The sequence below is a fragment of the Pteropus medius genome, unplaced genomic scaffold (genome assembly GCF_902729225.1).
Source record: "Pteropus medius unplaced genomic scaffold, Ma_sr-lr_union100, whole genome shotgun sequence".
In the NCBI taxonomy this organism is placed as follows: domain Eukaryota; kingdom Metazoa; phylum Chordata; class Mammalia; order Chiroptera; family Pteropodidae; genus Pteropus; species Pteropus medius.
The window spans coordinates 708,304-977,130 of NW_024346824.1; the positions used below are offsets into that span (position 1 = coordinate 708,304).

General features: G+C 46.6%; 4 protein-coding genes, 1 long non-coding RNA gene, 1 other non-coding gene and 3 pseudogenes across 19 annotated transcripts; 3 read left to right on the forward strand and 6 right to left on the reverse strand.

Moving 5' to 3' along the window:
* Positions 1-4,064: 4,064 nt before the first annotated feature.
* On the reverse strand, positions 4,065-4,745 carry LOC120614039 (general transcription factor IIF subunit 2-like; annotated as a pseudogene).
* Positions 4,746-19,917: 15,172 nt separating this feature from the next.
* RIMS3 (regulating synaptic membrane exocytosis 3) lies at positions 19,918-53,446 on the reverse strand. Its single transcript, XM_039876671.1, has 8 exons — positions 53,128-53,446; positions 37,315-37,489; positions 32,647-32,894; positions 27,053-27,194; positions 24,589-24,701; positions 22,321-22,422; positions 21,839-21,978; positions 19,918-20,312 (listed from the first exon to the last, which is right to left on the reverse strand). Exons 3-8 carry the CDS (start codon positions 32,861-32,863, stop codon positions 20,100-20,102), a joined length of 927 nt encoding a protein of 308 aa, XP_039732605.1. The 5' UTR covers positions 32,864-32,894; positions 37,315-37,489; positions 53,128-53,446; the 3' UTR covers positions 19,918-20,099.
* A 15,103-nt stretch (positions 53,447-68,549) lies between these two features.
* LOC120614024 (uncharacterized) lies at positions 68,550-72,417 on the reverse strand. The gene is made up of 2 exons (XR_005655838.1): positions 70,763-72,417; positions 68,550-69,015 (listed from the first exon to the last, which is right to left on the reverse strand). It is a non-coding gene; the product is annotated as an uncharacterized LOC120614024 (long non-coding RNA).
* A 254-nt stretch (positions 72,418-72,671) lies between these two features.
* NFYC (nuclear transcription factor Y subunit gamma) lies at positions 72,672-132,181 on the forward strand. Of its 13 annotated transcripts, none has more exons than XM_039876680.1 (11): positions 72,771-72,928; positions 83,915-83,971; positions 103,429-103,541; positions 110,522-110,593; positions 111,927-112,040; positions 115,525-115,620; positions 120,701-120,874; positions 124,212-124,370; positions 127,480-127,587; positions 129,966-130,025; positions 130,981-132,181. In XM_039876680.1, the coding sequence occupies exons 3-11, from the start codon at positions 103,437-103,439 to the stop codon at positions 131,410-131,412; spliced, it is 1,320 nt and encodes a 439-aa protein (XP_039732614.1). In that variant the 5' UTR covers positions 72,771-72,928; positions 83,915-83,971; positions 103,429-103,436; the 3' UTR covers positions 131,413-132,181. The 13 variants fall into 13 exon arrangements, with proteins under 13 accessions (XP_039732619.1, XP_039732607.1, XP_039732620.1 ...); XM_039876676.1 differs by lacking the exon at positions 83,915-83,971 and adding an exon at positions 95,194-95,269; XM_039876677.1 differs by lacking the exons at positions 72,771-72,928; positions 83,915-83,971 and adding exons at positions 87,612-87,800; positions 95,194-95,269.
* Positions 113,090-113,195, forward strand: LOC120614055 (U6 spliceosomal RNA). The gene has a single exon (XR_005655844.1). It is a non-coding gene; the product is annotated as a U6 spliceosomal RNA (small nuclear RNA).
* On the reverse strand, positions 113,457-113,575 carry LOC120614051 (uncharacterized; annotated as a pseudogene).
* Positions 132,182-142,161: 9,980 nt separating the features above from the next.
* On the forward strand, positions 142,162-195,517 carry KCNQ4 (potassium voltage-gated channel subfamily Q member 4). 2 transcript variants are annotated; one of them, XM_039876687.1, is made up of 14 exons: positions 142,162-142,794; positions 171,982-172,072; positions 172,724-172,850; positions 173,043-173,218; positions 173,952-174,077; positions 174,501-174,611; positions 174,787-174,882; positions 177,180-177,268; positions 178,967-179,128; positions 185,878-186,098; positions 187,850-187,949; positions 190,180-190,311; positions 192,538-192,667; positions 193,333-195,517. In XM_039876687.1, exons 1-14 carry the CDS (start codon positions 142,481-142,483, stop codon positions 193,543-193,545), a joined length of 2,088 nt encoding a protein of 695 aa, XP_039732621.1. In that variant the 5' UTR covers positions 142,162-142,480; the 3' UTR covers positions 193,546-195,517. The 2 variants fall into 2 exon arrangements, with proteins under 2 accessions (XP_039732621.1, XP_039732622.1); XM_039876688.1 differs by lacking the exon at positions 178,967-179,128.
* A 16,390-nt stretch (positions 195,518-211,907) lies between these two features.
* Positions 211,908-213,296, reverse strand: CITED4 (Cbp/p300 interacting transactivator with Glu/Asp rich carboxy-terminal domain 4). Its single transcript, XM_039876689.1, has 2 exons — positions 213,201-213,296; positions 211,908-213,042 (listed from the first exon to the last, which is right to left on the reverse strand). Exon 2 carries the CDS (start codon positions 213,023-213,025, stop codon positions 212,462-212,464), a length of 564 nt encoding a protein of 187 aa, XP_039732623.1. The 5' UTR covers positions 213,026-213,042; positions 213,201-213,296; the 3' UTR covers positions 211,908-212,461.
* Positions 213,297-251,115: 37,819 nt separating this feature from the next.
* LOC120614054 (uncharacterized) lies at positions 251,116-251,234 on the reverse strand (annotated as a pseudogene).
* Between the last annotated feature and the right edge of the window lie 17,593 nt (positions 251,235-268,827).

Sequence of the window (268,827 nt, forward strand, 5' to 3'; positions counted from 1 at the left end):
TAATTTTTAACACCTTTCTATATCTGGGACACGGAGCCAAGCTTTGCTTAATTTAGTCATATTGTTCTAGTTAAATGAATTGCAACTCTCAGAATGAATTTATATAATCCTGATATTCATTTCCTTCCAAATATTGTTAACCTTCTAGCCATAAAGTCCTTGGAGCCATTTTACTCACTTGCTTTTAAATTTTCCAGCGCTTCACTTACCCATTAAATTGACTTAAATTCAACCATAAATTGTCCTTGACAGTCTAATTGGATGGATATATTTAGTAAATGTTCCTGCATTCAGCCATTTATTCATTTAACATTCATTTAAAAAACATTCATTGAGTGCCGGTCCTGTGCCAAGCAATCTGATGTGTAAAGGCAGGTGTGCTCATTCCCCATCACGTGCCCCTCTAATGTGTACTGGAAATGCATATCGTCTCTGTGAGTTAGCCAAGATTGGCCAGCACTATATATGTCACTTGGAACATTCTGGAATTTCAATAAATGTTGTTATTTTGAGGAAATCGATGAGATCACTTAGAGCACAATTCCTTTTATTCATCTTTTATAAATAATTGGAACTCGGATTTCATGGACGGTGCTTATTAATAGCAGGATAAAGTATGGATGGCCTAGAAAATTATGTAGAGGTCTAGGACTTAAAGCAGTGACTAAAGACTCAAGGTCGCATACCAGGTATGGAATAAAGAAAATTGGGTATTTCAAGTAGGAAATTTGACAGAGACATTAAGATTATTTAGAAAGTGTGTGACAGCAGTCGATGCTATTAAGAAATTTAGTATTTCAGTCATGGAGTGAGAGAGACCTAACTCAGCAGTGTACAAAGGGAAGGGAGAGTGTGGGAGGGTCTAAGAGCTATTTCTCTAGAAAATGATAGAAAACAAAGGAAATATTGGTGGTAGAAAATATAATATTAGTTCCAGCTGACTCCATAGTTTCTAAGAGAGAATGTTATGAAGCTGGAAAGGTCAGATTTGTTCCAAAGTTTCTGAATAGCACAGAAGCAGTGAGCATGAGTTTTGAACCACCAGTCTAATATCAGGCTACTGACTTCCTCTCTTGGTGGCTGTATGACTTTACAGAAGCTACTTAACGTCAATGACCACCACCCCCTGCCTTTCCAGTTCAGATTCTCTGGTATCCAAGTCCAGTAATTCTTCAACCTCATTCGGACCTCACAGGACCTGACACCCCCACTACTTTCCACTTGAACCCTGCTCACCTGTCTCCACTGTCCACCTGTCCCAGCATAGACTCCACAGTTCATCATTATAGATCTGTATAAACAACTTCAACACTCTCCCCGCTCTCCATCCATCACACTAATCTAGAACCACCCCTCCCCGCCAAACCCTTGATAAACCCAGCTCTGACTTTTCTGGGCTGTACTCAAGCAGCTGATCGCTGCTGGAGAAGGGCCACACGACTTTAACCCCTTGACTATTGGTAGATGTGTTCAATAAGCATCACTCAAGACATAACCAAACTTTATTTTTTGTCTCTTATCAGCCCTTTAATATTTATTTAGTGGAGTAAACCTCTTCTTTGGAAGAGACTCTGGCTACCCATAACTTTTCTTCTCTTAGGAAATAAACAGTTCTACAGCCACTTTAGGACCAGATATGACTCTGTTGAGTCTTCCCACCTTTCACAGGTGGAAACTGCTTCAGGCAGGAAGCTTGCCATGGGGAAAGGGCTTCCTCACTCTGCTCTCTTTTCTTCCTTGTTTCGTCCCCTATCACATAGTTTGGGACCTGCCAAAGTGTAAGGAGAGAGGAGAAAATTAAGTCGTATGCGAACTGATATTCTTGAAATCTGGTTTCAAGCTCTCTGGTGCAAGCTGGCACTCTTGTTGGGTCAAGTAGATGAATAAAGTCAGTGCTCTCAAGGATGTTTTGATGGTTATTCAGAGGTTTTCCATCTCTGACGTATCTCTCTTTCAGTAAGCTTACCTCAGATGAATGCATCTCTATTCTAGATGGCTGCTTATTATTCCTTCCTCAGCCCTGGCTTCAAGTACCACTTTTCAGTCTCTGCCACAGTCTCCTCACCCTTCTAGACAGCCTACTTGGACAGGACCCAAGATAACACCATGCCAGTTCCCTCTCGAGCTTCTCGCCCACAGGAAACATTTGTATCCTCTTGCCATGGCACATTCCAGGAATGAGACCTGTCCCAGTATAGCAAAATGCCCTGACCAATGCAGTCCGACAGCCCTCCTCTGGCCCTGCAGACTTCCACGTCCGCAGCCTGCCGTAGCTTTCCCAGGCTTGTCCAAGCCTCTTTGCTCCCAGCTCAGGGAACACAATTCAAAGCTATCCTGGCGGGAGCTTTGTAGAAGGAGGAATCTCAGCCTGGCATCAGCGACATGTCTCCAAAGAAGTCCCTTCACTAGTCTCTTCCTCTCACTCTTGAGCTCCTTGGTTTGGTGGAGGGTTCGAGGAGTTCTGGAAGAGGTTCTTAAACCATTTATTTTGTAGCTCCTCAAAGGGTCATTTGGCCTCTCACTGTGGCATTCCACATCTGTTGCTTTCACATCTATTGTATCTCATTGCTAAGTCAAAACTTCATTTCGAACAACTTGTTGCACTTTAAGGAGTACTCAGGAATACTGATACCACTACAGTTCACTAATTTGCATGCTGCCTGCTTTCCAAGACAACAGGAAAGTCAGGGCAATGGTGTCTGAAATTGTAGAGCCTGGGATCAAATCCTCTCTCTGCCCACTTTGCAGTTGGGTAACTTAGGCAAGTTAGCTAACTTCTCCATGCCTCATTTCCTCATCTGAAGAATGGGCTCAAAATGCTTATTACCTCACAGGGTTGTTATGAGGATTAAATGAGTTGACACCAACAAAGTGCTTAGACAGTACCTGGAATCTAGTAAGCACTCAATTAAGTGTGGCTGTTATTACTTTCCATAAACCAGCTGCAGCTCACCCAACTCCCATTTGATGATTTTGCCTCATGTTTTATTGAAAGAATAAGGCAACCAGAAAAGGAACCCTCTTCTTGCTACCAAATCTACCAGTGCGCCTGCATTTGTACTAATATTTTTCTTTCCTCTGCCTGTTAAAAATATCTTTACCAACTCCACCAAACCTGGGCTCAAGAGCCCACTCAGTTTACCTTCAAGAACTTCTTTGACTTCCCCTCTTCCCAGTATCGTTCTCTGCCTGACAGCAAGCAGATATTTTTTTAAAACAAGAGTCAAAAATAAAAAATAAAAAAAAGGCAAACCCTTCCTCAACCCCACATCTCATTGAAGGATGGAATGCAGAAGAGAGTCCACATCTCCCATGTGAGTTGCTGAGAGTGAAAAAAAAAATTCTAATAAATGATGTCAAGTCCTAACCACAGCACCTAGCTTACAGCATCCGTAAATGTTAGCCATTTTTATTGTTGTTGCTATTATTATTGTAAATTTTTCATTTCCATGCTTGCTGCCAGAGTGGAATCTCGTAAAGATATTTTAAGCAACAATTAGGGATCCAAATTTAAGATACAATTCACATAACTTACTTGAAGGGAAAAAAGAATCCTTAATATAGCCTGTTCCCAATTGATCAATCAGACACCATCCTCCCCTGCCTGCCAGCTGGCAAGTTTTAATGATCACACTCTCTTTCTCTTAATATTTTTTTCATCACTGTGTCTGTATATAAAAAGATTATGTTTTAAGCATTTCAGAAACAGCTTTGTTCTTCAGTAATTTTAGAATGTAGAACTTTGTTCCCCTCCACACACATAACCACTACACCCCTACTCACAGCCCACCCAGTCCAGAGTTCTTGGTGACGCTTTTCTTTGTTCTTGGCTGTGCCACTTTGGACTTAGATTAGCTGAGCTCTTTGAGAGTGCAGAGAAGACAGGCAGGCCTCAGAAAACATTTTCTCATTTTATTTCTTTTTTATTTTCTTGTTTTACAATCTAAAAGTGAATATTTAAAAACAAAAAAGATATTTAGTTCCCCTACCCCTCACCACTAAAAGCCCAGTCTCAGATCAGTTTTTGTGTTGCAAGATTGTCACGCCCAATATTGTCTCCTCCATCATGGCAAAAGGCTGTCTCCCTCACTCTTGGCTGTGGCCTGATAATGCTGGTACTCTGCCTTCAGCTCCATGTGTTTTTATGGGACCCTTTTACATTTTGAACACCTATTTCCTGTAAGATTCCCTTCAGGTACACAACAGGTTGCATAGTGATGCCAACCAAGTCTTTCATGTCATAATACTGGTATTTCTCAAAGGCAGGAAATAACAAGGCTAACACCTGATCTTTGTCAGCCTGCACGCTCCTTCCATCCTCCTCTTTCCCCTCATATTCAGTGGTGCACTGATGATTAGCGACAGGTTCGTAACTGGTTGTGACCACCTTACCCGGTGTCTGTACGGTTCTGGCAGGTTTGGAGGACGCTCTATTTGCATCCCTTCAGTCTATGTGGTTTTTCACTTGCAGCAGGTCTGCCTTCCAGCGGCTGTACCACTGTTCCTTCCGGGGAGAGCTATCTGGTGCACCCTCAGACAATGCAGTGAGGATCTGCCCTTTGACCCTCTGCAAGAGAAACCAACGCTCCCTGGGAGCGCGAACTGAGGTAGGTTGTCCAGCAGTATCCTGAATGCTCTGGAGTTGGATGGCCTGAGTTCAAACCCAGGCTCTGCCACTTACTGATTGTGTGGCCTTTGGGGTGGGGGTGGGGACACTTAACCTCTCCACGGCTACTCTTCTTCATTGGTAAAATGAAAATAATAATAGTACCTACCTTTATGAGGTTGATATGAGAATTAACTGAGTTAGTAAAGTGCCTGACATATAGTAAGGACTAAGTAAAATCCACTAGAATGCCAGTTCCATAATGGTAAGGGATTTTGTCTATTGTGTTTATGCTATATTACCTACGCATAGAACAGTGCCTGGCACCAAATAGTGATTTAAAACTATTTCTTGAATATGTAGAAAAAAATTCCTATAAAACATATTATGAGTATGCTGAAATAAAAATACTCATAATAAAAAAAATTTGGAAACATTCTAAATGTCTAACAATATAGAAATGAATAATCAATAGCAGAATGAACAAAAAGGGAATATTGTGAAATTCCAGAAACCAAGGATTAAGAAAAAAATACTAAAAGCATTCACAAAGAAAACAGATTCCCTATCAATGGAATATACATTATGACGACTTCAGACTTTCCATCTGCAACAATGATTGCAAAAATACAGTGAAGCAATAGCTTCCAATTTCTGAGAAAAAATAATGTTGATCCTAAAGCTCTAAACTCAACCAAACTCTCATTCTAGTATGAAGGCAAAAATATACATTTGTACCCACAGACCCTCCCTTAACAAATTTCTAAGGGATAAAAAAGAAAATTAATTTGGAGAAAGAAGCCAAATACCAAAAACAATAATAAACAAAAAATGAGTAAAATTTATTGGTAAGTTCAAATTCCTGCTGATTAAAAGATATTTCAGAATATTTAGAATAATAATATAGAACTGACACCCTAGATGCTCTTCAGTTCTCACTTTCTCTTTCTCAGTGACCTTGGAAGCTGTGCGCCCCTCAGGAGATAAGTATAAGATGTCCCTACATCACTGCTTGGAGGACAAAAGCCCAAGACAGTGGCCTGACTCATTGAAATAGGACATGAATGATAAGTCAGACTTTGTTATATTGAGCTGCCGAGATTTTAGGGCTTGCTATACAAGCATAACCTGCCCATTCTGACAATTATGCCTCTCTACCTACAGGCTCTACTGTTGGAGGGCCTCAGGGCAGGTGCTGGAGGCGGGTGACAAAGAGACATGGGACCAGGATAGGTATGTTGGGAATGAGATTCAGAGAATACTCTAGGTCGAAGGGGTGGCTGTGGCTTCTGTCATTACATCCATGTCTCCTTATATTCCCATCCCATTTCCCAATGTAGTCATTTAATTGAAGCAGCACAACACCAGGTGCCAGGAATCCTGGTCCTGGTATGATTATTCCCAGGCTGTGTGGCCCTGGGCAAGTGTCTACCCCTATCTGGGCATAGTTTCCCTTTCCTTAAAATGGAGGTAACATCCCTGCCCTGTGAACTTCTAATGAGACAGTGAGAAAGTTGTGGGAGCTTCTAATGCAATGATTTGGGGGAGGCTCTAAGCTCTCTTTGACCCCTTCTTCTGCTTTGAGACCTTCTCCCCCATGCCTCATACCCCAGGCCTGAATCTGAGCGTGATTATTGCTTGGTGACCAGGTCAGTATTGGCGTTTCCTTCATGTTCGGTATCTTTCCTGGGCATATGCAGTGGGCTTTTTCATGGTGGGGAGATTAGGGACTTATTGCAGCTTTTGATAATGGCTAGAGATGGGTAGAAGGTACCTTTCAAGGCTCCTTACAGGATGATAGAGAACAGTCGCTTCCATTGCCTATATCTAGGGCGAGCCCTAATGATCGGAGGGATCTCACAGGTATCTTCCAAGTCAAAATGCTGTAGAATTTTGGACTGTCTTTTAATGGAATCTGAGTCATAATGGAATCAAGCAAAGAAAGAATGCAGAACACTGAACCCATCATACAGACCCTCATTTCTCAGCTGAAAGCCATGCAGAAGAAGCTGCCCTGTCTCATTCCTGCTCAACCTCCTCTTCATCATACTTCTCCTGGTGGCCCGGCTCAGCTTCCGGCTCCCTCCCTTTCCCCTGTCCTGCCTCTTGTCCCTATTACTTCCATGTCTCTTCACCCTGTGCCAGCCTTAGTCACCGGTTACTCCGACCAACCTGGTCCTCCTCCTACCTCATGCCCAGATCGTCTCCCTCCTCTTACCAGTTTTGCCCCTTCCCACCTTCCTACCTGGGTCACCTCAACCCTTGCCTATGCCCCTGCTCCTCCTACCACCTGCCTTCCTCCTCTCCCTCTCCCTTCCATTCGCCGCCCCTTTCGACTTGCTCCCCTCTTCTCCCACACCTCTCCCTTTACCCCTGATTCTCCTTCTCACCCTGCTTCTTCCCCCACCTGCCAGGGCCTTGGGCACAGATAAGCCTGCCGTGCTCCTGCTAGGACATCTGCCCCAACCAGCCCTCACTAGGCATGATGACTACTACACTCCATTGTTGTAACCTTGTGTCCCTACCAGTGGGACACCTGGCCTATCCCAGAACTCCTGAGACTGTAGTACCCAAGATCCTGGTGACCCGGTGGACATGGGGGACACTGGATGATGACCAGCAGTCATACGACCTGGAGGGGCACCTCCCTCAGGTAAGGGCTTCTTTTCCAAGATAGTGTTCTCAGCCACCCCCACCCCATGTCTTGGTTATCTTGCACCTGAATTTAGCATATGCCCCTATTCCCAATCCTTATGGCAAATATAAATGGAGGTCTTACTTTTACATAAGAGACTCCACAAGGAGTAAAGCATAGGAAAAATTGAATTCCGATTATCCCTATTTGTCTCAACACTTAAGTCATGGACACTGGTGCACACACACAGACACACACCACCCTGCACCAACATTCCTGGTCACCATAACCCTGTGCAGATATCAGCACAGAAGTACGAGGCAGCTTTGGCCTGATCATGTGATTGAAATGCTCCTGAGACGTTCTGTTTTCCCGGCCCTTTTATACAATACAAAACACTTGGGATCTCTCAGTTTGTTTCTATATCATATACAGCTGAGGTCCATTTGGCCATAGGATACATTTATCTTGGAATGGGGAAACTTTTTTTTTTTTAACCTCAGGAGCAGAGGACTAAGTTAATACGTCTCCTTTGTTCATAACATGCTTTATCATGGACCTGTACAAGACCCCTCTCTTATTTTATTTACTTTTATTTACTTTTATGCCCATTATTTCTACTCCCCTCATAAAAATCCTCTCAAAATATTTTGATATGTATGTGTATGCATTCTTGCAAAATACGTGGTGGTATTTTGTTTGCTTTTTTTTAAAAAAATTCAGACATATTATGTGCTAGATTTCATTCTGTTTACTACCTTTTCATTCAGCACTCTATTTTTAAGATTTATCTATGTGTATGTGTGTCATCTGTGCTTCTAACTACTCGCTGTACCCTGCTCAGTGTCTCCTCCATATGATACACATCCATTTTTCCAGTGACACATGGACACCTAGATTTACTCTCTCTACCATGGCAGACAATTCTGAACTGACCATCCCTATACACTCCCTCTTTTGATGCCATGTGGTAGTTCTCTGGGATAGTGCCCAGCACCGGGAGCGCTGAATTAAAAGGTGCTTCAGTTGAATCTTCCATCATTCGTGTACAAGTGTTCTTGTTGGGATGAGTTGTTCATTATATATATTCATAAGTCAAGTTCGGTAAGCTCCCTCTAGGCCATTGATGTGCCTAAGACCTAGGAAATGTAATAATTTTATCAAACCTATAAGATATCTTTTAGTTTTGTCGAGGTCAAGACTTTTATAACAAGCTTAAATTTTAAAAATATTCCTGGATCTCAGTAGATGTTCTTTATAAATCTCTGGAGCTTTGAGACAAGTACAACACATATGAATCAAGACTTTAGACTCTCTTCTCAACTGCCAGCACCAGCAAACATTAGCTAATGGATCAATGCTCATTGTCAAACTTTATTTATAAAGGAGCTGCCTGCCAGTCTACTTCTACAACTTCTTTACATCTTGTTCTTCTAATTATTAGAATTACTAATCACAAATCTTACTGTTATATGTCAATCCATAATGCCTCACAATTTCAAAAACGGTCAGGTTCTTCAGCAAGTTTTTTTTTTTCTTTAAGCAGATTGATCCTCCTGCATCCCTTAGTCCTGCCTGGTTGGTTGGTCTTTCTTGAAGGGGATCTGCCTTTGTAATTGTCCCGTTGCACGACTTGGGCCTATGGCAAAACCATGGAAGATGCAAGATTAGCGATGGCTGAGCTAGAGAAAAATGCAGGGGTCTACCCTCTGAGACATCGTGACTTGAGTTGCCTGAGTAACTTTCTTCCAGGTGCACCATCTCATCTGTATCCCAGGAATAATCCAAAATAATTCTCTATGACCACCGAGGCTTTCTCACTCAGAGAATCCACATCCTTCAGGAAGACAGTTTTCCAATGTTCCTATCAAAACTGACCCTCTCAAATGGCCCTTGCCCTGGAATTTACAAGGGACCAGGGTTTGGAAGGGTATTCTAGATCATAGGCATCTGATTTACAGATGCTATTTTAAAAATAGATATTACTGAGGTATAATTTACATAAAATAAAATGCCTCCATTTTAGGGGTACAGTTTAATGCATTTTGATAAATGTATATACACATATAACCGCTACAACAATCCAGGTATGTAATATTTCCATCATTCCTTTGTGCTCCTTTGCAGTCAATACCACCTACCCCAAATCCCTGGGCAAAACTCATTGACATTTTGTCCCTATAGATTAGTTTTATATGTTCTAGAATTTTCTATAACAGTACTTACCCTTTTGTGCCTGGTTTCTTTCATTCAGCATGCTGTTTTTGCGATCTGTGTTGTTGCCTATATCCATAGTTCATTCTATTTACTTCTGAGTGGTACCCCATTATACATATATACCACAAATCATTTTTTCCATCGTGCCTGTTGCTAGATGTGACAATTATCAACTTGTTGCCTTTCAAACTCCAAATTTATTACCTTTCGTTACCTACTCTGTGTCAAAGTGCGATAGCCCCTTTTAAGTATTTCTACTTTGCAGAGAGAACAGTATTGAGCTTCGTCAGTAGATGGTGCTGGAGGGACACTGCAGGTGAAGAAACTTCTTTTCCGGGTCCAGTGTACTTCGCTTCTCTTCTGCAGATAGCACTGCCTTCAAAGACACAGGCATGTGGACATCCACTAGCATTCTGCCCCCACTGTGCATCCGGAGCACACAATGCCTGTAAGATCACAGCCCCAGGCCTAGCCCAGTGCCCACCTCACTCTCATTGTGGACTCTGCCCACGTCAGGCTTGCACCGACTCTGCTGGTGAGCAGGCTCCTGGCTCTCTGTCTTTAGCTGGACGTATGTTTTTATTTCTCCTGATAAACACTTAGGAGTGAAATTGCTATGTCATGTGGTCAGTGTGTAAGAAATTTATAAGAAATTGCCAAACTGTTTAACAAAGTGGTTGTACCATTTTATATTTTCATCAAAAATTCTGCTCCATATCACCACCAACTCTTGATATTGCCAGTCCTTAATTCTAGTGGGTATGCGGTTCCCTGATGAACATGGGTGATGAGTATCTCTTATTGGCAATTTGTGTATTATCTTTAGTGACACGTCTGTTCAAATCTTGTGCCCATTTTCACTTGAGTTGTCTTATTTATTAAGTTATCATCTTATTATGAGTCTTAATGCTGTCTTTCAAAGAGAAGAAATTTTAATTTTGATAAAATCTAATTTATCTCTTTATTTTATTTTAGGGTTAATGCTTTTTATTGAGGTATAATTGACATATAACATTATATTAGTTTCAGGTGTACAATATTTGATTCAGTATTTGTATCCACTGTGAAATGATCACCACAATAAGTCTGGTTACCATCCATCACCATATATAGTTAGAAAAAATATCTTTTTTCTTGCAATGAAGATTTTTAAGATTTACTCTTAGCAACTTGCAGATATGCAATATAGCATTATTAACAATAGTCACCATGCTGCACATTATTTCCCTATGACTATTTTATAACTGGAAGTTTTGGCCCCTTTTGCCCATTTCGCCCACTCTTCTGGCAACCACCAATCTGTTCTCTGTATCTATGAGCTTGGCTTTTGTGTTTTGTTTGTTTTGTTTTTTAGATTCTACATATAAGTGAGATCATATGGTATTTGTCTTTCTGACTTATTTCACTTAGCATAATGTCCTCAAGTGTCATCTGTGTTGTCACAAATGGCAAGTTTTCATTTTTTTTATATTAAACTGTCTCATCCAAAAACAGGGAATGTCTCTTCATTTATTCAGATCACCAATGCTGTTATTAATGTGAAGATTCTTTCTACAGAGATCTTATTGTACATATCATATATCACCTCTTTATCCCTTCATCGGTCAATGAACACTTAGCTCACTTCCACATCTTGGCTATTATAAATAATATTGCAATGAACATTTTTGAATTTTTGAATTAGTGTTTTTATTTTCCTTGGATAAATACCCAGAATTGGAATTGCTGGGTCATATGGTAGTTCTATTTTTAATTTTTGAAGATCCTCCATACTGTTTTCCATAGTAGCTGCACCAATTTACATTCCCACAAACAGTGCACAGGGTCTGCATATAATTGGACCAGGTAATGTCAAGTTGATCTCTGTACTGGCTTCACCAACTATATCTCCATGTCCCTGTCATCATTTAGCATTATCCAGTTTTCTAATTTTGGCGGTCTATTATAGGTATAAAGTGATATCTCATTATTATTTTAATTTGCATTTCTGATTATAGTAATTCTGAAGTTACTTTCATATGCTTATTAGCTTTTGCAGTTTGCTTGTTCATTTCCTTTGACCAGTTTTCCATTGAAGTTGCTGTCTTTTTATTGCTGATTTGCAAGACTTCCTTGTATGTTCTAGCTATTAATGCCATTTTTTGACATTGCAAATTACTATTCTGTAATGTTTATTAACTTTTGTCCATGATGTCATTCATTAAATAGAAATTCTTACTTTTAATGTAATCACAACATAGTTTTTTTAATGTATGATTTGTGCTTTTGAAATTTTAAAAGTTCTTCCATGACTTTAGTTCACAAAAATATTTCTTACATTTTCTTTTATTAATTTTACATTTTACCTTTCAATTTTGGATCTATTAAACCATCCAGGACTTACTTTAGTATCTTGGTTTAGGTAGGGATTTTTTTGTCCAGCTAGTGATGCAGTTTTCCTAATACATATTTTAAACAGTTCTTTTCCCTTATTGTTTTAAGGTGCCCTCTTTGTCATATATTAATTTCTCAGCTATATATGTGTCGATCTTTGAGTCTGCTCTTTTTTTCTTTAAACAGAAGTTGATTTAACCATTCATGGACTTATATTATTGCATATAAGTTGTAGAGTAAGTTTAGTAGAATAAGTAGTTCTTAACATACCAACTGAAAATTTTATTTATGTTACATCGAGTTTATAGATTAGTTTGGGGAAAGTTAATATCTTTACATTAAGCTGTCTCATTCAAGAACAGGGAATGTCTCTTCATTTATTCAGTTACCAACTCTGTTATTAATGTGAACATTCTCTCCATGGAGACCTATGTGTTCTTAAATAATCCCTACTTAATAATGTAAATCGCTATTGTGGATATCACCTGCTTATTTATTGATTATTGCTGTTATAGAAAAATGCAATTGATTTTTGTAAGGTGATCTTTTATCCAGCAACCTTGCTGAATGCTCTTATTAGTTCTAATAATTTATTCTTTTTTTTAATTAGATAGTAATCAAATTATCTATAAATGATAATTTTATCTCTTCTCTTTCAATGCTCACACTTCTTCTTTTTCCCTTTATGGCACTGTACAGGATTCCTACAACTATGTTAAATGGTAGCAATGATAGTGGACCTCTTTGTGTTGATCTTAATCTTAAAGAGAGTGTGTCTAAAGTGTTCCATTAACATAATATTTGCTGTAGGTTTTTTGATATATGACTTTATCAAATTAATAGTTACCTTGACTTTACTAAGAGTTTTTATTATGAATAAGACTAAACCTTATAAAATGCCTTTTCTACATTAGGATAATTATGATTTTTCTCCTTTAGCCTATTACTGTGGTGAATTACAGTGATGAATTTTTCTGATAATAATGAACCATCCTTGCATTCCTGAGATAAATATCATTTGATTATCATTTATTATTTTTTAATACACTGATGGATTTCATAGTTTGTATTTAGGATTTTTGCATCTGCTAAATTCTATCTTCTTAGCATTTACTGTAGATTTTAGAATAGATACTTAGTTCATACTGACATTTTTTAATTTCACAAATTAAACATTGTAGTTTTATAATATAAGTATGTTACTATTCACTAATTTTAAGAACCTATTTCTTTGATCACTTTTTTTTCTTGTATCTCAGCCCTTCCATCTGGGATCATTTTCCTTAATAACAGCAAAAGCATTTACTGTGTGCCAGGCACTGTTCTGAGCACTTTAAACATAGTCTCATTTTAATCCCCCAATAATCCTATGGGGTACAGACTATATTCCTTCTGTCTAAAGGACGTCCTTTAGGATTTCTTTCTCTGGATCCGTTTTTGTTGTTTGTCCATTTTTGGAAATAATTTTGCTGGCTAGACACACAGAAATCCTTAAACTCGTGAGAGTGTATGGGATGTCTCGGGGGGAGAGCATAAGCAGAAAAGAAGTAAAAGACAGAAACTTGGACAGCATCAGAGCTCGTATATTGGTCTCATGAGCCTTCTTTCAAGAGATGGTGCCTACTAAGGGCCAGAGCCAAAGCAGTGGAGGTCACTTGAAAGGTTCTTGAGTTAGAAAATGCCAGCCTTTCCCTAGCAAGCAAGTGCCGTGACCTCTACTTTTCCTTTATCTATTTTTTATACCCCTAGACTCAGTCCTAGGAGGACAATGGCACTGCCCAGAAGTGAGTAAATGTTAACATATCTTTCTGTCCCTTCCTGAAGCAGGAGTGCTCCAGGAGTCAATGATTAATGTAGTTCACAGCACTGGAGGTCTACTTGCTATGTTTATTGCTTGTATCACATGTGGCTTAAATAAACAAGAGTGCCCCAGCCATATGCCGGAGCAGAGCTGCTGGACCCAAGAGCTCAGAAAGAAGTGAACAGTAGATTGTAAACCTTTGCTCCCTCTATGTGGCTCTGGGGATCCCTTGTGGAGTCTGTGGGAATAGAAGCTTTTAGGGCCTGTAAGCAGGGACCGTGGGAGGCAGAGCCTGGAAGTTGCCTGGACCAGTCATTCCATGGCCCTAGACATCACGGTGGCAACAGAGTTCCCAAACAAGAGTCAGAGGCCCAGGTCACATTTTTCCCAGGCCTTTTTCTGAGATATATTGCTCTCTCTTGCCTCTCAGCCAAGGCATCCTCTTCCTCTTTGTTTCAGTCACATGACACCTTGTTTTCTCTCTCCTAGAATTAAGAACCATCTTCAGAAAGCAACACATGAGACCATTTTCGAACTGACTTTAATCATTTTTTGCTGCCCAAATACTGTACATGCAGAAGCCATGTGAAGAATTTTCTCCTCAAGGGAATTGGCAAGAATGTTGTACAGAACAGCCGGCAAGTCCTTCCCAGCCATCCACCTGCCACCCAGGAGCCACAACCAGTTTGGAAAGATGCTGCACATAGAAAACGTATAGAGCACAGATATAAAAGGCTAATTGCTTCTTATCTAAACAGTGTGCTTGTCAGTCCCTATCAGCTATCTCTTTCTTTGCAGGATGCATTTGGAAATTCTAAAAAAGGGGTCCCTGCCTCCCGTGAATTTACATTCTAAAGGAGTGGATAGAAAAATCAGGCCAGCTTTTCCTAAGGAAGCAGCCACTCTGCTTGCTGAGATGTCATCTCGGTAAAAGACATTCTGGAGAGAGGAGTGAAGAAGCGAAATACATGGAAGGGAAATAAATTCTCTCTCTCTTTCCATCAGCGAGCATTTCCTTTAAAATCCTCAGATGTTCAACTCTCTCATGGATGTCATTCTAGAAGCTGAAATGAGGACTGACCTAGCCTCATCTGCTGGTGGAGATACTGACCTTCACAGGATGCAGCTGAGGTTGTGACATCACATCAGCACCTTGAAAACTGTCCATTGTAGATACCCCTTAATTATTTTCATCATTACATAAGAATAAAAGAGAGAGAGCGAGCGAGCAAACCACAAAGAGGTGGAATCAGTCTGTTAGGATTCCCCGAGTTCTTGTCAGAAGTAGCATCTGAGTATGGATGGATGAGGACCTGAACCCAGCTTGGGCACCTGGGGCTGGAAGAAACCAGCCTGTGAAACCAGGTGCCACATGCACCAGGCTTGCAACCCTCATCAGCTCCAGGTCAGACTTTTAAAACCTGAAGGGAACCATGGAGCAACTAGCAAATGCTCTGATTTTGCAGATGAGAAAGCTGAGGCCCAGAAAAGTGAGGAGTCTTGCACATGGTCACAGTTTCTGGCAAACTTTATGGAACAGCCTTTGATGCTCTGTAGCCAGCTGTTCAGGCCACTGGCCAATGGGGCGGATGCTCTGTGGCCCCAGGAATTCCCAGGGCTCATTTCTGTCAGACAAGCTCTCTGGAATCCAGTCCCAGGGACCCTTCCTGGCATTGGCATGAACTTGGGAAGCCCAAGGCCCTTGTCCTTACTGGCCAACTTTCCAACCAAAGCGCTGGAAGTTGCCAAAGCATTCATGCTTTCCAACGAGGACTCACCCCCAGCCAGTCTAGGCCCCTGAGAGGATGCGAGTTTCTCTCTCCTGTGTGGTTTCCCTCACAGGCACAGCCATGCTGGGCCCACAAAAGCCCGAGCTCAGGGTTGGGGGAAGGGGGAGTTGCTTTGCTACATGGAAAGATTAAGCCCTTTGTCAGAGAACAAGGTCCCATCATCAGGCAGGCCAACAAAGTTAGTGCCTAAGGAGGCCAAGTTGCTCTCTTTGGCATCACTGACATTGCTCTGAGATGCTCAGGCACTCTTTCAAAATAACCCTTTCCCAGCCAGACCGGGATAATCCAGCCCCCATTCGGCCTCACCTGATCAGGTGGGGCTCCCCTGCCCTTCATTCACAATCTTTTTGTTTTGCCCCAATCTCTTCTGACCTGAGTGAAAGCAGACTTGAGGGAGAAGGCAGGGGACAACGTGTCCACATTCTCATCTCCTCCCTGATCCTCCAGTGAAAGATAATCCAGTATAGGAAGCAGCATTTTTAAGACCCTCTTTTACTTGCTGGGATGTTGGAGAAGAAAACGTTGAGGAGAGGAAGAGAAAGGTAGGGGTCTGCAGGACAGCGGGCCTCTTCTTTTCCATCTCCTTGCAGCCACTGGAGAAACACTGCTGGACAACCCCCTGGCCCTAAACGTCACACCATCTCTCCGAACTCAGGTGGAGGACACCTCATTACAATATCAAGCAAAGGCAGCAATTTCTTGCAGAATTTGCACAGTGCAGGAAGCAATCAGAGAAACAGAAGAGCAGCCTTACTGAAGCCCTGCTGCTTTCTGGGCCAAGGAAGATGGGGAATCGGAGGTATGAGGAGCTCTGGAGCCCCAGGGAAGGAGTGCAGGTCTCCTGGGCAGCAGGGCACGGAGCAAGAGCCTTGGTTGGGTGTCAGGGCTCCTGGTAACGCAGTCTAAGGTTGTGCTACATTTCATTTCCAAAGAAGTACCCTTGGAGGGTTCTATTGTCTTTAAAAGGGGTGGGGGAGGCTTATGCTCTCCTCAAGGCTGGCAGTAAAGAGCTCAGGTATGCTTGCCCTGGCGGGTGTCATGCCCTGGGGAGAACTGGCTTGACCTCGGTGTCTAACCGGCAGTGGTCCCAGGAGTGATGAGCTGCATGGGCGCCCACTCTCTGGAGCTTCTAGGTTCTGCCTCAGCCAATCCTGGCAACGCATAGCAAGAGCCTCCTAAGTGCTCCTTTCCTAAGAGAGCTGGGTGGTGGAAGAGACTGGATGGGGAGTAGTTTTGGAGATGGTTCTCCCCTGAAGGATCAATCCCCCATGTCAAACCAAGATTTGGCCCATTTAGTTGAGCCTGATTCATACCCAAGGCCCATCGTAGGCTTCCCTGTAGGGAAAGAGTCTATGAAAGAAGTGGAACAGATTGAACAGAGCCGAAATGTGAAGACAGATGCTCTGAATCATTCGCTATGGTTCCTGCCCACAGCCCAGCATCGCTGCAGGGCCATTTCTGTCTCTGTCACATCTTCCACGAATCCTGCCTGAGCAGAGGAAGATGAAATGACAGAGATCCCCCGCCTGTAGTCACCTGGGTTTCACCTGGGGCAAGAACCCATATTGGAGTCAAGATACTGTACCGGGCACTGAGTGGTCTCAGGTGAGGGAGCATTCTTAGAGGATCATGTTCCTTCCTTCCCCACCATCCTCTCTTCAAAGGACAGATGCTACTCCCACCCCAGCCCCTGCCCAGGGAAGGCTAGGAGTCTCACTTGAACTCCCTCCTCTCCGGGGACAGGCTAGCTCCAGAGGAGCTTCTCAGACAAGCTCCTACATCCTGGAAGCTGAGAAACAAACCCTAAATCCAGCCAGTCACCATCACACGCAGCAGCCTCATGCAACTTCACCCGCATGGGGGAAAATCCAGGTAAGGGTTAGTCACTTATTTGGTGTAAAGGGTTAAAAAGAATAATTCCCAAGGTCAACTTGGGGGCGGGAGATTACTTCCCATGAAGTGGAAGTGGGAGTGGCCCAACTCCTGGGCAGTTTTGGCAGCTGAGGACTGCAGGCAGCTCAGCCCCTTACCAACACGTCAGGCCCTGCCTCTGGCTGGAACTTGCCCTATGCTAACCTACCTTCTGGCAGAGGCAAGGGGAACCGGCCTCCAGCTACCCAGCAGCAGCCGCTCTGCTGGCAGCTCCTACTTTCTCTTGTGACCTTTCTGGGTCCCTGGAGGAATGAGAGTGATCTCCTTCAGTGACACCCCCCATTCCCTGGGGGTGACTGCATGGTCTGAGGATCACCACTCAATGCTACATCAACAGATATCTACACTACCACAAATAATCCTACCACCCCAAGGTGCATTTCCACACCATCCTGAGGGTGACTTCTGTCAAGGTGAATACATCACAGACAGGACATAAAAATACCCTTCTTCAAGTGAGTTTCCTCCCTCTCCCCACCCACCCTAGGATCAAAGAGTACAGAGCCCTTTGCTTCATTTTAGAAGCATGAGAAAAGCATGCATTACTCAGTCCCGGCAATGGGAGAGTTTCTGCAGAAAGAGAAGACAAGACCCAGCTGCCTCCTCCCTCTCTTCTACGCACACGACAGTTCTGGTCTGTGATACACGTTTGGAGGCTCCAGCAGGAGATGGGAGCCCAGGAGCTCACTGTGTTTGTCTCTTTACTGCCCATATTACCCACTCGTTGTCTGTGGTCGGAACTGATGGGGTCTTGGCTTCTTCTCCATATTTCTTGGGCGAGAGGGTACTGGGCTCTGGCTTCAGCTGAATGTGGATCCCGCCAGAAAAGGAGGCCTTTTGGCAACAATAGCTGTATCTCCAGAGACCTCCACCTACACCCCTCCCTTGGAATCCACTTCCATGCCCATCCAGCTTCGGTTACAGATGGTGCCCAAGCGCTCAGGCCTGGAGACCTCTCCACCGCTCCCCTGGGTCGCTCCCCCACCTGGTGTATGTGGTTGGTTAGTCACTGCAGCATTGGGGGTGATGTCTGGGAAGAGGCAGAGAGAGCCTGCCCCATACCTTGACCCCTCCAGCCATCTCTTTCTTCCCCACCAGACATGGACCCAAGGTCTGCTATACCTGTCTCCTGGGCAACCTCTCACCTTTCACCCTAGACTCGAGGAGGGAGAAGGACTAGTCTGGGCATTCCTGAGCCAGACTTCAGGATTCCCAGCAGACATCTCACAAGATCCAGTCCGGATATTGGTCCCCACCCACGAGGCCCAGCTATCAAATCAAGTCAGAGTTAGAGTAGACTGGGGAAGCTCCAATCAGACAGGGGTGGAAAGCAGAGGCAGGTAGGTGCCTGAAGCAGGCCGCTCTCCAGGGGGCAGCGGTGGAGAGCAAAGGGTCAGGGAGGCTGAGACAGGTGAGTATTGCTTGTACAGAGCTGGTGACTGTGGCAGTCTAGAGTCCAGAGCCAGGCTGTCCGTGGAGCCAAGAGGCTAGAGCCTACATGAGTCTGAACTCCCAGACAGGGACCCCGGTCTGGGAATGAGCCAAAAATAAGCCCCAAACGATCACCTTCATGCAGCTAATCCCCAAAGGTCAGGATTCTCAACAGCGACTCAGAGCAAGTCAGCCCCCTCCCTCCTTATTTCAACAAATGGCCCTACCTTAAGGACCTCCTCACAGGCCAGGCCCCACCAGGATGAGCCCAGCAGGGGACAGGGCCACCCTCGGGGCCTGGGGAGAACATAGGTGCCTCCAGGGACTGTCTGCTATGGCAGATTACATCCCCTCTGAGGCCAGCCTCCTGGATGTCAACACCCTACCGTCCGCACGTCCCGGGGTCCACTGGGAGAGCTCCTTTGGCATGTCAGAGGTGAGGAGGCTTGGAGGGACACAGGAGGTGAAGAACAGTGCTATGGAAGGTACTGGCAATTCCCTCTAAGGTATCTGGCCAGCAACCCTGGGAACTAAGACCTCCCCGTGTTTGGCCTGTATAGGAAGGAGGTGGCTCCAGCCCAAAGGAGGAAGCAATCTCCAAGCCCTCAGCTTCCCAGGCATCTTTGCTCCCAGGGCCCTGGCCAAAGCACTAGACGAGCATGCTACATGCCGCAGATGCATTTAGTGGGAAAAGCTGCCAGAGTGCTTGGTAGGAGGAGGGTCGTCAGGGTTCCCAGAGGGACCTCAGTGTGGCCAGCTGCAGTGGATGCTACATTCCTCAAAAAAAGCAGCAGTGCTGGAGAGGCAAAGGTGGAACAAAGAACAAGACAGAAAATTATGCAGGGACCACTAAGAGGCATAGGCAGGGACGCACGGGCCCCACCCTGCACACTGGACCAGGCAGGATGGACCAATGGCCATGTCCCCCTCTTCCATCCCTGGATTGAGGGGGAGTCATAACCACACAAGACGCCTTTGGGTTTCTTTTCAACAAGACACAGAGACATAGATTCCAGCCCACGTAGTCACCAAGACTGACTATACCCGGACAGATGAACGGATATAACATGGTCACACACAGACACACAGACACACAGACACACACAAACACGTGTCAAGTACACTTACACACACACCACACACACACACACACACACATACTACAGTCTCCACTGCCAGCTGGGACGGGCCCAGTAGCCAACAGGCATGCAGCAGGGTAAAGGGGCCAGAAAGACGTGACTATGTACAGGGGAGGAGGTGGTGGGCCAGCAGGCACCCCTTCCCACACTGCATCCCGGCCTCTTCCTGAGGTCCTTAGGAGCACGAGGGGCTGGTGGCACTCTCCAGGGAGGACTGGGACAGGCGTCTGGTGAGGGATCCGAGCGTAGAGTCTGCCACGGAGGACGTGGGGAAGAGTTTGTACCAGCCGGTGACGGCGGCACTCAGGTCCAGCTCATCCAGCATGATCTGGGCCATGCCCATGAAGCACTTGTGGTCCATGCGGCCGTAGTCTCCCCAGACGATTACCTGCCAGTGGGGAAGAGGACAGAAGCTGAGCCACCTCCCCGACTCCAGGCTGGGCAGTGGGCCCAGGAACCTACAAATTTTGCCAGGGCACAGATGGGACAGAGAAAGCCAAACCTGGATTGATTCCAGGTAATAACTTACTGATGAGCTCTTAAGAAGTGCCAGGCTCCATCCTATGGGCCTTAAATACATCATCTCAATTGTTGCAACCATCTAGGCAGAGGTGCTGTGCATTATTATTCCCACAAAGAAGAAACTGCTGCTCAGAGAGGCTAATTAAGTAACCCCAAAATACACAGGACTTGGTGGCAGAGCCAGATTGGAACCTGGGTCTGACTTCCAGAGCCTCTCAGTATCCAGATGATAGTCATCCCCAGGATGGAGCACAGTGAGAGTTCAGGATGTAGGTCACAGTTCCTGCTCTGCCACAAGCACCTTGCCCTCACTGGACCTCAGTGTTCACACCCATAAAAGTGGGTGAGGGGAATAGATAACTCAGTGATTTTCAAACTCTTGTTTTGTCGATGAACCCTTTTCTCAAAACGGAATCCCAATATATATAAAAACAGACACCCAAGACCACCCTTTCCCCCACAGATCCCCAAGGTCCCTCAGTTCTTACTGTTTGCAACTCCAGGGGCCCCTGCTATGAAACCACCTCAGCCCAGAGAACAGCCCTAGACAAGAAGTCACACAGCCCAGACAATCCCCAGCTCAAGCCTCTCCTCTGCCACCTCCATGGCCTAAGGCAAAGTCAACGGCCTCCACCACCACCACTGTTAAGGTTTAGTGAGTAGCTGTCTGTGTGCCAGGCGCTGTGTGAGGCCCTCTGCATGCGTCTCTCATTTAATCTTTACAACATACTACAGTTGGTAAGTGATCAAGCTGGAACCTGAACCCAGGACTGAACCCAGAGGCCGACCACCACTGTGCTCTGTCCCCATATAACCCCTTATGCACTTCAGGCACTTCATCCATGAAACAAGCATGACGAGCCCTCCCTCCCAGGACTGTGGTGAAGTGTGTTGTCACTCTCACGTAGTTGGGGTGAGAGTCACCCGAACCTGGGCTGAACTTGGCTTTCCAAGTTGCTAGCCAAAACCTCCAGCTAATCACTCCATCTTTACGAGACTGCGTCCTCATTTGTAAAATGGAGAGAATCATACCTGCTTCATGGGATCATCTCAAGGACAAAGTTAGGTCACATTTGGAAAGCACCTACCACAGAGCTTGGGGTGAAGCTGAAGCACAATAAACACCAGCACCAGCTGGAAGGGGGAGGTGCTGGTCAAACAGATCCTGCTTCTACCTTCCAGTGGTGCAACCTGGGGGCAATCGAGTTATCCCCCAAACCTTAGTTTCCTTATGAATCAACTGGGGGCAGTAATGCCTCACTAGGTTGTGAAAATAAATAGGTGATGTGTACTAATGCATCTGGCATTAGCACCTGGCCCAGAAGAAATCATAAATGAAACAAATTTTAAATTATGACTTGCAGTCTTTGCGAGTCACCCCGTCATACTCACCTGCAGCACCCTGCCCTGGGGCCCCTCATCAAAAAGCAGAGCCTGCTGGTATAGGGGGTCACAGGTCTTCTTGGCCACCTTTGTTTTCTTCTTGGCCAAGCAGGCCCCGTTCTCAAGCAGGTAAACCTTGATATAGGTAGCTGAGGGATAGGAGAAAGCACAATGGGAAGGGAATCAGGAGGAACTGCTGTGGCCTGCCCCATTCCCAAACTCCAGGTCATCTTGGAGGTGGGCAGGGTGAGCAGGATGAGCTGCCCAGTGGACAGCAGGTGGAAGAGACTGACTCCAATACTGACTCCTCCACCTTCCCCTACCCCCATCCCTGTTCACTGGCCTTCTGGGCAAGCCAGGACTCCGGTGTTGAGAATACTGACTTAGGTGAATGGGGAGCTGAGGACTCGCTAGACCAAGAGCTCAGCTACATACCCCTCCCTGGAAAGACCCCCATGTCCAAAATCTCTCTTGCAGCTGCTCGTCCTCACCTGGGAGGGATTTGGAGCCAGGTTTGGGGGTCAGGCCCCGAGCCTCGATCACTTCCACCTCAAGCTGGCCGCTCCGGTCCATGATGGCAATGTGCACGTCTCCTGTGAGGGAGAAGAGGGACAGTCCAGCCAGAGCCAGACCAGGGGCAGGCCAGCAAGCTGCTGTGCAGAATGCCAGTCTGCAGAGGACACCACAGCATTGGAAAGGGCACAATATAGAGAAAATGGCATGTATAAGAACTGTCCCCATGAGACCACTTTAAGGTAGCTGGGAAATGCTTTGCTAGGTCAAAGCATCATGCCCCCAGCGGGGGTGGGGGCATGACCCTCAAGGGACACGCTTGGGGAACAACAAATGGCTGCCAAACTCCTATCTAAGTCTGGTTAACTGAAGGGCTTCTGCTGTGCTGAGCAAAATAGGCACATTTGGGGACACAGCTTCACGTCAGGAAGATGGAGGGAGGGCTGTGGGCTCAGTGGCTCTCATTTACCTTCTACACAGCTGCCCTCGGCCACTCCTCTAAACAAATGTCAAACAAATATTTAAAAAAATATCAGTTTAAAGAGATGCTGAGATATAAGCCCGCCCAGGACACGAGGCCCTCCCTGGGAATGAGGGTCTGCTTGTACCCGTGCAAAAAGATGGAGAGAAGGCTGGCAGATTTCCAGGGAGCAGAGAACTGAGAACCCCTCACTGTGCTCTCACAAAACGGATAATCTGCTGGAACAAGTTCTATGTGTGGAGTCTTGTTAGTTATCTGATTTCTGCAACTGTTAGCTTTGTTCAACCTGAGTTAGCAGAATTTGAAATTACATATTAGTCATTTGAAACAGCCTTCAAAGAAGTGCAGAATCATAAGCTTGGTGCAAAAAGATTAAAATAGGCTAGACTTTGGGTTCAGCTACCCATTTTAGATTCTCTGAGACATTATGCAATTGTTTGTATTTGCATACTTGGGAAGATGGGGATTTATTATTTTTAGGAGACATTCTGGAATTCATCCCCCTCCTCCAGCTAATCCTGACCTCCCCATGGGGAAGAGAAGGTGGGTGACTCAGGAATTAATTTCCTCCTTGTCTCTCTGAAACATCTCTAAGATGGTCAAATGCAAACCTGTCCTTCCCAGTTTTGGACACCAGAGGGCACCACATGCATAGTTCTAGGCTGTGATGGCGCATTTGCCTTGTAGAAGGGGCTGATACCTCTCACCGCCTCTCAGCCTTTGGCTGGGCCCAGGGCTGGGAAAAGCAGACCTCTGAGGCCCTTAAGAGTCTGAAAGCAGGGGCTGGGAATTAGCCAAATCTAACCCAAGAGTCGGATAAGAGCTGATGCTCACCCTCCGAGGGTCCCCATGGACCCCTCTTCCAGCAGACAGAGGCTCTTGTGTTAGCACATTCAGGAAGACAGGGCAGTGCAGTGGGAGGAGCCCTGGCCTGGAATAAAATCCCAGCTCCACTGTATCACTCACAGCAGGACACTGTCTGCACTCAGCTTGCTCATTTGCTGTGAGGTCAGTGCTGATGTGTGGGTCAGACACTGTTCAAGTCAGACACATGGAGAGGAGGATGGAGATGAGGAGGCATCTCTGGGGTAGCTAGGTCTGGGAGGAGCTGCTTGAAGCCAACACAGTCAATATCTAAAGGAGAGGAGGGAGCCAGAACTGCAGCTAAGAGGACCAAGTATTGACTTCAGGAAGTACTTCCTAGCTGTAGGGAATATAGATGAGAAAATTACTAAAAGGCTTCTAAGTGCCAGACACCGTTAGCAGTAAATAAGGCATAGTTCCTAAGGAGTAAATGAAATACTTCATGCAAGCATGGGGGCGGGGGGAACTCAATAAACTGTTGGATTGCAGAATTAAGGCAGGTATAAATCCCATTTTACAGGTGAGGAAACAGCCTCAAGGAAGGGACTCGTGCAAAGCCACACAGAGAATTGATGCTAGAACAGACTCCATAAAAGTTAATGCCGTGAAAATTTTTGTTCACCATTTTGAGTCCAGCACTTAGCACTGCTGGGTACACAGTAGGTGTGTGAGTGTGTGGTGAAGCAAGGGAGGGAATGTGCTAGAAAATCTGTTGCAGGATAGCCTTCCTCTTTGAGGAGGGGCGTATTGACGAGTGCTATGCTCACTACTTCTCGTTGGCACCAAAGCCTGAGCCAGGGCTCATTTCTGCTGCTTGGGTCACACAGGGCCCTCATGGGGCTTACCCTTTCTGCTGCATGGCTGCCATTACCCAACTCGCCCTGCCCTCAAGAGGACTCACCCATTGGTGGCGTTGCCAGTGTCTGTCGCCCCACAATCTGGGCTGGTCCCAGCCCATCCAGGAAATCGCTGAACTGGCTTTCAGCCCCTAGCCGGGTGGTGGGGAAGATGAACCTGGGAAAGGAGGCAGAGGGGCATGTGAGCGCATCTGGCTGGTGGGATATAGTGGCTCTGCCTCTTGGGCCCTGGGCACACTCCTCTGTGCCTCAGTTTCCCCTCTACATAGTGTGCATGTACTACTGTGGCTGAGGACAAACAGACTGCATGTTTCTGCACATTAAAGAAAAATATTTGGATGTCACTTGAAAAAAGAGACTAATCAACGTAATGTAATGATGGTATTTAATCCTCAAGCTCCAGGATTCCTTAGGTGACCCTTAAAAGGCAGGGCTTGCTGGACACCTGTGCCCTCACCAGGGCATATGAATGCCAAGAACCAGAGACATAGGCCAGGAATGTCAATGCCTGGAGCAAGTTCCAAGAACTGAGGTTTAGTTTATCCTAAGTTTGAAATCAAGTCAATAGCATGAGGTGGTGCCCAAAACAGCTACTGAGACCAAAATAACACAATTATAGGGTTGAGATTAATGACGAGTGATGGTAGGTGGTCCACAGTTGTAGGGGGGCCTGGAAATAGTAACAAGAAAAACTGATGATTATTGAAAGTTGGCCAGATGCCAATAGCACACTGAAGGCTCTATGTGCACCATATAATTTAATCCTTACAACCACTCTGTGTGGCAGGAACGATTATCCAATTTTACAGATGAGAAAACAGAGGTTTCAAGAGGTAAAGACTTGCCTGCAAAACAGAGATGATGCCCAATTCATGTAGGGTTATGGTGAGGGTTAGGGCGGATGGTGTATGAAAAGTTCCAGACAGAAAACAATAAATGGTGGTTATCGTTGGCATTATTATCATCAAAGGAGAAATGCTACTTGCTCATGTTCTCAAGCCTAGGTGTTCTGGGTGTGGCCAGTCGAAAAAAGACAGATGAGGGAGGGCTGACCCAGGTCTGTTCATGGGATACAGTGGACCGAACAAAGTCCTAAGATCTCTTGGAACAGCTCAGACTCCTGGTTGACAAAAGGCTGTCCCAGAATGAGTCCCCTGCTGGACAGCTTGGCCTTGCGTCCCCCTTGGACAGTGACAGGAAGGAAGGGAGATAGGCTGCAAATGCTATTGGAGAGGGCCTGGGTGTTTCTCTGCACTGCCCAGGAAGGGGCTCTGAGGCTCACCCCCTGTTATTGGCCACAGTCAGCAATAGCCTAATATCATATTCTTAGGATAATGGTATCGGAGAAGGTTAAATAAAGAAATGTAGACTCTGGAAGTCCCAGAATTTCAGGAGCTTGGTACAGAGAGCGTAGAGATTATGAACAAGGGTTATAAAGTCAAATGGCCTTAATTCAAATCCTGACTCCACCATCATTTAACAGTTGTGACCTTAGTTCAGGTACCTCTCCTTTCTCCCATGCCTCAGTTTCTCAGGTAGTACCGACATCTCTCAGGGGTGTTGTGTTAAATAAGACAGTTTTTGTTCTGCTAGTGACTGGTAGATCCCAGAGTAAGAAGCACTGATCTGAACTGCCCAGTGATGCTCTGCACATAGTTAAGACACAAGAAACGCTAGTGGCTGCTCGCATTCATGAACGTAGGCATGGTCACGAGATACGTGATCATAGAATCTTAAACAATAGAGCTACATAATCCTGAAATCATTGTATCTTAACGAAGCCAAATCATAAAATCTTAATCATATGACCATAGCTTCATAATTCAGAAGAGATCTGAGGGAATACCTAAGCTAACGACTTTCAAATTTTTGGCTGTGACCCACACATGAATGTAAGAAATACACTTAATGTCATAGACCTATGTGCATCCATAGAGTCAAAATACTGAAACGAAAGTTCACGAGGTAATTCATCCTTACTCTATAGGATACATTTGAATTTCTATTTCTTTTTTTAATGCAGGTTTTGCTCCACTAAACTGCTTTTACTTCTTTCTTATGAGTCATCGCCCACAGTTTGAAAGACATGAGCTAGTCCGATCTCCTAAGCTCCAAGCAAGGCGACTTGTGAGGATTCCATTTATCTGAGCCATAAAAATGGTTTTAGATGAAAAGGATTTTAGAATCACATTTTCCTTTTGAACCCTCTCCTCTGGAGCGGGGTAGCATGTAGGTGCTGGGAGGCGGGAGGCGTAGAACAAACAGAAGGGATGAACTGTTCCTGGGCCACTGGGATATTCAGATGAGAAACAGCAACCTGGAGCAATAGCCAGACTGGGGCCCAGGCACAGGATGTCCGGGGGGAAGAGGATGGAGGGAGGCAGGGACACAGAGGAGCCCAGACATCTGGGCTGGAAATCCAGCTGGAGGTTTTCTTGCCCTGCGGCTGGCTCGGTGTAGCGGACCAAGGAGGAGGGCAGGGACCACGGTGGGGTGGGCTGAACGCACGTGCCGTCGGAGCTGTTGCTGTTGGTGCTCCCATCGGTGGACTCTCGGCTGCCCTGGCGCGTGACCCGGCTCCGCATCTCCACAGCGATTCCTGTCTCCGTGCTCCGCCGGATGTTGCTGCGCAGCTTCTTGGTCGCCCCTTCTGTGAGGCCCCAAAGCACAGAGAGAGAACAAGGTCAGATCACTGATGAGCTGCCCAAAATCACCCTCTTGGGAAGGGGCATGATGGGTAGGACTGTGACTGGAGGCGGGGCCATTGCTGAGATGACCTCTAAAGCCGGTCTGCAGCCTGCCCCCCTGGCCCTGCTCAGGGCAGTGGCACACACAAAGCAGGCTAGGAAGCTGGATGGGGGCAGAGTTGGGATGGTGGGGCTGGGGTGTGCTGAGAACCAGGTAGAGTCCTTGCCCGGCAGTGCTTGGCCCTCCGCCTCCCCCTTGCCAGGCTTCCCTGACAGCCACCTTCCCACTTAATTTCAGCCCTTAACCCAAAGGACTTGTTCTTGCCTCTCTCTTCTAGAAAGTTTGCCTTCAGTGGGATTCCAAGATTTGCTTCCCCTTGTGCATCTTATCACACTCAGAGCTCATAACCCACCTCTCTGATACCTTCATGGGCCCTATAAAAACCCCATGTGAAGCCTGGCCACTCTCAAACATGCATTCTCAAGGTGGGATTCCCCATTAGGGAAGCAGGACTGAGAGAGGGTCGGCTAGGTTGACCTGAACTGACTTTGGCTTTGAGAGAGAAGTCTGCAGAAGAACCCTAGAAGGTATGCAGGGAGCGCTCACTCCCTGTGTCACTGTGCCTCCTGTTCAGAGCAACCCTCTAGCCCTACCCCAGCACCCCTCCTCAGCCTTGAAGGGAACATGGGTACTTTGCCTCTCCTAGTAGCACACCATCCTGCTTGGGTTTCCATGGCAACCTCCTCAGCATTGCAGTGTGGTCCCTCTAGACACCCTCTCCTCCTGGGGCAGGGGTTGGGGGAGCAGAAGATGTGTTGAGGGTTTACAGGACTCCCCCTGCAGAAGCTTGGCTGCCCGAAGAGCTTGATGGGAAGGGAAGTGATGCTCAGAGAGAGACTGTATCAAAGGAGCCATCTGCTGTCACTGATTAGAGACCCAGGCAAATTAAGAGTGACGTTGCCTACAGGGATGAGGAGAGCCTGGGGGTGGGGCAGGATGTGCAGCACCCCCTTCCCAAAGCAGTGGGGAGGGGGGAGCTTGTTACCCTGGCAGCCCCTTCTTCCACCTACATCTAATAGTGGGTTGGGAAGGGGATTTTGAAGATCCTGGCCTGAGAAAAGGGTGACTTTATTTCTCCTGCTTTGTCCTACTTATCTTTTAGAAGTCCCACTGAGGGAGGGAAGGCTGAGAAGGCTAGCATCACTGGTGGATGAGATGGGGGGCTGGAAGTGGGGGTGGTAGTGGGGAGGAATGTCTTCTCTGAAACCATCCCAGCTTCCAGGATATTGGAATAGCTAACTATCCAGTAATTAATGGGACCATCGATATGTCTGTCTGCCTGCCTGTCTGTCTTACACACACAGTCACATTAGCTCATGCATACTTCTTTCATACCAATAGGCATAAGAAGACACACACCAGTGCTCATAATCACATTTATGAAGACAATGATCTCATATACAAGGTCATGTGTATGTTCATACAACAGTCACAAATGGTCCTACCAGGTCTTAGTCATACATGCACATGACATACTCTGCCACATAAATGTGACCTTCACACGCTAACACTTGGAGTTGAACCCATCTCACACACACACACACACACACACACACACACACACACACACACACACACACACAGATGTAAACCCACAAACAGTGTGTAACCTACCACACACAGGGCTGACAATAATGGTGGGTGTCGGGGGACTTGTCCTGTCCCTGGCTCCTAACTGTCAATCTCCTCTAAGCCAGTTAGAAGACAGGTAGGTCTGTGGGAGCTGCACTTTACCCTCCCTTCCCTGGAGTGCCCCCCACAACACACACCGAGTTGAAGACGGAGCCTCACCACCATGTGGCCCCAGTCCCCGCTATTCTAGAGCTTGAAAAAGCTTTGACCCATTTGGGAGAAAATTTACCTTCTTTGATCAGACCTGCCCAACCCACTGTGAGCCCTTCGGTAGAGGAGTCATAGAATCCTGAAATGTTAGACACTTCAGCTAGCCCCCTGCCCCTGCCACTTCACAGATGCGGAACCTGAGGCCCAGGGTCCCATAGGGCTGGGGCTAGACCCCAGGCCCACTGACTCGCAGTCTACTGACATGCTACTTCTCACTCCCCTCCACCACCTCCACGTTGGTTTGAGATGTGATTCAGCAGAGATTAAACTCCATGTCTTCTGGATGGGGAGAAAACCTTAGAGAAAATTTCTTCACTGTTTCATATCTGTCCAGTCTCTAAATTCTGTTGATCTGGGGGAGCAACTTTATGTAGCGTCTCTCTCTAGAGAACCAGGCCAAGTTGTTTGCAATAATTCTGTGGTCTCTGGAGACTGAAAGATTCCAGGAACCATCCCATTTGTCCCACCACATACAAGGGAGAGGCAGTTACAGCTCCCAACAGCACTCCCCACGGCATCTTCTGGAATGACCCAGAGTCCAGAGCCCAGGAGGGTGGAGCTGCTGTCCTTGGTACTGAAAAGAGGAATTCCATTTGAGCAGGGGCTGGGACGGCCCAGGATGGCCCTGTACAGACTTGGCCTAGGGCTAGGCCAGAACTCACCTGAGTCCTGGGACCCCAATGCTCTGACCCCACCCTCCTCACTGCTCCCACAACTTAGAGAACGTTAGATCTAGAAGGAAGCTGGGAGAGAGTCTTTTGAGCTCTATTTTACAGAGGAAACAGACCCAATGGGAAAGTGACTTTTCCCAAGGTACCGTGAGGAGTTAGAACCAGGACTAGTCCTCTAAAGTTTCGGGGTAAATTTTTGAAAGCCACTCTAGGGCAGTGTGAGAAATAAACTAGAAGGGGCATCCAGGAGATCAGAGAACTAGAGCAAAGGCTGGTCCAGGCAGCTTTAAAACACAAAAGAGAGGATGGGCAGAGCTCGAGCCAATGCAGGGTATGGATAAACCAGGAGAAAGGAGGCCCCCGGGAAGGCAGACCCAGAGCCCAGAAGACTGGGTCCAGGAGAGGAGTTCCTCCCCACTTCGCATAGCCCAGCCCTGCAGGCAACTGAGCCATCCCACCTGGGGGCAGCAGGGGACACTTTGCTAAGATCTTTTCCCAGAACGAAGTTGCCATGGCTGAGACCCACGGTGAGTCATCCCCATACATTCCTCTGGGGCCAGACTATGCTACTCAGGATGGGGCTCCAAGCCGGGACTGGCAACCTCAAGGCCTGGGGGGGAAAAACATGGGGACAAGGAATTATAGATGGGAGAGGAATATGCTCCAAGCAAGAGGCAGAGCTGTGAAGGTCAGAAAACTCACCTTTTTTGGCCCTACTATGTGACTGTGGGTAATAATAATAACCCCGACAGTGTCCCAAACATCTACTATGTACAAGGCTGACTGCCTTCGCATCTCCTATCTCGTTTAATCCCCTGGGCAACTCTGCAAGGCATGTGTTATTGTTCTCACTGTCAAACAAGGAGGCAAGCTCTGAGAGGTGAAGTAACTTGCCTGAGTCACCCAGCTAGTAAATGGCAAGGTGTGGCTCTGAAGGCCACCTTGAAGTCATTTTCCAGGGAAGTGCCTTCTGCTCTTCAGGCTCAGATGCCTCATCGATAAAATGAGTCCATCAGACTAGATGATCTCAAGGGGCCCTTCCTGCACTGACATTTAGTGATTGGATGATTCATAGAGACCTTCGATTAGAAGGGGATCGAGGTAATTCCCCTGGCTCTGGCCCCAGGCCTTCAGCCGTACCCTCGCATACCACTGAAACAAGTGATTCAGAGCCCCACCGCTCAGCTCCCCTCAAGACTGGAGGTCTCCCTGGTGCCCGCTCCAGTCCCTGCCTGCCGACTAGAGTCTAGGAAGGTGGACGGACCGAGGCAGATCACTGAAATATCTCCCAGTGACTCAGGCTCCTGATCTGGCTTTGAAAGACTGTCCATACAGATCACTTTGAATACGGAGAACCCTTTGGGTCTGAAGCTGACTCAGTGGAGATCAGCCGGGCTTGGTCTTCTGAAGTCCAACACCTCCTTGATTTAATCTTAATCCTCCAACCTTAATCCCACCTCTTGGTCCCGTCCCAGCCCAACTCCTGGATCCCCAGGTCCCCATCTTCCTGACTCCCTACTGTCAGGTCTACACTGCATATTCACAGAGGCTATGCCCACCCTGGGGCACTGAGAACTGCAAGCCCCTTCCTCATTTAGCATTTCCGTGAGCCAGAAACCACATTGCAGCTTGAGTGCTAGAAAAGACCATCCCACATGCTACTGTGGAGGGCTTTGTAAAAATCTATTTTAAGGCCTGGAAAAGTCCCCCACCCCCAGCCCCAACTGGGAGTCTTGATGAGCGTTCTCCCCGGATCCTCCGGCACCCCCGCCCTCACCACCCCATCCAGCTGCCTATTTGAAGGTTTCTTGGGGAAGTTGTTACTCTGAGAAAAATAAGCAGGAAAAGATTTTAATACACAACCAGCTGGTGTCTGGGCTGATGCCACAAAGTAAGGAGGTCTTGGTGGGGAGGGCTGGCTCCTCTGTGATGTGGGGTCCGGGTGTGACTCTATATGACCAGGTGGTCACCCACCAGTCTGAGGATATCAGGGATTCCATAACTAGGTGTCTGTGAAAGCATATTTATCAGGATATAGCTGGTAAGGTGTGTGAATGCGGTTTTTCATGAGGTATGTACATACGCGTGTGCGACGTTTCTGTGATCATGGGCCATGTGTAATGGAGCTTCTATGATCTGGGTCTGTCTGTATCAGAGGACTATGTTGGTGTGATCTGCATGACTAGCGTTGTTTGTGACCATGTATAGTCTGACTGGCTGTATTATCCTTTCCTGGCAGTAGGGCAGTGTCTTATCTGAGTAACAGAGCACACTATCTATGTGACTATGCGAGGCATGTGTCTTAATGTGTGTATGTCTCTCTTGTGACTTTGTAATGTATGTGTGTGACTATGCATCTACATTTGTGTGGCTCTTTGTACTTAGGAAACAGAGATTACAGGTGAGACTGAGTCTTGTGGACGTGTGTGTCTGTGAAGTTGTGTCACTTAGCACAGTGCCAAGTAATAAATACTTGCTGATTAATACATCAGTTTGTGCATGGAGGCAGCAGAGTATAATGGTTAGGAGTTCGGTAATGGTAATGAACTCAGAAGCCCAACTGCTGGGGTTTGAATCCAGGCTCTACCACCTACTTGCTATGTAGTTTGGGGCATCTTACATCTTACTTCCCTTCTGTGTGCTTTAGTACATGCCTCATAGAATGACATGATGGTTCAATGGGTCAGGACGCATACTGGACTTAGAACAGTCCCTGGTATATGGTAAGTGCTACATAAGTGTTTGTGGGTGTGGCCATGTACACCCATAAGGACAGTTCCTGGATGCCCTGTCATTGCAAGGTGCCCCACCCCGGCCCTTTGGTGTCCTATGCCCCCTTACCAGGCTGGGGGAGCTGGAGTGTGCTCTTGCTCCACTGGGTCAGGCCCACGATGGCCACCATCTTGGCCCCAAGGCTGCTGCGCCGCTTCTTGGCAGTGGTGACCCCTGTCCCACCCCCCGCCTGCTGGGATCCGCATATTTCGCCGCTGATGCTGGAGCTCCGAACCACATTCCTGGAGCCCGCGGCTGAGGCTGGACCCGGCTCCCCGTTAAACATGGTCTGAGGAGCAGCGGGGCCTCAGGCAACTCTGTGGGGGAGACAAAGAGACAAAGAGACACATCAGACCCCAGGCCACTCTACTGCAGTCACTACTTCCTAGCTGTGGGACCTTGCGCAACCTCTCTGAGGCTGTAAGAATTTAATGACCAAATAAATGTAAAGAGTGTGCACAGAGTCTGGCTCAATAAATTGGACGATTCTTATGGACACATGGCTGCCCTGGCAAGTGACCTAGTTTGGTGGTAAAGACCGAGGCTGTGGAATCGCACGGCCCACTCTTGAATTTCCAAAGGCCTCTGTATACTAGCTGTATGACCTTGTGACCAAGCATCTTGGGGTTTCAGTGAACACCTCAGCAAAACAAGAAATAAAAGCACTTACCTCATCGAATTGTTGTAGGGATTAAGTCAGTGTATGTGTGCCTAGAACTGTGTCAGGCATAGAGCAAATATTCAATAAGTGTTAGCAATTGTTATTTCATAGCCAACAAGAGCAGGGAGAACAAAACTGGCTGCAACCTGAGCAAGGGGGAGGGGTCCTCCGGTGTGAAGGGGATGGTACAGAAAAGGATGAAGCAGCAGCCAAAAGTCACCCTTAACTGCACTACTGAGAGGCAGCCACAAGAGGCATTTAACCTATTTCCTCTCAGTCTCTTTTCTATGCATTTTTTAAAATAATTGAACTCATACTGCAAATACAATTTTATATCCCGGGATTTTCCATTTAGCACTATATCACAAGCATTTCCCAATGTCATTAACAGTTTGTATAAATGTTTTAATGCCACCATAATATTCCACTGTATGGACGTAGCATAATTGACTTAAACACTTCAATATAGTTACCTTTTAGATTAGGTTCGACTTTCTTCTTTCTGTCTTTGCTTCACTCCCTTCTCTCCCTCCTGTCTTTTAAACAACACTGCAATAAACCTCTTTCCACACTGATTTTATCCGCTTTTTTCCTTAGGATTGATTCATAGAAATTGGGTGACTGGTTTAAAGGGCTGTGGACACTGCTCGTAGCTTCCATTCTCTCCTGCTTCCTGAAAGAGTTGCTGATTTTATCTAACACCACCCCGTCCTGATTATCCTGATTAGTTTAAGCTGGTCAGCAAGTGACAATCACCTTGGGAACTCTTACTGGTCCAAAGGTGAGCATGTGACAATGTTGGCCCAATCCGATTTAGGGAAAAGATTCGGATTCCATGCTTACAAGAGAGGGGTCTCTCTCCCTCTGTCTCTCTTTTTCACTTCCTCCCTCAAGACTCCTCCCCCTAGAGAGGGCCCAGTCCTAGGATGAAGCCAGTGTTGCTGAGGACAGCAAAGCACAGATACAGAAAGGACCGCGGGCCACCCTGAAGCCTGCCTTTCTCTGGCCTTCCCATTACGTGAGGCAATGTGCTTCCCTTGGCTAAGCCAGTTTGAATCAAGGTTCTCTCTTATATCCAAAAGCATCCTACCTGATATTGAGGGCATAAACTTTTTTTTTTTTTGATTCTTGGACTATACTACCAAATTCCTTTCCAAAGTATACAAATTGACTCTCTGCATTAACTGCATTCAACAAATATTTAAGCCCTTAAAATCCCAAGGCTTATGTTGAGTGCCAAAGATACAGTAGTGAGCCAGGCAGAGTTGGTCCTGCCCTCCTAAAGCCTTCACTGATTCCAAGAGGACAGACAGACAGTAAACAACTAATTATGTAATTAAATATTTAATGACGGTTCTGATGGGTACTAAGGAAGAGCACAGAAGGTACTGGGAGTCAGTCAAGGGGAGTCAGGCAACAGGCATCTATGGCTTTGTTTTGTAGAGAGGTGGGATCTCTGGCTATTGGTCCTACAATTTGGCTGAAAGTGTGATGCTCAGGCAGAGTTCTGGAGATACGGCTGCTCCAGCATGTTTTGTATCCAGCCCTTCCTGGCTCTGTCCCGGCCCACAACACTTTTCCCAGGGCAGCTCCCCATCCCAGGGCTCAGGGCACTTTCTTCGACTCTCTACCTTCAGGCCTGTCGCCCTGAGGAAATCCAACTTTTCAAAAAAGACATAGAAAGGGGTGGGAAAATAGGGATGGGAAAGGAAAGGAACCCCTCTGGCTAACTAGGAAGATAGTTCCCAGACGGCTGAGAATGGCCACCTGGTGTCCCAATCAGCGTGGCTCCTGCAGGGCTGGTGAATTAGAGCTGATAGTGGTGATGAGTCGATGCCATATTTTGCCTTCTTTGTGGTTGCCTGGACTGTTCTTGCTCACCCTGTGATGTGTGCAGAGCCCCGGATTATATTTCTCCATCCATCCCCCATCAACCTTGCAACTAATGGAAAGTCCCCTGGACTTGGGCCTATGATGATCTCTTCTCTTTACTTTCCAATTCTAGTGCCAGTTTGGTCAAAAGACCATCTGCATGGTCTTTTGGTGGATCGTGGGAGGGTGCTTATCTGATACTTTGAATCTGCCACAATGTAAGTCTAACTTACTCGCGAAAGTATTTCTGTTAGGTGTATTGTTATCTTCATGTCACAAATGAGAAAACTGAGTCTCAGAGATGTCAAGACCTTGCCCATCCTACTTGGCTAAAAAGTGGCAAGGCCTGGACTCGAACCCAGGTCTCCTGTTTCCACAGAGAGACAGACACACTCTGCAGTTCCTGCCCCTTCAATCCAGAGCACTCAAAGATGTGGGCCCATCTCTCCTGCTCAGGTTTTGCCCTGGGTCTCTGGCCCAGGTTCCCACAGCTGGCATGAGCAGCTAAAGGGCAGCAGAGATCCCGCCCAGACCATGGCTGGAGAAGTAAGTGCTCCCCGCAAGCAGCCAGCCTATAGCAAGTTCAAGAACGCCACTCCCAGGGGACAAGAAAGAAAGGGTGAGGGACAAAATTCCTGACCCTGCCAACCCAGGGACTCATGTTTCCTCATGAATAATAAATAGAACTGACAAGCAGATGGTTTGACATCCAGGACTCTGCACCATCCAGAGCTACTTTCTCATCTTTAACCACCCAGAGGGCCTGGAGAGCTGATGAATGCCTGGAAGGACCCAGCCCGGCTGGCCATCCCCAAGGGGATAAGAAGAGCCAGACCCAAAGCACTGGACCCAAGGTCTTAGGGCCTGACTCCTGGTATTGGAGTCCTAGGTAGGTAGTCTGGGAGAGTTAAGTATCAGGACACAGTGGGATTAAGATGCATACAGATTCCTTGTGGCACCTGTCTGGGCCTTGGTTTCTTTATCTGTATGTAAAAATGAATGGGTTGGATTAGGTGATCTCTGAAAGTCCTTTTGACTAGGAGAGCAGAATCTGTGAATACATACTGCACTGGCAGGCTCAGAACTGGGGTTCTAGTTGCTTCCCTGGTAGCCAGTCTAGCTCATGAAGGGAAAGACGGAGAGACAGACAGAGCCAGCTACCTGGCCCATGAGGAGGGAGGCCCTACTGCACAGCAATCCCTGAGCTGTCAGACCACAGGGATGGGAAAGGGGCAGCAGGCAGAGTGGTGAGGGGCCAGCAGAATACAGAACACAGCACCTAAAAGATTATTAAATGAACTACATACTTTCCACAAAAAGCCACTTCAACAATTTCTTGCCTCTGAGGACCGTCCCTTTCCCAGCCCAGTTCAAGGCACCCCAAGGAAGGGAACTCTGCCCAGACCTTGCTGGGTCATGGGGACCTCACTATCAAGTTCTCCCTGCTGACCCCACTTTACGGCTCAGCAGCATCTATGACTACAGCTCAGATTCACCCCCCAAGGAGGAGGCCACTGCCCCCATTTCTATCGAAGCTCTATGCCAGCAGATACCTTCCAAGTTCCCCAAGGAACGAGCTTAGTGTTTTCTTTCCAGTCCTCAATGTTTGGCCTCTATCGTGGGGTCTCAGTACCCTAAGGGTTCCCCAAACCTTCTACAGAATCCTGACAACAGCAGGTCTTGGGGCTCTGTCAGGCCACCCTGGGCTCCTTTGACCAAGTGTCCAACCAAATAATGAGCTTTATGGGAGTCAATGAGACCATCCAAAAGCCAAAGATGAACCCAGCCACCTACCTTCTCAATAGGGAAGGCGAAGGAATCTATCACAGGATGATGGACTGTTAGGCTGGAAGGGGTGGCAAATAACTGAGGCTCTAACCACTTCTCCCCATCCTCCAACCACAGCAGATATCACTAATCTCTCTCTTGCCCATTGGGGCAGATTTAACCTCAGAATCCCTCCCAGCACTGTGTTCTAGCACCAACTGCTGAGAACCAGCTCAGGAGTTAAAACCAATTTGCCACCCCTATTCCATCCTGAGCCTTTCATTTTGCAGAGTAGTAAATCAAGGTCCAGAATGGGAAGGAGACACACCCAGGGTGACCAAAAATGTTGGTGAAAAAACCAGAGCACCAACCCAGGTCTCCTAACTCCCAGGTTCCACATCTCCTCACATCTCGCCTTGAAGAAAACCCAAACTCACCGAGCTGATGAATATGAGAGCGGTGTTCCACATCACAGGGGCTGGGCCCCTCCTGACGACACTCCCTTAGGGCATTGACACGAGGCTTCAGTTAACTTCTGCTGAGACACTAGTTTTCAAGAAAGGAGGTGAGGCAATCAAGGTAGCTCCCAGGAGGAGGTGATGTAATAAGAGTCTGGAAGGAAAGAGGGGAGGTTATAAGAAGGGCTAAAGAAGACATTTGTCCTCAAAGGCTTCCGGTAGCTTATGGAATAAAAAGACAGACTTTCTAGATACCCGTGTAACCTTGAGCAAATCATTTCAGCTCTCTAATTTGCTGCTTCCTCCTTCACAAAATCCTCTAAACTCTGGGTCCCCTAATCTGAACTTCAACGTCAAGCTGCTGGTGCTGAAGCCCCACCCACAACTTTAGGACTTTTAACACAGGAGGGACTCATCCAGGTCCAAATGCTAAGGAGCTCTAGACCATATTCTTCCTTCCTCTGTCCTCCTCCTGACTAATGGGGTCCGTGTCCCTCCCCAGAAACTTGGTTACATGCACAGCAGTCAGGAGTGTGGAGGAGTGGCACTCCTGGCTCCAAGCTCAGCCAGTCATTCAGTTTCTCTGAACCTCCATCGCTTTTCTATAAAATAAGTCTACTGGCCACCTGGACCCAGCCCGACTCTCCAGGCTAAGATAACAAGGAGCAGGAAAGTAAAGTGACTAAGCACAAGCTTTGGAGGCAGAAGACTTAGTTCAAAACCTAGATCTGCCACTTACAAGCCGTATGAGACAGCGCAATTTCTTTAACAAACCAAGCCTACCGGTCCTCATCTCTAAAGTGGGAATAATAACAGCCTTAAGATTCTTAGATGAATATTATAAAATAAGGATTGGTACATGCTAAATGCTCAGTTGGGCAATTACATTACTACTACTCATAATGGTACTTTTGTAAACGGTAAAGGACTGTACAGGTGTTAGTGCTTACTGGCCTGGATTGCACACCAGGTGCAACCACTTGATAGGAAGGCTCAGAGATCAACAGGGTCAGCTCTCACTCCAGTCCGGTGTGCTTCTACCCGGAGCCTAGGATTAAGTGTGGGATCTGGGTCCCTGCACCTCTCAGTTGGAGTGGGAGCTGCCACGTAAGGCTATGCCCTTCCTTGCCAGCATCTCAGTTCCTGGCCCCTCACTGGATGCTGGGCCTGGAATTTAAGACCCTGCCCCGACCCCGATCCAGTACCAGGGCTGCCCACCACATCACGCATGCCACTCTGTGCCTGTGTCAGAGGCCAGTGCCTACATCCACAGAAGGAGAGAGGGGTTCCCTTGCCTACATCCACAGAAGGGGAGAGGGGTTCCTTTTCCTCCTCAGGGACACACAGGTGGGTGACAGGGCTGGTATGTGGTGGGGGAGGTAGGCTGGGCTGAAGGAGTATAACCAGCCTGAGTGGGGAATACTGGGCCAGCTCCTTTCCTGGACGTGTAACCTTTACCTCCCACAAACCATGCTCACACACACACACACACTACACTCACAGGAAGAGACATAGGGCACAGAATTTCAAATGCGTGATCACATACCATACAGACTCACACTGATAATACACATAAAGACACAATCACATGCATACACAGATATGTCCACACACCTTCAAGATACTCATCCACACAAAGGCACATAAAAGCAGTCATGTGGACAGCCACAGGCCTTCACACACCCACGCATGCTCACACCCACGCCATTGCCTCAGCCTCTGCCTAGCCCAGAGAGGACGGAAGAGCCTCATCCCTTCAGCGGGCAGGGAACTGGGAAGTAGCTTACCCAAATCTGTGAGTTCCCTTGGCCGAGGCACATACACGAGCTCTGAGCAGGCACTTGTGTGAGCTTGAACACACACATACTCATACACACTCCAGCCCCCAATCTCATGCTCCTGGCCCCCATCTCAGCAGGCCGGACAAAAGAGCTCATCGGTGAGGTTTGTGGTGAGGAGATGAGAAGGCTGGCAGGGAGCAGCTGCTGTCACCATGGCTACCGAGCTGACCCACTTCTCCTCCACCCAGCCTGGCCCACCCAGCCCAGGCAAGGGAGGACAGGCAGCATTGGGCAGGGGGGCCCTCTCCCATCACACACAGTAAAGGGGTGGCCCTCTGAGGGTGTGGTAAGGGATGAGTTAAGCATTAAACCGGCTGGGTCCTGCATAGGAAGGCAATATCCAGACCTCCCTTGAGGGGAGCAAGGTGCCAAGGAGATGGCACCTGCAAGACCCAGCTCCTTGTCTCCCCCAGCATTGGGGCCTCTGGCCTCAGGGACCCACAATGGTCATGCACTTGCCCTGGACACATTCTTATACAGTCCTCACAGCAAAATGGAGAGAGGGGTGGCCAAGCCCAAAGCTGAGCCCCCCAGACTCCAAAGACTCAGGATACCCAAGGGTAAGGCAGACCCAGAGCTGGGTGAGCCCTGTGTCCTGTTCAGAACAAGATTCTTGAGGTCAGGGCTTGTCCTTCCCGCTTGGACTGGGGGCTGCTAGGGGCATGGCCATGCCTTCTATCTTTGGACAGGGCTGCTATGTGTCTTCTCTCAGCCAAGGGGCTCTTGAGGACATGGCCATGTGTCTTCCCTCAGAACTAGGGACACAGAGGAACAACAGAGCCCTCAGATAACTCAAGTTTTATGAGGAGATAGGTCACAAAGCAGAATGAATCACTCCTGTGTGACAGCCTCCCGTAGCTCCCCATTGCTTCCAGTAGAAAGTAAAAGCTCCTCATCAAGACCCACAAGCCAAGTGACCCAGCTCGTCCCATGCTTTTGCCCCTCCTCTGGATTCCAGTCACACTGACCTTTTTGTCACTCCTCAAAAGTACCACTTTGTCAACTGTCTGCCTGAAATGCTCTTCTTTAGCTGCCCTCATGTTCTGTGGCCCCCAGATTTGTGTCATGCCATCTTTGCCTGCCTGATCCATACGCATCACTCAGTCCCAGTTTGAATGTAATTTCCTAGGACAGTCTTCACAGACAAGGTTAGTCCCCTACTGTGCTCCCCCAGACTCTGTACTGTTCCCACATGTGATGGGTTGAATTGTTACCCCACAAAAAAAGATACATTGAGGTTCTAGCCTAATATCTCAGAATATGACCTCAGAATAGGGTCATCACAAATGTGACTACTTGAGGTCACACTGGAGTAGAGTAGGTCCTTAATCCAATATGACTGCTGTCCTTGTAAGAAGATGGCCTTGTGAAGACAGAGACACATAGGGAGGACACCTGTGTGAGGATGGAGGTAGAGATTGGAGTGATACAGCAACAAGCCAAGGGATGCCAAGGATTGCCAGCTGTCACCAGAAGCCAGGACAGAGCAATGGAACAGTGTCTCCCTCAGAGCTCTCAGAAGGAATCAATCTTGCCAACACTTTGATTTTGAACTTCTAGCCTCCAGAACTGCAAGAAAATAAATTTCTGTTGTTTGAGCCATCCAATTTGTGGCACAGGTTACAGCTGCCCTGGGAAGTGAATACACCGATGTTCCTAACTTATTCAGTGCCTGTCGTCCACATCCCACTCCCTGGCCATGAGCCTGGAAACAGGAACCACATCATCTTCACCCTGAACTCCCAGTGCCTGGCACAGGTCTGGCACATTATAGGGCTCTGTAAATATTTGTGGAATGAATGAATGGTGATCTAAAATAAACATGGAATCAATAGTATTTATAGCTGAATAGCAGAATTGTGAGTCATTTTTATTTTCTTCATGTGACATATTGTGTTTTCTAAAGTTATCACTTCAGAAACTGTATTAATTATGTATGTTATCATAAAGAACAAACTAAAACACATTTTTTTCATAAAACATACATTAAAATAACAGACATTTCTACTACTGCGTGTTTTGTGAAGAGGGAAAAGTTTTGCTATATGCTTGATAACTGCTTTTTTATTGATTAATTGATTTCTCCTCATGTTGCTAGAGTGCTTTCATGAGTCAGATTTAGAGTTTGAGCTCTGGGGTCTCGTGGTACATAGATTCCGGGCAGGAAGGGTCCATGCAGAATATGCATGCTTCTCAGCCATCTCTACCATCCACTGCTTGTGGGATCTGGGCAGATGTGGCACCTGTCACCTAACAGGGGCTGCTAGACTTCACCTAACAGGGGCTGCTAGACTTTGGCACTTGAGAACACCATCGGCCCAGGCAGAAGGTCACTCCCAAACAAAGCAAGCTCCTGCCCTCAATGAACACACTGTCCAGTGCTTCTCAAACTTAAATGTGCTCAAAAAATCACCTGGGGATCTTGCTGAAATGCAAATTCTGATTCCTTGGGTCCCAGATGGAGCCTGAGATTCTGCATTTCTAACAGACTCCCATGTTGCTGGTCCACGGACCACCTGAGGCACTGAAAGGTAGAGATAAAATATTCTAGTTGTTCTGCAGAAGGAGTGATGACCAGAGAAGGCATCAAGGGAAAGTGCATTGCACAGCATCTCAAAAGACAGGTGGGATTTGGAGAGATAGAGTTGGCAGGAAAGTGGTGGGAATTCCCTGGGAAGATCCAGAGAGAAAACTTTATGTTCAGAGACAATGCCGTTGGAGTAGACGGTAAACACGACTGCGAAGAGTGGGCTGGAAAAGGTAGGCTGGGAATAGCCAATGAAGGGCTCTGAATGCAGAACTAAGAGGTTTGGCTTTAATCTTGAAGGGAGCGAAATCCGACATAACTGAGATGTAATACATTATAGAGATCAATCTGACACTGAGCACAGAATCAGAAGAAAGCCTGACAGCAGGAAGAACAGTCAGGAAGCAGGTAAGGGCTGCATTGCTTCAGATAGTGCAGGTGTAGAGGAAAGAATGGCCAGGAGTCATGGGAGGGTTTGGGCGGGTGGGGGAGCTGGCTAGAGTTAATAATGTGACAAGTTTGGAGAGAAGGAAAAAAAAAACAGAATTCAAGGTGATTTATAGGAAGGGTGGGGGATGAGAGGTGACATCGGCTGAGCTAAAGGTCTAGAGAAAAAAATTGGCTTAAAGGGAATGATTCCCTGTTTTAGATATGATAAGTGTGTGATGATATTGCAACTCCCACATGGAGGTGTTGGGCAGGTAAGCAGATGCACTGGAGCTCAGAAGAGTATTGTGAGTGGGCAAGATTTGGGTATGTTCCCCAGAGGAAAAAGTGGGGTATGGAAAGGAAGGAGAATGCCCAGAGAAGAGTACAGAGGGAGGAAAAAGCGAGGGGTAATATCCACAGTTAGGGATAAGAGGAAAGTGGAACCCACCGAAGTGGGGCGAATCAGCAGTTAAAAGTAGGGGAAGATGGCATAAGGTGGCCAACCTGAAGGCCCCACCACACCCTGACCCTGAGACCAAGAAGAGGCCTGCCCAGTCCAGGATGCAGGAGGGAGGCCAGGGAGCACCCTGACTCTCTCTTAGGGGTCAGGGGAAGCCCAGGTCTGAAAAAGAGCACAGCGTATATGGAAAGCAGAATTTGGACTGGTAGAGAAAGGGGCTAGATCCCCCAGAGAAGGCCAGAGCTGCAGCAAAATCCCCAAAGCCCTGTGGCTCCCAAGCACTCATTCTAGCTCAGCCCAAGCACAGGAATGACAATCCTCCCACTCAAACACACACGGCACTTGCACACCCACATGACTACAGAAGCCCCAGGGCAAAGCAGAGAAGGTAGGGGGAAAGGTCTTTGGAGCAAAGCCTTATTGCTGGGGAGTATATACTTTATCAACCCACTGGGACTATTTTAAGAGTGAGCAGGGACTACTAACAATCACACAGAGACCACAGGTGTAAATCAGGACTATCCCTGGTAAACCCAGCAGTATGGTCATCCTAGCCCTGGGAAATACTGGAGCTCAACAAAACACCCATTTGGTCCCTGTTCCCCCTTCCTAGATGGGCTGGCAGAACTGACAGACAGGCTAGAAGGACAGGCTAGCTCATCCTCGGAGGCAGGGCCCCTGCTGAGGGTGCTGGTGGATGGGGAAGTCTCTCTCCTCCCTGCCCCACTGCAGCCTGAGCGCCAACGCCCCCTTCAGGGGAGACGCAGCAGCACCAAGGACAGCGGCCGGTCGCGCTGCTCCTTGCCTGCCTGGGTTTTTTACCAGGGCTGCTGCTAGGCCGGATCAATATTTCATGGGTGTAGGGGCTCGGGTTACCAGCTCCGCGCCAAGCCGGAAGGCGCCACCCACTCCCGCCACCAGCCTTGGGGACCCTCCTCGGGAACTCAGAACACCCGAAGCCCCAGCCCAAATAGACACCGCCCTCAACGTATTCCGAATTCCCAGCGCAGCCCACTGTCCACCCCCAATCCCTTTCCAGGGCACAGAGGCCTGCGTGCACACCACATGCTTTCAAGTGGCCACTCAGACACACCACATAGTCAGATATGAGCTGTACAAAGCCGACGACATACACAAAACAACAGGCACACACCACACCCAGCAAACAAGCCGCCTAGACACACAGCACGCGCGCACATGCGCGAGCGCGCGCGCACACACACACACACACACACACACACACACACACACCACTATATGCCTCAGACACATTACATGGAGATGCATTCACCATAGACCCACATGCACATCACACACAGACATTTGAGATACCCTGTCACTCATGCTGCACAAAAACTCCCTCACAGAGAACCTCAGACATGACACGAAGATGTCTTTATCATAGACACACACGTCACACACCCACACATGCATGCATGCACACACACACATACACACACAACATGATCTCCGAGAGACCCCCAGACATATCACTCAGAGTGACATTCGTCATAGACACACACACATTCCATGCACATATACATATAAACTTAAACTCTCACATGCACAACATACCTTCACAGAGACCCTCGGACATTCACTTTAGATAGTCCCACACTATCCAGGCCCCCCACCCTCCTGGAGCCCAGGCCTCCCCTCCCACTGTGGACATGGGACTGGGGAGAGGGCAGGCAGGTCTTGGGCCCAATGGATAAATCTTGTGTCCTCTGAGGCTTCCTGGGGTTGATGCTCAATCCCCAGGAGCAGGCAGTCAGCAACACAAAAAGGTGGGGAAGCAGGAAACAGGTGAAAGGGGACCTTTGAGACCTCAAAGCCTCCTGGCTTCACTGTCCCTGGGCCCCATGTTCTGGGGCATGAGGCTCTGGGGACAGCCTGGCCATCACCCACAGCCTCGGCAGTCCCTGGAACTCCAGGCCTTTGGGAGGCCCTGACACCTGTGTTGTGCAAAAGAGACGGGGAGAACTGTGGAGCCTGCAGCTCCCGCTCCTCTTGGGAGTGTCCAAACCCTGCCTCAGAGATGAGGGGGCACCCTTCCCCATCCAGATACCCCAACTTCAAGAGCCACCCCCCTCAAACAGGCTGAAGGGACAGTGGCACAAATTCTCCTGTCTGCAGGACAATCATGGCAGGATTCTCTGAAAGAAAGCCAAGCCAGGGCACAAGGTGAGGAGAGAGAAGCGGGCTGGCACAGCACAAAGAGATGCCCAAAGTTACCAGGTAGGTGGGAGAGACCTTCAAGATTATCTAGGCCAATGGTTCACATCTCTATCATCCCCGTACCACTTCCCAATTTTGCATCATCTACATAACACTGACCTCCCTCAACGACATCTGCCAAATCTATATACTCCTGAGGTGCTCATTATTTGTTTTCTCAAAATTTACACTTTTATATGCATTTACTTTAAGTAGAAACTCTGTGTTACTACTATAAACAGGAAGCCAATATCACTTTTAATAAATGGAAAATGACAGTAAAATAAAGTTGGTATTAACAAAGCTATATTATTAAATTTTAGCTACATGGAACTGCCAGTCAGGATCTCTTTGATGAAAAGGAGAGGGTGGCAAGTATTGGAAAGCTGTTAAAGATGCACTAGCACTACACTGACACTCTCCCTGGGACAATCTTGGATTTGATAGAGCTGAAAGGAAACCAACTTTCTCACTATGTGATTCAATGTCGTGCAAAGGCAGGCCCAGGAGCCACTGAGTCATCTCAAGTATCAATGAAGGTACCACTCTCCATGTTGGGAAGCTCTAGGCTTGCCCGCCTTCTATAGAAGGTTGGGCACAGTGGCCAGCTGGCACCCTGCTGCCATGGTCCATTCCGGTAATAATAATCCTTAGAAATTCCTCAGTTCTTTCCTATTTACAAATCGCCCTTCCACCCACTATCTAATACTAGACCCACAGCAGGAATTATCATCCCCATTTTTTCATGAGGGAACTAAGGCTATGGAAGGTTAAGAGACTTGTCTACAGCAGCAGTCCCCAACCTTTTTGGCACCAGGGACAGGTGCTTCTGTGAGAATCTAATGCCCGATGATCTGAGGTGGAGCTGAGGCAGTGATGCTAGCGCTGGGGAGCGGCTGCAGATACAGATGAAGCTTCGCTTATTCACCCACCACTCACCTCCTGCTGTGCAGCCTGGCTCCTAACAGGCCTTGGACTGGTCCGTGGCCCAAGGTTTGGGGATCTCTGGTTTAGAGGCACACAGCTACACAGGATTGATCCACAAGCAGGAGACCCTCTCTCTACCCGAATGACTTTTCTACTCCACCTTCATCCATCTGTCCCACCGTTGGGAGCCCTTGCTCTGGACTGACCCTCGTCGGGCAGTGGGGAATAGAGGGAGGATGGTAGGTGGTTATCTTCCCATGAGGCCCTCACAGTTCCAGAAAACAAATGGGCAAGTGTATAAGTAGCTGAAGTTAAGAGAGGTTAAGAGCTTTTACTCTGGAGTCACACTGTCGTGTGTCCCTAGCTTGTAAATGCCACCTCTCTGATCCTCAGTTTCCTTGTCTGTAAAATGAAGATAATAATAGTACCTATCTCAAAGAGTGTGAGGATTAAGTGAAATAATGCACATGCATAGTGTCTGGCACAGAGTAAATGCTCAAAAATGTTTAGTACTAGAGAAGTATAAAAAATAGAATTAATGTAGGTAAAAAATGACTGATAAGAGTAGGCATGGTACAGTTCTTCGCTGAGGAAAGGAAATGAGCTAAGTCTTTGAGGATAGGTAGGATTTTAGAAGGGAGAACTGTCCTAATGGCTCATGCCCTTCTCCTCCCTCACTCTAAGGAGAAGTGAGAAAATTCAGGGTCTCATCTTACCATCTCTCTGCTCAGGCCTCTGAATGACACTTGAAAGGTTCTTCAGAGCCTGCCTGGGCAGTACTGCCTCAGGATAAGACTCCCCTTTAAGTTACAATGCCCAGTCCGTTTCCTCTAGGTGCTATCCAGATGGAAGGTTGGAATTCTAGAAGATGTCTTTTGAAGTACTTTCCTTGATAACAAAAAACCCTACTTTCTCTAAGGGGGTCAAGAACCATGTTTGCATGTCTGACTTTATGATCCTTCCCAGCAGGCTGCAGTTGAGTGGACCAGGGTGGGCACCTGACCCACTCAGCCAATCAGACTTTTCGTCTGTTAGTTTGGACTTGGACCTGTCAAACCCTTGGTTCTATCTCTAAATATGCCTGGAAATGAGGGGCACAATACAGAAACTAATAGTGGCCCAGAATATGGAAAAGCAGAGAAAACAGTTTGTGGAGACAAAGGTAAAGGTGGCCAGCAAGGTGCAGAGAATGGCTGCTTCAATTTCTCCTGGTCTACAGATCCTGCTTCCCAGAGGCTACCAATTTTTGGTCCCTCAGTTCCCAGGAATCCCTTGTGTCCTTGTAATAAACCCCGCTGTATTACTAAAGCTGGCTTGAGTGGGTTTCTGTATACAAGCAAAGACCTAATTAAGACAGGGGAGAAGCTGGGAGCTGGAGACACAAAGATGAACAATCCTGAAGAAAAATAATCACTGTGCCTGCACTGGAGGAGCTCAGTTTAACGAGAGACAAAGAGGAAGACATGGAGACTCCATACAGATGCAGCTGAGGGAGGTGGGCTAACTCTGCCTAGGGAGGGCCGGGAGGGTTCCTTAGAGACTTCACAGCAAAGGTGGCAGCTGAACTGGTTTTGACAAATAAAGGACTTTCTCCAGAGAGACAAAGCAGGGGTGGGGAGGCATCACAGGCAGAGGGAACAGCAAGTGCAGAGGCGCAGAGGCACAAAACAGCTGATACGCTAGAGGAACTGCCAGGAGTTCAAAGTGTGGTAGGGGAGCAGGGGAGACGAGGCTGGAGAGGCAGATCACAAAGGGCTTTGAATACCATGCTGAGGCCTTTCCTGTCAGCAATGGGGAGCTACTGAAGTATTTTAAGTACCAGGGGTGACAGGGTCAGTTCTGTGTTTTAGAAAGATGGCTCTGGTATCGTAATGAGAAAGGATTAGAGAAGGCAGGAAGACCAGAGGATGCTGTAGCAATGATTCATCTATTCCTTCATTCACTGAACAGCTTACTGTGTACCTACTATGTGCCAGGGCTAGGCAAAATGGTATTCCTGACCCCATGGAGTTCACAGTCTAGCGAGAAAGAAAGACAAAGGAAAAGCAATTCCAGTGTGATGAGTACCATGAAGAAGTACAAGGTCCTATGGAGGGGGATGGTGTTTAGTTTCCGGTTTTTAGGCTTTGCTGCAGAAATGGCGTTCAAGCTGGTATATACAGGATAAGTAGGAGTTAACAGGGCATCAGGAGGAGGACTGCATTCCAGGATGAGGGACATGTGTGAAAGTTCTGCAGCTCAGGGAGAAGGAGATGCAAGATGATACAAAAAGGTAGGCAAGGACCAGTTCATACAGGGCCTCGCAGATTACATCAGAGTCTAGCTTTTATTCCAAAAAGTCTTGGAAGGGTCTTAAGCAGGAAAATGGTATAAACATTTATGTTTAGAAGATCACTCCAGCTCCAGTGGGAAAATGAAATCAAGTGAGGTAAGAATAGAAATGTAAGGAGACCAGTTTAGGAGGCTGTCGCAGTGGTCCAGGTGAGAGCTCATGGTGGCCTAGGACGGGGTGGCGGGCAGGGAGAGAGATGACAGATTCCAGAGAGATATTCAGGAGAACTAACAGGACTTGCTGAGGATTGGCTGTGGGATGTGGGGGTGAGGGAGAGGGAGGTGTCCAGGAGAACTTCCAGCTTTCCAGCTTGAGCAAGTGGGTGGATGGTGGTGGCAGAGATGAGCTGGGGACATTGGAGGCAGAGCAGGTGCTGGCAGGCGGAGCTGGGGACCTGGGTTTGGACCTGAGGCTGATTGCGAGACATCTAAATGTGGCCCAGGAGGCAGTTATACCTTCAGGTCTTGAGCCCAGAAAAGGTAATTAAAGTCAAGAGAGTAGATGAGAGTATCTGTTAGTGGGGGAGAAGTGTGCGACGGGGCAAGAAAATGGGCCGGGCAGCTCCGAGGAGTCATGGTAGCAGCAGGGACTGGGGCAAGAGTGACTAGGAGCTCTGAGCTTGAAAAATCAGAACCATGAAATCCAAAGGTTACTTCCTTCAGCCTTTGGGAGACATTTGGACTTGGTTCCACCTTTCCCGGCCAAGCACGACGCCTCGGCTCAGGCGCTTCCCCGCTGAGACAGCCCTCCCTTCCCCACAACACCCTCCTCCTTGGCAAACTCCAAGTTGTCCCTCAGACCCAGCTCAGGGGCCCCTTCTCATAGCTGAAGACTTCCCTGGTCCAGGCATGTGCTCTGCAGTCCAACAACCTGGTTTGAATCCCAGCTGTGCTACTTGATGGCTATGTGACTTTGGCCAAGAAATTTAACCTCATTTTCCTCATCTATACAATGGAAATAATAATAGTACCTACCTCATAGGGCTATTTGAAGATGAATATGTAAAGTGCTTAGCAGAAAACTTAGCACACAGTAAGCACTAAATAAATGTTACTATTATTAACATCCCACCCACCCCGGGACAGTTAGTCATGTCCTCCACCTTATACCTCCTCCACTTGGGAACTATTTGCAGGTCTGTGTCCCTCCCTGTCTCCTCCTACCCCCACCCAATTTGCAGGGCTATATAATATGTAGGGCCCAGTGCTTAATGAAAATGCAGGACCCCTTATTCAAAATTATTCAGAATTTCAAGATGGTGACAGCAAAACATTAAACCAAGTGTGGGGTCCTTCTAAGCGCAGGGCCCTGTACAACCACAGACTCATGAAACCAGCCCTGCCCTCACCCACAGCCAGCCCTGGGCCTGGCCCAAGTAGGTGTTAGCCCCCATGCAACAGAGTAAAAATGCTAACTAACATTGAGATAGAGTTTTGTGATCTCCATCTGGAATTTAATTTAATTTTATCATCCCCATAGAAAGATAATATCAATCCCATTCAATAGTTGAGGTTCAGAGATGGGGTGTGCCTTGCCAGAGGTCACCAACATCTTGAACTGGAGATCTGGGATGGGAACATAGGCCAGCCTGGTGCCTCAGCTCTGCCGCATGCCCTCTGGCTCTGCAGGTGGATTGGGAGAACCTGATCCCAAAGGATGAACTCTGTCAACAAGGCCCAGAGTGAGAGAGCTGGAGGAACTGGGACTGGTCCTCTCCCTCCTGAGATGAACCACATAAACAACCAGGTCCCTGGGCACCAGGGCTGCTGCAAGGGAAGGGGGTAGGAAAGGGCAAAAGGTCACTTCTGAGAAGGTTCTGCCTGAGGGCCAGAGACCCCAGCCCACACTCTGGAAGTGGGATTCTGCCTCCTCTACTTAAAATCTCTTAGGGGCTGCCCTTGGCTTCAGGAAAATTCCCAAATCTTTAGTATCCTGCTAGACCAGGGAGTTTCGGCCTGGCTGTGCTGACGCCTGCCCACTCTCTACCCTCTTTCTACCCCTGCTGCCCTTCTCCCATCACACAAGGCCTGTTCCTACCATCACTGAAGCCTTAGCACACACTGTTCCCTTTCCTTCACCCCTTCTTCTTTGCCTCCTCAACTCCTTGTCACCCTAGTCTCCCTGACTCCCTTCTTTCAACACATGTCACCTGCTCTGGGCCATCTCCTGGCTAGAATGGACCTTCCCAGAGGCAGGGTCCGCCTGGCTCACAGAGCTTGGTACATCAGGTGTCTGAACGCATCGCACTCAGCAGGGAGCGGGGTCTACACTCTTTCTCCCCTTCTCTCCACTCCTCCCACTCCTACCTTCCTTTTTTTTTCTTGTCCAGGGCTCCTCACACCTTTTCTTGAGCACAAGGTGTGAGGAACCCAAACCTGCAAAGGGAAGAGAATCATCATACTCTATGCACACCCTCCACCTGCCAGCCGTGGGCTGGGTGCCGGACATCCAGTTAGTACATTTAATCCCCCAAACACCTTCATGGGGATAGGGAAGTATGGGTGTAAATTATTCCTATTTTCCGGAGGAGTGTGAGACTACCTGCTTGAAATGGTAACAGAGCCTGTAAGTAGAGGATGCGGCATTTGAACACACGTCTGCCTGCTGCCCAAGTACCTGGTGTCTGTGACTCACCATTCACAGCCAGCTCACCTCCAACCAGGGAGCGACTGTTTCTCACCCGTGCCCTCAGTTCACACACACCCCAGGCAACACAGTCCCTCTGTTAGATCAGCAAAATACCAGTGTAGAGGCCAATGTAGAAACCATTCCTTCCTTGGATCAACAAAATGCCAGTGTGGGAGAAATACCTCCAGGTCAGCCAGACACTAATCAGGGAGACACCCCCACTGTCAGCAAAGTGCCCGTACAGGTGGCACACCTGGCATCCCCAGTCAGCAAAAGGCCATTGTGAGAGATATTCCCCTATACCACCCTCTGCCCAGGCCCATGACGTGGGCTAGGGGTGTACAGATAGAGTCCTTCAAGGTGGTGCTCCCAGGGTGGGGGAGGCAACATAGCTGGGGCTGCTGCTGCTGCCTGGGGAAGAAGGCTGTGGCTGGGGAATGGGGCAGACTCGGTGAGAGTTCTCACATGGCACTAATGAAATCAACCACCAGCCTGTGCCCCCCCCTCCCGAGGGACCCTCCAGGCTCCAGCTGATGCAATGCCCAGGCCGGATAATTGTTTTCTTCCTTCCTTAAAGGGCCAGCTGCTGTTACAGCTGCATACATAATCCAGACCCCGGACAGACCCCGTAGAACTTAGTACCTGGTTAGGGATGGGGGAAGCACAGAAAGGAGCACCTCAACCCTGGGTTCTACAGAAGAAAATCCAATTAATGTCCAGAGACTAGAGGTGTCTGTGAGCAAGAAGGGAGAGAAAGATAATAACACAGAGACAGTGGCCCACGAGACCACATGCCCAGAGGGAGGGACCTTGGTCCCTGCTGGTCCTCAGCACCTGACTCCTGCCTGCCTCTCCTGTCAAGTCCTTGGCACAGGAATTGGTGGTGAGTTCAGCAGCTATCTTACCGAGCTCCCTGAGTGCTAGGCACTGTGCTAAGCAGCCTAAACCCACCATTTTATTTACTCCTCCCAGCAGATCTAGAAGGTTGGTCTGTTTTACTAAAGGAAGCTCAGGGAGGGGAAGTGATTTCTTGAATAGCAACAGCCAGAAAGTGGCACCGACTGGGTCTGAAGCCAAGTTTGCCTAACTCAGGGCTTCATATCCTGCAGAGGGTCAAGTGGGTGTTGAACCACAGGGCTGGAGGTCCCTAAGCCAGGCAGCCTGGCACAGAGGGCAGGGAAGGGGTCTGTGGGCCCTAAACAGACTCTGAAGGGCATGGTGCTTGGTTTAAGCACAGGTTTCACAGACCCCTTCCCTAACCACCAACCCCCCAAGAGAATGTCCCATTAGGCTGCCCACATGCCCTTAGGGACAGTTGGCAGCTGCCTGATTACAGACTAATTGGTGGCTGGCAGCAACTGTGGGGCTGGCTAGTTAACCCCTTGGTGACCAGGCCTATCCCATAAAGGCCCTCTCCCACCACTTCAGGCTTCAAACCCAAGGACTCTAAACTTAAGTCATCGCAGACAGAAGACAGGACCAAAGAGGCAGCAGCCTTCCTCTCCACACCCAGGCAACATCCCTGGAGCTGGGGTTGGATACTGACATTCATCCAGGCTCCCTAGCCCCGTAGGGCCACATCTAAACGGCTCCCAGGTGGCAGTGCCAGCCAGCACCCCTGTTCTCTGGCCTTGGTTATGGCATTGCCAATCACATCCAGGACCACAGGCGCTATGGGCCCTCCCTGCGTTTTCAGGCTCAGGATACTGGGAACCCACTCCTCAAGACTGGGCTGTCCAGAGAAGGTGATGTGGGCGTGGGTTCAGGCGGCCTGGAGGCCAGCCAGTGAAGATACACTCTCTTGAATGAGAAGGTGCCCAGGCTGCTCACCAAGGGTCTTGCCAAGCCTCCATGAACCTTGGACTCCCCACCGTGGATTGACCAATTTGCCTTTCCCAGCTTCCCAGAAGCCCCCTCTTCCCATTCTAGGGCTGGAGTGAACACCACCCCTTTTCTTTCATGGAGTGGGGGGTCCTCTAGGCACCACAATGGTGTCTCACAAGGAAGAAAGAGTGGCTGCTTCTCAACCAGGGCACGGGCAGGACAGAGAAAGGCAGGCTGCCTTCCAGCTCCCTTTCCAGGAGGGATTTTAAGCACTTTCCAAAAATGCCATGCGAGGCAATGCTGTTGAAGACCAGGGCCCCAGATGCTCTGAGCGTCAGCAAAAAACTCAAGACTGTGGGGTCCCTTACCCCATTTTCCAGGCTTCCTCAAACACCCCATGTTCCCCTGTTATACCTTAGCCCCCACCCCAGAGCCATCACGCACACTATGCTCATTCCCCGGGCTCCCGCCCCCCAGACCCTGCGCGCTCAGATCCCTACGTGGCGCCTCCCGGCCGGAGCCCCTCTTCTCTCCCCCGGTGGTCCCCCAGACCTCCGCAGCCCCATCCCCACGTCCACTCCCAGGCGAGCAAGGCCTACTGACTTACCCGGAGGCGGGGCTGGGGTCCAGACAGGGAGGGGTCTCCGCTGGCGGAGGCGGCTTTGCGAGGCGGGGCAGGTGCTGCCCCGGGACCCCGCCCCGCGGACCCGGCGGTAGGCGCGGCCCGGTCCCAGGCGGGCGGCGGACTCCGAAGGGGTAGGGACGCGGGGCGGGGAGGGACCGCGAGGGAGGTTCACGGGGGCATCGCCCGCCACCGGGCTGGGCAGCTCCGCTCCGCCCGTCTGCGCTGCCGGCTCTGCAGCCGCCACGGTTCTCAGCAGCCGCCGGGTGCAAAGCCCAAGCCCGGGCTGGCGGGAGGCGAAGAGGGAGGCGGGGCCTGATGGGGGCGTGGCCTAGGTCAGGAGGGTGGGGCTACTGAAGGGGCGGGGGTCTTTGGTGGTGGGCGGGGCCTATGGGTAAGGCCCGAGTCTGGGTTTGCCTGGTTGGAGGCGACCTACGCTAATAAGGCCTCGAAGCGGTTGGGGTCTAGAAGATGGCTCAAGCTTCTCCATATCCCTAGGACACTACTGCCTCAACACCTCGTCCTCCTCTCCACCACATCCTCTACATGTTCTTTCTCATCCTTTCCTTTGAGGCGCCTCACTGGCACCGCAGTACCCCTGTTTCACCCTGGATCAAATCTAGGAACATTAGATAGTGAAAGAAGGGGAAAATGACTTACGAACACCAAATCCAACTTACAAATGGAAAAACTGAAGCCCAAAGAGGAGAAAAGACTTGCCCCAGTGCCTGCTATGAAGAAAAAAGACTTTATAATGTCTCTTTCAGACAAAGAGTAAGGTTGTAGTGTCCTTTCCTTAGACTCCAGTTAACCTCCCTCCCCTGCCCTCTAGAGCAGTGGTTTTCAACTTTAGGTGATTTTGCCCCCAACCCCCACCCCTGTGAACATTTGGTAATGTCTGGAGACATCTTTGGTTTTCACAACTGGAGGTTGATACTGGCATCTGGTGAGAAGAGATGAGGGATGCTGCTAAACATCCTCCAATTCATAGGATAATCCCATGCCAAAGAATTATCAGGCCCAAAATGTCAGTAGTGCCAAGGCTGAGAAACCCTGCTCTAGGACTTGGCATCAGCCTAATTGAACTTCCAAGTGAGCTCCTTGAGTCCTGGGTTTCTTGGCAGCCTTGAGGAGGCTGCAGTATAAAGTGTCTCCTAGGGTCATGCCTGCCACCATCTTGCTGTGTTTTACCTTGCTTAGGTGGTCAATTCCACTTTGGGGCTCCGGTGTTCTTAATTTCACTCATTTACAGAAGGGACAATGTTATTAGTATTTGCCTTCCCAAATTTTGCTGGAGGCAGGCAAAACAAACAGTGTTCCCTGCTGAGAGCATGGATTAAACTGTGAATGGAGAGTGGAAAGGTGTGGGACTAAGTGACTCTCTTGGGATAGCTGGCTGTATCCTCTACATGTCCCTCACCCTATTTCATCTCTTCTCACCTGATCTGTGAGAAGGGTAAACTGAGACCCAACAGTGTGGATAGCCCAAAGCTGAATCCCACGGCTGGTCAGTGATAGAGCTGGGACAAACAATTTTATTCATTTATTAGCTAAATTTTTGTTATTATCTAATCTACATCAGGCCTAGAACTAAGGCCTGTGATGTAGAATGATTGCTCTGGAGCGACGAATGAGAATAGTTTGGGAGGACAAGATAGGGGCCAGGGAATTAGCCGGGACAATGGTGGAAGTGTAAGATGCAGAGAGCCGAGCCTGTGAAGATATGGGAGAGAAGGGAGGAATCGAGAATCAAGGCATTCCATCACAGAATCATGTAAACCAGGGGCTCCCTCTGGAATCTTAGTTCCTTTGCACATCTGATGAAAACTTGAACTTTCCCTCTAGAGAAATGTGCAGATGTACACTTTCTATATCATTTCAGAGACTGCAAAACTCCATATTGGTTTCCGGGAGAGTTGGATAGGGAGGTGGGGGCATGGATTGATCCTTAAATGCATATAGAAGAATAAACATGCAGGAATAAAACATCTAGAAAAAAAGGGATTCGCCTTACCTGATATTAAACTCCATATTATAAAGTCAAAATATTTAAAGCAGTATGGTATTGAAGTAGCCCTAGAGGAACCAGTGGAACAAAGTGGAGCACAGAAATAAGCAACCACACAAGGGATGTATGATAAAGATAGCACTTGAGGTCAGCATAGGAGGGATGGAGCCCACCCAAAGGTGCATGGGAGGAAGGCTCAACACAGGGATAATGGCAGCCCTCACTCTGAAGCCTCACAACTCAGTCTATCTCTGTATGTCTCTGGCACCTCCACTAGAGCCACTGTCCCTCCACCAGAGGCCAGGCCCAGACTCAGGCTGATTTAATTTCTACTTCACACCAACTAAGGAGGAGGCATACAGATGACTAACATGAAGCATAAAAACAGATTCTAAAAAGCTTTGTAAAGCATGAACATCTACAGAAACAAACAAAAAATAAAACAAGCAATCGACAAACAGAAAAAAGAACTTAAACAGGTCTTATAAAATGCAAAGGTTTGGGAGAGGGTCTTGGAGTGTGTTCACTTACCATTTATCGAATACCCTGGGCCTAGGGTAACTCCTCCAAATAATTATAACTAAGAATCAGATCAAAAAAGGTCACAAAGAATACTGATATTAAACTCCATATTATAAAGTCAAAATATTTAAAGCTGTATGGTATTGAAGTAGCCCTAGAGGAACCAGGGCTATACTTTTTTCTTTGCCTGTAGAAGGCACTAGATTTTATAAAGTGTGGGAATGGATCATTTTTCATCAATTTGTTAATTATGCTCCTAAAAATAAATAGTGATTGAGGCATTTCTTTATTATTTCTCAGAAAAAAATCAAATACTGTGATAAGAATACAACATACTATTCAAAACAAATCTGGAAACATTTAGGTCCTCAAATTATTTTAGTCATAAATCAATGTTTAAACTGGTTTAGGAGCTACAAAAAATATGTCGTATCCAGTCCTTTTTTAAAAATGGAATTTGATTAACAGAATGTCAGAAAGTGATTTCAAAAAAAAAAAGATGGCACTTCAGGTAAATGGGAGGAAATATGGGCCTTTCAACAAATGGGTGGAATGACTGGCAAGTCATTTGGGGAAATAAAAGAAAGCTGTGTCCTTTCTCTACACAAATACATTCCAGGTGGAGTGCATATTTAAATAACACCATAATGTACCAGAAGAAAACATACTCAATGTTTTATTACTCTTGGAGATGGAAGACTTTCTAAGCATGATGAAACCTAGAAGCCAAAGGAAAAACATAGATCAATTTGATTATAAAAACTTCAATAGAGAGGAAGTGATCATACTCAAGTTTGAAAGACAAACGACAAGCAGGAGAGGATAAATCCTATTTGCCCTCTACTCTTGCACTCTCTGGGCTGCCCAGACTTTCCTCAAAGCCGAGAAGGGGACCAGCAGGAAGGACGGCGGTGGCTGTGAGAGTTGAGGCCGAGCACACCACGGAGGTTCCTCCCACAGCGTCCCGGCCAGCGCCCACTTGTTCAGGGGCCGGAAAGCCCTAGAAATCCCCGCCAGGCCATCTGGGTCCACAGCAGGTGCCTTCAGCGAGCGGAGCCAGAGTTCGCCTCGAGGCTGCTCCCCACTTCTCTCGTGTGGCCATCCTGGGAACTGCAACCCTCGGTTTCCAGCTCACGCAGCTTCCCGGCGTTAAGGCGGGAACTTTTATCTTAGGATAAATAACAACAAAAATTCTGAGGGAGCTAACAGTGTTCCAGGCATTGTGATAAAAACTTAGCATCGAGTATTTAACTTGATCCTCAAAACAATTCTTCTACGTAGGTCCACTGCAGTTCATCTCCATTTGACAGAAGAGGAAACAGGATTTGAGAGAAGTCTCTTGTCCTACTTCTAAATGGTGGCATCAGAATTCAGTGTCCAACTCCTGGCTCCATCCTTAATGTAAAAAAGCCAAGACCTTGGGGGAAATCTAGAAAACAAAGTTTTTTTGAGGTTAATCTTGATTCAGGCCTTGTCCCAGGTGCTGGGGATTCAGAATTGAGAGAAACAGCCAATAGGGGAGACAGGCAGAGAAACATTTATAATACAGTACATCTTGGAAACAGCAGAGGACATGTTAACCCCAGGAAGTGATGGAGGCCCTGAGGAGAGATCCCAGAGATGTCCTTGAAGCTGAATAGTGAGGAGTTTGGGGGAGGCGTGAAGGAGTGGGACAGTACTCACAGCTTGGGAGGGGGAAGAGTAGCGCTTGGAGGAGGGGAGGTGGTCTCTGTGCCCTTTGTTGTGGTGGTGGGGGGGGTAAGTTGGAGACAAGGCTGACAAGTACACCAGGACCAAATTAGAGTTTGGGCACAAAGATTCTGAGAACTTTTCCAAGTTTCAGTTGACTTGGTCTAAGGGCTACCTGCTCTACCCACCTAACTTGGCTCTTTCCTCCTAGGTGCTCCCTGCCTGGGTTGAAGGTACTAGCTGCCTAAGTCAGAAACCTGGGAGTCACTCTTGACTCCTTCTCCATCCTCACCTCCATCCGGTTAATTATTAGGGCCTGCTCAATCTACCTCTTAAATATTCCCAGGTTCATTTACTGCTCTCCATCCCCATGGCTACGGTCCTCATCTAGACTCCCTTCCTCTCACTCCTAAATCCAGATGCTGGCAGTGACTTGGACTCAGCACAAGAGAAATCCTTCTAAAGCAAATCTGACCACAACTCTTTTATTAAAAAAAACTTTTCACTTATCCATTCAACAAATGTTGAGCAAGCATTTGTTACATGTTGGGTACTGAGGACACACAATGAGCAAAGCTTAGAATTTAAAACCTATCGGGGTGGCAGATGTCAATCAAATGACCCCCCACCAAAATAATACGTAATTACAAACTTGGATACATGCCATAGGAAGGCCTGGCCTAGTAAGGGAGGTCTTAGAGGATTCCCCCAAAGTGTCCTGTCTGAAGTTTGAATAGCAGTCAACCAGATCTCAGAGTCAAGGATGGAGTGAGAGCTTATGCAAAAGCCCCGAAGTTGCTTTTCTGAGTCTCAGTTTCCTGACCTGTATAATGAGAATATTTAGAGTTGTGAGGATTAAATAAGTTGATATGTATAAAATCCTTAGAATAGATCCCAGGACATAATAAAATTCTCATTAGTGTTAGCTATAATAACAATGATAATTATTACCATTAATATTAATTTTTTTAAAAGTAGAAAGCCACTGAAAATCTTACACCAAAGGAGTTAAATGAGAAAGCATTTTCTTATCATCATTGTTCTTTTTTAAATAATTTTTTATTTTTCAGTTATAGTTGGCATACGATATTATATTAGTTTCAGGTGTACAACATAGCGATTAGTTACATCTATGTAACTCACGAAGCGATCACCCCAATAAATCTAGTGCTCCTCTGACGCCATACATAGCTATTACAATATTACTGACTATATTCCTTATGCTATACTTAACATCTCCACGACTATTTCGTAACTATCAATTTATACTTCTTAGTACATTCCCCATTTTTCATCGACCCTCTCAATCCCTTTCTCATCTGGTAACCCTCAAAATGTTCTCTATTAGTTTCTGTTTTCTTGTTGTTCTTTAAATTACACATGTACATGAAATCATATGCCATTTTTCTTTATCTCCCTGACTTACTCCACTCAGCACAATACCCTCTAGGTCCATCATGAAATATCTTTTTCCATCCGAAAGTAGCATTTTTCGAAGGTCACTCTGGCTGCAGTGAGGAGCATGGATTGGAACAGGGAAAGAGCAGATTCAAAGGAACTAATGGGGAGACTTTGCAGGGGTCCATTGAGGCCTGTGGGGCATTTAAACAAAGAAATCAGAAAGGACTTGAAGAGATTTTATGATTTCAATATTAGAAACCACTGGCCTTGGTGTTTGATTGGTGGTGGGAGGCTGTAGGAGATAAAAGGGGGCTCCCGACATTTTGGTCCCAGCAGCAGGGTGAGTGATGATGTTCTTACCAGGTTGGGGAAGCCTGGAGGAGGACCAGGCCTGGGGAAGATGCTGAATCCAGTGCTGGGCGTCTTCAGATACAGGTACTATGGGGCATCCTGAATGAGGGGCTGCAGAATTAGGTCTGGAGTTCAGAGAAGTTATATCTAGAGACGTTAAATTGAGATTGTTGGAAAATACATGAAATTTGGACCTCAATCATCCCATCTGTGAAATGATAGAGGAAAGAGATAGCTAGATGATTTTTAAGTTTTCTTCTGGTTCCAACATATGTAGGATTCAAAGTGTTGAGGTTGGTAGGACACCAGAGACAGAGAGAAAAAAAATCGATATGGCCTGAAAAAGTTGGCATTGGCTCTTTGGAGGCTATTTATTATTCTTTCATCTGACTATCTTTCACTGAGCAGTTGCTATGAGCCACATGCTCTACTGGGGATGGAAGGGTGGACAAGACCCAGCCCTTGCAGTCAGGGTATTCACAGCCTGGTAGGGCTGAACCGATTGGAAATATCAAGGAGAAACTGGCTGGGTAAGGCTTAGGTCTCCATTAATAGTGACCGTCAGGAGGAGGTAAAAGATGGTCTAAGGATTAGTAGGAATAAGAAATCAAGATGGAGAGAGAAAGTGACATAGGGTATGGCCATTCCCTGAACGTGCTTAATCTCGTCTGTTCTCGGAACCTAAGCAGGGTCGGGCCTGGTTAGTACTTGAATGGGAGACCACCTTGGAATACCAGGTGCTGCAGGCGTTAAAAAAAAAAAAGTAACATAGAGGATTGTCATGGCAATGTGGTTTTGGCTGTTGCATGTTGGAGCAGTAGTTAGACTAAGGAACTTTGTGGTATTCATAAAAAAACACCCTCCTTTATATTTGAGCTAGACTGTGTTTTACATGTAGAGAGTGCAGAACTGAGGACTTGATATTTTGACCTTGGAAATTTGTTTTTGGTTCCATTGACCCTATCTGGCACAAAGAGCTCTCTCTGGCATTGAATTATTAGAAGAAATAAAACTTATCTATACTTTGCATCATTACAACCTGAAAATATTTCCAAAGTACAGGGACAGGCTAGCTCCACCTATCAGAGGAAGCTTTGCTGAAGTGGCAGTGGCACTTAATACTCAAGGTAGACCTGTGTCCTTGTATGGGATCTTAGGTCCTCAACAAGGAATGTGCAGCAATGTACTCTGAAGACCATCAGGCTAGATCTAGGAGGGCTATAATGCCCTCTGAATATGTAGCGTTGGTGGGACGGGCTCCTCTGTGCTGAAATAGTTCAGTGTCTAATTGAAGTGCTGTGAGTAAGAGGGAATCTATTGCCAAGCCCCACAGATATTGCTCCCATCAGAGAAAAAAAAATTATTCCTTCTGAACAATGTATGTTGAAACCAAGTGCCCTAAGGCAAGCTTGAGAGACCAAGGAATGCTTCCTACAGGAGGTAACATCTAAGACAAGACCTGAAAGTCAGGCAGAAAAAAGCTGTGCGGAAAATCTGGGCCCGAGAGCGTCGTTAGTGTGATTGCTGTCCATGTGGTTATTTTAAAGGTCATCTCTCTTGAGTTTTTCACTCTGGACTCTACCTATATACCTCAAGTCCATTTCAGGAACAAAGGCCCAGAATTTCTTAAGCTCTGTTGACTTTGCCTTCTCCTCCTAGCTCCTTGTCTTCATTGCTCCTCATGGCCTCAACGCCACACTCCCTTCCTGGGCTTGGATGAGGGTCGGGCAAATGAGGCACCTCAGCACAAATTTAGAGAGGAACTTACTCTCAGGGGCACACAACGTGCTCCCGGCCCTGTTCCCTGCTCACACCCAGTCTCCAGCCTCTTAGGTGCTCCTCCGTGCTCACGTCTTGCTGTTCAGTCCCATTTGCCTAGTGAAAGCTCACACTGCTCCAAGGCTCAGCTCAGATGTCACCTCCTCCCAGAAGTCTACTGCTCGCCCCAGTTATTCCTGCCTCCTCCCTAGGCCAAGATGGCCTTCTGTACTCCACCAACATGATAAAGGCTGCATAGCACAGTGGTTAATGGAGCAGGCTTTGGCATCAGAGTCCTGCTGTGCTGTTTATTATCTGTGCACCACTCTCTGAGCCTGTTTCCACATATGTACAATGTGGTGCCAACTTCACAGGGGAGCTGTAAAGATTAAATGAGAAAATGTATGTGAAGCGATCAGCAGTGATTGGTGCAAGGTACTCAGTAAGTGGTAGTTATTATTACTTTGTTTATACTTCTTCTAAAGCACTCATATATTCTAATTATTTTCCTGCCTTTATCTTCACCGTATGGTAATTTCCTCAAGGCAGGGAGGAGGAGGAAGAGGAGAGGAGGAAGAAGTTGAGCATGAATGACATTTAATGGGCATTAAGATATGTCTGCTGCATAAATAAAGGAAAGACATGACAAATTCCTTGAAAAAAGTTCTGGGCAGAAAATCTGGAGCTTTGAACTCTAGTCACATGGTCCCAGGGATGGCACAGTGCCTGCCCAACTCACATGCACTGTGAAAAAGAGCTGCTCAGACCACAGACTCTGGTGGGGCCATGTTTGAGACCACTTAGCCCCTCCAGTCTCTAGACTTGAGCAGATTGGGCCAGCATCAGAGCCAGGGGTTACCATTTCATATATTAGCTGGTGACCTTTAACTAATGGCCTAGTATAACAATCTGAGACAGGCCAATTAGAGGCTCTCTTGAACCAAGAAATGGAAAGAAATTATGAGATGGCAGAGGGAATTAAAGTAGGGAGGTCAGAGACAAGCGAGCCTAGGACAGTAGATCCACGTGCAAGCCAAGATAAGAGAGAGCAGAGACCAAGAGTAAGAAGCCTATTTTTAGGTAGAGGAGAAAGGAGCAGCCCTGTGCAGAGATGGGGAGGGTGTGAGAAGGAGAATGAAGAGAACAGTGAATCCTAGACCCGCCTCATTCCTACTGGTGTTTCAATTCCAGTCCTTACAGGAAACTTTATTATATTTGAGCTAGGTTTCTGTTCTTTACAGGCCTATGAGCCTGACTCAACTTGTTATCTTGGCAAGTCTCTGTCCCTCTCTGGGCCTCAGTTTGACTAGACCATCTCTAGGTCTCCAGATCAATGTTTTCTTTGAACACTGTGTAGAGAGAATGCTTTTTAGGTTGTTGGCAACTGAATTCAGTATTAGTTACGGAGTGCAATGACATCCTGGCTCCCAAAATAGCTTGGTAGCTGGTTAACGGGCCAGTGGGAGGATTCAACACACACCTGGCTTTGAACATGAGCCCTTTTGATACAATCCGCCTTCCCTTTACATTGCATCCTTTCTTGGATCACAAAGAAGCTGAGGAGCCAGGGCTGGTGTTTCTCCAGTGTCTTTTGGTTGCTGAATGCCCTATCCTACTCCTTAACACTTTCCTGGACCCACTTCAGCATTTCAGAGGATTCCAGTGCCAGATCTGCTCCAAAGAAAGTGCCGTTCCAGAAAGAATTTGAACAAAGTAACTTTCCTTCTTTGGTGTTAAGATCTCGCCTTCCAGATGTTTGGCTCTGGGCCTATGCCCTGCCTTCATCCTTCTAAGCTAACAACTATGTTGATAATAATACTTCTTTGCTTTTGTATAGTGCTTTGTACTTTTCAGATCATTTTAACACTTATTATCTTACTTGATATAGAAACCTGGGGTGAATGGGCAAGAAGGAAGAGTAGAGGGAAATACCTATCATTTCTTCCATCCCATCCACACCCTTAAAAGTTTATTTTAAAAGAATGTAAAGAAATATCCATCTGCTCTTTTTAAAACAGATGGAAATATTGAGACTGAGCTTAATTAAGTGACTTGTCCAAGATCACAGAGCGAGGTAAGGGCTGAGTTGGATCTAGGTTTCTAATCGTCAGTCACACTTAAGCAGGACTTGCCTAAGACCACTTTGCAAAACACTACCAGCCATGGCAAGGGGCCCTGCTAGAAGTAGGATTCTTGGCACTGCTGTCCCTTTGAGGCTTCTAGGAGTCAATCACAATCTTACTCCTTCAGTCCCTACAGAGACTTGGCTACCCCTTAATGGTTTGGATAGCAGCAGAAACCCACACAAGTAAGCCAGGTTAGATGTAAAGATTTAGTAACAGTTTCCCAGTTATTGGCAAGGATAAATGCCATTGGAAGAGTCAGTTTTCTTGTTTTGATTACAGAGCACTTGGTAGAAGGTAAGACAGAAAAGGCTGGAAACCACTGGTCTTACTTTCCATCAGCACCTCTGAAAAAGTGGAAGCAGAGGTAATAGTCGCTGCCCCTCCTCCCTTACTAAACTCTCCTTTGCTGCATGGACACACTTTCCTAGTCTCTCTGTTTTGGGTCCCCTTGCCAACCTTACTCATTGCTGAACTCCTACCAGTCATTCTGGAGCCTGTCCCTCCCAGTTACAATATGGAGTCAAGTTATCTTGGGAGGCAATAGTAGGTTCGCCATCACATGGTTTCTAATAGTTAGAAGTAGGTGAGGAAGCAAAAGGAGGAGATTTTCTCCAGGGTCTGCCCTTGTTTCTTTCCTAGCGCCCCAGCAGAGAGCTTACTGTGCTTCTCTTGTGGCATCACCCAGTCCAACAACTGCAAACAACACAACTGGGAAATTAGCCATGGCAGTCAGCTTATCACCTCGCCAGGGAGCACTATGTCAGACAGGATGAAGACAAGTAAACAGAAAATGTGCTTGGAATTTCAAACAGAGGAAATTTACTTCAGAGAACTGGTTAGAAACCTGTCAGCTTAAAGGAGCAAAAGGGTAAAGTGGGCAAACTGGAAATTAGTAGCTGTAGGATCCTTCTACCACCCGTAGGCCTGGATCAAATGCAAGGGTGTTACTGGACCCAGAAGGGCATTTGTTGCTGACATTGCCAGAGCATTGTTTTTGAAATGTTGCTGCCAGCAGAATTTCCAGAGGTCACTGGAGCCTACAGCTACTCACTGCTGCCCCTCCAGTACCACTGATACTGTTGGAGCCCATGGCAGTAGCCTACCACCACAGGAAACACTGAAGGTCTCTGAGCCCATATCCACCAGCTGCTTGCTGCTGCCAGTCTCAGGTAGATGCAGAGAGAACAATGGCTTCACCTCTCCTCCTGCCATCTCATCTCCAGCCACACAATTTCCCACCTGTACTCTCCATTGGCTGAATCTGACAGGAAGCCAGCAGGCAAGGGGAGTCTGGGAAATGTAGTTTTCAGGGCCCAGCAGTCTTCAGCTCAAAGCAGCAATCTTCAGCTCAAAGCAGAGCATGGAAAGGCTAGAATGGAGCTCAGAGCAAACAGGCCATCACAAAGGAAACTTTCAACTAGTTTTGTCACCTTAAAGGCTATAGGTATTGGACATTAGTTGATTACCTCTTCTTTCCATTTCCCCCTTTCCAATAGCCCCCTGTGATCCTTTCCAGGATCCATATATTTCCAGGAAGCCAATTCTTTCAGGGTAGAACAGGGCTGAGCCAGTCAATCCCACTGGCCAATCAAGTGAATCTTAGAGTTTTGCTGAAAAGGCTGGCACACACACTCTTTTCCTCGCTAATCGTGAATGAAGAAGTATGCAGCCCCTGGAATCTCTGATGGCAGTCATCTTGGGACAATGAGGGGAGCCGAAACCAGGAAGAAAGAGTAGCCCTAAAGACTAGGAGATTAATTTGGGGGTACATATGGAACCCACATGCCATAGGCACTATTTTGGAAGACCTGGCATAGTTGATCAGGCCCACGCCCCTTAGGGTGCCTATTATCTGCTCACAAAGCAAGACCAGTTTTCAAGCATGATGGAAAATTCTGGAAGAGAAAGAAAGTTTTAGGAATCAGCTACTTTCCCATGGTCACATCCTGGACCAATGGCTTTTAAATATTTTTTACTGTACCCTCAATAAGAAATATATTTTACAGTGTAACCAGTACACATGTAGCTGTGTGTATAAAAAAGTTTCACAATAGTTTTCACAGTATTTACCCTTGCTATATGCAATTAATTCAAATTTTCAGTTGTACTCTATGCCATTTCTGAAATAAAACTGGTTGCAAACTTCTAAATGATTTCATGATCTACTAATGGATTATGACTTGCAATTTGAGAAACACTACCCTATATATACCATGCCATCATCGATTGCTATAAAACTTAACTCTTGATTTTAAGCATCCTAACCTTTACTATTTTTTTTTTTTTGCTTCTGTATAAATCATATTCTCTGTCTTCTCTTGTTCTGAAGGAAAGTCACAGTGTCCCATCTCCTGTCAGAGGCCAACCTTTTCTCAGCCTGTGCTGAAGACCCCAAGAACTTACATCTGCAGATATTCTCTCTTTTTTGCATTGTCAAATTCTACTTGTCTACTGGAATATTTACTTTGCAAAATTGCTCTAGAGTCGCTCTCCTTAAAACCAAAACCAAACAAAAAAAAATCTCCTTTTGACCTCACTTCAACTCTTGCTTTCTTCAATCAAACCAGAGTAGACATGGTTGAATGAGACAGAAAGCAGAAGGGTGGCTTAGAGGGGAACTCAGTAGAAAGGACAAGGACCTTAGCAAGAAGGCAAGTAATGGGTGTTGAAGGGAGAAGAAGGCATTGAGATTTATGCGAGTGAAAGAAATTAGAAGTGAATTTCAACCCCAGAACTACTTTCCTTAACTCTCCTTTTGAGAATCCTGCTCCCTGGATCCCAAATCTTTGTTGCTAGAGCCTGGACTTTGGAGTCAGGTAAGTTCAAATTCAACACTGGCTTTGAGCTGGCTAACTTTGGATAAATCACATCTCTTCTATAAGTTTTCTCATCCATAAAATTAGTCTAATAAAATCTATCTCATTGAGTGGGCCTAAGGATTAAATGAGATCAACACATGTTAGCAATTATTATCATCAAGGCCTTGCCCATGCTTATGCAAAACCTTACTCCCTCACTAATAATAATTACCATGGTGACCACTCGTGAAGCAAGTCCTCTGTGCCAGGCAGTGTGCTAAGGGCCTTACAAATTGTTTCCAAGCCAAGAAGGGTTCCCTGGCACCTTCTCACTGCAGAGTTTCTCTCTCTGATAACTTAATTAATATTTCTAAAGTAAATACAAAGCACCAGGGAATAAAATGGCTTACTTGCATTCATTCATTCTATAGATGTTAATTAAGCACCTACTATGGTGCCAGAAACTTACTAGATAACTGGAGATACCAAGATGAACAAGGTCCTGAACATTGAAGGATTTACAATCTAGTCACACAATAAGTACTAGGTAATGAAGGTATGTAGGTGAGACGTTCTTTCCTTGTGGCTTCCTTGGTCTAAGCAACACTATCTTTGACTCCAGACCCCACAACTGACAGTGTTTCTGATTCTGTTCTTCTGGCTAGACCTTGGACCCCTACCTTCAGGACATGCTTTTTAGTTCTCAGCTTCCCATGTGGCCACCAGGATGAAGAGAACATGTTTGTGTTCTCTATCTCTCCCTGCCTGGTATCCCCCTCCAGAGAAAACAAAGTTATCAGGTGTCTAAAAGACAGGTAATTGCTGGTCTGGCTATTATGCCATGACACCTTTAACATTCCTGTCTCAATTCACTCATAGTCTCCAAATTGCTGAATCCAACAGACTGTTTGTCCCTTTACAGATATTTTGTCTCTTTCTCTCATTTTGGCATCACATACCATTTACTGTTCTTTATATCTTTTCACATCTATAGTTAAGCAGACTGTTCAGCTCATGCCACTAAGAAGTAGAGTTGGGACTTGAACCCAGTTCAGGCTGACTCCAAAGCACACACTATAATCAATGCTCTGTGCTACCTTCCCAAGATCTAGACCAATTGTCTAGATCTGTGCTGTCCAACACGTAGTCATTAATTACATATAGCTATTTAAATTTAAATTTAAATAAAATAAAAATTTCAGTTTCTCAGTAGCAGTTTGCAAGTTGCTAAATAGCCACATGTGGCTGGTGGCTACTATACTGAACGGCACAGATCTAAAACATTTCCACCACTGTAGAAGTTCTACTGAATAGCATTGGTGCAGGTAAGTGTAGGATAGCATTGGGTTAGAGTGTTCTGTCTTCTGACCTCTTCTTTTTATCCTCTTTTCCATTATTTATTCTCAGAGAGTGGGCAGCCATTGTTTGGTCTGCCCAACTCTCCAGTCCCACTTTTCTGGAAACTGTTATTCTACCCTGCACCTTGCTATTACATACCTTTGTTCCGTGTTACAGTGGATATGGCCATGTTTATACATTACCCTGTGGCCCCACCCTCGCCCACAACAAAGTTGATTGGTTCAGGGGTGGACACTTGGCCAAATCTAGCCCAAGCAGCAGCTCTTTTCCCCAGGAATTCAAAATTGAACCTAAAAGTCAAGTCACTTGGCTGATCTCTTGACTGGAGGTGACCTGGGATCCATGGGTGACCATGTTTTCTTTTATTTGGATTGAGAAAACTGGTCTTCAGAGAGATAAAAAATGACAAAACAGTTACACCTATTTGAGACAGTTAGATCTAGGAACTCAGAGGATATCAGGGCTCTGTATCCCTGTGTGTGTGTGTTCTGCCTTTCTCTGTGATGCCTTCATGCTCAGGCAGGCTCTCTCCATGAAGCAGAAGTGATAGCCACTGACATATCTTTATTGCTCAAGACCTCCAGAAGAAAAGTCATCTCTCCTATATTTCACATCTTTAGGAAGGCTTTGCTTATCTTAGTTTGAGTCATGTGCCTATCTGTTCAGAAACTGTGACCCGAAGAAGGGATTAAGAGCTAAAGCTTTATGTGGGATGCACAGTCCTAGAGCAGTGAGAATGAGGAGAATGGGGAAATAGGAAAAGATGGGAAACAATACAAGCAAATGTTTGCTGGTTATTTCTTCACAAGACACAGCTAGTCTTCTGATAGGCACACCCACCTGGCAATGCAGAATGTCTCTAGACAGGTTACACAGAGAAATTATACCTTAAAACAGTCCATCAGAGGAAGGGAGAGTAGGTTGTTGTATCCTGCTCCTTTCTCCCATTGGTCAGTTTGCCCTATGGGTAGTTAACTCTCTTGTATTTCCAAGTTGCTTCGTTGGCCCCTTTAGGAGCTGCTCAGAAAGCCAGGTCTCATGCTCTGTGGAGTGCTGTATCATCAGGGTCTGGAAGTTGCAAGAGAAGCCATAGAATCCATGTTTGCAACTAGTTGGCCTCAGGCAGCAGGACTGTGAGGCCTCACTCAAGAGTTGGTTAGCTATGTCTGCAGTTGAGGCAAACTACGTAGCTTGTGGTCTTGGAGCCAAATGGCACTGAGAGACTCTAAGGAGCCACAGGGCCAAGATGTGGGGATCATTATGACTCATCAGCCTGGGTCATATGCTTACCCCATGGCTGAGGCAGTATAGAAGTGATACTGTGATAGAAGCTATCTCATCCTCCCTCCCCTTGTGTCAGTTCAGATCGTCAGAAAATCAGACACTAAGACAGGATTAAATGTGAAAAATGTATTATGGAAAACATCCATGAGAGAAAATGTGCAGGAGCCAGGGAAGACTCAGAGATAACCATCAGACAGTGATATAGCTCTGACCCTAAGTAAAGGAGAAGGAGAAGGAAGGAGTTCAAGGTGGAAGTGCTTTAGACTGCAGTGTGGCTCTAAGAAAAGTTTGGTAAGGTCTTTGAGGAGTCCTTGAGCCAAAGTCATCCACCAGAGGAGGAAAAAATCCTATCCTAAAACTCCTGCTGTGCTTAGTCACTGGCCAGGAGTAGTCTGTGGGAAGTGAGGCCTAGGAGTTAAGGGTGATGGATTTCAAAGCTTAGCGTGGATTTCAGAACTGAACAGCTGGGCTGTTGGTGAATTATACTTCCCCCAGTTAGAGACATGAGAAATGCATTCTCGTGGCCGCATACCCTCCTGGCCCAGCACGACATACAAATGAAGGATGATTCTACAATCTAAAAAAAAAAAAAAGAAAAGAAAAATAGAATGGCATTATCAGTTGAAAGAGCAAAGGTGTTGAGCAGGCAAGACAACAAATGTCCATCCCATAGCTTATAATGTCCTGCTTGTAAGTCAAACTCTATATGTCCAAATCTGAATTCATGACTTTCTATATGCTCTAGAGAAGTCTTCATCTTGAACTACTATCCTCCAGGTGCGAAACCTGTGAGTCACATTAAACACTTCTTTATCCCCATCCCAACAGTAGCCAATCAATAGTCAAGTCCTTTCAAACCCACTTTGTCGATATCACTTCATATGTGTATCCTCTTCCCTTCATTCTCATTGCTACTGATATGTTCAGGCCTTCATTCCATCTTGCCTGAACTATTGTGGAAGTCTCCAACTGGTCATTTAGCAACTCTTTTCCATCCTACTTTCTCTGCCAGATTGTCTTTAAATACAGTTTTGACCATGTCACCCCCCTTTGTAAAAACTACCATTGAGAATGTATGGGACAATCAGAAAATTCTGGAGATGGATTGTGGTGATGGTTGCACAATGAGAATGTACTTAATGTCACTGAACTATACACTTAAAAATGATTAAAATGGTAAAACAACTCTCCATAGTAGAAAAATAAAGCCCAAGAGCCTTAACCAGACCTTAATATATCTTTCTAAACTATTGTTCTTCCTATTCTTACTCTGTATTTCCTCAATTAATCCCTGGCTTCCTTTATTTGCTCTAGTGACTGTCTACACAGAGCATGCTCTTCCCCTAATTCTACCCATTTTTCAAGACCCAGTTCAAATGTCACATCCTTGCAAAGCTTTCCTGAACTCCTCCCATATTTCATACTAAGTGGAAGTAATCCTTCCCTTTTTTGAACTCCCACAGCACAGTGAATCATCTCTTTAGCACTTAGTGCTTTTCTTTTAGATCAAAGAAGGGACACGATGAGATAGAGTGTAGCTCAAGGTCATCCAATTGGCCCTCTTGACAGGTCCCTCTACAGTGCCATAACCTTAAGGAATTTACCATCATCCCAGAACTGGTGTTCTGCCTTGTAAACTCAGAAGCCTAATTTTAATAGCAAAGAGTAGAACCAACTCTCAGCAGGGTTCTCGTATTCACTAAGCTCACAGAAACTGATAGTTACATAAACCAGAATCCAACAGACTAAATGAAAAATGTAGGTATCAAAAGAGCTGGAATTCAGTAGGTGGCAGATCACTAAATTGTCCCTATAGGCAAGGCATTTGCTGAGTGGGCAAAATCACACCAGAAAAAACACATTGGAGCATTTCTTAGCTGAGGCAGCCTGAAATAGTTCTTAGCCATTACAGGGATGACATGGACAAGGAAATCCAAATGCTCAGGTCAGCTTGACTGACACAGGGCTTAGAGGGGTAATGCTAGTGCTTGACTCTCTGCCTTGTTTTGGGCTGTCATGGCTAATTAAGTCCTTTGGTTCACAGATTCCCTCTGCAAACAGGATATAGCATGATTGGTTAAGATTGATTAAGCTTCCTTTTATTAAATTACAATCACATTTGCCTTCTTGAGATTCCTCCCATATGACCTGGATCACAGTGTGCTTTTTTGATGCTGTTTGTAGACAAGCTCTTGGCTTACCTCCACAGGTAGCTAATTCCAGGGCTGCATTAGTCAGTTTAGGCTAGCTAGGTTATGCTGCAGTAGCAAACAACTAAAACAATCTTTGTGGCTTACAATAACAAAGGTTTATTTCTTACTCACTTTACATATTACATGTGTCAGCTGTGGCTATGCACATCTTCACTCTGGGACCAAAGCTGAAACACCTCTATTTGGGATATGCTGCTCTCACGATGAGGAAAAAAAATATGGCAGAATCATGAGATAGCCTATGTATTTCTGCTCACAAGTGGTTCATGCCATTTCTATTCACATTTCATTGATTAAAACAAGACCAAGGTTGATGACATTAGAGTAAGAAGTATAATCTCCTAGGGACAGGCCAGATATTATAATATAATGTATTATAATAACTATTATCAGTTATAATACTACCAAAATAGTGAAATACTTTCATACTAGCTGGTAAATTAGCTGCTGTCCCAAACCTCCTGACAACTCCCATCCCCTGGGATTCTCTCGGACCTACTATTCACAAACTAGCAACTGAGGGGTTAACACCTAGCACGCCTAGCACGCCTAGCACAGGATAGCTCCAGGACTTCAAATCTGTTAGATTGATGCTTGAGAACTACCTGTTGTTAAATATGTTGGCTAATATCCTCTACTATGTAAATTTTTATTAGTTTAATTCTGAGGGCAACCTGATTTCAGGCTCTTGGAAAGAAACCAAATACAGCCCCTATGTGCTGTCAATAAATACTTTTAATAATAATACTAATTTGTGCTGCTTTCTACACATTTTGACATCTTTTGCAAATACAGTATATGGAATAAATGCTCAGTAAATATTTGTAGACTTACCTAGTTTTTTCACATTAGTTCAGCTTATCTATCTCAACATACTATTTTGAGTTTCCATTTTTAATTTCTTATGCCATTTCTCATGTCTGAAAATGTCTTATCACTAACCTCTTTATAACATATTTGCAATTTACAAAGCACTCCCCCTTACACTCCCAGGAGGTAGGGATTAGGTCATTTTACAGATGATGAAATTGAGACTCAGTGAAATCAGGTCTTATAGCCAGTTAGGTTTCATTCATTCATTCATCAAATATTTATTGAGTGCCTAAATTTAGATTTTTTAAGGTTGGATTTGAGAACAATTTTCCTGAATTCAAGTCAAGAGTTTTATTCCACTATTCTCAGCTACTTGATCATCAGGGTCATGAACTCCAAGGAAAGAATAAGTCTGTTGATTTTATTACTGAGGACCACTGAGACACACAAGTATCAGAAAGGCTCCAAGGTCATTTGTAAAATTCAAGGTAACCACCAGCAGGAGCAATCTCATTTCTCTCTGTACTTGCTACCTAATGCCCTGTCTCACTGTAGATTCCATTCAATACATATTTGATGAGTGCATCTACAGGTTTCAGAGGTATTCAAATTGAGTTTTGACACTACCTGTGGAAACTTGATCAAGTTAGCTCGAGCTTGTTTTATCATTTGTAAAATAAAAACAATACTAATGTCGTAGAACTAAGTTGTTGTGGAGATTAAAGAGATAATGTAGTGCTCATTGTAGCTGTGGTTTCCAATTCTTTGATAAAAGTTTCAAACTCTGCATTCAAATGAGAAAAACAATGTCTATGTCGATGTAAGATTACAAGCTGACCATTGGAAGTGCTGTTCTTTATTCTGGAGTATATCGTTTTACAGTTTTGGTGTTAAATCCCCTCTTTTACGGTACTGGTACCTACTTTTTTCAACAACACACTTAATCTGGCCTCCCCATGTCGTCCTTCGTCTCTCAGCTCTTTCTTCCCAAATTAAAAATACACACATATTCCTGAGCCCCGTCACGAAGAGGAAAGAAATGCACACACACAAACTCCTAAAAATTAAAAGTGTGCGCACCACAGCCCAAAACCATAAGCATAGAACGCCCTAAGGAGGTCACCAGGCAACTCCTTCGGCTCCCGGAAAGAAGGGCGGAGTCAGAAAGCTCAGATATCTTTCCGCTTCACCATGTCGTCGTCCCTTCCCAATTCTCGCGAGACTTCAAGCAACTCAGCTTCTGCGCATTACAAGTTACTGCGAGTCGAGGCGCCAAGGGAGGGGGAGGAGAAGGGGGGACGGTGCAAACGGCGTGGCCGCCATCTTGTTTGTACCCCCGCTTCGCGCGCGCTGTTCTCCGTGACGCACGCTTCCCCTCCCCTCCGCGGTGCCCAGGCCTCTGCATTGCCCTACTCCGCAGGAGCGCTGGGCGGCTCCTGCTCTTCCCTGGACTCCTGAGCAGAGGTGTGTAAGTGTGCGGGAGCATCTGCGGGAGGGAAGGTGAGAGGTGAGCGGCGGCGGCGCGGGGGGGAGGGGCAGCGCTTCCCGCCTTTGGCGGAGACCTCACTTCCCTCGCGCGGCCGCTGCTGTAGTTCGGTCCGGCCTGTCCGCCGCCATGTTGTGTTCTCGCCGGGGTTGCCGCTGTCGCCGCCGCTGCGCTCGTGGGGTCCGTGCGCCTAGTCGGCCCGGCCCGCGGGCTTTCTCCCATTGGCGGAAGGCGACGGCGGGGGGGCTCGCTCGTGATTGGTCGGTGGCAGGGAGGCCGCGGACCTGGTACCTCATTGGTCGCGCTGGCTCCGGCCTAGGGAGTGATGAAGGAATCTGAGGCTGCAGGGATTCGCGGGTCTGGGGCTTGGGCTGCAGGTTGATGACCCCCCCCTACGGCGCAGGCGTAGGGCAGAGGCTGGGGGTCAGCCTAAAGGCCTTAAGGGAGGAGGGAGGGTGTTGTCTGGCAGGTACTTTGGGGTAGCCTGTGCAGGGCCTGAAGTAGGAGGCCCTCCTAATTCCAGAAGTAGCTTCCGTGGAACATGCAGGGCCCAGGTTGGGGGCGTGCAAGCCCCAAGGGTGCCAGGCTTGGAAACACTGAAACCCGAGTTACAGGCCGAGAGAATCTTCGAGATCCAGGGGTATTAAACTTATAGAGTGTTAACACAGTTTGCAAATGACCCTGATTTCCATGGATACCAAGTCTGAGCGCATGGTATAGGAGAAAAGGTATCAGGGCCCTAAGGACATATCTGAACGTTAGGATCATATCAGGGAAAAGCTGAGGTTTCGGTGGAGCTCTGGAGTCCAAAGTTACCAAACTTGGAATGTGATGTGAGGAGGAAGTAAACAGACCCAGCCTGAGGGAGAGATCCTGTTGGGTAGGTGTGCCCGGTCTTAATAACAATGCCAAGCCTACAAGGCATAGCATTTAGTAGTGACAGGTCTATAGGAGTGAGAAAATACGAAGTATTTTTGGGGAACATTTTCAGACTTAGTAGTTATATAGTAAGAGAGCAATTATAGGTTATTAGGGCCCAGGACCATGCAGCTAATTTTGAGGTGTTCTCTTTCAAGCTTTCTTACTCTAGGGAGGATACAGGTCAGGGCCGAGTTTGCAAAGCTACACTTTCCAGCAAACATTAGACTTGGTAATTATTTGTTGAATGGATATCGTTAGGTTCCTCTTAAAGAGAGCTTGACAGGGATCCTGGATCTTGGCTTCTTTCTTTTTATATATGTGCCTAAAAAATACACTGACCCTCATATGCATTTTTAAAATTATATATTTTAAAATTATATATATATATATATATATATATATATATATATATATATATATATATATATATATAAAAAGCCTGGAACAAAAACTAGTGCATAGCTTTTTGCATCTTGTCTGAAGTAAGGAGACTTGTCACCACTTTCTAGTTCATGTTTCAAAAAGCTTTTGTTGCCATTGAGAGTTGGAGTCAGCTTCTTAGGGATGCATTCAGTTTCCATTGAATGGTAACTTGGTTTGTTTAACATTTGCATCTTACAAGATTTGCGATCAGGGAAACACATTTGTGTTAAGTTACTATGTTTTCCTAGTTTGTTTTTCCTTGTCTATGTTAGGTATTTCAAGCTTTAGATAGATGTTGCACTTCTGTATTCGTACCAATTTCAAGAAATTCCTGTGGTTTTCAGATTCGGTCAGTTTTATGTGAATGTACCTAAAGTTTTGAGAGAGAAGTAGTACTTTCTTGTAGTAGAAGAAGGAGATTGACATTTTGGGGCATATTTAATACACATTCCTGTTAGATACAGGCATTATCATTTCCAATTGTAGATAAGAAAGAGAATCAGAGAGGCTAAGTAGCTTGTCCATTTCAGTGGTCGAATTGGGATTCAAATCCAAGTTTTCTTATGTCAAAGCCTGTAGTTTTATCTGCTACATTATACTGTCAACATAAACTTGACTAGTCAAACTCCTGGGTAGTTTTAAATTTCAGAGTGGATCATCTTTCTTTGATTTCTGTTTCAAAGATCCAGACCACAGAATGGTAACCCATTTGAATATGGATTCTTCAACTAGGTATTTAAATCTTACCTATTGGTTTCTATTGTGAAGGGAGAGATTTACAAAGTAAACTGAAATTTTCCTGAACTCAGGTAGATAATGGGGAAAAATATGTACAGAAAGTTTCAAGAATCTGCATTCTTTAAAACCAAGCTTCATCGGCTTTCTGTTTATGGAAGTGATTAATGCCCAGCAGTAAGGGACTACAGTGTAAAAGAGCTCACTAGGGAGCTTTTTCAAACATCATAGGTTCTTTAGGATGTTTGTCTCCAAACACAGAGACTTATCCAAAAGCCTAGTGCCTTCTTCAAATTGTGGGATAATGATTCTATGATGTGTTTATCCTGAATGATGAATCAAGTTAAAACTGATACAATAATATTACATAGAAATCTTTAAATAATTCAGGTTTCAAGGGGAGACCAAAGAACTGGATGTCTTGCTTTGTTTCATGATATGATTAGGTGAGGGTCTCCTCCCTTTTATTTGCAGTTACATTGTAGTGGGGTAATAGGGCTTGCCATGCATTTTGTATGTTGATCATCTCAGCTTCATTTGGCCCAGTAATTAAGTTAACCAAATACAAAGAATGTTATGGCATCCTTAACCAAGTTTCTTTTTTAGTAAGTCTGGGCAAGTTTACAAAAATGTTAATATACATGTATCTTTTTTATTCAGTAAACATTTCTTGACTACCTGCTCTTCAACACTAGTGACCAACTTCATTCTGCATTAGCTCCTTATACCCATGGCCACTTGCTGGGCTTTGTTATCATTTTGAATTGACCACCTTAGAAATCTTGAACTCCCAGGAGGTCTGAGTAGGTCAGAATTTATAATAAAAACCTGTGAACATCAGCTTTGTCTTCTAAGCAGAAATCATACTAGTGCTTTATACTTTACAGACTGAGTCCATATCATCGTATTTGATCCTTATGACAAATAATTCTATTACCTCATTTATTCTTACACATTTTCCATTTGGTCAAAACTGATTCATTGTACTAGAAAAGATATGAGGGTTCTTATTTCCATTTACAGAGAATGGAGGCAAAGTGTCATGAGGGGCCATGCTAGGTGACATTTTGAGGCAATTTTGAAATTCACATCTCATCTTTTAGTTCAAGGGTACTGAGCCACTAAAAATACTCAGAAACAATATAGTTACTACATTTTATTGAGTGCTTACATTGTACCAGCTAAGGTATAAATGTTTTATATATATTATCTTCGTACAATATGAGGTAGATACTATTACCATCCTCAGTTTTACATGTGAGGAAACTGAGGAGGTAAATAATTTGCTCAAGGTCACAGAGCCAGTAAGTGGCAGAGCCCAGATTCAAACATAGGTCTGTAACTCTAACTCAGACATAGTTTGTGGAGCCCTTTCTCTTAAACACTGTGTTCTCTTGATCATAGAATATTATGAGAAAAGAAAAATCCTTGCATTTTAGCTCAGGAAGTGACCTTTGATTCTTTCAGGCATTACCTTTGTAGTGAGGCCCTACATAATAATGTAGTGACCTTGACAAGGTCACTTAGCTATGCAAGGGCAGAGCCAAGTCTAGGCCAGTACACTGGATTCCCAGACCAGTACTCATCTGGACAGCATTTCCTCTCCTGTGGAATCATTGACTTGATGACAGAGATGCCTCTAAGACATTTTTGCATTTTGACAAGTTTGCCTCATTCACAGGAGGGAGAATAGCAGAGGGCATTATTAGGTTCACAAGTGACCTTCTTGAGGTTCGTTCAACCTTAGGTGTATAGTCTATGAAGAACATTCCTTAGCCAGCAAGTTGTTCTTTTTCATTCTCTTTCTTGTGTTTAAAGCAAACTGAATTATCTGATGTCTTACAGCCTCTTCATTTTGTTTATTCAGTTTTTCATGCATGTGCTGTGACTAGTTAGAAAGGCTACAAGGTTATTTTTATATTTTCCCACAGAGACTCAAAGTACCACATAACATAATGTAAGTCGATTAATTGTAAGAGGAAATGGATTTAAAATATTTTGGCCAAAGAGTGTCTTTAGGAGGGGCCAGTGTAGTTGCTGACATTGGGAGTCAGACTTGGGAAAGAATTCTGTCTTTGCAGTGAGTTTACCCTCTGTGTAAACTGGGGGTCAGATTCTTAACCTGTTTGAGCTTTAGTTTCTTCCTATTGTAAAGTAATGGTAATGATACTTATAGAGTAATTATAAAAAATGAATACAATAGCATATGGTAGGTGCTTGTCATTAAGTGGACCCTTCTTTTTAGAACAGCATAAAGTCTCTCTGGACAGCCAGTTAGAATTCTCTGATGAGGAGGCCTTTTGTAATTGTCTACTCTGTTGTGTACAGTAAGATTTTCTCTTGACATGAAAGACATAACCTAATTTAGTTGTGCTGTTGTGGTTCAGGAGTTTGTTTTAGGGTTAGATTGTCTCCCAATCATCTTTATTAATCCAGGTGCTGAGTAGTAATGATTCTGATGAGATGAAAACTTTTTCATATTTGCCAAGTATCAATGATTATTGAAATCAGAATAACCAGAAAGAAAGAAATTTGCATTATAACCGTTAAAATTTTTTTTTTTAATTGTAGAAGTTGTCAGTTGAAGTTGGGACTGTCAGTTTGGTTTATGGTCATCTGGGTAACATTTTCTTTGAAATAAGCAGAAAGGCAACATTGTTGGAATAGTTCAGGGAAAAAATCTCTTTGCCTGCAGAAATTTTTGCAAGGTTGCAATATTTGTCACACTTCTCCGTGTTTTAGCAGTGTTGTACCTGATAGCAGTGAGGCAACATCTGCACTCATTTTCAGCATGGGAGTTGTATTTTCTATTTTGGTTTAAGTTTTTTTGTTTGCAGACAGATTACTTCTAAATTCAGTGTTCGTTCTTTTATACAGCGAAAACTTTCCAATGGGTAAACTTCAGGGGCAGTTTAGAGAAAGGGACTAGTCTAACCTTTGCATTTGAATGTGTCCAGGAGAATAGGTTTAAATTAAAGGTTCAAATCTCCATGTTTTTTTTAAAGAATATTCTCTATTTAAAAGTCAACAGTATATAGTTATAAACCAGATTCAAGAATTATTCTAAATACATTCATGGGTATGAGCTATAAATAGTGATCTTGATCAGTGCTTCAACAAATGCTTCTGTGACTCATAGGAAATACATCGGACTATAGAATGTTTTGTATCATGTCATTGGTTAAAATCTATTAGAGTTACTAAAGGTTTTTACAATCCCTAGTATACTAATAACCTTTTCCTTGGGAGCTACAAATTGTCCAGTGATCTATACGAAGTAAGATTCTTTGCCCAATAGAAAACATATCCCCTCACCAGTGGCATGATCTGTCTGTTTAAAAGAAAAAGTACATGCCATCTGCACAGTTGAACATCTGTCATTTTTAACTGTCTTAAAAATTAATACTGTACCTGGAAGGTAAGTCGCTTAAATTTACTCATTATCATATGACAAAGTTGGGGCCTTTTAAAAAAGCAAAGCATATTTAGTTGGCAATAATTTGGGAGGCAGAGGATTGCTATTTATGGTGATATTTAATGCCATTTTCAGTAGAACTAAATTAAAAAGGTAAAATGCCATAATATATGTAAAACTAACCATTTTGGAAGGTGGTCAGAATAGAGTTGCCTATATTCTTTTCATTCCACTAACATTTGTAAATTGACTTAGAGCAGCATTTCCCAAGTTTTATTGAACATTAGTTCTTATACAATGCTAATAAGTGTCCTCTGGGGATGAAAAAAGGATTCTTGACAAAATAATGGCCAAAGCGAAATGCATTTCTTTACTGCAGAATTAGTATTGAGAATTTTTGTACTCATGTGCCTTATGACTCTCTAGGAGAAGAAATCATACATTATGCAGTGTTTCTCAAACTTCTTTGGCCGTGGAACCCTATTTGTAAGAACATCTAATAAACATTTTATGTTATGACTGGCATGTAGTTGAGCCCAGTTGAGCAGTTCTGGTGTAGAGAGTTTATGAATAAAAACATGAATCCTTTTGTATGGGATAGTTTGGCCATTAGTAGGAAAGCATTTTTCTGAGAACATATTTAAGGTATGTTTCCGAGATAACATAGACTCTTGGGATGAATGTGATTTTAAAGGTCATCTGATCCAATTGCCAATAACAATTAGTAGCAGCTACCATTTTTTGGAGCATTTGCTGTTTATCAGGCACGGTGTTGTTATTCTACATACATTTATTAACCACTGGTCTTAAATGATTTTTTTTATCTTACTATTTCTCATTCCTCTACTTTTCAACAGCTTCACTACTTTCTCCAGTAACTAGATTACTGCAGTGTCCTGTTTTCTGTTATCTCACTAGAGTGCTGCCATTCTCCCACCCCATCTCCTTCTCCACATTTTACCCAAAAAGATCTTTTAAAAGGATAATCTGATTGTGCTTAAAACTCTTCAGTGGCTCACCATTGTCCTCAGAGTAAAATTCCAGTATCTTCGCCTTTTCCAGCCTTGTTTACTTTCCTAACTTTACTTCTAGCCTTTTGCTTCTGGGCTGTTGCCATACCCAACTACAGGCGTTCCAGGAATGTAATCCTTCTCTATCAGCTCCAGGCCTTTGTACATGCAGTTTGCTTATCTATCTAAGTAGGTTTTTAAATCTCCCAAGAAGCCTTCTCTGACTAGCCTGAAACTGAGATAGGCTCTGCTTATGTCCTGTATTATGCTTTTGCCCCTGTTGTAATTCTTAACACATAGCACTATGGTTGCCTATTTTAATTTTCCTGTATGTTATAATAGACTTTAATCCCCTTGAGGACAAGGACTGTCTTGTTTAGGATCCCCAGATCTTAACACAATGCCTACACATATAAGTACTTATTTGAATGAATGAAAGTATCCTTAATCCTTATAACCTTGCAAGACGTTTTGTAGTTTAAGAAATTGCCTTAGTGGGGTTAAGTAACTTGCCCAGGGTTACTCAGCTAAAAAGAGGTGGGTGAGGAAGGATTACAATCTAAATCTGTCTAGCTGCAAAGACCCGGCTTCTTTTTTTACCCCTGCTTCTCCACATGGCTGCTCTTTTTCATCTTGTCTTTACACATTTCTGTCAAGTGTTCCAACAGCCTTGCTAACAACCCCATCCAGAGCTTCTGAGGCAGCTTGTGCCATCTTTGGATAACTCTGAGAGCTGAAATAGGTCCCTCTAGAATAGTATTCTATCTACTAGTCTTAATTTATGCTTTGGAGAATATAATTTTTTAAAAGCAAATAAGTCAGAATTTATAGTCCACTTAAGGTCTTATTTATTAGTTATTTTATTCATTTATTGAGCAACCATTTACTGAGTACCAGTGCTAGGTTCTCTATTCTCTTGATGTTGTCATTGTTCAAAATGTTTCTGGGACTTCTTTGAGGATTATCTTCAGACTTCCTGTCAGATATTTTTGAAAATGTGTTGACATTCTTTTTTTAAATCTTAAAGGTGGATTTGATTTGGAAAATGGCCAATAGTTGTTCAGGACCAAGTCGGGTGAAAAATATGGTTCAGAAGTTACAACCTGGCAGCCTTGTTTTCTTTGATCTGTTTATAATTTTTTAAAAATTTAAACCAAAATTGAAAATGGAAAGAGTTAACATTAAAACAAGTTGGCTTGTTTTTTTAAAAAAAAACAGACAAAAGTGTACTACTTGTGAAGCCATTGCAACAGTTCTGAAAGAGATAATGAAGGTAGTGGTACAAGGAATGGGCATAATGGATTCCTCTGTGGTGTTATTTATAATATTTTTTAATTGAAAAAATTGAGATTATTAATGTGAAACTGATTAAAAATTATGTCACATCCATTCAATGGAGTATTATTCGATTACCAATGACATAGGTCTATATTTGATATGAAAAAATATTCACGTTTTTAAGTGAAAAAACATTACAAAATAGTTTGTATAGTATTTTCTAATATTGCTGTACTAACTCAGCCTCTTATTTACATAAGAAGAATTTCTAAGAGTATATAACCTAAAATACCAACAGTGCTTGATTCTGAGTGGTTGGATTAAAGGTGTGTTTTGTTTTTTTTTTAAAGCTGTTCTTAAAAAAGTACCCCATCCACCTAACCTATAGCAGCATCATTAAAAAACAAACTACTGTATACATCCATCTCATCAGCTTAGTGTATAATAATGCATACAACATATTTAATATTCAAATGAATATGGCTTTGTGTCCCCTATTCCAACATATGAGAATTTTATTTTTCTCTACAGGTTCTCTGATATTTCCGGGACCCCCAAGTTTACTTACTAAGTCTGAAGGAGTTAGTTAAGGTCACCATCAATAAAATGTTTGGGCCACTGAAGAGCCTAGTGTTTTTGTTGCTGTTTTAGCTTCTGCTGGGATACAATGTAACTCTCAAATCAGGTAATCTGGAATACTGAGCAAGACTCTGTCCTTGGCAGAAATTGTCATGGTGGTTGAGGCCAACTTTTGATCCTTCAGTCATTCCTCAGAATGCCAGATCAGGAGCTGTTCTAGCATCAACTTTTTGTGTCCAGGATCTGGCTTTTTCTTTTTTTATCATCTGCAGCTCTTAACTGCAGTGGACCAGAGTTCCTCCATGGCCCTTGTCAGTTGGCACTAAGTAGTAGCTGCCCTTTTAGATGAGACATGTACTCTCCAGTTTTCCTCAGTTCTCCACTACTCGCTGTTATTTCCTTGACACTGTGGGTTTTATATCTCTGTACCAAGCACTAGGGATATATGTGGATATAAATAAGACACAATTGTTGCCTTCAAGAAGCCCTTTTCTGGTAATAAAAACATGGTAAAAAGTAATTATAATATATGATAAGTGCTATGGTCAAATGTATATTTTGATATTAATTGAGCACCTATCACATACCAGGTATTAATGCTGAGTGCTTTAACTTATTTAAGCCTCAACACTATTGCGAGTTGATGGGTTGCCTCCTCCCATTTTACACATGAGGAAGTGAGCTCAGAAATGGTTAAGTAACTTGGCCAAGGTCATAAAGCTAGTAAGTAGGTAGCTATGATTCAAAACCAATTTTCTGACTAAGGGCATCAGTTTCCATCCTGCCTTTGAGAGCATTAAAGCCTGAACCGTGTAACCAGAGGCACTGATTTTGTTTCATAGTGATCTGAGTGTTTTTTAGGGCAAGATGCATATGTCTGGTATAGAGGCTGCTGAGATCCAGGTTCAGGGAAGAATGTGAATTGGAATCCTAGAGATCCCATGAGGCTCTTAGTCCGAAGTAATGACAGGCTAGAGGAGTGAAAGCTATAGTAAGCGAATGGGTCAGGCTGCCAAATGAAATTCTAGGATAATTCAAGCTCTCTTCCAGTGGTTTGAATTCTACTAAGGCGACTATTGATGAGAAATAGGGGTTGGAATGGGTTTTTTTTGTTTGTTTTTTGCAAATTGCCAAGGACTAATGAAAACTATGTCAAAGACCTTCACAGAGTATAGAGACATGTTTGGTTTAATCTGGTACATCAAAAGCAGAATTGAAGAGTAGGCTTTTAGAATAATAAGCAGACCTCAGCCAGGATTGGTGGTGAAAGGCATGAATTTCTGGCATAAAAACTGGGGAAGATTTTTAGTAGCAGCTGGTACTTCTCCCACACTGCCCTTTATGGCTCAGGAGTTGCTTTCTGCAGAGTTGCGGAGTATGCTAGAGATAAAAAGAGACATTTCCTCATGGTAGCTTTAGGACCTTAAGGAGCTAAGTCTCTCCGAACCTTAAGCCCTTTTTAAAACAAGAGATTTGGATTGGGTGACTTTTAGCACTTTCCATTTTTTTTTTCAGTGCTTATTAAGTACAACATACTTTACATACGTTATTAGCTCACTTAATTCTTACAGTGGCTCTGTGATAGAGATATCTGTATATGACAGATGAGGAAATAGTCTCAGGGTTAGACCAGTAGAGGAGTCAGAATTTGAAACTAGCTCTGCCTGACTCCCAGAGCTTAAGTTATTTTGCCATAGTGACACTGATTAATAGTGTTGTGAATATGTTTTTTTCCGTTTCTCTGCCTCTCACTCCTCAAATGAGCTGCTTTGCTTCCTTGCAGCTGACTTGACCTCTAGTGTTTTGGGTTAAAAGAGGCTCTAGTGTGGATAAGGCACACAGCTGGTCTTTGGCCTTCTGCCTTTTTTTCTTAGACTGATACCTATTCAGAATCTGTGATCTAAATTTTTGAAGAGAGAACTACAATACCTCTGATTCTGTGTAGCTTCAGGATTTGCCCCACAACATACCCCGTTAGCATAACTAAACTCTTATTTAGATGCAATAGTGAAATTGTCTTGCAATCCTTTAATATTTTAAAGTATATTGTTTTTAATGATTGTTAGTTATTTTAAGTCCTTATAAATTATAAATGTGATTCGCTACTGGTTAAATGTTCCTAATAGTTGAGTAATAAAATGTGTACCAACTTATAGGGTCCGTTTTTTCAAATAGCTAAATCTATAACCAACAGATCAAATTCAACATTAGTCTCATTTCTGATTTTTAAATTAATGAAGTTGCGTGTAATGACTTATGCTATCTGTACATATGTGTGACATCTGAGAATTTCCTTGGATGTTCCTGAGGTGTTCCATGTTTTGGTAAGCAATTGATGCAGTGGAAAGAGTACTACCCTATGTGGGACTTGAGTTTGCATCCTAGGTACATGGTTAGGGGGCCAGTTTAACTTCTCTGAACCTCATTCTTTTTCATATGTAAAAGGGGATAGTGAGGATTAGAGGGGTAAAGTACTCAGGACAGAACCTGGCACTGATTAGTATACAGAAATTATTTCATTTTAGTGTAGGAAATGAGTAGAATGTATGTAGAGAAGTTAACATGGAAAAGTGATTGGACAGACCGCCTTGCTTTTATTTCAGGGCTTTGCCGAATCTCTGCATATGCCCACGATGACCTCTCATGTGAGATCAACCAAGGTATTTCTAGAAGAGATCTCATCTACCTGGTAAAATAGTTGTGTTGTTTACTCCTGGGATACTGAGCTTTGATGGGGAGAGCAGATCTAAGGAGATTGTTAAAGACCCCAAGTAATAGTGAGATGTTTCAACTTTAATATTTTGTAAAAAGAAAGACACGTTAACTGATTTTCACCATTTTAAGAGGCTCCTCTTAAAATCTAAACATTTGGGCCCCAAACCCATAAGTAAATCTTCAACCAACACTGGTAAGCTTCAGTGCCCCCAGAATGTCTTCATTAACCACAATTCTACCAGTTTCCCCCACTATCCGAAAGTAGGTCATTACTATGAAACCTTTGTAATCCAAAATGGTGTAAAGTGAAGAAGCAATCACCTTAGGACTCATCTTGCTAATAGATGCACAAAATAAATTGAAATAAAGCACAGATGCTTACAGACACAGTTCAAGGCCAGTTGATGCCGAGATGCTAAGTGTTCCTAGTTCTTGGGGAAGGAGCTTGGTGGTTGGTGCCACTTTTGCTGTTCCAGTGCTTGCTTCAAAACTAATGCTGACTGCTGTTTTCGCTTTTTGTATTTTTTCATAAAAGCAAAAATCCTTTTGGATTTTTTTAAGTTAGTGAAAACAGGTACTAATTAGGTCTTTTGTAAAAGTGAAGTGGTGTAAAGTGAACTTTAGAAAAGCAAGGGATACCTGTATTTATAATATCTCAGGCTGGGATCAGCTCTCCTGCTTATTCTTGAAAATGTGGTAGAAAAATTTATCCTCTATTAAAAGCTCATCAGCTACATTTTGTGACTGCCCTAAATAAATTAGTTAATCTAGCAAGCTGTAATGTGCTTTAAAAATATATTCACTGATGTTCTATCTTCTTTGCTATTTTTTTCTCCCCCTTTATCATTACTGGTAGACTTTGGAAATGCCACTGTTTCTGTCACTAACTTTATATATTACCTCAAAATTTTCCTGTTTAAGTTAGTGTTTCGAAATAAAGTGATTTGCCTGGTACTGACAGATACATGTGCTTTTAAAATTACCATGGACACAGTGACAGATGCCTTTTTAGAAATTCTGCAGATTATTGTATGGCCATTGAAATTACTCTTTGGTACTGCATTTTCTTTGGAGCCACTGGATTACCCCACCCAATTTTCTTTTTTCAACTTCTGTTAATGCTCAGCAGAAAATCGAAGATAGTTAAGTCACAACTTCCAACCTTGTGCACATTGCTTCTCTGGTTTTACTGCTATAGGATACTGTAGCAATATCTTACAGACATCTTTGATGGCCAATCAGAAGCAGTTAAATTACCTTAAATTGTTTAAATGGAACTCTGACAGCCAATGAGAAATCCTTAGGGTGGGAACTGTAACAGCCCTTTCATGTGATTTTAAAAACAATTCTAAATTTGCAGTATCCTCTGTTTTGGAAGGACATGAAGCCCTAGTGCATCTGCTGTGTGCATTTGCCAGGCATTTCCACGCCTTAAGTTCCCTGTAGTTTGGAGTCTGGATCTGACCCCTGTTCTGCTTCTCAAGGTAACTTTAAAACAGGAAGTGTACAAAGGAGGTAACTGATGACGTGAACAGCCAATCATGGCTTTGTATTCTTAGCCTATAAAGCAGTTCAGCCAATGGGACCACTTTGGAGGCAAGGTTTGGTGTCAAATAGCATGCTAGATTGAATGCCTTTGACTGTTAAAGTGGAAGGAGGCTGCAGGGCTTCATTGGAGCCTCGGAGTTTTTCACTGAGGCAGGGGTCAGCTGAAAGACAAAGAAAAATGGCGAATAGTTTGCTAGAGGGTGGGGGGACAGCTGTTCGGGTTTTCACTGGAGTGGACATTCCAGACTCAGGTTTCTGCATCTCCTGCTGCCTTTTGTTTCCTCCGTCCTTTTGGGGGGGAGGGATAGGAGTGACTTAAATTCTCCCTGTCCGAGGAGATATAAATAACTACATGTAAAATTAATGCAGTTCCCGGTAAGTTTAATTCTTTGTTTTGTGTTAAAATGGTAGAAACTGTTTAGCTTCAGAGAGTGTAGACAAGTTGCACTGTTTCAGAAAATGGCCACTTTACATTCCATGCATACCTTTTGGTGCACCTAGAATACCTTGCTCTGTTTAGATTTTGCATGCCCTTCAACTGGGATTTCTTTTCCTAGTTGAGTATGGACAAGATCAGGTACATGGAAAAAGGCTAATCATTTTTCAGGGCACACAGAAGCAGAGCACTTTCTCTTTGCATTGGGTAAACTTAACTGTTTTCCAAATAATTTTCCTTTGTTCAAGTGCACTGAAGCTTTCCTACAGAATAAGCTGAGTTATTGTAAGACTTTTTCTATTTCCATGCACTTTGTTGACATCTGTGTTTTCAGAGGTGGAAGCAACACTATTGCTGTTCTAAATTTGTGTTAAAATATGATTTGCACTGATGCAGCTTCTAATGGTGAAGGCCCACATGCCAATGTGAAATTCTCCCGTAACTTTCTTGATTTATCTATTTCTAGATTCTAGTAAGTACCAATTTGATTAAGTAACAATCTTTGTTTTAAAATGCACATTTTAGCATAGAATTCTGGTTAGAACATACCTCTCTACTATATTGACAGTGACAAGAACAAATCTTTTTCCACCAATTTCACACATTTTGTCAGGTGTTGATTTGGTTCTTTAAAATGATGTGAGCAAAATGCTTTTCATTTTCTGTATGAAATATTTAAATCCTAATTTACCTGCAGTTTGTGAATAGGAAAGTTAAGAGTGTAGGCACCCTGTCTTTTGCCCTTGATATATTATTTTTTTCTCTTTAGTATATGAAGCATATGCAGGTTGCTAATCAATAACCAGCCAGTTCTTGTGACTAGTGAAATCTTCCATCCCACATACTAAAGATCTATAATACACTTGATTTTAAAAAGCAATTCTTTGTTTTCTTTTTATTTGCAAGTATGGAATGAAGGTCATTGGAACATTTCTGCAGCAGACTCAGTGTGGAACAGTGAGCCAGCAGCACTCACTCTCTGGGTAGGGAACAGGAGCAGGCCCTCTTAGAAGAGAAGTTTGGTGGGTGTTGATTTGCCTTCCCTTCACTTCCCCTCAAGTAAAGGATTTACCTGAGAGGATCGATAGGGGCTTAGATTTTGGACTCTTAGAATTGGAGTGGTGTAGTAGTCAAATTTGCCAAATGCAGGCCTCTGTCGTTGCTCGCAAAAGTGACCTTGAAAAACTGCCGAGGAGTTGAAAGATTGAAGGACAAAGTTTATTTATACAGATTTGAACTGAAAAGCTCTATTTAAGATTAAAAGAGATTATGCTTCTGATGTTCAAGTTGAGTAGTTAGTAGGAATATGTTACCGATTTGATTAGTTTTCAAGCAATAAGACAATAGGGCTGTATTCATTCTCTCCCACTCTTATATGTTCCCTGCCCCCAGCAAAAAAATTCTAAATCCTTTTGGTATGATAGTTGAGTGAACTGCTTAACAGATTCAGAATTCCTTGCATGCTACCTTGTCTTCTGTGTAATCTAGAGGGTTCTTAGTGAAGAATGGTATTTCAGGAGTTCAAAGTAGTTATGTTTGTGAAACTTCTTTTGGAGAATTGGAATGCTTATGGTAAGAAAACAGTCATTCTGGGAAGTTATGTCATAAGAGAAAGGAGTATGTGTTAAGGATTACATTTTAACATAATTTTAATTTAAGTTTACTTTTTACAAGTCATTGATTTATATGTTATTAGTTGCTCCAGGTTTTATATATGATTTAAAAAACAGTTGTAGATACTGAATGATCCTATTGGCCCTGGAAGAAGGCCTGGAGAGGGGAGGCAGAAGGTAAGTGGGGCACTGTATGAGGCCTAGATAAAACTCTTTATATTAAGAACTTTATGGATTTAGTTTCTTGGAAAGACATCTAGCCACCATCTCTAGCCTGAGTTTTAACTTTTTTAGGGTCATGGACTCAGAATCTGACCCACTACCTGGCAAATGCACATAGGCATGCCTATGCAGAGCCCTTGGTGACTAAGATATTTTCCAGTGTATATAGAATGGTATTTATATGATCTCTTCATTTGCACGTTAGCCAGGTAAATGTTTCCCAGAGAAATGAAAACTCTACATCCATGAGGAGTGAAGACCTTCTAGAGCTAATTATAACTTAGACCTAGGAGTGGCTGTGTGTGAGTAGGGAAGGCTTAGATGAGCCTGAGATTTGGGCATTTATTTACTCTGATTACATTATTTGAGGCAGCATAGTGCAGTAGCAAAAGCAGGCTATTTAAAAGTCAGCAGATTTATGTTCAGGTCCCACACAGCTATTGCCAGCTTTGTGAGCTTGGGCAAGTCAGCCATTTAGTGTCAGCTTCCTCACATGTAAAAATGGGATCTAAAAATAGCACCTTCCTATTTAGTGGTGAGTCTCAAATGAGATCATGTGTGTCAAAAGTGCTTTGCAAATTGCGAAGTGCTACATAAATATTAGTTGCTGCTAATCCAAACTCTTGGTAGGTTAAATGCGTATGAAGATAGGGGTGGTATAGAAAAAAAAGCCAGTATTTTAATAAGTTTACAAAGTAGTTTGTTTAAACCTGACACTTAAATTGGTTCCACGTACCTCTTTACCTCCATATTCCTGTTTCTGCTGACGTGACTGTATAATGCATACATTGAGACCATCAAAAAAACCTTCCCTTACCAAGAATTTTAACCTCTTTATCAAAAATTAGCGTCCTCTCAGAATAAGGTGGTATGGGAATGCTGATTTTTTTGAAACCCTTACTAGGTTTAGGAACTGCTCAATAAAAATTGAAAACCTGTTCTGATTGAATACTGAGATTTGCATTACAATACAGGTAAGTTGTAATAGTTGCAGATGTTTATCAGCAGAGGTTACATTTTTAGTTTGTATACCAAATATTTATAAGATAAACTGGAACCATTTTATTTTGTTTGCTTTGTGGTCATATGATCTTTCTGTCAGTTTTCAAGTTTAGGAGGTAGTTACAGCTTGCATAGTAGTAGCAGGCATGTAAATGTTGGGTTGAAGACTTTTTTAAAAAAATTGGTCTTTCATCAAAATACAAACACTAGCATAAATTTCACACAGTCGATACCTACTGTGAGATACATTTCCAAGATAAATGGTGGAAACCCATAGGGATCTCCTCATGCATTTTACATGCCTGCTGTCATCTATTTTTAGGACTCTCCTCCCACCCTGGGGTGGGGTGGATATTTCGTGATCTGTTTGATTTCCTGTCCTATTAAGTCATTTCCTCAGGCATGGTCAGTCAGCATTGATTGATGTCTGCCTTCTTTCTGTGCATAGAATAAGGCCTGGCAAAATTGGCATTGGCCTGTCCAAATAAAATTCCAGTTTCAGGAATGTGTATGCTTGAAAACAGCAATCATGGTCACTGTGGGCTTTTTATTCCTAAAATAAGATGGAGTCGTCTTTAAAAGAAGCTATCTACTTTTGTGGAGGCTTCATTTACCCAAAAAACATTCTTAAAGCAAATCATTTATAGGTGGTCTTCATGAATGAAGTTATTTTTGCCTATCTCTACCCTTGATAATATATGCATACAGAGTTTGTATATTCTTAAGTAGGCTGATGGAAATCACTTAGGGATCTAGTCTAGTTCCCTTCTTTAAAGTGGGGAAGTTGAGGCCCAGAGATGTTACACGCCCCAGTCTTCCGGCTTTTTAATGACTTGCCTATGAAAGTTCAGAGATTCAACTCCCGTTTAGTTCATTCGATGGTTCTTTTATTCTCCAGATTGTTTTTACCTTTTATTTTTTATATTTGTTTCCCTTTTGGTACATCTGTACAGGAACAGGGAGAAAATGGACTATGGAAGAGGATCAGTAGTCTCCACGTGGTCTCTTGGTTAGAAAGTCTGCCATGACAGCAGACTTATCATCTGAGATCTGAAGATCTCTTGCTGTAGCCAGTTGCTTATTCAGAAAGCTGAGAATCAGCTAGGAAGCTAATGGTGCCCACCTGGCAGAGGCGTCCCAGAGAGCTGGGTTACTTTATACATTACAAGGAAGTACACTAAGATATACAAATACAATACCTGTGCCAGTTAGTGGGTCTTTTGTTTTATTTTGTTTTTGTTAACACACCTCAAGTACAAGTTAATTCCCAAACAAGTTTGGGCCTGGTTCTTCAAGTGTCTTTAAGCCAACCTGTATTTAATAAACAAACTTCCCAGGATCATTTAAACCAATTGACAAGTCTAAAATAGAAATCATTGTTTGTATACTCCCAAAATATTATTTTACCCATGCTGACTTTAGTCTTTACCACCAGCAAAGTGGTATTGTCTGTATCTGCATGTGTGTGGATTTGGTTTGTGTTCTTATTTTGCATATTCTCCGATAGACCATAATCTACTTTAAAATTTTAATTTTTCTCTTTTGTAGTTAGATTTCTTTAAACCACCTTCATATATTTGAACAAAAGTTAGTTTATTGAAAGAATGAGAACTTGAATGATGTAACTTATGTAATTTTAAGTCCTGATGTATAGTGTGACTGAAAATTCACAGCTGAATGTTATCTACGTCATGTCTGCATTTCCCAGAAGCTTTGTTTTCTTTTTAATCTATTCTTTCTGCTGCCTCAGTATTGGGCTCAGCTCTTTGGAACTTGGTCAGATTCTATTTGTATTATCACCCTTATCATCCTGTCTCTCCCTTTGGCATCCCAAAGCCAGACCCCATTGTTCAATAATTTACCAAAAGTTTTTCTTTATTTGGAATGTTCACTGTAAATTAAATTACAGTTTTGCACGCTGCAGTGAAAAAGGGCAGTTGAAGGATAAAAAAATGAAAGTAAATTCCAGTGAAAAGGCAGAACTAAAGGAAAAAAAAAGCCTAGTAAATGTTTAACTTTAAAGAGGCATAACATAGCTTGCGACCTTGTGTTCCTTAGTTCAAAGGAAGAATGGAGGCTAAAATAACCACTGCAAACAGCAGTGCAGATTCACTTGGTTATCCTTTTTTCTGGGAAGTACTATCATTTTGATCTGTCTCCATAGTTTCACTTTGATAAACAACTAAAGGAAAGACCTGCTCGACTGGAAATATCCAGATAAAATGATTGTTTCCTTTATCTAAGCTATATAGTTCTTAACCTTTGAGAGAGTACTAAATTTAGATGCTTTATACTTCCTTTCACTAATTTACCATGCATGCATGCATGTCTTTTATGTGAAGATTTTAAAATGTGTACAAATAAAACTTTACTCCAAGATCTAACAATCTGGTAGAGGAGACAGATGTTGTATATAAAGTGTATGAAACTGATATGGAAAAATACAAGCACGGGACACAATTCAGAGGAGGGGAGACCTTACTTCTAGCTTAGGAATGAAGGAAGGCAGTTTAACTGAGTGTTGGACTCAGGGAGGTAGGGACAGGACATTCCAGGCATGGAGAATAGGAGCAAGGTCATGATTCAAAAAGTGCAGTATGGACTGAAGAGAGCAGTAAATGGTCCAGTCTGCTTAGAGCATAAGGAAATGCATTAGAGACAGAGGGAAGGGCAAAAGAAAGAAATCTGGAGAAGTAAGTTGGGTCAGATGTTGGAGGGCCTTGATTGCTTGGCTAAGAAATTTGAACTGTCTCTTGAAGGTTTGGGATAATAGGTTGATGTAGCATTATCAGAGCTGTGCTTTTATAAGATTTATTAAGCATCATTATGTAGAAAGGAGTAGAATTTGAGAAGACAGTAGAAACAGTGAACAATGCAATGAGTTCACATACTTTTGTTATGAGGGTCAAAAGAGAGTAATGTAAAGAGCTTAGAACCAGACCTGACACACAGCGAGCACTAAATTAGTGTTAGCTATTATTATGATAATTATCTTTTTTATTAACATGGAGATGATGAGGGGCTGAACAAAATTAAGGGCAGTATGAAGAAAGGTCAGGAGATGGACACTATTATTGCAGAATTTAGCAGTTGATTAGAATTGAAGAACAGAGTCCAGGATGACTCAGATTTCAAGCCTAGGTGACTGAGGATAGAAACAGAAAAGTTAGAAGGTGCAGGTTTGGAGAAGGAGAACGATAGATGTATTTTAGGACACATGGAGTTTGAGTTCTGGATGGCTTTCCACTTGGGGATGTTCAGCATGCAAGACTGGAGAAATATCAACATTGGTAATATATATTTGGAATTTAAGTGCATAGAGATTATAGCTGAACCTGGAGAATCAAGGGAGAGAATGTACAGAAGGACCAGAAGAATAAAGCTTCATATCAAAGATGGAAATACAAAAAAATGTCGGACCCTCAAGTTGAGACACCTAGAAGCGAGCATGGTAGAGTCCTCTCGGTCAGTGTTCTCTAAGCTTTTTAAATTGCACACCCTGTTATCTGAGCATGCAGCTTACATGTATAAATTAGTATTCTTTATTCTAAAAAGTCACTTGGTCATTTTTCGAATGTTAGTTTACTTAAAAACAGAGAATATCTATAACTTCCCTTATCCAGGCATACATAACAAAGTACAGGTGCCACTGTTAAGTTAAGCCCACTTTTTCCTCAGAATACTTAGAGCTCCATGCATGGTGTACGATTTTGGGACAAGTTAAACTGAGTGAGGGCATCAGTATTAGCCCATAGGTTAAATATTCAGAAAGCTAATATTAGCATTTTCTGTGTGTCTTGATATGTAAAAGATTAGAAATACTGCCTTAGAATCTGGTGGCTTTCACTTGTCCTGAAAATGTACAATAGTCTTTTAAAATATCCAGTAGTCCTTTGAGATTAGTTATGTATATGTATATGTGTGTGTATGTATAAGCTTAAGTTTTCTTGATTAAGTTTTAAGTGCGCACGCGTGCACGCGCGTGTGTGTGCACACACACACACATAGTCATCCAATGCACAGACTGGAGTTTTTTTTTCTGAGTTGCATTAGTCTTAATCATACTGGTGTTAGCTTTGTGAAGTCTCAAATGACAGTATTCCGCAGGAAGCCAACCATAAATGCACATGTAGGAATTTGGCAACATTTGCTTAGCAAGTAATTTATAGCCACATGATCATAACAGTGATGAGAAGCATACACAATAAATTACCAGGAATAAGATAGCCACATTTGTACGGTCTAGCAGAATTTAATATAAGGCACCTACATTTAGTTTCCAGGCTAGGTATGTTGTAATTATCTTCAATCTAAAATAAAGGCAATAAGAAGCTTTTCACTGGAGAAATAGGGATCAATTTACAGCCATCTTACCTGGTTATTTATATCCTGAACTCCATGATTATTTCTCTTCTGGTAATTAAGTGGCCAAATGCCCATGAAGCTACCCTTGAAGGTAGTTAAGCATTGTAATAGTATGTAATGTTTATATGAAACAATACTTTACAGTTAATGGAGTGATTTCATATTTATTCCCTTGGTATTTACCTAAGATAGTTAGGGCAGAGGATTACTACCCCATTTTGTGGGCGAGGAAACAAGAGGCAGAGCCTAGTGACATAAGCCCTGTCCTCTTTGCAATTGCACTTCGTTACTGTACATGAAACACAAGGTGTAGCTGTGTTCATCTTATGGGACTAATTCCTCCTCCCACTTCCCCTTTTCCTGTGTTTACTCTTCCCCCAAAAGGCACAATTTCCATTTAAAAAAATGGAAAATTTCCTGGAGTTCTCACATAATTTTAACATTATGTGACTAAACAAGTGGAACTTAAAAGGATCAAATATATAGTCAAATTGAATTATTTTTAAAGTTTTTAAAGATAGGTGAACTCAGCCACCTTTCTTTTCAGAACAAAGCATAATGTGTTGGGAAAATGTCTTGTGTCGATTCTAAGTTCACTAAGGTTTGATAAGTAGTTGACTTTTTCCAGGTAGATAGGAGGTTAGCATTGTATTAGGTGTTCTGTGTTGTTCCTTAGCTGTGTAGATACACAGTTTGTGGTATGTATTGGGCATCTCTTAGATTTGGGTTCTCACTTTGAACCACAGAGACTGGTATTTTTAGATGAGTCATTGTGTTCTTAAATAACCAGTTGCTTTTTAGTTCTTAGCTGTGATTTATACACCTTGCTTTACCCTTAGGGAGGTAGTTAGAACAAAGGAATTCTGATTTCTTGGAGTGATGGCCGCAAAATAACATTGTCACCATATTCACAATAATAACAATAGCTGTAATTTTGAAGAACTGCATAAATTTAACCAGATGATTCCTCATAAAAGTGTGCAGCTATGGAAACATCTCTAATATGGGGCCAGGCTAATGCTATTTCTGTGAATGATAGTGAAAAGATAGAGTGACTGACTTCCATCACCGGAGAGAGTGAACTTTGAGCTTGATCCACCAGACCTTTTCATCTCCACTCTTGGTTGGTGACCACATATCCCCAAGTCCCAGTCCTTGTGGGCAACTGCAACTTTAACAAGCATGAAAAACCTTAAGCTTTCCACTTTGAAACGTGTAAGAATCTGGCATCTTGGCATGTTGGAGTACTTTTCCCAGGAGAGTGATCAGGAAAACTAAAGGTAAAGGCTTGGTAGATTTATGTTCCAGACTGAGAAGACCCACAGGTTCTTAAGTTTTTGGTCCTCTACTGAGTTATCAATTCTAAAAAGGGAGGAGGACATGTGAAAGGGCACAGAGCTGAGAATCAGGGCATGGATTTTAAGTTCAACTCCGGCATGTACTTGCTCTGTGACATATGGCAAGTCCCTCAGTCTATCTGGATGAAGTATTTTTATCTGTCAGATGGGAATATCAGTACCTGTGTTGTGTTTGTCGTGAAAAACCAATGAGATAATGTAAAGAAAGCTACTTTACAAAGTGTAAAGCAGGTACAGATGTGAGAGATTAGTATAACCGTCTTAGTTGCTTTGCACTCTTTGGAGTGGTTTTCACATTCTCAACTCCTGACAGCTGTATACTTGGAGGTAGGAGATTTGTTTCTTCTCAAGCTGCAGCCTGCCTGCCCTCCTCTCTCTTTTTTTTTTTTTCTTTCTTTCAACATTTAAATTAGTGGTAAAAGACACTAAGCAGAGAGCAGAATTCAGTGTATCTGTGAGTCAGCAGAATCCATACAGCTAAGTCAATACAGCCAAGCTCGTCTTGACATTCTTTTAATACCCTCCAGGTTTTTAATTGAGAATTTCCTGAGCAGTGATGATGATATGCTGTCTGGTAATTTTCGAGGCCTTCTAACATGTATTTTCCCATTTGTGTGCTGCAGCTGCTCTGTGAGGTTCTGCTGTAGGTGAGCAGAGGCTCCAAGAAGTGATTTGCCCAAGATCATAAATGTATAGCAGGTTAGTAGCCAGAGAACAAGAACCTCCAGGTCCAGTACATTTTTTCTTCATGTTTTTACCCTGTGCTTTACTGCCCCCAACTGTTCATAGCTGATTATTCATAGGTGCTACTGACTGACCTAGAGACATGCAAAGAAGGACAAAATAAAAGAGTGACAGAGCATGGAAAGAGAGACAATAGAGAAGAAAGATGCTTATATGATAGGAGATAGCAATGCCCTTCACATCTCTTCTTTGATTGCCACAGAGATGAGATGTTGGGAGTGGGGAGCAGCAAGTGGATAAAAATGATTTTGGGGGTTCAGGATTTAAGTTAGTGGTCAAAGCTGAGACTACTCATCTTTCTGAACAGTTTGAATAGACACCTTAAAACAATGTATACAAAAAGCGAGAATAAACAGCTATACTAAATCAAGAACACAGTTTTAGAACTTATGCATTTCTGACACCACCTTTTACTGTATTGTAACCTTGAGCAAGTAACTTAAGATACCCAGTCCTCAACTTTCTTATCTGTAAAATTGGAAGAATATTGAAATCTTTATTACTGAGCTGAGTGAAGATCAATTGAGGGTAATGTATGTTAGTAGTTTATAAATGCTGAAGCTCTTAAGTTGGCATCTTTGAAACATTCTTTAAAATCACACTTCTCACCTCTCCTGAGAGTACACAAACACAGGATCCTGTCAGAAGCTGGGCAGGAGAAGGTTCTCAGGGTTTTTGAATCTCAGAAGGGATCCAGTAAGCAGAATGGCTCTTTGTTTTAGGGTATAAGTTGACTGCAGGCTACAGGCATTATTTCTGTATCCAGCCCATGTCAGAATTCTCTTTCAGGCTCAGGGCCTGAAAAACCAGTTAGTCATCATTCTTTCTGTAAGGATTTATTTACTCCTGTTAGGTTGGAGGGTCAAGGAGATTAACAAATACTTCTGTGGGGCAGAGGGGCTAGCCCAGTTCACTCCTAGTGGAGGCTGAACAGGTGAGGGAGCCATATAACAGCTATGTGATTTCCAGCAAGCTTCTCAGCCTCTGGTACTCAGTTTCTCCATCAGTAAATGAAGGATAACACTACCTTTGTTGGGAAAGGATTCAGTGAAATGAAACACTTAACATGCTTTAGAACTGGGTTCTAAATATTATCTGACCCTTTTTTTAAAGGGCCAGATAATAGTTTTGGCTTCCAGGTCATTCGGTTTCTGTTGTAACACTTCAGCTCAATTGTTGTAGTGTGAAAGCAGACATAGACAATATAAATGAATGAGAGTTGCAGTCTTCAGTAAAACTTAATTTACAAAAAGAGGATGCGGGACATATTGGGCCTGTGGGCTATTGTATGTGGACCTTTGCTTTAGAATATTTTATTAAAATATTTGGTCTCTTTTTTCTACCATACAAAATACTGATAGTGTTTCATATATGCAGGGAAGGTTTAAGTTGAGCATTAGGGAAGGAATGAGGAAGAAAGTGTATGAAGTTAAAATGTTTACATACCATTTCTATTCCACAGAAACATTTTAAATGTTTTGTTTATGCCTTCCTATCAGTTTCTTTCTATGCCTTCATTTTTTTCCAGTTATAACTATACTATGATCTAGCCCCTATTTAAAAGATTGTTATAGTAGATAGAAAACAGAAACAAGTTTTTGTTTTTGAAGGAAAAGTATCAATACTGCCAACTTGAAAATGTGAGCAGATCTTTAGGGAGAGCCAGTACCAACCTTTAGTCTTTTGGGAAGCATGGTTTTTCCAGTAGGCAGTTTGAAAAACAGCTTCATACTTAGCCTCTTGGAGCTGGAGACAGACACACCCTCAAACACTGAACTTAGAATTAAGCAACAAAGGGGTCTCCAGTAAGGCTACATTATTCCTTCTTAGAGTAGTGGATGCCATCAGGTATTTAGTTATGTCAGGGTTTAGAACTTTAGTAAGATTTCTGAGACTAAGCTTAGTGTTCTTTGCTTAAGTAGAAACCTTAAATGAGCTTAAAGACTATTGAACCTTCTTTTCTCTCTAGTCACCCTGCCTTCCCTTGCGTTCATTTATTTATTATATCCTCAAGTAGTGAAGTGTAGCCCTTTCATAATAGACCACCTCTTGGCATATGTGTTCAATATACTTTGTTCCTGGAGTGGCTTAGGGGAGTGACTGGCCCAAGGCCACCAGCTAGCAGGCAGCAGGCCAGTTCACAAACACAGGATTTTAATTTTCCAGAGCAGTGTTATTTTTCTTATTCTGAAATTGTCAATTTGAGGTTGGTTTTATTGTGGAGAGCATATGCTTCCTTAAGGCTTGAAATCCTTTTTAGCCATCGTGATTGTTAATGGCATATGTCCTTAGATCCATCTGTACAAATATGAGAACCAAATTGTCTGTCAGTAGAATTGTTTTGTTTTGAAAATCTCAGTCCTCAAATTTAGGTGGTTTTTTTTGCTTGTTTGTTTGTTTTTGGTACTTTGGAAGAATATCTGAAATAGTAAGCACAAGTTAGCTTAAATGCTACCCCTTTTCTTATCTATTTACTCATATTGATATTCTTTCTTTTTATCTCTCATTCACCATTTGAAGTATAACATCTGAACAGCTTTAGCTGGAACTAACTTCAATAAATACCTGAAGCAGTACTGGAACATAAAATACATGTGATAGTGATGCTGATTAGATTTTAAAATAAAATTGTCATTTAATGACAGGAAAACATCAAAAAGTGAGAAAGGGAGTGAAGAAGGATACGTGCTTTGAACATAGAGAGATACTTGCTGATGTATGTTAAGTTGGAGACAGGAATGATTAGGGTCACTCACAGCAGCCTAAAGGCTTCAGGTTGGATTGGTGGACATTTAGGGGAAAGATGGTATCAGTGTTTAGATTTGTTTTTCATTCATAATTGGACTAAGAGATATTCGATTGTATTTGACAATGAGAGCATTATTTTTAGGTAAAACTTGACTGCCTGGAATGGATCAGCTCTAGTACTTTAATAGAGGCAGCATTGATGAGGGGTTGGGCTTCATTTTAGGGGAGCTTCCTATGATCTTTTTTTTCTTGAATAGTTGTTATGATGTTATGGTTTTAAGGTATTCACTCCCCAAAACATCTATTTGATTTTAGTTAGTTCAAAGAGCTGTATTGTGCATAAATGACTTTCATAGAAAGAATGAAGTATATGCCAAGAAATAGCTAAAATCTAAAGGTACATAGTTTTAGAAATTAAGGATTATTATAACAAAACCTTGTATTTCTTTGTGTTTTATGAGGTTATTTTGATACATCCTGTTCCATGTCTAGGCATATCACTAAGGGAGAATTTGGCAAGCATGGTACCTGGTCAAAAGGAAGAGCTTGAAAAATTTCCAACAGAATGTCAAAAGAGGAACACTCTGCTTTTGGGACGTTTTGAAAACTGCTTAGGTCTCTTTTTCTTTCTTCAAGTATGGTAAAGAGTAACTGGATATTAGAGTGACAGCTAGATTGGCCACCCTTGAATGATCCAATTGAATCATCTCATTTTCTCCATGATTTTCTCCTTATCTTCTTGCTAATGGATGGCCAAACCAGAGGTATTTGCCCTCCTTCTCTTCCTACTTACCTATTGTCATTAATTTTTCAAACTTTGCTAATCTGTCCTGGTCTCCTTTCTGAGAAGCTTCTGACTTTGAAAAGATTTACACTTGGTACGCACCCAGGTTTCCAGCCTTCCAGCCTGCCTTGCAACTTTCAGGACTGTGTGTGCATGCGTGCGCACCTATCCTTCCTATCATGCTTTTTTATCCTTAGTTCATTTCAGTAAGTCAGGGTGATTTCCGATTGTAGTCTTTCTTACTTTAAAGGCTCAGAGAGAATCTCGCTTATTTTGACCTTCCCAGAATAGTTTGTATAACCAGTTTCTTTGGTTGTTCAGGCAATCTCGGTAAGTCTGTTTCAGGGCCAAACTTTCCAAGAGGCCTCTTTCTCTCAAAAAGGCCATACTCACCAACTTTCTTGCCCTTTCATTCAGGAATAGTTATCAGACTGCGTGCTAGATGCTGCAGGGGATCCAGAGATGAATCATACTTGGGTCCTAGTTATAAGGAGTTTATAAACCAGAGGGGAAATATGAAAAGGCATACACATAAGTAATGGTCATACGAGGTAATGTGGTGAGAGCAGAAAGAGGTACAGATGAAGGGCTCTAAAGGTTCACAGGAAGGAGTGACTGTTTCCAGATGAGGATGTTTAGAGAAGATTTGTGGAAAGTTTATTGGGGTAACATTGGTTAATACAATTATATAATTTTCAGATGTAAATTATAATTTGACAACTGTATATTCTATTGTGTGTTTACCACCCAAAGTCCAGTTTCCTTCAGCTACCATGTATTTGATCCCCTTTACCCACTTCACCCTCCCCCTACCCCCCTAAATTTGACTTTTTACCCCATCTCCACTCGCCGCTCCTCTCCTACCCGCTATCCTTTGGTAACCACTAGTCTATAGTCCATGTCCATGAATCTCTGCTTGTTTGTCCTGTTCATTTGTTGCTTTTAGGTTTATATCCCACACATAAGTGATATCATGTGATTTTCAACTTTTTCTGTCTGGAAAAGCAAACTTTTTAAAATAAATTAGTAGATATCGGGAGTTGAGATTGCTTCTAAGAACAACCATTCAATACTTCATCTGATCCTTAAGTCTTTATTAATCAGGCAGTCTTATTCAAGTATTTATAAAGTAATTAATGAACGTGAATTATAAATCTAATAATAATGAATTAAGTCTGGAGAATTCTATACTGTATTTTTCATAGTGATCTAAGTGGCTTGGTCTTAAGGCAGTTTTGTCCTTGTCAACTTTATATATAAATAACTTTATTCTTTGATAGAGATAGCAATTTAATGTGAAATAAAAAGGGTTCTAAAATATAAATCTCTTTTTTTCTTTTAAATACCTTCTCTCATCATTCTAGAAGATGAACCTAGCATATTTTCCATGAGTTGTAGATGTTATAAACAGGTTACTTCTGTAGCAAAATTAATTTAGTTGCAATTTATGTATTAATTATTAAAATAAGAAGTGATAAGATTAACTAGGGTTGCTTTATATTTTTTAATTTGTTGAGGTGTTTGGTGAGCAAAATTTGTTTGTGATTATGATTAGGTTTTTTTTTTTTTAATGTTAAGTTGTGCCTTAGAAAATATTGAGCACACCAATTTGTTTTTGTAAAATCTGTTGCTTGAGATTTGGTCTGATTTTTAAAGCCCCGTGTAAAGACGATTGACTTTAAGGAAAGCCTTTTGAATCAAAGTACTCACTTTTTCTAGGACTTTACAGTAACAATTCTTCCAAGAAGTATTAAAGGAATAGCTACTAATAATTCTGTGCAAAGATGCTAGACAACATGCTCCAAATCTTTTTCTCTTTTCTTCCTGAGAGGATGGTCTGTCCCTGGTTAGGAGAGTATCTTTGTTTTTTTGGTCAGGAATTTAGAAAAAGAGGTTTCTGGATGGAAAAATTATAAAAGCTATTAACTCTAAATCCAAAGCTCACACAGAACTTTGTAAATTCAACTTAATGTAAAGAACAGTCAGAGCTGTCCAAAGATGGAAAAGAATGCCTTACCAGTAAGCCAGTTTCCCAGAACTGGAGAGGAAGGAGCTCATATTTAAGCTAAATTACCACTTAGGGTGGGATTAAGGAGGCTGGGCAGAGGTTGAAGTAGAGCTGTGAGTATCTTTTAGAGGGAGTGGGCTTGGTTGGCTCTTAATGTCTATTTTTCAGCTCTAAATTTCTGTGATGCAATAAAATATAAAGGACATTATTGATGTATTTTTTGCCATTATCCATTTGTGATTATCTAATTCAGATGGGCCTCTCAAGTTAAAAACTTAGCTTTTAGTTCATTTTCAAGTTCCAGAAATATTTGTTAACTTCTGTTTTGCACCCAACCCCTACTCCAACAGTGTGTGGTTCTAAGCCACCCAAAGATGCATTCATGATCTATTGACTGCACGCATGTTTGGGAACTGATTGTGCCAACACATCCTTAGTTGGGACAGTGCAAAATTTAAAAGCACAGACAGTGTAGAAAGTGCTTCTTGAATTGTTTGCCTTTGTAATGTTTGTGGGAAGAGATCAGAGGACAATCAAAAATTGTTACCAACTTTCTAAATCTCACAGACCTTTACACCCAAACTACACCTACTCATCAGTAGCAAGTAGCAAGTATACAAAGATACCATGTTGGCAATTGTGCATCTTCCTCCTTTGACTGTAGCAGTTCGCAGGGCAGATTTTGCTAAGATGAGTCCTGTCAGTGAATCCATATAATAAAAGGTTAGATTCTTATTTTAATTTGTTTTGATAATTATTTTAATTTCTAGAAAGATATTTTTATTTGCCCCATTTTAAAAGGTTAAAGCCGCACCTTCATTGTCATAGGTAACTCATAAGAATCTATTAATAAAAATAAACGTCTCTAGATTACCTTGATTTCTTTATTCTCAATACATCTAAGAGAATAGTGTATAGGCCATGCACATATGGGTAATAAGTAAAAATGTAATAGGAGCTGAGTTGAGGACCATTCTTGGTTATTTAGGACTCAGGATTTTATCTAGTCATTTCCAACTCTGATTCAACACTCTTCACTTTAATTACCTCCAGAAACGCCAAGATCATATTGCTTCCTAGTACTTAGAGTTCCTGTTGATGTATAGAGCTTCTTGTAGGCCTCCAGCACCAGAAATTGGCTCCAAACCTTTTCCCATTACATCACCACCCACTAATGTCATTACACCAGAGCGAAATTTGCTTTGAAGATTGTACTCTTGTTTTCTTCCCATTTCTTTCCTTTCATCATTTCCTTTAGAAGGAAACAGGAAAAAAAAAATATTGGAGACTCTAGGACAATCCCAGGCAGACATTTGAGTGAATCAAACATCCTCACAGTCTACACCTAGATTTATCAGCCTTCATTCCACTCTGCTGATGGAGAGTGATCAGCCCAGCATGTATCCACATGGAGCCTGGGAAGTAACGCATTTGGTCATGTGACACCTGGCTTTGGCGCTTTTGTTTCAGCCCTTCAGAAATAGTTCTTAATGACTTACATAGCTCCTGCCAGCATCCCGTCACTGGCATGTTAAACCTTTTCAAATAATTTCCCAGAATAGAAATTCTTAGGATATCACTAAGTTTCTAATTTTTTGTGTGTGTTTAATTAAACTGTTTCTTGCAATTAAGTATTTGCCAGATAAACATTTAAGCCATCTGGAGATTTTTACTTTCCTCCCTGTAAATCTTTTAAGACATTACGATATTTACAGTTATAGCTGATGTGGGGGTTCTCACTTATCTTCCCTCCCACATCACAAAGTAGTTGACCAAATGCAAGTTCTGACCCTCTCCTCTCTATCCTAAATTTAATTCCCCATTGTTTTTCAACTATCTTTAGAGCTTCCAGTTGATGGTGTGCTTTGTCCGGCTATGCACTGACAATAAGGTTTAGGTAAGGAACAAACTTGGTGGTTGGTTCAGTTCAGAAACTTTGTGCCACCCCCTCAATTACTGGCCTAGGCTTTAGTGCTTTTGTTTCCTTTGAGGCAGATTATCTTGAGATTAGAAGGAATAATCATCAGTAGTCCCAAAGAAATGGGGCCACAGTATCTAGAACAAAGGAACAAACTTGATTCATTTTATGACTTTGGGTTTACATTTCTGCAAAGTTTTAATCACTGGGGACCCTTACTATATCTGTTGCAGCCTATGGCATGGAGTGTGAGAAGCCACATAGAACTTGAAAAAAATATTGGAGGAATGATAGTGAAAATTTATGAACTGGGTTAGGGCAACCAAGTGCCTTCACCCCCAAGATGAGACATTAAAAGCCCTTGATTTACATTAGGATTTCAGATTGGATTTCTAGCAATTTTAGATTTTCTAGTTGGAGCTCCTTGATATTCTCTGAGGTATAAACTGAATAGAAGCAAAAACTTTCCCCTATACGTTTTTGCTAAGATTTAAGTCTGCATTAAAAACCTCTTTAGCATAATTATATACCTTCTCAGACTGAAAAGTTGATGAATTAGTGAAAATATCCACAAGGAAAGATATAAATAACCTGGACAGAAAGTCTGACTTTATTATTATTATTTTTATGTGTCTCATGTACGTGTTTGTTTTCAGTTGTCAAAATGTCCACAGAAGGAGGATTTGGTGGTGCTAGCAGCAGTGATGCTCAGCAAAGCCTACAGTCCTTCTGGCCTCGTGTCATGGAAGAAATCCGGAATTTAACAGTGGTAAGAAAGAATGAAGTTTTTAACCAATATAAAAAGCCATGAGATGAATAACCAGAAGACTAAAACATGTTTAATCTCAAGCACATTTACAAAGGCTTAATCCATTCCTGACCTTGGGATGAGGAAATGAAAATATAATTTACCTTAGGTGAGGTAACTATAAGGATTTTTTTTCATATTATAGTAACTTTTCCTTAGGCATATGAGTGTGTAGTGGATATTTTGACTTGAAGTTAGTTTAATGTGAGGCATATCTTTAGAGAATGCAGAAGAGCAGAGCTCTCACTTTTCTTCAGTAGCTTGAGCTCATTTCTTAGGCCTGATTTAGTGGCCCTGCCAAATTTCTAGAACCCGGAGAAAACTACTGAGCAATTTATTCAACAACAAATCTATTATAAGCCATCACTCTTTCCAGGTTTTACATGATATTTTTAGATTAGGGTTTCTCAACAGCAGCATTACTGACATTTTGGGCCAGGTAATTCTTTGTTGTGGGGGCTGTTCTGTGCTTTATAGGATGTTTAGCAGCATCCTTGGCCTCTACTCACTAGATGCCAGTAGCACTCCCACCTCTTGCCAGTCGTGAAAACCAAAAATGTCTCTAGACATTGGCACATGTCTGCTGGGGGCTACAGTCAAAATCATCCCCTGTTGAGAGCCACCGACTTAAAAGAATCAAATATAACCCTGGCTGTTGAGTGTATAATCTAATAATTATAACGAGTCATTTATTTAATAAGTATGTATTAAATACTTACTGAGTCAGGCACAGTGAAGAATATGAAGCAGTAAAAGTGCTATGGGAGCACAGAAGACAATGCTAGTTCCTCCCTGTTTGAGTTAGGGAGGCTGTAAGAAAAGGGGACATTTTGTTGAGTGTTGAAATATGAGTAATAATTCACCAGGTGGGAAAAGGAGGGGGAGAATATATCTTGGGCAGAGAGAAGGGCATGGAGGTTTGTAAGGACATGGATGTTCCTTATGTGTAGAGGAACAGCAAGAAGTTCAGAGTGGCTGGAGGTTACTATGTGGGTAGTAGGGGTTGAGGGTAAGATTAATGGGTATAACAATGGTAACAGAAGGTGAGACATGTTAGAATTGGAATATTTTCAGAGTGTAATGTTAGGTCCTTAATGAATGTTCCATTTGGTGTCATTTTAGCAAATACTGAAAGAGCTCTTTAGGTTAGATGTGTCACTCCTGCCTTGAAGGTATTAGCATCCTGGCAGAGCAGACACTGGATTCCTTCCTAATGTAGAAATAATGTTGCAGTTTTTTAGTTAGTGGCTTTTAACCTCTGACATATAGTTTATTTATTCAATCAACAAATACTTATTATGCACCTCCAGTTGGCGATACAAGATACTGTGGACCCAGCAGTGAACCTGACAGACAAGATCATTGTACTCATAGAACGTATATTCTGGTGGGGGAGACAGACTATAAACAAGTAGTGAATAAATAAAATAACTTCTCATTGTGATTGATGTCCACTGACTTCTGGGGTAAAAAACTAATTCATATTCTGGATGTACCTGTGGGTTGTGTTTGTTTATATGGGGGATTTTCAGCAGTTTGGATTTCCACTGAAAAGTCATCAGTTCTCTTCTGCAATTAAGAGGTGGTAGTTATCTATACTGTCTCAGATATAAAAGAGAAAGTAGGAAAAAATGAAATTATAAAGTCAAAAGTGGTGTCTTTTGTTCATTTTGAGGGGATACTCTCGCGGTTAATATAATCAGGTTTTAGTGCTGGGGTCAGCCTGGTGTAGAACTAGTGCCCTCCTGGGGTGTGTGGTGGGGCTAGGCCAGCACCCCAAGTCTGCGCTCAAGCTTGAGCGCACAAACAAATCCAGAATCAGGCAAGTGGCAAGAGAAACTCTAGGGGTTCAGGCTCACCACTTTTCTGTACTTCGTTGGGCTTTGATTTTTTAAAAACTTGTGGTAAAAAAAAAATAAATAAACCTTACCATCTTAACCATTTTAAAATATGTAGTTCAGTAGTGTTAAATATATGCACATTGCTGTGGAACAGATCTCCAGGACTTTTTCATCTTTCAGAACTGAAACCCCATACCCATTAGAAAACAACTGCCCTTTCCCCTTCTCCATCCCCTGGCAGCCACCATTCTACTTTCTGTTTCTATGAATTTCACCACTCTTAAGTACTTCATATAAGTGCATCCATACACTATTTGTCTTTTTGTGACTGGCTTCCCTTAGCGTAATGTCTTCAAGTTTCATCCATGTTGTAGCATGTGACTGGATTTCTTTCCTTCTTAAGGCTGAATATTCTCCATATATGTATATATACTACATTTTGTTTATCCATTCATCTGCTAGTGGGCATTTGAGTTGCTTTTATTTCTTGGCTATGGTGAATCATGCTGCAGTGAACATGAGTGTGTGCTTTGATTTTTTTCCTTACTTGATTTAATTTTTAAATTTGAAAGCACATTATGTTGTTGACCACCTTTTCGTACCTGGGCAGCTAGTCCATCAGAGGTTACTTTGAGGGATTCAGATCTAGTTCAAGTGTTATGAATAAGAGAAAGAAGAGCAAGGAGGAAAGTTGTCTTTAATCATTTTTCTGTTGATGGCTAACTACGATTTTCTTCCCATGTACCTTTGAAAAAGACTCCTAGAATGCTACTATGGTATCTTATAGCAGATGCTTAGAAGAACATTTGGCGTATAATAGGTACACAATAAATATGTGAATGAATTAGACTGCTCTGCTCTAGATTTAGCGCGAAGCAATATCAGTGCCACGTTTGAATGAGAATGCAGTCCAATAAAGTCAGAGTGATCTTTCCCTTTATGAGACTCTTATTTTCCCTTCTCCCTATGGCACATGAAGGCATCTGCTTCTCTGACTGCACCTCTGCCTGTGTAACTTGGCCAAAAATTTTAGTAGTTAGTCTGTGCCTTTCTAGAACTCAACAGTACTTGTAACCAGACTTGTTCAGATATGTCTGAACCTCTTAGTTTGACATCTCAACATTTCTAACAGGTTTTTAAAAACTCCATATGTTCAACTATCCAAACATAAATAAAACTTATGAGAATATTCACAAAGTGTAGTGGTCTCTAAGGCTGGGACACAGATTGTTCCAAAAACAAGTAATTGAAGTTTGCTAGGTGTGATATATTTCATGATGTATTGGAAATACTGACCCCAGTCATTTTGGTCTGAGTTCTGGAAAAGCATTTATCTTTCATCTCAGTTTGGCCATCATGCTCTCCTCACTCTTAAGAGCTCTGTAATTGTCCATAAATCTAGATGTTATTCAGCTGGAATCGAAGTTGGTTAAAAACCATACCAAAATGTTTGTACACCAAGATGATTGTGTAAAAATACCATTTTCCTGCTCAGTAGTGCTCTGAGAACAATAATTAACAGACTTTTTGACATTGAATTTTACCCCTCTAGGCCTCTTTGAAAGTGGGCAAGAAAAAGCTAAGTTTGTCTTTTGGGGGGCAAGTAGGGAGGCAACAGTGCTGCATCTTGAAAAGAAAAATCTAATCCTCGCCTAATTTACTCCCTCCATCCCATTCAGCCTTCAATTAGCTGTAATTTAATTCCTAAATCACTTTCTTTTAATTGCCAGTTACATCTTTTCATTCTTCAGTGTCTCCAGATTAAGGCGATGGCATTTCTAATATTACAGTCAAATCAGATAACCATTTAAACAAGAACTTGGAGGTGAAGGTTGGTGGACTGTTATAAAGCAGGTCCTGTGTTCTTTGAGCCCTTCCTACAGAGCAGTGCTTCTCAGACTTTGTTGTCTAATGAACCACACGAGGATCTTGTTTAAATTCAGATTTCGATATAGTAGGTTTGGAGCAGAGCCTGAAATTCTACATTTCTTTTGAGTTCCTAGGCAGTGCCATTGTTGGTGTAAGGACCTCACTTTGAGTATTAAGGATTTAAAGCAGTGGTCCTTAACCCTCACTGTGGATCACAGTTATCAGGGGAGTTTTCAAAAGTGATGGTAGGAGTTCCTAAGTCAGTTAGTCTGGGGTAGAGCCAGGCATCTTATTTTTCAAAGGCTCCTTAAGCGATTCTACCATGTAACCAGGGTTGAGAATCACTGCTTTTGAGAGGATTAGAATCTTGACTTTGCGGGAATCCCTGACTGGGTAGGGCCTAGAAAAGATTTCTCATCATTATTTGAAACTCTGGATGTTCTTTAGCGCAGCCTGAGGCCCCATTGACTTATCTTTGGCTCTTAACTCTCATTGAGTGAATTCAGACTTTTTGAAACTCAGCAGTTTCAGATAGCAACATTTTAATGTAGTTCTTTGGTTGTGGTCAGGAGCACAGGAATGTTCTCAGAGAGAATTCTGTTCTTCCACCTTCCTGATATCACTCCCAAGAGTAGAAAGAAAAAGTCAGTATGTCTCAGTTGCTCTTCTGCTTGGGTAGTTAGATGTTATTCACATCAGTTGCATGGTTGCCAATAACAAAGGGAGCATTGAATTGAGAGTCAGTTTAGTGGACCTCAACCTACTGATAGTGAAAGGGCTCCCCTCTCCAGTAAGCCTGTCATACATAACCCTTTCCATGTGACTGGAAAGCTAGGATGAGAGTATAGAAAACTGGGCTGTTGTCAGCAGTAATGAACCACACACACATCTGAAGATCCACTTTTCACACACTGCCCCTTGAGATCTCAAGGTTTGGGGATCATGAGAAAGTTTGTCATGAAAGAAAATGCTTGAGTAGGGCTTAGAGCAGGGCTTTTTGTGAATTTTACACCTCTCCAAGGTGGGAATGATGTAATCTCTTTATCCTTTCTTGTTGCTTTTGGTTAAATGATAGTTTCATAGAAAGTGTAAAAGTGGTATTTTACCCTTTCAAGTTGGGGAAGGAGATCTTTTTATCAGCTTTTGGGCTTTGATTAAGTAACCTTGGAACAATCTTATGGAAATTATATTCAATAGCCAAGTTAAATGAGAGCATACTTGCAAGAGAGCTAAATCTTGTGGTCATAATCTTGTGCTGTGTGTATCATCCTGGGAGGCCTTCCAGAGGAATCATCATCCCCAGCATTGTCTTTGGCATTTCTGTTTAGCATCATCATTTTCTGTGATACACCACACAAGAAGGAAGATCAGTGATCGATTTCTGTGGTGAAACTTTTTTTTTAAATCCCTTTAAGGTCTGGCCCCAATCCAGCATTCCCTTTCCTGTTGTTTCCTTCTGTACTAAGGTCATACATCTAAAACTTGAATAGGCCGTGTTTTCTGTGTCTGTGCTTCTGCACATGCTGTTCCCTCTGAATAACATTCTCATACTTTTTCCACAAGGAAATTTCTACCATCCCTTAAACACAATTCAGATGTCAGCCCCTCTTTTGAACAATGTCGACTTCTCTTGCTCACTCCAACCCCCAATGCCAGCTGGTAATTTCCTTCTTTGTCTCTGTGGGATTCTGCACCCCCATTCTAATATAGGATAGGATATTATAATGTTTTGATATGACAGTCTCTAACAAACAACATTGTTCAAAGATAAGAATTTATTTGCATCTTTTACATAGTAGTAGGTATCATATTAGTTGAGTTGCATGTTGAGTAAATGAAAGAGGAGAATAATAAGAATAGAAAGAATGTGTCCCACTGTCTCCTTTTGGTGAAACTTTAATAAACTGGACTTCTAAACCTCTGCTACTCCCGGGTTAGTTTTAGTAGAGGCTTCATAGAAAATATTGATGCCTAATTTGAAAAAGGAAAACATGAAAAATTAGGGTTGGAAGTTTGTAGAGGTGAGTGGTAGCCAAGCAGCTTGTTGGGTTTGCATGGGGAAATTAGATGTCTTGGTGTACATTTTATCCTAATACTCTTTCTTTTGTAATCATAAAATGGTTTTTGGATAAGCCGTTTATGTTTTTCCAAAATGCCCCCACTGCCTTCTTTGACATAGAGTCAAGGTTTTCTGTTGGTCTTGAAAAAGAAAGTTCACTTATATGTTAATTATGTGAAATTTCAAATAACAGCTGTTCTTTCCATAATGTGATGATGCAAATTCCCAGGTGAGCATATTGGGTTTGGTGAGTCACATTTCAGACCGCTTATAGAATCAATCATTTGACACCTAGTCCCAGCAGGGATTTTGCTGATTTTAGCTAATCTCTGCCTTTGTACCTTTCTCTTCATTGCAGCTCTGAAACCCAGAATTGATTTTTATTTCTAGAATTGCATCCATCATTGGCCATGTGTTTAAATACCAGTGGTATCAAAATAAAACAAACAAAAAAAGGGCTTAATCACAAATAGTTGAGTAGTGCTGGTTAAAAGCACTTTCCTAAATCCTATTCACAGTAAAAGGATGTGGTTTTCCCTCATCCCAGTCTTGTTAGTTAAGAAAAAATGTGCCAGGATTATTCCAAAAAGCCAGCTGATAAATTCACACTTGACCTTCTTTCATATGCTTCCTGCCCCACCCCCAACCAAATTTTGGAGACAAGCCCTTTTTTACTGTGGTGGGAAAGGAGTTTCTCCCCAGTTTCTGGTGGCAGGTTAGTGCAAAGGTCAGAAATAGCCAGTATCACATTGGCTGAAGAGAACTGTGGGTCACTGCGGTCAGGTGCTGCTGGCACTTGCTCTCGTAGTCTCTGAATAGAAGAAAGAACTGACAACTTAGAAGACTGCCCCGAGGCAAAAATCTTGTTTTAATGTGCATATTGCATACTGGTAAACTTTCTTGAAAAGAAAAAGACACTCATAATGCACCTCTGTCTTGTGTTGGCAAAGAATCTGGTATCGTTTGGAGCTATTTTTCTGGAGGGTATTGTGAGAAGCCATCATAAGTTTATCTTGAAATCTTTTAAATGTTTGAAGCTCTGCATGAGTTAAGAAGAATTTTGCTGCACCTTCTTTTCTGCCATATTTTCTGGAAGGAGGGACTAAGCCAATTTGTGTTGTGCTGCCTGTCGTACCCTATTGATTGTCCCCACCTTTTATTACTCATTTCAGAAAGATTTCCGAGTACAGGAACTCCCACTGGCTCGTATTAAGAAGATTATGAAACTGGATGAAGATGTGAAGGTGAATTCACATTCATTTTTATTATTTATATTGAAAATAAAATGATTGGTAGATTATTGCTCATTTCTCTAGGGCTCAAAGTTTAAACAAAAATGAAAATATTGTTGCTTTATTTAGTTCCTGGTAAAATTATTAAGTGAGCTGAAATTAAACAGTTTTAATTGTTATATTATATGATGCTTCTCTGAAAATTAGGGCTATCTTCTTTCTAGATTTTGAAAAGATGCTGAGTGCTTTTCAGGCACCCAGTTCTTTTCACCATGTATTGTAAACATGTGTCATCAAATCAACAGGACAGTGCCATCTTTTTAACATCTTTTTACAATCTCTAGTTTGTTGATCTGAACTCTAAGAAATATTTGATAATGATATTGCATCTGTGAGTTGTTTTACATGAATTATACTTGAGAGAGAATTTACTTGACGATGGCTATTTCTGTATTTCTAGGGGTTCACCTCCCACTATAACTGAGGAAATGAGCAACTCTCTCTCCTTAACCACTCAAAATTAATAGTCTTTTGTATTTGTATAGAAAGCTAACAGTTCACAGCAGTTTTCCCTTCCATTAGCTTACTTCTTCCTTATAGTAACCTTGTGAGATTTAGTAGGATAAAAATTATTAGTTTCATTTTATATAGGTATGGAAATAGAGAAAAGAGGTTAAAAGTGACAGACCTAGCATAGGAAAACCAAAATCCCAGTTTTCATCTCCTGCTTCCTTAACTGCAGAGCCCTTCCCATGGCTCTATTCTGTGAAGACCACCTAACTAAGGATTCAGAGCCTTGTTTGACCAAGAGCTTACATTACTGGAGCACTTACTATGTGCCAGGCTCTGTGCGAGGTGCTTTTACATATATCATCTCATTGGATTCCCACAGCAACACTGGAAGGTTATCCTCTTTTGCAGTATATAAAAAATAATGCCCAAAAGGATGGGCAGCCTGAGATTTTTACCTAAATCCATTGGTTCTCAAACTTATTCCCCACTTTGTCTCTTCTTGGATTAGGACCTAAACCCTGTACTTCTTACTGGCTTTATGGCCATGGGCAAAGCACTTTATCTTTCCTAAACCATAGTTTCTCTGAAAGGCTATTATGAGAGTAAGAAAGTACATGTAAGAAATACAGTTAAGTATTCTTTCTTTCTCTTTCCTTCTGTCTGCTCCCTGCTTTGTCCCTACTCATGGATTTATTTTACCTTGGAATTTCCTGAGGCTACCACATACTTATTTTCCAATCCTTGCCCCATAGTCCAATGGCAGGACAGGAACAAACTGACTGGCTTGAGTGACTTGCTGGTGACTGACAGGGAGGGCCTACGTCTGTTGCAGATGATCAGTGCAGAAGCCCCTGTGCTCTTTGCCAAGGCAGCCCAGATTTTTATCACAGAGTTGACTCTTCGAGCCTGGATCCACACAGAGGATAATAAGCGCCGGACTCTACAGGTAATGTTGTAGACTCATGTTGGGAAAACTGGACACGCAGTTGCCTTTGTGTGCTTCTCTTGCATGTCTTTGGACCAGAGATTATTCTTCCTTAGGCCTCTGTCAGGCCAATGTGTATAATTGGCTTCTTCCTCTACTGTTGGGAGGTAGGCATACCTAATAGCCATCCTAATATTTTCCCCACCAAGAATCTTATTTTCCAATTCTTCTGTGGTTTTCACAGCTCAGTGACTGAACTCTTCAGTTGGTGAGCCCTCACTATAATCAGAAGCTATGGTGATATTTATATATTCTCAGATAGATAAACAATTTCTGGTTAGAAGCCTTGAGAGATTCCAGGAAAGGACAGTCCCAGGAGGACTCAGTCTCACTAACCTCATTAGCTTTTTTGTTCCTTGTCTGCTTTCCTGGGACTCCTTTCCCCATTTTTTTTTTTGTTTGTTTTTATTTGAATCCAGCAAATCAATATTTATATTGTATGAAGACCCCTTGGTCACTGACTGTAGAGGCCCTCCCCTGAACAGCCAGGCCACAGCTCTTGGAGGAAAGGTTTCCCAGAAGAGGAGGGTATGACAGATTTAAGACAGGGTAGTACTTTAACAACAAAGCCAAGAAAGTTAATTATGTTTTTTCCTCTTGTGTCCCTTTACCTCCAAAATTGAAAGAACATGGATTTATTTATGTATTCTACAAATATTTATTGAACACTCACAGTATGCCAAGTACTATTTTAGGCCCTGGGGATTAATACGCAAAACAGACAAAAATCTTCCCTCTTCCTGCCCTGCACGCCCCCACGCCCCCGTTCCCCAACTCTGGGAAGCCACATTCTAGTGCAGCTAGACTTTCACTGAAGGAGAACTTACTTTATGCTGCCTCGATGATCTAGAGAGATCCAATTAAAGCTACTTCAAGATCAATTCAGATTAAAAAATAAAATGGACAAAACACGTGAATATGCAAAAAAGAATGTGTCCAAATGACCAATACGCATATGAAAAGGTACATAACATCATTTGTCATCTAGGAAATACAAATTAAAACAATGAGAGCTCGCTTCATTAGCACATATGCTAAAGTTGGAACGATACAGAGAAGATTAGTATGGCCCTTCGCATGGATGACACGCAAATTTGTGAAGCGTTTCATTAAAAAGTAAATAAATAAAACGACAATGAGATCGTGGTTTATACCCAGTAGAATGGCTAAAACTGAAGGGAAAAAAACTGACAGTACCAATCGTTGGCAAGGAAATGGAGCAACTGAAACTCATATACTGCTGGTCAGAACATAAAGTGGTGCACTCACTTGGAAGACTATATGGCACTTTCTAGTAAAGTTAAACATATCCTCACTCTTCCATTCCAATCCTCGTCATACAACCAAAAGTGTGGAGATTCTTTTTTTTTTTTTAAATGCCTGTAGCACCTGGTTTTCCTAGGTGGTCTCCTATCCAGCTACTAACCAGGCCCAACCCTGCTTAGCTTCTGAGATAAAACGATATCGGGCACATTAAGGGTGGCATGGCTGTAGACTGTGGACATTCTTGTATAAGAATGTTCATATCAACCTTATTTATAATAGCCAAAACCTGGAAACAACTCAAGTATCCATTAAGATAGGAATATACAAAAAAAATTGATATATTTATAAAATGGATTGCTAAACAGTAAAAAGAAAAAAAACCTATTGATCCACACAATAACATGGATGAATCTCAAAAATACTATGTTAAGCAAAAGAAACCAGAGAAAAAAATTACATAACACATGATACCATATACTGTCACCATCTATGGTGATAGAAATAAGAGTTGTGGTTGCCTTACATTGCCCGGGGGAGGTGGGGGGTGGTGGTAATTGACTGGAAAGGGATGGAAGGAAGCTGCTTGTATTCTTTTCTGGGTGATAACTTCCTGGGTATATATTTATTAAAATTCATCAAGCTGTATACTTAAGATTTCTGTATTTTACTGAATATGAGTAATAATTGAGTAAAATATTTGCATTAAAAAGACCAATTTAAGTGTATGTTTCTAAAATACTAAAGAACACTTTGGAGTACATTTGGAGGTGATTATTATTTCTTCTTTTTTTCCTACTCATTCCATCCTTAGATGAATCATTTAGATAGCTCGAGTAGGTGACATCATCAAGAATGTGATACTATATCATACTAATCTTAAATGAGTCCTGGCAGCCTTAAAATGTTCCTTGCTTTAATAGGATGGGTTTATTATCAACCTCGTGGTTGGCAAGAAGGGTAGACTATAGTTTTGCATTTCAGTGGCTTGGGGCCATCACAGACAAGGGAAGGAAAAAACAAAAGTTCTATCCCCTCCTATTTTGTCTGATGAGTCACCTTCTTTTAAGATAAGATATATAGAGGTTGCTAAGGACTTCTGTTAATGGGTTGACCCCCCTCCAACATTTTTTCAGAAAAAATCAAATATAAGCAAAGTTTATAGTGAACACCTATATACCTACCACCTGGATCCTGTCATTAACATTTTACTTGTTTTTTCCCCATATTTATCTGTTCCTCTGTTCATCAAGTTATCTATTTTTAAATCAATTTCAAAGTTCACTATTCCCTAAATATTTGAACATGCATTTCATTCATTAGAATTCACTCTTTTTTTCCCTGTTATTTTCTTTTTCTTTGAAATTTTTATACAGTGAAGTACCTATATCTTAAGTATACATAGTATGTTGGTTTTTAGTTTTTAAAAAGTCCTTTTATTTTTTTTAAAGAAAGGGAGTGTCACTGTCACTCTTAGAACCCTTCCAGAGCAGGCCTTGGTTTCAGTATCATTAGTCAACTGCCCACCCTGCTTCTATTCTAGGAACTTCAGACTTTTTGTATTCATATCACATTAAACAAGATTTAAACCATGGATTTAACATTGCAATTTTGAATTCCAAAATAAAAATTATAGCCTTGTGGGAGCTAAGATATAGATCAATGACTAGGATATATTGCAAAAAGTTATCGAATGAGATTTTAGCTAGAAGATTCAAAATAGATTATAACTGCTTAACTAAAGAGGTAAAATATTATTTCGAGCCTTAAAAAGGTTATAATAGCAAACGGTAGCCAAACCTAGCTAACTACAGAATGACCAGAAACCTGCCAATTCAGATTCCTAGATTTGTACAGATTTAGCTGGATGATAATTTAACAGTTGTGGGGAGGACCTTGGGGCAAGATCCAGCAATGGTAGAAGTAGTTGGAGGCTTGAACATATGGTTTGTGGAACATGAGCTACAGGTAGCTCTTTTTTTGTCAATTTTGTCAATGTCTGTACAGCAAGTCTGATCATTTGAAGTTTATTAGAGTTCGGCTGTGCTTATTTCAGCTATAGACTTGTCCATGGCTATTAGGTTTGGCTGAGAAGTCATCATCTTGTAACTTAGAGGGTATAAAGCCAGGTGAACTAGTTTCTCCCCAGGCTAATTTTTCACCTAACTTTTCTTTGTTACAGAGGAATGATATCGCCATGGCAATTACAAAATTTGATCAGTTTGACTTTCTCATCGATATTGTTCCAAGAGATGAACTGAAACCTCCAAAGCGTCAGGTGAGCTGGGAAGGCATTCTTGCTTCTGCTAACTGAAGAACACCTTGCATATAGGTGTCAAATAATGCTCCTCTTTGTCTCTCAACACAAGTCATTTGCTGTTCCTTTTGCTTCTCCTTCTGTAGACCAGATCCATCCTTAACATCTCCTTCTGTTACTCATTTATGGATACTTTTAACTCAGTGCCGCTGAGGTAGTATTTCAGTGAAAATAGACAAAATGAAAATTAAAGATTTCAGTTATAAACAGTGAGGGGGAAGCTCATTTCAGTGTCTCCTAGGGAGTCTATCAGAGTTCTTAATCTGGGTTGGAGAACATTCTCAGCAAGTGACAGATTTTAGATTTACAAGAAACAGCCTATGTGCACAGTGTTATTGTTGTTAGTGGACTTTGTTTTTCTCTCACTCAGTTGTGGTTCTCTATATAGTGCTCTGGTTACACATTAGAATCACCCGTTAGGTTTTAAAAAATAACCAGTGCCCAGGCTCGACCCCCACACCAGATGAATAAGAACCTGTGAGGGAGAGGCCCAGACATCAGCACTTTAAAGCTCCCCAGATGCTTTCAGTGTGCAACCAAATTTGAGAACCACCACATAAATTGTTTTCTGCACAATCATAAGAAGGAACATGAATGTCTGCCCTTCCCTCCCTTCTGTGGGCCCCTCTCCAAAAGTCACACTGATTATTTTGTCAGCACCATGGGTGCATAAAGCTCTTAATTGCCATTGTAATAGACCCCTATCCTGTATAGCTCATTGTTTCAGGCACACAGATTGCGTGGCTAACTAGGTGTAGTAGAGACACTTGAGGAATAGTGGCAGTCTCACAGGAGCAAAGCTGCTTGCTTTAATAAAATTTTAAGTGTTTTTAATGAATTATTTCATAGTATATTATCCTTAGAAACAGAGTCATTCAGTGATTCCCGTGCCGTCTCATTAATAACCAGTCAGAAAGTATAGGAAAAATAGACACCTTAAAGGACATTTGTAATCCTGACCCTGCCTGGGGGCCTTTGGGTTAGCAAGCCCCTCTGTCACTTCCTTACTAGAGCAGGGAGCCTCACTGCGTCTCCGTTCTTTCTGGGCAGTCTTTGCTACTGTAAACATCCTTGACTGGAAGCTGTAAGGTGTTCAGAGGAGCTTTCAGTCGGATGTTTACAGCGGCAGGCTGCCACGGTCGTCCCCGGCTGCGCATCACCTTTGAAACATTGCAGGTTTGTGCCCCTGGGCTCAGTTCCTCCTCTTAGGGTGGTGCTTCCCTCCTCTCTGAGAAGTCACTACAACGAGAATTCAGACCACTTCTCTTTCTTCAAAACACATGATACAACACACGTGCTCTCCTTGTTGGAATTTGTTTCAGAAGACCCCTTTAAAAACAAGGTAGTGAGATCTGACAAAATCAGGCCTTGCTCATGCTCCTTGCGCTAACTCTTGCTTGTTCTCTGTGGGCTGCCTGCTGAACCAACTGGCTGGAGAGAAGGGTCATGTCCTGTCCTACCCTCCAGAGTCCTCAGTGTTTGGTTCTCTCAGGGTCTCAGACAGCTCCTTGTTCCATCCTGGCCTGACTCAAAATGCTAGGATCCATCTCTTTTTAAAGTGTGTCGAGCTGAAACAGCTCCTTGCTGCCTGAATTCAGCTCTTTGTAGGTGTTCAAGCCATTGATTGGCATCCTATTCGGGACAGCTGCTGCCTGGCCTTTGAAAGGTTGAGATTGCTGAAAGCTGGCCTGAAATTCTAAGATAGCACTTTTAATTCTCTGTAGACGTGAATTTTTCCCAGGCTCCAAATTGGCTGGCACCTCCTTAAGTCCTTTAAAAGCGCCTACTCGCCAAAATTCACCATTTCTGAAGGAGGCAGCAGTTCAGTCTTGCTACTGAAGTGAATATACTTTTTTCCAGTCTGGGGCTGGCTGTACATAGCTGTAGTGATGGCCCTAGGAGGTGACACTGCTCGTTTTCAGGTAGTGTTTGTCAGTTTCCGCTTTGGAACACACTCCAAGAGCAAGCCCTCTGGTTGGGGAGGCCACTGCTAAAGCTGAGCAGGTCTCCCATTCTGGACTGATCTAGTCATTCAGAGATTGTTCTAGCACTTGGAGTGATGTTCCCCTGCTAGGGAAAAGAACTAGCCAGAAATATTGAGTTATGGATCTAAGGCCCTTGACTTCTCAGAGATGCTTGGAAATTTCTCTAGTTCTTCGGGGAAGCATGTAAAGACTATTTGAAAGCAGAAGGTAGTTGAGATCTGACTTCTACCCCACTAAAGCTATGAGTTGAAAGTTCCTGCCCATTAAAATATCATTTTCTCTTCACCCATCTCTTAAAACCAAGCATAATCATTCCCTTGCTAGCTTGACCTCCATTGACCAAATGAGTCTTCAGAATGTCGAAGAACTTAGCTATGCCTCCTTCCATTCTAGTGATTTGAGAACAGTCATGCCTTGTCCTCACAACACAGACCTAGGGGCCTCCACTTGATGGTGTTTTCTAGATAACTGCCTGGTTCATAAACAAGAGACTATAGTTGGCAGCATAGGAGAAGTTCTTTACCTCCTCTCACAGCTTTTGGCAAGAGGTATTTTGGCTTCTGAATGGGGTATTTAAAGAGTTTCCTTTTTGTCTGGCATAAAGACCATATTCACTTGCAGCAGCTGCAGTCAAGGATAACTGGAGGCAGAACAATCACAGGTGAGAGCTAGGAAATGCCAGTGTCTCCCTGCTCACTAACCTCCTACAAGTTGGTTCTGGGGGTGGTCTCAGTCCTCTGTACCTTCTCATCACCCAGGAGCCTTTTCAAGTTATGTCTGGACTCTAGTGATTGATGATTTTTTATAAAGTGGGACGGGAGATATCAGTGGAAAATAAATATTTTGAACCCATTTCAAGAGCTTTGAAGAGAGAAGTCGGCCTCTGTTTCTTGGCTAAGGAGGGTATCAGTATTTTATCCCTGTCACTACCAAGATCTAGTTGACAGGGCTGACTTTGATTTATAATGGTGAGAAGTTGGAGTTGAAATGGAGGCGACGTCGTCACAGTTAAGTTCTGGAAACTGAAACCTAGATGAAAATGGAAGGGGAGCTCCTCTTCTGCCTCAGCACAGTCACAGTCAGGGTGCGGACTTTCTGGATATGAAGCACAGAATACATTAACCTAGGAGGCAGTTCATGTTTGAGGACTAGCTTAGAAACCCTGCATGTTATAAGTGTCCGCCTAGGCTGTTTGGATGGCCATCCAGGAACCTCGTCATGCAGAGACCCAAGCTCCTTAGAGGCTAGATATCAATAGTCCTAGTTTTAGTATCCTGGGCTCCCAGTCACCAGGCAAGCAAACGAATACCCAGCCTTGTTCTACAGGGGACATGAGCTTCTCCCCGCACTGTGACCACAAAATCCTAAAGGTAGCAAAGAGAGTTTAGGGATTCTTTTCTATTGATAACAGCTGTTGTGTTCAAGAGACTGTCCTGCTAGCAACTTGAGTTTAAAAAGAGTATAGGCATATCTCGGAGATAGTTGCGGGTTCGGTTCCAGGCCACCAAAGTAAGCGAGTACAGGCATTCTTGGGAGATGTTACAGGTTCGGTTCCAGGCCACTGTAATAAAGTATCTCAGTAAAGCGAGTTGTAACCTTTTTGCTGGTGGAGGGTCTTGCCTTGAGTTTGTAAAAAATGTAACACCTGTGAAGTACAATAAAGTTTAATAAATGAGGTAAGCCTGTACTTTCCCACCTGTAACTGTCTGCCTGGCTCTATAAATCCATCATTCAGCAAGCAGTTATTGAGTGCCTACAAGGGAATGTATGGTAGGAATAATGAGGAGCAAGGTTTTGCCCTCATAGCGTTTTCATTCTAGCAGGGTAAACAATGAATTTGACAAGCAAGGACAAAAGAGTGTAATGAGGAAAGGACTGTGGAAGCACAGGTGAGGGCATCTAACCTAATGATGGGATGCGGTCAGTACCGACTTTGTAAATGTCACTTTGGAGAGCTCTGAAGGAGTCCACAAGTTCTGTATATCTTGAAGAAGTGTCTTTTCATCTTTTCTTGAACCTGCAAATTTAGGACAGAATAAGGAAGTGAGTAAATTTAATATTTTTGCTCAGCCGGCCCAAGTTGTTGTTTGTTTCTGTTGTTTTTGTTGTCTCAGGCAGGGGCACCGTGTGTCACAGGGCCCTCCGGAACAGATGCCGATCTCTGTTGGTGGTCAGGGGCTGACCAACCCTGGACCCTCAGGCTGTAACCATGCTGTAGTGTGTGTAAACATCCTACACTCTCAGCTGTGAGCTCAAGGTGGCTGGGAGAGGGTTGTTTACTCCTTCTGCCATGGAAAACGTCAGCTGAAGAAGGAAGTCTCTTCATCCTGCAGATCGGACAGAATACGACCTCCTTAGTCAGCCAAGGCAGCACCCCAGCGGAGAGCTGTCCTTCAGGCCCCCTGGGTTGCGCTTCTGTGGCTAAGTACAACCAGAACCAGTTGTGACACTGGACAGATGTGGCTCTCAGTGACCACAGAGCTCTCAATACGCTGTGAAAAGCTGGGCATTTGCCTACTGGTGCTCTCAGTTCTAACATTTAATTCTGAAATTTCAACCTTGGAAAAGCCCTATGTCCCTTTTCCCTGCTCTGTCCCTTCTGAGGTGGTGGGAACAAAATAAGGAGAGTGCTCCTTATTTGGGAGATTGGGAGCTGGCCTGCGAGCATAACGTTTGGGTAGTATCTTCCAGTGCTTGCAATTAGCACTGTTCTGAGATCATAGGCCTTGACAGCATTTACTGACAAGCACTGCTGGTGTGTGGTTTTGAGTTACGGTAATTATTTGCCCATTTGCAGCTCATCACGCAATGGGTGATTACTCTGTACTTCAGAAAATTGGCTGTATGTTTTGTGAAGCCTATAGAATCTGTTATTTTTAGTTTGATTTAGGACAACTGGTCTCTTCGAATTCCACTTTCCCTTGGCTTCAAATGTGGAGAGCTCAGCATTCAGCAGGCAACTGCATAGAGTCCATTTGGGGGAAGAATGGAAATTCACTCTGGCGGCTGCTGAGTCGGTTCTTTTCCTCTTACCTGCCTCTCCTTCTACCCCACAGGAGGAGGTACGCCAGTCTGTGACTCCTGCTGAGCCCGTCCAGTACTACTTCACGCTGGCTCAGCAGCCCACCGCCGTCCAAGTCCAGGGGCAGCAGCAAGGCCAGCAGACCACCAGCTCCACAACCACCATCCAGCCTGGGCAGATCATCATTGCACAGCCTCAGCAAGGCCAGGTCTGTGAGCTGTGGAGGTACCTCTCCAGCAAGATAATGCCTCTTAGGTTTGGCTAATTGCAAGCTTGACTAAGGCAGAGAGACACTCAGGTCATTATTAAAGAGTACTGGATTTAAAAGTCTGGAAACGTGGGCTTTCCCCCAGATTCAGCCGCCGAGGTCACGTGTCACCCTAATCTCTCTGGGCCCTGGTTTCCTCATGGGGCAAATGAGGAAAGTACAGTGGACAAGATGTTCTCTAGGATCCCTGTGAGCTAAAAAATTTTAGAAAGAAAAAAGTCTGTATAATGCCCCCATGAAGAGTAGTGGCATCTCTGTAGAAGGTATTTTAAGGGGACTCCATGCCTGCCATCTGTGTGTCTGTCTACAGGGAATTGGAATTTGTACCCTTAAAGGGGAAATCAGGCATTATTGCCAGGCTTCATTCCTCTCTTCTCCTTCTCCCCATCACTTCTCTGTCTTACCATATTTCATCAGATGACCTTCTCTTTTTATAAGTGATTAGAAGATTCTTTTCTCTCCCTAATACAATTGTTGTAAGACCAGTAACATCCATGTTTGTTGGAGATCATGAGAGGTAGCAGAGAACTCTGTTCTCTGAGCCCTGAATTCAGTTCCCTGTCAATCATTAATTAATTTATTCATCAAACATTGATCTTCTCTGTAGATAAAATCCCATGCTATGCATTGGGGAGACAAACATGAATAAAATAGTCCCTGTTTTTAAGAATTCACAGTCTAGTTGGGGCTATAAGATTATACCACCTCGTGGGAAGTGTAAGATATTCTTAGGGTTGTGTGGAGAGTATTATGGGAGCACATCAAAAGGAGTACTTAACATACATGTGAGGGAGGTGGTAGAAGACGATGTCTGAGGTTTCCTGAAAGGACTAATATGAGTCTTAGAGGGAATAATGGAAATAAATCAGAGAGGAGAAGGAGGCTTTCCCAGTAGAGGGCTCAGCACAAGCAAAGGCTTGATTGGAGGTGAGAAACAGCACAGGGAGTGGTGAGAGAGTACAGTCAGCATAGGGAAGCATCTAGGCAAGTCTGAAAAGATAGGCAGAGGACATGTCCTAGACAGCCTTGTGTATTCTAGTATGGAACTGGGTTTGCCTAGAAGAAAGAAAATTGGGGTGGAGATAGATTTAAATATTAATTATAACTTTAGGATCTATTCCCTGCTCATTTTTTAATCCATGTTACAAAAATTTATTGAATGCTTGGTCTTTGCCAGGCACCATGCTAGGCAAGAGGGGTTCAAAGATAATTGTAGCCCAGTCACTGCCTCAAGGAGTTCACTGCACGGTGATGCCTAAGGGACCTTCTTTGGCTCTTGCTTTACTTCTGCAATGGTGAGAGCTATACCTGCCAAAGGCTTTATCCCTTTCCAGAGTGAACTTCAAGGGAGTCTGCCAAGAGCTGGCTCTGATTGGTTGATCATCCTGAGAAGCTCATGGCTGTTGTGCCCCATCTACAGGGCACACCATACATGATTTGACAGCTGCCATGCTAACACAAGCCCTCATTTTCTTGAAATGATTTAGAAATACTTTAGAAATTCTCTCAGGAAAATTGACTGGATAGAATACAGTGATGAGTTGGCAGTACGCATTTTTTTTTGTCAGTGAGAATTTCATCTATCTACTTCTTTGCATCTCAGACTTGCTCAGATTGGAGCTGATAAGGCTTGTGAGGATGGTGAATTGGTCTCTCCCAACATCTTACAGCTGTTGTTTCTTTATCTTTCGGGTTCAGGATAGCCTTGTGCTCTGTGACACCTCCCTGGACCTCTGTAGTAATGGCTATTTCAAATTGAGTTCAGATATCCTTTGCAGGACAGAATACAGATTAAAGTTGGAAGGAAAGCATATTTTGGTAAAGTGAATCCTGTGTTTTCTGTCATGAAATTAGAAACCTTTATTTCTGGAGGTTTGGGGAGTATGCTGAGTTGAAAATCATGGTGTAAGAACAGATGTTTCCTGTTGTCCTAGCTCACTACACACATGTATTTTTACATAGGTCCCTGTCATCTTTCTTCCCTACTCTCCTCCAGTTTATAGTAATTTCTCTTCACTTTGTAATCCCTTGAATCTCATATGTAGTTCCCAGGACACACCTCCTTCCTTGTAACTTGAGATGCATAATAGACCTATACAATCAGAATGTAAGAGCATCAGAATAGCAGTATCGATTGAAGCCCATGATTCATTGAGACTCCCAGAGTCCTCTTACTGAAGAGTGGAGAGATAGCCAAATCGGGGGTCTGGGGTTGTGGGTATAGTTTAAATGGCTCTACCCTCCTCTTACTACTCCTCAATACCACTCCCTACCACTCACCACCACCACCACTCACAACTCTCCATGCACCACCACCCCTCCCCGCCCATGAATGAGCAAGATATGCTATAAAGGTCACATCTAGGGCTGAGGTTTGGTTGAGTGACACTGACCTTTCTGACAGGTCATCTTTTTAATTAAATTTTTTTTTGATTTTTTTTTGTGTGTGTGACAGGACAAGTCTCTCAAAAATGTTAAGTTTCATAGGGCTACAATCCACTAAGTGTGTGTAAGATACACAGAATCTGCCAAGTCGTATACATTTGGACAGAAATTTCTTACATCTGAGATTCCTGTTTCTAGAAAGTTAAAATTCTTGCTTTATTAAATTCTGTTACATAGGAGTAGCCTCAGTTAAGATCCAGATCCTAACAGTGTGCGTCATCCACATTTTGTTAACCCATTTGCCTCTCCCATGGGAAGCCGTGCTGTGATCCACAGCAGCCAGCTGGCCAGTGTGGGCTGGAGTCACTCTGCTGCCCGAATGGGGCAAAAACAAGTGTGTGCTGTATTTCTTTCCAATGTCCTGCAAACCTAAGGAGGAACCTAGAATCCTGAATTTAGTAAATTCATTCTGACCCCATTTTCCATTTAGTTCGCCCTCCAAATTCACCTGCTCCAGACTTGATTTTGGCTATTTCTCAAGTGAACTGTCATGGTTGCTTTTGATTCTTTTGGACCGTATGTGCTTCACTGTCTTTGAAGTGGCTGTGCAAAGTCGCAACATTTGAAGCATAGAGATGTTTAGGGCCTAGGCAAATATTCTGTACAATGAGCCTAAAAATCTGGCTTTCTCATCTTCTATTTTGGAGAGTAACTTTAGCAGTATTCTAACCCCAAAAGACTCTGTAGGTTGAATATTATTTTTAGTGCTCAGATGAGTTCAGGCATTCATGGAGAGGGTTTGCTCCTAGTCAACACTCATTATTAACCCCTTGGTAAGCCGACTGACTCTGAGCCATACCTCAGTCAGCTTTCTCATGACTTTTCTTTCTAGAGCACACCAGTGACCATGCAGGTTGGAGAAGGTCAGCAGGTACAGATTGTCCAGGCCCAGCCGCAGGGTCAAGCCCAGCAGGCCCAGAGCGGCACTGGACAGACTATGCAGGTGATGCAGCAGATCATCACAAACACAGGAGAGATCCAGCAGATCCCGGTAAGCCCTGTCCTGCCTCAAGGTCTGCATGGCACTGTGCTCAACGTTATAACAGGAAATACTTAAAGATTTTTATACCTTAATACACACATACACATGCACACACAAAATGTGTATATGTGTATGTGTATATATATTTTGAGTGTGGATGTATGTAACACACACATACGTGTATTCATACTTTTTTTTAACCTATATTCCTTCTACCCCAGACCACAACTTGCTTCACTGCATACTCACTGCTTTCCCTTAACCCAGATTCAGGTTCACCACCGTGGGGCAGCTCCTCTTGATTTCTCCTCACTCTGCCTACACAGAGAAATCATTGTAACCACTATTCCATGCCAAGGCCCAAAGGCCCTGTGAGGCAATCCTGTCTTTTGATTAGCAGAGAATAAGAGGGAGGTATATAGGGAAGGCCATAAATACACTTGTTGCATATTCATGAGTCAGTTCCCAGTGGAGCCTGCAGCAAATTGTATTTTTGGCTTTCATTTAACTTACCCATTCCTTCACTGTGGACTGCTGCTTCCTGTGTGCTTGAGGGATTTCATTTCTCAGATTTGTTGGCTTTTTTACGTGTGCTTATTCTTTTGTAAAAAATGCCCTGTTGTAACACTTGCCATCTATACATCGGTCATCTTGCCACCAAAAATGTGGTAAGTAAGTGACAAGGAGCAGCCTTATTTTCTGCCTCTTGCCTATCCTATTTTAAATGAAATGTAGGCAGATAGAGAAATTTACTTGGACTTTATTAACCACTTTCTCTTTGAAAAAAGCTCAAAAAGTATCCTCAACTCTGTTTTTGAAACTGTTTTTTTATTAACAGAGTAATAGGCCAAGAGAAAGCTTAGGAAAGTAGAGTGTTAGAGTGTGTGCGTCTTTGTGTGTGTGTCTCTGTATGTCTGTCTGTCTCTCTCTCTCTCATACACACACACTATATCAATTCCATGTACCTTTGAACCACCAACCCGAAGACCTCTTGAATGGTTTTCGTTTATGTAAAGAAACCAAAACAAGTTCATTTAAGCCAGAGAAGAGTTCCTGCTTTGCAGTAGCTTTAACTCTAGTGTTTTCAATCCTCTAGGGCAGAGCTTTAGCACAGAAGTTTTGTTGTAGAATTCAGGACCTAGACTTTACTGTTCTGAGATACCTTCTGCAGGAGTCTGCATTTCTGAACTCATCAGAAAGCTTGTGATAGTGATGACCTTCAGAAAGGAAACTTTGCTTCTCTTTTGAAAGCCCAAGGAGTAGTCTTATTTGCTCTGCACTGACATTAAAAAAGCTGTGTGGCTCCCCAGACCTATCCTCGTGGTAGAGGACTGAGGGAAGAGTACCACCAAATGTCTAAACCTAAGCCTAAAAGAAGAGCTTCTTGCTTCTAAGAACTGCTTGGAACTGTTTGGCTCACAGCTTTTCAGTCACATTTGAGTTTCTGCAGAGAGCTTTTTCCAGCTGGGAAATGGACAGTTGCTATGGCCATCAGTACACTTCTCCCCATTCCTGGGACAGGGCGTTAGTCTTTTATCCCGTGTGCCTTGGCTAGAGTTCTGGTGACTCCTGGAACCAGATATCATCAGTATCAGCAAATGAGGTCTCCCAAGCCTCCACCCAGCTGCCTTCATCCCCACAGGCATCTTGTGTTGTTGCCTAGAAGCTGCTTCATGGGATTGAGTGGGGAGTTGAGGCTTGGCAGCAGCTTCTCGACAGCTTCTCTTGGTATATTCTCAGGAATTAAATGAATGTAGGTCACAATATCGTGCCCTATCTGTTTTGAACCAAATTCTTAACAGGTTTAGATTTTGTAGCTCTCCAACTTGCCTTAAATGGACAATTTTGGAATGGTCTACCAAGGACTTCAGGATTAGTCTTTCTTGGTTCCAATCCTGTTAGAGGCTGGCAGTTTTAGAAAACCAGTTTGGTTTAACACTGCACACAGGAGTGAAGCTTCCTCCTATCAACCTCTTCTTCATGGAAGCAAAAATCCCTACAGTGACATTAGCTCTTGAAGGCATGGAGAACATTCAGTCCAGAACAAAGAGGTACGACTTGTCTGTTCACCTCAAGAAGCTCACCCTTGCAATAAAGACAGTCTGGGCGGCCAGGGAGGGTGGCGTCTGGGCACATCTGCCAACCTCCTGGAACCTCTTTCATCCCCCAAATCCCGAGTGTAAATGCCTACAGTCCTCCTTTGCTGACTGTTTTCTCTGCTGAGCTACAGTTCCTCTTGCATTGTAACTGCCTTGGTCCTTTCTTCATCCCCATGCTCAAAGCACTAAAACTTTCACGGTACACCGGAGCATTAAGAGCCTGAGTTAAGGCTTTTAGCACACAATTAAATGCAGCATGTGGTATTATTGTATTATCTGAGACTTAATCTTAAGCATGAGGGACTCTAAGGGCATTTTTGTAGCTTTGGTTTCCCATGATGGGGTTTTCTGTGAATGTTTTATTGATTCAGCTTCCTCTTGGGAGATGTTTGGCCAGAAGCTAGTGCTGAACACCAAGGATCCTAAAAGTCCCACAGACCCCCATTGGTCCTGGCTCTTGGGGACAGCGATAGTAAAGCAGGCCAGCTTTTTCTTCCAAGACATGCAGCTTGGAGTTGGGCAGTACCGGGGCTGTGGTGCAGGGTGATGGCCATCTGCTTTGGGCTCTTGGCAAATGCTGGAACTCTTTTGTGTTAGATCAGCATTTCCAGGAACTGGGGTGAAGCATGTGTGGAAATGGAGGGGAGAAGGGCCTACACTGAAGATACAGCATTTGATAATGTCAGACAGCCTGACTGCCTAAACTGAGCAAAGAGCTAAGAGCCAGCAAATTTTGAGGTTGCAGTCATGCTGTTCTCACATATGCGACAAGATCCTCTGGGAATTTTTCCCAAAGTCCATTCAGGGAACATATCCTCTTTTGTGCTGTGTGACTTTCAGGGTGGAGATGTTATGGTTTTGCTTGTATTGATCTCTGTTAAAAAGGAACTTTTTATAGTAGGCTTCTTTGGAGGACTTGTTGGGGTAGGAGACGGTCACCATCTCAGGTCATAAAAAGTTTGCCCATCTGAAGTCATACTGAATCTCCTGTGGTCTGTTTGTCTCTGCCTCTGCCCTAGGTGCAGCTCAATGCCGGCCAGCTGCAGTATATTCGCTTAGCCCAGCCTGTATCAGGCACCCAAGTTGTGCAGGGACAGATCCAGACACTTGCCACCAATGCTCAACAGGTATGTGCCCCAGAGATGTGGGGCTTGGGTTTGAGTTGGGGACCAGCAGGAGCTGGCTTCTGGCTGCAAAAGAATGCTCAGCACACAACTCTCTCTCACCCCCTTATCCTTCAGCAAGAGCCACCTCTATACCCTGCACATCTATTCTGCATCCCTGCATCCCAAGGGACAAAGTGGGGTTTTTTGATGGATTGTACACAAAGTGCATCTCTTACCATCAAGTTCTCAAGCGACAAAGAGATGCACGGCAGAGAGGTCTCAGGGATACTTGAAGAAAGCCTGATGTATATGCACGCATGCCTGACCAGAGGAAGCATTTTGACAAACTGCCTCATCGTCAGGCTGAATTTCCATCTTTAAAACTGAATAGCTGTTCTGGCACCTCTGGTGCCCTTTGGAAAGCGAACTTAGATTTTATTGCCACCATACATTTCTAACCAGAGATTGCCTCCCCGCCCTGCCATCTCCTCTCATACCCTAGTATATTGAAGGCTGTGAGCCACAGGTACTGAGGGGGCTGCCTCCCTGGGCTTGGGGGTTGGGGGACTTATGCATGTTGTGCAGGGGATGGAGGATGCTGGTCAAAGGGAGGCATTGTTAATGGATTCTTTTGCCTCAGACCCAAAAAAAGCAGCGATCGTTTAAGAGCTGGACCTGTCTGGCCCAGTTGCATTTTTGGTGATGTATCTATTGACAGTGGTGACAGGACTGAGTTTATAGAGCAGGTCTCCAAAGATCTCATTTGGGAAAATATGAGGAATGTGCCAAAAGCAAGGCTTCAAAGTTCCCTATAGTCTCTGGGATCATTAAAGGCTCACATAAGGACTTGGGCTTTACCCTAATTTCCTTGGGGCTCACTGACATGGAATAAGATCTCAAGACTGGTCACACCCTTGGGCACCCCTCTCTTTTTTAAAAAAAGATTCTAACCTGAGATCCAAAAATTTTCTATGGCATGGAGTGGGAGGAAATGAGAAGATAGAGATTTTGGTTTCCCAGAGGTCAGTTTTGGCACCAGAAACTAAAGCCAGAAAGTAGGGAGAGTGGGGTATACAGAAAAGAGGAGGAGAACCAAGAAGAAGACACCTGAGAGCAGTCAGAGTCTACATAACAACAGATTGTAATTGTGACAGCTGGTACTTAGGTGCTCAGTAAATGTTTGTTGAATGAATGCTGAATAAATAATATGTAAATGGAATTTAACTTTCTACTCAGCGGATATGTTGAGCAATCCTGCTGGCCACAGGGCACAGTTAACCTCATCTATGAGGAATAGTTTTCATTTATCTCAGGGTCATTCCTTTATTCTGCAGACATTTCTTGAGCACTTACTTTGCACTGGGAGGTATAAAGACAAAACTTAGCCTCTGCCCTCAAGCAGCTTTTAGACTGGTAGGAGGAGAAAGACCCAAAACAAGGAACAGTCGTAAGAAACTTCTATGAAACCCTTTTACACCTGTCCCCTTCTTGCTCCTCATTGCCTCCTGGGTAGGCCTGACGGGTAGTTTTTGGCTGTTGCAAGGACACTCGAGAGGTTGGCTGTAATGATTCCAGGAGATGGTACACAGAAGACATTACTAGTCAAATGTTCCATAGATACACATTTACACAAGCATGCTTCAGTCTTCTTTCTAGTCTGCCGAGCTGTCTCCAACAGCCTGCATCATACAGTACAATTCTACATATCAGTTAATTTATTTTAAAATCCACACATAATATTTTAAGTTCATGTGATAAATGTTTTCCTTGCTTACCCCCCTCCTCCTTGCCTAGAGGGCTGCACGTGGCTACTATCGGAAAAAGTACTTTGTATGTTTGCCACAAGGGCTTCTAGGGCCAAGGCCACCTGCTCGCCAGGGTGTTTCATATTCTCGTCAGATAATCTGGGTGATACGGGTTTGGTTTGGAGCCCACCTTCCAAGAATGAAAGGGACCACTCACCACTTTGCCCAGTGTTTTGCAATCTGCCTTCACTGGCTGAAAGACTCTTAGGGTTTCTGCCTAAACCATAAATGTTATGCCTCGCTCATATCAGCACCTAGGAGCTCAGTGTTTCGTTTGATTTGAGCCTCAGGCCCTGGAAAGACCTTGGGAGGAGGGAAGTGGGCAGCCATTAAGAGAGGTGATTGTAGAAGCTGTGTGTTATGTGCTCCAGGGTCCTCTGCGTGGTGCCGAGTCTGAGTAGCCTTCAGTGCTAGGGGATGGGGAGGAACCCTTGCTTTCCTGCTACATGTCAAGCACCTGTTCTGTGCCAGACCTCATTCTGAGCACTTTATATGCATTGTCTCATTTGCTCTTCACGACCCTCTCCTTGGAGGCGGGCTGGTGGACCAGACCCTGCAGCTGACCTGCCCGTTCTGCTATCTCAATTCCTACAGATCACACAGACAGAAGTCCAGCAAGGACAGCAGCAGTTCAGCCAGTTCACAGATGGACAGGTAGGACACCCAGCCTGGGCAGGGGCAGAGAATGAGAAGTTGGGAGAATTAGAGAATGACATCCGTGGGTTTGGATGGTTAGGGCCACTGTCCCATCTTCTGTTAAAAACAGGTGGACAGAAATTGTTGAAACAAGTACTGTCTTTAAATCAGGGTGCCTGTCCTTTAGATTTAGACTTGTGGGAGCTGAACATAATCTTAGACATTATATAGCCCAAGCCCCCATTTTACAGATGAGTAAATTGAGCCCTAGAGCTGGGAAGTGCCTTGTCCATGCTCGCTCAGCTGTTCATTGCAGAACCAGGACTAGAACGCAGGCCTCCTGTTTCCCTCTCTAGGATTAGTTTTACTCGAAGCTCTGTTGTTTTTTAATCGTATGGATTAGTTGAAATGCAGAGAACATGTGACCTCTCAACCTCTCTCAGTGCTTGGAATTCAGTCATTCTAAACCCATGCGAGGAAAGAATCCTCCCTTTCTCTCCGCCTTTCCCCTCCTCCTGTGGTCCCAGACACCCCTGAGGACGTGATAGGGCGACACGCCCAAGCTCGTGTTCTCTGCTGTCCAGAAGGGAGAGGAGCTGCATCACCCACCTCTGACTTCTGCTGGCACCAGGTGCTAGGCTCACATACCAGGGCTCCTGTGGCAGAGGGTCTTGGCTTTTGGTTTCTTTTGGAGAACGCCTGAGAAACCAAACCTTCCATAGTAGCTACGTGTGCATTTTCTTCACCCCCTCACGGGTCTTCGCTGTAGGAAGTGTGTAATCCCAGGCGACCTCCACAGCAGGGCCCATGTAGAACTACGGGTTCGGTGTAACCTCCACCTGAGCCAGATATTCTGAGGAAAGGAAGAGAGGGCAATCCTACTGCCCCTGCCAGTGAGGATTACTGAGAGTTGGGGAAATGCTGACTTCCAAGCTGCTGGTACAGTGGTTCGAATTGCTTGTGTTTGTCACAGAGGAACAGCGTGCAGCAAGCTCGAGGCTCTGAGCTAACGGGAGAGGCAGAGCCCAGAGAAGTGAAAGCCACAGGAAATGCAACTCCCTGCACCTCTTCCCCGCCCACTACACACACACCCTCACACCGTGCTGGTGCCTCCTGTGTCTGCTGCTCCCACCCCCAGCAGAGCTCTACATCCCCTTCTCCCTCCGACGCCTTGCAGTGGGTGGTGGTTGAGGTATCTGGGGCCCCCAACCAACTCGAGGCCCATAGGGAGCTGCATGCCCCTCTCCCAGGGGTGACCTCACTCTCTCCTCTCCACCCCTCGCAGCAGCTCTACCAGATCCAGCAAGTCACCATGCCTGCCGGCCAGGACCTCGCCCAACCCATGTTCATCCAGTCAGCCAACCAGCCCTCCGACGGGCAGGCCCCCCAGGTGACCGGAGACTGAGGGCTTGAGCTGGCAAGGCCAAGGACACCCAACACAATTTTTGCCATAAAGCCCCAGGCAGTGGGCACAGCGTCCCTCCCCAGAGGACCCGGCCGACCTGAACGCCTCCCGCAGGCTAGGACACTGGTGCACTACGCCTCATGCCTGGGGGCCAAGATTCTCCAAAAGAAGGATGCAATATTTTTTATTTTCTTTTCCACTTTTTCTTCTCCAAGGAATCAGTATTTCAGTATGCTGAGCTGTGTGTCCAATGCTATGAAATGAAAATATTAAATAACATATTTATGGCATTTTCTTGAAGAGTGTGGTTGAAGATTTTTTTTTTTTGGTTCTTAACACCACTTCTTTTTAGGAGCAAATCTCACAGGTGTATGTTATCTCCTGATTCTTGGAACAGCTGATGCCCCCAGGATTTGCCAACCTGTACTGCCCTCAGATTAAATTAGGTGAATGCTCGTAGTTTTTTTTTCATTAATGGTCGTCTCCCCCTTGTCCCTGCTCCTGCCCCAGAGCTTTGTGTATTTGCATCCAGAGACCATGGAGACATTCCTTGATTTAAGAGATGAACTCATTCACCATGGAGAGTGGATAGTTTCATTCTCAAATCCTACTCTCCCAGGGACCCAAGGAGACTAGAACTTTGTGCATTTACTTCCTTCCCACCCCATTTTTTATTTTATTTTTTAAATGCATTCAAAATTGTGCTAGTCTCCTGTGCTGCATGGACTTCAAACTGCATGATATGCAATAAATCTCATTTTAGATAATATAGAGTCTGAGTTTCTGTGTCTGTGGCATTCATGGGCCACTTTGCTTGGGAAAGGCTTGGAAAGATTTGCCTTCAGGTTGGGTGTCTTGAAGGAGGGGGATCCTTGTGAAAAAAAGCTAAGGGAAAAAAAGCTTATGCTACATATGTGATTCAAACTGAGATCTTCAGCTGATTTTTAAAATGAACTTCATCAGAATCTATTTGCTGCTCAGAGATGCCTGCCTGCCTTACTTCATGGACAACCACACATGGGCCTGATTCAGTTGTATCCTGTTGGGTTGAGGGTCAAGAGAGCATCTGTCATAGAGAAAGCTATCCTTACCTTTCAAATAAGGGTCCGGGTAAATCCCTCCACTTCTGCCTTGGCACATGCAGGCTGACACTTGGAGTTGACTGCTATGGCCATGTCCAGTGGCATCTGCCATGGAGGGCAGCCCAAGTCCCTTGTCAGCCAGTGGATTAGAAGGGGTCTACAGCCAGGTACTGGTGTCCTGTTGATTGAAGCAGGAAGAATAGAGCATTCTCCTTCATCGGTCATAAAAAAGTAGTCTGGCTGTAAAGATCTACCTAGTTGTTAGAATTAGGTTTCATATTTCATCTTTAGCTTCTTAGCCACCAAACAAAAACAGCTGGGACCAGATAAGAGATTCACACTATAAAAAGAAAAATAACATTCTTTTGCAAAAGCAAAGAATTTACTAGTTCTGAGGTTTGGGATACATGGTACTTCTCTGTCATCAGGCTAGGTGGAGCAGACACTATCACCAGGAGAATTCAGTAGGTCCGTCCCCATAGTGAGTCTGGCGCAGCACCACAGGCATCTGACTCCCAAGTTCAGCGCCCTTCCTCCTGTGTTCATTCTAGCTCTGGACTTTGAAGGAGGTTATCTGGCTTTACTCACTGTCCTGTACCCAAACGTCTCAGACATGCAAGCATTCACTGATAGCTTCGTGAAGAGAGTGCAAGGAGCGTAAACTCCAGTTCACAGAAGGAGCACTGGCCTCAGGGAAATGGCAGAAGCTCAGCCATTTCATTTCCTGGCTAACCCATGTCGAGGCCACTGTATTTTTCCCACCTTGTTGCTCTGACTCATTCCTGAAGACTTAAGCATAATTGGAAATGCAGGCCAGTCAATGGGTCCCCATTTTCCCATAGACTTCCATTCTTACTGGCAAGTAGCTTCCTTGCTGAGCACGTTCCCTTTAAATTTCCTGGCCAGCAGGTCCCATCCCGGTGTAAACAAACACTTTGGTGCAGCCCAAGAGAGCCCCAGCTAATACCCAGCACGATCCCCTTACATCCGGAGCACTCTAAACATTTTTCCTAGCACTTGCAGCATTCGACCTCCTAATGATCTTTACGGTGACCCTGCAGGGGAGACAGGAAGAAGGATCGTGATCCCTGTGTTGCAGAAGGAGACGTGGGAGGCCCAGCGAAGTGCAGTGACTTTCCCAAGGTCACTCTATGAATAGGGGTGGAGCTGAAACCAAAACATTGGTCTCCTGATTTCCTTTGCATAGTGGCCAAAGGGTGTGTGTTTGTGTGTGTAAGTGTGAAAGAACAAGCTTTTACTAAATGCAAACTGACTCCTTTTGCGTTTCCTCCCCAAACTCTTTGGCCCAGCCTTGAATATATGTGGAATAAATAAAGCAATTGGATCTGGTCTGTGAACAGCTGGTAGTTGGGATAATTTCCTGGAGGCTGATGCAGGAGACTGGAGGCCCCTGGGATTACCAACAGACCACCTGCCTGGCCTGTTCGCTGTTCAGTTCTGCTGAGGCCACAAGGGGGCAGCATGTAGCACTCAACCAAGTCTCTGGGAGATACCCCGTCCCACCCTCATCCAACCTGAGACAATTCAAGAAACTGTGGGGTTATGACTGTCCCCTTTCTCGGTGGGTACTAGATCCATAGCCCCTTCCTAATAAGATCCTTAACTTTTGAAGGGAGGGGCTTCCTTGGGGCAACAGCAAGGGCTGGAAACGCTACCCTCTCCAGAGTATTAGATCAGGGTAGGTGGTTAGATTTTAATAAGGACTTTCTGACAAGTTCATTTAAGACCCTATCTTCCCAGCTTTGTGTCTTTCCACTCTCCTCTCCTGCGCTTTGCGCTCCTGCCATACTCAATTACTCACTAGTCCCTGAACTCCCATGTTTTCAGAATGTACTGGCCCCGATGCCTGGAATGTCCTTTGACTTTCTTTTCCACTTAATGATCTCCTATACATCCATCAAAGCCCAGTTTAATGGCCCTTGCTGAGAAATCTCTAATTCCTGGTGCAGCTAATGAAGATCTCTTTGATGCTTCCATAGCAACTTCTACAGCCTCTATTATTAGTACTCAAATACACAGTCATTCAGCAAATATGTCTTTGGCATTTTCCGTGTGTCAGACATTGTTTTGGACATTGTGAAGACAGCTGAAAACAAGTGAGGCGAAGTTTGTGTTATCATGAAACTTATATTGGGTTGGGGGAAGAGGTGGGAGAGGGAATGGGAAAGAGAAAACAACCCAAGACAAGTTAGGCCCTGAAGAGACCCCCTATCACTCTTAGAATTTTCTAGTTGGCCGTCTTCCTTACAGATGGTTCTGCTCCTGTTCAGGGTCATCTCTGCGCCTCATGAGTGCAGCACAGGGCCTGACACCAAGAGAATAACAGTAACTGATGAGTAAGTGAATGAACATGAACCCGTCCCCCGCAGTTAGGGCCTCCAACACTGCACGCCTTTCCACCTCTGCTTTTTACTGTTGCTTTTTTCTTAACAACTTTTTATTGAACACTGATAATATGCTGGGGAGGGCTAGTAGATGGAGATTATTCTTTTAAGAAATTTTGGTGTAAGAAAATGTTAAAACTTGGTACCTAAATGGATTATCTCATTTCATCTTCATATCCTCATTAGGTAGGTATTCTCCCCATTTTATAAGTGAGAAACTGAGGCTCAAAGAGGTTAAGAAATTACCTTAGGGCACCAGCTCATTGAGTAGAGCCAATGCTCTAAGAAGCCTTCTGTCCCCACTGGCTCAGCCTCATTAGTCTCATCCCCTCTGCTTCTGATTCTTTTTTCTACAGAGAATGAAAGTTCTCAACCCCTTACTCCTAGGTAGGGACCTAGACTTTGTCTCACTTCTCCAGCCATCCATAGGCATCTATCTGTAAGGAAGCATCTGACCTCACAGGAGGAGAGGACTCTAGGGTGAAGGTCAAGTGCCTGGTTACATGAGCAGCTTGGGTGTGGCTTCCTCAAGGTCCTCTGAGCTGGGCTGGCAGCATTACCCTCTAGCTTATATGCCAGGCTACTACCACAGCCCAGGAAGAGGGATAAGACAGCATGGCTGGCACTCAGGAGGGGAGAACTTGAGCTGGGCCCCAGCTGGGCCAGGCTGGGCTGGGCTCCTCTGGCTGGCTGGTGCTGAGGAGAGATCCGAAACAATCCAGTCCCCACCCCCACCCCTCGCAGCCCTGGCCCTCCACTTAGCCCCATCACTTCTTCAGCTCCCAGTCTCTCCCCAAGCCCCTGGGCCTTTCTCTTTCAGTGAAGGTCTGTGAGACAGAAGCTAAGATCTTGCATGTGTTAAAATGTCTTTATTTTGCTTTTTATGTAAATGGTTTAGCAATGTACAGAATTCTGGGTTCACGGTTATTTGCCCTGAGCACTCTGAAGGTACTATTCCATTGCCTTTTGGCATCTGTTGTTGCTGATGAGAAGCTTACTGTCAGTTCAATTATTGGACCTTTGTAGATAAGCTATCTTTTCTCTCTGATAGCTCTTAGAATTTCCATTTTATCGTTGATATTCTACACTTTGGCTACAAGGTGTCTAGATGTATTTTTGTTTTGTTTTTAAAGATATCTTACTAGGCAGTCTATGGGCCTTTCAAACCTAGAAATTCATGTCTTATTTCTTGAAAGAGCTTAGTTACCCTTTCCAGTACCTTTTCTTGGAACTAATAATATATATGCTGGAATTTCTTGTTCAATCTTCTATGTCTCTTTTCTTTCATATGTTTAATCTCTTTATTGTTCTGTGCTTCATTCTGGAGGATTTTTTCAGGTTTAGTTTCTAATCCACCAATTCTCTCTCCAGCTGTATTTGCTCTATTAACCCATCTGAGTTTTTCTTTTTAACGTCAGTGACTTTTGTTTTTATTTCTAAAATTTCTAGATAATTCTTGTCATGTCTGCTACATGTTCCTGTTTGGTATCTTCCTGTTCTGGTTTTATAGATGCTATTCTTTCTTTTATCTTCTTGAAGATTTTAACTATATTAAACTTCCTTTCAGTTTGCTCCATTATCTCTAGGTCTTTAAGTATGGATTCTCCCATGAGAGATATCTCTCAAGATATTTTCTTCTTATATGTTGTGAAGTTTATTCTTGAGATAGTTATTTTCAGCACATTTTTCTGACAGTTCCTGGGATATGGTGGCTACCCTAAGGGATGATTTCTTAGTTGTATTTGCCCAAGCCATGTGCAAGTGCACTAGCCCCAATCTCGCTCTTATATTACTGTCTTGGCTTGGGATTTTTACATGGCGTGAATATCAAGTCCTTAGCCCACGTTCCATGTCGACAGGCTTGAGGTATCATATGCATATGGGTACTCTTTCTACCCAAAGCCAAGGCCAGGTAGCTAGCAGGCAGAGATATTTTAGTCTTGTTTATGGAAGACAGCACTTTCCCAGACCCAGCTCTAAGCAGGGAGCCTACTATAGCTCCTGCCACCAGTGGGGTCTGTAAATAAACTTGCCATCCTGCTGGACTGCAGAACCCCTCCCCAGAGGTTCAGCTTCAACTCCTGCTCACCACTGGAATTCCCTCTCAGTTTTGGCCCTCAGAGATTTCTCATTCTTGCGTTTGAGCTTAGATATGTTGTTGTTGCTGTTTAATTATCCAGCATTTACCTTGTATACCTACTGTTGTAAGGGGAAGGGACTTCAATAGTGTTTGATCAAATTTGGCCCAGAAGTCCCACTCTTTGGACCTCCCGGCCCTGTCACTGAGTCCCCAGCCTCCCTTCTGAGCCCCCATTCTCCTCCCCGGATCCAATCTTTCATTTTACCAAGTCTCGCCCCTTTCCTGAACCTCTTTTCCTGGCACCCTTCCTCCTCACATCATCTCCTTCCCTGAGCCCTCATCCAAGTTTCTCCCACTAGGAGAGTGGGGAGCACTAAAGCTTTTTTCCATTGCACTCTCAGCAACTCAGAAAAGTCCTTCCTCCTCATTTTCCAACCAGCTCCACTGTCCCAGCACCTTTCACTGAGAAAATGGAGCCTACCAGCAAATTTGCAGTAGTGTTGCCTTCTGCATGATCGTCTAGGCGTTGGATTCAAAGAAGAATCCTGAAGATGGAGGAGGAGCAGCACGAGAAGGGGTGGCTTTGACCTTCATTTCCATACCCCTTCTCTCTCAGTGTCTCTTCCTGGTGGGCCCCCCTCCAGCCCTGAGGATCAATGGGGGTTCACTTTCACTGAGCTCAGCGACACTGCTCCCTCCCCCATTTCCCTGTGGCTCAGAGCTGACTGGCCCAGCAGGCCTGCACAGTCTGGACTGGGGAGATCTCAGTGGCATGTCCAGACCTAGGAGGAAAGAAATTCCCCAGGTCCCCCTCCAGTATCTCTCACCTCCTGGGTGGCCTAATTCTCTTGTCCTTTGGCCTCACTGGGAAAAGGAAGCAGGCCTGCACTTTCTCTCATACTTCTTCCTCCTGCCGTCAGTGGAGTTGGATCCTTAGAGGTAAATAACGTATGTAATGCCATCACTTCACTCCGTGAATACCCTCTGCTCTATTCCCCTCTTCCTAGGAAGCCTTCCCAGACTGAGTAGAGCTGGAGAACTAGAGAATTCTTACAGCATCTCCCTTTACCACCTGAACACCTGAAGACCAGTAAGATCAATGGTTCACATTTGTACAGCTCCCTGCACGATCATAACTTTTCCATGCATTATTGCATTCTGCCCTCCTGGCAACCGGGGAAGGTGGGGCAGAGGTGAAGTGACTTGCCCAAGGTCACCAGTTAGCCCAGCCATGACTTGTATTTCAGTGTTCTTTCTGCTCCTGGCACTGCCAACCTCCCTGGAGGCTGATGCTTCCCATTCCAACCTACTGAGCTCTCTAGAGCCCCAGCCTCTGGCGCCTGCCTGGACTCAGGCCCTGGTAAGCTGCCTGGTTCCCCTCAGGCCAAATTGGACCCTTCAGCTTAGCATGCAAGGCACCCTGTGTCCCCCTTGTCAGGCTTGCTCTTCCTTCTCTGTGCTCTGTAACATTCTCCCCATCTCCACACCCTACCTGCCACTCATACACACACACTACGGCACAGGAGTAAAGAGCTGTACTAGATAAGTCTCCTCACTGAGCCTCAGTCTACTCGTCTGTAAAATGGGGGTGTGAACAATATTGGCTCACAGGGTTGTTGGGATGCTGAAATAGACAATGCAAGGGCTTAGCATGGGCCTCATTAATAGTAGCTGCAGGCAATATTGGTTGTACTTCTCTGTACTTCTCCACGCCCTCCCTATTTCTGTCCCCAGGAAGGCTCCCTCTGCCATTGCCTGTGATGTCTCCCTCATTTGACCACTGGCAACCCTAAGAGCTGTAAGAAAACCCAGGGAGTTTCTGGGGTGTGGGGAGGGAGGAGGAGGAGGTCTGGTGGGTAGAACCTGACCTGCTCATCCCCATTCAACTAGAGCACCTCTGAATGCTTTTGACACGCTGGGGCGCTACTTTACACCTTCGTAAGGATTCTTTTGCTAATAAAGTTTGAAAACCATTGACTTAAACCATCCCTTTCCCACTCCAAGAAAGCAATCTGAGCCCTTGGTTGACCCGAGGTCATGCTGGGAGTCAATGAGAAGCTTAAACCTGGCCCCTGGTCCCAGCCACTGGCAGACCTCAACCCTCTCATACCTGGGAGTCTGCCCCTGGCAGGAGTGAATCCTAGAGAACAAGGATTAGGCTATCTATGGATCCCCCTCAGCCCACAGCACTGATCCCTGGACCCCATGTATAGTAGCTAGGTGCCGCCAGGGGAGAGGACAGGTTGTAGACAGTTCTAGAGTCACCCTTTGGTTGTGTATCCTTAGGTGAGTCCCTGTACCTCTCAGCCTCAGCTTTCTTGCGTGCAAAGGGCTGCTCTTGGTCTCAGAAGGGGCAGGGCCTGGTACACAGTTGGTGCTCCACAAATGGGAGCTCTCTCCCTCCGCCACACTTCTCAATCAATACTTGCTCCATTGATGGATAATGGTGACAGTGATGAATTACAGGAGATCCTGGAGCCCTGCCCCTTCTCATGGTATGGATGGAGAAACTTAAGTCCAGAGCTGAGAAAGGACTTGCGCAGGTGGAACAGTGAGTCCGGGCAGGGCAGGGATGTTCTGACACTGTTACCACGGGGTGAAGTGGGGGCTGGGAGAGGGAAAGAAGCTGCTGAGGGTGGGGTGAAAGGAACAGGTGGGAGAGAGGGAGGGAGGAGGGTGGGAAACCACAGCATCCCCACACGCTCCAGCAGAGTGGCCTACTTGAGAGATCCTGAGACAGCTGTTTGCTCAGAAAAGTGTCTTAGTCACTGAAGGCTGCGGTGGAGAAAGTCCATCCTCCCAAGTCACGTCCTGGGAATCCGGATGGGGACAGGAAGGCAGCCGGGTGACCCTCAGAGTGGCCACCTGTCCTCTCTGAACCAGGTGTTCTCCTCTGCTCCTCCCCTTACACACACACACACACACACACACACATCAACTAAACTTTGCTTATGGCCTCCTAGAACCATTTCCCCCTCTCCCCTTAGGAAGAGATCTATGTCTCCTCACTTTAAAAAGCAGTGGGCCTGACCCTCCATTACACATATACCTGCAGGAGAAACAGGCCTCTGTGCCCTATGAAAGTCCTTCCTGAGATCTAACTTCCATCCCTCTAGCTACAACTAGTCCCCTTCCACTTCTTGCTGCCTTTGAGGGGGTAACCTGGAGCTGGATGTGGGAAAGATGATGAGAGATCCTCTCCCCAAGGACTTCTCACCAGGAGAAAAAGCAACTTTTTCAGTCCCCCAAATGGGAAGGGAGACATGGAGTTCCAGAGGTGATGCTGAGTTGGAGGATGAAATTTCCCAGAATAGGCCCAATTTCAGATATTCTGGGTCTTGACAAGGGCAACTTGGGTTCAAGTATCCTTTCTGTCATAGAAGAAGAGCCTCAAAAGGACCTCAAGAAACATCCCTAGACCCCTCGCAACTGCTTTCCTTCCACCATTCACAACCCCAGACCTTAGTCCCATCCCTGGGACACCTGATTGACAAGGAAACAGTACCATAGAGTCTGGGAGGGCAATGCCCCATATTCAGCTCATAGGGAGGGGACGGGTTAATCTAGTCCAGGCACTGCATCCATAGTTGGCACCTGGAGTCCAGAAACCCTCCCGTTACCAGTGAGGATGGGGTATAACCTGCCCAGGGGCTCCAGGCTCTGGCCCTGGGCACACCTAGAGCCTGGAGCAGCTAGAGAGATTCAGGTCAGACCCAGAAGGCACCCCTTGCTATGCAGAGGGAAAAGGGTCACTGAGGGGTAGGGGCGTGTGCTGGCTGCTAAGCCCAGCTTGGGGACCCCCAAGTCTCTGCAGCCCCCTCCCTGCCCTCCCGCAGCTTTGCCTGCCTCCCTCCCCCACTGGCTCTCAGCAGATCAATGCTGCCTTTGCTGACAGCTGAGAATCGAGTTCGCCTTCCCGCCCCCTCCACCACCCCTCCCACTCCGCTCCCATCCCCCGAGATCCTCCGGGAGGAACGGGAAGAGTTTGCTGCGGAAGCTCTTCACCCTGGGGCAGGGCTTGTGGAGGGAGCCGCTGGTGTGGCCCAAGCTTTCTGCCGGGGAAGAGGGAAGGAGGATGGGGAAACCCAAATTATGGCTCCGTGCGGGCCTAGAGGGCTAAAGGGAACGAGAAGGGACGCCTCCTACAGCTAGAGAGAGTAGGCCAGGCACCAAGAACTTTCCAGCTAAAGAGGAGAGAGGTAGGGGGCGGGGGTCTTTCTAGGTGGGATTCTGTGGGTCTCTGGGGGGGGTCTGTCTAGCCCGCATGCTGGTCAGAGCTCACCTCCCAGCACCCACGTGCCCTGCACTTAGTTTCCTGACCTGGGGTCAAGGCAAGGGAGCACTTCAGACTGAACCTTGATCAGAGGAGACTCTTCTTTGGGGCCTACCTGGGAGCTCTTCCCCCATCATGAGGAAGGGAAGCTCAGAGGTGGGGGTGGGTGGAAGGAAAAACAGGTACGCCTGAGGCCCACTGTGCTACACACACTCTGACACAACTTGGCAGTGCGTGGGCACCAGGCTTCGCAGGTAGGGCAGCTCATCCAGCCACACGCTGCACGGGCACACTTTCCACACCCCCGTACAACGCGCAAAGGGCACGACCCGACAGGGCACACCTCACTGCTTATATCGACAATAGCCGGCGGGCCAGACTCTGCATACTCATCTTCATACCCATCCACACCGGACCCAGGACCCACATCTCCACTGACTCAACCCCACGACCTGGCAGAGCCATAGCCATTCACTCTGCACACACTGCATACAATTCTGCATCCACTCACACCAAACTCCACAGGACGCGTGTCCCGACCGCGACCGCGACCGCGGCTACAACTCCACACTTCACGCCTCACTTTCCAGCACCACACAAGAGGCGTCCCAGTCCCAGCCCGGCATTCGGATCCACACAGCCCTTTGCAGCGGAGCCCGCCCCTCGCCCACCGCCAGCTTCCCGGCCCCGCGCGCTGCCCCAGAGCCCGCCGCCACGTGGTCAGGCCCGGGCACGGACCGGACGGCTGGTGCGCCCTGGCCCGCCGCCTTCGCGGCGCGTCCCCTCCCTCCGCCCCGTTCGCTCGCCGGCTCGCTCGCTCCCTCCCGATTTGGGCAGGCGGCCGTGGGGCGGGCGGGGGCGGGCGGGGGCGGGCGGGGGCGGGCAGAGGAGGGGCGGGGCGGGGAGGGTGACATGTGAGCGGCGCGTCCGCCGCAGGTGGAAAGGCGAGCGGCATGGAGCGCGTAATAAGAGAGTTGGAGTCGGAAAGAGCCGCCCCAGTCGCCGGGGAAGCGGGCGGTCAGTGCGGGCTCCGGCGGCCCCCAGGCTCCGAGCGCCCGCCTCCGACCACGGCGCGGCCCCAGTCCGGCCCCTAGCCCCCGCCGCCCGCGCCCACCCCGGGTCGCCCCGCCGACTCCGGGTCCGAGCCATGCGCCGCTGAGCGCCGCGCGCGCGCGCGCCCCCGCCACGGACCGTCCCCGGGCCCCGGCCCCCCCGCCCGGCGCCGCCCATGGCCGAGGCCCCCCCGCGCCGCCTCGGCCTGGCACCCCCGCCCGGGGACGCCCCCCGCGCCGAGCTGGTAGCGCTCACGGCCGTGCAGAGCGAGCAGGGCGAGGCGGGCGGGGGCGGCTCCCCGCGCCGCCTCGGCCTCCTGGGCAGCCCCCTGCCGCCGGGCGCGCCCCTCCCGGGGCCGGGCTCAGGCTCGGGCTCCGCCTGCGGCCAGCGCTCCTCGGCTGCGCACAAGCGCTACCGCCGCCTCCAGAACTGGGTCTACAACGTGCTGGAACGACCTCGCGGCTGGGCCTTCGTCTACCACGTCTTCATGTGAGTTTGCGACCCCGCACCCCTGGCGGTGCCCCCGCGCTCCCGCCCTGTGCGGCGCCCGAGCTCCATGGGGTTGGCCGTCCCGCCCCGGCTCCGCCTCCTGCCCCCCATCCCCATGGCGGACCCTCATCTCAATGCCCCCAGGCTTGAGCCCGGCGACTTGATTCCCCCCAGCCTGACCCTAATCCCTAATCTCCAACTCTTGACCCCTGACCTCTCCAACCTCAACTCCTTATTTCCATCCTGACTTCCAACCCCTGCTCCTCTGTCCCAGGTACTCCCCAAATCCAGCTTCTTGTCCCCCATCCTCTCTGCGATCTGGAGACATTACAGTGGGGCTCCCTTTTCCTCTTCCTTGCTTCTGTCTCTTGTGTCTCAGACACAAAGGGGACCCTTTGCCCCCCAAGCTTTCTGTCACCGTCTCCCCCATTATGTCACTATAGTAGGCTCCTGGCTGGGCTTCCTTCGGAGAATCCCCTCTCCAAGGACAATCTCCACTCCAGCCCAGGGCAGGCCTGCGATTGTAGGCGTGTGTGGGTCCCAGTGAGCCACCCAAGCCCTGACGCTATGTGTGCTGTCTGACTTATCGGAGTCTTCACTCAGTCTCCCTTCCACCTTCAACTTCCCAGCAACAGCAGCAGGCAGCCCTGCCTGTCCTGCCTGCCCATCTTCTGGCCGCTGCACCAGGCCTGGCTTTCAGCACCCCAGGGGAAAAAGAAAGAGGAGAGGGGTAGCTTTGGAAACACTGGCTCTGTGCTCTGCCCCCTCTCCCCCCCTCCCCAAGCTCTTACAACTTTCAAAAACACTGACCCCTCTTGGATGTAAAGAGTGAATTTTGGCAGCTCAGAGCTCAGCCTTAGGGGACGGCCTGGCCCAGCCTGGAACATGAGAGGCCCCGCACATATCAGTTGAAGGGCCAGGCCTGGCTCTCAGTCGCTCAGTGGTGCCTGAGAGAGAAAGACCTCCAGTTCCTGGAAAATGTGCCGCTGTTAATCCCTTCTTGCTGCCTCCAGAGAGAACCCCTTGGTTTTAGGGTTTCCTGAATGGCCCTCTGGCCTGTCCATCTGACTGTCTGACAGTCCTTCAGCCTGTGTGGCTGTCCCTTTGCCAGACTGAGTTTCTACCTGTGTGCGAGTTGGCCTGTCCGTTCATCTCTCCACCTAACTGTCCAACAATCAGTCCCGCTTGTCTGTTTCCATTCCTCTGTTGACCTGTCCAATTATCTGTGTGCCTGTCTGTTCATCTGTCTATCCACCTGTCTACCTGACTGTCTTACTCTTCTACCTGTCTGTTTCCATTGTCTTTTGGTCTGTCTTCCTGCCTGTCTCTCTAGTCTCTGCTTGCCTACCTCTGCCCCATCCTAATTGGGATCACAGAAATTTAAAGGCAAAGGGGAAAAAAACGCTGGTAAAGGAGCCCCCTGGCCGCAGGGAGGGTAGAGGAAACTTACTCTCTGAAAGGAAGCTCCTGGGGTGGCAGCCTTGACTTTGTGCAGAGACCCCGGCTGGGCTAAGCCAGGGGCAGAGAGTTAAGATTCCTGAGGACATGAGGTCAGACTTAGGGTCAGAGTCAATGGTTAGGAGTGGCCTGACACCCAGTGCCCATTGAGAGGCCTGGGATGATGATTTTTTGCTGCAGAGAGAGCTGTTGGAGTGATGGAGGTTTTGTGCAGGGAGTACAAGGGGTACAAGGTGGGGTTGAGGGTGAGGGGCAGGGAACTGATAAGAGTGGCTGCATTGTGGTGCCCTTGTCCAAGGAGGGGGAGACACTCCTCAGGGAGCAGCTGTGCCCTGCATGGGTTCCCCTTGGGAGATGACTTTTCCAAGCCATGTCTGGGCCTAGGGAAGCCAATAGGACTCTGCGATGGAGGTCTTTAGTCCCCAGGCTTGGCTTCTCAGCCCTTATGAGGGTCACAGAAGGTGAAGGAGCCTCCTTGTGTCCCCTGGCCAGCCGCTGTCTTCGCCTTCTCTGGAAGGGCCTCTGCTTCCTCTGTAGGAGCTAAATCCGCTGGTACCTTTGCCCCACATCCTGCCTTTCTGGATGCCAGGAATGCCCTGGCCAGGGCCATGGTTGCTCTGACCACTTGTCCCCAGGAGCCCAGAGCTGAGGCATCTCTCAGGAGTTCTGGGGGAGGAAATGTGCTGTGGTCTCAGAGGACTGGTCATCCACCTTACAGATCAAAGGAAGCGGAGGGGTCAGGAGCCCTACCTTTTGTGTGCTGTGTGATCTTGGGTTGATTACTGGGCCTCTCTAACTTTAGATCTCTAGGCCATCAAAGCGAGTAGAAACCCCAACCTTGTGGCCTTCCTCTTGGATGAGGTAATGGGTGGGAAAGAGTTTGATGAGCTGCAAGGGCCTGTCAGAGTGTGAGGGATGTATGTTATTATTGGAGCTGGGGGAGGGGGCCACACAGGAGGCCTTTCCCGTTCTTGAAGAACTCCAGATGTGGGATTTCTCGGTCACTCACGACAGGGTCTTGGGTGAGCCAAGAAGTGCTTTGGGCTTTTGGACGTCTAGCCCCATCATGGCATTTTTGGTCAAATCCTTTCCCCCTTCCCAGTGACCTCAGAGGCAGCCTTAGTGAGGGAGTCCAGTGTGCATAGTTAGCTAACCCCTTTCCCAGAGCCTCAGGCCCTGGTAGGAGGGGCTTCGGCATAAAAGCCTGGAAGTGAAGGGCTCAGGAAGGAGGGAAGTGGGGTGAGATGGGTCCATTCACCCCAGGGGACACCTCTCTCATACCTGCCAGCCAGGTCCGCTGGGCCCCACACAGAACCTGCCCCTTTTCTGGCACCGAGGTGTGGGAGATTGCCTGGAGGACAAGCCCCAGTCCTACCTCTCCTGCCAGCAGCTGTGGCCTCTGGACAGTGGGAACCGCTGACTCCTGTCTTCTCCTTATTGAGATCCAGAATGAGGGATTGCTGGCCCCTCTCCGAGCTCTCCCTCCTCTCTTTAGGCCCTTGGTCCTGTCACCAAGCCCCTAGCCCCTCCCTTCAGCCTGGTCCCTAATTTAAGCCCTCAACTCTTCTCAGGCTCTGCTCTCTGAATTTTGAGAAACAGCACATCACTGCCCATCCTGCTTTTTGAGCCTGTGGAGGAATGCTCACCTTGCTGCACCCTGTCAAAGGCCACCCCAGCATCTCTTTGGAAGTCAGAGGGCTGGAAGAGACTGGGACAGAGCAAAGCCCCATCTCTCCCCATCTTCCCTGAGCCCCTGTGAGACTCTGCTGCTCCCAGCCCCCAGCGACCCAGCAGACTTTCTCTATGTGAAGGTTTACGCTCTGTAAACATCCTCCCTCAGCCTCGTCCCTGGGGTCAGAAGCTATGGGAATGGGGAGGAGAGGAGGTGGCAGCCACTCCTGGGGCCCTCGGACTTCTAACCCCGGAGCCCCTCTAATTTTCTCCCTGACCATCTGGAGAAGGAAAGTCTCCTGGGCTGGAAATAATCTTAGCAAAGAGTACCCTCAGCCCTCAGGCATGCTTGCCAGGTGGGTCCTCACGTTTGACAGCCCCATTTTCCTTATGAGAACACTGAGGCTCTAGAGACCAAAGTCACATGGAAAATCAGTGGCAGATACAGGACCAAAACCAAAGACGCCTGACTCCCTGTCCAGGATCTCTCCTTGCTCTGTGCGGCCTCGGGTTGGCTTTTGGAGTTCAAACTACAATTTCCGATCCCATGTGGAGCATCAGCTCTGTGCCGGGCACTGTGTCAAGCTCTCTATAAACCACTCTCATGTATGGATGAGGCGGGCACTGTTATCCTCATTTGCAGGCGAGGAAACCGAGGCTAGGGAGGTCACCCAGTGAGTACGGAGGAGCTGCAGCCCAGAGCTGGGTCCGACTCCTGCTCCTCAGCTTCAGTCACACTCCATCTCCAGGCTCTGCAGAAGCAGCACTCCTGTGTCATTCAGTCTCTTTCCCCAGCACACAGCATACAGGCAGCAGGAGGTGGGCAGTGGCAGGATTTTGTGGAATTGAATGGAAACTGCCCAGCCTCACCCGATGCAATTACATTTTTGCTGTACATGGCTTTGCACACACACATATCCCTGCTACATGCCCATCTGTCTGTCTCATGCACACACTCACTGCAACTTGGACACACGTGCCCGTGGACGTCACAAAGACACAGGCAGCGTACACCCAATAAAAAGAAATCTCATGCACAGCTGCTCCCACCTTTTCACTGACTTCACAGACACACGCCAGGGCCTGTGGCCCCCACCTTGACCCCTGGGACAGAATGGTGTTGGCCCCGTTCCTTGAGTGTTTTGCCTTCACCTGTCCGCACTGCAGGGCTGTTCTTACGGATCTGTGTGTTTGTGCATCCACCTTGATGGGCAGCCTCAGACTGTGTGGGAGCCGGGTGGCAGGCTTCCTAGAACTTCGCTGGCCTTTGCTCTTCCTATAGGGCCCCCTGAGATCCTTCTGGCTAGCCCTGTGGTGGACTGGTGGGTACACCACAGCACAGAAAGGGGCAGTCACTTGGCTAAAGTCACACCTGGCAAGTCAGTGGTAGAAATGTGCCAAGAACCCAGGCTTTCTGCCTCCCAGATCATATCTAACTGTTTAGATGGTATATCTCCTCACCCTAGCCAATAGGGAAGACTGATGCTCCAAGAACTTGGCCTTGTGATGGGGAAGGTCTTGGAGTGTGACCCAAACTCCGTCCTTTTGTTTGGTCTTTGGTCTTTGTAAGAAGGGAACAAGTGAAGAGACCGTCCTGCCCGCCTTCTAGCCCTCTCCCTCCCGCCCCTTTGCTCCCTCCTTCCTGAGATCTCCTTCGGAGTCACTGGAGCAGGTTAGATCTCTCCTAGTTGATTGCCCCACCCCGACTCCATAGTACATTCATTCTTTCTATTAAGGAAGCCCTGATAAATGTCTGACTTCAATCCCTATTGCTGCAGAAGGCTTTCTTCTCAGAATGTTGGAGCCAGGAGTGTTTCAAGAGGTGATTATTCTTGGGCTGATGGCAGCACTTTGAGGGGGTGATTAAGGTTCTCTGAGCCAGTTAAGGAGCCGAAACTGCCTGGGGAGCAGGGAGAGAAGAAGGCTCTTCAGGGCCCCAAGGCCCGGCCTCTGCCCCTGTCCTGGCCCTCAGATGGAGGCCCTGCAGAGAATGTCCCTGGCTGGAGGTCTTCTCACACCCTTTCCTCCCCTCAACCAATGTGGGGCTATGGCCCATCGGGGAATTCTGCATGTCTGACCTGGGGGCAGCCCCTTGTTAACTGTGGAAGTTACGGGGCTGGGTGGAGGGAGGCTGTCCCACAGGGGGTTAAGAGCATGGGACCCCCAGTCTGACAGATTTGGGTTCAATTCTGGTTCTTCCCTTACCGGTTATGTGTCCTTGGGCAAGTTACTTAACCTCTCTGAGCTTCAGTTTTCTCATCTGAAAAATAGGAATAATAATAGCTGCCTCGAGGATTGTCAAGGCTGAATGAGTACCTGACACCGTGCTGGGCACAAATGTTCATCATTATCATCACCACCACTGTTATATTGTTGTCATCGTTGTCATTATGGTCATTCTCCTGGAGGAGAGTCTTGACCGGTGTCCTTGGCTCAGCACAATGAGGGGTGTGGGTGTGCCCAGAGAGGGCAGGAGCTGTGTTTGCCTGTGTTATGGGGTGAGCAGCTGTCGGGGAGCCCGGGAATGTGTCTTTGTGAACTTTTGAGGAGCATCTAGGATGTGCCACGTGCAAGCTGAGCCTCTTACTTTTGGTCTCTTAACCCTCACAGCCATTAATTATATCAGGCAGGCACGATTATTGCCCTCATTTCACACTTGAGGAAAGCGAGGCCAGTGAGGGCTTGTCACCCACTTGCCCAAGGTCACACAGCTAGTGAATGGTGGCACCAGGACTCCAACCTGGGTCTTCAGGGCCTCATCGATTTGTTCCTTCTTTCATGTGACAGATATAATTAAAGAGTGTCAACTTTGTACAAGGCCTGAGGAGGCAAAAGGAGGTAGACCATGCCTGCCTGCACCCTGCCCGGGAGGGGGTGGGAGGGCAGTGAGGAGGCTGCTTTGCCTGCCCAGACCACTGGCCTCTCCTGCCTCCTCTCCCAGGGACTTGAAGAGAGATCTGGGTGTAGGTGTGAGCATGTCTTCGCGTGTGCGGGGAGGAGGGTGTATGTGAGGGCATCACTGTATGGCCGAGGTGTGGGCCTCATTGTCAAACTGTGGCTAGCCCCAGGGAGATAGATATGGAACCATGGTGCTCAGGGAACAGCCAGGAACCCTTGAGAGAGATGGCGATCCCCCACTCTCTCCTGAGCATATCGTCCTGGGGAATGGAGATAGGGAATCCCACAGGAGATTTAGAGATCTCAGTCCCAACACCTACTGGAAAGGTGCCCACCCCACTCCATCCCAATCCCCATCCTTACTAACCCCCTCTGGAAGATGGGGCTAAACAGGAAAGTGGGCCACTCAGGGCTGCCTGGCACAGAGGGACTCTGCATGGATGGGAAGAGATGCTGTCTCAGCCTTGACTTTTGTAGGACTGAGAGGTGGGGAGTTCTTCCAGTACCTTCTTCCTGGGTCGCTCAGAAGACTGGGCAATACTTAGATGGTGAGCCCAGGGGGCTGCTTGCCCCCACCCCCCTGCTCTGAGGTGCTGGGAGAGGATACTGGTCAGATCTCTGGGGCTCCCATAAAGCCCCCAGGACTCCAGGCTTTTTGGGCAACTCTGTCCCTAGGGCAGGATCTGCGTGCCCTGGGGGTTGGCACCTGAGGGGTGAGGAAGGAGGGGCAGCCCCAGGCAGCAGACTAATTGGGCTGGGAATCTGTGGGCAGTGCCTGAGGGAGGCAGGCAAAGGGAGCAGGGAGCTCAGCGTTTCCTTCCCTCTTCCCTCTCTCCTGGAGATTTGGGCAACAGTGGGTGGAGTGGGGTCTCTGGGCCAAGCCTAATCTCTGCAGGGAAATCTGGGGGCAGTTTCTTCTGAGCCTTTTCAGACATGTAGGCCAGGCTGGTGGGCTAGGTAGAAAGCTTCCTAGAGAAAAATGGACCACATTTCCACTGCAGGAAAAGGGATGGAGGTCAGACAGTAGGAAGGACTTCCTTATGCCAGGAGTTAGAGTGAGATTCCCTAGGGTACTCTTTCCAAACCTTGGGGACCTATGTGTAGCTGGACTGGATAAGGTTTACTCTGATAATTATCCTATGAAGCAAGTGGCATCCTTCCCTCATAGTATGAAGGATGGAGAGTAGATAGAGCCTGGGAGGGGGAGGGATCAAATCTGGTACGCTTGGCTTTTGGCGGGTGGGGGTGGGCACAGGCTGCCTTTCCTCCACCCTTCCTCCCTGCCTCTCCTCTCTGGGAGCCTTAGGCCTGTCCAGGTCACCGTCTTTGGGTTTATTTTTTGCTGGGCTCGGCTGTCCCCCGGGAGGGGCGGGGGTAGGGAGAAAAGGAGGAGAGAAGGAACAGCTTTGTCAGCACAATCCCAGGCGCCTTTGCTCCTGCCCTCCTTGTCCTGGCTGCCACCCTCTCCTGGAGGGACCAGTTCCTGGGCACAATGGGGACTCAGACCCCGGTGGGATCTCCTGCCCTGGCACAGGACCAGCAGTTCAGTATAGGCCTCTCTACCCTCACTCTTTCTCCATTCGTCCTGCCGCAGAGCATCCGAGCCAGAAGGACCTCAGCGCTAAAGTGGATCCATGGTTTCATTTCACAGATGGGGAAACTGAGGCCAGGAGAAAGGACCCGGCTGCCCAAGGACATAGCACACAGGGGACTTCTCCACCTCCTGTCCTCAAAGGATGCGAGTTGTGTGGAGTAGCCAGGGACCCGGGAAAGCTGTCTCCCACTTCCACCCTGACCTCAGAGGGAAGGATCAGCCCCTGATTTCATTCACTCATCCAGTGCTCTGACCTCTGGGGGCTGATGGAAGTCGACTGGGAGAGACAGGATAGGGGAGGAGAGTGCGGCCCACGGCCCAGCAGAGGGCGGGAAGCTCAGTCTGGGGATGCCATGGAGGCTTAGGGAGCATGTCAGCCCCTCCCCTTATGCCCTTTATCCTCCTTTTTTTTGGTAAAAAATAAATTAGCCCTATTTTAGAGACAGAGAAATTAAGGTCCAAGGTCAGCATAGCTAATAAGATGTACAGGTGGGATTCAAACCCAGAATGTGGCTCCCTGGGATGCTGCCAAGGCAACTCCCTAGGTCTGAGCCTCTTGGGCTCCTCCTTCTTGAACATTCCCTCCCCTTGACTCTCGTCAGCCCGCCTCTCTGGCTCTTCAGTCTCGGTTCTGTCAGCAGCTCTGTCTCCTCTTTCTGCCCCTTGAATATTTGGGCTCCTCAGGGCTCTGTCCTAGGTCTTCCTCTCGGTGCACGGTTTTCATGGAGGGGGAGTCTGTCTCATACACGCCTGCAACACTGGGGGTCAGTTCTGTGATGACAGCCTCCCCCTCTCCAGTTTCCTCCCTGAGCTTCCTGTGTAGCTGCCTGTGGATGCCTCGCTTCTACACCCCCTTCCTCAAACTCAGCATCTCCCTCTAAACCTACAGTGACTCCGCCACGCTCAGTGCCCAAGTCCCTCAAGCACCCTTTGTTCTTCACCTAAGAAACAGCTTGTGCTGTCCCCCAATGTGCTGTTTAATGCTCTGGGTGCTTTTCCTTCTGCTTCTAACTCTTGCCCCTCCCACCCACCCCATCATCTATTGAACTCGTATTCATCCTTCCAATCCTAGTTTCAGCATCACCTCTTTTTGGAATTGCTCCCTGCCCAGCCCCACCCAGGCTTGACTAGGGGCCCTTCAAAGTCCCCTGAGCTCTGCTCACCCACCCCTTCAGCATCAGACGGCGAGGTCTGGGTGGTAGGGGTTGAGCAGGGAGCTTAGCACTTGGCTGGTAAATTCGTGAATGTTCTTTTGCTTAGCCAGGAAATTAAGGTGGCATTAAGGTCAGGTTGCAAGGATGAGAAGGGTTTTACCAACTAGAGAGAAATCGGAGAAAAGACCCCGAGGTCCTCTGTGCGTAAGCACTGAGCTAGCAGCCCTCGTGGTTTCCGTCTCGAGTGCACTCTAGGTGGAGACAGGAGCTAGAGCAAATAATGTGAGGTGGGACTCTCTTCCCCTACCCTCTTCACCCCAGGATCTGCAGAGTCTGGCGTGTCCAGGGCCCCGAGAGCAGGGCCTTGATCCTCAGTCTTCCCTGTGGACAAGGGGGAGCCATAGACAGTGGCAGGACAGGGAGGCACCACTGCCTGGGAAGCAGAGTTTGACCGATCTCTTCCCATGAGCTTGAGTTCTGCAAACATTTAGTTCTCGCAGTACCACTATGTGGCAGGCACTGTTATTGTTTCCGTTTCACAGAGAGGAAACTGAGGCTCAGAGAGGGGAAATAATGTACCTTAAATGACACAGCTTGTCCATGGTGGGGCCGGGATTCGCATCTATGTCCGTCTGATTCCCAAACCCAAGCTCAAATGGTTCTCAGACACGTCAGCAGACCCGTTGCGGCTTTCAATGGCCTAAGGCAAAACCGAGGGAAATAAGGACAACGTGACGACTTTTTCATAAACCTAAATTTATTCCATTTAAAGGACTGTCTTTTAGTCTGAGATTATGTCCTTTCTTTTATGAAATGACGCGGCTGGGAATTTTTTAAAAATGTCCTTACTTGGCAAAATAAAAAGTTGACAACTTTATGCCCTCCCCAAAGTGTTTTTGAAAATTTTACCGGTGCGTGAAATCCCTGAGTCTGGGTGCCATCCTGCCTCCTCCCTCCTGAGTTCTGGGGCCAGAGTGGGAGGAGTCTGGGTGGGAATGGAAGGATTAGCGGGATGGAGAAGCCGTCAGTTTCCACTGTCTACTCTTCCTGCGCCTCAGGGCCTGCCCGCCCTGGAATGCAGTGAGGACCAGCCCAGGGCTCTTGCTAAGATTGGGGGCAGGGGGCTGTGGTAGGGTCAGCCAGAATCAGTGCTTACCCCTCAGTTAAAGGAGCGCTAGACCAGGAGTCAGAAGGCTGGGGTTTGCTTTCTGTCTCTGCTTCCTAAAGGCTATGTGACGGCAGGCAGGTGACTCGACCTCTCTGAGGGCCTAGCTTCTGTCTGTGTAGTGACGGTTATAATCTCTACCTGCCCACTTCACAGGGCTGCCTCTTACATCAAGTGCTTCCTAAGCTACAGAGTGCTGTGAAGAAGAGAGGGCTTGTTGTGCTTTTACTATTCTTATCTCCCTCTTTTCTTGGGTGCTACAGGCTCCTCATCTTACCCTCACCTGCACTGGTTTGAACCCCAAGGAAGGGATGTTGCAGGGATGGGGGTGAGGGGTGGTATAGAGGTCCCATAAGAGCAAATCAACCAGACTGGCAGTTCCTTTCCTCAGGAGTACCAAACAGGCTGGAGCCTGGGGAACTCGACGACAGCAATGCATTTACTGGGAGCCACGTTCTGCATTCTGACAGTTCTGACTACCTCATTTAATCCTTCCAAGGGCCTGAGGAGGTAGGCACAATCGTTATCCCATTGTATAGAAGAGGGCACTGAAGCATAAGGGTTCAGCATGTGCCCTGCCACACAGCCAGTAAGTGGTGAATATCCAGGAGGAAGGGGATGCCAGCCTGGGTGTGCAAGGAATCTGTGGTGTAAGAGGGTGGGAGCAGGTTTGCAGGGCTGCAGTGGGTGGGGGTGCATATAGTGTATGTGGGTGGTGAGGGTAGGGTGGGAGTTAAGAGACACATTCCTGCTGGGTGGCTCTCAGTAGTTACCTCCCTCTCTGTCTGCAGCCTTTCCCGCCTGCCGTGACTCAATTAATGATAAAGATAATAATAGCAAATGCTTATTAAGCTCTTACAGTGTGTTAGACACTACTCAGAGAACTTGCCCCGCCTTTTCTCACTTTTTCCTCTCATCAACCCAATGAGGTAGAGACTGTTATTTGCCCATTTTTCAGATGAGGAGGCTGAGGCATAGAGAGATAGAGTAACCTTAAGTAGCGGGGCCAAGATTCTGACCCCAGAAGTCCAGCTCTAGGGGCTGCGGTCTTACCTGCCATACTATGCCTAACTTGTCCTGATTAGTCTGCCTGGTTGGAGGCTGATATGAGGACCAGGTGAGGCTTGAAGTTCAAGTCCTGTTCTTCCCTTCCCCTCAGCTTTATACTGGGGAATCATTCCTTCCTTCTCACTCTCTCTCATTTGGGAAGCCTTCACTAGCAATCCCTCGGGGCTAGGCCCCATCCCAGATGCTGGGGACAGAGCAGTGAATCAGACCCTGCCCTGGTCTCTGGTGGAGATGGACCAGGATGTTGGCAGTTGTCTGGGCACCGTGGAGTCCAGCACAAAAGGGCCAAACCCAGACCCATACTGGGCATGGCTGAGAAGGCTTTTGGAGAAAGGTCGATGTTGAGACCTGAAAGATAAGTAGGAATAGGTGTCAACTAGGCCAAAAGAAGCAGGAAACAGCATTCCAGGCAGAGGGACCAGCATGGGCAAGCCCAGAGGTGAGACTGAACATGGCATTTGCAAAGAACTGCAAGAAGTCAGGAGAGTGGGAGCCTAGAGGGGGCAGGAGGGGTACAGAGAGGAGCCTGAGACATGAGCAAGGCCAGGATGAGGACGTCAGGCTGCGGAGCAGTGACTTCCTGGAGGAGACAGAGTTCAGGAGAAGGAACTGAAGACGGAAGAGCCATGGACAGACTGGTGTTTAAGAAACACTTTCTGGATCTGGCAAGGAGGATGGTAGGGGAGGACTCTGCACAGACCCCCGGGGGTACCATCCACTTCGCCTTTTCTTCCCTCTGCCTTCCCCTCACAGCCCAGCCCTGTGAGTGGCTTTTTTGGAGCTGCCCACTAACCCTGCCATGGCCTGGCTGGACCTGGCCTGGAGCCCTAGGACTTTGCCTATAGGGAAAGTACAGCTGCTTATGTAAAGCCTGGCCTGGGGGAAGGTGTGTGTGTGGCTGAGCTTAGGGAGGCCTTAGAAGCAGAGGGGGTTGGCACAGGCCCCAAGGCTGACTTCAGAGGGGCCCTAGAGATATGCACTCAGGGTCTATGGGGGTCCTCAGAATAGTGGCCTTAGAACCACCCCATGAGAGCACCCAAGGGTTTGGCGCAGCTAATGGTGAGGTGCCCTGGAGAAAGGGGCAGAGCCTACGTGACCCAGCCTTCTCCAGTTCCCCCTTCCTCCCTTTCTCGCTGCTCAACAGGGTGTAGAAATCACTGTCTCACCCTCACTCTATTGATAGGGAAACTGAGGCCCAGAACAGGGCACGGACTAAACTTAACTCAGTGCCAGAGCCCAGACTGGAGCCCAGGCTCAGCCCAAGCTCTCAGTTGTCCCCAACAACAATAAACAACAGTGAAAACCTTTTAGCAGAGCTGGCGGTCTGGTCCCCTCTGGGTGGTTTGGCTCTGAGCCTTAGCCTTTGGGTCTAATGCTACCTCCTACTGGGAAGGATTTGCTCCTCCAACTTGATGGTCCACAAAGCACTTTAAGGCATGCCTGGCCTAGTGTAAGGCTTAATTAATTAATGTTTGTTTAATGAATCCCACTGAATTCTCATAACCCTGTAGGAAGATACTATGACACTATTTTATATTGAGGTTCAGAAAAGAAAAAATGACTTGCCCATGATCATTCAGCTGAGACGTGACAGGTATCCAGGTACCTGTCTAGGACCCTTGATGGGTACAGTTCCAGTTTTGAGCCTGTGCTGATATCCCAAGCAAGTTTCATCAGTCGACTGGGCAGTGTGTTCACGTGTGTGTGCGCGCAACCTGGCCGGCGGGCTGGAACTCAGCTCACATCACCCCTGTGTCTCAGGGCTCGTGCCAGGCTGCAGCTGCTGCCTCACAGGGAAGGGAACCTTTCCATTTGCCCTCCTGTATCAAGGGTTTTTTTTTTTTTTCTCTTGGCTTGGCTGGCTGGGGAGAGGAGCTGGCTGTGTTGTGACCATGGGTGGGGTCTGGCCATCTAATACACTGCACATGATAGGCATGGGGTGACTACCAGGCTGGGAGAGGGATTTGCACTATCCTAATCCGGGGGCTGCAGCCCTCCTCTCTCTTGGCCAGGGCCGTGGGAGAGGTTTGTCCCTGCTCCCGTGCCCAGTGGCCCCAGCTCAGATCCCTGGCATACACCCAGCTCCTCTGCTTGGGGCCTTCCCCTGCCCCGCACATATTCCCTACCCTCCCACAATTTGAGCAGAGTTGGGACTTAATGGGGGCAAATACTGGGCCATTGGAGCTGACGGAGAGGCAATGCTATGCAGCATTTGGGGCCGAAGGATGAGGGCAATCTCGGGGAGGTTTAGGGCCCACGGTAGCACAGAGTTGGGGGAAGACCTGATCGGGGTGTAGAGCTGGAGTGTTTGGGGCTAATCTAGGGCCACCCCTTCCTGGAAAAATTTGGCTACAAGTCAGGGAGGCAAATGTGTGGGCCCTGCCCCTCCCTTTCTGGGCTGTAAACACAACCGTAGCCCAGGAGACAGCCCAAACATCCCGGCCCCCCACGGTTATTTATACCAGGTCTCCCTTTCCTTCTTGGGCCTGGGCCTGGGCTGGCCTCTCAGTCTACTCCTAAGCTAGGTGACTTGAGTTAAGGGTCCATCCCCGTTTCAAGGTAAGAGGCCCCAGCAGCAGGCCTGCTCTGGACTGAGCACTCACTACCTCCCAATGGCCTGTCCATTGGAGCCGCTGGGTCCTACTGATTAGAAATGTGCTCATGGAGGCCAAGGCCTGGGCAAGGAGGTGGGAGCCCCTGGCTTGAGCCCTGGTTTTGCTCATCTACTGCATGACTGTGGTCCCTAGCACCCCATAACCTCAGCTTCCCCTGTGTTCAGTAGGAAGGGAAGGGTCTAGATTAATGCTTTGCAAATTGTTTTAAGCAGATCTGGTTCTTTAAATGAAACCTGACGCAGGAGGACAGTATATAAAACAGATCAAAGCAGGGCTGTCTGCGTGGAATCCAGGGTGGGAGCCTAGAATTCTGCCCACTTATCCTGTGTGTCCCCACATACCATCAACCCAGAGCCTACACATGGCCCTCCTTATTCTAGAACACATTCCAGGTAACCCTGCAGTTCCCCGGACAAATTCCTGTGCCTGCTTCTGGGGCTTACATAGGCTTCTTTCCTGATTCATCTTCCCAAGAGTCACTGTCCTGTGAGCCCTTGTAGGGCCCAGGGCAGCTGTTTGCAGCCAGTGTAGATGGAGCCTGGACGAGCAGACGGGGCAGCCACAGAATTGCACCTAAGGCCCCTCTCAGCTTAGTGTGGGACAAAAAGAGGGCACACCATGGTCTGGGGAATTCCAGCATGGGACTCCAAGGAACCCAAAGTTTTAAATTCAAACCTAGTCTTCTAGATCTTTACAAAGGTATATGTGTCAGGAAAGATAGAATGTATTTTATTTAACAGCTCGTTAGCTTGATTTAAACTTTTAATATTTAGACTTACAGTATCTGGGTCTCCATTTGTAATTTTTCCCAAGCCTGCCAGTGTTTGTGTGGGGTTGCATCGGCCCTCCCTCCACCCACCCAAGACTCCCTTTCCCAGAACTCTTGGGGTTCATAGGACAGTGGGAAAATCCTGATGCTCAAGGCCCTGGCGACCTTGTTCCTTCCCAGATACTGTCTGAATATCTACTGGGCCAGCCTGGGGGCTGTGAGGGAGTCAGAACTGGCCTTGCCTCTGGTGGGTGGATCCTAATGAGGTGGTGGTGGTGCTGGGTAGACAGAGGTAGGAACAACCTCAGCACAAAGGGGCCTTCGGTGCCCAGAGGAGCCAGGGATCCCAATCAGGGCTCAGGGAGCACCTCTCCCCATAGCAGATCGGAGATTCTGGGAGGGAAGGGGGACAGTCCAAGGATAGGCAAGAGCATAAAAGTCACCAAAGTAGAAATTTACAGGGTATGGAGGGGTGCAGTGTGGCTGATGTTTAGTATGGGTACAGCCTCATGCTCAGTTGAGGAGCTTGGGGTTTAGATTATAAACAATAAGGAGCCACTGTAGGATTATAAAGGGGGAAGGGGCACCCAGACTGCAAGGTAAGTGAAATGGGGGGGGGCGGGGTTGGAATTGGAATCTGGTGGTCGGTGTACAAGTGGCTGGAGGGAGGGGGAATGGGGTGAGTCCTTGCTGGACAGGAATGGGAATGGGAGCTAGGAAGAAAGAAGTGATCTCCATCTGTTTCCTCCTTCGCCCTTTCTTGATTCTTACCTCCTTCTTCCACCATTCATTGCCCTGGGTCTCCAGGCTGGGGAGAGGGGCCTACCACTCCAAAACCCTCTTCCCAAAGCAGTCCACTTCACAGAGGTAGTGGAGTGGGAGGCCCTAGCTGTATAAAAAGGGACCTGCTCATTCATTCATTTGCTCAACAAATTGTTACTGAGAACCTACGTTGCATCAAGCCCTGTTCCAGATGTGGGAGAGATAGTGGTGACTAAGATAAAGTCGCTGCATTCATAGAACTTCATTATGGGGGGCCGGGGCCAGGTGGTATCCACCCTCTGGCTCTCTGGTCCATGCCCCTAGATGCCTGGGAGTGAGGACTCTCCATTACCCACTCGTTTGTTCCAGCTGCCCTGGTATTAGCACCCATCTCTTGGGACACTGAGGAGGGGGTTCCAGTGCCCAGAGCCCCAATCCCATCTGTCTCCATAAGAAAAGGCCTGAAAGTCAGGACCTGGGCTCAGGCCCTAGTTCTTTTCACTCACATGTGATTTGGAGCCCTTACAAGGACTTTCCTGGCTTCAGTTTCTTTGTCAAGTGGGGCTTTGGGGAGGTCCTGAGGAAGTGAGTGGAGGGAAAACCAGTCAGATCCAGTTTTACCCACTGATGGACAGCTCCTGTGACTGTGTGTGGAGGTGGAGGGGTGCCAGGGACACAGTATCATCATCATTATCAACATAAGATAATGATAGCTGCCATCTATTGTGTTCACTGTGGGTCAGCCTCATGATCTTCTCATTTAATTTATTCCTCGCAAGCAGCTCCGTGTGGTTGTTTATCCTCCCGCCCCATTTTCCAGATGAGGAAATTGAGTCTTAGTAAGTAAGGTAAAGTGACTGCTTGAGGTCACACGCGAACCTATCCAACTCTGGGAGCCCTTAAGGATGGTGCCATGATGGTGCCGCCTGGCACTTGCCCCTCCTGGGCACTCAGCCTCGAGAGTAGTTGTAACCCAGCCTTAGTGCCCCCCCAACCTCCTTGGGGGCTGGCACCACCCGCAGCCTCGGCACTGAGTCCTGAGACACTGGCCAGGGCAGTCCCAGGGGCTGGATCAGGCCAGGACCCGACTTAGGGTCCTGGGTCCTGGGTCCTGGGGCGCTCAGCCCCCTGCACTCGGCGTCGGTGGGTGGGCGAGTCCCGGGCAGTTAGTGTGTCGCGCCCCCTTCTCCGCCCCCGTCCTCGGGGACGCGGCGGCACCTTCACACTTTCCGCTTGGCCCGCTGCTCGCCTTTCAGGCCGCCGCGTTTTCAATTGTTAATTTGGAAACGGAAAAAGAAGCCGGCGGGGCGGGGGAGGGCGCAGGGACGTAACCGGAGCCGCAGCGCCGCCCCGGCCCCTCCCGCGTGTGGTGCCGGGTGTCGCTGAAGCTCTGCCCTTCCCGGGCCCGGAGCCCCGCCCACCACCGTGCCCCGCCCCTTCCAGCGTGCTCCTCCCCGCGCCGAGGCGGCGAGGCCAGCCCCGCGGACCCCGCGGACCCCGCGGACCCCGCAAAAGGGGCACCTGCGGGGAGGAACGGGACCGAGGGCTCTGCCGTGGGAGGAGTCCCCCAGGAGTCCTCTTCCCCAGGACTCCCTCCCTCTCCAAGGAGCCCCGCCTGGTGTCAGCCTCTTCTGTGTCCCCAAGTGAACTTAAGCCTTTCTCCGACCCCTCAGCGCCCGAGTTCTTCTGGGCCAGACCCCTGCCTCCCGATTGCCGCACCAGGGATCATTGGCACCATTCGACAGACAGAGAAACTGAGTCGCAGAGAGGGACACTTCACTTGCTCAAGGTCACTCAGCCAAGCCTGACAGGGGGCAGAGTTAGAGCTCGATTCAAGCCAGTTCTTTTAGCTCCGAGGCATGTAGGGAGGGTTCCGTCTTCCTCAGAAGAGGAGGGGGCATCAGGACCAGAGATGCAATTTGTCCCCTTCCCCTGACCTCCAGCACCCTTTCTGGGGTTAATGATGAGCTATTGGAGGGTCTGCTTTGGTTTACCCTGATTCTTCCTTGCTATCATTTATATATTCAATTATAGAGGAGTTTTGAAGGTAGAATGAGGTTCCTCTAGACTTTGCATCCACACAAGGAGCACCATGCAAATAAAATGTAAAAGACCCTCCTCTGGAAACTCTAGAGGTCCCTCAGGACTGGAAGCTTCAGGAGCTGCCCAAAGCCTTACTTCCCATTTGGAAGCTGCAATCACCAGTCCCAGAGAGATCAGTGGCAAAATAGGGCCCTCTTTACTCAACCCCTTCCTCTCGCTGAGGAGTAAACTGAGACTCAGAGATAGTTTCCCAACTCTTCAGCTGAGTGGTGGCAGAGCCAGGATAGAGAGCCTGTTGAACAGGTTCCTAGCTCTGTCACACCCCTGGGCCTCCCCTTCTGCTGCCCCTAACCCTGTAAGAGGACTGTAAATTAGTTGGAACCTCAGGCTGGGCAGCTTCTTCCCTTAAAGACCGAAGAAACTGAAAGAGTCTGTGGAGATGCATCCAGCTTTCCAGCCTAAGCCCCTCCTAACCACCTTTCCATCTTGGCTGTGGAACAGGCCCAGATAAGTTATGTTTCATGGCCCAAAGTCACACAGCAAGGCTTTCCCAGCTGAAAGGGCCCATTGCTGGATTCAGTCTGGCTTGTCCTGGACTTGGGGTACCAGTGAGAAGCGAGGCTCTCAGGGCAGCTGTAACCAACTGCCCCAGGTGTGGCTTGTGAGTTTGCATGCTGCTTTGCTTATTAGTAGCAAAATCATTGAAGTGCACCTCCCCAATCATACCCCCTAAACCTTTCACTGGGTGGGATCCTCAATGTCTGAGTCTGCAAGACTCCCAGGTTGAGCTCAGTCTTGGGGCCTGCACTCTCTAGGGGGCCTGGCCCTCCCAGATGCTCCTGTTCCACCTCGTCAGCTCTCAGTGCCCTCTCGGCTCTGGGAGTGCTGAGAACCAAGTGATGGGGACTGAGCTCTTTCCCTGCTTTGGACTCTTCCCACCCTCCTCCCTGTCCCCTTTGCACAGATTCTGCTGATTCAGAGGACAGAAGTCTCCTTAGGGGTGACCCTGACCCCTGCCAGCTTAAGTAGCTGGAGGCCTGGGCAATCCTCGAACCCAGTGCCGCCCTGTCACATACAGCAGAAAGGGCAAGGTCAGGCCCAGCCTGATGCCGGAATGAAGAAATTTTTGAGGTGAGGGTGAGGGGCAGGTGCCTGGGTCCTTCTACAGAAAGAGGAAAAGAAGATGGGAACATAGGAACTGGGAAATCTCGGAGTCAGGCCCATCTCTGCCTCTGATCTATGATATGATTACAGGTAGCTCATGCCCCTCTCTGAGACTCAGTTTCTCATCTATAAATGAGAGAACTGATTGACTCTAAGGGATCTTTCAGTACCAAAATATAGTCAGTATCCGATCACCTCTCGCTACCTCCACTTCTGCCTTGTACAAGTCACCATCATCTCTTGCTTGTATTATACCATTACTTTCCCAACTCATATTGGGACAAATGCCATTGCCCCTTCCCCCACCTTCTCCCTGAAACATAGTCTGTTCTCCACTCAACAGCTTGTGTGATCTTTTGCAAACACTAGTCAGCTCATGTTACTCCCTGCTCAAAATTCCTCATGTCACTTGGAGTAAAAACCCAAATCCTCACAATAGCCAGGAGATGATCTGCTTCTCACCTCCACTGCCTCTCTGCCTTCACAGCCTCCCACCTTTCCCTTGCTCACTCGCTCCACACCTGGTTCTGGAACACACCTGCACCCTCTGGCTCAGGTCCCTTGCACTTGCTTTTCTCTCTTCTCCCAGATATCCTCATGGCTCACTTCCTCATTTCCTTCAGATCTCTGCTCAAATGTCGCCTTCTCAAAGCTGCTTTTCCTGACCACTCTCTCTAAAATAACCAACCCCCAGCTCCCATACCAATGTTCCTTATCTCCTCTTCCCACTTAATTTTTCTCCATCATCATCTGACAGTTTTGTCGCCATAAGAAATGTCCAAACCTGTAGAGAATTTTGTGAGTTGATTTGAGCTAAGCCGACTACATATGAGGGGGAGCAAGATCTCAAATGTTCTGGAGAATGGCAATTTCGTATCTTATTTTATACATTAGGATCAAAGGAGAAGACCTAAGAAAGATACATGGAATCCATTGGTGGTAGGTTAAGGAAGCAGGAGAAACCAAACACTTGGAAATCTCTAGGATTGGATAAAAGGCAAATTGGGGAAACACAAACTTCTTTTACATTGGGGTGGGGGGGACAGGATAGTTAATAATTAACGTTTACAGTAAATAGATATGGTATGCGGGCAACAAGATAACAATGAGGTCTTGTGCTCTGGTGTTGGTGGTTTTGCCTTTGAGGAAAAGAAAATTACCCTGCATTGCAAAGGTTTGTTATCCTAGATGTGTAAGAACAATAGACAGAGCTCACTTAAGGTAAAGACTGACCTTTGCTAAGGAAGCTATAGGCCTGGGGCGTGACTACCAATTATGACCCACCTGGTTAGAAATTTGTGAATGGAACATCCTGTGTGGTTACTTTTGGTCACTGAGCTTGTCAGGCCTGCCATATGGCGCAGTGGAACTCGTGAGGGTTATTGTATAGTCCCTTTTTGTTCACATTTTGAACCTTTCTTTGCTTATTACTAGATGTAAGCTCCATGAAGGCAGGGACGTTGTCTGTCTTTGTGCCTGGCCCATCGTGAGCACTCAGTAAATATTCAGAATGAATGAATGAGTGAGTGACTGAATGAATGCTCTGTGGCTCTGGGCTGGGTGGTTCCTGGAGTTACTGCCCTCCTGGGTGCCCTCCTAATCCCGTCTGTCGTGGGAGAGTTGAGGTGTGGAGTCAGATGTGGCCAGCAGGGTGGCACACACTGGGGAGATGGGTGGTGCCACTCAGAGAGAACCAGTGCTGGGGTCGTCCCCTTTCTCAGGAAACATATTCAGCACCCATTCTGAGTTGGCCACAGGGCATTCAGGGTGAAAAGGACAAGACCTCAACCAGCTTTCTGTCTGTAGGAGGAGGCAGGTACTCAAACAGAGCTTTTCATGTGCCGAGGTCAATGTCATAATGGAGGCGAGCATAGAGATGGGGACGGGAGACTAAAGACCCCAAGGTGGGGGCTGCTACCTAACTCAGCGGAGCTGGAAGAGGAGCAGCATGAGCAAAGGTGGGGAAGGAAAGTAAGTCTCTGCTTTCTGCTGTGGGGGAACAGAGCTATGACAATGGAGCACCAAGTGCCAGATTGGACACTAAGTGTGGAGAGTGAGGTGGAGGGTGGGTAAGGAAGAGCCTTCCCTGCAGCCATACTAAGGAGCTTGGTTGGGCATCAACCTGCAAGTTGGTGGATTTCACCCTTTTTAAAAAAGCAACAAATTCCTTGTTCAAATGAAATCTTATGCCAAGTTCAGTATGTAGAACTGAGTCACCCAGATTTACATGGAGCTGCTCGGGTAGAACCGGGGAACGGTTTCCATTAGCCATCTTGTTTTAAGTTCACTCTTACTTTGCTGGCCTCCCACACTCTGTTTGAGGAATCAGTGTGGCCTGGCCAACCCTGAGCAGATGGATGGCCCCTGTTCCTCCTTGTTCCCATCCTTGGCTCCCCTTGATGTGTTGCTCAGCCCACTTTCCTGGTGCACCAGGTATCCTGGCTGGCATGGAGGGAAGCGGCATGAACAAGTAGGAGGGTTGGAGCGGATCCCGGTGGGCGAGGACCAGACTATGACTCATTAAATACTTTGTCCAGAAGATACCACCTTTCATATCCTACTGGGACCAAGACCATTCACACTAGCTCAAGAAAAACTGGCATGTGGAGGTGGAGGACACCTACTGCAGGGAAAGGGAAGACTCAGAGCATCGTGGCAGGAAGCACATCTGGGCTTCATGGAGGAGAGAAGGAAGATGAGACACCAGAGCAGCAGTCTCATCTCTACTTCTCTGCACCTCTGCCAGCTTTCCTCGGTGATTCTTAGTTCCACTCCTGAGAAAGACTATCTGATTGGCTCAGCCCAACTGAGTGGGGACCTTCCTCGGGTCAGTCTGTAGCCCTAGATGAATCAGTGGCAGCCTGAAGAGGGCCATGGAGCCACGTGGTTGCACATAGAGTTGTCCCTTCCAGGGCTGCAGTGGCTATCAGGGTGATCCCCAGGGCTCCCCACATTCTTATGCGTCCTGTTCACTGCAAAGGGACCTGGCCGAGATAATGCCAGTGGCACTGAAATCCAGCCTGTGCTCAGGGATGCATGAGCTCAGAGTAAGGGATACCTGTTTCTAACAGGGCCATCAAGAAGGGTCAACTTTTTATAATTTTTCAGGCTAAAGAGAATGCCTTTTTCTAATTGGTCCTCCAAGAAGGGGCATTTCTGCCCCCATAGTTTGTTCTATGTACTGGCAGCTACCTGCAAGTTGTCCCTTCCAGGGACATCCTCAAAGAATCTGAAACTGAGCTGAGGGCCAGCCCTCTCCCTTTCATCCCATTGCAGGAAGTCACAGGGCTGAAGGACTTTAGCCCTCGCTGAGTTGTCCTCTATCTGCATGTTTTGGACAGGGAAACTGAGGCTCCATTGAGATCTTATCCCTTGCCCTGAGCCCCAGCACCAGCCTCTGGCCCAGAGAAGCAGCGGTCATGCAGCAGCCCTGTGTGGGGCCCTGGGTCACGTGCTTTTGCTCCCTTTGCCATATTTAGAATCGCTGGATCAGGGGAAACTTCTGTCCCAGCCCCTGAGGATTCTTGGAAAGAGCCTCACTCTGAGGCCTGGCTGACTGCCCCTCCCCTTTATTCTCTTGCAAGAGGAAGTAAGAGCCTGTTCTTCCCAGAGGATCCCGGGGCCCTCCAGGCCACACTGCAGCACCCTCACCCCAGCAGGAAGTGCCTCTCAGGTATAGCTGAAGTCTCTTCTGCAGTATCAGCTCTGGTTTGGGGCTTAAGAAGCCCTTTTCCACTGGAAGGTGGTGAGGGTCATGGCCTCTGCCCTCCAGGAACCTTGGCTGAATGGGGACAGACTAGCCTCATCTGTCCGCAAGACAGAATCTTGCCTTTGGGGTCCTAGTCTGGGGATGAGGAAAGAGTCACATACTCCCAAGGCCAGATATAGAAATGAGGGAGCCAGCTGGTGGCCAGGCAGGTGGCAGACACTGGCAGGACTGTCTGGGAGGAGGGACACTGGAGAGCGAGAAGGAAGGAAGGAGGCCCAGGAAGACGGGGCAAAGCCTGGATCTGCATTTACTTTGCCTGTTTGGGGGAGGTGTGTCCCCTTACCAACACAGGCTACTTCCTCCCTCAGGATCATCAATGCCTAAAAACAAAAACAAAAAACCCCAAAGCAAACAAAACCAAAAGTGTGTATATGGAGCACCTGTGATGTGCTGGATCTTTTGTCCCATTCTCATTATTGGGGATAATGGTCCTGTGTTCCCCGTAGACCCCTCTCCATGGCCTGGTCAGTTCCCTCTCCAGTCCATCGCTTCAGCTGCTTCAAACTTCCTTGATCTCTTCAGACCCCTGCCCACCCTGTTCTCCACCTCTGAGAAGTAGAGCTGGCCTCCTCTTCACAGAGGAAGTCAAACCCCTATGGGGCCCTCTGGGCTTCCTTGTTGTCCCCCACCCTCCTCTCCCACCTAGTCTCTCCCTCATCCCTCCTGTCACCATGGAAGCTGGCCAGCTTCCTTTCTGCTCAGCACCAGCTCTTCCCCTGCTCTGGATCCCAGCCTCCCTGATACCCTGGGGTCTTCATCCATCGAACAGTCCCTCTCTCTCCCACATCTTCAACTTCTCCTTCTCTCCTCTTTCCACTCTCCTCTTATCTTAAAAAAAAACCAAACAAAAATTTCCGTCCTCTGTATCCTTCTCTAGCTACTGATCTCAGCCTCTTTGCGTCAAACTTCCTAAAATAGTTATACCTACACTCACTGTCTCTACTTTCTTACTACCTCTCTCCCTTTCTCACCCCATCTGGGCCAGCTCCGGTCCTTCTCTCCATCTGAGGCTGCTCTGGCCAGGGTACCCAGTGACCAACTTGTCATCAAATCCAGGGAATATTTTTCAGGACTCATCTCGCTTGACCTCTTGGCAGTATTTGACACTGTTGTCCACTCTCTCCTTCTTGAAACACTTCCTTTGTGTGGCCTGGCCCCTCTCTCTTCTGGTTTCCTTCCCATCTCTCTGGCTGCTCCTTCCCAATCTGGATGGAGCATCTCTCCCCGCTGGGGTTCAATTGGGTCCTCTAAAATTTCGCACATGCTCTCCGGATTGTCTCAGCGGCTCTCATAACCTCATTCACCACCTCTACCCTGATGTCCTCCAGATCTGCATTTCTGGCTCAGGTCTCTCTCTTCATACCTACTGAGTGTTTGCTCATTGTCCCATAGCCCTCTCCATCTCAGCATGTCCAAAATGGAACTTATCGCTCTCCACACTTGCTTCTTCACTGGGGTCTCCCATCACAGTCCACTCATGGCACTTCATCCGTCCAATGCCCACACCAGAAATATGAGTCATTCTCCCTCCTTGTTCCCATTTCCAATTAATCACCAAGTCCTACTTCCCGAAACTTTACCCAGACCATCCACTTCTCTTTAGCGCTGCCACTAGCATCTTTGTAATTTGAATTATCGTGAAGCCTTTTACTTGCTTTTCCTCATCAGTCTCACCATCTCTAATTCACCCTTTGCACTGCCTGAACGGTGGTCCTAAAACACAAATCAGACCATGTCGTTCCCTCTCTTAAAACTCTTCAGTGGCTCCCCATTGCTTTTAGAATAACGTTCGTTATGCCCGAGGGTGCCATTCGGAGCCCCTGGATCTGGCCTTGTCTGGTTTCTTCACCAACCCTTTACTTTGGGCCCCCACGATCCAGAACTGCTGCCCACCTGTGCCGTCTGCAGGTTCCCATGTCTCTGTCGCTTGCAGATCCTGCTTTCTCTGCTTGGGGGACCCCCACCCCTGTCCGCATCACCTCCTCCAACAAGTCTTCATCGATTCCCCCCATTTTGTCTCTGCTAAAGCTGTCTTGGGGCTCCCCTCAACTCCCTGGGCACACTGTCATTACCTTGTCCATCATGTCATTGCTGTGTTATACTTGTTAATTTCTTGGGGGACCCAGATTATTCATTTCTGACTTTACACTAAACCTGGCTGAGTGTAGATAGCAATTAATGTTTCTTAAGTGAATATGGCTCAGAGTGGTTGGGCAATAACCTATTTTTTTCTGTGTGTGACAACTCCCACTCCCCCAGAACCCCATCTTTCCAGCCTCCAAGCATCTGTCTCTCTAGGAACATCCCAGAGAATCTGGAAGTGAGCTCATGGCTGACCCTCTCCCTTCTACCCCACTGCTGGAGAGTCATAAGGCTGACATCCCCCACCTCATGTTGCAGATAGGGAAACTGAGGCTCAGAGAGGTAGTACGACATGTTGGTCCAGGTGGACTTGGGTTCAGGTCCCAGCCTTATGACGTTAGACAATCCTGTATGCCTTTCTTCCTTTTAAAATTGCTTTCTTCCTAGCCTTTTTTCCTTTTAAATAATAGCTTTAAGGAGATATAATTCACACACCATAAACCGCCCCACTTTTAAAGTGTACAATTCAGTGGTTTTCGGTATATTCACAGACTTGTGCAGCCCTCATCATACACCTTTCCGAGCCTCCATTTCCTCATTGGTCAGCCTTGGGTGATTACGGGTTAGCTCTCCTGGGGTTGTCGTGAGGAGTGATATGCATATAGAGGGCTTGGCACAGTGCCTGGCCAACAGAAACCCTTGGCCAGCACGGGCAGTTATGGAGTCACAGAGCAAATCAGGGATAAAGCCAACATTGGCACAAGACCTGCTTCCCCAGGTCTGTGGCTGCTTCTGGGCAGTGATTAGAGCTAGGCTGTGGGAGATAGGTGGGGGGTGGGGCAGAGAAGGCAGTGATTACAGTTGTTTAAAAAGCCTTGAGGCAGCTAATAGCCTCTCGCATTAGCTAAGCCAGTGATTCTCAGTGGTCTCCAGAGGAGCAACATTAGTGTCACTGGGGAACTTTGTAGAAATGCAAATTCTCATGCCCCACTTCATACTTACTGAACCAGACAATCCAGGAGTGGGTCCCAGAAATCAGTATTTTAATAAGCCCTCCAGGTGATTCTGATGCCCACTATAGTTTGAGAACCATGGTTCTAAGCAAGCCATTCACCTATTCCTTGCTGCCCTCCTGAATGAGTGAAATGGTCACAGAATGGCAGGGGAGTGGGGAGGAAGGGTTGTGATAAGTCTCACAATAACCCCCAGCCAGGAAGAGCCAGCCAGGCATCGCCCACCTGTCCCAGCTCTGTCTCCTGGGCTGGGCACGGGCCCCAAACTGCAGCCAGACATGATGGGTCAAGATGCTCCAGAAAGTGGCTGCCAGTCTGGCTTCTCTACTGGGGTGTTTATAGAGCCCCAAGCCAGCCAGCTCCTGTGTACCATCTATACTTATATAGATGGAGAAACCGAGGCCCCAGCGGGGGCCAGAGGCAATCCATAGTCTTTATTTGTTGCATGAATGAAGTCACATTCTGGTTCTGGAATACACAATCAGACCCCAGCTCCGGGCTCCTTCTCACTGTCTCCTCCCTCCCTCAGCTCCAGACATCTGCTTTCTCAAGAACTGGTATCTGTGCGAGGACCCCTGGGGAAGGCCAAGGCAGCTGGGGGGTCAACCTGTGCTGGGCTTCCAGCCCCGGCTCTGTCATTTAATTCACTGTGTGATCCTGAGCAAGTGTGTCCCTCTCTAGGCCCCATTTCCTCATCTGAAATACGGGGACGATTATTCAGGTACCTGGAACACAAGATGTTCTCTATCAGACTAAGTATGTCTGTTCAGCTATATTGAGTATCTAGGGTGAGGAAACTCCCAGCCAGAGCATCAAGGGGAGGTGAAGTTCAGGGGCTTTTTAAACAGCATCTACTAAATGGAACTGGTCAGAGTTGAAGACCTGCCTTCTCTCTTCCCTTTTCAGGAAGGATGCTGGGGAGACCAACAGGTCAGGGATGGATGTGCTAAGAGCTTTGGGAGTCTTACTGGTACAGACTGGGGGCTTTGGTGACATGGTATCTCGATGTTTGTTTAATATGAATTTCTACTATTCATTTACTGTTTTTAGACAGCGCTATAAAAAAATAAATAAATAAAGCAGGGTAAGGAGAGAAAGAGTGGAGATGGGGCCATCATTTTGGAGAAGGGGTGGTTGGGGAGCTTTTCCCAGGAAATGATGTTTGAACAGAGAGCTGGATGAGCAAGGAAGCAATAAATAGGCAGAGAAAACAGTGAAGTAAGTGCAAAGCTTGGAGGTAGAAATACATTTTGGTATGTTTCAGGAATGGCAAGAACGTCAGAATGCTGGAGCCCAGTGATGGGGGGCCGGAGGGAGATCAAGTTCAAGAGGTGGGGCAGGGGGCCAGATCTCACAGGGCCTTCCTTGGTGGACTTTTGGACTTTTGCCCTCTAAATGTGATGGGAAGTCAGTAGAGAGTTTTGAGGAGAGCGATGGTTTCTGGCTATGCATTGTAGGAGGATCGCTCTGGCTGCTTTGAATAGAGTGGGTTACGGTGGGGCCAGAGTGGAGGCAGGGAGACCAGTCGGGGGTGAGAAGGTGGTGGCTTAGTCAGGATGATGAGCTGTGGTCTCTTCAGGGATATATTCTGAAGGTAGTTCCAATAGAAATTTCTAAAGGATGGGATGTAGAGGCCGAGGGAAAGGACAGTCAAGGGTAAGTAACCCTTAGATATTTGGCCCAAGTCCCTGGGTGGAAGCTGGTGCCATTACTGAGATGGGGAGAATGGAAAGGAGCAAGATTTGAGGGCAAATTGAGTTTGTTTTTGGACATATTTGGTTTGAGAGGCCAGTAGACCCCCAAGGAGAGATGTTGAGTGGGCAGTTGGACATGTGAGCTGGACTCCGGGAAGAAGCTGCCACACCATCGCACCTGCTAAATGGCAAAAGCTATTGTGATAAAGGGGTGGGGACAGGATTAAAAGTGTTTTTTCCCTCCTCTGTTTGCATTTTTAAGGAAATGCACTTTAAAATTTAGTTTAAAATTAGTTTGTTATTACCCATGTTTATTCTGAAAAATATTAGGAAATGCAGAAAAGCAAAAAACAAAACAAAAGCCAAAGCAGTCTTAACTTTGTCATCCAGCAATAAGTCTTGCTGGCTCTTGGTATGCAGTATATAAAAAAAATCTACATTTTAAAAAATTGGAATCACACTGCCCTTAAGATTTTATAATCTGCTTTTTTCACTTAACCTATGTGAAACAGACATTTATCGACATGTAACTATTGGCATGGGAAGAAAAGTGTTCAGAAAAAAACTTTCGAAACACCCAGTGGGCAGCCCGCCTAACGTGGCCCACTTACCCGAGGATCTGAGGTCAGCTGAGCAATGAGACTGAAGGATTTCTGTTTAGGATTGGAGTGAAGGCCCATCAAGATTTGGCTGCAGCCCTTCCCAGAGGATGGGGCTAGGTGAGATGACTTCAGGGAGGGCCCTTATGCCCCGGAGCCCTGTGTCAGTGGCAGTCCCCATTCTCAGTGGATGTGGCCACTGCGTTTTCTGTAGTTAATTATTGAACAGGAGGAGCTGGTGCTCTCTCCTGGTGCTTTAGGTCTTTGCTCTTGCCTGGAACTGGCCAGGGAGGCCTCCTCCTCCCTCATTCATTCAAAACCCTTTACTGACATCTGCCACTTACTTCCGTTGCCCAGGGGCATGTACTGGGATGCAGTTCTATACCTGCCCTCCAAGCAGGCCGGGTGCCCCTCTCCAAGGAGGTTTAAGCGGGCCGGGGTGGAGCCATGCCCTTTCCGTGTCTTTCTTCTTGTCAGCCCCTGCTTTACAGACGAGGAGACTGGCTCAGAGAAGGTAGGTGACTTTTCCAGGGCCACACACACAACAGGACTGGTATCTGAACCCAGGTCTCTCTGATTCCCAATCCAAGCCCCTGCCACCACAAAACATGAACACAAATAAAGCTGTATAGAAAGCTACTTGGGACACATACAGGGAGGCCAGCATTGGGAGGGGACAGTAGGGTAGGGAGCATCCTTGAGGGCTCCTCAGAGCAGGGAGTGTTGTGTGGGGAAAGGGTGAACAGAGTCTTAGCAGGCTACAGTGATGAAGTGTTTGAGACAGAATGTGGAGTCAGCAGTCCCAGGTGTGGAGACTCTGGGGACATTTGGGGAAGGCTATAGGTCAGTCCTAAGGGACGTGTTTCCAGAGAAGTCCATTCCCTCAGGCATCTCTTTCAGGGCACGTGCATGTCTAGCACACCCCCGTACCAAAGAGGAGCCTTTCCGGGAGTCCAGTTGCTGCACCTGCAACTGTACCTCTCATCCTGCCTCCCTCACATCATATTCCTGAGGCCACCAGCTTCTCTCCTCGTGCCCTTTCCCCTCTGCCCATCCACTGGGAAGTTAGGAACTCTAGCGCTAATCTCCCCTGCCCTGGACATACTGGGTGGCCTTGGGCAATGCCTTTCCCTCTCTGGGCCTCAGTTTTCACATGTGTGCAGTTGGGGTTGAGGGAGGTGGTGGAGGAGTTGGGGAAGGGGGCACCTCCCTCAGCTGCTCACCTTCCCTGACTCCCTGGCTGACCTCTGGGGCACTTCTCTCAAGACTATCTTAAAACTAAGGCAGGGACTGAGGCCACCACTCATGAGTAGCTGAGCCTGGACGTTTTGCCTGATTGTGGGAACCTGGGCCAGTGTGTTCCCACTGCTAGCCCAGACTGACCTACCACTCACAGCTGAGTGACCACTTCTCTGAGCTACAGCCTCCATCAAGGGCAGTTGAGAGGGCTGAAAGGTGTCTCTGAGCTCAGTTGCCTAGAGCTTGGGGACTTCCCCCTTTGGCATCCAGCAGAGAGGCACAACTCCAGGAAACTCTGATTCATTTATCTGCTTTCCAGATAATTCTTCTCAAATGCTTCCCTCCTCCTCTGACTCTACAGCCACCTGTTCGGTCTCCTCAGCTGTCCTGTCCATCCAGTCTAACCCTTCTCTCCATGCTTCAATTGCAGATTTTTGCTGGTGTTCAGCTGCCTGGTGCTGTCTGTGCTTTCCACTATCCAGGAGCACCAGGAACTTGCCAACGAGTGTCTCCTCATCTTGGTGAGTGCTGGAGTCCCTGTCTTAGGGAGGCTGTGTGAAGTAGCATCTCAGAAATCAGAGTGAAACTGGAGAGAGGCTTCTCATACCATGGCTCAGAAAGTGGCTTTCTGTGCTGTGTTCCTTGAGCTGGTGGCTGCCCCTCTCTGGGCTTCATCCCCTGCTTTATAGCAGGTGTCAGGGGACCGCCTGCCTCTATGCCAGGGCTTATGATGGGCCCAGAGAGACAGTGAGTAGGTCCCACTCATTCTCAGGACCCTAATTCTCAGACTGCTAATTCTGCCCTTAGTGAGATGTTTGTTGTTTCTTCCTCCCTAAACAGAAGCATCTTGGAGGGGGACAGTTGACAGTCACTCTTTATGTCACTCGGTCAGGGTTAGAGAGTCTGGAATGACTGGGAGGGGGTGGGTGGGGTGAGGAGAAAAACCTAAACAGCTCATGGGGACAGGAAGGGAGGGCAGACTTGGGCTTTCAGTCTCTTTGGAAGGGGTCACCTGCCTTCCAAAATCCTCAGGTTTATCCGGGTTCATCCAGGAGAAGTGGTCTGAGGAAATCCTAGTACCCCTAACCCAGGGACTCTGGGCTGTTTCTGGGCTGTGTGACCTGGGCCTCGGTACTAGAGAATGGGGAAAACTCAGGCCTCTGGCCCCACAGGAGTTTGTGATGATCGTGGTGTTTGGCCTGGAGTACATCATCCGTGTCTGGTCTGCTGGATGCTGCTGCCGCTACCGAGGATGGCAGGGCCGCTTCCGCTTTGCCAGAAAACCCTTCTGTGTCATCGGTAATAAGGCCTGGTTCCCACGCCTGACCCTTGACCCCAACCCTGACCCAGACTCTGGCTTCTGACACAGACTCAACGGACCAATTCCCACTACAGCCCCACGATCCCAGGAATCCCCGACCTCAGGTTCCTGACGTGGGGTGGGTTGGTTCCCTGGAGCTGGCTGTGACCTCGCCATCTCCACCCCTTCAGACTTCATCGTGTTCGTGGCCTCGGTGGCTGTCATCGCTGCGGGCACGCAGGGCAACATCTTTGCCACGTCTGCGTTGCGCAGCATGCGCTTCCTGCAGATCCTGCGCATGGTGCGCATGGACCGCCGCGGCGGCACCTGGAAGCTGCTGGGCTCGGTGGTTTACGCGCACAGCAAGGTGAGGCCGGCTGGGGGGCGTACCTGGACGGGGCCAGGTTCGACCCGAGCAGGGAGGGCAAGGCCGCAGTGGAGCCGGGGGATGGAGGCGGGGCGGAGGCAGGGCCTGGGGTGGTTGGTCCAGGTCTCTAAGGGGCAGGACAAGGTGCGGGCAGAAGCTGGGCGGGGGCGGGGCCTACGAGTCAGGACCAGGCCAGGAGGCGGGGCCTGAGGGCTAGGGCTTGAGGGTGTCACTTCGAAGCTTCTAGGTTTGGGGGTCTGCAGGCGCAGCAGCGGGGGTCAGGAGGCGTGTCTGGGAGGGTGAATGGGCGGGACTAGATATGAGGCCAAAGATCAAAGCCTGAAAGTGGGGTTTGGGGGGCGGGACAAAATGGGCTTGCGCGGAGGGAGTGGTGTGAGGGAGGGTGCGGGAGGAGGGAGGCCTGAGCGTAGTGTCTGGACCGTGGAGGGCAGGGCCGGGGGCGTGCCCTGCGGTCTTGAGAAGGCCTGACCATTTAGGGAAGACGGGGCAGGGTCTCTTTGAAGGGAGGAGCTGAGAAAGAAAGGCTGGCGGAGCCACCGCCGAGGAACTCCGAGGTATGGGGTATTTTTATCCCCTTCCAGAACACCTCCCATAGGCAATTCTGGGAGCCTGTCACCTCCCCACCTCTCCCAGCTGGGCACAGCGTTCCTTACTTCCTCACGCCCTTCCGCCTGAGTCCTCCCTGTGGTCTCACCCGTTGCTGCCCCCGCAGGAGCTGATCACCGCCTGGTACATTGGGTTCCTGGTGCTCATCTTCGCCTCCTTCCTGGTCTATCTGGCCGAGAAAGACGCCAACTCTGACTTCTCCTCCTACGCCGACTCGCTCTGGTGGGGAACGGTGCGTAAGGGTCTACACAGGGCCTCCCTTCTCCTAGGACTGCCCCCTGACCATTGTGACCTATTCAGGGTTGAGTGGGCCTGTCCAGGGTTGAGTGGGCCTGTCTCGGCTAGGGCTGGGACCCCTATGACCAGCCTGTATGGTAGACCCCCAATTTGCCCTAGTGGACCGGCTTGTGCTATCTAGACCCCCATCTCAAGCCCTCTGACCTGCATCCGTTCCCCCTGACCAGCAGGGCATGGGAGAGGGGATATGTCTATGCCTCTAACTAGTCCCTGTGACAAGTTCTTGTGACCAGCCCCTTGTGGGCAACCATGGGGGCCTCTTCCTCCATGATCAGGCTTCCATTTGCCTGTGCCCCCAACAGGCTCCTGTGGGTGGCCCCTGTGACCAGCCCTGTGAGTAACCCATTTATGTCCCCAGATTACACTGACGACCATCGGCTATGGTGACAAGACGCCTCACACGTGGCTGGGCAGGGTCCTGGCTGCTGGCTTCGCCTTACTAGGCATCTCTTTCTTTGCCTTGCCTGCTGTGAGTTCCCCTCCACCTAGGATCACCCAGCCTGGGGCAGAGGGGGCTTGGGGGCAGAGCCTGCTAAGCCCCTATCCTGCATTAGTGGTGGTGGGAACCTCAGATGAGTAGAGATTGCCTTATTTTGTTCCCTGCCCCCTCCATCACATTCCTGCAACCATGCCTATCCCCTTAGGGCATCCTGGGATCTGGCTTTGCCCTGAAGGTGCAGGAGCAGCACCGGCAGAAGCACTTTGAGAAGCGGAGGATGCCAGCGGCCAACCTCATCCAGGTACAAGATGTCCAGGAAGCCCCTGAGCCGAACTGGTGTGTCAACACAGTATGCTGACCCTTGTGTGCCAGGTGGACAGGTGTGCCAGGCTCAGACCTGGGGCCACAGGGAGGAGTTCAACTTTTCCCTAAGAACAATGCGGAACCACTGACAGCTCTGAAGTAGGAGAGTGGGTATTGTGATTAGATTTGTGTTTTGAAAAGTGGTGAATGGATTGGAGGGTGACCCAGGCATGTGAGGAAGACCACTTAAGAGACTGTGGCAACAGTGTGGGTGAGGCGGGGTGCTGGGTGACATGGATTAGGGTTGCAACAGGTGAGATGGAAAGAAATGGGCAGAGTCTGCATATTTAGGAGGTAAAAATTCGTGACATCAGGCATGAGGGAGAGGAGAAGGAGGCGGTGGGTGACTTCCAGGTTTCTGGCTTGCCCAAATAGATGGTCCATGGCCCCGCTCCATGGAATTACGGTAGCAGATTAGGGAGATGAAGAATGTGAGTTTGGCTGGAGCATGTGGAGTGTGAGGGGTTTCTGAGCCCCTGTGTGGCACTGTGGAGGCGGCAACTGGATGTACAGGTGTGCTGCTCAGAGGAGAAGGATGGGCAGGGCAGAGAAGGTGTGGAGCCGTTGCATGTCGACAGTACTGAAGCCCTAGGCACAGATGAGCTCACCCAGCGGGGAGAGGAAAGACAGAAAAGAAAAGATGGCCCAGAACCGGGCTTTAAGGAACCTCAGATTTTCGTGGCTGGGCAGCCAAAGTTGAGCCGGCCAAGGAGAGAGAGAATCAGTAGTCAGAGGGGTGGGTAAAAACCAGGAGTGTGTGGCCTCAGTTTCCCCCACTGTGTTGAGGCATTCTGACAGGACATAGGCTGGCAAGGGCTCTGATTTATGTGGCTCTGTGACTCAGCCTTGGTTTCTCCCTGGTCAGGGGTGGGTGCAAGAGACACTCCTTTGGGAAACAGTTCAGGGAATGCTGGTACAGCCCACATTGGCCTGCTCCCGAGCATGCCACCCTCTGACCACCCCCTCACCCCAGGTCTGACTCAACCCCTCCTTATCTTTCCTCCCCAGGGTGGAACCTTGCTCCCCATCCCTACTATCTCCAGCCACCAGCCCAGCATTTCGTTCAGTGTCCTCTGGGGCACAATGGCCACTGTCCCGTGGGAGCTGGCCTTTCAAGGGGCATTGTAGGGGCAGGCGGCTGGCACTGTCCATGCTGAGAGACAGCTGGTATTGTGGTGCCCATAATTAATGAGACAGCCTGGCAGCTGCTCCCCAGCCCAAGCCAGGGGCCTAGGCAAGCAGGAAGTAAAAATATTCCTGTCCTGGGAGTCAGCATTGGGCAGTTCCTTAAGGACAAGAGGCACCCAAAGAAGGGGGGGCACTTCTGCTTTGTCTTGCCTAGCAGCTTCCATGCCTCCCTGCTCTCACTGATCACCCCACTCACAGTGCCTCCCTGGTTCTTCTCCTTACCCGGAGGGAGGGAGACAGTCAGTCCTTCCTCCTCCATCCTGCTGCTGAGAAAACCCTATAAGTTTAGGGATTTTGAGGGATTGGTAGGTGATGCTCTGTCCTCCCCTCCTCAACTGCATGGGCAATGACAGGCAGCTGGGAAAGATGGGGTGGGATTATTATTAATAATAATGATTCACTCAGTCAGCATTCATTCCCTGAACATTTGCAGAACACCTACCATGTGCCAGAGGATACATTGGTGACCAAGACACAGCTTACAGCCTAGGAGGAGAGGTGTTGATCAAATACACAATGAATAGATATCTATCAGCCGTGGTAAGGAAAATAACAGGAGAGTTTAACAAGGGAACTTGGCATTAAGTGCCAACTGTGTGCCAGGCACTATGTTTGGCGTTTCATATACATTCACCCTATTCAATCCTCACACTAACCAGTTAGGTTAAGTAGTATGACATTCACTTTGCAGATGAGGTAACTGAAGCTCCGCAGCTTTACCTAATTTGCCCACATATGTAAGGGGCACAGCTAGAATTGGAAACCCACGTCTGCCTGACGACAGAACCCCAGCTCTTAACTCTTGCACTCTAAGGCCCCTGCCTCTGAGGCTGATCTGCTCATTACCTTGGGAAGGAATTTCTCTCTAGGCCACCATTTCTCTGGCTGGCCCTACTGGTGGCTATGGAATTGGAACTGGCTTCTGGCTGTGCACACCTATCTTCAGCTGGCCCAAGGCCTAGGTTGTCTCAGGGGCAGAGGGCTGGTGGGGGTTGAGAAGCCTCACTGATGCCTCGTCTTTCCCTTTCCTTTCTCACATCCCCCCAGGCCGCATGGCGCCTGTACTCTACCGACACAAGTCGGGCCTACCTGACAGCCACCTGGTACTACTACGACAGTATCCTCCCATCCTTCAGGTACGCCCTGCTGCAGGGGGGGAGGTGAGGGAAGGGAGGGCTGACAGTAATGCCCCTTGAGGACGGGTGGCTGGGACTCAGCCCTGGGGGGTGGGAAAGGGATGATGGTTCCCAAGGGAGCATCTGGGGCTGGCTCTGCAGATTCTACCTAACTCAGAGCCCAGAGTGTCCTCTCTCCTACTCTCTGTGCCCAGGGAAGGCAGTGGACATTGGACACAGGGCATGGGGTGGAGCCTGGCCCCTCTGACTCAGCGCTGTGTCATAGAGTGTGCATGCTCACCCAGAGTTGATGCCACTCAGGGCAGCAACGCGGCCAGTTCATCTCCCCTCAGTCTGTGGGGAGGCAGTGTTAGCCCTTACCAGTCGGTGTATTGCATCTGGGTGGAGAAAGTTTGGGATGGGCAAGAACAAGTGTGCCAGAGTTTGGTACAAGGGCCCTCACAGCACCCCTCTGCATAAATATATACCTACTTTGGCTGTGCCAGGAAGCAGCCTTTGGCCCAGAAGTGGGTTTATCCCTCTGGCCCAGGCCTGGGTAAGACTGCAAAGGGGGTGGCTCCACACAGAGGATTGTTAATAGCATCATCGAGGTTCATGTGGCCAAGTGCCTGGCCAGGCCCTCGGGTGGGAATGAAGACCATGCGGCACGGCTCTGTCCCGTGGGCAGGCTGTCATCAAGGCGGGCCAGGCTGCTGTGCTCAGCGCTTCTTCGGGTGCCTTTTTTTTGTCTCATTAGTTCTCCAAGAGCAGCTGTTGCGTGATCCCACTCATTCTTACACCTGGCTGCCCCCCTCCCTGCCCCTCTCAGCTCAGGGGCTTCCCTGGGGAGCATGAGAGAAGGGGCTGAGAAGGGGGGCTCCCAGAATCACACTGGTTCTTCTCCATCTCTCCACTTGGCCAGAGGCACGCTCCCACGTCAGAGACAGGGAGTGAAATTAGAATAGAAGAAGCTGCCCTTTCTTTGACTAGCCCTAAGACTTAAGGTCCCACACCTTGGGGTGTGGGACAGAGGTTGGTTTGTTAGGAATATGATGGGTGTGAGGGAGAGGGAAGATTTTGGGGTAGAGTGGTTTTGAGTCCTCTGGTAAGAGATCCAGGGCTTGGTTTGGAGATTCTGGGTCCACTGGGCCTCCTGCTCCTTGGACCTCAGTTTCCTCATCTGTATGATGGGAAGGCAGAAAGGAGAGACATTCTCCTTGGGTTATGGAAACAGGAAATAGGCTGGAGAATTAGGAAGAAGCTGAGCCTTAAATCTAGTCTCCAAGAACCCAGAGCTGCAGGGGAAAGAAGTTGGGTTAGCTACCCTATCAAGTCTCCCTCCTCAGCCTCAGTTTCCCCCTAAATCTAGAGTCAGATCTGGAGGGCGAGGATTTCAGGGCTGCTGCTGGCCTCCAGGCTTGATGGGCAGAGTAAGCTGAATTTGAGCTCCCACTTACTCCCCTGTGACGGTGCTCTGGAGTTGTGTCCAGCCTACACAACCTTGGTATCCCCGAGGATTTCCCAGGAACTGATTGTAGAAAGGGAGAGAGAAAGGCTAGTCTCTCCCACCCTGCACCTCTGCCTTCTGGTCTGGGGTATTTGCTGAGCACCTTTAGAGGGGCAGGGCCTGGCAAAATATGAGCTCAGGAGCTCAGTTCCCACCAGGTGATGGGGTGGTGCCAGGGCCCTGCCTGCTGCTGATGGCGCCCTCTCCTGCAGAGAGCTGGCCCTCTTGTTTGAGCACGTGCAACGGGCCCGCAATGGGGGCCTACGGCCCCTGGAGGTGCGGCGGGCGCCGGTACCTGATGGAGCACCCTCCCGTTACCCGCCCGTTGCCACCTGCCACCGGCCGGGCAGCGCCTCCTTCTGCCCTGGGGAAAGGTAGGGGCCCTCTGGGGCTGCCACCTCCTCTTGCTTCTCCTCCTCTTCTTCCATTCTCTGTCTCATCCTCTCTCAGACCTGCCTCCAGCCACTATATGGGTGTCTGGGCCTGTTCTGGGGACTCCCAGGCCTTGTCATGAGGCCCGGTCAGTTGTCGTCGGACAGCCTGACAGGTACAGACTGAGAGCCTCTCTGGAGAAACCAGGCCGGACTCACCTTTTTGTCACCCGGGAGAGTGGGGATTTGTCCACACCACCCTTTCCCATCACCTCCTCCGTTCATCCCATTGTCCTCTTTCTTTCTCTGTTTCCACATCCCCCTCACTCTTTCATCCCTGCACCCCCATCCCTCCTGGGAAGCTGGAGAGAGGAGGAGGCCGCTGGCCACAGGTGCTTACGGCTCAGGTAATTGTGGGCACCATCCTGGGGTATGAGGGCAGGGACCCCCTCCCCCACCATATTCCTCTAGAAGGGGCTTGACACTGAATTCACCTCTTGGGAATGAGATGCCAGCTGGAAAGAGAGCTCTGTGGCTAAGAACTGCTGTAGGACCTACGTAAACGCAACCAATGACTAATGCTCTTGTCTTGTGTAACCCTTGTCCACAGCTTTGCTGATCCCAGAGGATCCTCCTGGGATTTTCCCACAATGCTTTTCTTCCTTGCTGAAGGACATTTTGCTGCTCCCAACAGTCTCTTTCCCCTTGACCTAACTCTTCTGGAGCTTTCGCATCTTGAAAGAACAAAGAAAGAACAATGCTTACCCCACATAAATGTTCATAATAGTGGAATTTTAGGCTTATTTGGATAAGGGAGGGCCCCTAACAGTATGGGAAAGTGGCTGCTCCTGTGGAGGTGTAGCTTTGGGGGCAGAGATTCAACCCCCCACCCCCCCATTTCTCCCGTCCTGTACCCATTTTGTTTTGTCTCATCTTCACACATCATCCCTGCATCAGCCAGCTGGACATTTGGGCCTCGGGCCTCAGGTGCTAAGCCCCTGGTCCAGAACAAGGGAGAAGAGAAGAGGTGAGCCACTCAGTGGTCAGGAGGAGGAGGTGCAGTGAAAGCTTGCCTCTGCCACTTGAGGCTTTTTGTCCTTGAGAAAGTCATCAAGTCACTTCCAGCCTCTGGGTCCTTGGCAAAACATCAGCAATGTTTAAGCTGATCAGGAGCTCTTGATTTTCTGGGTTTCTGGGCTGAAAAGCCTGGGGAACAGGGTGGTTTTGGTGCAAAGGATGCTTGGAGCAGCATTCTTTCCTGGTTCTCAGTGGGGACACTTATGGCCAAGGACTGCACAGGAAGTGAGTGGAGAGGCAGAGTCCTCCAGGTCAGGGGCTGGAGGGGAGGAAGTAACACTGGCCAGGCCAGGCTAGGAGATCCCTGGGAGAGCATTCATGGTGTGGCCCCCACTCAGATTCTCTGTTACTGCCTGAAGGCTGTCATTATTATTTCCATCCCCATCCAACCCTGTCCTCCAGGCAGAAACTCAAAGTTTTGGCATTTGCGTAACCCTGCCCAGCTGAGCCAGGGTGCTCTGTAGCTCCCAGTTTGCTCTGGTCTCACCTTGCCTGAATAGGAAGGCTCTGGGAGTGGAGATTAGCTTGGAGCCCAGCACCCGTACCACCTCTCACAGCTGCTCTGGGTCTCTGGGCCCCCCAAGGCTTAGGAACAGATTATTGCTGAGTGCTTGGCCATCGTTAGCTCTCAACCTTATGTCTTGTCTGCCCTAGAGTATCTGCATGGCTAGGTGGTGGTGGAGTGTCCCTTCTACTGAGGGACCCCAGGGGGCTGAGATGTGACTTCCAGGAGATCAGGAACTGGGCTTAGAACAAATGTCCATATCCTTAATCTTGGCTGTCTGGGCCCTATGGATGGGACCCCACACACATACACATATACACACTTTGTTCTCACAGCCTCGGTGGTGCTTGTGGATAGATCCAGGCTGAGCACATTCCCAGGACTACAAGGAGCAGGACTTCCTGGGGGATGGCATTGTCAGAGCCAGAGCCTCCTCTCTCTGGCGTTTTGCGACGAAGTGCTAAAGCAGTGTTTCTCAAAGCATGGTCTACTAATCTCTTGCATTAACCTCCTGTGGGATATTTGTTGAAAATGCAGATAGCTGGACCTCACCCCCAATCCCCCAAAAGGAGAATCTCTGGAGAAGAGGCACAGAATTCTGCATATTTAACCTTCCTCCCAGGAGATCCTCATGCAAAGCTTGAGAACCTCTGCAATCTGGGAATGTGGCTGGAGGATGATTTGGGTGGTGATGGGGCTTCTCTCCCACCAGCAACAGGAAGGTGGCCCCATCTTGGCAGCTCCCCATTCTCTGCCCACCGTCTCCTTCCCACTAACCTGTTTGTGTCTTGTTCTCAACTTTTCAGCCAGATGTTTAGTAGTAAACGGAGTTTCTTTCGGATCCACGCCAGCTGGAGACCGAGGTACCCCCTTACCTGCTCCTCCTGTCCCCACTCCTCCTTGCCCCACCAAGTTCAGGGGCTGGAGAGGGGGACAGGATGGGCCTAGGACAAGGTGCATGTGCCTGCCGCCTGCCATCTGCCTTGAGGCCCCTTTGAGCCCCTCGCCTTCCTGTGGATGCCTCTGCTAAGTCTGGGGGCATGGGCCTGGTGCCTAGTCGTCCAGAAAGAACACTTACAGGAGCCTCAGGATGAGTTCTGGCTCTGCCACTGATCTGTTTTGTGATCTTGGCCAAATTGCTTCCCTTCTCTGGACCTCAGTTTCCCCTCTGTGGAAGGGGAAGATTGAACTAGAGGCTCTCTGAGGGTCCCTCCCACTCTGACTTTTTCTGGGCCTTGAGTTTAGCTTCCCCTCTGCCCACCTAAGGACCTGGCAGATGTCTGAAGGAGCTGAGATGGGCACCTCCCTCACTAACTCCAGAGCCCGGCTCTTTTAACTGCATCACCACTACATTCCTTGGTACCTGCCCCATGCCAGGCCCAGCACTAGGAACACAGTGATTCATAAAACATGGTGCCCAGAGAGTTGCAAAGAGTAATTGCTATTTGGTGTGACGAATGCCATAACAGGAGGACGCAGAGGAGCTGTGGAGCCAGGTCAGGCACTGCCCACCCCAGGAGGCCTGAAAAGGAGGAGGTGTGAGAGAGGGCATTCTAGACCAAAGAAGTGGCAAGGTGTGGAGCTGAGAGAGAGCACAGCAATGACAAAGGGCCAGGCATCCCGCATGGCCAGATCTGAGCGGGAGGTCAGGAGCTGAGGTTGGGGGCAGAGCTGGGTCATGAAGAACTCAAAAGCCCAGCGTGAGCCTCATTCTGTTGGTGCTGCCCAGCAGCTTGGGCTCATGGAATCCTGGGTTTCCCCAAAGTGCCTCTGGAGCCTTGTGTATTGGGGGACCCATGAGTAGGAGACGAGTGACAGAAGTCTTGGCTGCACTACCCAGAGGCAGTGTTTCTTAGAAATGTTGGTTCTGGATCTGAACCTGGCCAGCAGGTTCACTATCTAGGGGACCTTGGGCATAAGCCTTTTGTGCCTGTTTCCTCACATGTAAAATGTGGATGATAATAGAAGCTGCTTCCATTCAAACTGTGCCTGCTCATAAGAAATGCTGTGTAACGTTGGCCTCATTTGGTCTGGCATGTCCAGCAGTTAAGATATCTCTTTAAAAAAAAGCTTGGAAACCACGTCTAGGAAATGAGAATACACTGAATGAAGGGTTAAACTGAGGAGTCTCCAGGTCAGATTTGCCCCTTTGCAAGATGGCTTTGGCTGTGTGGACATGGTGGGTGGGAATGGCAAGGTCAGGGCAGAGGGGCCAATGACGAGGCTGTTTCCACAGTCCTGAAGAGAGGGGCTGTATGCAGCACTAGAAGAGGCAGGTGGCCTCTCTTCCCCCCATTACCTTGGCCTTTGGTAGGCAGATGGTGGGTACTTAAAGAAATTCCCTGTGGAAGTGAGTATAGGGGTTGGGTCCAGCAAGGCAGTCAGAGAGCAGCCTGTGCCCAGAGCTTGCCCTCACCCACAGGACAGCTGCCGTCAAGCACACACCATCCATCTCCCAGGCACCAACAGACCCCTTAGATCAGAGTTTCTCGACTTCGGCACTGTTGACATTTTGGGTCAGATAATTCTTTGATGTTGGGAGCTGTCACATGCAATGTAGGATGTTTAGTAGCATCCCTAGTCTCAACCCACTAGATACCAGGAGCATTCCCCAGGGTAACCAAAAATGTCTCCAGATATTGCCAAATGTCTGCTAGTGAGCAAAATCCCTCCACCCTCCGTTAAGAACTACTCCCATAGACCCTATCCTGATTGCTTGCTCCAGCCCTTGCTCCATCCACAGGAGCTCTGTGACCTTGGGCAAGTCATTTCACCTCCCTTCACATCTATAAAATTGGGATGGAAAATATGGAACCCACCATGCGAAGTGGCTGAGCGAGCAGCTGAAGCAGTTGGACAGGACCTTGCATGTTTGAAGGAGCCTGGGAAGGGAAGGTGCTCTTTCGATGTCTACCATGTGCCAGGTTTCTTTCCATTTTCTTTGAGCTTTTTGGCACCAGAGAGGCTGATGTGAGCCATTTTCTGGGCCCTGCCCAAGGAGCTGAAACCAGGGCCACCCCTGGGAAAACAGTGCCTTCTTACATTGAAGAGGAGCACAGGCCTCTGGCTGGCTGGAAAGTTACAGAACCCAAAACCCTGGCCAGAAGCTCCTTCAACCATCACAGAATCAGAGCTGGAAAGGGACCTTTCACGGCCTCTAGTACAAGCCCCCAGACCCGTTCCTCCATAAATCCTGCTGAGTGCAGGCTCAGTCTTGCTCGCATACTTCTGGTGACAGGGAGGTCACCCTCTTACCCCAGAATACCATTGGAGTGATGTGCCGGGCGCAAGATCTGGAGTTCTAGGCCCTTGGCTGAATGTCAGGGCCTTGTCTGCCTCCCTCTCTTTCTCTCCCTTTTGGAGGAGTGAAGGACAGGGGTTGCACGCACCGGGCGGGTGTCGGGGTGCTTGCCAGCATGAGGAGAGCTCAAAGGAATGGCTCTGCAGAGGGAAGTTTGGGAGAGCCAACCTCAAACTTTGGTTGGAATCTTTGGGATGTGTTGAGGGGATACTGGGCCAGCAAACAGCATGCTAGATTGCAGCAGCCACCCCTGCCCTGCCCTTCTGATTTCAGGGCTCCAATCCTTGACCTATAACCTCTCTCCTCTGGGCAGAGGCCCCTACCTATAAGGATGGCCCCACATCCTGGCTGCCTTCCCGAAGGTGCCCCTGGTTTCGAGATCTTCCATACTTCAGTACCTTGGCTCTATATCCTATACCCCATGCCCAGGGCATGGGGGACCCTGGCTCCCACCCAGCCCTGAAACCAGAATCTGTCCTCTGCTCCACCCTTGATCTGAAAGTCTCCGAGAGTAGGTGACATAGTCTTCTCCTCCAATTCCTGCTCCACCTCAGGCCGCCTCTGAAACTGGCTGGTGCTCTTCTGAGCCAGGGCCCCAGACATTTGGGGTGGAAGGGCCCTGAACTTGCCTGCAGGGGGCCCTTCAAGTGGCAAGCCACAGCAGGGAGGCAGCAGTGACACCCACAGGGCATGAGATGGTGGACGTTTGCATAGGTCCTACTCCAGTGATAACATGGTCCTTGACCCTCTTGGACACAGGGTTACTCTACCAGGTATTGGTTAACAAGAGTTTGTCCTGGGGAACTTGAGGCCTCCCCCCATACCTGTCTTCCTCCAAGGTTTGAGGGATGTGGGGTGGGGAGCGGGGTGTGGAAAGGGAAGTCTGAGCACACGTAGACATACACTTGTGTGCTCACATGAGCACAGATGTGTAAGTGCTGTTCACTGAGGCTCAGAAGGCAGTGTATGGGGTGTGGGGCTGTGCAGGGAGATGCTGTGGTCACATGGGCAGGATGTCAGTCCAGGTGAGCTGAGTTCAGGCAGGGGAGACCGCAGAACAGGTTAGAGACCCTCACTGGGAGGGTGGGCACAGGGCATGTCCTGAGCATACATGTGGGTCCAGGGGCTAAACCCACAGGGCCAAGGCCCCTCAGCAGGCCAGTATATCTCCAAGGGCACTATGTATACTGATGTCTGTGTGATGGAGACCTTTGGAATTTTGCAGTGCACTACCTGTGCTGCTGTATCAATCAGGTCCTGACCTGACCAGTGTGGGGTCAGATAGCTCCAGCAGTGGGGAAAGGAGGAAAATATAAATTGACACACATACGCACATGTCAACATATGTACACGCACTAGTACCTGTGTACCCACAGTTACATGTGTGCATACAAACACACACACACACCCTTCCTCAACTCCTCATGGCCTGCCCCTGTGTACAGCTGGCCAGGTGAGCTTCTCTATCCCTCAGCAGCCTGTCTGTGCCCAGACTGGGTACCACCTCCATCCACCCACCTACCCGGGCCAGGCCAGCTCCCCTGTCCTCCTGTCTGTCTTTGGCTCCTTTCTGGGGTTTCACTCACTCCTTCCATTCTGACATCTGTCTCCTGTGCACTCCTTATCTGTCTGGGCAGTGAGGGGTGGGAGGTGAGGTGGGAGAGGAATTGCCCAGACTGACCCTAGATCAGCTTCTTGTAGGAATCAGGCCCTCCCTACCACACCCTTATCCCATCCCAGGAAGTTACACATGGTGGAGAACCAAGACCCAATAGCCACCCTCAATTCCTAAGCCATCTGTGTCCCCCCTCATGCCCACCCCGGCTCCAGCTAACTTGCCTCTCTCCCCCACCCGACCTGCCCTGCCAGCAGCCGGATGGGCATCAAAGACCGCATTCGCATGGGCAGTTCCCAGCGACGGACGGGCCCCTCCAAGCAGCACCTGGCACCGCCACCAATGGCCACCTCCCCGAGCAGCGAGCAGGTGGGTGAGGCCACCAGCCCCACCAAAGTGCAGAAGAGCTGGAGCTTCAATGACCGCACCCGCTTCCGGGCCTCTCTGAGACTCAAACCCCGAGCTTCTGCTGAGGGTGAGCCCCTGGGGCCTGGGGCCCAGGGCCTGCTGAGGGTAGCAGTGTGGGCAGAGTCCAGGTTGGTGGGTGGAGTGACTTGGTTCTAGTCCCAACTATGCAACTGATTGACCATCTTTGGGTGCCCATCTTTTGGTCTGTAAAATGGGTACTATGATATCTGCTTTGCTGGGCTCCAGACTGTTTGAGAATCAAATGAGCATACAGAGGGTGGCACTTGGTAGTGGTTAAGGGCACAGGCTTTGGAGCCAGGCTGTGTAGGTTTGAATCCTGGCTTTGCCATTTGTCTTGGCACATCTCCCTGGGCCTCATTTCTCCCCACCTGTAAATGGGGACAGTAGTAGTACTTGCTTCATAAGATTGTTGTGAGGATTAAAAGAGATTATCCATAGAAGGTGAACAGAAGAGTTTTTGGAACATCTAGTAAGTGCTCAACAACAGCTAGCTGCATTACAAATGTGCTTTGGATGGAGCAGGAGTCTGTACTTGCTGAGCCCCAACTGTGTACTGCCCCGCACTGGATTATCTAGTTTACTTCTCCCAACTACCCTGTTTTTATCCCCATTTCGCAGACATGGAGACTGAGATCTCTCAGCTAGTCAGTGGCAGAGTTACTGCTCTCACCCAGATCTGTCCAACCCATAATCCACGTTCCCCTCCCCACCCATCTTCAGCCAGCCTCGCCCGTGGATATGACGCTGTGAACCTGGGGCAGGAGGCGGGTGTCACTTTTTAACCAGTCAGAGAGGTCACTTTTTGAGTTCTAGCTCTGCTCCTAACTTGTGCTGTGATTTAGGCAAGGTATTGCCCCTTTCTGTGCCTTGGTGTCTCTTCTGGAAAGTGAGAGGTTTGGACCAAGTCTCCTGGAAGAGTTCCCCCCAGCTTTGACATGCTTCAGACCCCTGGATTGTTGGTAGACAAGGATGAGTTTGTAGACAAAGATGGAGGATGGGGATGGGAAGCCTCTTTGGCCCTGGAGGGAGGCGACCCAGCTAAGCTGCCTCTGTCTGTGTTGTGTCAGTCTCTAAGGTGCTGCTGGCTGACAACTCAGTGAGCCCTTTCCTAGAAAGTTATAGAACCCCATAAACCAGTCTTTGGGAGGTGCTGACCCATGGGAGCCTGGGCATGGCTGGTGCCTGGGGCCTCCTCTTCTCTGCCCAAGAAGCTGCCTGGCCTCCCCCCACCTCCTGCCCCTATGGGCCAGAAGAGGATCACTTCTCTGTGCAGTGCACCAGCCTTGGAAAAGCAGTTTCTCTTATCGGGAGGGAGAACGATTTGATTTAGGGATTTCCCCAGTAGCAGAGCTAGGCATGGAAACTGGCCCCTTGAGCTTTCTTCCCTCTTGGCTGAAGGATAAGACTGTGTATGATTATGTGCAGAGGCTGCAAGCTCCTTTTCTCTGGAACTCACTGTTCTGCATGGTGGGACTAGTGGGGCTTCCTCCAGGGCTCTGTGCAATTTGCCCCGGGCCACACCAGATGTGCCCTAAAACAGCTCCCACACCGGGCCAGCAGGCGGGTGTTTACTCTGACTTAGCATAGGGAGATGGGCATGCAACAAGTGAGATTTCTGCTCTGGGTAGGGCAGCAAGGGAGGCTGGAGCCTGGTCTGCCTTGTGCCCCCAGAAAGGTTCTGGGACATTTCCGGGCCTCTGTCTCCCTGTTGGGACCTTTAAGGGTCGTTAGGCACGTGGTGGTGGAGGCGGGAGTAGTCCTTTCTGCCACTACCACCTGGGCCCCCTGACTTTCCAGAGGGCCCCTCGGAAGATGTGGCAGAGGAGAAGAGCTACCAGTGTGAGCTCACAGTGGACGAAGTCATGCCCGCTGTGAAGACGGTCATCCGCTCCATCAGGTGAGACTGAGACCTGAGGGGCTCCCCCCATCCATCTGCCACCCACTGCTGCTCCCCATCTGGGGCTTGCCCTCATGGCAGACCTGGCCGAACTCCCGGGCACACCAGCTGCTGCCCGCCTGGCACCCTTGTCTGTGCCTGGCTGGCGGGGACCCTGGAGTGTGTGTGGGGTGGGGAGGTGGCATATGGCTCCCAGCAGGGTTTGCTTATACTCTTACACCCAAAGGACTGGCTGGGTGGGCAGGGGGCATGGCTGCCCATCACGACCCCTTTCCTCACACCCACAGTGTCCTCTCTGCTTCTCTCTTCTCTTGCTCAATTTATGTCAGGCTTTCTTTTATTTCTCTCTCCCTAGCTATGTATTGGCATCTGCCTGCTTCTCCCTGCGTCTTTGTCTTAAGTGCTCTTTCCCTCTGTCTATATGCCCCAAACTTTCTCTTCTTGGATGTCTTGACCTCAGCCTCTCTGTCTTCCCAGGACTTCCTCTAGAACAGTGGTTTTCAAACCACAGGTACCAACAATTTGAAATCAACTTAGTGAAATCAATTTAGTGGGCCATGGTCAGCATTAAAAAAAGAATAGAATAGAAAATACCAGTGTGCGTCCAGGTAGTAAGGGTAAATAATGTTTATGAAACAATGTTTCAGTTATGTGTGTGCATGTTTGTGTGTAGTGGTTCCTGATGTAAAATATATTTCTTATGGTGGGCCTTGGTCAAAAAGCTTGAAAGTCCTTGCCCTACTGGCTCTACTGGCTGTCTCCCTCCTTCGACAATTAGGGGGGGACCAGAATCTCCTAAACCCTTTAACCACGGCCCGGCCATGGGTCTGACCCCCAAGCTCCTTGGCATGGAGTCCTGGCCTGGTCTCCATCTTCAGCCTGCAGCTGTAGCTCCAAATGCCCCTTTACCTCCAGGTCTTCCAGACTCGCCTCCTCTCTTCCCTGGCCGATGCACCTGCCCACAAGCCTCTTCCCTTTGTGTTCATTTTTAAATCAGTCAACTGTACACCCCCACCCCGAGAATCTGAGGCCTCTCCCCACCGTCTTTTTTGTATATCCTGTCTCTCCCCTCCAAGTGACTAGCTTCTGGAACACAATGCCTGAGCTGCCACCTGGTCCAGGTCAACACTCCTTGGCCATCCCACAGACCCCTCACACCCAGCATGCCCCAAAACTGTCCCTCCTACCATCCATGGGAGTCATCCTAGACTCAGACTTAGGAGCCTTTCAGTCTTTTTCAGTCCTGAATTGCTCAAAGCTGTCCTGTATCTCCACGCCACTGTCCCCTTCCAGCTCAGGGCCATCCTCTGGAGCTGGTCTTCCTGACAGTTTCTTTCAGGGACTAAGCCCCTGGTTCTCAGCTTCATCGCTCCCTCCATGGCTAGCAGAATGGTCACGCTAAAGCAGAGTAAACCACCTGGCCCCTTCTCCAATGCCCCAACTTGCCTTTGCACAATCTCTGCCAGGGATTCAGGGCTCTCCAGAGTACCCTCCCCCAACCTCCCTTCTCAAGGACAGTCTCTTTCCCTGTCTTCTCATAGGCCCCGCCCCCTCCTGTAAATTAACCCTTTTCCTTCCCTTCCTGCTCTGGCTACTTTGAACTGACCCTCACTCACACACACCTCCATGCCTGCCTGTGTCCAGAAATCCCCCCTTCATCTCCCTCTTCTTGCCCTGGTACTGGAAAGTACTATTCCCAAGACTTGTCCCCTGACCTTCCCAGCCGAGGTCTCCCTTCTCATGCTCCCCAGCCCTCTTTTTCCATTCTTTGACATGGCTATCCACCCATAATTGTCTGTGTCCTCTGTCTCTCACCTCAGACAAGGCCTCCAGAGTCCAAGGATCGGATCCGATGCTCTTTTGGGTATCCAGGGGCCAGCACAGCTGTGCTAGCAAGCATTTGTGGAGTTAATGCAAAAATATCTTTCTCCAAGCTGTCATCAGCGACAGGGTTCACAGATGCCTGCCCTGTGTCCCATCTAGCAGAGAGCAGCCAAGCCCAGTCCCTGCCCTCCCAGGCTAATGCGACTGCAGATACAGGCACATGAAAGAAAAATACCAAACAAACCTAGAGGGTCCTGGGACAGGAGCATGGTGAGCAGACCAGGAGACCCCGTGGAGACTGTTTGTAGTGGCCCAAGCAGGAGGTGCCCCGGTGCTGAACAGGAGCTAGCAAAGAGACAGGGGCTGGAAAAGAATACCTTCCCTCTGAGACCCCCTCCCCCGACAGGATCCTGAAGTTCCTGGTGGCCAAAAGGAAATTCAAGGAGACCCTGCGACCATACGACGTGAAGGACGTCATCGAGCAGTACTCAGCAGGGCACCTGGACATGCTGGGCCGGATCAAGAGCCTGCAGGCTCGGTGCGTGTGCCTGCCCGGGACGGGGGAGCAGGGCAGGGAGGCCGCCACCCCAGCCTGCGCGCAAGGGCCGCAGGCCGGAGCCCGTCCGCGGGTGCTCGAACGAAGCTCCGGGCGCCCCCTAGGGGCCGCTACGGGAGCTGGAGTTTCTCGAGGCTGAGCCCAGATCCCGCACCTGCCTTGAACCTGAAGAACGAACGAACCAGCTGGCAGGTCCTCTGTGAGAATCATATTGACTTGTACGCCTTAGGGGACGTCTTTGGAATGTTTCTTGGTCCAAAAATAATAGGCCTAAAATAATCAGTGACCTCTCATTTCCCAAGAGGATAAGAAAATTATCCTCAATGCTGCCTACCTCTCGCTCCTGGAATCTGGCACTTCTCTCTGCCCAGCGTATAGGAAGAATTCTCACATCAAGACCCGAATCACCTACACCTTTCCCTTCTCCTCCCAATGGCCTGAATTCTCATAGCCTTTCATTCATTTGTTCTCTCCAGAAATAATCCTTGGGTATTTGTTACTTGACAGACTGTGGGAATATGCTGGAGAGCAAAACAGAGTCCCTGCCCTCATGGAGCCTTTGTTTTAGTGGAAGGTGAACAGGTGATAAATAAGTGAAACTAGGATATGTCAGATGATGATAAACGGTAAAGAAAAAAAATAAGGGCTAGGGCATTGGGGTTTGCAATTTTAAATAGGAGAGAAGGTGATATTTGAGAAAAACTGAAGGCGAGGCTGTTTAAAAAGTTTCCAGAGGGAAGAGCAAGTGCCAGATTGTTGAGATGGGCAGGGGCTTGGGCGTTGTTTAAGGGACAACAAAGAGCCCAGCGCGTCTGTTCTGGTGTGAGAGAAGTAGCAGATGAGGTTAGGAGGCTAATGACACTTAGACTGTATAAAGCCCTGCAAAGATGCTGGCATTCATCCAGGGTGCAATCCAAGCATTGGAGGGCTGTGAGCAAAGGACTGACAAGATCTGAGTGATATTTTTAAAAGGATCACCCCAGTGCTGAGTTGAGAATGGCCTATAAGGGAGCTAGGGTGGAAGCAGGGAGACCAGCAAGAATGCTACTTCAGACATCCAAGCAAGAGATGATGGATGATGGGGACTTGGACCAGGGTGGTGGCAGTGGAGGTGGGAAGAAATGGTCAGATTCTAGATATATTTTGAAGATAGAGTTGATAGGGTTTTCTGATGGGGTGTAAGAGAAAAAAAAAGTCAAGATTGAAGTCAAAGTTTTTGGCTTGAGCAAGAAGAAAAAGTTGCTGTCTCTTGACATGGGGAGGCAATGAGTGGAGCCAGTTTCAGTCAGGAAAGTTGAGATGTGTTGGGTTTGTGATGCCTATCAGACATCTAAATGGAGTGTGGATCTGGCAGTTAGAGGAGTGTGGAGTTTGCAGGGAGGTACGGGCTGGAGATAAAGATTTCGTGTTCACAGTGTATAGAGGAGTTAAAACATCTGGAACTGAAGACATCACTTAGAGTAAATGGAGAAAAGAGGTCCCGGGAATGAGCCATGCGTCCTGCAATGTTTAGAGGTTGTGGAGATAGAGGAGGAACCAACAAAGAAGGTTGAGAATCAGTGAGGCAGAACAAGGAGAGGGTGGTGTTTGGGAATCCAAATGAAAGTGCAGGAAGAAGGGGTGCTCAGATGTGGCCAGCGCTGCTAATAGGTCAAATATAATGAGGATTGGGAGGTGATCATCAAATTTAGCAACATAGAGATCATTTGGGATCTTGACACAGTAGTTTTGGTGAAGTGGTGGAATGAAAGCCTGATTAGGGGAGGCTTTGGAGAGAATAAATAGGAGGAGAGAAATTGGAGCTAGAGGGTAGAAATAACACTTTCAAGAATTTTGCTTTAAAGGATAGCAGAAAAATAAGGCGGATCCAGCTTCACCTTGGTCCATAGTATAACTCATATGTCCACTGTGTCTTTCCCTCTTTTCTCAGTCCACCATTTCCCACCTTTCCTCCCATTAGGCGGTTGTTTTACTTGTCATGCTCGTGTGTGGTGCCTTTGCTTGGCTAGTTGGAAAACCCTCAAAGCAGTGGCCGGGTTCCTCCACCCATCTCGGCCTCCGTTTGGCAGAGCAAAATTGTCCCTTTTCTCAGATTGCCTCTTTCACCGGTGCAGGCTATATCTCCCCTTTCATCAGGCAACCTCCAGTTCTTGTGGGAGGGAGGGGTGGAATGTGTCCGGGCTCTTTGACAGTTCTCTTTCCTCACAGGGTGGACCAGATTGTGGGCCGGGGTCCCGGGGACCGGAAGGCGCGGGAGAAAGGCGACAAGGGGCCCTCTGACACGGAGGCGGTGGATGAAATCAGTATGATGGGACGCGTGGTCAAGGTGGAGAAGCAGGTGAGTATGCGAGGGCTTTTCATAGGTGTAGCAGAGCTAGTCGTCGACCGTCGACCGAGAGGCTCTGGAAGGCCACCGGGACAAGCCCTAGGGGAGGGTGCGCTTCTTGGAGTCGCAGCCCAGAGCATCCGCTGGCGGAGGAGGCCCAAGCAAGGGTCAGGCATCCACTGCCTCACAGACTCCAACCCTGGCCTTTCAGGATAAGCCCCGCCCTTCAGGAAGCCCGCCCACTCCTGCTAAACGGCCGCGATAAACCCACCCTCTCTTGCCAAGCCCTGCCCCAGGTTGCTATGGTCTCAGATAAACTCCTCTAAGCCCTACCTACTTCATTTAGCCCCGCCTCCGTTGTCTCTTGATCGTTGGCACTATCCCAACCAGTCACAAATAAATTTTGTTCGGGAATAAGCCTCAGGTTCCCAGCTTCGTCCCGCCCTCCGGCCAAGCTTCGCCTTTCTTATTGCACCTCCTCCGGGAGCAGCCGCGTTTCCCAGATGCGCTGGTCCCCGGACAAGCCCCGCCTCCCAGACGTATCCCGCCTCCAGTCCCGCCCAGACCCCGCCTCCTAGCTGCGCTCCTCCCAAGCCCCACCTCCAGTCTCTCCCCGCCCGCCCCCAGTCCCCGCCTCCAGCCTCAGCCAGCCCACTCCAGCCGCGCTCCGCCCCCAGGTGCAGTCCATCGAGCACAAACTGGACCTGCTGCTGGGTTTCTACTCGCGCTGCCTGCGTTCTGGCACCTCAGCTAGCCTGGGCACCGTGCAAGTGCCGCTCTTCGACCCGGACATCACCTCGGACTACCACAGCCCTGTGGACCACGAGGACATCTCCGTCTCCGCACAGACGCTCAGCATCTCCCGATCGGTCAGCACCAACATGGACTGAGGGGCTTCTCAGGGGCGGGGCCGAACTTGCCCAGCCCCTCGGCCTGGCGCTGGGACCCGCCTCCGGAGGTCTCGGGACTCCTCTCTTACTTGAACTCACTCCCTCGCGGGAGGAGAGGCCACGCACAGTATTGAGCTGCCTGGGTGGGCGAGATGCCCGCTATAGGTGCCAGCGACCCGACCCACCTCCGGAGCGTGAGATGCCAGGCAGCACGAAGGGCAGCAGCAGCAGCTGCCCCTTGGCTTCTGGGCCCCCCAGTGCCCTGCCCGTTCCATCAAGGCCCAACACGGCCCGCCTGGCAAGGGCACTGCCTCGGGAGTGGGAGTGGGGCCCTGGGGCTCTGGGCCCTGACCCAGCTTCCAGCTATGCAAGGTGAGGTCTCTGGCCTGCCCTTCGGACAGAGCAGGGAAGTCCTCCCGCCAAGTTCCCGCCCTCTCGGGGGTGGGCCCAAGGTGCCCCCACAGGTACCCACAAGCACAGGACCCTGCCATAAGGCAGGTGGGCAGCATATATGCAAACTATGTTAAATATGCAACTTTGGGGACCCCTATGGGGTCCCTTTGCCCATCTTCCATTGGGAGATGGGCCCCCAGCAGTAGCTGGTCTCAGGCTGCTTGGCCATGACCCCCATTTCCATTCTTTGGCTTATCAACCCCTCCCCACCCAGCATGGGGCCTGTTCCTCTCACCTCCTCCAAAGGCAATGCCTGGGCCTTTCTTCTCTTTTGCAGCGTTCCCTCCCAAGTTCTCCCTCTTCCTGTTGGATGTCCATTCCCCCCTTTGGCCCTCCAGATGCCTTTGACAGCATACGTTTCTGTCTTTCCCCGCCCCAAATAATCTCCCACAGACAATGCTCTCGTGGTCACACAAACATGCCTCTTTAGTTTCCCCAGCCATGCAGAATGTTTCTCACACTCACACTGACACAATCACACCTGTGGAGACATGCGCACAGAGCGTTCAGCCTTTCCTGAGCCTCTGCAGCTGATGCCAGTGGACTGGCCTTGCAAGGTGATGTCCACTAGGAGGAGCCCCCCACTCCATCCAGGTAGGAGAGGGAGCTCTGAAGTGACTTCAGGTCTCTCCAGGCCCTACCCCAGAACTTTACCAGCTCCCCTTTCTCAAGAAGATCTACTCCTCACTGGTCCAGGAGCCTCTGCCTTGCCTGAAAGGTCCCTCCTCAGTGTCCCCACAGCATGACTCAGGCCTAGGCCTCTGGGGCCTGGATAGCACTGGAAAGACCCCAGGTCCTTCCCCAGGGTGGTTATCAGGCCTGCTTCGATCTAGGCTTGCCACCTTCCTAGTCACTGTAACTCCCAGAGAGAATAATAGTGCATCTAGCAACTACAAATTTCCAGTCACCAACTGTGCATTTGGCACTCACATTTGCTGTTTCCTCTCCTATACCTCACTCTTCACTTTAGTTGGCAGCCACCATACTGGCATAAGCATCTATCTACTCCAGGCCCCCAGCACCTCTTTGGTATCTTACCCCTTTGTCCCTCTTCTGCAAAGTCAATGCAGGTATCAGGAGAGTGGTGGGTAGTGGGTCATCAGGGTGACTCTCTGTGGGATGCCCATGAACAAGGGGCTCAGGCCCAGCCACCTGCATCTCATGAGTGGGGACCTGCATGCACCAGCGCCAGGGCTGGGGTTGGATCTTGCTCAGCCCCATAGTGCCCAACCTCTGCCACAACATCCCCTCTGCATGTTACCATCATGCCCTGGATGGAGCCTATCCTGGCTCACCTCACCCGCACTGCACTGTCCCCAGAGAGCCAACCCTCAGCCCCCCAGAGACAGAGCTGTGGAGAGGGGCAGGAGAATGAGATTGCCCTATGACCAAAGGAGACTTGGGAAGAAGCCCCCCCCTTCCATGATCAAGGTTCCCCACCAACCCAGTTCTCAGATATGCAAGTACCTCACTTTGTTAACTTATTAACTTATTGGTTTCATTAAAGTTTTCAGTAGGAGGTGGTTGGCTTTGGCTATTTGGTGGCTGTGGGGTGGGGCATCGGGTCTGGGGTGACATGAGATTCGGATTAGTCAGGACTCTTCTGATTGTAACCACAAACACTCAACCCATTATGGCTTAACTAAAAAATGACACTAATTGGCCCAGATGAGTAAACAATCCAGGAGCTAGATTTAGCTTCATGTGTAGCTAGATCTAAGTGCTAAAATATGTGAGCCATCTCTCTCTGTCTCAGCCTTCCTCTCAGGCAGGCTAACCTCTCATGGTGACCCCCCACACTTCCAATTTTACTTTCTTTTGGCTTAGCATCCCAGTGAAAAGCGAGTGCCACTTTCCTCATACTTTGTATCAGTCAGGAAAACAGAAATTACACTAGATTTTTCAACAGAGAGTTTACTATACTGAAATGGGTTACACTGATGTAGGTGGGTTGAAAGAACAAAAGAGAACACTGAGATAACCTGGAGAAAAATCACCACAGGAAGCCTCAGGAATGTAGGGAAGAGGTTGGGGTTAGCAGAACCCACAAGCTTGATTGGGGGAGCCCTATAATGCTGGGCTCAGAGGTCTGAAGAGGGGATGCTGTCTGGCTGGTGCTAGTATCTCTTAGGGGACACAGCGAGGCTTGTCTGGCAGTGCAGAAAAACTGAAGGCTGTGATCAACTCTTGCTACCAGGCTATTACTGACAAAGTTAGTAAGCAGAGGAAGAAGGAAGTCTCCATTCCTGCCTTTTAGTCTTTCTCTAGTGCCCCTTATTGTCAAAGCCAGCTATCAAAGGAGTAATGTGGTTTGTAGAGTCCCAGCCCCAGTATCCCAGAGCAGAGCACAGAAGGCTGCATAAAACTAAAAGGAACTAAAAGGTAGCAACTACAATAGCGAAATAACTCCACCCATTTGGATACTGTATCCAAATACATCAACTCACACATATTTGAACTTTCATATAGCAACAGTATCTTCCACCTAATAAGATGAAGCTATCTTGCATACAAATGAAGACACTCTAACTCTCTCACCTCAAATAGGAAAAACATAAAGTTTCACCATCCAATAGATGTATCCATCTCCTGGAGTTAGTTGCTGAATCCACATTTGGGTGATGTTAATTACTCCTCTAATTCAGGAACAATCCCACCTGCAACTAAACCCTAAACTGTAAAGGCCCTGTAAAGGTAGCAAGTACAATCTTTATATAAAATAATAGGGGAAAAGGAAAAGGGAGGAAAAAGTAAATTACTTAATAGAAACACACACCTACACACACAAACCCCAAACAAGGAAGAAAATATTTATAGCTGCAATAGACCTTTTGCCGGTAACTGGTCACAGTGCTATAGTTGATCTATACTATGTATCTGTTGGTCTATCTATCATCTATCTATCTATCCATCTATCCATCCATTATCTAACCATCTATCATTTAGCTATCTAGTTACCTAAATATCTAGCTATCATCTATGTCTGCATTCCCTTTGCCCTTAGCCAGGGCTGCAGCTGGTTAGAGTTCTTCACGTGGTAAAGTGACCCAAGGAATCATTCCTGAAGGGTCCAAATCCTCAGTGGTATTGCCCGATTTGGGGTGCCATAGCTTTTTGTTAACTTTTACTCCTGTACAATGAAGTACTAAGAGGAATCCTAGAAAATACCTTGGGCTTTAGAAATAGTCCCCCTCAACCTTATTGTGTAGCAGCACCCCAATTTCCTTTTGGTGATGAGGATCAGTCAGGCAGCCAGTATGTTAACTCTTTGCCTGTTGGTTTAGTGGCTTGGGGAGCCCAAAGTGGCCAGTTAGAAGTTTTAAGGTCAATTCAATGAAAACTGCGTTGCTTCCCTTCCCTTAAGAACTAAGACCTCCAAACTAGCAGAGCCCAGCATTGAGGGGACAAGAAGCAAAAGTTTTGGGAATGGGTAGCCTGGATAATGTCCACCCAAAGTTATCAGGTCTTAATCTCTGGAATTTGTAAAATGTTACCGTATAAGGAAAAAAAGATCTTTGCAAATGTGATTAAATTAATGACCTTAGCGTGGGGGAGATTATCCTGGATTAACCAGTGAGCCCTAAATCCACTTGCATGTGTCCTTTTAAGAGAGAGACAGAGGGAGATCTCACACAGAAGAGGAGGAGGCAATATGGAAGCAGAAATTGGAGTCATGTGGCCACAGCAAAGGAATGCCAGCAGCCACCAGAAGCTGGAAGAGTCAAAGAATGAATTCTCCTCTAGAGTTCTGGAGGGAGTGTAGCCCTGCTGACACCTTGATTTAGGCCCAGTGAAGCTGATGAACTTCTGGCCATCAAAACTGTGAGAGAATAAATTTTGTTCTTTTAAGTCACCAAGTTTATGGTAATTCGTTATGGCACCCACAGAAAATTAATGTGGTGGGTTATTTGGTGTACTAGTGAGAGAGCCACTCTCACTACCACCCACTGGTTCCCAAAGCCTTAGATTCTGACTGTTAATGAGGATAAATCTCTGCTATCTCCATGATGGAAAAGATCCAGTGGAATCGACCTGGCACCAGGTGACTAGATGAATCCCTTCTCAATGGTGATATATTGGGTATTCAGCATTTGTCTCTGCTGGTGGTAGGTTGGATGTACAATAATGGCATTAGCCAGATCAGCCTTGGGGAGGTAAGTCCATATCGTTGAACCTACGAGTAGTCTCCATTCTTGCAACCGTCATCACATTGTACAAGAGCGTGTTGAGTGCACACTGATAGGACTGCAGAAAGAGGATGGCTACCGTCCATGGGGCGTGCCATCTTAGCCATCTGATTATCAAGAGCCTCTTCTGCCATGGATGCCCTTTGGTGATATTTCACTTGGGATAGAAATATCTGCACACTCCGCCCATTTCTGAAAATCCATCTACATACCTCTTCCCAAGTCTTTCTTATCACTAATCCTTCAGTTCTGTGCTTCCTGAGTCCCTGACCAACCGGCCAAATCATTAGCCACTGCCCAGAAACTCGTATAGGTTCACACTTCTCGACACCTCTCAAGCCAGGCAAAATGGCCAGCCGAATGCACTGAAGGTTGAATAGGATTTAGCCAGACAGGGGAATTGGGCAGAGGCGAATGTTCCAGCTAGGGGGCATAGCGTGTGGAAAGGTCTAGAGGCACAAGGGAGCGTGGCACACGAAAGGAACAGAGAGAAACCCCTGTGACTGGGCCCAGATGACAAGGAAGAGAATGGTGCAAGATGGGCCTTTAGAATTAGACAGAGGTCCAGGTTTGCAGGATTTCATCACTTATGCCCAAGAGACAAGGCTTAACCACGAGGGCAGTGGGGGAGCCAATTAACATTTTGACCAGGAATCAAGCCAGGATAGATTTGCATTTTAGAAAGTTTTCTTCCTAGGATGGAAGGTGAATATGAGGGAGCAAGTCTGGGTGCAGGGAGACCAGTTAGGAGAGCAGGAGATGTTGGTAACCTAGAAAAGCCCCATGGCATTGCATTAATTGAGTAAATGTCTTTGAAGCACCTGCTTTATGTCTGCTCCTGGCTCAGCATAATACACAGGATGAACAAATGCAGGAGACTCAGTTATGGCCCTGAGGTCATCCAGCCCCTGAGGAAAACAGGTGCACAATTAACCAATGCACTTACCTCTCTTTATCTTCTAAGTTTGTTTGGCTCAGCATGGAGGGCTTGCAGGTGGCTACGAGAGTCCCCAGACTGTCATCAAATATGTCCTTGAGAGCAGATATGCTTTTAGCTTAGTGTATCATTTATTGCCATGTAACAACTCACCCTAAAACTTAAAATAACAACCATTTTATTTACTTTTGATTCTGTGGGTGGGCAGTTCTGCTCGTCTCACCTGGGATCACTAACGTGGTTACAATCATCGGGCATCTTGACTCAGCATAATGGGCTGGATGGTCTATGATGGCCTTACTCACATATCTTGTGTTTGGCACTGGCTGTCAGCAACCTTTGGTCCACACGTGGGATGGCTTGTCTCTGCTCCATGTGGCTTCTCATGATCCAGTAGATTAGACTGGGCTGCTTCACATGACAAATGAGCAAAAGCAGAAGCTAGATGACCTCCTGAGGCCCAGACTCAGAAACGGTAGCAAGCAGCCTGGGACGGCAATGATGCAGAGGTCAGCTCACGTGGATGTGGAGTGCTCTGAATCTTGTAATTTTTATACTCTTGTAGATCAAAGAAAACCATGCTGTGTATTTCCCAATTTAGATAACTTATTTCATGTACTTTGGACAGTTCCAGTTGTTCAGACAACTTCTTTGTTTTCCCTCTGAGAAGCTGAGTGATACATCTTCCTTTTCCACTTACCTCTGTGTGCGACAGGATTGTGAAAGCTGCTACCCTGGTGTTTTAGTTTGCGGGTGCCGTCATAACAAATGCTACCTACTGGGTACCTTAAGCCACAGAAATTTACTTCCTCACAGTTCTGGAGGCCAGAAGTCCAAGATCAAGGTGTCAGCAGGGTTGGCTCCATTCTGAGGTCTCTCTCCTTGGTTTGTAAATGGTCTTCTGCCAGTATCTCTACATGATGTTTCTCTGTGAGTATACACATCTGCTCTCTCTCTCACGCGCGCGCGCTCGCTTCTTCTCTCTGTCTCTCTGTCTCTGTCTCTGTCTCTCTTTCTCTCTCTCTTTCTCTCTCTCTTTCCCTCCCTCCCTTAATCACCTCTTCTTGTAAGGATACCAGTCATATTGGATTAGGGCCCGCTCTAACAATCCCATTTTAACTCAATTACTTCTTTAAAGGCCCTATCTCCAAATACAATCACATTTTGAGGTCTTGGGGGTTAGGGCTTCATTACATGAATTATGGGCAATCACAATTCAGCACATAACACCTGGATTGGTTTGGCCCACCGATCTAGTCTCTTTCTGCTATACATGCACAGGGCTGAGAATTCTTTCTGGGGTTTGCCCCATCTCAGCTGGACAGATCCAGACACACGTCTAGCCATCACGGAACTATGTGGTTTGGAAAACTTTTTTTTTTTTTAGCCCCAGAACCTTTGCTACAACATAACCTATTTGCAACTCCAATACAAAAGATAAAATCATTGCAACCAAAAAATAGAAACCTCTCAGAATGTGGCCTCAGTTCTCACCCTGCATACATGTTGAGCGTGTACCCAGGATTTTGTTGCAGCCAAAATAAGTCAGATCTGTCTTCACGATACATTCTTTAATGATGGCATTAGATCGTATTATTTGTCTGAAAGTCTTCCTTCCTCATCGTTAGCATAGCTACCTTTGGACAGAGTATCATTCCCTACCTGTCTTACAATGAGTTTCCTACAGACAGATTTTGAGACTGAGTGGTGCACAGGTTTATTGGGGAGTGCTCTCAGGTGATTTGTCTGTAAGGATGTTAGGAAGGCAGGACTGGGCTGAGGGAGAAGTTGATTTGCAATGTGGTTTTCACTGAGGCATCTGCTCATCTTCAGAAGTTCTGGAGCTTAGATAGTCAGAGTTGTGCTAAATTGAAGGAAGGAGGCAGCCTTTGGTTCCATGAATCAGCCAATCGCTGGCCCTGGGAGGGCCCTGACTTTGGGTGAGGTAGTTCCCTATGGCCAAGGGCAATTTCCAGTGAGTGACAGTTGTGAGTCAGCAGCTGAGCTTCCCAGCAGCTGGAGAATGGGTGCTTTGGCCCTGAAGGGGGCATCTGGACACCACGGCATTCACTCCACCACCATTGATTTTGGGCTTGGCCATGGAATTTACTCTGGCCAGTAGAATGTGGGGTAAAGGACAGTGTGCTTATTATCCTAAGTTAAGGCCATAAAGGGCATGGCGAGTTCTGCCAGGCCTCTTGGTATTTCCTTCCTCCACCATGAGAAGAATCAGATAGCTGTTGTTTCTTCATCCCGGGTCCAGAATTCAGTCATGTGGCGTAGACCTGTACCAGACTCGAAGTCAGGAGGCCAGCCTGGCCCAGTTAGCATCAACTGAACTGCAGCTGACCCAGAGACTTAGGAGTGTGAAATAATATTTGATTTTGTAGGCCACTGAGGTTTGGTGCTTGTTTGTTTCCCAGCATTATCACAGCAAGACCTGACTAATACAGCTAATAAGGTGGATATTGCCGGAAGCAGTGAAACTAAAGGTTTACATTGCATACTGCAAAGCAGAACATTCTTTAAATAACCCTGACACATCTGTTTTCATACGAAATGGCTTCTCTGAGCACCAGACACCTCCTCTTTTCTTCTTTTCCCTTTTTTCCCACACAGCCTCGAAAGTGGGTGGGAGACATCCAGAATTTCCTGGAGGGGGTGAGAAGATAGCCCGGAAGTAGACACCCTGGGGGGAGGATCCTGAGGCCTGAGACCCAGGCTGCCCAGCCTGCTTAGAACCCGGTGGGCTCTGCACTTACTTCATACCCACACTCCCACCAGACTCCCCTCAGCCTCTCTCCTGGACCTCACGACACCCTCCACGTGCCCCCCCCCACCCCGCCCCAGTCCTTTTCCAGGTGTCTCTTCAGCTCCTGGAGTGCATTGAGAACATACGCTTCTTGTCCGCAGTCATCACCATCCCCTGTACAAGGCTGGGCACGTAGGTGATTAATAAATGCTGCTTGGCAGGACAAGAGGGAAGCAGAGCCACCTGGGATCAATTATCTCCCACCTGGGAATCCTCTTGGTCCCTGTTATGTGTGCCCACAGCCACAAGGCGTCAGTAAAGACCTTGGCTTGGTGTTGCAGTGACAGCCTGGAGCCAGGAAGGAGGCTGGACTTTCTGGGCCAGGACACCCCGCCATGAAAACCCATTAATTAAAATTACACTCAGTGTGTCTGGGGGTGGTGTTGGGGCGGTGGGGGGGCGGCGGAGTAGAGAGGAGGAGGAGGAGGAGGAGAAGGAGAGAGAGAGAGAAACAGAGAGACACAGAAAGTAGCAGAACTGAGCTACTGAGTTCATAGGTTGAGAAATAGGGACTCCAGGACTCGCCTCACTGAGTAAGGAGCTGTGTCCTCTGCCCTTCGTTCATTTATTTTACAATTGTTTGTTCATCTCTTCTATGTGCCAAGCACTATTTTAGGTGCCAAGGTCATAGTGGCTCTCTCAAACTCACAAAGTCCCCGTTCACATGGAGTAGACAGTAGATTACTGTCTAGACAGAAAATAAACAAAAAACAAGATAATTTCAGAGAGTGATAAGTGCTGTGAAGAAAATAAAACAGAAATGGGATAGTGAGAGCAGTGGAGGGGAAACATTAGGGGGTGGTCAGGGAAGCTCAAGGACAAATAGAAGTTTTCATAAAAAGTCAGAGCTGCCAAGGCTCCCAGGGACTGGCTGGTCCAACGGCTGCATTTTGCAGATGGAGAAACTAAGTCCCAGTAAGACAGGGCAGATCCCAGAGCTGAGCCCATGTCTCTTGACCCCCAGGCTTGTCCTTGGGTGGCCTTCCACCTCTCAAGTCCTTAGCCTGCCCCAGGTCATCTCTAGGAGAAAGGGGTAGGTGCGGGAGGACTCCACGAATGTGAAGGTTAAACAGGGACCAGAGACAGGGACATTTTCTGAAGTCCTAAGTGCAGAAAACACAAACTGCACCGTAGTGCCAAAGAAGTCCCACAAAGTTCTGATTTTTCCCATGATGCAACTTCAATGCTTCAAAAAATATATTAAATATCAAATTCTTTTCCCAATTTTGGTTTTGATGCCTTTGCCTGTTTGAAGGGTGTGACTCTAGGAAAGTCATTTCCCCTCTCTGTGAGCCTTGGTTCCCTCAGCTTTTCTGACTCTGTCCAGTCTTTGTGAGACCACAGGCAATCCCCTGGGCTCATCCAGTCTAGATTCCCTCCCTTTGCTTCTGAGCCTGTCCCCACCGCCTACCCCTAAACTAAATCTGCCCATAAGGCCATCAGACACAATCACACTCGTTTAGAGATTCCCAGTGACCCAAGAGATAGGCTTGGGTTTGTCATCATCCCTCGTTTGCCAACCAGAAAATAGGACTTGCTCAAGGTCATACAGCCAGGATTTGGTCCAGGTGGTGTTGCTTGGTGTTGTGCTGCCACCTCCTGAGCAAAGGTGAGTATTGCACTCCATCTCTAGTAGGTGCTATCTGGGCCAAAGCCAAGAGTAATACCAAGAAGAAGCCCAGGCGTGGGTCATTCCACCCACAAAAAGAGGTCTCAGAGATGACTTAAAGAAGTCACTGAACTTTGATGACCCTTCTTCCTCTTTTCTCAACTCCTGCTGACGCACTGCGGCCAGACTCCCGCTGTCTACTCCCCTGAAACTACTCTAGAGGCCAGTGCTGGTTTTCACTTCCTGGTCGTCAAATTGAGTAGCCTCTTCCCAGCCCCAATTTTATTTGACTTTTTAGCAGCATTAGACACTGCTGACCACCTCCCTTGGCTTTCAAGGCATCTCCTTTGCTGTTTCTCCTTCTGCCTTCCCAGCTGCTCCTTCTCAGTCTCTGTCCCTCCCTTCTCTTAAATGTCTGAGCTCCCCAAGGTTCTCCCTTTGTTCACTTTCTTTCATTACTGGGCATCATCATTCTTATGGCAACCACAAGCATGCTAATAATTCCAAAATATGTTTATTCTCAGTCCAGACCTCACTACTGAGTGCTTACTCATTTACCTGGCCTGCTTCTACCTGGATGTCAACCCCAGATGAACCAATATATTTCTCCTGTCTTTGCCATCTCACCCATCTATCTCGCCTTGCCACCACTTGTCCTAGGGCCCTCATCTCTACCTGAATCAGTGTGACAGCCTTCTCAGTCCTCTCTTTTTCTCCACTGTGCCCCTCTCCAATCTATTCTACTCACAGCAGTCAGAGTGATCTTTACAGAACACAAATCTCTTTTCCCATCTCGCGCATATATTTTATGGCTGCCCATTACCAACGGGATCAAATTCAAGCTCCTCAGTCTGCCACTCAAGGGTCACCCCTCTTGTCTACTTCACATATATCCCTTGCCTCTCTGATTATCCACCTTACAAGCTAACCATACTGGATGTATTGCCATTCCCTATTCATTCACGCCACTTGGCCATTGCACACATTGTCACGTCCCCTGGAATTTCCTTCTTCCCTGTGCTCATGTCTAAATTCTACCCCCTCCATTCCACCATGTGAGTACCCAGTATGTGTCATAAACTTTGGTAAGTGCTTTCACAGCAGCCACCCATGGGTAAGTCCCATTATTATCCCCATTTCACAGATAAGGACACTTAGACTCAAAGAAGGGAAGTGAATTACCCGAGGTGCTCATTCATAGTACTGACTGACTGGTATCAACTCTTCTAAGTTCCAACAGTTTTCTTTATATAGGACTCAGGCCTCTGACATCTTCCCCACCCCTACCAAGTACCCTGGGGCATAGAACACTTGGGTTTTCATCTTAACTGAGCCACTTATTACTAAGACTAACTGCGGTAGAGAGTGCTGGTTGTTCACGAAAATCCAGCCTTCCCATCTTTAATAGTAACTGAGTTGTTGATGAACACATGGTTGCCAGCTAGAAACCATATTTCCCAGGCTCCCTTGTAGCTAATCATGGTCATGTGATTAAATTCTTGTCAAGAGAATCTGAGCAGAAGGGATGTATTTACCAGTGCCTAAAAACATTGGGTGTGCTCACCTCCTCACTCTCTTCTCCTTGAGAGCTGGATGTGTAGGTGTCTATGATCCAGGCTCCACTCCACAAAGAACAAACAAACAAAAAGAGCCAACTTGGACTTTGAGCAGCCATCTTGGCTCATGACACTGGGGTCATGAGTGGCAGAGCAGCAAGAAGGAAATAATTTGGGTCTGAATGACTGGGCAGAACTAGAAAGAAATCTTTTTTCTCTTTAAGCCACTTAAACATTTTTCTGATTCCCTTTGTTACAGCAGTGAACTAATACTTAAATGATCTGTTGCTATGTGTACTATCCCAAGTACATTAAATATTTTAGCTCGATCTTTTACTAGCTGTGTGGTAGCAGGCAAGTAACTTCACCTCTATGCGCCTTGGTTTCTTTATCTCTACATAACCCGGAATAATATTAAGTCGGATCATTGAGAGAGTTAGGTGAGATATCATGAGTCAGTATTGAATGACTTACCAAGTAGACGGCTCTGTGGTTAGGGCACTAGATGCAAATATGAAAGACTGTGGGGTGAAGAAGAGGAGGAGGAGGAGGAGGAGGGGGAGATTAAGCATTGGTATTTCAAAATAGTCGTGGAAAATTGAAGAACTTTTTGGGATTCCTTACACTAATTTTACAGTTTAGTGCTATTTTATTTTGAATCACATGTAGGTGAGCAGACAAACTAACCTAAACTAAATTATGGAGAGGTGGTTCCCCAAATATCCTTTCACTAGGAGAAGAGTGATGGAAACTTGGAGGGCCTAAATGACCAACATCCACTCCTCCTCTGGGTCTCCCTCTGTAGGCTAAAGAACCCCATCCTTCTTCCATTTTTGGGGGATATGCATTGAAGTCACCTTCCTCACTCTGGACCCCTTTTCTGGACACTGTTAGCAGATACAGCTTACTCGGCACCTATTGAACTAATGGTGGAAATGACTACGACGTATTAGGAATTTGCTGTGTGCCAGGCACTACGCTGAGCACTTGTCAGCCCTTAGCTCATTTAATCTGACTAGTTGGGTGTGTATGTTTTGGTACAGGTTTTTGATTAGAATGAAAAACAAAAACAGAGGCTCAGAGGGGTAAAGTGGCTTTGACAGATGTCATGTATGTAGTTTGAGGCCAGAATTTAAACCCAGATCTGTATGACCCCAAGACCTGGGCTTGTCCCTCAGCCACACCCTGTGGCTAGTCTGTTGACCTTGCTCTGAGGTCAGGGCCCAGGTAGAAACACAGCCCCAAAGGTGTCTCTGACTAGCTCTGAGAGCCAGACCATTCCTGTCCTTAATTTAAACCCAGAAGCGATGGAAGGAAAAAATGGAGAGATATGATGACGTAAAAAGTATTAACTTCCAAAAGGCAAAAGATAGCATAAACAAAGTCAAATAACCAGCAACAGATCGGGAGAGAATGTTTGTAACATTTACAAAAGACAAAGGTTTATTATTCACAATATATAATGAACTCTTATCAATATGAACAAGTAATTCTTAGAAGAAATACCAATAGACAACGTTTTTATTGATAATCAAAGAAATAGAAATTAAATAACTTTATTTTTCATTTCAGGAGGTAAATATTAAAGACATTGCTAATATCCAGTACAGTCAAGGGTGTGGGCCAGTGGGCGCTCTCATAGCGCTGGCAGGAAAGCAAATGAATCAGCCACTTGGAGAACTATTTGGCAGCAACAATCATGGTTTTATTTGCCTATATCTTTAGAGCCAGTGATTCCCCTTCTAGGAATTCATTCTACATAGATGCTCCCACCGGTATTCAAGGGTAAATATACAAGAAAGCTCCTTATAGTCTCATCTGTAACAGTCAAATTTAGGAAACAAGCTAAATTTCCATCAATTGGAGATTGGTTAAGTAGATTATGCACAATGGAGTCATTAAAAAAATTAAGATAGAGCCATATTTACTGATGTGTGAAGATGTCCACACTAGATTGAAATAAATCCAATGATATAAAATAGTATAATTCCATTTATATAAAAGAGATGTATCGTATGTATGTAACATATATAACTTAATGTATACATTATGTGTATGTGTGTGGAAAAACTTGCGGGGTCTTTGACTTTTCACTTTATACTTTCTAAATTGAAATTCTTTGTCCTCAAACATATATTACTTTTGACTAAAAACAATGTGTTTGTTTTAAAAACAGTGACTGGCTCATCTTCTCTGTCCAGCCAGCGTAGGCTGGGGTGCCAAGAGGGAGGGTCCTCCTGCCCGGATGGGCCAGTTTTAAGGCAGAGCCCCCAGCCAGAGCTGCTCACTAGCAAGAGGCAAAGGAGTAAGTCCCTCTGGAGACCACTGTCTAATGAGCTATGTAGGACTTCCTGCCCTGTCTCGGCCACACCCCAGCTCCCAGAGGGATAGCTGGACTTATGTTTATTGATGTCCAAGCTCCTCTCATCCTACAGGTAAGAAAAACCTCTTCCCAAGAGCCCTGTGTGTTGTTGAGTAGGTTGCTTAACCTCTGTGAGCCGCCTAGAATGAGGCCAGCAGAATAGAATGAGGCCAAAAACGACACCCACTTCCCAGAGTTGTGGAGAATGAAGGAGAAGGTGCACATCAAGTCTGTTGTCCCTGAAATGCCAGCCACCACGATGCTAGGGTGGCATGACATTTCCCTGCCTTCTTCCCTCAGTCCAGCTTCATTTCCTCCCAGTGCCTGTGAGGTAGGAAGGGTGGGAAACGTGGTCCTTCTCTACAGAGTTTAGAGAACTCAAATAATGTACTGAGGGTCACAAGTTCATGGTTGTGCTGGAACTAGAGCTCAGAGCTCCCAGCTTCAACTCGGCCTCAGCTTCCAGCTCAGGGTGGGGAAGCAGCCACTCACTCCTGCACTTCCTAACACCCACTCTGAGCCCACATGGGGTGGAGGTGGGGACAATGAGGAATCAACTTCTGTCCTCAGAACCTTACAATCCAGGGTGAAACACTCCTCATCCAACCTGGTATGTAATGAAACTGGCCTTTCACTGGTGGAAAAGGTCAGGAGGAGGACATTTCAGGCCAAAGAAACAGTAGAGCCCAGGTACAGAGGAATAGGGACCATCGTGTATCAGAAGCCTGGGATGGCTGGAGTGTAGGCACCTGGAGGCTGGCTGAGACAGGATCTCTTATCTCTATGGTCATATTTTCCAATGACAGCTCCCATTTGGGCAGCTCACAGGGGCAGGCACTTAACATCACCCGAGTTCATTCTCACGAGGAGCCTGTGGTGTATCCATTTGACATATGAGGAGAATGAGCTCAGAGGAGCTTCCTTTATTTCCTCTATCTGCCAGGGCGCACTTTGGGCCTTGGGCCTTGACCTGGATATCCTCCCCAAGTTGTACCTTTTCATCACCACCAACTCTCAGAGCTTCCCAGGCCCTGAGCTGCTTGGCAGCACCGGCCTGGAATCTCCAACTTACATGTCTCTACATCGCACGTTCCAGGCTGGCCCAGATCACAAGTCCCAAAGTATGCATAGGTTTCTTCTCTCCAGATCAGCTACCTAGGAGTAGAAGGCATGGCTGTTCACCTCCAACTCACCCCAACCATTACATTACAATGTGCTCTCGGAAACCAGGTCTCATTTGAATCCTCGCGCACACCTCTGTGAGGTTGGGATTATTTCCTTTACTGTACAGAAAAAATTGAGGCCCAAAGGGGCTCAGTGACTTCCTCTGTACCCATGGCCACAAAGTGCAGAACCAGATCTGGGACTATGCTCTCATTCCACACAGGCTCAGGTCCTTGGCCAGCCCCAGCCCGGGGAAGGGAGTGGGCATGCTCACCTCACCACTTACTGGGGTGTGACTTGGAGGAGTAATTCTCTTTGAGCCTGAATTTCCTGACCTCTGTAATGGAGATGGAATTACCTAGCAGTGCTGATTTACAGGGTTGGGTGGCAGTTAAAGGAAATGCTGGAAGAGAAAAGCACCTACTGGGTGCTGTTGGGTCCCATTGGTCTTGCTCATAGTAGGCCCTCAACAAATTGATTTAATCTTACAATCAGTAGTAATTCTGACCTAACATTTATAATAGTGGAGTGATGTAAGATTAGACAAGAATGGATTAAAGAATTAAAGAGGATTACTTAGTAATCAGCTAAACCTAAGCTGCCTGGGAAAAGACTAGGATCAGACTGTTCATTTATTTTCAACAAATGACTGCTGAACACTTAGCTGGAATGATGAGACGACAACGATGATGATGGTGGCAGCTCTCAATTATGATGAGTACCTACCATGTATTAGGTACTTTATAGTCTCAGCATATCAACCCTATAAGGCTGATATTCCCTAAAAAAATTGTTTTCCTTTAATGCGGGAGGTGCTAGTCAGGTATGGGACCAGGGAGAGGCAAATGAAGCACCCAGAGCACAAGTCTAAGGAGGCACTTACTGGTTTGACTCTTATGACACTCATCTTACCCTAGTCTCTACCTCGTGCTTGTGCTGGACACTGTGATGTGCCTTCCAGACCCAAAGATCCAGTCCAGGAATGAGAGCGGAATTGAAAGGACCAAGGTCAACATCCTGCTTTAGGATGTATTATTCCCAGGGAAGAGGTGAGAGATGCCTGGTGAATTCACAGGAAGCTGGTGGAATTAAAGGCATGCTTTGTTTTATTGTGCTTTGCTTTCTTGTGTTTCACAGATGTTGTGGTTTTTTTGTTTTTTGTTTTTTGTTTTTTGCAAATTGAAGGCAAGCAAAAAGATTACGACTCCTTTTATTGTGGTCATCAGGAACTGAACCCGTATCTCCCAGGTATGCCTGTAGCATAGGAGAACCAAGACTCAGAAGGTAAAGTGACTTGCTAGAGGTCCCCCAACTAAAAAGAGCCACTTCTGGGACTGGACCCCAAGGTTGTCAGAATACAAGCCTTCCATCCTCCCCTCCAATTGTGAGGGTCAGAATCCTCTACAGTGTCAGGGATTTGGAGTCCAAGTGGTGGACTGCCCCAGCATTACCTTCTCTGTCCACCTGTTTGCTGTCTGACTTGTCAGTAGGCCCTCTGGGAGGGACAGGAAGTGGGAAATTGCTCAGCAGCTGGACTCCCTCATCTACCTCCCCTCTAAACTCTAGGAAGAGACCAGTGTTGGGTTTTCATTGCAATCCCTTCCATATGGAGAGCACTTCAGAGTTTACAAACTGCTTATCAGCTGACCCCTGGCTTTGCTCCTTGGTTATTGTGAGGCTTATTGCTTTGTGAAATAGCAAGGCAGGGGTATTAGCCCCATTTTACTGGTGGAGAAACTGAGGTCCAGAGAGAAGAGAATCAGAACAGGGACAGACTCTTCCACTCTAATCCAGTCCCCAGTTTCTATCTCTGGTCTGGGGTCCTGGGTAAAGCCAGGGCAGACACTAGCCTTTCTGAGCCCAGAGCCCTGGTCAGTCTCTTTCCAGATGCGTTTTTGCCCTTCCTCCCCATCCTGTCCCAGAAAGCCCCATTATCTTAGGGGAGACCTTTATTCATTTGCTAAACACCTGTCAGCCACTCCATGCTGTCCTGGTGCCTCCAGAGCTGGTGCTAACTCAGTGTGCCCTAGGTGAACTCACAGGCAGGAGAGTGAAGCTCAAGCACTGAGGACAGAAGGTCTCAGCTCTGTGCTCCTCTCCAGACCCACTGCCCCATCCTAGCCTGAACCTTGGCATCTCTGACCTGGCCTCCATCTCTCTCTTCCAGCTTTTCTCCCACACCCCTGAAGCATGCAGAGATCTTTCCAGGAATTCAAGAGCAGGTGTCCAGGGGCTCACACTGGTGATAAGACTGAGGCCAAATCCTGCCATTGGATAAGCTCCATGTTCCTCATCTTTAGAATGGAGACTGTGCTTACTTCACAGCATTGCTGTAAAGACATTAGACCTTTGTCCCTTCTAGAGATCCCATGCCTTTCCCATACATGCCATGTACTTGTATGTCTCCCAGCAGTTGAATGGGCTCGCCACTCACCTGTCACCTTCTCCAACTCCTAAAGCCATTCTCATCATTTGAAGCTCTGTTCACCACATCAAATGTCACCACCTCCCTGAAGCCTAAACTGATTCTACCCTCAGCTGAAACTGCTCCCTCCTCTGGGTTTGCCAGCTGGGCTGTCCTGTTTTCTAGTCCTTATCACACTTTTTCCTGTATCAAGATGAGTTGATTACCAAGCCTGTCACCCCCCTACTCCCACTTAGAGTAAGTGGGACTGTGATTCCATGAGGGCATGCACCAGCTGGCACAGGGCTGGAATAAAGCTAGCATTAATTTGTAGAATAATCATCACTATCATTGATGGAGGGCTGCCTAGGTGTTCGGCACTGTGCTAAAGGCCTCACATTGCATTTGATCCTCACCACCACCTGAGACTGGGACTATCTCTGAGGAAATAGCTTCAGAAATCTGAATAGATGGTGTTTTGGACGGAGAGAGCCACGGTTCCAAACCTTCAAAGCCAGGGCTTTCTGAATCCTGGTATCTATCATCCAGTCCCCCGCTGGCCTTCTCTTCTGGCTTCTCTGAGCAACGGGTGGGGGTAGCACCAATCAAAATCCCCACACTCCTCCCAAGAGTTGGGAAATCCTACATTGGTGCCCTTGGGTTACCCTGCCACCTAGCGGAGGCAGCCTCGGCCTTCCAGATTATGACGTAACAGTTGCACAACTCAGATATTCTTGAAAGAAACGGTCAATTTCCTCTCCTGGGAACCGCCAGGGGTTGTGGCCTCCATTGCACCCAGGGTCACCAACAGCCTCAGGACGCTAGAAGCCAAATATAGTCAAGGGTTGGAATGATAAGGAAATGAAAATGCAAGAATGTAAAGTGACCCAGTTTTATTTTGGTTTTTAGAGGGCAGATGGGGCGTTGCTCCACTCTGCAAAGGTTAGGGCTGTAAGGTCTTCCCCTCTCCAAGGTGCGAGGCCCAAAGACCTCAGGGCCCAGACAGCCTGGCTGGAGGCCCTGGTGGATGGGCAGCTCCAGGGACCCAGTGGCCGCAGCGGGTTGCACAAGGAGAGAGGGGAAATCAGGCAGAGGCCTGGAATGGCTCAGATTGGGGGTTTGGGGTGGGGGAACGTCTGAGAGGAGAGGACACAGAATTTAAAAACGTGGAGTCCAAAAGGGGGTCTAGCGCCCTTCACTTTACCGGTGAGGCTCCGGGTCTGAGAGGTGATGCCAAACTGTCATCCTGCAGGAGGCAGGGCCTGGAGTGACGCCAGGTGTCCCAGCCGGGTGTTAACTCCGTGCATTAGTGTCCGCTGCCTCCACCCTCACGGAGGGTGCGTGTGTGGCGCCCAGATCCCGGGTGCTCAGTCCGGTGGGCAGTGAGACCCCTCTTCTCCTCTTGGGTATCCCAGGCGGTGCCCGGCCGCGCTCAGCAGCTCACCGAACCGGCGGGGGGCGCCGACCCCAAGTCCGAGAAGCAGTCGAACTCGCTCTGGCCCAGGAAGAGCTCCGGCAGCTCGCGCACGCGGTGCAGCCCGAGCTCGAGCTCCAGCGACGTCAGCGCCTCCTCGTCGATGAGTTCGGCGTCCATGCCGCCCAGGGCGTGCGCAGGCGGTGGCGGGGCTGGGGCGGCCGGCGCCGGCTGCAAGCCTGGGGGGCCTCCTGGGGCGCCGGGGGGCGCGGTCGCGAGGCCAGGGTACAGCGTCGCCACCGGCTGTAGGTGCGCGCTGCCGGCGGCCGGCGGCGGAACGGCCGCAAAGGGCTGGAAGGCGGGCGGCGGCCCGAAGGCCCCGTACGCCAGGGCCCCGGGTGGGGGTGGGGGCGGCGGCGGGCCCAGCGGAGCCCCCCGCGGCCGCAACCCGCTGTCCAGGCCGGGGCCCGGGCCCGCGTACGGCTGCAGCGTCCGGAGCGCGTGCGGACCGTGGGCGGGCGCGGCGGGCTGCGGCCTCGGTCCCAGGCGGTAGCCCTCGGCGAGCATCAGGTGGTCGGCCATGGCCGCGAGCCGGCTGTCTGCGGAGGCGGCAGACGGACAGTCAGCGCAGGCGTCCCCCGGTCCCCGCCGGCTTTTCCTCTGCGACGAGGGATCTGGGTCCCGTGCCCACCCCGCAGCCCAGCCGGGCAAAGGAGAACCGAACCGGACCCGTGCTCGTGCCTAGCCCAGGACCCACCGAACTCGGAGCTCCTGTACGCTTCGTGGCGGGAGATCGCGGCGGCGAGGACAACAGACAAGCTCCAGATCCGGCTCTGAGACCTCCGCGCAGCGCCCTGGGACTCTGCGACTCTTATACCCAGGGGCGGGGCTGTCCCGCCCCTGGGTGCTCATTGGCTGGATGAAACGAGCCTGGGCGGGCCGAGCCTCACCTCCAGGAGGTCTCAACCCCGCCCCCTTGGAGCTTCTCCCTTTGGACCCCGGGGCGGGGCAGCAGGCTGGGAGTGCTACTCTGGGGTTTGGTGTTTGATACTTTTCAAGGATCTTGGTCTGACTGTCCCAGGCTCAGCCTCGGTGCTGGCTGGGGCCAAGTTGAACTGACAAGAAGGTGGGTGGGGTGAGACGGCCAGAAGTTTAGGTCCTCAGAGCTGCAGGATCACAAGCCCAGTCTCTTAATTTTTCAGATGGAAGCCGAGGCTCAGTGGCAGATGGGGTTTCCTTGGGAATACACAGAAGAGCCTTGACAGAAGCGAGACTCGAACTCAGGTCTTGCGATTACCATCTTTACAAAGGCATGGGCACCTTAGCCGTGCAGGGTCTGGCAGAAGGTCAGCTGCCCTACCGCATTATCTGAGGGGAGCCAGTGGCCCCCTTTCCAGCTCTCACTTGTCTATGGCAGCATGTACTGAGTTGTTATTAAAGTAATTTATAAAGTAATTTATGGGCATGTCTCCTGAAGGACTCGTTCATCTTTGTGACCTCAGCACTTGGCCCAGAGCCTGGCCCAGAGCAGGTTTTTAGTAAAAGTTAGGTGATTGAACAAACGATGGAACCACCTGCAACTCATTCTCCCGAGTTTCAGTTTCTTCATCTGTAAAATGGGGATAACGGAGCACCAACCCCACTGGGTTGTTGTGAGGGTTAAATGAGGTGATGTGTGTGCCCAGCACAGTGCCTGCTCAAAAACGTACTTCAGATGAATGAAAAGCTGGAGGTAGTTCTGTTTCTGGAGACCTGAGTGTACCTTCCCTAGATAACAATAATAACTTGAATGTTTGGAGTGCTTTACGTTCTACAAGCATCTTATTCAGGGCAGGGCATGGATTATCAGCCCCATTTTGCAGATAAGGAGACTGAGGCACACAAAGGAAAGTGGCTGGTCTGGGGTCAAGCATAGCCAAAGTTAGCATGTGAATGTCTGTGTTCTTAAAGCAGCTGGAGTCTCTCCTTGTGACTGGGGGACGGCCTCCCTGGACCTTGTTCTCTAGAGTTTGCCACTCTGCCCCTCCCTCTGTGGCTCCCCTCCCCTGGTAGTGGCCTTGGGACTTCCTGGAATTTAAATTTATCCATCTGGTGCAGAGGGAAGAACACTAGAGTGAGAGTCCAGAGGCCCCAGTTCTAATCGTATCTCCACCACCTGAAGAGTATGACCGTTGGGTGTTGGGAGGAAGGCGTCTCTTGGTTTCCAGGGCTTCAGCTTTTCTGCTCTGTGAAAGGGAGATTGTAGTCTGTGCCCTGTCACCCTGAGAGCTTGTGGGAGGGTCATAAATGACCATGGATGTGATCACATTTTTTGCAAAGTCTAAAAGCCGCACACTGGAATCGATTCTTCTGAGTCTCTCTCCAATTAAGGCTTCACAGAGAAATTCCTAAACCTGGCTGCACCTCTGACTCGCCTGAGGTGTGTGTGGGGGTAGAAGGGGAGGGGCCTTTGAAAACTTCCCAGTCTCTGGCCCACCGAAACCTCCTGACTCGGGCTTTTTGAGGGTATTTTAAAACATAAGAATTTGTACTTGTAAAAAGCAATCCTGTCATTCTAACATAGTTGCTCTAAGGGCACCAACATTTGGGAGCCATTGTGCCGCTATACAGTCTTCTTCTTCTTCTTTTTTCTTAAAAAAAGTGTGTATGTGTGTGAATAATGTCTAAAAAGTTCTTTAATTTTGTCAACAAATATTTTTTGAGCACCTACTCTACGCCAGGGATTGATCTGCTAGTGGTTTTTAAGCTTTCCAGATCAAGTAATTCATTGAGAATCTAATGAAAGCTACAGACAGCATGGTCACAAACTATTGCATATAAATATGGCAGGTTAGCAGCTCTCTGGGGGATCCATGGGGTGCTCAGGAGTTCATGGAGTCTAGATTAAGAACCCTTCTTAGGTGCTTGGGGACATATAGTTAACAAAAACGGAGTAAAATAATTATCCACATGTTAGAAAGCGGTAGGTACTATGGAAAAAAGGAAAAAAAAGAGTAAGGGGGAGATTGGAGGTACACAGGGCAGGTTGCACTATTGCACAGGATGATCAGAGTAGGCCTCACTGAAACCATTTGGTTTGAGCAGACTTAAAAGAGGAAAGGGCATTAGTCACTTGGTGCCTGGGGCCAGAGCGGTCCCAGCAGAGGGAACAAGTGGAGTATGCTTGTAAAATTGTAGTACCAGGAATCCTGTTAGAAATGTATATTCTGGGGCTCCACCACAGACTGAATTAGTTTCCGAATCAGTAGCTGGGCTGGGACTCAGCTTTAATAAGCCCCACAGGTGATTCCGAGCCCCTGTGTTAGGATAACATCTCAAGGCTGGTGTGAACAACAGCCAGGGGAATTGTGACTGGCGCAGAGGGAGCTTTGGGTGGGGTGTGTTAAAAAAGAGAGGAGGGAGGAAGATATGTGGGGCCTTATAAGACCCCAAAAGGACTTTGGCAGAGGAGTGACTTTATCTAACTTACGCTGTGACAGAATTGCTCTAGTCGGACCCTGTTTGTTCCTGGCATTTCCGTGAACTGCTTCCTTGCTCTGCCTTGGACCGCCCAAGCACATGTCGTATGTTGGGACTCCTGCTCTCCCCTCCGCCTGGAATGCTCTTCCCTCAGACATCTACGTGATTCACTCCTTCGCTTTGTTCTGATCTCCATCTAAAAGTCACCCCCTCAGAGAGACCTCCTCTGACCAGCCCCGCCTATCCCCTCACCCAGCTCTGCTCTTCTTCTTAGCACCTACCCCCGCTTGGCATTTTTTCAGATAATGTCTCCTCACTAGCTGCTCGGCTTCCTGAGAGCAAAGACCTTGAATGTCTTGCACAGAATGTTCTGCACAGTATTTCTTGGGCATTGGAACAGTGCTGGGCATATAGCAGGGACTTAAGTGTATCTTGAATGTATAAATTAGGCAGAGCAGAAGTTATTATCTTTTTTGACAAAGAAGGAAATTGAAGCCCAGAAAATAACTCAGGAAGTTGGTAGAGGTCACAAGGTGTGTGTGGCAGAGTCAGGGTCAGAAGCGACATTTGTAGTGTTTGGAGTAGAGCACTTTCCACTGAACCAAGCCGCTTTCATCCTGAGCCATGTCTTTATGAGCTCATTGGGTGGGGGCAGGAGAATCCCTTGAGTCCACCTGGCATGAGTTGGCAGGGCCACAGTAGTCCTTAGCCCAGGTGGGCACTGACCACCAATAGAAAGAACTGGTAGGTCCCAGGGACAGTCTTGTACCACCAAGTGAGGATGCAGTTCTTTCTGCTCCTTACATCCAGTCTCCTTCATGAGGACATGCAGAAGGATCCACTCCAAGTGGCTTCTACCTTTCCCAAAGACTGCAGATCTTGGTTGGCAAAACCTCTTGGGTTTTACTCTTGCTGACAGCCCCATTTCCGGTACCCAAGGCAAAGCAATGCTCAAGCAGGGCTCAGCAAATGCATGTCCATGGATTGACTGAGACTGGAAGGCTCAGGAGAGGTACTAGGAAGACCTGGCCCTAGGACCTCTTGACTGGCTCCCCCAGTCCCAGGCTGAGCACCCCTACCTCTGCGCTGGCAGCTTGGCAGACTTGGCACTTAAACCTGGAGACTACTCTGAGACCTGAAGTCCAGGCTCTGGCTGGCAGGCAAAGTTTGTCATTTCTGTAGCTTTTTCTTTAGGCTATAGAGGAGGGGAGAAGTTTTTTTTTTTTTTACCAGCTCCTCTAAGTGCCATGTCCTCCAAGAGCCCCCAGCTGATGATTTGCACCAGTGTCCCTAATGCTCAAATGACAAGAATGAGGCTACCGTGCCAGATTGTCACAAGAATAACATTAGCTCATGTTTATTGAATATTTACTATGTAGCAGACCAGGACTGGATGGTTTACATGTGTTATTTTACTGAATCCTCATAAGAAACCTGTGAGTAGTTACTTCTATCATTCCTATTTCACAGAGAAAAAAAAAACTGAGATTCAAAGAAGTGACTCACCCAAGGTCACGCAGCTAATAATAAAGGAAAGGAGTGTAGTAGCCCCACTAGTCGTCTCCCATTGTTCACTCTCTCTCCTTCGCCAGCAAGCCAGGTAAGCTTTACCCCAACAGATCCAACCGTTTCTCTCGCCCAGAACACTCTCCTTCCTCATCGCCATATCTGCTTGTCCGATTCCCTCGTCTCCTTCAAGTCTTTGCCCAAATATGACCTTTCTTTTATCCTGACTCTCCTATTTCATTGTAATGGTTTCCAAAACTTTCCACACGTTCTTTGATATACCTTCTTAAACTCTCCTCTCCTTAAATGTGGGCCAGACGTAGTGACTCACTTCTAACAAATAGAGTGCAGTGGAAATGACAGTGTTGTTTCCAAGACTAGGTCATGAAACATGGTGCGGGTTTCTCCTTTCTCTCTCTTGAATCCCTTGCTCTGGTGAAGTTAGTTGATATGTTGTGAAGACACTCAAGGAGCCCTAAAGATGTCCATATGGCAAGGAATCAAGGCTTCCTGCTAACAACCAGTGAAGAACTAAGACTTTTGCCAACAGCCGTATACGTGAGCCGTCTCAGAAGTGGATTCTCCAGCCCTAGTCAAGCTTTCAGATAACAGCAGGCAGCCCCAGCTGGCATCTTGTTTGCAACCTTGTGAGAAACCTTGAGCCAGATTCCTGACCCACAGAACTGAGATAATAAATGTTGGTTGTTTTGAGCTGCTAAAGTTTTGGGTGATAACTAATACATTAATACAGCAACTGGTCCCTGTTCCATTTCCTAAATGGGCCTGACTTTGCTCTACTTTTTGTTTTTTCTAAGCATTTATCATCTTCTAATACATTAAATAAGTCACTTATTTATTATGTTTTATTGTTTATCTCCCCACCACTAGAATATCAGCTCCACGAGGGCAGGGAACTTGATTTATGTCCATCACCTAGAACAGTGCCTGACAGCATATTTAACTAAAAATGAGATTATCAATATAAGATGATTCTTACTTTGGAAAAGTTAAAATGTGAAAAAGAATTCATGGGTCTGAGAATCAATAAAATATGGTTGTAGGAGCTCAACAAGTATTAGAATATAGAGTGACAGAATGCTAATTTTGTCGAGGGCAGCAATGTGCCCAGACAAAAATCAGACACATTCCTGGCCAATGAGATGTGAACAGAAGAGGTTGGGTGGGGCTTCCTAGAAAGCTCTTTAAAAATAGATGGAATTATGGAGATTAGGTAAATCCACAGAGACAAATCAAAGATTGGTGGTTTCCAGGGGCTGGGGTGTGGTGGAGGATGTAATGGGAGCAACTGGTTGATGGGCATGGGGTTTCTTTTGGGGTGATAAAAATGATTTGCAACTAGATAGTTGATGGTGACACGACATTGAATGTATTAAATGCCACTGAATTGTTAATTTTAAAATGGTTAATTTTATGTTATATGCATTTCACCTCAATTAAAATAATAATAATAAAAAAACAACAGATGAATTCAGCTAGCACTCACTTTTTGTGCTTTGCTTTTCTTCCTTTCCTGCCAGGGATGAGGATATGATGCCTAGAGGGACAGCAGTCATTTTTTTCAGCATGAGAAAAATGATGATGATGATGATGATGATGATGATGATGATGATGATAGCCAACATTTATAGAGCACTTAATTTGTGCCGGTACTGTTTTAAGCTCTTTATGTATATCAACTTGTTTAACATTTATTTTATAGAAAGATATAAGGAAGATAGTTATTCCCATTTTATAGATGAGGAAGCTGGTACAGAGAAGAAAACTGATGGCACAATCTAAGGATGGCAGAGTGGGATCTGGGAAGAGCCTGGACCTTCCATGTACCATGAAGCCTCTGTAGCAGTCCGGAAAGACCTCCTTTGCTCTTCTTACTATTTGAAAAATATATGCCCTATTTAGTTAAGCCACTGCAGTTTTCGGTTTCTGTTCTACCCATCCTGAGATTCAAAGCCAGGTGTGTATGACTTTCGTGCAAGTGCACTTAACCATTATTCTCTCCTAGCCTGCCTGCAAATCAGTTATCAAGTGTTTTTTGGTCCCTCTGATCCCACTTGATGGTGGTCCTCTTGTGGGTAGAGATAGGGTCTCCTTCCACTTTGAAGCCCCATTGCCCACACAGGACCTGGTTTGTACTACACAGTGCAGTGAGATGTTGGAATTAGCAGTCTGGACCAGAGAAGGGAGCTCTGAATGCAGGGAGGGGGATGTTCCCAGGAGTAACACAGACATCAAAGACACAGTGAGCCTGGAGGTAGGGGAAGACGTCACAGAGGAGTGAGACTTCTCAGATGGGCATGATCAGACAGAAGAAGGCAGGGAAATGGGCTTTCTCAATAAAGAGCACAACTCTGAAATGAGAGCACCGAGGGATGAATACACAGGGTGAAGTTCAGGAAGTACCAGGTAGCTGGGTGGGGCTACCTGGAATAATGGTCATTTGTTTGTGGAGACAGAGAGAGATCAGGCCCAAGGGGTGAAGGCCCTTGACTGTCAGCACTCATAACACTGAAAACCATCTGCACAGAGTTTCTACATCTTTTTACAACAATCCAAGAAGGAAAAAGGCAGGAGGTGTTTCATCCATTTTATAGAAAGGAATTGAGATAGAGAGAAGTGGATCATTTGGCTAATGTTGCGTAGTTAGCAAGTGGCAAGTGTGGGATTTGAACCTGGGTCATTTAACTTCACATCCTACACTTGCCTGCTCAAGCAAGGGATTGTCATGATCCTGTGGGCAGGGAAGGGCCACGGAAGGTCTCTGAGCAGGAAAGTGATAATCCACCTATTGGAACTTTCTCTCCTGCCAGCGGAAAGGACAGATTGAATTTGGGGTAAATTGCTGGGGCATGGCAATAGACCCATTCATTCATTCATTCATTCAACAAATATTTACTGAGCTCCTACTGGGTGCCAGGCATTTCCTGACATCCTGGAACTTACAATTTAGTGACAGCAGTGGCAGGAACCAAGTAAATAAACAAAACGATTACAAATTGTCAAGGCTAGGAAGGAAACAAGCAGGATGATTGGAAGTTATTTTCGCAAGAGGGGTCAGGGCCAGCCTCCCGGACAGGTGACGTTAGTTTGAACCTGATGGAGATGAAGAGCCAATTCTGTAAAGTACAGAGGGAAGGTGTTCTGGGTGAGAAGCAGCACATCAAAGGCTCAAGTGGGAAAGAGCTGGTAGGCTTGGGGGACTGAACAAAGGTGCTAAGACTAGAGGGTAGTGGGCTGAAGGTCAACAGTCAGACAGGTAGGCAAGGGTCAGGTCATGTGGGTGCCGAGGGGCTAAGTCAAGGGGTTGGATGTGTTTCAAGTGGGATGGAAAGCCACTGGAGCCAGGAGGCCCCAGTTGATGTCCCCATCAAGGCAAGAACCCTGTGACACTGGGAAGAGGGAGATTACAGAGGGATGAAGGGGCTCAGCTGCTTATAGTAGAGTCATATTTAATAGGGATGGGAGCATTGCATTTTAAAATCAGCATGTAAAGCAAAAATCACATGTAGTCCTTAAGAATCCCCTATAGAACTTATTACATTTATATCTTTATAATAATAGATATGTTTGTATGTACTATGTATAGTAATATATGGTATATGAAAAATCGTGTGTTATATAAAATACACATATTCGATACATAATTAAATCTTATTCTAAACACATAAAAGGGAGAAGTAAAGACGAGAGTCAGCTAGTGCCCATGTATGTTTGCAGAGTCTTCCTACAATGGATGCTGTTGATGCCCTGCCCGAATCCCCTTTCCTGGGTGGCACGCTGGCCTCTCAGTGGCTGGAATGTTGGCTGCTAGCAATCATAGCTGCCCCCTTTCCTTGAGACTTGCCCTCAGCCAGATGGAAGCCTCCCTTCCCCCCATCCCAGCCCCTGCCCGTCCTGGGGACAGACTGGTGAGGGTACAATAGACTAGTCCCCTTGCCTCAATGTGAGACTAACTCTGTGGGGCAACCGATGCTCCAGAGCTCCCCGTGGGCCAGGCTGGGGCTACACCCTTCTACCTCTCCCCCTTCTCGTCCTCACTTCTCTTCTCCTGAAAACTCTGCTTCTAGGGAATCTGACCTAAGGTCCTCCCTTGGAGAGCATGCCTGTTAGGTGCCAGGAGGTTGATGTTCATTGTCTTATTTAATTCTCACAATAACTTTTAGGGGCTCTGCCTAGCTCATGGTGACATTCCTCTGAGGAGTACCCCCTTCTTTACCTTACCCATGGGGGTCAGCAGTTGTGCTGTGTGACCCTCTGTGCCATAGACCAAAATGGTGGACCTTAGGCCCAAGCTGAACCAGATTCTTTCTCCTCAGAGTTCGGAATTGAGACTGAAAGATAGCCAGACTGATTGGTTCTGGGACTGTCACATGCAAACCTATATGTGAGCTATGGGGCAGCCAGCTTTTGCAGAGGCACCAGATAAATGGAAGAAGCCTGTCTGCAGAGAGCGAAAAATGAAGCAAGCATGGAGGGAAAAGAAATGAAGAGAGAGACCTGCCTGAATTTCTGATGGCCTTCCAGGCATAGTGGCAAGCTCATGTGGCCCTCTGCCCTGGAGTTTCATGAGGTGCCCTGGTCTCCTCTTGACAATCCTGATTTTGCTTAAGCTCGCTCGAGAGACACAAAAAGCATCGGCTGAGATGGGACATTTTGTCCCCATTTTACAGAGAATGAGAATGATGATCAGGAAGGGTAAATCACCAGCTTTTGGAAACACAGCCAGAAACCGATGCAGCTGGAACTCACAGTGGGGTCTCGCTCATTCCAAGGTCAGGTTCCTTACACTGCTTACCCTGACTTCCTAGCGCTCGTGCCTGCCCACTGGGGACAGCGCTCTGGGCATGTGGATGCTGCATCTCTGAGCATCGCAAATGTGGGCTAGCAGAAATTGCTTTCTTGGGTTCAGGAATTCCTGAGCTGCCTCAGAAGATGGCAAGGGTGTCACCTTATCCCGAAAGCTGCTACTTCTGACGTGGCATTTACAGGTATTCTGTGAAAAAGTGGCCTGTACTTAGCTTTATAGCCATGCTCAAAGGTGGCCCCAGAGCCGTTGATCTTCCCCCTGTGGGTGACCATGACCTCTGATTGCTGTGTTAACTGAAACTCTGAGACCCTGTGCTTCTGCGGGAAGGGGAGTTTGGCCTGAACTCCATTTCCTCCCCAGCATAACCCATCCCTTAAGAATCAGGCCTATAAACAAGTCAACACTGAGCCCAAACCAAGCATGATTAATCACTTCCCCCTCCATGCCACTACTGCTGCTGCATCCTGTGTCTGAGTCATTTCCGTATCCCTAGTACCTAACACAGTACCTAGCACAAAATAGGTATGGGGGCACATTTGCTGAATGAATGGCGTTGAATCTTACACTGTTGAGTGTTGTGTTCGTTCAGTCCTCTTGACAACACTTAAGGCAGCATGAGGGTAGAGCCAGGTTTTCCTCTGTGATGCGGGAAGGGTCAGGATGGTGCAGTGAAGAGTGTAGGCTCTGCAGACACTCAGGAGTCCTTGGCTTGAATTCCAGATCTGCCCCTCCGGGTCTTGAAATCTTAGGCGAGTTATTCCTCCTCTCTGAGCCTCAGTTTTCTCATCTGTATAACGGGGGTGATAAAAATAACAACTATCTGACCACATAATCAGGAGGATTAAGTGAGATAATACACCTAAAACTTCTATCGTTGGCCTAACACAAAGTAGGAAATATTAATTTTCTCTGCTCAGGTATTTCCCACAGTGCCTGGCACATGGCAGACGTTCAGTAAATGCAAGGTCACTTTCAGGCCATCCCGAACCAAGCAGCCTTGGTCAAGGTACCAGCTGACTACAGCTGCATGAATGGGCCCAGGGAATACCAGCAGATCCTAGCCAAATTGTAGTATACAGAATCAGGAGCTAATAAATGAGTGCTGCTTTAAGCTTTAAGTTTTGAGGTAGTCGTCACACAGCAAAAGCTTACTGAGACAAACGGTGAAGGAAGAGGAGGAATGGAGCTGGCCTTTCGAAGCAACTGGAACAAGATCTCTCTCTCTCCATCTCTCTCATCTTTGCTTTTTTTCTGAGCAATGTTTTTTTTCTCTTTCACAGCACACTGAATTTCTTCATGGTGTAGAAAACGTGGTTGAGTTTTATACCTTGCACCTTCAGCTAATGGAGAAAAACGGACTCCTTTCTCTGGATCCCAGATCTAAAAACCTCTGGAAAAAGATTTGTTAGCCTAACCTGGGTCAGGCACACCTCCCACCCCTCCCCCAGCCAACTGGTTACGGGATGGGGAGGGCAGAATCACAAAACACATCCTAGATGACACATGCTGAGCACAACGCTATGCCAAGCGCAGTTCTAAGGCTTAATGTGTGTTAGCTGATGTCACCCTCATAATACAACAATCCTATCAGTGTTGTTATTATCTCCACTTCGAGGTGAGGAAATTGAAAACTGAGGCACAGAGAGCTGAAGCAACTTGTCCAAGGTCACACAGCCAGAAAAGTGTGGCCGGGACTCCTACCAAGACTGACTCCAGAGCTCCCACACAGCTGCACCCCTCCTAATGAGCTCCCGGTAGTGGTGGGGGACAGAGGGGTGAGCGTGGTGGAGATCCTCTAAGGAAGGAAGTGGAATGCTTAGCCCAGAGATGGGAAGACTCTAAAGGCCCTTAAATCACACTGCCTTCAGATCTCTAAATGGCAGTCCTGGCGGTGAGAGAAGAAGGTCCTGGGTGACCTCTGAAAAGGAATGTAGGACCAGAGGGGAGTGGGTAGACAGCTGAAAGTGGACTTCAGTTCAGTGGAAGGAATTTCTCCAGAGTCAGAGGTGTGTGAGGATGGTATAGGAGCCTCCGGAAATGTGAATGCCTTGTTGCCAAGAGTTGGAGGAGCCCCCTCACAGGGCTCGGAGGTGTGGTCTGGAAGATTCCTGCTATCTCTGTCTCTGAGGGTACAGCCCGGGCAGAACAAGTGGGAGGAGCTCAGTGGGAAGGAGGTCAGACTGGGGCAGTGATCCCCAGATCTTTGGATCAGTAAACCATCCCCTTCCAAACTGAAGTCAGGTGGCTAGTTTTTTATTTTGCCAAGTCAGGACACATAAAACAACCTAACCAGCCAGCCAAACCAGCCTAAAGCAGCCACCAGCCACTTCACCACTTCATAAAAGGAGGACATTTTAATATCAAAAAATCCAAGCAGACTGTATATGAGAAGAATAAACTATTATTTTCTCTCAAGGGAGAGCAATTGACAAAGGTATATTAACATGACAAAAAAGGAGATACTAAAAACCAATTCGAAGGCAGAAAAATTAGGGCATAACATTTGTCTTTCATGATTATATGGTAATATGACTATTTTCGTGATATGAGTTTGTCCATTTGAGGATCTGGAATTGCTGGGACCACAGATAAATTCTAGGACTTAAAAAAATTTCATTTGTTGTTGAAAATCCATTTTTTAAGTGGGAATATTTAGGGAAATGGAAGCAATACCCTTCCTGCTATTTCATTTTGCAGGTGAACTTAGGGATATTAAGAAAAAAAAGCTGCTGGGGCTCTCCGGACACTTTTCCCTTCAAATTCACCCCACCCTTCCTGGCCTAGCTGTCAGGGGGGAGGGGAGGCACAGGAAGGGGCTGCCTACGGGGCAGGGGCCTTTTTGCTTCCTGCTGCCCACTCCAGTCTATGCTGCCGATGATCTGACCAGCCAATGCCCACCAGGGGGGACCCATTCAAACGATCACAAAGTGATGTGGCTGGTCTTTATGAATCACTAGACCAGACAACCTTGCAAAACCCCAGTCAAATTGCATTCCAATGACTGGTGCTTAGAGTCCTGGAGTAGCCGTCTGTGGCAGTCTTGTTTTGGCTGATTTTAGTCACAAAATAGAAGTGTATGCATAAGGAATGATTCTGTTATTAATAATAGTAACAGTAGCTGACGTTTGGTGAGCCCTTCCTCTGTCAGGCAATGTGCATGCATTAGCTTATTGAATTCTTACAATAACCATGCAAGACATATACTCTGTTCCCGTTTTAAAGACCAGGAGACTGAGGCCCAGGGAGGTTAATGCTCAAAGTCACACAGAAAGCAGCAGGGCAAATTGGGGTTTAAACTTATGCCTGAAGGAATGCTATTAACCAGTGCGCCCTATTCTTTATTTCCTTCTCAAAATGTGAAGAATATTGGTGGGAGTGGGGCATGGAGAAACAGGGCCTGTATCTGCCCATATCTCACTAAAGATCTGCTGTTTCCCAGCAGATGGAGGCTGCTGTGTGATCATCTCCAGTTACCCTGTGGGTGTGACCTGCTTCTTTGGCTGGTATGTAAATTCCCTTGGAGGAGAGTCATGTGCCCCCTTGAATGTCCAGTTTGGTGCTGTCCTGGTGGAGACTAGGGAATGGGGGTACCCCCTGAGCCTTGCTCAGACTTACTGGGCAGGGTTGGGTCAGGCAGAAAGGGGCAGACAGGGGTTTCCTCTAAGTGGGCCAGCCCGGCTCTTGCTGGGCTGGAAGCCAGCCTGGAAAGGAATTTCCCAGTCACGTCTTCACTGTGTCTTCCTTGTATAGGAAGCACAGCATTGGAGGATGGGCTAAGCTTTTCACTCCTTCAGAAGCCAGCTGCTGAAGAGGGAAGAGAAGACTTGGGGTGCCTTCATTTTGTCGGAGGAGGCAGCACTTTCTTATCAGGGTCTGGTCCTTCCCTCCTGGGAAGAGAATAAGACCCCAACACGCCCAGAGCTGACTGATACCCAGGAAAGACATTTTGGCTTAGCTGGGTGATCACAGTGTTGTATAATAGAAATAGAATGTGATTTACATATGAAATTGTAAATGTTCTAGTAGCTATGTTTTTTTTAAGTAAAAAGAAATCAGTGAAATTAATTTTAATAAATTTTATTTAACTCACTGTATCTAAAATTGTATCATTGCAACACATAATATAAAAATTAATGAGTTATTTCTAATTTTTGTATTAAATCTTTGAAATTTGGTGTGTATTTTACAGTTACAGCTCTATTTGGAGTGGCCACATATCAAGTGCTCAGTAGCCACATGTGGCTAGTGCCTACCAAATCAGACAGAGCAGCTTTATACTGTGGGTTCTGAATATGAAGACCTCTAAAAGTCTCATAATTTCTGTATCCTAAGATTGCAAGGACTTGGAAGGACTTCAAGGTCATCTGGTTAAGCCCCTCACACACAAGGAAATGACTTTCCTCAAGGAGACGCACTGCTTCTAGCAAAGCTAATGTTTGCACCTGGGTATCTGTCCCATGACCCCTGCCATTGGAGATGGGTTGCTCATGGCCATCGGCCACTGTCAAGGTGTAAGAGAAGGCCAAGAGGTGAAGCAGGAAGACACTGGAATGAGGTAGAATGTAACCAACCCCAGTAGACATTCTCCATTCTGTCATCTTCTCCCTTTCTGGAGGCAACATCACAGCCCGGGCACAAAGTGGGCAGGGAGCCCTTTGATGACTCCCTAAACCTGAACACAGACTTAGGCCGACCCATCCTTTTCTGATTCTCTTCTTTTATTTCCATAGTTATTGCTGCCTACAATGAGCTAGACCCAAGGCTTGGTTGCAGATAAAGACAGGCCAGACTTCCTGCGGGAAGGAGCAGTTAACTCTGCCTGGGCAGGCCGGGCAGCCTTCCCTGCTGTACAGGGACAGAGGAGCAGCGGAACTCGGTGCTGGTGGGGTGATGATGGAGGGAAGGGAAAGAGTGTCCAGGTGGAGGGTGACAGTTTGAGAGAGAGAAGGTGTAAGGAAGCTGGCCTCCTATTTTCCCAAGGGCGACAGCTGCTACTCTTTCTCCTTCTCCAACTCTGGGGTCTCAGGTGTCACCATGGCTTCCCATAAAAGAAGGGAAATTCCATTTTTTTGTGTCTGCCCTCCCTGAGGTCCTAAGAAGACCAGCATGTAGTGGGTACCCAATGAATGGAGGGGAGAGAGGGAAGCAGAGGGTGAGGTCAGGCCAGCTGGGCTGGGGAACACAGGGACTAGTAAAGGGGCAGGAAGGGAACTGGTATGTCCTGAGCACCTGCTTGTCCTCGAATTCAGAATCTCATTCACCACTGCAATAGTGGGAGGCGGTATTGCCTCCATGCTACAGATAAGGAAAATGAGACTCAGACAGGTCCAATAACCTCTGGGGGTTAAGACCCATTCTGTCTGATTCCAAAGGCTGATCTTTCTAGGTTCTTCTTGGCATGACCTCACCTGGCTACTGCCAAGAACCTAACAGTGACCAAGTTCTTGGCAGGCACCCCCACTTTTGAGGAGCCCTGATGTATTGGGAGTTTCTGGTGAAGTGGAGGGTTCCTGGGAAGGCCTCTCTGTAATGGCAGGCACTACCCCACTAGGCTTGGAGATCACCCAGTCATCATCACACCCACCCCCATCTACCCCGGGGAAGGATTGGAGGCAGCTCTGAGAGGTAAGGTGGCTTGCTCAAGGTTATAGAGCAAGGGGGTGGGTAGAGGTGGTATTGACCACACCTGCCCCTGTGCACTGACTCATGGGCTGTGGGAAAGCCACTGCCAGTCTTTCAGTCTTGGCTTTCCCAGCCAGGCAATGGGTAGGCTTGCTTTGACATATATACCTGGGCCTGGAGCCAGGGGACTGGGAAAAAGCTGAGCATAGCACATCACCAGGGCAAGCGCATCACCAGGGCAAGCGCATCACCAGGGCAAGCGCATCACCAGGGCAGGTGCATCACCAGGATGCCTTGCCTTCATCCTGTTCCAGTGCCAACAGTTCACAGCGGGGATCCCTCCCTATGGGTAGGAGGAGGCTTACCAGTTCTCCGAGGGACCAGGCCAGGCCCTGATGTGGCTCAAATCCCCAGCACCCAGCACAGGCAGGGTGACCAACTGTCCTGGTTTGCCCAGGACTGTCTCAGTTTTAACACCCCAAATTCGGCATCCTGGAAACTCCTCAGTCCTGAACAAACCAGGACAGTTGATCACCCCAGCCCTGGCTCCAAGTTCAGAGTTGGTGTTCTAAGTGAATGAATGCAATCAATGAATGAAAGAACATTGAGGAACTGAGGCCCGGAGATCTTAAACTTTTAGGTTGCTTGTATTTACCTCATGCCTTTTCTGCAGCATCGAATCTCCTCTAATCTTTCCCCTGAGTGAGGGAGCAAACGAATGAATGGCGCGTGGGAACCTCCTTTCGAGCTTGGTCACTCAGCTTCCCTTGGCAAATGGGGCCGCGGGGCTCGCCGCTGCTTCCACCCAAGTGTGGGCTTTGGAATTCATGGGCGCGGGGCGCTTGGAGAAGGTAGATGAAAGGGGCCCGAGCGCGCCGAGCACCGCCCGGTAATTAGCCGGGCGAGCGGCGGGGCGGGCTTATCGGCCATCGCGGCCTCCCGGGCGGGCTCCCAACGCCGCCGCCGCCGCCGCCCGGGGCAGAGGGCACGGCGGTTCCCACGCTCGGCCCGGGCCGGGGGCGTTCTCGGCACGGCGTGGCCGCGCTCGCCACCGCCGCGGAGGCCAGGCTGTAATTAGAGTAATTGCGCGGCTCCCCGCCCGCGGCAGCTCAGGACCCCGGCTGCGCCGCGCTAGCCCGGGAGGGGCGCGGGGCCAGAGGCGCCTCAGTAACTGGCCCCCACTACTCCAGACGAGTGAGTCACCACTCCTAGCCGCCCCAGCCGAGAAGGGGCTCCTGGAGTCGGCTTTGTGGGGAAATGAGAGAAGGGAGTAGAACTGGCCTTGATGGAGCACCTACTGCATGCGGCTGGTTGGTAGGCTGTTCCGATCATGCTCAACACGCGGTAGTGTCAGGAGGAGAACAGGGCCTGACCTACGGAATATGCTGACAGGATAGAACGGCATCCTAATCCACCCAGCGGTTTAACAGGTGGACACTCAGAGGCTCAGAGGGGTTGAGTGAATGTGCCCAAGATTACACAGCCAGTGCACTCACGCTTCAGCGGGGAGAGAAAGGTAGACCTCCTGTCCAGCAAATGTTGGTTTTGCTTCCTTGAGGTCTTCAATTTGACTGCACTTTGAGTGCCAGCCCTAAAGCTCATCCCTCATCCTTAGCTTCCTGGCAGTCCTAATCATAACCCAGATCCTTACCACTGATATAAGTCACCCGAAATCCTTCTGGAAAAGGCAGGTGAAAAAGAAACAGTCTGATTTAAAATTCTAATATCTAATCCAAACCCAACCCAAACTTTAAACCTGCTCCACACCTAACTCCGAAATTAAACTTGACGTTGACCCCTTGCCTATGTTGATAGCCTTTTCCCTCAGTGATCCCCTGCCACTCCTCCCATCCTCCCATCAGGTACCCTCTTTCTGGAAATGTCTGCTTAAGGTTTCTAGCAGGTGTTTGAAGCCTCCAGACCTTTGCTCATGCTCCAGTCTCAGGTGAGATATCTTTTTTCTGGGGCTAGCTGGTCAACTTCTCTCATTTTCAAGGTCCATGGCAAGCCTTTTGGGTTCCACTCGCTGCCACCCTGTCCCTTGGCCCGGCTCTCCATAGATTCTGAGCTCTTAGAAAATAAGGTCCGAATCTGCTGGGAGTAGAAGTTGGAAGAATAAACAATTAATTAATTGTGAATAAATGAATGAATGAATGAGTCAGAGAGGGAGGGAGCAAATGAATGAGTGAGAGAATGAATGAGTGAATGAATTATTGAATAAACAAATGAAGACATATTCTGAGCCTAAATCCTTAACCCTCTTCCTAGCCCTGGATCCCTTCCCAAGTAGAAAACAATTGAAAGACCAAGGGACTCTCCACCCCAGGTGCCCTGAGATTGTTAATCCTGTGTGTGTGTGCACATGCGTGCATATACATTTGAGTCCAGGACTTTGAATCAGGCAAGCCTGGAGTCCACTCCCAGCCCCAGTGTTTACCTGCTGAGCGTCCTGAGCAAGTGACATCACCTCTCTGCAACTCTGTTTGCTGATCTAAAGTATAGTAATAATAATAAAACACATCACGGAGAATAGCTCCTTCCCCCCACTCCCTTGCCTGCAGCAGGCTCAGTGTTCAATGCTGCAAGAACAGAGGTAGAAGGAACAATCTTTCCTGAGGGCAAGGAACACCAGTGGAGATAGGAGGCAGGGCCACAAAAAAGGGGGACAGTCCTCTGGGTGAGGAAGTCGACCTCATGGCAGATGTGAGGATCAGTAGGAGTTTGTTGCTGGACAAGTCATGGCAGAGGCAGCTGCGTGTTCAGACACCAAGCTGTGAACAAAGGGTTTCCTATTATTGCTGGAGGACAAAGTGGGAGATGAGGAGCGATGGCAAAAATTGAGCCGGTGAGGGTGGCAGTGACTGGATCGGGAAAGGCCTTGAGGGGTCTTTGGCTGTTTACTTGTAGGCAATAGGAAGCCATTGCAGGTTTGAGCAGGGAGTGACCAGCAGAGAATAGAAGATGGCATGCAGGTGGCCCTGTAAGGAAGCAGGGAGGCCAGCTGGGAAGCTTGTGGGGGAGTCTAAAGTGACATAAAATGATGTCGGTGATTAGCTAAACTTTATGAGTACCTACTACGTGCCAAGAACTTTTCTAAATGCTCACATGTTTTAACTCATTTAATCCCCACAGCACACAGACAGAGCAGGTGCTCGCATGATCTTCTAGATACACTTACTACCTATACACTAAAATCTCCCACATTCCTATCTCCAGCCTGCGCCTCCCCTCTGTTGCACCTGTATGTCCAATAGCACGCTGGCTTCTCCACTAGATGTCTAATAGGAATTTTAACCTTTACTTATCTAAAAACGATCTTCCCAAACTTGCTCCTCTTGCAGTCTTCTCTATCTCGGTAAATGGCAATTTCATCCTTGCTCTTGCTCGGGCTAAAATTTAGCATCCTTGTCTACCCTCTCTCCCCCAGCACCAACCTCCATACCCCACACCCTTTCTCTCACTCCCCACATCCAATCTATCTGTGAATCTTACTGATGCTGACTTCAGCAATATTCTCAATCTGACCACTCCTCACCTCCCCACTGCAGCCAGCTGGCTACACCCCATTGTTTCTTGCCTGTTATACTGCAGTAACCCCATTTTTGACTGCTCTCCTTGCCTCTGTCCCTGCTCTGGTTCCTTCCATTTATTCTTCACACACAGCAGCCAGTGTGACCTTGATATATGAAGTCAAATTGGATCCCTCTTCTGCTAAAATCTGCCCCCATCTCACTAGAGTCAAAATCAAGTTCCTGACTATAGCACACAGATCCCTCCACGATCTAGTTCCTCTTTTCCCAGCTCCTTATCAGACGTCCATACTCCTCCTTCATCACCTTATTCCGGCCACATTCTTTGCTAATCCTCCATCACTCCAAGTACCCATTAGGCTCACGATTCTCTCACTTGCAGTTCCCTCCACCTGGAATGCCATCTCCACAGATATTCATGCCGTTTGCTTCTTCACCTTTCTGCTCAGATGTCGCCTTATTAGTGGGACCTTCCTTAGCCACCCTATTTACAACAACAACCTCCTTCCTTCCCTACTCAGATGATCTTTGTCCCCTCTACACTCCAGTGTCAGCTCCATGAGGACAGGGATTTTTGTTTGTTTTACTGCCATGTCTCCAGTGTTTAGAATACAATAGGTGCCCAATAAATTGTTTTTGAAATTGAATGTGAAACCCTCATTTTACAGATGAGGAAACTGAGGCAAAAGAGGTTAAGTAACTTGCCCAAGATGGCACAGTAGTAAGGGGTTGGGCCAGGATGATGAGATGAGAATATGGGCAGTGACAGCAGTGAGGGTGGAGAGGAGGGATGGATGAGAACGAAGGCCCTACAGATAGGCCTATAGACTCTGGGTCCCGAGTCTGTGGCTGACTGCTGGGGGGTGGGGGGCGGACTTGATATTCTGGGACCTCTTGGGGTTGACATGAAGGTTAAATCGGTCTGGAGTTGAAAACACAATGTATATGTAGTGAAAAAAGATTTTTGAAAAGCTATCCCATGAATTTTTAATTCCCAGCAATTTTCCTGTCCTTCTTCACCCTTGACATTGAGGCATCTATTGCTTCTGGGGGAGGCAGATTCTGTAGCTGACAAGAAGCTAATCCTTCTTTGACTTTTTAAATGGATAGTGGAGCGGACATAAGAGTTTCAGAATTCAGAATTTCAATTTAAAGACCTACACACTTGGGAGGAATAAAGAGTTTTTCTAATACTCCAAACTCCCTTTTACATGCCAAGACCTGGAGTCCGGCCAAATTAGAGCATGGACTTTTCACTATGAGCCTTGGAGGGAGGGAAGCTATGAAGTAGGGCAGTGATCCTCAAATTTGAGTGTGCTTCAGAATCACCTACAGGGCTTGTTCCAACCTGGATGGCTGGCTGGCCCCAACCCCAGAGTTTCTGATTCAGTAGCTCTGCCATCAGGCCTGAGAATTTGCATTTTAAACAAGCCCCAGGTGATGTTGATGTTGACCACACTTTGAATAGCCCCTATGCAGGGGATGTTCTCAGCCACAGAGGGTAGCCTTGTAGAACCCACCCCTCCAGGATGGAGGGGTTTTGGAGGGGAAGGCAAGATAGGGTTTCTGGGACTCTAGCAGATGGGAATGTAGAAATGCTTAGGAAGATTGTGGGCCAGAGGGAGCCGGGGTCGGAGGAGAGGGTGTGGAAACTGCGGCCAGGAGCAGTCATGGGCAGTGGATGCCAGGAGACCTGCCCAGAGGATGTGTATATCAGCGCAGGTGGGATGTATGTATCAGAGAAGCTGTAGAGGGTGAACACCCAAGGGAGGAGACAGAGCTGGAGGCAACGTTGGGACCATAGGCCCTCCTCCCCCACACTCAGGTCAGCCAAGCCCTCCCCTTCCATTCCTCCATTTAGATGTTATTGAAGAGAGGGAAAGTGAAAAATTCTGAAAGACTGAGCGTTTTACTCCAAAGAACCCAAGTGGATCTGGAGTGGCACAATTTAGAATTTCTTGCTAAAACTACATTGATCAATCCCTCTGCTGCCTGAGAGCACAGGGAAGTGGCCTATGGTTGTCACGTGGTGGTTAAGAACACAGGCTGTGGAATCATTCGCTGGCTATGCAACCCTGGGCAGGAGACACCTTCTCCAAACCTTAGGCTCCTCTAATGTAAACTGAAGATGAAAACATTCATCTCATAGGATTGAGAGGCTTAAGAGAGATTGTGTATGCAGTAGAATGCGAAGCCAGTGCCTGGCGCAGAGCAAACATTCAAAAAATGGTATCTATTGTTATTATGGGTTTTAAAAATTATTTCCCTTCATTTTTTTCTTCTCTTTTCCTCCTTTCTCAAACACTTACTGGCAGCTGCTATGCCCCTGACATAGATTTTTGTCCTACAAGGGGAATCAGACAGGTCATCAGGCAACTATAGACTGTGGGCTGGTGCTGTTTTGGAGTATGCCCAGGGAACAGGGGAATCAGAGAAAGCTTCCTGAAGGATGAAATGGAGTGCTTATTTAGCTGGTAACATATCAAACGAAGGCTTTAAAAAATATAACAACGCTTGGGAAGAAGAGAGTAAAAATTATAAAATTTCTCCTTTAGTCAAGGTTCAGAAAATTCTACTGTGCAGCAGTTTATAATGGGAGGCGGGAGAGCATGATCAACTTCGGAATCAGACAGACTGAATTAGAATCTAGACTTTGAGGTTTAACAAACTCTATGAGCTTGGGCTTGTTACTTAATCTCTCTGTGCCTCAGTTTTCCTTATCTGTAAAATGAGACTAAAGAGATCTACTTGAAATATGAGTTTGCTGTAAGAATTAAAGAAGGTAGACTATGTGAAGAGCCTGGCATGTATTTATTTGCTCAGTAATTCTGAGTCCAGAGCTGGAAAGTGGATCGGGGCTGTTTCTTCTCCATCCTGCACTCAAAGTGTTCTGAATCATGATAAACTGATAATCACCAGCCTGAGTGCTCCTTGAGGACAGGGTCTGATTCTAGCCCTGCGTAGTGTATCCACTTTGGAAAATAGTTTGACATTATTAAAGCTGAAGACCACCTGCCTCATCACTCAGTAATTCCCCTTCTTGATATTCACTTGAGAGAAACACTCTCACTGGGAGATGTGGACAGAAATGTTCATTGAAGCCTGTTTATAATAGCAAAAAACTGGAACACCCCAAATATCCATCACCAGCAGACCGTGCAAATGATGGTGGTATATTCTACAGTGGAGTAGTATGTAGCCATGAAAACAGATGACTTACAGCTCATGACATCCAGGAACCCCAGGATGATAATACTAAACGAATAAAGCAGGTCACAGCAGAAGACATTCAGTATGATTCTTGCATACACTTTGCAAATATGCAAAACTAAATGGTATATTTTTGAGGCTGTAAACATATAGGGGGAAATCATTTTTAAAAATAAGGGAATGATAGACACAATTCAAGATAGTGGATTTTTATTCTGAAGGAGAGAGAGCCCTAGAGCATGAAGGACACATGGGTGGCACAAAGGTAGCTGGGCTGGGGGAGAGGTGCAGGGGTCACCTCAGCTCCTCTTGTTATAATATACATGCGTATTATAAATTTTTTTTTCATACTTACCCAATATTTAATATAACAAGGTGAAATCTTGACTAAGATGCTTTTGAGGGAGGGGCAAGAAGCTGTAAGTGTCTCAGAGCGGAGAAGGTGCCTCTTGGGGCCGTAGGACTTTGGGTCTATAGGATCTACTTTTTGAGGAAAAGTGGAGGATATTTTCCTCAAGATGAGTCTTTCCTTTGCTATTATTCTATTACCCATTACTGTCACAGAACTCTCAGATTTCCCTTCCCAAGTCCCTCCATGCAGGAAAGGGAGGGCCCCAGGTCAGGGAGAGAAAGAAAGGGTTGTGATGAAGTGGCTTCTGAGATTTACATCAGAGTCCTGTGGCTTTTACTGCTTTCTGGGCATCACAGGAGCATTAGAAAGTGTCAGGGAGATGAGGCTCGGAGAGCCCCAAGTGAAGCGCCTGGTACATAGTGGGTGGGTGCTCAATAAATGTCAGTTCAGAAAAAGGAACTGTGCCTTAGCATGATTCCCTGCTCCTAGCAACATGCTGTGAAAGTGATGCTGTGTTGACCCCAGAGGCGAGGTCAGAAGAAGCCTTGCGGCTTCTGCCTGGTCTCTGGGGATAATGGCTTCCGCTGGACATGAAACCTAAATTCAGTCCACCAGATTTAATTTACAAAGCTTTTCAAAAGCTCAATAACTTGCCACATCTAAGACAGGGGACATATACCAGGAGAAGTTCCTCCAGCAGCTTCTCTTAGAAGGTTTCCAGTGGTGCCCGGTCCTGGCGTTCTAGCGACAGCCTCGCACTACAGCTCGCCTCTGGGAGCTGCAGTCTTTCGGAAGCCTGGACCCCTGATTCTGGATTCCAGAGAGAGTGTGGTGGGAGTGCGGAGTCAGGGGATAGCTGGATGTGCTCAGGACTTTAATTTGAGAAACCCTGACTCTTCCTGGCTAAGGGACTCAGCCAGAGCCTCTTCCCTCCTGAGCCTGACTCTTCAGTGGTAAAAATGGGAGAGCAGTGCCCTCTCCTCACAGGGCAGCAGTGAGGGCTGAAAATATCCACAAAGTGCCGAGAACAGGGCCAGCTAAGGCAGAGGCTCATCGAGGGGTGGCTCTCCCCTCTCCCCAGGCTGGAGAGATAGAGCCTGGAGGTTTCTTGATCAGAGCCAGTACAGAGGCTCAAAATTGGCCCTTGAACCTCCCTCTCTCTTCCTCCTCCATCATCTATCCTTCTCTCACACCCTCACCTCAGCCTCTCTCCCTTTCCCTCGTTCCACTACCCTGGCCCCTCCAGTGATGTCTCTAGAGGTCTAGGTCACGTCACTATTCTCTCCTCCAAAATGAAAGGCAAGTTGCCGCACTGTAACCCCCAGCGCAAAAAAAGAAGCGTGGATTTGGGGGAGGAGGCTATGGAATTTGGAGGTATGGTGTTCCGTATTTGGGTATGTTATTCCTACCCCTTTACCAAGTTATGTTCAAGCTTCCACTTGAAGAGAAGATTCCAGGTGGCACAGTGCAGGGCAGGCAGCTCAGTCCGTTTGGCCTTTGACCAAGTAGGCATAATGGTTCTCAATGAGATAGGTGTATCAGGATGTCGTGTGGATCCTGTGGCAAGCTCCGGACAGGTGACTCACAGAGAGGACCATTGGTTGTTGTATTGTTGTTATTTTTTTTAAACAGCTTTATTGAGGTATTACATTCACATATCTTTAATAAACTGCATGTATTGAAAGTGTAGAATTTTATGTTATATGTACATATTTGTGAAACTACATCATAATCAAGATAATGAATGTTCATCACCCCCAGAAGATTTCTCATACCCTTTTGTAATCCCTCCCTCTGGCCCTTTTTCCCTGTCCCCAGGCAGCCACCAATCTGCTCTCCATTTTTTCAGACTTTTATGTAAGTAGAATCAGGCAGTAAGTACTCTTTATGTCTGCCTTCTTTCACTCAACATAACTGTATTGGGATTTATCCATCTGGTGGCAGCTATCAAGAGCTCATCCTTATTGCTGAGTGGTATGCTTTGTGTGGATATATCACAGTTTGAATGTCCACTCATTTGTCAAAGAATGGTTGGATTTCCAGCTTTTGGCTATTACAAATAAAGCTTCTGTGAACATTCATGTACAGCTCAATGAGCGGACATATGCTATCATTTCTCTCGAGTATATCCCTGAGATTGGAATGATCAGGTCATATGGTATATGTATACAATATAAGTTTTTAAGAACCTGCCAAACTGTTTTTCCAAAGCAGTTGTACCATTTTAATTTCCGCCAGCAGTGTATGAGAGTTCTAGTTTCTCTGCATCCTCACCAGTGCTTGGTATGGTTAGCCTTTTTAACTTTAGCCATATTAGTGGCATCACATTGTGGCTTTAATTTGTATTTTCCTAATGAGTAATCATGTCGAGCATCTTTTTATGTGCTTATTTGTGATCTGTATATCTTCTTTGGTGGAGTGTTTGCTCAAATATTTTTTCCATTTTTTTAAATTGAGTTATTTGTTTTCTAATTATCGAGTTTTGAGTTCTTCATATATTTTGGATACAAGTCCTTTATCAAATATATCATTTGCATATGTTTTATAGGTTTAGGTTTTACATTTAGGTTTATGAATCCATTTTGAGTTATTTTTTATTATGATGCAATGAGTGGATTGAAGGTTTTGTGTGTGTATTTTAACATGTGGATGAGCAATTGTCCCAGCACCATTTGTTGAAAAGACTGTCTTTTGTCCATGGATGTGCCTTTGTACCTTTGTCAAAAATCAGTTGTACTTATGTCTGCACATATTTGTCTGTCTATACCAATACCACATTGATTACTGTAGCTTAGTCTACTCCAAAACAAAAGCATAACTGATAAGGAAAAAAAAGAGAGAAATCTTTGTCTAGAAATATGTCGTTGTTGTTGTTGTTGTTGTTGTTTTTTCAAACAAGCACCTTTGCCAAGAAAGAACTTTTGTTTTCCTCAGAAAATGAAAGGTACATGCCTGCTTCCCAGGCTCCACCTCATTCTCATCTCCAGGTGTTGTCTGATCAGGGCTGAGGGAGACATGACTAATACCTCCCATCCTCTAGAGAAAATGCTTTTCTTAATATGGCCCAAGATCACATTAGCTTTGTGGTGGTTACTGTTGATTCACTTAAAGCCTACTATCAACGAAGACTACTTTGTCTGTCTTATAAGTGATCCTGCTAAGCCAGGTTGAGTCAAACCCTTTATACTGACCAGTGTGTACTTTATAATTTTTGATTATTAATTATGTCAAGGCTCATGCTGGGTACTTTACATAATAAATTACTATTTTGGCTACCATATACCAAACACTTTTACTATGTGTCAGATATTGTGCTAAACATTTCTTTAATGCTATAATTCTTTTTACAGAAATTTATTGGCTCATGTAACTCAATTGTCTAGGGATTGTAAGGCTTCAGGAACAGTTTGATCAGGCTTCATGCACTAAACGTTTTGCACACTTCTTCAAGGCTTACAGCAATTAGTTAAAACAGGCTTTATTAGTTCCACTTTATTGTTGAAGACATGTAGGCTTTTCCCAAGGTCATTAGCCAGTAGGTAGCAGAGCCAGGAGCTGACTCCAGAGCTCACATTGTCTTGCTTTCCAGTTTGTAAATTAAGGAAGGGAGACTCAAAGAGGTTAAATAACTTGCCCAAAGTCATATAGGTAGTGACAGATAGTGGGACTCGGGACCTAGGTTTGCCTGGCTCCAAAGCTGGGCTCTTCCCATGTGCTCTTGGGATATGAGTCTTGAGCATGAGTAGGTCTGGGTCAAGTCATCTAAGGCTAGAAATGATAACTCTTATGTTAGGGACTTTTAAAGTTATAAAGTGCCAATTAAATGATTGTCATCCTGGCTTGCCGAGTCTAATTTGGGAGACTGAAAGACCAGCTTCTCTGCATCAGTGATTGATTTGGTTACATGAAACAGAAACCCACTCCACAGAGTTTAAGCAAAAAGTGTAATTCAATATAAGGAGTCAAGGCTATCTCACAGATCTCAAGGGCAGGCGAGTCACATGAAGACTTCACTCCCAGGACTGTCAAGACATTAGAAGGAAAGGCTCTCTGGGAGTGCCCAGCTTCCCTCAGTGCTGCTCTCAGAACACTGGTTTCCTTCCTCTCTCTCTTAGGTGGGTGTCCCAGGTAGGTTTCCTCAGCCAATCTGTTACCTTACCCCACCTGTACCTGTGCCCAATTAGGATCAGGCTTTCTTCGTCCTAATTCCAAAGTTCAAGAATCTGACTGGCCTAGCCTCGCCTCCGGAGGCAGGTGCCCAACTCTGGCCAATTAGCTGGACAAGAAGGGCCTGGGCTGCTAGGGCAAATACGGGCCTAGGACCCCTCTAGCTTGAAGTCAAATAGGGACTTGTGGGCTGAGCAGGTGCCCAAGAAAGAACCCACTTCCCACTAGTCTGTTCCGGGGACTAGGAGCAGGCCAGTCGGGTCATCTTTCTGTCCAGTGATTTCTCAGTGCCAGACTTCTTCAGAGGTAAAATTCCTCCGTCTGGGGTCCTAGTGCTTCTGGAAACTCCAGAAGATTCTGGGAGAGTCTAATGAAGAGTGTGTAGCTCATGCTTTTGGGGCTGTTTAGGACTACTGGGGACTTGCCTACTTGTTTTTCTTAGTCCCAGAGGGGTGATTTACAGACCAATCCCAAGGGATTTCCTATCTTGCCTCCTGAGTCACTGTTCAGGCTCAGAAACATGACAGATAAACATGTTGTTTCACCAGGTACCTTTCCACTGATTTCATCTGGTCTCTAGGTTTTCCTTCCCTGGGTGTGTATGACTCTTTGACTCATAGACTCCTAGAATGTCAGAACTGGAAGATCATTGCATCCAAATGCCCTCCACCCCACAGATGCAGAAACTGAGATGCACAGAGCAGAGATGAGTGGGCATAGATACTCAACGGTGGCCTGGAAGAGGATGTTAGGTGGTAGGTACATGGTCAAACATGTTGTTGTCATAGACATATTTAAATAAACTATACTACTGCTTAGGCTGAGGCTAAATTCATTTAAATAAAATAGTCAAATAAAGAAAAACATGAAGGAAACAGGCTTACAGGTTGTATTGGATAAGGCAAATGACGATAGGAGTACAGGAATGAGTGAAGTCTAAGGGACACTACATCGACGGATGAGTGAGTGGGTGAATGGATGAATGAAGAAATGAAGAAATGATGGGCAACCGTGGAATCTTTGGGTTTCATTTCTTTATAGACTCAGAATCACTTCCCAGCCCTTACATTTCCAGTCGGAGAATCACCATGGCCTGTAAAACACAGGCCCAGTTCCCACAGCACTAGGTGGAACAAAACCAGTGTACCCTGCTGTTCTCATTTTCCAGGTAAGCAAATCCTAGCCTCAGAGGCAACTGAGCCTACCTTTTAAGGTAGAGTCTGGTTTCCCAGGTTCCTTTGGGGCCTTGTCTCTAATCTTATAGAGGGGAAGGTCTTACTGGATAGGGTCTTTGGCTTCCTATGGGGATCCTCAAACGCAGCCCTACTTCTTGGCAAAACCCTAAGCTTAAGCAAAGGCTGAGTAATAGAGGGGAAACCACCCTGGATGGAAGTCGAAGAGGCCGAAGTAACCTTGGGCAAGTCCCATTCCTCCTGCACTGGGTCTCAGATGCTTCCTCTGATAAACAAAAGGGTTTTGCTCTACCTCATTAATATGTTATCCAATAAATATCTACTAAACTCCTACTACATTCCTGGCGTTTGCTTGGCATGTGGGTAGATAAACAGAGGAATTGGACTCGGTGCCTGGAATAACCTACATTTGCGGGGTGGGTAGCAGGAGAAGAAGGCACTTACGATATATAATTATATCCGGTCAGTGATGGGTGATGTGGACAGTCCCTGCCAGATACAGGATCCCCAGAGTGTATCAATCCAGGGAAAGATATATGTGAAGGATTTGCCAAGTCTCAGGGCTATGCCCATGAAGGTGTTGGCCCTTGAAGGTAAGGGCAGCCCTGGGCCCAGCTCCAAATCCTTTCTCCATCCCATAGCAAAGCAGGTGAACATGGGTTTTGGAATCAAGCAGATCCAGGTTTCAACCCCTGAGCAGATACCAATTAGAGAAGGTAGCTTCGTTCTCTGGGCCTCGGGTTTTTTTCTTTATCCAAGGAGAATGTTGCTCCCAAGCTCCCCAGGACTTAGGAGGGTTCCATAAGATAATATAGGCATAATGTCAAGAGCTTGATACAAAGCCTGGCACATAGTGTGTCTCTATCATTCAGGCAGGAGGTGAAGGAGCTTCACATCTCCCCTCTTTGGGAACACACCAACTTTTTGCCTCACTTGCTAAGGGCCACCTGCTCCCAAGAGATCTTGCTCAGGCCTTTCTTGAATCTATGAACGTTATAGTGGTCTTTCTTCCTCCCAGGCCAGAGCCCTTTTCACCAAGCGTCTCTGTTCTGATCTGATCATGAACTTGGTATGTGCCCAAGACAGGGAGGAGACTGGCGGGGCTGGGACTTCTCTGGCGCTAGCCTGCCAGGGCTGCAGGTTTCTCCCTCTCTTCCCAGCAGTGGGTCAGTGCTGGAGCTGCCCTCTCTTGTCCAACAACTTGCCCAGGACAAGGTGACTTCCTTCCTCCCTTCTTGGAGGCAGGACTGAGTGGCTTCCTAGAAGAAGGCAGGCAGGACGCACCCAGGGGCAAGAGGAGCAAAGCTGGCTGGGGTGAGAGGATGGGCAGGTCTGGAACGCCAGGGCAGCAGTGGAAGAACAGGTTTGCCAGCATTCTTGGCAGGCCCCAGGATTCCAAAGCACTTTCTGTTTTTGTCACTGTCAGCCAAGGCCACAGCGTACCAGGCTTTTCAGAGCACCGAGCCCTTCCACCTACATTCTCATTCTTCACAAGCTGAGAGATGGGTACCACCGGCTGTGTTTTACAGATGAAGGAATTGAGGCCCCAAGAGGAGGAATCACATGTCCAAACCCAGAAGGGCTGATGGAAAGGAATTAACCTTTCCTTGAGAAACTGATATGAGCCAGGCCCTTCTGTACAAGAATCATTCCTCCTTTCAATGGCCCAGCGATGTGCCCGCTCTGTTGGTACTTTTCCCCACTTTACCAATGAGCAGACCAAAATCCAGGTTGGCGAAGTCACTTTAAGCACAGAGCCAAGATATGAACGTAGATCTGTTGGGCTCTGCATCCCACTGTGCTAAGCTCTCTTCCATGTTAAAGGCAGAAAAGCTGAGACTCAGAGGTTCAAGCTGGGCCCAAGGTCATACCACAGGCAAGTAGCAAAGCTAATTTTCAACCCAGGTCTGTCTAACTTCAGAACTCCTGCCTTTCCTACTGGGCTACATTGTCTCAATAATAACTTTTTTCATGGAGTAACTGGCTGATAACAAAAGACCATGAATTTGTCTCAAAGATAAAAAGACCCAGAACAGAGAGGGCCATGAACTATTATTACCGTCATCATTGACACTGTTATTAACCACTAGCATTGCAAGGTCAGCATTTACACTGTATGGCTCAGACACACAGAAGGAAAACTTTATTTTTTCTACAACTGAACCCAACTTGATCACAGTTCCCCTCTCCATGATTTTATTTCTGGGTGAAAGTTTATTCTCTTCACAACAACTGAATGCAGTGCATGATCCTGCGTTTTCTTTTGTTATAAAGGACACTTGGGGACAATTGGTAAAACCTAAAGTCCATCGTTTATATTATAGTACTATATAATGTTAACTCCCCAACTTTAATAATTGTGCTGTGGTTATGTAAGAGAATGTCTTTGTTTTTAGGAAATACATGTTGAAGTATTTAGGCGTAAAGAGGCATTGTGTCTGCAGCTTTGAAATAGTTCAGAAAAAAAGTACACACACCTTTCAGGAAAAATACACATGCGCAGAGAAATAAAGCAAATGTAGTAAAATGTTAACATTTGGAGAATTTGGATGAAGGGTATCTTTAAATTCTTTGCACTATTTTTTGTAACTTTTCTGTAAATCTGAAATGATGTCAAAAGCAAAATTCTTAAATAAGAAAATGTACTCTTGTATGGAAAAATAGTCCAATCAGGATCTGAACTCTCTGTTAGGTTGGCTCTATCTTTTGGTAGTGCCCACCCCCCACCCCTCAGATGACATCTGGTAGCAGAGGAGCCTTCCATGACATCCCAGGCCTTGGGCCTAGGCTTCTGGGGATGATGGCCCTGCTGGCTGCTTTGTCCTTTTAGGTGTTTGGTGTCAGCTTCTCTTCCCATCGCTTCTCTGCTGGTACAACTGGTCCAGCCTGGCTTTGAGCCTGAGCATGTGTCACTCCAGAGCATGACTGTACTCATGGCCTCTGGCGTCAAGACTGTGCCCTCCGAGTCCTCAGAGTCCTAACCCGATGTCTTATCGGGGCTTAGATAGGCCCCACTGGAAGCTTCTGATGCTTACCATGACCTACAATGGCCTTGGGGAAATCAGGCCTTTGTATGAGTTAGTCACATCGGGAAAATGGAAATCACGCTGGTTGTTTTAAGAGAAAAAAATTAATATAGGGAATTGGCTACACAGTATTGGACAAGTGGAAAAGGAAAGAGTGAGAATCAGAGTACTAACTGCAGGAAACAGATACCACCCCTCGGCACCGGAGAACAAGAGAAGAAGCTGGGGTTATTAGAACTGGGAAACTGGGACCCGGGCCCCTTAGGAGGGCGCACCTGTGGCTGGTGCTGGTATATTCAAGAGGCCACCAGAAGTCTGGTTCTGAGAATGTGGAAAAAACCTGAAAACTGGAACCAATTGCTACTGGAACTAGTTGCTGCTGCCAGGGTGATGGACTGCTGTGAGGTGATGCCGACTGAGGAATAGCAAACTGAGAGCATCCGGCTTGCTTGCTCGCTCATCCATTCTTGGACTCTCTAGTGCCCCCTATTGACAGAGCCGGCTATGGAAACAGGTGACAAACAGATATGGGGCTGGTAGAGTGCCAGCCCCAGCATCACAAGGCGGAATATAGGTGGGTGGGGTTAGAGCTGAGAACTAATAGCTTAATAACTGGCACTGGGAGAGGGGTGAGAAGTGGGGTGGAGCTAGGCAGAGTGAATGTGAGGTTCTCTCCCTAAATACGCCTCACAACCATCACATCTCCACTGTGGCCTCCCAGGGGGACCCAAGGCCTGCTGTGAGGTGATGTCCTCCTCTCTAGTACTGGTCTAAGTGAGGCAAGGCCCCTTTACTCTGGGGTCTTCTATCTGCTTCCAATGGGTACTCCACCTGGGCAGAAGGTCAGGGGCAGGCCCCACACTCAGATCCCATGCTCTTGCTCTTTCCTCTTTCTCTCAACCCGGCCAGAAAGAGTTTCTTGTCTGAGACTAGAAACTGCCTACTTTGTGACTTAGGAAAAAACTTTCAGTTTCTAGGTCATCCAAGTTTTATTTAAAGTTTCATATTAAAGTTTATTTAAAGAGAAGGTTTTAGAATTCTGGAAAATTTTTTCTCTCATATATACACTGACTCTCTGCAATTGAACACCTGGTTCTTCAAAAACAATTTTGCTTTGGACTTCGTAAGACTCCAGTTGGACATCCAGAGCTGAACAATAACTTCTTTCTTTTAAGCAGTGCCCCACTGACCCCTCAGACAATGGGCGACATGCCATTAAATAGCAGGACATATTTGGGTGAAGAAAAAACCCTCAGTTTAAAAAGTCCCAATATTATCCTGCTCCAATAACATGAATTGAGTACTAGCTATGTGCTTGACTCCATGCTAAGTGCTTAGGCCATCATTATACTTGTCATCTCAACAACCCTGTGAGCAAAGAACAAAGGTCTCTGTGACTTCAAAGCCTGAGCTTTCCCCACTGTGCCACACCACCCTCTGGGGCCAATTCTATCCTTTCACCTGTGGGAAAACTGAGGCCTAAGAGGGGGCTATGCAAACCAGTAATAAATACAAGTTCTGGAACAGTCTAGCGTTGGGCAAGTCACTGAACCTCACTTTATATAAAGTAGGGATGTGGCAAGGATTTAAGATAATGGATGGGAAGTTTTGGGCACAGTGCCTGAAAAATAATAGGTATTTGATAAATGGCGATATTACTGCTACTATTAAATAATGAACATTTACTGACGATGTCAGGCACAGGGCTGGGCACTTCAGGTGTGTTAATTATTTTCACCCCATGATCTCCCTCCATTCACGATGGGACACTCTCTCTCCTCTCACCCAGCCCCACTGGTTTTCGTGTTGTTCATGCAGCACCCCACCCCTAGGTCACAGCTCTGAGTGTGAACGATGCTAACCCACGAGAGGTCATCATTGCCCTAGACTGTGCCTCCAGTGGGATGGCTGGAAACATCCCCACGGCCTATAGCTTTTTGTTAGGGTTGTGTGCTTCTCTTTCATCCAGCTCTTTGAGTGTTGTGTAAACTTCGGTTCCCAATCTTTGTAAGAACTCTTATTCGTTTAAATTTTTTTTTTTTTCAATTACAGTTGACATATGATATAGTGTTAGTTTCATGTGTACAACATCTTGAGTAGACATTGATATAATTGATGAAGTGATCACCTTGATAAGTCACTTTCGTTGATTTAATTGAGACATTTGTAGGTTTTGTGATTTTATCATTCTTATTATTTTTTCTCCTTGTTATTTTTATACTATTTTAGATTTACAGAAGAGTTGTAAAAATGCTACAGAGAGTCTACTTGGCTTTCTTTCATGTGATGTATTTCATGACCGTGGCACATTGAAACTCATAAAAACTAAGAAATGACATTGGCACAACACCATTAACGGCAGTTGTTTGGATTTCACCAGTTTTTCCACTAATGTCTTTCTCCTGTCCTAGGATGCCATCTAGGATACTGTATTGCATGTAGTTGTCACATCTCCTTGGTCTCCTTCATTCTGTGACTGTTTCTCAGTCTTTCCTTGTCTTCTCCTTACCCAGGCTTTTGAAGAGCAGTGGTTAGGTATTTTGTAGAATGTCTCTGAGGCTTTGTTCTATGTTCTATGTTTCTAATGATTAGACTGGGGTTATGGATGTGGGGGAAGACTGTCACACAGGTGAGGTGGCCTTCTCCTTGCAACACAGTGAGGGACATATGACATCAACACGCCTTGTTACTGGTGACGCAAACCTTCATTGTTTGGTTAAGGTAATGTCGGCCAGGTCACTCTGCGGTGAAGTCACTGTTTTTCCTCTTTCCATACTCTAGAAGCAAGTCTCTAAGTCCAGTCGAAGTGGAAGAGAATTAAGCTCTACTTCCCAGAGCAAGGAGCGTCAAAGAGTTTGTGGACATCTGTTAAAAGCACGATGGCAATTAATACTTTGAGGTTGGCAACTAGTCTATTTCTCATTAAAACTTCACCCACTCTTTTAGCATTTATCAGTGGATCTTGCCTGCGGCAATTATTAATGTGCTATAGAAGAACACTTTTTAACATAAAAAATACCACGGTATTTATTGTTTAAGAAAACCCATAATGTCGATAAGCTATCATGAAATCAGTTTCTGTATTATATAAACCGCAATAAAATCTACATGGTCAAGTTGGATTTAAAATTTATTGTATTCAGGGCTGATTCAGAGCTGGAACCACCACTGTGGCCACACTGACTCTGTTTTTTCACTGAAACACTTCTGCCCTCAGTGGTAAATAGTTATCGCCTCCACCCTGCTCCAAGGCCTACCCCGCCCCAAGTCTTTAGAAACCTCTTTTCCTGTCTCCACAGATAAAAACAAAACAAAACTCTCCAGACATTTCAGTTATGAGCACACATCAAAATTTGTTATAATCTTGCTGCAAGGGAAAACGTCTCTAGCAGGCCGATTCAAGATTCACTCCGGAAGGGACATTTTATGGGAAAAGAGAATGTCTAGAATATTTGTTATATTAGCAAGAAAGGGAGAATATGGCCTAGTTATCAGTCAGGTGAGAGCATAAACTTTGGATATGGGTTTTGGAACAATTACTTATTTAATACTACCCAGTAACTAAAGAGTTAATACTTGGCACAGGACTAGAGCCTTCCTTGCCCTTCATTTCCAGCTTAGGGTTGGGCCACTTTCATTCCGATGGTCAGCTCTGTGCTGGGCTGATTGTTGAATACTTTGAATAGTATCCAAGCCTTGTATATATACATGAGACATTAAATAATCAGTCTACGGCTGGTTCAGGTACAATGTGATTCATTGCAGAGAAAGCAGGCTTTGGAGCCAAAAAGTTCTGGTTTTGAAAACAGGTAACAAATACAAGTCCTGGAACAGTCCAACATTGGGCAAGTCACTGAACTTTACTTTATATAAAGCAGGGGTATAGTGAGGATTTGAGATAGTGAAGTTTTTAGCACAGTGCCTGGAAAACAATAGGTATTCGATAAATGGTAATGCTGTGAATAATAATGATAAACATTTATTGACCAGTTACTATGTCAAGCATAGAGCTCAACAACACTTTACATGTATTATTAATTTTAATCTCCACAATAACTCTATGAATTAGGTGCCTTTAGTTATCACCCCCATTTTATAGCTGATGAAATCAAGGCTCAGAGAATTCAAGTAACACATTTTAAGTTCATACAGATGGAATGTTGGGGGAGCTCACACTCAAATTCGGGCAGCTTCATATCAATGCATCTATGATAAACCTACAGTACACATGGGTGCCCACTTATCCTTTGCAATAATAACTTTAAAACCATCCAGAATTCTATAGCCCATAGGTTGGGAGCTCTTGCGATAGACTAGACAAAACTTTGGCTTCTCACAAAACATTTCTGATATCAGTAGGGTTTGGTGCTTATTTTTATAACTTTATAGCAAGAGGAAGACAGATAAAAAGACACTGAGATCCGTGCAGTTACCTGGAAACAAACACTGAATGTCTTAATGTACTTGGCAGAGTGCAACTGCTCAAAAACTGTCATTGAATATTACTTCCCCCCGAAATACTATCTCAAGGTCCCCATTTGAGAATTACTGCCCAGTCGTTCACTTTCCTAGATTTCACAAAACTTCCCAAAACCCTGAAGGTAATAAACCATGTGAACAAAGGAAAAATAGGGCTTCTCTTTAATAAAAGGTGAAGGGAGGAGTGGCTCGCTGAAAAAATTTTTTTTTGCTTTCGAATAAAAGGTGCCAAAAATTCCTTCCTGTCTGTCTTCCAAAGGGTGAGGTGGGATATAAGGTGTTTTCTCCACAATCTACCTTACTCCACCCTCATGAGTGAACTGTGTTGAATTTCTGAGTTCCAGCCCTACTGAGGGGCAACACAAGATCTATAATCTTAAAGGAGTTGCCCGAATCTTGGGGGTCTGGGTCAAGAATGAAAGTGGCTCACTCAAACAATAGATGACCTGGGATACTAAGAGGCACAGTCCAAGAGGTGACCCAGGCCCTGCTTGATGTTGGGGGGTAGGAGCTGATGTCCATAGACTCTCATTGCTTAGAGCAGGGACAGGAGAGCCACACTAGACAGAAGAAGTGCAGTGTGAGTGCCACATAGGGGGGAGGTGCTGTGTGGCAGTGACAGTGGCATCAGATGGCTGTCCATGGACTTTTGTCCCCATCATGGAGTAAAAGTCGAGCAGGTCCACTTCTCTTGGATTTTAGAAGCCTCGGCTGTTCTTGAATGACCCAATGTGGTCAGAGTGGAGGGGAAGGGGAGGCATAGCCCACAGGGCAATTCTGGACTTTCTGCTAAACCTGCTGGGGAGTGTTCAAGACGGTTTAAATTCAATTTGGATAAACAGAATTTTTAAACACCCCATGAGTTCTTTCCCAGTTACAGAAGTGTAACCATAGCTTCCTGATACATCCTTCCTCCGGGGGACAGTGACTGCTGGAATGGGGATTTGGCAAGACTCAGCATTCCTGATCACCGAAGTTTTTCTCATCCCCATCGCCCATCGGTGCTTAATTCACCGGGAACCCACAAAGCCCCTTTGTGTGTGGTGAGCTGTAGCCTGGGCGGTTGAAAGGGCCTGGGCTGGCGCTGTCCTTGGAGTTAGCAGAGGAAAGGACTTCAAGTGATGAGGCTGAAGCCAGGGAAAACAGGGTTAGGAGGAAAAATAACCTGCCACCAAAAAGCCCGTCTTATGGAAGAGCAGTATCACATTTGACGATCGCTCATGAGACACAACAGGACTTTCATTATTCATTGTGTTTTGAGACAAAAGATCTTTCTGTTTCTGCTTTATGTCGAACCATTTTTAAATTACTTGGAGATGGAAACCAGTTTTGAGAGCCCCAGGAACAGCCTCTGCTGGCAAGTTGTACCCACTCTTAACGAGGGCCTAGTACGTAAGCCAAGACCCCAAAAGCTGATCCAAATACATTATAAAGTCTTTAGCGTGTAAAGCCCAATTTTACTGAAGATTTCATCAGAAAATGGAAGACAGCGTTACATTGCACATCGCAGAGCAAAACCTAATAAATATGCTAATTAGACTGTTCTGTCCTCTCCTGCCCCAGAATTTCCTACTCAGCTGCCAGTCCCCTTGTCTCCTATTGCCTGCCTGCCCCTGCCTTCACCCAATTCCCTTGTCCATTTCTTCCTGTCTCTCCCCTCCTCCTGGGCAGAGCAATGTAGACACCACCTGGCTCGTTCCGCCTTGCAAATATCACCCCTTCCCTCCAAACCCCGAAACACATTCCCTATCTCTTCCTAAAGTCCCTAACTCCAAAAAATCAGTGTTCTCCCATGTTCCACGGGCACAGCCCCTGAATCAGAATCACTTGGATTGCTCATACAAAAGGCAGTTTAGGAGCCTTATCATCTACTTTCCTTGGTTTGGGCTGTGGAGAGGAAAAGAAGTAATTTTTCCCTCTCATGGAGATTTTTCTCCACCCCTCTTTTTTGACATTAGTAAACTCAAATATCACTTTTCTCCCTCCAATCATCAAATATGAACTTGGAGTCTCTAGAATTTATGGGCAGAGGAAATGGAGAAAGAGGCAAGGCTGATGAATTAATTGATAATCACTAGCTTAGTGGGACTTGTAGGGACTGACAGGACCTCATGCAACATGCAGCAGGAAGCTCTGGTGGGGCAGGCTCCTGGCTTTGGTCTGGTGACTTGGGTTCACTCTTGGGCTCATTCAGCTCTGCCCCAGAACTGGCATCAGATGTCAACAAATGTTTCACGAACGAATGCTTTTGGGCGTGCCACCCCAATCTTCTGCCTATTTCCTCATTTCTTAATGAGAGGAAATAATTTCTTTTCTGTCTATGTCTCAAGGTTGCAGTGAAGATTAGCTCGCTTAATGGATGGGAAGTCACCAAGGAAGCACAAAGGAATAAAATTCTTCCCTGAGCTCAGTAATATAGCCTTTGGGCAATTTGTGGGGAAAGTAAACTAGCCTTTGGAAGTTACCACATTTCCCCCCTTCTTTCTTCCCTTTCTAGGTCTTTTCCCCTTAGTTTGCTCAGGTTTTGCCTCCTTTCCATCTGCCCCCTTTTCCCCCCATCAGGATCTAGCTTGGGTGGAGTCGGCTGTCAGTCATTTACACCTGAATGAAAACTTCAACCCACAGTCCTTCTGCCTGCCTCAGGCTTTAACTCTGGTTTGACTGTGATGTGAGTGGGCACAAGATGGCAAGTTTTTATGCCATGCCCTGGGATTTTGGTTCTGTAGATTTGGGTCAAGACCTAGAAATCTGCCTTTCATGTGAGTGATCCAGGTGACTGATTCAGGTGCTGTGCTCATGGAACATGGAAAAACACTGATTCCTAGGGTTAGGGACTTTAGGAAGATATAGGGGAGGTGTTTCAGGGTGGGCGGGGGACCCACTGAACTCGTACCAAGGCCACACCCCCCAGTCTTTTCAGGGCAAGTTTCCTGAGGGCATCAGAGAAACTTGGCAATGTGGAGGTCACTGATAACCTGATAAGGGCGTGTGAATGCAGAAGCCTGTTGGGAGGGGAGGAACTAGGGACAGCCAGTGTAGATCATTCTATGAAAGTAAAGGGCAGGACAACAGGGGGGCAATGGGACTCCATAAAGTAGTGGGACCAAGAGTGGTTTGTTTGTTTGTTTGTTTTTTAAAGATAAGATAAATAATAACTTCTTTTTATGCTTACGAGAATGACTCACTCAAGGGGGAAAATTATTATTATTATTATTTTTTTAGGCAAGGCAACCCTTGGTTGACCTCACAGATTGCAAAGACCTTGTCAGCTTACAATCCCTTATTTTTCATTTTTATTTTTTATGCCTACCGCACCTGGTCTTCCTAGGTGGTCTCCCATTCAAGTGCTAACCAGGTCCGACCCTGCTTAGCTTTTGAGATCAGACGGGATTGGGCTTGTTCAGGGTGTCATGGCCGTAGACGAGGGGGAAAATTAGATGACTCTGGGGATTGCTGGAGGGATGTCCCTGTAGAGCCAAGGGGTGGGGTCTGACATCCACAAGGGGAAGGGCTGAGTTTTGTGGGAGCCCAGACAGTTCATTCCCCAGGAAGAGGGGGGAAGGCAAAGAACACGAGCACAGATGCAAGAGGGGTGATGTGCTGGTGTGGCCCGCTCTTCTGTTGGCTCTTGCGTTCACAGGTAACTAAGAGGCAAGGGAGGGCGGGGAGAAGTGCTGAGGTTTGAGGATGGAGAAGAAGGTAAGAAGTAGTCAGCTGGGAGAGTGACTAGTCTAGGGATGAAATGTGGCGTTGCCAGGCACACCAGGACCCATTTGGGTGAGCAAACATGAATTAAAGTGAGACTTGTCATCTTGGGCGAGTCACCCTCATGTCCTGTCTCTTCTTTGCCTTCCCCAAAAGGGTCCCATCCTCTGGGGATGCAGAAGAGGAAGCCACCTGAGCAGGTGCATCTGTAGCAGGTAGAGGTCCAGGTAAAGGTCACCTTGGCCACCTTCAGCTCACCCTCCGGCACCCTTGGCCTGTGTCGCAGACCTTCCACCCTTCTCTTGCCTCCTCACCCATTGTGTCATGCCCCAAGTCTGCTCTACAAGGGTGTTTTTGGGCACCCCAACAGTGAAACAGGCTGCCTTGGGAGGTAGCCCACCTCCTTTCCCTGGAGGTGGCAGCTGGGGGTGAGGTGCATGGGGAGGGGCAAATTTTGGATTGGGGAGGAGCTGCGTTAGTCGACCATGGAATCTGAAGGTTTGAGTTTCACTACAGGCTCAGACACATTGTGGCTGGATGACATCAGCTAAGTTCATTTACAACTCGGAGCCTCAGTTTCCTCTTCTGTAAATTGGGGATGGTAACCAGACCTAGCTCATAAGGCTGCTGTGGGGATTCTGTGAGCCTATGATCCTCAAGCGTGTGGCACCGTGAGCTCTTAATAGCGGTAATTAATTAGTGCTGTGTCTTTTGAACCCATTGAAATTTCAGTCTGAAATAAACAACCAGTGTAGGAAAGAAGGAGCATTGCTGAGAGATGGGGTTTGTGTGGGTGGAGCAAGGAGAGAAGATAGGGCTGGAGAGGTGGTTGTCTGCTTACAGAGCAGATAAGGATGAGAAGCCTTTCCTCAAAGCAGCGGGCTTTCAACGTGGGTCAGGTCTCACCTGGTCAAGGCTCTCACCCTCTCTGCGGAGTCCTCAGTAACTGCCGTCTTCCCAGCATCCTAAACATGTGCAGACCCTGTGCATTTCCAAAGAACTTTTGCCCACACTGTCTCCTTGAATCCATCCAGCAATTCCTATCTGTGATGAAGGTATTATTAGTCCCATCTTTCAGATAAGGAAACTGAGGCTGGAAGAGATCACAGAGCTGAGACTCAGGCTCAGGTCTTCTGCTTCTAATCCAATCAATGCTCTCGTCACAAAGCCTAGTCAAGGTCTCTGAGCCCAGGGGCCCCACCTGCAGGTGAAGATGGGCCTGGATATTCTCTGGAGTGCTTTCCCTCCCACACACCTTTTTTTTTTTTTTTTTTTTTGAGAACATCAGAGCTTCATGTAAATGTGGCTACTCTGGGGTAGAAAAATGCTCCAGGCAGGCCCAGCTCAGGACTCTGTGTTCCCACCCTTCTGCCCAGGTCCCCTCACCAGCTTGCCTGGCTGCTTCCCCCAGGCAGCAGGGCAAACAAACCTCTATTGATTCTGGGTCGCGGCTAGAAGAATGCCCCTTTGTTGAGCATGTCACTCTCCTCCTCCTTGTGTCCTTGCCCATAGGAGAGGCGTTCAGGTAGGAAGCAGCCCAGCCATGCCTCCTTCCCCAGGGTCCTCAGAGGGAAGCAGGGGCAGAACAGCAGCCCCGCTCCCAGAGAAGGCCTCCACGTCCTGCCCTCTCCTGTCTCCTCTCGGTCACTCCCAAGCCCTCTCCACCCCTTCCCATCACCTTGGTCCCTGTGTCATCGCCCAGTCCCAGGTTTCTCAGAATGAAAATCCTCTCTGCCTCTCAAAGTCCTGCTTGAATGACTGCTGCTCCATGAATCCCCACGAAAATGGGGGCTCCTCGGGAGGAGGAAACGTGACTTGTTCACATTTGGACCCTTGGGCCCAATTTGCAACTTGGTCTAGAAGAGACTTATCAGAGTTTCAAGGAATAAATGACCTGATTTTGCCAATGGCACTACCCCTCTCTCCATCACCCAGACCTGAAACCTAACCAACCATTACCTGGTTGGTCACAAATTCTGTTGATTCTTCTTGAAAAGTCACCCAAACTTCTTAGCCTGGTCTTCACAGCCCTCCCATTTGGCATAATCTTATCTAATATCTCCTGCAGGGCCCCTTCCTTCTGCTGTTGTGGACTCCCTATTGTTGATTTATCTACCTACGTCAGTCCTATTTATCGAGCATATACTATATGTTGCATTGCTCTAGGCACTGGGCATATACTGTGTGTTCCAGTGAATGAGACAGAGTCCTCTCCCTCAAGAGTCTTACAGTCTCTTTGGGGTAGATGGATAATAAACATGTACACAAATGACTAAATAATATAGTACTGAAGAATGATGAGTGCTCTGAAGCAAATCATGCTGAGTAAGGGGAAGGGAGTGATGAAGAGAATGTGTGTGTCCAACAGGGAGGCAGTCACTGAGGTGGAGAGGGGGCAGGGACAGAGGCTGTGGGAGTTGAGGTAACAGAGGAAGTTTTCAACTTCTGCAGACTGTGACTAAAAGCTCCTTCTTTGCCAATGTGTCCTGCTCAGTCCTACCTCCGGGCTCTGTCCCACTGGGTCTTGCCCCAAGCCTCTACATCTTTCTCAGTTGCATTTGGATTTGGGACTCAATGCCAATCTCATCATCATTCTGAAGCCTTCCTTTTTTCCTTCAGACTGCAATCACTTTTCTCTTTAAATTCCTAAGATGGTGCCTCTGGTCTTGGGCTTAATTGCTTAGACTGTTCAGGCTCAGATTCTCAAACATTTACTCAACACCTGCTATGTGCTACACATAGGTGCCTCCTCCAGTCCTCACCACCCAATTTTTACAGATGGGTCCATGGACACTCAGAGAGGTTTAGCGACTTACCTGTGGCTTAGCATTTGAGGAGAGGTAGAGGCAGGGTTTGAATGGACAGCATCTGACCCTATGAGTCCAGCTCCATTCTTAAGGCCCACGGACACTTCTCCAGGTAACTTGGTTATGGCATTCAGGGCTGTCCCCTGACCTTCTTTCCCATCTTCTCTTCCACAGTGACCCTCTGCTCCCAGGGACCACTGGGCCAGGCACCCTGCCCTTCTAGGCTTTCCTTGTCAGTGCGATATGCTACTTGCAGAGTAATGAGCACACACACTGGTGACAGACTGAGATGGGGGCATCCGAGATTGAGTACTGCGCCCACTCCTCTCCCCGCTCCTATAATGGGTTCCTGCCAGAGTCAGTGTAAGACTTCACTCCAACCAACACCCTCACCCCAGGGCCTCTCAGTCATCCAGCAGAACCAGGGCCCCAGGCTTTGGAAGAGTTGCCATGTCTCATATTCTATAAATACAACTACTATTTCTCCCAGGCATGTGGCAAGAACCACAAAGGCTTTTGGTATATTAACTCTTCACTGGCCCAATTTACGTCAACCAAACTTAAACGTTTCCTTTTTGGGTTAAATTTGAGATATCAATGATAAAAGTAAAGAACCACGATAGCTACTTTATCAAAGACACTCAGAGTGAAAAGGAACCTGCTGGGCACTTTATATATGTCATTTCTTTGAATCTTCATGACAACCCAGGACACACGTGTGGTTATCATTCCCATTTTACAGATACACAAACTGAGTCTCAGACAGGTAAAGCAACTTGCCAGGGGTCACAGAGCTGATAAATGCTGAAACTTAAACCCCATCCTCTACCTCTACCTCAAAGCCTTTGATCTTGACCTCTGCAACCCAATTCTGCCACCAGGTGTTCGGGAGACCCATCACAGGCAGTAGACAGGTGAGGAAGGTGTGGTTGCTGGGGCTCCTCAAAGAGGAGCACTGCAGCCAGGGATGCTCAGGGCCCTGCCACGCTGGCTCTGCGTCCTCCCAGCTGCATGTCCTGGCTCATGTTGCTCACCTTCTCTGTGCCTTCATTTCCTCAGCTGTGAAATGTGATGATATCAAATCCTCTCTCCGCCTGATGTGAGAAGAAAGCATGATGATGTTTGTGAACATGTTTTGAGTCTGTGAAGCATCACGCTCAGTGTATTATTACCCGAACCCCCGACTTCTAGGATGAGTGAACAGTGGGAAAATTGGGAGCAGCACTGGGGGAGTGTGCAGGGGCAGAGAATAGCATTGGGTCAGGCTTTCTCTGGGTAGAGAGAGGCAGGTGAATGTCTTGCTCAGCCATCCTCACATGACAAGAGGAACCTGCTAACTAGGTCACCTTGCAGTAGGAAAGAGCTATTCTGGGATCTGCCTGCCGCCTCGCAGAACCGGAGCTGGGAGCTGCGCTATTTCAGGGGTGGCACAGAAAGCTCATCCAACAGCTCTATCTTGGATCCCAGCCCTACCTTTGTGCCTTGGGTCTTGAGAGGCCAGGTGGCCCTGGTGGGTGCTGTGCTTTTGCCCTCTGCCAGGCTGCACTGGGGTAGGCGGTGGCGACCTGGGACCATCATAGCACGACCAGCACAGGCGGCTGCAGGTGAGGACAGCAAGACACTATGCTTGCATTTCCAAGCCTAGCTGTGACTCTCAGCTCTTGGATGCAATAGTCCTGTGACACTGGGCAATTGACTTTACCATTCTGGGCCTGGGTTTCTCCACCTGTAAAATAGGGGTAATGGTGCTTATATTCTAGGACTGTTGGAGAATTAAATGAGATAATGACATAAAGCACCCCGCGCACAGCCTGCCCAGAAGAAGTGCTTGATAAATAGTTGTTGTTCCTAACTGAGCTCCTGGGGTTTTCCACTCTGTGGTGATGACTGTGGGAAGGACAGTAAATTGCTCAGTAGGCCTGAAATAGGCTGTGTGTTGTGGGTGCGGGTGGCGGAGGGAGAGAGGATGCTGGAGAATTTGGGCTTCTAAGGCTCTGGCTTGAAGAGTATTGAAGGAAGGAACTTGGGGCTATGAGGTCAACGACATACCTATATGACATACCTATATGAGAATTGCTCAGCTCCCTGCTGTGTGTTTGTGCTCTCAGCTTCAGATGCCTCATCTGCATAATGGGTGCGGAGACGCTTCCTTCCTACCCTCTGGCAAGGAACAAATGCAAAGCCTTCAGCACAGTGCTCAGCACCTGGTAACAGTTATTACTATCTGATTTAAACATCACACCAGCCCTACAAAGAAAGCGTTATTATCCCCATTTTATCGATGAAGAAATGGAGGCACAGAGAGATTAAGTAATTTTCCAAGGTCTCACCATTAGGAAGCTGTTTGGCTGAGATTTGAATCCAGTCTGACTCTAGGATTGGCACTTATTGCCACTCCCCTGGCCTGGCATGTAGCGAGTGCTCAATAAAGAATATATATAGATGTACAACAAGTGCCCAGCATGGCACAGTTACATAATCAGTGGTCAGTAATGGGCACCTGCTGCTGTCGTAAGTTTTATTCTCATCATGACCACGGTTCAGAATTTAAAGTGGAAATTATAAAGCTTAAGAGTAGCTGGTGAAGGTAGAGGGTGATCTAAGATATTAGAAAATGCAACGATCCTATTCTCAAGGGAACTGTCAAAAATAAGGGGCAAAAACTAGAGTCATAAGCAACTTTCTCGCAGCATTCTCTGTAATTAAAAAAGATGAAAAAAATGTACATATATCAAACGGTAAGGGAGTAGTTAACGATGGCTGATCTCTTTGGTGGAAAATTACACACCCATTTAAAACAATGATAATATGACTTATGGAAAATGTTTATTATGCAATTACTATTAAAGAGAAAAGGCTGGATATAAAATTCTATTTCTGCTCTAATTATACCTCTATTAAAAACATCAACTGCTTGTAGAGAGGAGCTGAGAGGGAATATGCAAACAGTCGATGTGTTAAATGCTGGAATTAAAGGTTTCTCTTTTTGTAATTGATTTAATAATTCAACTATAATTTACTGAGCACTTACTAAGTGTCAGTCACTGCGTTAAGCATGGTTATTAGTGTCGATTACATTAGGCTGCGGAAGGGCTTAACAAGAAAAGAGGTTTGATTGCCTCTCAGACTATTTTGGGGGTAAGCAGTTCAAAGCGGATGTGGCAGCTTCAGGGTGTCAGGGACCCTGATCTCTCTGTCTGGTGACTCTGCTATTCCTAGGGAAGTTATCCTTTTCCACGTGGTCTGATGGGGTACACCGCCATGTCCACAGTCCCGCCAGCAGCATGAGGGTGAGAAGGGAAGAACATGGTCTTCCCCAGCAAAGGTGTAACTAGAAGTCACCCACACCACCTCCATTCTTATGCACTGGTCAGAATTCTGTCACCTGATTAGCCACAGGGTAGACTGGGGCATGTCATTACTTTGGGAGGCCACAAGCCTAGCTACAAATTCTAGCTAATGTAGAAGAAGTCAGTCTGAAAGGGCTACATACTGTATGATTCCAAGTACATAGCAGCAACTGGGGCACCTCTGCTACAATATGACAAACTGAGTAGGTCGAGGCCACAATCTTTGAAGAGCCCACATCCAGTGAGAGAAACGTATGCCAAGAAATGATTACAAGACAATCTGAGAAGTGCCATGATTGAGTTCTGGGATTACTGGGGATGGGGCCAACCCTGCCTGGAGGGGCATTAACTGTTTCATCTCCCATGAAGATTTTACCTTCACTGGGAGTCACCTTGTTTGTGCCATGTGGCACTATGCTCCCCACCCCCAAGATCTGATTGATCTGAGAAGGAGCGAGTGGCACTCTCAAGCCAAGCTGGGGCCATCTGATGCCTTGTGGGAGCATGAATGGAGTGGAGTGGCACAGTCTCTGGTGTTACTGCAGCCCTGTCCCCTGAAGGCAGCAGACTCCTACTGGATCCTGGATGTGTCTTTCCAATTGATTGTTTATTCAACTCCCATCCTTCCGTCTGTGAGGTTCCTTGGTAAACTCCCAAGAAATCCACCAAATCCTCGGCCACATTTTTTTTTTTTGACTTAAAGTAGCTACATGATACCAAAACAAGCTGAACTAATTTAAGGGTCAGGGTAAGTTAACAAGCAGTTTTGCTGAGATTCAATTCGAAGTGGATTCCCCCCAACCCCCAGGTGCAATGAGAAGCCAGGAGGGTTTTAAGGAGGGCGAAGGGGAAGGCTTTTCAGGCAGGGAATCAGCAGTGTAAATCTGGAAGCCTTTTACTTCTGTTAGTGGTTTATTGATTATGCACCAGAACAACCGCCGAGAAGAAAAAGTACTTCACAAAGGCTCTTGGAGGCACAGGGAGGTGGCAGCTGACGATGGAGCTCGGGATGAAAAGGCTGGAGTTTGCCATCTAAGGCAGATCTGGTTACTAATTTGCTGTGTGATGATAGGCACACCAGGAGATCCTTTTGGACCCGTTCTTTCAATTCCAAGACAAAATCAAGGGTATTTAGGTAAGTAAAAAACCACAGCAGTATCTATGAACATTACACCAACACTCTAGCCAGGACCTGGTTTAACCGTTGTGATATAATCGTAAGTCGTTTCTCCCCCGGACCCGCCCTCTGCAGTCTGTCTACCGGCAGCTCCCCAGAGCCTGGCCTCTACAGGTGTCTGGGTCCCTGCACTTTGCCCACCAGCTCAGTCACCCGCTTGTCTGAGCCCCTGGACCACTGCTTTACCTCCTGACTGGCCTTCCTGCTGTTATTTCTGTCCCCTTCCAATCTGTTCCCTGCAACCTAGCCAACGTAAGCTTTTTAAGAATTCTATCAAGTGAAAGAAAGCGGTCAATCCAAAAGGGCTACATACTGTATCATTCCAACTACAGGACATTCCAGAAAAGGCAAAACTATGGAGACAGTAAAAAGATCAGTGGTTGCCACGGGTTTTGCGCGGAGAGAGGGAATAGGTGTAGCATGGGATTTTTGGGGCGGTGAGACTGTTTTGTAGGATCCTATCATGGTGGAGACATGTCATTCACTATACATTTGTCAAAACTCATGCACACAGAGTGAAGCCTAATGTAAACTATGGGCTTCACTTAATAATAATGTATCAACATTGGCTCATTCATTGTAACAAATGTATCACAGTAATGAAAGATGTTAATAATAGGAGAGACTGTGTATGTTGGGGGGTGAGAGAGTATATGGAAATTCTCTGTACTTTATGCTCAATTTTTCTGTAAACCTAAAACTACTCTAAAAAATAAAGCCTATTAATTAAAAAAAATCACATCATGTCATTTCCCTGTTTAAAACCCTTCAACGCTTCCTATCACACCTTGAAAAAACAATACATAATAAAACTCCTCTGGATGATGAGGCCTCCAGGATATGGCCCCTGCCTCTCTGTCTCCTTTTAGTGACTGGTACTCTAGCCTCACTGGGCTTTCCTCTGGTCCCCAAACACACCCACTTTGCTCCCACCTCAGGGCTTTTGCACTTTCTGTTCCCTCTGTCTGGACACTCTGCCCCCTGGATTCCAGGTGGCTGGATCCCTCTGATGATTCAAGTCTTGGCTAAAACGTCATCTCCTCATAGAATTGTTCTCTGAACACTCATCAAAAGCAACTACCCAGATTATGGTCACCACATAATCCTATTTTAACTTTCTGCATGAATCACTGGCTGATAGTTTTCTTACTTGTGCATTTAGTACTTGGATCCCCATTAGAATGTAGTTGCCATGGGAAAAAGGGTCTTCTCTACTTTCTTCATTGCTGTGTCCCCAGCTCCCACAACAGGGCTTGACATATGATAGGTACCCAATAGATACTTACTGAATGAGTTAGTGAGTGAATAAATGAGTGAATGAATTTCTTGAAACTCAGGCTAAGCCTGAGCTAGTTTCTAGATCCTGTAAATGACATGGTTCACGATCTCTGAGATTTCATCATCTAGTACACAGAGGTTTATATTGAACTTCCTGAACCAACTGGTGGAGTGGTTAACAGCATGAACCATGGAGCCATACGACCTGGGTTCAAATCCTGGCTCTGGTCCATAACAGCTATAGTCTGAAAATACTCAGGAATGTTCTTAGAGCCTATTACATGCTCAGTAAAAGCTAGTCATTGTCATTAACGCGTAGGCCATCTAAGGACACACAGAATAGTGCACCTCTAACACCAGAGATTCAAAGAATCTAGGAGATCACTTTATTTATTCATTTGTTTCTAGATCCTTCATTGCAGGACGTTGGAAGCTAGCATGAGAAGGGGCAGGGTGTTTTGGGGAGCCTTCATCCTTACAATATCTCTGTGGGGTAAGTACTATTAGGGCTATTTTATAGATGAGGGAACCAGGACTCAGGGTGGTGAAATGATTGGCACTGTGTAACAGAGCTAGGTGGCAGGACCAAGAATCACACCCAGGTCTGACTAGAGTCACTGTTAGCCCTCCCCAACCTCCTCTCTCACCATCCCGGCTCTGGAGGAACGAGCACCAGCCCTGAGCCCATGGGCTTACATGGGTGGCAGCAAAACAGAGTGGGCAGGAGTAAAGATGGTGGTGTAGACAAACTTCATTCAAATCTTAACCTGGGTGAGACCTGGGGCAAGGCTGCATATTGGAAAAATAGAGACCATAGCAGGTTCTGCCTCACAGACAACGGCTGGTGGCTGGCAAAGGGTGGGCCCGTGGTAAATGCATTGCAAAGTGGTTTTGAGGGTTAGATGGGATGAGCCTGGTCTGTCAGATAGATGCTAGTTAGTTCCCGATTTCCACACAGAGGACCAGATCTGGGATCTACAAGGCAGCACCTGTGCGGATAGGAATTCTAAGGCAGGCATTCAGAGCTGGGAGGAACAACAGCAATTATCTTGTGGACAGACGAGATAACAGGCCCAGAGAGGGGCGGTGAGCTGGCCTGGACACCCAGCAAGTTGATGGCAGATAGCTCCAGGGTTCTGGGAGAGGGCCACACTATGAATGTCTCAGTAGCACCTGGTGCTTCCTGCCCGGCTCAGGCCCACCCTTTTGCTCTTGGCTGGCTTGGATTCCAGAACTGGCTCTGTGCCCACTAGTCATGGGCAGGGGAATCAACACCTCTCTGAGCCTCAGTTTCTTCAGTGTTAAAGTAGGAAAAATAGCACCTAGCTTTGTAGAGTTGTAAAGATGACATGCATGTAGATATGTAACATGCTAGCATGGTGGCTGGAACATGGTAAGCTGACAATAAATGTCAGTGTCCCTCCTTCCTTATATTTCCTATGCTGACATTGGAAGCAGCCTTCTAACCTTCAGCGGGTCACCAACCTGTTTAAAAATCTTTTAGTCTTCCAATGGCCTCTGAAGTAGTGTCAGAATTCCTTAGCCTGGCATCTAGGACACCCTGAGCTGTTTTACCTGCCTGCTTTTCTGCCATTTCTTTATAACTAATGTGCTGTCAAGTTAGTAAACGAGTCTACAGCCCTTTTTGGAAATGCTGCACATATATCCTTGTCTTGCAGATCAATGCACTTTAACATATTAAGGGTTCTGAGAAAGCCTGCAGGAAAGAAATCTGCTTCACCTTGTTCAATCCAGAATTTTCCAAATGAGTTTGACCGTGGAGCCCTATTAATATCCCACAGAACATGCTTTTGTTTCCTGAACACCTTTGGCGATTTCCTGCCTGCGTAGGTCAGCCTTGCTGCCCACAAAGCCCTTCCTCCCTAGCTCATGTTTACTGCTCCAGAAGCCCAGGCTGGAGACCTCTCCTGGGTCGGGCAGAGTGAGCCCCTCCCACGGGCTCCCTCAGCTCTGTGCGCATGCCCCTATCTTCGCTCTCTCATCCCAGCACTTTGCGCGCCCCGCCAGGCTGCCAGCTCCCACCCCAGCCTCTTCAGCGTCCGCCTCCCCGCTTCCCCTTCCCCTATCCGTTCTCTGTTCTCAGAGGACTGTCAAAAAGCACCACTTCTAAGAACCTTTTCTATGTCCCAGTCAAGAAAAATCTCCCTTTTCCTCTTGCTTTTAGAGTTAGAGTCAAAGCTTGGGGAGGGTAGGATCCCTATTTTTTCTTTGCACTTAGTAAGTACTCAGTGAATTCATGTTTATTCATACAGTCTACCAATATTTATTGAACACCTGTTTATTATGTGTCCTATGCTGAGTGCTGGGGACACGATAGGAAATAAGACAGATATGAAAGGCAGTGAGGGAAGTAGGAAAAAGCAAGGACTCTGGAGCAGACAGCTCTGGTTCAAATTCCAATTCCGCCATTGACTAGCTGTGCATCCCTGGGCAAGGTACTTGACCTCTCTGTGTCTGGGTTTCCTCATCCCTAAAATAGGGAAAGATACAGTATCTATCTTAAAGGGTTACTGTGAGTATTAGATGACATGATAAATGTAAAGTGCTTAAAACAGTACTCAGTACATATTAAGAGCAGCATGTATGTGCCATTATTATTGTAATAAATGGTTTTTTGGCTCACAGAGATGCTAATAAGAAAGACAGATGTTAAATAACTAATTATAGAAATAACTATGTAGCTGTTTTTGAGAGGTATCAAGAAGGAAAAGAAGAGTGCACAATGTGAGTTTAAAATGGATGGCCTGGATTTGTCCAGAGGGTCAAGGGAGGCTTCTCAGAGCACATGACATTTAAGCCATGACCAAGGATTAACAGAAGTTGCCAGGCCAAGCAAAGATTGAAAGTCATCTCGTGCAGAGGGAACAGCTTGTGCAGGGACAAAATCAGGAAGGAGCTTGGCATTTTGGAGGGACTCAGAGAAGGCCAGAGTGACAGAACCCGGAGAAAAAGAGACAGAGATAGAAGGTTTGTTTGTAGAGTGGGGCAGGTGATGCAGGGCCTTGGGGCTTCATCCCAGGAGCTTTGAGAAGCCGTGATCTGCATCTTAACAAACCATTTCAGAGACTGGTAGAGGACCCCAGCAGGAGACCAGTCCAGGTGAGGGAAGCTGGTGCTTAAACTGGAATGTTGGCTGTGGAGAATGAGAGAGACACATGGGTTAGAGACTGGTTAGGAGATCAAAGAAGAGGCAGGAAGGTGTGGCTAATCTGAGTGAGCTGCGATGGGAAGAGAGAGGTGGCGAGGATGCACCTGGATTCATGGTCTGAGCAACTGAGAAACTGAAGGTGAGCCTGCTCCATGCAGCGGGGCGTGACAAGTTCAGTTTGGGGCATGCTGAGTGTGAAGTTGCAATAGGGTTAACAGTTTTAGGGGAGTAAAAATAATACATAAGCCAAATCATACTATATTCAGCATATAAAAGTAGGCGAAGTAATTATAAGTTGAACGGAGACTTTGGGTTGAGGGAGAGATAACGTTATGCTATATCAAAAAAGGGTGGGGCTGTTTATTTTTTATAGAAAGAGATTAAAAATGGAGATGACTTCAGTACAGAGATGTGGGTGGAGGCTTTGGTGGGGGCTTAGACCACAGCTGGCTCACAGCCGTCCCTGCGGGTAGAATCTTGACAGGAATCACAGTGCAGACATACTTTTCTTGTTCATTCAACAAACATTTATTGATTATTGATATCCCAGGGTTTGGGGATATAATTGATCTAAAAATTCCTTAGCTTCTACTAAGGAGACAGACAACAAACACATCGGTATATAATTTAAGATTAGGTCAACTGCTATAAAGAAAAAGAAAGGAGGATCGAGGATTGGAAAGTGACTGGAAAATTCTGAGTCCAGTGGTTAAGGCCTCTCTGAAGGAGAGACATTTGAGTTTCAATAAAACAATGGAGAAATTACAGATTTCTGATTTAGAAATATACATAGGACTACCTTTACATTTTTGTCACCTTTAAATGTAGATTATTAAATAACTGACATAAATATTTACAGCTTAATAGAGTATGAAGTCAAAGCCATAAAAATGAACAATGAAACCAATAGAAAAATCTATAAAAGAAAATCGTAACGAAAAAATTTTAGGTCATTCCAAAAGCAGTAACTTATTGAGAGTGATAGATAAATTTGAAAAGCAGTTATAAAGAAGCTTCTGGGGTCTTTGACAATCTGATAAATGAAAAGGACACATTGGAAAAAATATTTAAATTTTTTGCAGACTTGACACTAATTACTGAACTAAAAGAACATAAAACATATAATGTACCACAACAAAAAGACATTGCTGACAAACTAGATAATGAGTTTCATCAATTAAGAGAGGATTTAGGGTTAGTCAGGCACAAGAAAACAGTGTCCTGAAAGAGACTTGACAGAGGTCTTTCCGAGTTTGACGACAATCCTAAAAATTTATGCAGCGTGACCAACAGCAAAATGTAAGCTAGAAGAAGCTTTTCTAAGTTATTAATAAATTTTTTTTTCATGCTGGAAAATAAATCGTGCTGGAGGGAAGGTGGAATCATCTCTCTTTTCTCTTCATAGAAACACAAAGTCACAAAATTGTTGTCATGTGTGAATAGACAACTGAAGAAAATGCAGCCAAAAACGTAAGAAATTATAAATGTATGTTAGACAGGCAATTAATAAAAATGTTATGGACCGTTCTGGATTCTGTGACTTTTGAGCTATTTGTCGGCTGTTAAAATTTAATAATCTGTTGTGATTTATTCCCTCATTCATTATGAATAAACCTTTACTTTTATGCCTTCATTTGTTAGCTATTGCTGTCACACTGCTGTGTATCATACGACCCCAACACTCAGTGGCTTACAATCACAATTATTTGTCTCTCTCTGCAGATCACCTGAGGCACTGTGCTTTAGGCTTCAACACTGCGAGTCAGGATCAAGGAACAACTCTCTATCCCATGGGTCCCATCTTCCACCTGGGACCAGTGTGCTAAGCAGGGAATGTCTTTCTCATGGTGATGGCAAGGTACAATGTGACAAGACCCAGCCTCAGCAATGGCATGCTCTCACTTCCACCCCATTCCAGAGTAGCTGCAGAATGACTGCTCTAATGATAAATATTCTGCAAATAAGAGCTTAGGTAGTAGCTTGCAATACTTGATACAACAAAATTCTATTGAATTTAAAGTCTACTTATATCATTTCAAGCAATTTCATTCCTCAACGACAGGAAAGGAAGTACCATTATATTCTTTAAATAAAACTTCAATTTTCTTAAGTGCTTAAGTGGTTGCAAAAAGTGATGATAGTAATTTGTAGAGGCGATTATTTAAAATTTTTGATCAGGAATTTTGTGTAGCTGTTACAAATGCAAAATCTGATCTAAAAATTTATGTCCACAGAAGTAAGTCCAAATCTCTAAGTTAAAATTTTAAAAAGATTTTTTTGGAAGATTTTACGAATTCAACATTTAGTATCTTTGCTAATTGTCTTTTGAGGGGATCCCAGGTGCACAGAATTAGATTATCATAAGCCTTGGTTTATGGTGCACACTTAACATTGGTCTCTATGTATTACGCTTGGTTTAGTTATTTATTATAATGTAATATGTTACCCCAAACCAAAGCTAGTACTTTGATAACCTACAAGTAACCATAAATCCTCCTGTCTCATCCCCTGCCTCCCCTCAGCATCACATTTGAACTTTCATGAATCCTAGAGGCTTCTGCCTTTGTGAGCTGTACACACGTACACACACACACACACACACACGCACACACACACATGGATATATATATGTATATTTGATGAACGCATTGGTATAAGAATATAGTAATATTATATATTAAAACATTTCCTTTGATGTAAAGGTCTATTTTTTTGCTTCTCATATTAAATGATATTAAAATGTTTTCATAGGCCCTACAATCATCGTGGGCCCAAGGCACTGAGTCTGCTATGTCTAATGGGTAAGCCAGCCCTACACCACCTGTGAGGTACATATCACCTTGGCTCCTGTGCTTGTTATTACTTATTTTCCTTGGCATATCATAATTTATTGCAGCTATATGTATTCCTCAAAAGAATACTTTTACTGTTAGTCATTGTTAACTTTACAAAAGGATATCATAGTATATATGATTTTTTGAGGTTTACTTTTCTTATTTAGTATTAGATTGGTAAAATTAATTTATATCTGAGGCATGTGCCGATAGCTCATTCATTTTGACTGCTGTCTATTGTATATCATGTGTGAGCATATCACAGTTTATTCAGCATTCTCACATTAACGATGGGCATTTAGGATGGATATTTTTCATCCTGTTCTACAGGAAAGAACAGCCCTGATATTTCAATGGATTTAGCATTTATTTCTAGTTCTCATTCTGTGAAGCCGAGGGTCTGCTGGGGGAAGGGTCTTTGCCAACATGGAGGCCTGGCAAAGGTGAAGAGGAAATAAATAATTATTGATCCCAGACGGTTTCTGGGCCTTACTACATGAACAGTCCTGCTCTGAGTAAAGCTCCTGGGTCATAAGCTATGTGACTGTTCACCTTCAGGAGATAATACCAGGCTTTTCCAAAAATGGTTTCACCAATTTACATTCCTGCTGGCAATGGGCAAAGGATCCTGGGGGTTCATGTCCTTTGCAATACTTGGTATCAGACTGTTAACTACTGTAAATTGAATGAGTGTAAAATGGTGTTTCACTGAGGCTTTGATATATACTTTTTTGGATTGCTAACAAATGTTTAACATTTCTGTACACTTATTGACTATATTTCTTCCTCTCTGAAATATCATGTTCATACCTTTTGTCCATTTCTTTTTAAAAAGTTTTCTTTCTTACTGATTTGTAGGAGTCATTCATACATTCTTTATATTAACTCTTTGTTGCTTATGTGTATTGAGATTTTCTCCTCTTACTTGATTACTTGTATTTTCACTTTAAGACTTTTTTGTTGTTGTTGAACATAAGTTCTTATTTTTAATACAGTGAATTTTATCAACCTTTCGTTTTGTAGTAAATATCTTTGAGGCCTTATTTAAATCTTTCTGTACTCCAACCTTCCAAGACATTTACCTATATTTTCTACAAGGAGTTTTAACATTTCACTTTTGAAACTTAAGTCCGTAATCCATGCAGAGCTGATATTAGTGTATGTTGTGAAGTAATTTTTTTCAGCTCCATTTTTTGGACATTTTCCTTTCTTCACTGTGATGTGACACCTCTGCCGCCTACTAAAGTTTCATACCTGTGTGAGTTTGATTCTGGGTCTCTCTATTCCTTCTCATGGGTCAATCTGTTTGTCCCTATATCAATGCCACACTGTCTTTCTAGGGTAGCTTTACAGGAAGCCCTGATATCTGGTGGGGCAAGTCCCTCCTCCCTGCTCCCCTCAGAACTGCCCGATGCACAGCGGGGCACACTGACCTTGGGTTGGAGGGGGGTTGGATAATCTCTTACGTAAAAACGAGACATCTGTGGTAAAGTATAAAGGGTGAGGGATTCAGAATCAAGTCCAGATTGAACCCTAGCTTTGCTCCTTCTCAATGTCAATTTCCCTTTGGAATCTTAGGTTTCTGTGTATAAACTGGAGGCAATGATGCTATTGAACAAAAGTGCTCTGAGGATCAGATAAAAATGAATATCAGAAAAGATCTCAGCTCAGTGCCTATTTGCTAACTCTGAGTATTCCTGAGATGGAGACTAGAGAAGTTAAATGACATGCTCAAGGTCACACGACTAGATTGACCCCATGCTGCCTTCTCCACTGCCAGAATTCAAAGATAATTTCTAGATAAGTTAGTCTTCTCAGTTTCTTTCTTTTATTTTCTTCCTTTCTCTTCCAAAAAAAAAAAAAAAAAATCAATTTCCGAAAGTTCACGGCACACCATAGTCCCTGATGAACCCATCTGCTTTGGCTCTTTCTTATCTGATGGGAACAGATGACCTGGATAAGCGTCTCTCAACAATGTTGGAGAGGAAGCCAGGTTTATTTAAAATCCAACTTCTTTTTTGGCCCTGTTTCCACTGGCCTTGGCTGAGCTCAGGGGCATCTGAAAGAAACCAGGTCTGGGCATGGCTTCCAGGAGAATCCCTGGGCTGACGGTGACATGCCCTGGAACTCAAGAATCATGGAAATTGTGGAGACCTTGGGGGGTTAATCACTAAAATCAGTCTGTGAGGCAGGGCCCATGTCTGTGTTGTTCCTGCTGCCTTTCCTGATCCCACCATGGCCCCTGGCATGGAGCAGGTGCTCTGTAAGTATTTGTTGAATAAATAAATGAACATGGTCAGAGATATGCAGAGTCACCTTGAAGAGACAGTTTGACCTCATTCTAAAGGCACTTGACAGAGCCAGAGAAAAGCTGTGCAGTTTACCACCAGATCTGATAAAGACTTACAGAGAGAAAGATTTGCTGTATTAAAAGAAACAGTAATTAGAGTGTGTAATTGGCTCAGAAACTGATAGATAAACAGAGTGAAATGAAATCCAGAAATAGACTTAAACATATAAGGAAATTTGATATGATAAGGGTAGCATTTTACATATGTGAGAGACAAATACATATTAGGGCCATCTGGAGAAAAATCTAAGTATATCCTTAACCCATGGCACACTGTACACTAAAATAAATTCCATATGGACTAAGTATGTATAGATAAAAAACAAAATAATAAAAATTCTAGAA

Bases quoted from the DNA above. Each gene is read 5' to 3' on its own strand.
- RIMS3 (XM_039876671.1), bottom strand. From the start codon at position 32,863: ATGTTTAACGGGGAGCCGGGTCCAGCCTCAGCCGCGGGCTCCAGGAAT. The intron at 22,423-24,588 runs GTGAGTCCTCTT...TCTCCCTCACAG, and splicing joins ACTGGCAACGCCACCAATGG to GAGACGTGCACATTGCCATC. The intron at 20,313-21,838 runs GTGAGTATGACG...CCCCACTGGCAG, and splicing joins CCCAGGGCAGGGTGCTGCAG to GTAATCGTCTGGGGAGACTA.
- NFYC (XM_039876673.1), top strand. From the start codon at position 103,437: ATGTCCACAGAAGGAGGATTTGGTGGTGCTAGCAGCAGTGATGCTCAG. The intron at 115,621-120,700 runs GTGAGCTGGGAA...TCTACCCCACAG, and splicing joins TGAAACCTCCAAAGCGTCAG to GAGGAGGTACGCCAGTCTGT. The intron at 130,026-130,980 runs GTAGGACACCCA...TGTTTGTCACAG, and splicing joins GCCAGTTCACAGATGGACAG to AGGAACAGCGTGCAGCAAGC.
- KCNQ4 (XM_039876687.1), top strand. From the start codon at position 142,481: ATGGCCGAGGCCCCCCCGCGCCGCCTCGGCCTGGCACCCCCGCCCGGG. The intron at 172,073-172,723 runs GTGAGTGCTGGA...CTGGCCCCACAG, and splicing joins ACGAGTGTCTCCTCATCTTG to GAGTTTGTGATGATCGTGGT. The intron at 186,099-187,849 runs GTGAGCCCCTGG...CTGACTTTCCAG, and splicing joins ACCCCGAGCTTCTGCTGAGG to AGGGCCCCTCGGAAGATGTG.
- CITED4 (XM_039876689.1), bottom strand. From the start codon at position 213,025: ATGGCCGACCACCTGATGCTCGCCGAGGGCTACCGCCTGGGACCGAGG.